Genomic DNA, 235,186 nt, shown 5'->3' with positions numbered 1-235,186 from the left:
AACATCTTTCCTCTCCACTATTGTATCCTCAGAGCACTATTTACATATAAATGTACTAATTTTCACTTTTACAACTTTAATCTTTATAATTATATTTCATTTACATATTCATATTATATATATTATTATTAAATAAACTATGTAAATATTTTAAACTAAAATTAGAATTATTAATGTACAATAATATCATTTAAAATAAGAATATTTATTTCACACAACTATAATAATATTTTTTTTTGATAAACCCTATCGACTCATCTGGTCGGTTCTGGGAAGAACGCACTTAGTGCTACAGAATAGACTAGACAGAAAGCGTACCACACCGTCTGACCCAAATTTGGAATACCTTCTGATTAATGTCAGGAGGTGAACCGATCATCTGTTACGGTTCACCATGTAAATCATTTGGGCCGAAGTCCAAAATGACAAAGTGGTAATAATTTAGTTTTTATAAGAAATCGAACCAAAACTAATGTGGACATACATCAAACCCCAAACAATTGTCACTAGATTACCGCCACTTAATTTCAATAATAATATATTGACTAATATAACACAAATTATTAATTACAATAACACCAATTAAGATATTACATGAAAATAAAGATAACAAAAACATATGATATTACACAAATTAAAATTCATGTAATGATATTAATAATCAGGTATATTTTTAGAGTGTATATATTATGAATTTTTAAAAGTGTAATGCTTATATTTAAGTACTATGATAATTGTGAACTAAATATAAAATACAAAAGTTAAAAAACATATTTGAGGGTTACCATTAGAATAATCCATCGTTAAAACTTTATTTGAGAATTCTAACAAAAAAACAACCCTAACTCAATACATATATGCATGCACTGGTGCGTAATTTTAATTTCCGGAGCTTATGATGAACTTATTAAGAGAAAAATATATGTATTTAAAAAAAATATATATATATATATATGTATTTAGTGTTGTTTTTTTTTTAGAATCCTCAAAATAAAGGTTTGACGATGGATTATTCTAATGGTAACTCTCAAATTTTTTTAACTTTTGTATTTTGTATTCTGTTCACAATTATCAAAACTTAAATATATATTGAGTTAGGGTTGTTATTAATATAGTTACCTTAAAGCTAAAGAAACAAAATCTAGCGACCTTAAATAGCAAGATACTTAAATTAGTGGTTACCAAATTAGCTAATCTGTATGTTGCCCTAACCCACACGCAACCTACGTTTTCTGTTTCAACATGCGTGGTCTCATGCACAAAGTGCATGGCTTTGTATCTAGTTTATAGGCCTAATGATATGCTACATCACAATTTCTTAGTAGTTTCAGCTGACATCTTGTACAAAACGGTACGATTTTGATGGATGCAATTCTTCAAATTAGATGATGACCTTAAGATAGGGGGAAAATATAGTATTTTCAACCTTGAGACCATCTCCAATGGCTTACTCTATTTTTTACTTTAAAATAGAGTAACTCTATAATAGAGTTTGAGTTTGCTCCAATGGTACTCTATTTTAGAGTAGAAAATAGAGTGATGAACAAAGAAAAAACAAATTACTCTATATTTGGAGTAAACTTATTTTTTACTCTATTATAGAGTGAGAAATAGAGTACCATTGGAGCATTTTTTACTCTAAACTCTATTTTAGAGTGAAAAATAGAGTGGGGTTGGAGATGCTCTCAATCTAATATTTTTATCACAAAAAACACTCAACTTTTTCCGGCTAATCTTAGTTTTATTAATCATTGTCAACAATTACATAGTTTAGTAAGAAGGATAGATATATATGATACACCCTTAATAGATTATTACAAATAAGGGAAACTTAGCTAATGTGTCAGCACAAGAATTAGCTTCGCCATAGCAGTGGTGAAATAGACACCTTTCACAAACATTCTCTAACACCTTTCAAAAACGCTTTTGCTTACTTGTTCATCAAATAAAAAAGTAACGGAAATTTTCATTTACAGGTAAAAACTGATGATGTATCATTTTCTAACAAAACAAATAAAAAATTACTAAAAGAAATAAAATCAGAAAATAAATAATTCTTAAAAATTTGTAATTTCTTTAAAGAAAAAAAAACAAAAAAAACAAATAATTATTATAAATTGTCTAAGAAAATCATTAAATCAAATTAAGTATAATTGTCAAACTTATAATACTCAAAACGAAAAAATTCAAAACCTAATGATTTATAAAATTCAAGTAATATTTTATTATAAATATAAAACTTGTTATTACTTGACTTTTTTGAAAATTAAAATTTCCTAAGGTTTGAATTTTTATTTTTAAGTATTATTATAAGTTACTTTTTTAGAATTGTCTAAAATTAAAAAAATGAATAAAAATAATTTTATTTGAATTGTTTTAAAAATTCAGTAATTGTTTTTAAAAAAATTGAAAATTTTAAAACAATTCAAGTAAAATTTGTAAACTTATAGTAATCAAAAAGAAAAATTCAAACCTTAAATTATTTAAAATTTTATAAAAATTCAAGTAATAATTTATTATAAATTAAAAAATTGTTATTACTTGAATATTTTTTAAAAATTAAAATTTCTCAAGATTTGAATTTTTCTTTTTGAGTATTATAAGTTCAACACATTTACTTGATTTTCTTTAAACAATTTTTTTTTATTTCAGACAGTCATAAAAATTAGTTTGTATATTTTTTGTTTTAAATACATTTTCTTAAAAAATATAATTTTTTTAAGCATTATTTATTTTTCTAATTTTTATTTAATTTCTAGTTTTATATATTATATATATTTTTAAATTTTTGTGACACATCATCATTTTATACCTGCAAATCAATAGTTCTAGTCACCTTTTTAACTTGATTATTAAGTAAGCCAAATTGAGTGTTTTTATAAAGATATAAGATTGAAGGCTTAAAATGTTAGTGAATGCCACTTTGAAAATAATTTATGCGATACTCTGGTAGGATTAGTCATGTAAAAAGAAGAGAGGGCCAACACGTAGCATTGGCCCATATAGAGTAAAGGCGTCCCATGCTCCATAACCACTCTCGCCGCCGTATCACATGCCGTTGCTTCGCTCTGTCACCTAATTCTCACGGTTACGTCGCTTTGATTGTTGGTGTGACCACCACGTGATTCTAACAACTTCAAGCTAGCTACTCATATTTTTTTTTGTAAAAGATAAATTATACGATACAATGAAGTAAACTAGTTTTTACTAATCCAATCCAATTTGATTTTTTTTCTAAGAAAGATAATTTATCAAATACATATACCAATTTACAAATGTCTCTATGTATCATACTATATAACCAAAACGTATAATATTTTATGTCTTTCCTTACAGAACGTATAGATTTTCAAGTTTTCATTTCGGTTGCAACTTTGTTGTACATCATCTTTGATATCCATTACTATATTTTAATAATTATAAATTCAAACATACCAAATTTGCTAGGTACTCAATTTGCTAAATAAAATTGAAGGTAGGACCCTGAGAATTCCAGTCGTTCACTCTACTGAACAAAGAACGAATCAGCTAAAGAGGGAAAGCTGTTAGGAGGCGGGCCCCACTTTTTGCTGGGAAGTTTGTAGACAGATTTTGTTGTTCCCTCCCTGTGGTGCACGTCTCTCTCCTCCTTTTGCCACGTCTCTGATCTTTGGATTCCCTTTTACTTTTATGAAGTGGGAAGAAAATACGATTTATAGGATATAATCGCATGATTTTTCCTTGACTAAAACATAGACAGAAGTGTCAAATTACAACTATAAAGGTATATTCACAAAATGACCATACATTCAAAAATATTTAAAAAGATTCAGATACTTTTTAGGGCTTATTTGTGATATAACCAAAAAAAGTAAAATTAGTTTTGTAAAAAGAAGATAGAGAGAGAGGAAGAAAAAAAGAAAAATAAAATGTGATTTTGGTTAACTTATAAATTAATAATGTTGAGGATACACAAAAATTATATTTTTTTTATTAATTTATCGATATACTAATTAAACCAAAAACTTAATTTGAAACTATAAAATTATATTATTTTATAGAACTTTTTAGTGTATATTAAAGAGGTTATACTGTATACTGAATTATGAGTTTTTGTTTGGGTTATATTACATAATTTCCACACTTTTTATTCCACGTTTAAACCGTAATTCAATTTTAATTAGTAAACACGTGGAATAGTACGGCGTTGGGAGATCGGATCATACGTGGACAATGTGTATGTTGTCTCTTGTTACTTGTTAGAAAAAGGAGGAAATGAATATGGTCACAACCCTCTTTCTTAAAGAAAATACGATCCTTCAAGCGATCGAATGTGAAAGGAGTTAGTGGAGCAGGCGAGTAACAAAGGCGCACACGTGTGTCTAAAATACGTAAAAGGCAAGTACGTGTCCTTCTTATAACCAGATTTATTTGTACGCACGTAATGTTTGTCTCTGACCGTATATACACCGTATATATACGAAAAAGAAGATGGATCGTGTTGTTAGGAACAAACCCTAATTAAATATATTGTACCTTTCTGAGATATAGGCCATGCATGCAAAAGGTAAAGAGTACGTAAGAGTTATAACCAACAATTCTCTGAAAATATTTTTTTAATGCAGATATCATAACAACTTTTGGGAAGAAAACAAGTAAAGCAACCTCACGCGATAGCATAAGACTCATCTCTAAACAATAAATATTTTAGTTTCAAAGTTAGCCCCGCGAAAATGTGCAATTCAATTAACTTAGAACGTCGCCAATCTATCCTCATACTTGGCGTAAAATGATGAGATTTTAATTAATGAGCTTCCTTATTGGTAACGGGACAGGTTTACGATATATGAAATGTTAGTTAAGTATTATATATCTGGTTTGTCAAAAATAGTAATAGCTTAGTTTAGCAGAAACAAAAATAGTAATATATAACTCAAAAATGGGATATGCTAAAGCCTAATTAGAATGAGGGGAGAGAGAGATATGTTGTTTCTTGACGCATCCGGAGTCTAGTCAAAGCTGGCCTCGTATTTGCAGTGACGTGTACTAAGGAATGCCACGCACGTGACATGTATTGTTATGTTGCGTTGATACGTTGAGTAGTGTTAAGAGTTGAAGTCATTTGGTTTAACTTTTAATAATAATCTGAGAGAATGTTAAACCTATAAAATATACATGAATCTCTTATTCTATTTCCTATTTTGTAATATTCCATTGTTAGCTACAAGATAATCAAGCTTTTCTGACATTGCCAAGCGTAAAGATCGTCGGTTAAAGTGTCTCCAAACAATTTAAGGGGGCTGTACTAATCAATTGAGATTTAAAACGATTTGTATTAAAATAAAAATTTACTATTACTCAATCATGAACTTTTAATCAAGTATCATTAAACTTGTTATTTGATAAATTTGAAATCTATTAGTTATTAAAAAATTTTAAGTTGTGAATTCTATTAGAGCATCAATATCCACAGTTCTTAGAACGGAGTTTTTAGGAGAATATTAAAAAATTATTTTTTCAACTTTTTAGTTAAAAATTAAGAAACAATTTCTTATATTCTTCTAAGAACTCCGTCCTATGAAACCGTGGATAATGATGCTCTTAGTTTCTAGTCATCTTAAAATATTTTGGTAGAAGTTTTTAGTTAAAATTGGAAATCCAATCTACATAGTTTTATATAAGATTCTAAAATGGTTTAACAAAAACCACAATACATTTTCATTTCACCTAAAATCATCAAAAATTTTACACTCCCCTAAATTTGTAATAATATTTTTAGATTTCAATAGATACTAATTTTTTTAGAATTTAAATAGTACAATTTAAATTTGAGGTTTGACTAGTTACCTTTTAAATATTTATTGGATTTACATTTCCATTCATACAACTATATATTACACAAATAACTAACTAAATATTTTTGTTTCTTTTTAGTCATTTTATTTATATCTCGTAGATATTTTAAATATACCTTATTAATGCAACTATTACAAATCAAATGAAATAAGCATCTTTAAATTTAATTAATATAAAACAGTAATATAGCAGATTTATACCTTCTAAGACTTCATTAACCATAAAAAGAATTCATCTTTAAAACTAAGATATTTATGGGAATGCTTTTAGCTAGATGTTATAGCTGCTTTCCAGAAGAGTTTGCAGCTTCGACGTCGTTAGAGATGTATTGGCTTCAGCCTAACATATCTCTCTTTATTACTCATATATATATTCATACGTTTTGGTAAAAACATTAGTGTAATGCATAATGTTGTTATGTTATGTAACAGTGTTAGGTTTATAGGTTATTGCCTAAGCATTAGCTTCAGTTAACTAATGACAAATATATATCCTAACTATATATCGGAGAACGATAACAACTTCGACGTCTTTGATGCAAACAACTATTGTGCGCAACGAAATAATGGTTGATAAGGGCAATACAATGTGAAATCGTAATGCAAACATTTCAACTGTCACGTGATTTGCTGCTTCAGAAATGGACCAGAACGGCAGACCTTTGGTCCTTTTCTTGTCGCATCACGTGACTTGTTTCATTATTAATTTCCATAGGTTCCCTTGCTACTGGCTGTACATTTTAGTTTTCATTTATTTTGTGATTAGTCTATTCTTAACTTTTGTTTGCAATATTTTCGTGTCTTTAATATTCATCGACCATAAAAAAAGATACTGCTCTAAAATACAATCAGATTAGTCATTGACACAACAAATAAATGAAAATTATGTTTATATTTATTAAAAATATAAAGAATACGTAGAAACTAACTAACTAGTAAGTTTTAGCAAACATATCATTTTACCGAAAGTCAAAGAAATGTTACTAGATAATAGATATAAGTATGGTTTTGGAATACGGTATGGGAACATCAATGCACAAATTGGTCTTCTTCACGGCCAAGCCATACCGACTTGTGAATGCCGACTAGGAGACACCAAACCGATAATCGCCATCAACATTATTGTAGTCTTGGCTCTCGTGTTCTTACTGTAAATCGCTTGGTTATTGTCAATTGATTATGTTTATTACTTGCACCTAATCCATTAGTTTGCATAAAAGTTGTAGGTTTAATTTTTCAAAAAAAAAAGTTTTAGGGTTTAAGCAATCGTGATATCAACAATAATATTATATATATATATTGTTGTTTAATATGTATAAAGTGTATCACAATATCATATATATATATAAGCATTCTAACTAAGTTATAGAAAATAAGAAGTATCAGAGATCTGATCATATAGTAACAAAAGTTAAATACACTTTGAAGCATATGTAAACAAAGTTAATAATTTCGTTTTATCTTTTTAACGTGTCTACTACCCAGGAGAGGAAATGTACAGGGGGGGGGGGGGGGGGGGGGGGGGTAACGTACGGTAGAGGGGAAGATAGGATTTGATTAAAACAGAAGAAGTTGGTGGTACCACATATCTTTATATGAAATAAGTATCCTTATTGACCTGTAGTTCAATCAAGTAAGCTAAGGGTTAATGTATTTTATATATACAACTAAGTTTTGTTTTTCAGAGAGGCAATAGTGAGACATTTGTTCCTGGAAGATGAAGTATCCCACACATGCAGTAACCTACGTGCAAATCTATGCACCGTATTTAATAAAATATATATGTGTGTCAGTGTGTGTGTATAGATGTACCGTGTGCATTATTAGTTAATAACTTAATATTAGGTACAAATCCAAAGAATCGATATCGCGCATGCATTAGCTTCTTTTTATATTACTTTTTGGGTATATACTGATTAAGTAAATTGAAATATCTTTGCGCAGAAGGAATATCAGAAGCGTGATTCTTGAATTTGCCAAAATGCAAAGTTCAGCTGATTTATAATGTTCTTTTGTGAAATGATACAAACTAAATACTTTGCATTACTTTAAGTGCGGTTGGTTTAACTCATGGGTTTTAACCATTAGAGGAGTGTTGTTAATATTTTCATGATCTGCTATAAATATTATTATCACTCCAAATATTATCATATCATTTGTGCTTTTGTTCAAAATGTAATCAAATTAACAGGCTTCCGGAACTACATGATTATAAAAAAAACAAAAGCAAATTAAGTACGGAGTACTTATATACAATGGTATACTTCACTTAACATTAACATGCACATGCACCGCGGTTATAATTGATGTACGACATATTTTTTGTTTAAATTTTTCTCCCGCAGTAACTTGAGGAACGATATATTTTTTCAGAAGGTCAAAAGAGAAGTAGAACTTATATACTTGTTTATGGGTAACTATTTTTAAGAATTACGGATTGTCAAACACAGAAACACGTATGAATAATTCCTGGCATAACGTAGAAATGGGAATTTCAAGCCAACCCTAATTTGATTTAAACATGAATGAGGGCAAACGTGGGGATATGTGAAAATTTAGCGTAACGAACCATAATCATTAATGGGGTTAAGAGGAAGGAAACCAGATACATAACTTAACGTTGTGGCCATCTCTCTAATAATATAAATTGACAATTATATTAAGGTGCAAAACGTCATTTAAATATATATGAAATAATGACTACAATCCGGAACCAGCTTGTATGGTCTGGTGTCATCAAATGGTTATTAATTTGAATAATAAAGTAAGTGTTGGTCCCATGGATATATCCCAGCTGAAACATAAAAGAGAGAAGAGTGGTACAAAATGTGAGATATAGGTGAAGAGAGAAGGCGTGCTTCCTTCAATTTATGTTTGAGTAACATTTAAGCCATCCTAACATTCTCTGTTCATCATTTCTCTTTACTCTCTTTTCAATATATATATTTTATGTATTTACCCTTATTTGTACTTTTTAAATTAATAAATAAATAAATTAAAACTCCATTGAAATCCAACTTTAAATAAACTGGCTACTTGCTAAGGCCAAGTCCAACCACACGGTAAAACAGCAAAATAGTGCATTGATTTGATGTTTCCTCTCTCCAACCCAACGGTATATCAAACTGCATTTTAGTGTCATTTTCCTTTTTGCTACAGTGACACACCATATTTGGTGCAACACTGTAGCAGACGGCAAAAGTTTTTTTTTTGTTTTTTTTTTGTTAAAACTGTTTATTTATGTATTGTTTAATTATATTTGATTTGTATGATTAGTTTATAATTGAATGAATTTTTTTAAGTTATATCACCATTGTTTTGTTATATTTTAATTGTTATAAATATTAGGGTGTATAAAACAAATATAAAATTAAATTTTAAATACATAACAAGTTTAATTCAAACATTTGTAGTTGGAATATTATAATATTTAGATCTAGTATGTTATAATTTAACTTTTGCTTGTGTGTTTAATTAATTAATATAACAGTATGTATTAATAATAATGTTATTATATAATGTAAATACACTTAAATATAATTATTATTTTAGTTACAATTTTAATATTAGTTAATATATTTTAGTCATAAAACTATTAATATTTATCAAAATTATTAAAAATAAAAGAATTTGATTAATAATAAAATAATGAAGAATATTCCTTTTTAGTGTAACATTTGGTGTTGTGGTTGGAGACACAAAAACATTTAGTGCTAAAACTACACTAAAATAGTGTAATTTTGACACTAAAATGGTGTCATGGGTTGGAGATGCCCTAATAATACTGTTCTCTTTTCTTCTCTTTTCCTCTTTTTGTACAAATGTACAGAAGTTTCTTTTGGGTCAAAGTCAAATTTATGTACTTATTAACCCTTTCAGCAAAACCCGAAATTGCAGAGGTCTTGAGTGGATGAGGTTAAAGATGAAAGAAAAATGTACAGGCTTTTGTTTAATGGGTACAAATTTTCTGATTTAAAAAAAAAATGGAATCTTGATTTGAGTTTTCCACTCAAATATTATCTGGATATCGCAAACGAAGGGAAAATCAAAACCGAAATACAAGCTCAAACATATGGGAAAATAAAATGAATAAATTTGGAAATTAATTAGTGTTATCAAGTGAAATAAAATTTTCTAATTTGATTTATACCTCCAAAAACAGTAGGTCCATTACAATTCTAAATGGATACATATTTATCAATTTTGAAATGTCACTGTTATGTGTTATCTTTTACTTTTTTTACGCAAGAGAGAAGACAAAAGTAGTAGTTAAGGAAAGCTTGGGATAATAACATTGGGAGGAAACATGGTCACATGATCGACGAGAGGCTGAGAAATTGAAGACGTACGTCAACCGCAGGCATTAAGTAAAGTTAAAATTAGGGTTTTCACAAGAACGTGATCATAAAACCAAAGCTCCATAGAAGACTCTTAAACATTGCTTAATGCCTGCTACTTCTTGGACAACCTTTACGTGCATGATAAGTGAATAAACTTAACCTCCTTCTAAGTAATCCTCTAATTTTTTACTTTTCCAAAAAACGAAGGATTTAAGTTACAAAAAGACGAAGGATAATTCATTTTAAATTATGTGTATCAAATAATGTTTTTGCTGATGCTAAGGTGCTCGCTATCCAGTATTGAAAGTTATGCCAATGTTAAGAAAAATCCATAACTTATTCTGGGCGGTCAGAGTCCTCAACTCTGTAAAGTTTTCATAATAATTTGAGGACACTCGTTACTCGTTAGGAATGTTTATTCATGGAAGTAGGTCTGCTAATTTATGATATATTCACGAAATTTTCACTGGTTATGAACTGATTTGCCTTTTAAAGAGCTTGATGTAACATGTTCTAGATGGTGGTAACTTCTATGCACACTCCGCCAAATTGTACTCACTTACTAAAAGTAAAACCAGACAAAATTAAATAAATACTCTAAATTAATATATATCCCTAATAATCAAAGTTCGAATGTGGCACAGACCGTCGTCACTCGTTTCCGTTATAAATAAATTATTTCTTTTAACCTAAACTCATCAACCACTTGAAAAGTATTCTTATAAATATATACATTCGCGTCATATGAACCTACGACAAAATTTATTAATCATATCTTTGTAATGTCAGCTAAAACTACACTAAGCATATGTAGAGAGCCTTCACAGTTTCCCTTTCTTTTCAATATCTAGAAAATATTATTTATATTAAGTGTGTCCGGATAACTTAGTTATAATAGTGATAATAATCCGAATAACCAAAATTCATAATGCAGTAAGATCATTTTTAAGGTATTTTGAAACTCTTTTTCTTAAAGATAATTTATGAAAATTTGATGCAGGAACAGTAAACTGAAGAAAGATCTTTTGAAACTCATCTGTACGTATTCTCAGGGTGGTAAATTGATATTTTCGATATACCTTTATGGACATCATTACTCAGGCTGATATTTCACGAGACATTCGATTGATACTTGGCTATTTTGTTGGAACAGACACTCGAGACGTGAGCTTTTTCTTTTTATCTACTGGTGTTTGCACTTTTACGTAAGAGTATGCTAGTTTTTTTTTTGATCAAATAGTATGCTAAACATGTTTCTGTATTCGTAACTCAGCTTTTACGTGTCATAGTGATTTCAGTCACAATCGACGCATAATATACGTTGATGAGATGTCTAATCTGACTTTTACAATTTCGTTCTTGTTTACTCCCTTAAAAGCTTACTAGACGTATCAAATCCCACGCATGAGAGAAGGGATTAATCAAGTTGAGGTTGAGAGTGCCCTTTCATCTAACTTTAATCTACTCACTAATCTTGTTACGTTGATCCGAAATATAATATATTATCCATTTGTAGTCAGAAATCAGAGCAGATTGCATATGTAAATGACATATGCAGCCGCCGCCTTTTAATCTTTGGCCTTATGATTTGAGTTTGAAAGCGAGAGGCGTTAGAACAGTTAGGTTTACAAGTAATTGTTGCCCTAAATTTCATTAAAAAAATTCTATTTTTGTTCAAATTTTAATAATTCTACTTTTGACAAAAAAGAAAGGAAGATGGTCGGTATCTAATTTCGATCTAGATAATCGAAGACTGGTGATTTCATTTTCTACTAAATATATATTATATTTGCGTATATATTGTTCTTATGATAGAGACAATTCGTGTATTAAATTGGTTAATCTATCCATTTGTCTCTTTGTGAAAAAGTAAATGGCATGCTGAGTAGTCGGTAACCAGTTGCATGCTAAAATTAATATACTAATTACAAATGTCTTGATTTGTAATATTGTTTTGGGTTTCTTTACTATATAACCCTCCCAAACTGGTAAAATACGAAGTATATATTCGTGAGTATTATAAATCAATAGTGTGAACAAGTGAAAATTGCAAGAAGTTACCGAGTAGATTTACATGGTATTTTATGAACATGATCCATTTTATTAAGAAGAAACGCATACAATTGCCAGTCAAAATAAAATATTTACGATGTGTCCATCCGACTTTTTTTTGCAAATCAATCTACTGGTATATTAACTCTAATTTTTTTATGTCAACTAATCTAATTTTAGATTTAGTAACAAATGCAATAAAAACATATCAAGATGTTAATATAAATAACCAATGACCACTTATCCATTTATCATATATAATACATTTTGCATACATTTTGTTTTTGTAAATGCGCTTTTGCATATTTTTGTATAAATTTTACGTTTATATACTTTTATTTTGAAGTCAGTGAATTGTAACGAGTTCTTAACATCACATTGTTCAACTGAGCAATGAAAATTTAACCCGATACGATACCAATTTGTGTGTGTGTGTCTCTACCTCTACTCTCAAAATAATATATTATTACAAAACTGTGATGTCTGAGCATATGTATTTTTTCGATAATATGAGATGTAATTCCAACTACAAAAGGTTGGTTATGATTGAAGCCTATTCATCTTTAGTCAATAGTTTTTCTTAACTCTTAGTGATAACGACAGAAATTGCCAATCTATATACATATACGCAACCTGCCTTAGGAAATATTAAGTCCCGGTTCATTGTTCTTTTATATAATTTTTTGATTGCTTTTGTCGAATTTATTGCGGACATATCTATCTGTATCTACTTATTTTATTTGGAATTGACTAAACTATTATATTTTACGTCTATGCAAACTATTTTAATTGTTTTTATGAGATAAGAGTACGATTGTAGGAAGCTAGTTAAAAGAGATGCAAATGAAAAAAAAGTTTAAGAGATGATAAACAAAGACAAAAGCATAAGTCATAAATCCTCAAGGCAAGCATACTTCGACATCTAGCGTTTGCAAGTCTCACTCCAATCCGAGTCTTGAATCAAAAAATGCAACACTCTCATATGATCTGTTGGATAATTACCGAATTTTTGTTAACGCTTGTAATTCAACTAAACCAAAGTACTCTTACAATTCTGAACCGAATCGGCCAACAACATAAACCCAAAAATATATCGAATCTGATAGCAACATAAACTCAAAGAAACAGACACTAATAGGCATCTATAGATTAATCCCATACGAATGAGGGAAAGAGGTAACTTCAAAGACCCAAGAAGGATCATGCGATTGTGAGAGAACCAATACACAAATATTAATCTATCGATAATATTTTGGCAACAGTAAAATAGATAGGAAATATAAATGATTCACGATCAAATTTTAAGCTAAGATCTCAAAACAAACTCACACTGATTTTCTTTCTAGATAACTATGCTTACGGTGACGCAAGATTACATAAAATAGAGAAGGCGATGGGGACAAACAAAGAACGAAGACTAAAAATTGTGATTAAACGTAAGACTTAGAACACACAACCAAAAATTCAGGCCATAACATGATTACAGCCCAAGTGGTAATCCAACTATTTCCTCGAACGATGACACTGAGCTATAAAGCCCAAGAAAATGGTGTTTTTTATTACTAAAGAAAATGGTGTTTTAACTTTTAAGACGTCACATTGACAAAAAAAAACTTTTAAGACGTCAAAGTAATATTAAAAGAGTATTAATTGGTTTAGTTAATTTTTAATTAAAATAATTTTAAAAGAGTATTTGAAAGAAACTATTTATCATAGTTGACATTATGAATAAAATACTCTATAAGATAGTGTTTATGACAAATTTATAATTAAAATAAAACTCTAATGATAAAAAAAAATTATTTAGAGCTGTATATATATGAAATGGTATTTTTAGTACTTCTTTTATGAATGGATTACATGATTAATGATATTAATGAATGGGCTAGGAATAAGGTAGTTGACCCTTTTGAATATGATTTTAAAATAATATAGAGAATCAACACAATAATTAGGCTTGGTTCTCTCCATAGCATGACACTTCAGCTTTCAAAATAGTTGTGGGATTGACATGTCATCAAATGAAAAAAGTTGAAGAACCAATCTAATTATTTTGTAAGTCCACGTAAGTTTTGCTCAACCGTAATGAAAAAAAAAATTACGAAGGTTACAGATCTCTTCTCCTCTGTCTCCTCCTCCTCTGTCTCCTCCTCTCCTTACTCAATTTTGCTCAGACGTGGGCTGGTCGAACCCCAACCCTTGCAAATGGGACACCGTCCAATGCGACGGGAGCAGCTGCGTCACGAGGATCCAGCTCAGACAGAAAGGGATCCGCGGCACTCTCCCTCCGGATCTTCATAAACTCTCCGAGCTTTTCATCTTCGAGACTCACGTCAGACGGTCGGAGAAAACAGAGCAGAGGCGTCAGAGAAGACAGAGCAGCGGGGTCGGAGCCGAGCTCGTCGTCCTCGAGACTCACGTTGTCAGACGTTGGAGAAGACAGAGCAGTGGCATCGGAGAAGACAGAGCAGCGGGGTCGGAGCGGAGCTCGTCGTCCTCGAGACTTATCAGACGTCGGTGAAGAAGAGCAGCAGCGGCGTCGGTGAAGAAGAGCAGCAGCGTCGGAGATGGTACTGAAGCGGGGATGGTTGACGGCGTATGTTGAAGAAGAGCTTGGTTTGAAAGCTAAATTAGGTTTAATCAATTGGTTTAGTTAATAAACCAATTTGTAATCGTAACCAGTTTTTAATTGTAAACCATGTATCCAAATTTCAAATCGTAAAGAAATACCAATTTATAAACCGATTTAGTTATAAATAAATTTTTATTTTATGTTTTTTTAATAATAATTAACCAAAAAGTAAATACTATAAAAGTAATAATTTTAAAATAAATAATAACAAAAAATGATATTAAATAATATTTAATGGCATACAAAAAAGAAAATTACTCTACGATATCACTAAAAAAATTTCTATCACAAATGACAAATATAGACTCTAAAGAGTGAAATGATCAAAATGTTTCATTAAAGAGTTAAATATACAGTTATACTCCTAGAGTTAACTAATTCAAACATTAGGGTTTAAAGTTAAGGGTGAAGATTTGAGATTGAGATTTAAATTTAAAAATTTATAAAACAAAAAATTAATATTAAAAATAAAAAATTTAAAAATAGTTCCAAAAATTATTTTCGAATTAACAAAAAGAAAATTTCAAAAAAAAAATTTTAAAAAAATTTATAAAAAAGTTCGAATTTGAAAACATATAATCTAAAACTATAACAAATTTTTTTAAAAAAATTTATTTTAATTTTATTTTATTTTTTATATATCTAAAGTGTTAGAGTCCTTTTACCTTTTAAATGAAACATTTTGGTTATTTTCTTCCTTGTGATCTATTTTTGTGACCAAAAATTGAAAATGATCTATTTAGGAGAATTGCTCTACAAAAAATGCTATATTAATCATAAAAAGTAGCTAGAAACCGCTATCTAATGTGCTCGACCTACTATCGCAACCGATGATACAACGTACCTAATAAGCTATCGTATTGTTACATAGTATTTTTCCGACGCTATTAATGATTTTCTTGTAGTGGGTCTAGCAAAAGCTCAAAACCTTCGGTATGAAGATGAGTTAGCGAGAAAGCGACTGCAGGTAAGAATAAAACAATGAATCTCTGTTTAAGAGTTTAAAGATTGTATTTTTACTAGCAAGTCTTTGACATGGAAATTAGACGGATCATGAAGCTCAGAGACGGCATAATGTGGAGTTGGTTAAGATGCAAGAGGAGTCTTCTATCCAGAAAGAGCAAGCAAGGATCGCCACGGAAGAACAGATTCAAGCACAACAGCGCCAGACTGAGAAAGAGAGAGCTGAACTTGTGCGAGAAACAATTCGTGTCAAAGCCATTGCTGACGCTGAAGGCAGAACTCATGAAGCCAAACTTACGGAGAAGCAGAATCGAAGAATGCTTCTTGATAAGATAAATGGTGAAAGGGAGAAATGGCTTGCAGCTATCAACACAACCTTCGGTCACATTGAAGGTATGAAACTTTTAAGCATTGTTCCTGAGATTTATACACTTATTATTCTGCTTAGATTATCTCGTTTGAAACTGTGTTTTGACATTCATTTGCTTGACAAGGGGAGTCAAGGCTCTATTAATCCTAATTATGACTGTTGGAGGAGTTACAACATTAGCCGCTGGAGTTTACACAACTCTCACTTATTGTTGTGTAGATTAAGTATTATTATGTAGGTCATATAGTTTCTTTTTTAAAGAAAAAAATATTTTTCATATCTTTAAATTGTTTTCAAACTCAGGTTGATGTTCGATCCATATGATAAAGCTGTATATGACTATCTCAAATTAATTAAAAAAATACTGTAAAAACTAAAGTGTGAATGTATTCACATTTCTTTCAAGAGGATTTTGGTGATTTTTCTATAAAAAACCACCTATGTAACATGTTCGGATCGGATTCTTCTAAAGACAACTCTTGATAGCCATAGAAGAAATATATCACACTTTAAAATGCCACCTTATCAACACTTATCATTATAGGATAAATTTTTATAATATCTATTAGTGTGTATGCTTTTTGAAATTGTTTAAGCAAATTTGATACACTATCAAGAGCTGCAGAAATTACATTATCAAATTAGATTAATACTAATTCTGTAAGAGCACAAAATTTATATAAAATATTTATCCGCGGCGTAGCGCGGGTATTAACCTAGTACTTTATAATAGCATTAAATTAATTTTTTCTTCTAAAAATATCAAAAGGTATAAAGACACATATACCATACGGTTTAAATGTTACGGATTGCGATTTATATTGTTAGGGTAGGATGTATAGATTCAGGGGTTAGAATCTAATGTTTAGAATTAATTATGATTTTAGATACAATATGTTATTTATGAATTCATATTAATAGCTTGAGAAGAACCTAAGATACAAAATTTGAAGCAACAAGATTTAATTTATTCGCAGTAAACATTTTGAATTTTTTTTATTTGAATATATTATTTGTTAAGGATGTTTTAGTTTTAAATTATTTAATGAAGGTTATTTTATCATTTCTACGTGTTATTTTATATTAAATACTTTTATTCATGATAAAATAAATGCTAATGAAATGAATTGATTTGTATAGATTTCTCTAACCAAAGCTATAAATTTTTATATTTCTTTTATGTTCTTCTCAAGCTATCAATATGAATTCATAAATAATATATTGTAAATATTATATATTTTTCGATTTTAATGGTATGTTATATTATAAAATATTTTAACAGTTTATATAATATTATAATTTTTTTAAATTTTCTGTGAATTTTAGTTTTTGAAAAAATGAGTAGTAATTTTATATTTTTGTTTTTGTTTTTAAACTAATAACCTAAAATATTATTAATGAAAACATAATTATTTGATGAGTTATATTGTATTTTACAATCAACAACAATATATACATAATTGTCTGTAATGCTAACTTTAAATAATTAATTTTATTTTATTGATAAGTTTAAATTTGTTTAAATGAATTATTTTGTAGTTTACTGTATTAAAGCAGAAAATTTGTGAACATCATTTTATTATTAGGTAAAATATCATTTTAATATTATAATAGTTTTAGTACAATTAAGATGCCTTATGATTAGCATAGATGTAGAATGACTTGCGCATATGTGCTCTATTTTTTCTTTTCATCTGAAGATTATATTAATAATAACTAGTGAAATGCAGTCGAATGTACATAAGCTGGCAAAAAACACTTTTCTTCCAAAGCCATAAGCTAGCAAAGATCGAAATCTTTCTAGAGCCATAAAAATCACTACAAGATAACTAATAAACAATTTACAAGAAATTCTAAACCAATGCCAAAAGACAAGACATAAGTGTGGGAGTAGCCTTGATGATTGAATTCCAAGGTGTAAAGCACATCGATCTCCAAACGAAGGATATAAACATATCGAAGAAACTTCAGAGAAACAGGTAGATGACCTGGAATAGACTTCTATCCAAAGAGCCAAAACATAAGGATGCAGGATCCTCAAAGTTCGTGAAACAAAGAAAGTCGATTCTTACATCAGTCCATCCATATAGTAACACAAGTGAGCCCAAATGGATCTTTAAGAGAGACCGGATGAAAACTCTGAAAACACACCAAACTAAAGCTGCTCCGCATGAACTTACACACAAACAAGGCGTATGAGAACTCCTATAAAGCATACATGAACCAATGATGGAATGCTACGATGGAAGGAAGAAGAAACCTCTGATGCCTCTGGACTACCAAATCAAACCCAAACAATGGAAGAACCCACATTTGAACCAACAAAGTACTACCACTGTGAACCTGAAACCAGATAAGCTAACACTGACAATCCAAACCAAGCAGAGGAACATCCACGGAAACAGAGCAACAACACAAAAGCTCAAACGAGCATAAAACCTATGAGAAATCCATCACAGTTAAACACAGATCACAATACTGAACATACCAGCAGCAAACACACACACCATTACAAAAATAAACCAAAACACTACAAACCATAGAAACCGAAGACGAAGACTAACAATCCAACGACACTGCAAGGGACACCTTCGAACCAGACTCAAACCCATTAGTTCTATAGTTAGCTTCACCAACCATAACTCTACCATATCCAAACGCCATAACCGTCAGAGGAGATTCGTCACCAACCACCACGGCCGAGACTTATTTACTTGTCAGAGGAGAGTTCAAAAAAGTATTTTCACAACTCAACGAAGATCGCCGTCCGGAAAAAACCTAAGATCCAGAAGATGAAGCTGTTGGCCGCTGTTCACGTGTGAGAGTGATAAATTATGCTCAAGAATCTAAAACTCATTATTATTAGCAGTTAAGATGTGTTTTGATTAGCAGACAAAAACTACCGTAGGATTAGAAATAGTATTTGTAATTTTTACAAAAAGTGACTTACGTATTTTCTGATATTTGTAAAAAGGAAATGAATGTAAAATTATTTTTAAGCAATAACTAGACAGAGTTAAATATTTTGCTTACAGATAGACAACTATTTGAAAACTAGTTTTAATTTCTCAAAAGGTTTGATTGGATTACAAAAACCAGAAATTATTCCAAAAACTAGAAACAATCTAAGGCCTTAAATTTTTGTTCTATAATAAAAACTCAATCATACCAGATTAACTCCGGTCTAATCATTTTGATCCACAACCTAAAAGATTTTTTTTTCCAGTTCGGTTATCAATATTTGGTTAGTAGTTAGTTGTCTGGTATATGTTTCGAAGTACTGTACTTGTCCCATTACTTTATAAAACCAATCTTGTGCTTACTTTCACCTCGTTCTTTTTTAATCTCCTCCCGACCGGACCAAGTTTAATCTTTAGGGTAAAAAGTCGCCACCGGTTCCGCCTCCTTCTCCGCTTCTCTCGCAGACCATTCCACATCTATGTCTCAGGTATACTTCCCACATTCTTACACTGCTGGCAAAGAGTATCTCAGATCTAACTCTGAGTCGAGACATAGCTTCTTTCTTCTGCTTGATTCATTGAAAATAGTATTTCTATCAATAGGAGAACCATCCAGTTTCAGTTGATCTTGTCTGATTAGGTGAATTTGACTGATGTTCTTTTGTAGGTAGACAACAGAAACTCGTCAGCTGCTAAGCGTGCTAGAACTGACGGTACGGACATTTAAACTATACGGTTGTGTCCTCAAGTGTACATAGTTTGTACTGAAGAGTATAAATTTTGGATGATTTTAGTTTTTTTTTTTTGAATTATTCTGTTTTTGGTGATGGGATAGGGGGACGCAGAGAAGATGATTGGACCTGTCCCAGTTGTGGCAATGTCAATTTTTCATTCAGGACTACTTGCAATATGCGTAATTGCACTCAGTCTCGACCTGCTGATCACAATGGAGTAAGTCCTTCTCTTTTGTTTTGTATTGCCACATCAGTATGTAGACTACTAGATAATGTCTTTTTACATACCTTTTTTGATGGTTTATATGTTTGTGTATCTGTTCACAGAAGTCTGCTCCCAGACCTATGCAACCACATCAAAGTTTCTCATCACCAGGACGATATTTAGGATCCGGGGCTCCCTCTCCAGTGCTTATGGGCGGCTCCCCATATGGGTCCTCTCTCTTTAACGGCTCGTCTATGTCTCCTTATGACGTCCCCTTCTCTGGGGGCTCGCCTTATCATTTTAACTATAATAGCCGATTTCCTCCTGCTGGGCCTCATTACAGACCGTTCCATATGTCTGGCCCACCTTCGCCGTACCATGGTCGGTCTATGATGGGAAGTGGTATGTATGGAATGGCTCTACCACCCATGGACAGGTTTGGCTTTGGGATGGCCATGAGTCCTGCTGCTGCAGCCGCTATGGTATGTATAAAAGATTTAGATGCATGGTTCTGATGACATGCAAAATCTCAGGTATGGAACTTTTAACAATGTGTTGTGTTCTTTGTAGATGCCAAGACCAGGAGGGTACTTTGCAGATGAAAAATCACAAAAGAGAGGTATTTGCTTGTCTCCACTTCTAGAATACGTCAGATGTAAAGTTATATATTTTACTGTGATAGTCAACTTGATATGTTCATTTACAGATTTGTCTCGTGAGAATGATTGGGCATGTCCGAACTGTGGTAATGTAAACTTCTCGTTCAGAACTATGTGTAACATGAGAAAGTGCAACACTCCAAAGCCTGGGCCCCAGGTTTGTGCCGCTTTCTTTGTTTTTATAGTTTGGCCTTATCATATCCTGCATTACTTTTAAATCCATGGCTTGACTAGTTAAGTATCAAACAAACAGATTACTTAATCATGTAGATGGGTTACTTGGACAGTTTTTAGGATTGTTTTCGTAATTACTGACCTTTAAATCTTATAGTTGCAGCAGTGTGGAAGCTCAGACAAAACCTCCAGTAAGTCTCTCAAAAAAATCTAAATTATTGCGGCTTATGTAATAGATCTTGAGGTTGACATAGTGACATTTGTTGTTGATCAGATCAAAAGGCACCGGAAGGGAGCTGGAAGTGTGACAGCTGTGGGAACATAAACTATCCGTTCAGGAGCAAATGCAACAGGCAAAACTGTGGAGCTGATAAACCAGGGAATCAGTCTAACGAATCTCCTTCCAATGCGCCAGAAGATAACGATAAGGTGTGTCATGCGATGTATCTGTGCGATCACATTTACATGTTAATAAACTGTTTGCCTCTAAAACTTGCATATGTAACAGCCTGTGTAGATTTCTTGTCTTGTGAAAGCAGCGATTATTTGCTTATGAAAATTTATGCAATCTTTGTTAGATCTCTGACTATGTTAGATATTTTGGATACCCAATTTAGAGGAAGGATGTCTAAAGGTCTCTGAACGGTGTGTGTTTTAAATTTTTTGTGGTATGTTCCAGTGAGTCGTTCGTGTAGACATGTTTGGGGGTTGAGAATGGTGTCTGATCCAGCGGGTGTCGGTAATGTCAGTCAAATGTTACGTCAGGTCGTCCATGTTGCAGTGGTCGTCAGGTTGCTTCTGTACATTTTGCCTCTCTTTTGGGTCAGCTGTGTTGTACTATTAATGCTTAACTTGTTTGTTTTTATCTACTTTGTTGTCGTTATGGATCTTTGCTATAGAATCCAGGACCAGGTCTATTCTGTTTACATCCTCAGATCTTAGTTGGTACTTTTGGTTATACATTGATTGATTATATATTAGGGTAAAGAAAGTAGGAGCTAATGTGTGGGTTTTGTAGGTAGAAATTACTAATATTTGATTTCTTTAAGATGAAAAGCATTAACTAAATGGTTGGAAAAAAATATTATGTAGATTTATCAAAAACTGGACAATTGTATTGAAAAAAAGGTCATTTGAATCTTAAAATGATATAGAAATCTTTACTAGGATTTAGAAATTGCTTGTAAGTATTCACTAATTTTAAAATCTAACCACAACAACCAGCGCTATTACCACGAGGGCAATATTTTTTAGCTGGAACATTATAGCAAATGCAACTAACTAGCAAATCAACGTATGGAATGGCTGCATCAACCAAAAAAACATGTGCAACGTGCCCATGCTGCGGGCTATCAAACCATAGAACGAAGATTGACCAACCGAGAAAGGTGATGACAACTGACATTGGGAGCGAGTAAAAGCTAGAACAAGAGTACTCATTTATCAACACTTGAACCTAATCCAAAAGAAATGATGAGGATATGGTAAGTACATAGAAGTTCAGATTCTCGATCAAAAGTTACATTTAGCACAACGCCCAAATGTCAACAGAGTAGTGTAGGGCGACACAAAATTCTCTTTGGTCATGACCTCAACATGGACGGCCTAAAAGCAACTATCGTGTCAAAACTCAAAGCAGAAGGAATATCGTGTGATGCTCATGCTGTTATCAACCACCCCACCCAATACTTAAGAGGAGAGTCGGAAGATTTTGAAATCCAAGACGTTAGCTACTTCAGTTTAATCCTTGTATTAATGTAGTAAATGATGAACTATTCCAGAATGGTATGCAATTAGGCGCAGAGTTAGATTTTGTGAATTTTAAATAGTCCATAGTCCATGCAGTGATCACCCACATGCTCACATGCAATGAAGTTAATGAAAACTGAAAGGACAATGGTACGCTTAACCAATGTTTCGATGATGTCTGTTCTTTTTCCGTTTTCCTTCCTTGTAAGTTGTGGCTTTCATGGTATGCTTACAAATAATAGCTAAAGAAGATGAAAAAAGAATAAACATTTATGGTTGGGTACGTATAATAGGACACGGTTTATAATAATGACTAATGAGTGGGAGTGATCGCGTTTACGTGCTAGCTGTTCAGTCCAAATCAATAATTCAAGACAATGCACGTGAGAGTGAATGCAAATGTTGGAGCAATATGTTTTTTGATATCCTTTATCCAATGATGGTTTGTGTTAAAATTGCATCTGAGGCTTCATTTCAAGAATCTGGTAAACTGTTTTTTTTTTTTCTTCGTCGCTTGGCATTTGGCAATCAGAACGTCGGGGTGGTCAATTATTTAACGAGAAAGAAGATATTTAAAGGTAATGACAATTGTATCCTCAAGTTGATTTGTTTTAAATTTTCTTATATCGTCGTCCTCTCTCTACTCTCAAGTTTCAAAAACGAGACTGAGGGCTGTTTGCGTAATTTCCCTCCATAGCTCCTTTTAGCTGCGACAACGACAATTTAATTAACTAATTAACTCTCAAGTATAGAGCACGAGGGGGGTACGATACGAAGTACGATTATTTTTATTCGACCAATAGTGTCGCTTCGGTAGCATGGAACGCGCCACAGAGGATCACACCTACCTGGCAATATCATAGCAATCCATCTTCGTGTCGTGGCTATATCTGTCGGAAACTGTGTCCCAAAGCAGAATATTGGTCAGTCCATTAGTCAAATTCTCAACTACTTCTCGAAAAATCTCAAAGTCAGCTATGCAGTCCGGTGAGTTTCTCAGATTACTAAAGGCTAAACCTTTCCTTTTCCTCAGTTCACTTAAAAGGCTAAATCTTTTTTTTTTTTTTGAAGAATACGATGTTAGTACTCTGTACCGAGAAGCGCATACTCGTTGGTTGAAACCTCCCGAGGTGCACTTCATTTTGCTGAATCATGAACGATATCGGTTAACAGATAAGCCACCTCATAAGCCTTCAAGTAAGCTTTGACTTTTGCTCTCTTTCTTTACTTGTTTTAGATTGAAACGATGTTGGTTTTGATTACAAGGCTTATCCTGTCTCATCAGGTGGATCGGTGTTGCTTTACAATAAAAGGGTTCTTAAGTTCTTCCGTAAAGATGGTCATCAGTGGAAGAGGAAGAAGGATGGTAGAGCTATTGCTGAAGCTCACGAACGGCTTAAGGCGAGCTATATTCTTGTCAGCTTAGATGTTAATCTGATTATGGTTAAGATTATTGATGTAGATATGTTCTTTAAGGTTGCTAACGAGGTTTGTTTATGAATAGGTGGGTAATGTTGAGGCTTTGCAATGTTACTATGCACACGGAGAGCATGAACCTTCTTTCCAGAGGCGTATCTACTGGATACTAGACCCGTGAGTTTATGTACTCTTACTCTTGTCTGCTGTCTATGCAATGTATACTAACGAATAAGTTTATTACTCATTATATGTCAGGGAATACGAACATATTGCCCTTGTTCATTACAGGGATGTGAGTGATGGAAAAGAGGTGACTTTCTTTGTTATATTACTACAAGCTGAACCTTTCGGTTTCTTTGTAATGACGTTATTGGTTGGCTTTAACTTTTCAGGTAAAGCAGCAAACTGGTGGAACCGTTCTGCATTTTTCACCGAATCCTTCAACTCTAGGCTCCATTGGGACTCAGAATGCAAGCTACAGTCACTGCATTGGTGTCTCTAGCGAGATACATCAGCAGCAGCATTCATCTGCTTCGGCGGGCAATGTAGAGGTCAACTCTGACGTTTTCTGTAATAGCAACGGAACTGAGACCTCGAAAGGCAGTGGAAGTCTTTCTTATGAGTTTGAGACCAGGGAGGCTTTAAAGAGGCTAGAGGAACAACTTAGTCTTGGTGATGATGATAATGTTGTTCAAAACGAAAGTTTGGATGGTCTCCAGTTTCTAGGATTTAGTAAGACGGATATTGATCACCATCTTGTTCCACCAGCAACTGTACATCAGAGACCAGAGAGTAGCAGCAAACTAGGGAGATGTTACGGAGGCTATGTTGGAGGAGCCCAGTGTAATGTTAGTACTGTAGGTTCACCACTCCACAGTTTGAATAGTCTCCTATCTTTAGAGTGTACGGAGGACATCAATGCTCAACCAGCAGCTGGACATCAGAGAGCAGAGAATAACAGACTTGAGAGATGTTACGGAGGGTATATCGGAGCTGAATATCATTCTAACAACCTCATGCTCGTAAAGAATGATTCAGGTAGGCCAAACTTATACATCATTGGTTTATATATCAGTATGTATGATATAATATGTTATTAGGAAGAGTAAACAGGATTCTTGTTACAGGTGGTAGTGGAGGGAGTGGCGATCAAAAGGCTGAGTCTTGGAAAGATGTGCTGGAGGCATGTGAGGCTTCTATAGCTCTTAACTCTGAGGTAAATCCTCTCATTTAATTAAAATTAAAAATGTGGGATCAACACTATCTTTTATCTGTTAATTATGAATCTTAGGAGTAAGATTTTTTAAACTATACTGTTTTTGTTGAAAGCAGGGAAGCACACCAAGTTCAGCTAAAGGATTGCTAACTCGAATGCAGGAAGATTCTAACTTGAGTTACAGCAACCAGGCTGATCAAGGTATCGCATCTGTTAGGCTTCATACCTTGTTTGACATGGATTTGTTCTGATACTTGTCTACTTGTCTTAAAAATCAGCCACATTGTTGTTGCCTCAAGAACTTGGTCCTTCTTTTGAACTTCCTACTCGTTATTCTGAGCTGGGAGCTCTAGCAAATAATGCCAACAACAGTAGAATGGAGTTGCCTTTCGAGCAAGTAATGAATCAGACAGTTGCACATAAGCAAAAGTTTACTATCCAGGACATCTCACCAGAGTGGGGTTACGCGAATGAAACTACAAAGGTGTATTCTCTACCTCAATAGATTCTCATCTGATTAGAACATATGGTTTGGTGAGTAATTGGATTTTTCATTTTGACAAATGCAGGTGATGATCATTGGATCATTTCTCTGTGATCCAAAAGAATCTACATGGTCTTGCATGTTTGGGAGTACTGAAGTTCCTTTCGAGATCATTAAAGAAGGCGTTATACGGTGCCAAGCCCCTCCATGTGGCCCTGGCAAAGTCAATTTATGCATTGCTTCTGGAGATGGACTCTCTTGTAGCCAAATAAAGGAGTTTGAGTATCGTGATAAGCCTGATGACACGTCTTGCCCTTGGAGCAGTCGAGATGAGCTTTTGTTACTTGTAAGGCTTGTGCAAACACTTGTATCGGACAGTAAAAGTAACCTAGAGCCATGGAGCCATATCTTAGAAACGGTTCTAGATGGCACTGCAACATCATCAAGTACTGTTGATTGGCTTCTACAAGAACTGGTTAAAGAGAAGCTTGATGCATGGCTGTCTTCAAGACCCCGCCAAGTTGAAGATCAAACATCTTGTTGCTCTTTGTCAAAGCAAGAACAAGGCATTATTCATATGGTGGCAGGCCTTGGCTTCGAGTGGGCACTTCATCCAATTCTTTCCCGTGGAGTCAGTGTGGATTTTCGTGATATTAATGGATGGAGTGCTCTTCATTGGGCTGCACGTTTCGGGAGGTGAGCAGCCTAAACAAGATCAACTAGCCTTTGGCATTCGGTTCTTTCGGTTGTAGAGGTTTAGGATCCATTTAGAAAATTCAGTTCGGTTACGATCTCGGTTTTTTTTATTCAATTTTTTGATTCGATTATTTTGGTTTTTGGTTCGGTTCGGATAACAAAGTTGGGAACCAACTAATATCCAAAGTAATTTCGAATCCCATTCGGTTTTGGTTCAATTTCCGGTTTTCAGTTAATTTGGATCAAAAAATCAGATAAGTTGGAGTGTTTCATATTCAAATTTGGACAATTAATATTCTGGTAGTTTGTTTTTTTTTGTATTTCGGTTTATAAATAATTTTTAAAATTATTTGATTATTTAACTAAATATAGTTAATATTTATAAGTATATAAACTATACTACAGAAATTTGGATACTTGTTCGGTACCGGTTTGATTTTTCGGTTCTAGAAATATAGGATCTGATCGGATAACTGATAGGATCTACCATTTTTCGGTTGGGTTCGGTTTTTTGGCTAAGGATAAATGTCTCCAAGCCTTCTGACCAACACTGTCTTTTCAACCTTTTAGAGAATAACTGATACTGTTTTCTCTGTTGTGGCAGTGAAAAAATGGTGGCTGCCCTAATAGCTTCAGGGGCATCAGCTGGAGCAGTGACTGATCCCACTGCGCAAGACCCAGCCGGTAAAACTGCAGCGTCAATAGCTGCGTCTAATGGCCACAAGGGTCTTGCAGGTTATCTATCAGAGGTGGCGTTAACAAACCATCTCTCCTCGCTCACACTTGAAGAAACCGAAAAATCTAAAGAGACTGCTCAGTTGCAAGCAGAGGTGACTTTGAATTCCATCTCAGAACGAAGCCCACATTCACTGAAAGACTCACTAGCTGCAGTGAGAAACGCAGCTCAAGCAGTTGCGAGAATCCAAGCAGCATTTCGTGCACATTCGTTCAGAAAGAGACAGCAGAGAGAAGCAGCTATGGCTGCTTACTTTCAAGAGTACGGGATCTATGCAGATATCAAAGGCATCTCGGCCATATCTAAGGTAGCCCCTGGAAATGTAAAGAACTACCATTCGGCAGCTTTATCTATTCAGAAGAATTACCGTCGCTATAAACGCAGAAAAGAGTTTCTCTCGCTTCGCAAGAAAGTTGTGAAGATACAGGTAATTTAACAGATCTCTTGAGATGAAGATGTTGCTTCCTAAAAAAAAAAAAATGCAGTTTCGGTTTATTCGGTTATTTCGGTTCAGATATTTTTGGTTCCGATTTTTTGGTTCCGGTTAACTTCGGTTTTTAATTTTATTCCGAAAACATCCAATTTTTTGGCTTTGGTTAGAATTCGGTATAATTGGATATTTTCGGTTGGTTCAGTTGTTATTTCCGGGGGGGGGGGGGGGGGGGTTTCTTGATATTGAAAACCGAACCAACAACTGAAAATTTCGGTTCGGTTCGATCAAAATCCGCAGGCCTATCCCATTAGCCTTTAGCGTTCTTCTTGCAGCAGCTTTTTATGATCTTGTTATTTGTGGCAGGCTCATGTTCGAGGTTACCAAATAAGGAAGCATTACAAGGTTATATGCTGGGCGGTAGGAATATTAGATAAGGTTGTACTCAGGTGGAGAAGAAAAGGAGCTGGGCTAAGAGGGTTCAGGCAAGACGTAGAAGACAGTGAAGAGGAAGACATTCTCAAGGTGTTTCGTAAGCAGAAAGTAGACGTTGCAGTGAAGGAGGCTTTCTCACGTGTTCTGTCGATGGCTAAGTCCCCAGAGGCTCGCCAGCAATACCACCGTGTGCTCAAGAGATACTGTCAGACAAAGGTGAGTGTAAATATAATGCACCAAGTATTTGAGTGCGTTTGGGATGTGTCTTGAATGAATTTTGTATTCTTGTGTGCAGGCTGAGCTTGGGAAAACAGAGACATTAGGAGCAGGTGGTGATGAGGATGAAGATTTGTTTGACTTGGCTGATATGGAAGATGACAGTTTGTTTGCACTTTAGAGGTTTTAGTAATGTGCAAGTAAGTAGATCTATGAAGTTTCAAGAGTGAGTAGTTCTGTAGAGTTGCAATGAAGAAGAAAACAAGTAAGTAGATCTATGTTGTTCTTACTTGTTAGTACTAGTAGTAGTGACTAGAGTCTGTAAATGATCTCTTATGGTGGCTAACTTATTTACATAACAAGTATGCATTTACTTTGTTTTGCTACTCCACATTGTTTTTTAACAAGAATTAAAAAGTTGATAAATTGAATAACAGTACAATTTTTTTAAGGAATTTTTTGAAATTTTAATTTAACCGAAATTTTAATGCTTTTTATAAATTATACGAATTTACTAGATATAATACTCCCACCATGTTACAAATGCTAAAATCATTATAAGAAAATAAAATGAAATGGTTAGTAATAAATTATTAACAAAAGATGAGGTCACCGACAAAAAGAAAAATCTAGCGACTAGCAACAAATTGTATGAGGGTGTGACACGTGCGTTTAATTAATGGACGCAAATGATGTTGAGTAGAATCGCAGAAAGAAAAAAAGAGAAAAGCACATGATTCTCATTTGACGTTTTGTCGTCTAATTGGGCAATGCGCACGTTAGCAACCACGGCTCACCGTTGCTTCTCTTCTTCTTCTTCTTCCTCTTGAAGCTTCTCCTTCTTTATCGAGAGACATCTCGTGACCTCTGCTTTCTCATCTTAATCTAATCCGTAAGTTTTTCACCATTCTGCTCGTCGTCGTGCTCTGCTCTGATTCTTCGTATTCGCGTAATGATTCTGGAAACTTTTGGTTTAGCTTTGGATTTCTAATTTTGTTCGAATCTGAATCAATACACAGTGTGAAAACCAAAGGAATCTGCCGCATGTGGGGTTCGCAATCGTCTTCGATGTACAAGAGAACGTCATCGAGAGAGTATTCTCCCATGGTCGACGTCGAAGATAACTCACGTCTCTTACTTGATGATGATGACGACGTGAGCAAGGAAACGGAAACCACAAATCCTCCATGGATCTGCTCTCTCCCACACGTCCTCGTCGCTACGCTTTCGTCTTTCCTCTTCGGCTACCACTTAGGGTTCGTCATCATTTCAATATTACTCTATTAATGCGAATTGTGTTGATTTTATTCAATTTTTGTTTTGTGTACAGAGTTGTTAATGAACCACTTGAAAGCATTTCTTCTGATCTTGGCTTCACTGGTAATACATTAGCTGAAGGTATTACTTACTTTCATTGCATTTTGTTACTTAGGCTTCGAATGGTGACAGATTGAACCGCAGCGCAGTTAATAATAACAAAAATTTTTTACATATACGTATATATATTTACACGTTTTTGTTATTATTATCTTACCATTCGGACCCTTAGTTAGTCATAACATGTTGCGTTACTTGTCATGTGAAGGCTTGGTGGTTAGTGTATGTCTTGGTGGTGCATTTATTGGATCTTTATTCAGCGGTGGAGCTGCTGATGGACTCGGAAGGCGGAGAGCGTTTCAGCTTAGTGCTTTGCCTATGATTTTAGGTGCTTTCGTTAGGTAATTTTTTTGTAATACCTTGAGAAAATGTTGGCCTTGTTTCCATTAGTTTTGTTTGTTGCTTATGATGATGTTATATTGTCTTTTATCTCTCAGTGGAGTTAGTAATAGCTTAGCTGTCATGCTTTTGGGGAGATTCTTGGTTGGGACTGGCATGGGTCTTGGCCCACCTGTGGCAGCACTCTATGTCACGGAGGTATATCAGCGTTGAGTGTGGATGTTATTATGCTACAAGTTTCTAGCCGCTTATGAAGATTTTTTTTCAAATTTTGAGTAGGTATCACCAGCTTTTGTTAGGGGGACTTATGGAAGCTTCATACAGATAGCTACATGTCTGGGACTTATGGCAGCCCTGTTTATAGGGATTCCAGTCCATAATATAAGTGGTTGGTAAGAAACTTCATCTTTTGTAGGATTTTTCATAAGCACTTTAGTAGTATCAGTTTTGATACGCCTCTCTTAGTTGTATTTAGCAAGTTGTATATCGTTATGGTACATAGGTGGCGTGTCTGTTTCTGGTTATCAACTATTCCTGCTGCAGCACTTGCTTTAGGGATGTTCTTCTGTGCCGAGTCTCCCCAGTGGCTTTTCAAGGTCCGCTTTACTTTTCACAACTTCTAACGAATTTGCATCACAGAGAATTATGAACTTCACACCAGTGTTGTCGTTTTTGAGCCTGAAAATTACACTACTGCTCCTACTTCTTTTCTTTTTGTGATCATTATCTATGAAAGTCTTATCATCTTATGCAGCAAGGGAGGATAGCTGAAGCGGAAGCTGAGTTTGAGAGGCTGCTCGGAGGATCTCACGTGAAAACAGCTATGACAGAATTACACAAACTAGAACTAGACAAAACCGATGAGCCAGATGTTGTGACCCTCACCGAGCTCTTATATGGTCGGCATTCAAGAGGTATATAATTTTTATTTCCATTTTCCCCAAAAAATGTAAATGCAAACATGTAATGTATTCTCGTCTATTATATTTGTTACCTGTGTATAGTACTTTGTTATTCACTCGTTCCTTTTGCAGTTGTTTTTATTGGATCAACCCTGTTTGCTTTGCAACAGCTATCTGGTATAAATGCTGTTTTTTATTTCTCTTCTACCGTTTTCAAAAGTGCCGGAGTACCATCAGACATGGCCAACATATTTGTCGGAATCTCAAACCTCTTGGGTAACACTGACCTTCTCCTCCACATTCTTTTTTCTTTTCCATACACTTTCAGTTATATGGATCTTGGACTGTAACAATGCTGTGATTATCAGGGTCTCTAGTCGCGATGGTGTTGATGGATAAAGTAGGAAGAAAGCTTCTTCTCCTTTGGAGTTTCATTGGCATGGTGTGTTGGCACATTTTTTTGTGTTGTTACCCTCTTTCCTTTTGGTCTTATTATCAGTGCTAATGTTATCCATCTTGATGTGTATAGGCATTAGCAATGGCACTTCAAGTTGGTGCTACAAGTTCATACTTGCCACATTTTTCGGCTCTGTGTTTATCAGTCGGTGGCACTCTTGTGTAAGTCGCTATTGAATCTGAAATTTGTTTTTAATCATTTCTGTTGTTCTAAATAAAATACTATATTGTCATTTTTTTAATACAGGTTTGTGCTAACATTCGCCCTAGGAGCTGGTCCAGTACCAGGTTTACTCCTACCTGAAATCTTCCCAAGTCGAATCAGAGCAAAAGCTTTGGCTCTCTGCTTGTCTGTGCATTGGGTAATAATGATAACAAACTTGTCGTTTTTAATCATCTCATGGATTGTGTTCACAACGTTGCTTAACAATATGTTGGTCTCAGGTCATAAATTTCTTCGTGGGGTTACTATTTCTGAAGTTGCTTGAGCAGCTTGGTCCTCGGCTACTATACTCGATGTTCTCAACGTTCTGTTTGATGGCAGTGATGTTCGTGAAGCGGAACGTGATCGAGACCAAAGGAAAAACACTTCAAGAGATTGAGATTTCTTTGCTAGCCAAACCATGAATGTGTGTTTCCGTTTTCCTTGCCTCTTCCTTCACTCTGTATTGTCCACTGTTTGACGTTGTAGATCAAAATATGCTCTAAAATAAAACACGTTGTGCTTTCTGGTAGCGTTTGTTAAAATGTACCTTTTAGATGAAGATGGTTTCACCAAAATTAGAAAATATTAATAATACAATTATCTATATGGACTATTTGAATGTACGTTATAGATGAGAAAACGTACATGCATTTTACATTTATTTTATGAAACAAAATATTTATTTGTTAGAATGTAAAATCGCATATTTTGCCAAAACTGCAAATTATATTTTTCGTTAAAACCGTAAATTTATTTCTTCACCAAAGTTACAAAATTTATTTTTTTGTTAAAAATTTATTTTTCGGCAATTCTGAAATTGTATTTTCTTCGTCACTGAAAATTACACGTAGCATCCATATGCTTTAGAAACAAAATATTGAATTCGTTTTATATAAACGGTAGTTTTAAACATTGTTTTTATTCAAAAAAAAATTTGGGATTTAATTATCTAAAAAAAAATCTAACTGATACTTAATCACCTTAGTTAATTTTCCTGATGCAAAAATTCATATTCTTTGACATTCAACCTAAAACTAGATAGACTTTCATAATTTAGCCAATAGCTTTGTAACGTTAAAATCAAATTGTGTTAATACATAAATTATCTTATTAGTGTTAGAGATAAAAGACCAAGTTTCAATATTTAATTTCAAAATGAGATTAGTAATGCAGAAAAAGATCATATATAGGTTCTCAATTGAAAGCATTATCAGCTTTAGGTTGTCAAAGTACACGTGCATCAGCAACCTTAGCGAACAGAGATAATCGGAAGAATGGGCTATAATCCTGAGGGATACTTGTAACACTTAAGTTTATTGTATCTAATAATAAAAAAATATAAATATAAAAAAGAGAGAAAACCTAGAACATAATAAACTGATAGATAAAAAAGACCAACCATACAAAAGACCTAATTAACATGCATAAACATAGCCGAATATAAAGCCAATAATTTTAATTTTACACAACACCAGTACAAAAAATAGACAATGAGTCGAGGAATAATTTGCTAACCACTCATTCAGAAAAAATAAATGACGAAACAAACAAAAATATGCTTATAAATTCCCAAAGACATGTGCTTGTTCTCCAAAAAGCAATCATAAACAATAAAACCTGAGACATCGTTTCTCATTGTTTAAGCCAAAATAATTTTTTTTAAAGTAAAAAAGTAAAGAAAATGAGAGCCTCAAGAAGACTCTTATGGAAACTGTCTGTCATTGTTTTGTTGGCACTCTATTCTCAACCATCCTTCTCGGAGGTAGAGAACTGCCCTGCCGATGCTGGTTCATCTGATACTGGGAACAGACGCGAAGCCGCCGAGCTAAAACCACCAGACCTTAGGGCTGATGGTGTCGACACCGACCCCACCCCCAAAGGTCCTGAAATGAATTGGCCCGGAAAATGGGAGTTGTTCCTGAAGAACTCTGGCGTATCCGCTATGCACGCCATTCTTATGCCAAAGATCAACAAAGTCCAGTTTTATGATGCAACCATTTGGAGAATTTCAAAGATCAAGCTCCCTCCTGGTGTACCTTGCCATGTTTATGACACAAAGACAAATGCCATTGATTGTTGGGCTCACTCCGTTCTCGTCGATATCGAAACCGGAAACATCAGGCCTCTCGCGGTAAAAATAAAACTACTCATTACTATTGTTCTGCCAAACAGTATGAATATTTGAAATATAGACTCTAAATTACATGTTAAGATTTTTTTTAAAAGTTATATTTGGTGGCTAAATACACCAAAGTGTTTGGTAATTTAATTGCAAATCTTTTCCAAAAGCACCCCTTTCACATGCTTAAAATACATATCTGAATATAATTAAACATTTTAAGATTTGATGGAAATAATATTGGCAGCTTTCAACGGACACATGGTGTTCCTCAGGAGGCTTAACCATAAATGGGACATTGGTAAGTACAGGAGGGTTCCAAGGAGGAGGAAACACGGCGAGATACCTTTCCACCTGCGACAACTGCGGTTGGGTGGAGTACCCAACCGCATTAGCTGCAAGGAGATGGTACTCAACACAAGCCACTCTCCCTGATGGCAGTTTCATCGTTGTTGGAGGCCGAGACGCGCTCAACTACGAGTACATCAATCAAGAAGGGGTCGACAACAAGAAACTCTACGACTCGCAACTTCTTAGAGAAACCGATGATCCAGCAGAAAACAATCTATACCCATTTGTTTGGCTCAACACCGACGGTAACCTCTTCATGTTCGCCAACAACCGTTCCATCCTTCTTAACCCGAAAACAAATAGAGTCATCAGAGAGTTCCCTCAGCTCCCTGGTGGTGCTCGTAACTACCCTGGCTCCGCCTCCTCGGCTCTTCTCCCCATCCGCCTTGACGTCCAAAACCCTGCCGTCATCCCTGCTGATGTCCTCATCTGTGGTGGTGCAAGACAAGACGCATTCTACCGCGCTGAAACCAAGAAGATCTACGAACCGGCCTTGAAAGACTGCCAAAGAATCAGCATCAACAGCAAGAACCCCGTGTGGATCACAGAGGCAATGCCAATGCCGCGTGTCATGAGCGACGCTGTCCTCCTCCCCAACGGTGAAGTCATAATAATTAACGGTGTAAGACGTGGAACCTCGGGATGGGGTAACGGTAGAGATCCACTTTTCTCCCCGATCATATACGCTCCAGACAAACCGTTAGGCCAACGTTTCAAAGAGCTCGCGCCTTCCCCTATTGCTCGCGTGTACCACTCCATCGCACTCGCTCTCCCCGACGGTAAAGTTCTTGTAGGTGGAAGCAACACTAACGACGGTTACAAGTTCGATGTTATGTTCCCAACCGAGGTCCGCCTCCAGAAATACTCGCCGCCTTACCTTGACCCGGCTCTCGCCGACTTGAGACCAAGTATTGTGACCACCGCTACACCGAAACAGATCAGGTACGGAGAAAGGTTTAACATAAGGATCCACCTCAACCAAAAAGATGTGACGAAGGAGAATATTAAAGTAACAATGTCGGCACCACCGTTTACTACACATGCTGTGTCGATGAACATGAGGTTGCTCATCTTGGGTATCTTTGATATCAAGAGAGAGGTTCGCGACCTTCATCAGATCCATGCCATTGCTCCTCCGAGTGGAAAGGTTGCTCCTCCTGGCTATTATCTTCTCTTTGTTGTCTACAATGGTGTGCCGAGCGTTGGAGAATGGATCCAAATCGTCTGATTTTAGTTTTCCTATAAGGATAATAATAACGACCATATTTTTGATACGAACCCCTCACCCATAATTTATGTAAAATAAAACCATCTTTTTGCTTATTGTGAATAATAAATTTTTGATACTTTTAAATTATTAATGTACGTTTTTTCTGATTGAAATAAGAGAATTGAGAAAACCGTTGCCATGTATATGGGAAATAATTTGTAAAAAGTAGTTACCTCAAATTTTATACTATTTTTGTAATAAATTGTTACGATGTTTTTGATTGAATGTATTTATGAAAAGTGATATTTAATTTAGCGTAGTTCAAGTAATTTTTCAAAATATTAGTCGTATGAATTTTATTACCCAACTTTTGATTACGTTTATTTGATCCAACAACTATACATATGGAAGAATTATAAAAGCTCATCATATAATATAATAATAAAACTAGATTTATTTGCGTTTTGGTTGATTTGAAAATATGAAATTATGCACAAATTTTTTTGATTATATAATAATGTTTCATTCATTTAATTTCTTACGCATTATTTAGCTGTATTTTTAAAGAATTAAAATTGAAATGAGATTATCATCTTCTTAACACATCTCACATTCAAAATCTTACAAACTTAATATATATTATGCGTGTCGTAATCTGATTAATTTGAATTTTGCTTCCAGATATCTTGATTCATGAGCATCGTTCAATTATACTTTCTGATAAAATATAATTTAATTATGTATCAAAAAGAAAAGTATTAATGCTAAAAATTGATAAGGGAACGTGGTCCATTTTATTCTATTTTTTTATAAATCGACAGAATAAAAAACCAAAAAAAAGGGATAGAGAGCTTTATCTTCAGCGTTGGCTTCACTCGACGGAGGAAAGGTAGCTACCGCTTGCTTGGTTCACAATCACAGACAGACTCGAGAGGAGGAGACTGTGAGGATGAGGATAATCTCAACGGCCTCCACCATCCGACCTTCCTTGCTAGGCTGCGTCTCTGCATCATCTCCTCGCTTCCCCGTCGTCTCCAGGAATCTCTCTTTCTCCCGTAATCCTCCTCCTCCTCCTCCACCTTTAGATTCATCATCAATCGTCGTTGACTACACAGATAGATATAGATAATAATTTTGAAATCAAACATTTTTTCAATCGATTAGTTATCTTTTGATCATTCTTGTTTTGTGTTTCCATAGATGTTACTCAGTCAAAGCTTTTGACTTTGAGAAGAAGCGTGAGCTGCTTAGGAGTAGCTGAATCTGGAAAAGCAAGCACGGCCGCTACTGAAGAGGATCTTCTCAAGTGGGTCAAAGATGACAACAGAAGGATGCTTCACGTCGTTTACCGTGTTGGCGATTTGGACCGGACCATAAAGTACATTCTTACAAGCTGGTTTTCTCTGTTAATACCAGAGAGACTTAAGATTAATTAAAGCCATCTGATTGGTGCAGATTCTATACGGAATGTCTTGGAATGAAGCTTCTACGCAAGCGTGATATACCGGAGGAGAAGTATACAAATGCTTTTCTTGGTTATGGTCCTGAAGATTCGCACTTTGTCATTGAGCTCACTTATAGTAAGTCTTATCTGTATCTAGAGCTCCAAAGTACTGTGCTTTATTTAGCTTTATGGTTTGGCTTATATGTTAAGTGTTGTTTTGTTTCCAGATTATGGAGTTGACAAGTATGACATTGGGGCAGGTTTTGGTCACTTTGGTATTGCTGTCGACGATGTGAGTCTTCTTGTTTTATTCAAGTGTTTCCATTTCATGAGTCTTGTTTCTTAAGAAGTGAACTTTCTTTCTTTCTTTCCAAAAAGGTGGCGAAAACTGTAGAACTTATAAAAGCCAAAGGGGGCAAAGTAACAAGGGAGCCTGGTGCTGTCAAAGGTGGCAAAACTGTAATCGCATTCATTGAAGATCCTGATGGTTACAAATTTGAACTCTTGGAGAGAGGTCCTACACCTGAACCTCTTTGCCAAGTTATGCTCCGTGTTGGTGATCTCGACAGGTCCATCAAATTCTACGAGAAGGTTAAGTCCTATGAAATCGTTGTGCAATGAGAGAGTTTATTAGCCTTAACAATATGTGTTTTATCTGATATAGTCTTGGTTCCTTTATTTATAGGCTTTTGGAATGGAACTTCTGCGCACAAGAGACAATCCAGAGTACAAGGTAACATGATATGCCTCATTAATCTAATTCTCACCTGTGTGACTGTAAACTTCATTTTCTATATGTATTGTTTTTTCTGTTCAGTTTTTACGTGCGAATCCTACTAAGCTTGTTCGTTTGATTGGTTTGGTTTGGTTTATTTGTCTAAAATCGCTTGCCGTGAGTGATTGTTTGCAGTACACAATAGCTATGATGGGATATGGTCCAGAAGACAAAACTGCAGTCCTAGAGCTGACATATAACTATGGTGTCACTGAATATGATAAAGGAAATGCTTATGCTCAGGTAAAGAGTAAATTTCTATATAGAGAGAGAGAGGTAGCTATAGTTTCTAACTTGTAAAAAAATTATTGTCAGATTGCAATAGGAACGGATGACGTGTACAAAACCGCAGAGGCTGTTAAACTCTTTGGTGGGAAAATCACGAGGGAACCTGGTCCCTTACCAGGTATAAGCACGAAGATCACCGCATGTTTGGATCCAGATGGTTGGAAGTCGGTAAGATTCTGGTTCTGAGAGAGAGAGATAGGTTCATCATTTTCATGGAAATAGCTCTGACTAAGTGTGTTTGAGTTGCTAACCTTTTGGGGCTTTGCAGGTGTTTGTGGACAACGTTGATTTTCTCAAAGAACTGGAGTGAGAGGAGAAAGGAGGCCACCAGAATGGCTAGTTTCATAGCTATGAAGGCAACAGGAGGATGGGTTGTTTGTCTTACATCAGCTGGGGTCTCATATATCTATCTCTGAGTGGGAGTGTTTAGTTTGTTCAAAGTGAATGGTTTTTTTTTCAGAGTCTAGTGTAGTTAATTCTACAGGATGTCCCATGTTGCGTCTTGTATATCAGTTCTACTTATACCTTATTGCCTTTGAAATAAGATGACAAATGAATGATCAACCCAAAAGATATATCCAAACTTTTGGCAAAAGAAAAAGAGAGAGTATTTGCACACTGTATAGATGGTTGACAAAAAGTTATTGGTGAAATGACAAAAGGTTGTTAGTGGTTATGCTTTATGTCTTGATCAAGTTGGACTCCAATTAGTCCGTGCATGTTTCCTAGTTCATAGAAACTCCATCGATTTAGTGGTTTGATTAAAAATTCATCAATGTTATTATATTAAGATTTGAGTTTTGGATACTAGAAAAGCTGGAGTTATACAAATTATGAAGAAAACTTATAAGAAACCTGTAACATGGTGTAAAGACACAACACAGAGTATAAAGTACTTCAGATAAGAAAATTTATAAAGCTGAGTTCTCCGAGTGTTTTAGTTTTTGAATATATTAGGTATTTACGGATATATATATATATATATATATATATATATATTGTTTATACATTTTATTTTAGGTAGTTGTTTATTCCAAAACAAAATGTAATTAATATTTTAGCTAGTAAATCGTATTTTAAATAGTCGGATACTCATTTGATTCTCGTTTCAGTTTTTTTAGATATAGAAAATAAGAATCTTTGAATATAAATGATTTTTGGTTTAATTTTGTTGGTTCGGTTCGTTTAGATTTTCGGTTAAAGTGGGTGGACATAGCGTGCATGTTGTTTTCACCTCTATTAGCTAAACCTACTTCCGATACAATTGATTAACTTTATGGGAGATCAGTATCTCATTAAGGACATTCACCACCACCCCCAAAAACATTGGAAGCTGCAAATGTTAAAAAAAAAAAAAATACAAGCGCCAATACTCTCCCTCCTCAACATTTTGGTTTCCCTCTCTCTCTCTCTCTCAAAATTTCGAAATCCATTTTCGTTTTCCCTCCCCCCACAATCCGTTATCCCTTCTCCTAAATTGCTCTCTCCTGTGAATCAATCTGGAGAGTACTCGACGAACCCAATTGAAAAGTCTCTCTCTCTCTTTCGAATTACATTTCTAGGGTTTAACTTCTTATTGCAATGACTTTGGATGACGTGAAAGCAGCCTCGAAGCGCAAATCGGATCCTGGCGTTCGAGTCATCGGAGGAAGAATCTACGACTCTAGCAACGGCAGATGCTGTCACCAGGTTAGAACAACAATAACTACTCTCATACTCTCTGATCGATTCAGCTTAGATCAGTTACTAATTTCGAATTGAGCTCCCCAAGATTCCCAATATCGAATGTGTGGGGATTGAATTTGGTTTTGTTTCTCTTTGCAGTGTCGACAGAAGACGATGGACTTCGTTGCCTCCTGCAAGGCCATGAAGAAGGAGAAGCAATGTCCCATTAGCTATTGTCATAAGTGCTTACTCAACAGGTTTGCTTTTTATTTCGTGTTTTCTTTTTTTTTTAACTTTGGTTATGTGTATAATGATTTGATTTATAAATAGGTATGGTGAGAAGGCAGAGGAGGTGGGTGCCTTAGTTGATTGGCGTTGTCCTAAGTGCAGAGGCATCTGCAATTGCAGTTTCTGCAGGTAACATTCTCACATCTTCCTTATTGCTTTTGAGCTTATTAAGAGAGAGAGAACAATATGATCTTACAGGAAAAAACGAGGCCAAAGCCCAACAGGGATATTAACACACAAGGCTAAAGCAAGTGGCCTGTCATCAGTCTCTGAGCTTCTTGAGGTTGAGGGTCATGATACCTTTTCTTATCAGAAGAAAAAGCCTAAGCTGGTACTTAACGCCCCATTTCAAGTATTTTTAAAAACCTATTATTATGCTTATTTGATTGTATTGTTTATGCAGGAGAACGTTTCAAATGGAGGTAGAAGTTGCAGCACTGACTGATTCTATTTGTTTGATTTGAAAATGTCTTACGAAAGAGAGACTAAGACTTAACGGTTTTGATGTTATGAATCACTCAGATGTTGTTCCCAAGGATAGCAACAAAGCGGTGGGGAAGATCAAAACCGCTTCTCCAAAGGCAAAGCTGGTATTCAGTTCTCTATCTTATTCAAAGTTTATTTGAGATGAAGCTTCCTATTTTTTATATTATGCTTATTTGATTATACTGTTTCTGCAGGAGGATGCTTTTGTTGAAGGTACAAGTGGCGTCTGTTTGCTTTGATGTTGTACTAATATGGAGACTAACAGTTTTAATGTTATGAATCAGATGTTGTTGCCAATGAGAACAACAAAGCGACAAGCAAGACCAAGAAAGTCTTGAATAAGACCAAAACTAGCTTTCCAAGGGCAAAACCGGTATTCATCTCTCTATCTTTGTATTCTAAGGTTTTTATGATCTAAGCTTCATTTTTTTTATATTATGCTTATTTGATTATATTGTTTCTGCAGGAGGATGTTTCCAATGAAGGTACATGTGCTGTCTGTTTGCTTTGAAGTTTTCCTAATACGGAGATACTAAGACTAATTGTTTTCATGTTACGAATCAGATGTTGCTAAGGAGAACAACAAAGGGGCAGGCAAGATCAAGAAAGCTTTGAATAAGACCAAAAATGGCTTTCCCAAGGCAAAATCGGTATTCATTTCTCTATTTTATATATAAGGTTTTTGCGATCTAAGCTTCATTATTATATCATACTTATTTGTTGTATTGTTTCTGTAGGAGGATGCTTCTATTGAAGGTACATGTGGCATCTGTTTTGCTTTGAAGTCGTCATAAAACGGAGAGACTAATTAACAGTTTTAATGTTATGGATCAGATGTTGCCAAGGAGAACAACAAAGCGGCGGGCAAGATCAAGAAAATTAAAGCCACTAACAAAGTGAAAGAGGAGGAAATTCAGATTGAAGCTAAACTTCCTAATGGTACAAGTTTGACTAATGTCTCAGGCATTGATATACCCACTGAAGAAACTGGAAATGTATTGCAGTTTCTTGAGTTTTGTTCAGCCTTTGGAAAGGTATTGGTTATTTGACTTATCATCTGTAATCATTCCTTGTGCTGTTTACACTCTTAATCTGTGTTTTATGTTGGACTTTTCTGTTAGGCTCTCGATTTGAAGCAAGGGCATGCTAAGTCTATTGTTGCTGCGGTTTTTGGAAGTGGGCGTAACACAAGGAGGCAACAATATTGCTCTGTTATACCGATGATGATCCAGTTGATGAAATTAATATCACATGATAGAGATATGTATGAGTGCTTTTCATTCTGCCCTCGAAAAAAGTAATTATATGGATGTTCTTGTTCTGATGCATCTGAATGATTCTTACAGGTCTTTGTCTCTAAGTGCAACTGATAGCACTTGGTTCAGCTCTCTTGGAGAGTGCTTATTGCAATCAGGAGTTATGAGTGATGTTTTCCGACCTGAAACTTTCAAATCAGGTGTCTCTGAGTACAAGAAGATGGATGCATCAACAAGGCTCAAGCTTCTCAACTTCTTATGTGATGAATCACTTTGCACGTTGTATGTATTCACATTCACTTTTCTGGTAATTTATGCCTCGTTATGATTTAAAACACGTGTGTGAAAAATATTCTAGGAAAATGAGGAATTTCATTGAGGAACAAAGTAAGGAGTCTGACACAAAGGAAAGAGAGGCAAAAGAAAAGGCTGCAGCTGCAAAGGAAAAGGTATTTCTATAATTTGCAAGATGATTTTAATCAAAGCTAGTTGTGTTAAATTTTCGTTTTTTTTCCTTATAGGAGAAACAACTGAGGCAGAAGATGCAAGGTGATCTTGTCAAAGCCCATATGGAAAAAAACGGAGCTCCATTGTCCATTGAAGATCACCACAAAGTTTTGGCTCAAATAAAAGCTGAAGCTAAAGAAGCTTATGGAGAGATGCTGAAGGCAACATCTAGAAGTAAATCTAAATGCCCTTAAAACTATTTATCATCAATGGTCTTACAAATGTCTGTCGTGTTTCATGCTTAAACTGATGTAACCTGTTTTGCAGAGAGGCAACGATGTGATGCTGTTAGAACTGACCCGATCCTTTTGAATGATGATGGTCTTGCTCTCTGGAAACTAAAGTGCTTTGAGGAAGAACCAAAGTTTTTGCTTCAAGGTTTGAAACTTACTCAAACTCTTTGTTTGTGTTTTAGTGCAAGTGTTTCAAATCTCATTTTTTTATTCATGCACAGATGTAGGAGGAACCTTTGATGATTTATCTCCACATGAAAAATGGTTAGCTTTCAAGCCTGAGCAGAAACAAGAGATAGAAAAGTATATCTCTGCCAATAGGTAAGCTAATTCTCATGGAGAGGCTATTTGTTAATAGTCGGATTTGTAAAGTTAAAGATGATCAAATTCTTGGGCATGAAACAATATCAGTTCTTGCTTCTATTTTGTAGGATGAAAATGATGCTAGCACAAAAGAATGCAAATGTGGAAATCAATTAAAGAACGAGAATTGGCCATCATTCAACTTTCAGTATTCTGAAAATTTAAACTCATATCTTCTCTTTTGTCATCTTGGCTTCTTTTGTTCAGTTCAGCTTAATTATGTTGTATGATATGGGCATGATATGCTTGTTCTATGCCTCGGACTCTTAATATAGTAGGGAAAACTCAATCTTGTATGTTTCATTATTATTTTTGTATCAACATCTTTGGTTATATAGAAAATGTTGACAAAAAAATTTAAAGCCCTTTCAGAATGAATACATATTAGTTTTGCTTATTCCTTATAATCTTAATTTATTCGTACAAGATTAATTTGTCAAAATAACAGTCAGTTTGATTAGGTAAATAGTGAAGTGACTAATACTATGTAAGTGGATTAGTCTTGTCTTGTTTATACAATCCGCTCTATGTATTTCTAAACCTGGAGGGGCTACGGTGGCTCGGAGATGATAGCCCGGAATGTGTACGGGGGTGGCTCGGAGATGATTGATATTTAAGGCTTCGAATGGTGATAAACAAAACTGTACTACACCACAGTTAACAAAAAATTATATATGTATGTTTTTGTTACTGTTAAAACAGCACTCAGTTATTTTCCATTTGGATCCTAAGCCTAACTTCTTCCGTCTCAGTTACAAACAATGGCATGGCCACACCATCACCACCCTATATCTACGCGTTTTATTGCCAACCCCTATATCTATGCGTTTTATGATGATTAATAGTTGTGTCTAGACTTTTTGATGTACCTCAGTTTAAACGCTTTTGGACAAGAATTAGACCCCAAACACAAAAGCACTATGAATATAAAATCATGACGTTAGATTGAACTAGTTGTTAGAACAAACTGGGATAAAAGGTGCCGTATTTTCACAAAATAAATAAATATATTTATCAATTTATTTGTGCAAATGCTCGACCATTTACTAAGTTTGCCCAATTGTATAACTTGCGTTTTTACACTACTGAATCATTCAGCTTCCCCTAAAGCTTCGAGTCGATCCAACTTTTCATAGAAGCAACATACTTTAGATTGTATTTATAGTCTACTTCCCTTGAAATCTTCGACTTATCCCGCTTCTCATAAAAAGAAGCTATCCCCACGCTGATAACATGTGTCAGCCTTCCCCCGATTTTTACAGATCCATATGGAGTTTTCAAAATATCCTAATGTGATCCAAATTCGACCTGGTTTGTTTTATTTTAATTCAAAACCCTTGGGTTTATTTTATCTAAGAATTTTTAATACATGCCATAACGATTAATAAACAGGTTTCTATACGGCCATTAACCAATAGTATACTGATTGAAGTAAGAACATGTATTGCATAAATTATACTTTCCAACAACTAGTTACGACTTACGACTCCATTATTTATATAGCTTTATAATTATTATAAAAAATTATCTAACAAGACATGTAAAGTCCGTCATTGTCGACCTTTGAAGAGGCAAAGAGCATGCTCTTCACAGGATTATCACATGTCGACCGGTGTTCATCCGTACATTACATGTTTTATTATACAAGACGCTGTGCAACACTTGTGTTTCTAGAAAAAAAACACTCGTTTTATTTCTTATTAACTAAACATATAATTTATCCAGTTTAATTAATTTAATCCCTTAAATAATCAATAGACCCTACAATAAAGATGAACAAGTAAAAATACAAGAAACTTTCGGATTCATTTCTGGATCCGAGGGTTCAAGGTAATGCGATAAGTTTAATGGTATTGTCTCGTATTTGTCATATCATTGGGGCATTTATGTCCCCACATAACATGTTTAGGACTCACGACCCCAATAAAAATTTAGTAAAAAAATTCATCTCTAATAATTATTTTCAAATATTATAAAGAAATAATTTCAAGAATGTTTTCTTGAACTGTTTCGACTATTTCTTATATCAAACGTAATTTCAATTATAAAATTTTAGATTTTATTTTCTAAACACTTTTTTTTTGAAAACTATAAAATTTTAGATTGTTATTTTCCTTTTTGCCAAGTAATAAATTAGGAACAGTATTTTTTCCGGACAACATTACTGTAACACCAACATAATGCTGATTAATTTTGTCATTCACAGCATAACGAATAACAAAGATTATAATGTTAAAGTTAGTAATATATAGAGGGTGTTTGGTTGGACTGTATCAACATAACCTTAACTGTAGAATTTATTAGTTTATTTGAATTTTTGATGTAGCGTAGCAAATGTAGGTTGTATAAATTAAATAAGAAAAAGAATAAAAAAGGAAAAAGATTCCTACAACAATATTTTTTTTGGTTTAGAAAATAAAGCTTCTACAACACTTTTTTTTAAAAAAAAAATTGGTTATACCTTTAAAAACTACATAAAACATTGATTGGCAAATTTTATGGTTGTAGATAGAAATTAAAGCTAAAGTCACTTGATATAGCCAAATTAATCACCACCATAGTAGCTATAAACCATACAAATGTACTATTTAATTCGTTTTTAGCCATTGAACAAAGATTACAAAGGAATCTAACCAAACCCACGCATTTAAAAAATAATGGGTTAGAAATAAAATATAGTAATATGTTGCGTAGGCTCTAGCATTCTTAAATTATTAATGGGAAATCGCATTATAAACCTTTAAATGGGTACTTACTAACATTTTAATCTCTAATATTTTTGACAACCACTTTAAACTATTAACCTTCTATTTGTACGACAAAATACCTTCAACTTGACTTAGTTGTTCATCAAGTCAAGAATATGACCGAAACTATTCATTTACGGTCAAAAATGACGAGCCGTCAGTTTTTAAAATAAAAACAACTAAAATTAAATAATATTAGAAAACTAAATAATTTTTTAAAAAAATAATCTAATTTTTAAATTTGTTACATGTTCAAATAATTAATCTTAAACTTTCTAAAACTAAATAAATATTCATATAATTTTATAAGTTTTCAAAAATTTAAGAAAAATAAAAATGTTGACTTTCTAAAAAAATCAGTAAAATTATTCTCAAAAAAATTCAAACCATAAAAAAAATTCAAACCTTAAAAAAAATTTAAACTTATAAAATTTCAAGTAATTTGAATTTTTAACTTAACTTATAACTACAACCACTTCGAAATTTTTAATTTTCTGAAATTTTAGATAACTTATAGAATTGTTTGAATATTTTTTTAGTTTTAGAATGTTTAAGATTAATTATTTGAACATGTAATTTTTTTTAAATACGCTTTTCAAAAAATCATTTTTCTTATTTTATTTAATTTTCTGATTGTATTTATTTTTAGTTAGTTTTTATTTATTTATATTAAAAACTGACACGTCGTCACTTAAATGAATAGTTTTGGTTACCTTCTTACTTTAGTTCTCAAAATTTAGGAGTCTTCGTGATTCAACATCCTAAGTTAATCAGTATAAATAATCAGAACTACCGATGCTGAAACAAAATATCGGGTTTGATGCTAAGCGGTATGTTGTACCATTTTAATGGTTAGCATTCACAAAAACAAGAAAAACTATGAGTATTAGCATTTGATTCTTACTACTGTTTCTTACTTGTAATTAATCTGTTGTCCTTTAACACTCTTTAACCGCTAATTTATAAAATAATGGTTTCCAAAGGATTAATCTCTTCTAGAGCTGCAGCTTACGGTGTGCCAACAACATGTTATTGTGACTCTCACTTCAAAGAAAATTGGAAATCCTTATTGAAGATTCTACCGCTTCGCTCAAGAGGTACGTATTTACTAGCTAGTAGAAAATATTGTAGCCAAAAGATTACAATGGAGCTTGATATGAAGGTAAGTATTCTAGATGCAAAACATATTTGTAAAAGAAGTAAATATATGAAACATACGTGGAAAAGAACTGATGATTGATATCGATTAATTTATCACATTTCACAGTTTTAATTCAATATGTGGAATTATAGTTTAGGTAGTTTAATAATTAAAATTTGAAGTTTAGGAGGTTTAGTGATGAAGTTTAAGTTTTTTTTGGGGCGGATTAGGTCTACTGATGTTAGCCCTATTAGCTGGTGTAAAGTTACTGAACTTTGGAGTAACTCTTACTAATGAATCAGCGGTTGTTATTTTAATAACCAAAGTATTCAGATTTTGGGTTAATTAGTTTGCAAAAAAGTTAGAGATGTCAATGATACTTGATCCGACACACGATGACAAGGACAGCTTCCAAACTCCACAGTATCATACAAGAGAAAAGAACACAATGCGCGTGGGGTTGCTTTAGATTCCTTTGTAAATCTTGCTACTTCTTAGAAATTTGACATGGCACTATCTCTAATTAAGAGAGAGAAATAGACACTCTTTTAGTTTCGAAATAAAAAATATCAGGCTCCTTTTTCTTGATATACAAAAGAATATATTATGTCATCATGTATGATGAGATAAAGTATGGGATACAGTTCCCTTGTTAGTTGTTTCTTTTTTCTTTTTATTATCTATAATGGGTATGATGTATACGTGTATGTGAGTATATATAGGTTAAGTCTTACTCTCTTTGCACAACATCTTTATGGGTCTCACTTTCTCTCCCTCACTCACGCATACTCTCTACTTTCTCACACACTCTCGTTAGAGTTTTATTTGTTTTTTCTTGACTAAAGGTTTCTCTCTCGTTAAATTTTGTTATCATGAAAGACACCAAGAAGAAGACTCCATGCAGCAAGAAGCTTGGAGGATATTTGAGAGAGCAAAAGGGACGGCTGTACATCATCAGAAGATGCGTGGTCATGCTCATTTGTTGGAGTGACTAAACATTTGCGGCTCCTCTACATATACACATCAGTACTAGATAGCATATTGTGCTCGCAATATCTATTTTTGTTGTACTACTGATTTATGATTGAAGAGAGGGGTTGGATCTTTGTGGCTATAAGCGATGCGAGATGAGTTCACGAGATGGAGTTCCTTTTATCTCCGAGGTGTTGCTCCAATATAAGTTTAGATAATAGTTTTTTTTTCTTGAATTAGCTAGCATGGAAATGAATAATTAATTAGATCATGTTTTTATATTAGTGTATGATATAAAGTAAGGAGAGAAAACATGAGCACAGTTTGTCAATGCATATAGGATATTTTCTAGGGAAATATATTTTCTCTCGCTGACTCTCTTCCAAGTCTTCATTATTGTTTTGATATTTAACAATAATAATAATCATAGAATAATAATAATCAAAGATGCCAATTACTACTATTTTTATTGTTGTGCTTAATTGTACTTGTCAGTTACTCTTAAAACTGGATTTAGTTCCATCAGAAAATGATTTTAACACTTTAAACAGAAATATACATTTAGCACGTACCATCAGACATGCGCACGCAGATATCAAACTGAAAGTGATATGCAAAAACTATTCGGTGATTGGATATTCAGAAGAAAAAAATCTGGTAACATAAGAAATTGTGAATAGAAGTACTTTGGCATTTACGAATATTAAATGAAATTCAGTATCAATCATATCAAACTTTTCATATATTGCCTCTATTTTGAACATTCAAGCACATGTGTTTGTTTGAACCTACCGACTTAAATTCAACAACATTATTAAATGCGACTGTTTACATTTACATTGACAATTTTTTAAATTTCATTTATTATTTTTAGAAATAAAAGCCAAGATCTATCAGTGGCTGGAGAGAAAAGGATATTTCACCAAAATAACAAGACATGATTTTGTAAAGGAAAAAAAGAAAGAAAAATAGTCACTAGTGTCTACTGTTTTGCATTGTGGCTGTGAATGTATACTGCGGGAAGGGTGTGGTTGTTGGGTTAAGTGGGTTTTAGTTACCATTCAACAAATATTAAAATGAAAAGCAAAGTGCGTTTCTCAAATGATTTGTTCCGCCATTGAGAATCGTGTCAGTACAAAATTACGAACCGCTTTGCATTTTATTCACCTCTCATTTTTGGTGTGGTTAAGTGCGGTCAAGTGCGGTCAATCTCTTTTTTTTTTGCTAATTAATTATATCTAGCCTTACTATAGCTTCCTTAAATAATTATTGTGATCAAATATCTCTAAAATTAATATAAATTTATTTGATCAGTTTACACAATATTTCAAATTACTTTTTCAAAAATATTAAAATAAATTAAAGCATATAACTATTGTTTTCAAAACCGGACCAATCCGATAGTTTGAACCTGGTTCGACTATGAACCACCGATTACATAGCCGAGTTAGGTAATCATTTGTTCGACCATGAACCGGTTACATAGCCGGGTTAGATAATAATTTGTTTGACCATGAACCGATTTATTAAATAGATAAAAACCATTAAAACTATCAAAAATCTATAAACCATCTATATTAACATAAAATTAGTTTATAGTGTCTTAAGTTTTAAATTCATTTATTTTTTAATTATGTATAATATTTATTAGCATTAATTTTAAATTTATACACTAAGTATATATTAAATAAAATTATTGAACCATGTTTAATCTGGTCAAACCATATTGAACCGTGATTCAAATATGATCCGATTTAGCTTCTGGTCTAATTTTAAAAACACTGCATATAACCGAAACATATTTAGTTATATTCGAAGTGACAGGTTGAGTTGTAGATGCATGCTTTAACTTTATTTTTTTTCTAAAACTTCTAAAATTAACAATTATGTTTTAAAGTCAATTTTAAAACTACATCAAAGAGAAAATAAAATACGGTTGTTAACCCTTTATTTACTAAAGCAATATTGTTTGTGGTGTAGGAAAATATATAGTAGTATAAACTTTAAAAATAATGTAGTATCATTTATTTTTAGCTTATAAAATATAAATATATTATATATATATATCAAATAATTTAAAGCTGTTATTTATATGTCGAAATATCCAAAACTATTATTAATATTTCAGCTATATAAATATTTTTTAAATAGTTAATATATATATTTTTTAAAATTATATTAGTATCAGTGATTTTTAGTGTATAAATATAAATTATATTATATATATCCCGCAGTTACACTATTCATTATAAGTGTCACCATTCATATCTTATTTTGAACCGCACCGCTTAGACAAACCGCAGTTGTTCCGCAGTGTGTGTTTCTCTTACACAAACCGCAGTTAAACCGCACCGCAGTATTCAATCCTCTTGTTCCGCACCGCTTAATCCGCTGTTACCATTCGGAGCCTGTGTCTTATTACCGAGTTTGGGAGATATACTGATTGATATGTATTGAAATATACAATGCATTACTTGATTGATATTCAGAAGAACTGACAAGATATTCAAATCTTACCAATGAGAACGTGCCGCGACTGAGGAAAAGTATACATACTCATAGTGATGACAGCTTTTATGTCTGCCCACGGGCAAATGCCGATGTTCTAGGACCCATACACCATCAGATCCGATCGCCACATCATCTCCAATAAATAGGACCCACACCTTGTGTCATTTTAGTCTTAGACCCCAAAGAGCCATTAGGATCGTTTTGTGGTCTCATGGTTGAAAAATGAAGAAGTCCGTTTGTAATTACCTCTTGGCGATTGTGAGTTTTGGTGATTCGAGATAAGACGGTTATAAGAGAGTTAGCATACATAACTAATATGATATTTTTATTCTTGTAATCATTTGTCTGAGCAGTTGAAGAATAGCGATCAATTTGACAAGTCAGCGTATTTTTATTTTTAAACATTCCTTAATTATAATCAATTAGTTATAATCTGGTGGTAAGACTTGCTTTAAGGTAAGGTTGGAATTTGTTAGTTTTGTATTCATTTTTCCATAAATATATTGTTTGACCTAGAGATATGTTTTAGATCTTATTAGAAAACATGTACCTAGATTAATTGTCAATCTTTTCCTCCTGAAAATTTAGTTGGACCTTGGTCTAAACACCTTCAGTTAACAATAAAACATTCCTTAAGCGTTCCGATCTATTGAACCGACACTTATCAATGTAGGTTTTAAATATCTAAAAACTATAACACCAAAATGTGGGTTGAGTTGTCTGTGATCGTAATTTCATGTAGGCGGATCTTTCGAAAACTATTTTAACTAAATGTGTATATGTTGTAATAAATGTGTAGACGATACATAGATATATATGTGTTTAGACTTTAGCTGTCTACTTTGATCCATTAATACCACATAGAGGAAAGCAATATAGGTATACTGATAAACACGCAATAGCTTTGATAGTTGGTGAATGGTTTGGTTATGTCGTTTAACTTTTGACTTTATTTGGTTATTTTAAAATAACTGTTTAGAGTACAGTAGTAGACATTTCCAAAATTAACTTCAAAACTTTAAATACAAAGGTTTACATGTTCTAATAATTTTTTTTTTTGATAACCGAGTGTCCTGACTCAACTGTGGTGATCCAGACTAGAGACTGAAGCGAGCAAGGACGCTGCCAGGGGGTCACCATGTGACTCACCGTGAACGGTCTTCGGGCTCGGAAGCTGGGGGATCCGCATGTAAATTCTCCAGTAGCCGGATTTCGAATCCAGATGACAGAACTCACAACCGTGAACCTTTTATCAACAAAATCAGTATAGACTCATTATCAAGATTGACATCTAAAACCAGTATAACTACTTTATTAATAAGTCACATTCTCTTCATATAGAAGTGTATAAGTTGTTCTCCAAACATAAACTCTTTTTTTTGTTTAATGTAAAACGTTTATTTTTCTTCAGTCACATAAAATCCTTTTTTCCAGGATCAAATAACCCATAGACATCACAATACATAAACTTACCTCTCCACCTTCATGTAACACACTTATAATATCTCATGTAGTATTTCATGAACGATACGAAACTCTTTAAAAACTGTGTCTTAAAAAACTGGATCTGGTTCGGTATCTTAAAAAACTTATAATAATTCAAATATTAAAATTTATAATATATTAATTGTTTTGGATAAATTTGATATTTTAGTTTTTTTGGTTACTTTTGGATATTTTTAAATACATTTAGATATAAAACTAAACTGGTTATTTCGGATAAAATGTGTTATTTTTCTATATATTTGAGTTATAATAAGTCAAATCCAAACCGAAACCGATTTTTTTGGGTTCATTTGGATATATCCGAAAATATACGGATCCGATCTGATATTTAGAATTATCCGATCTGTACCAATTTTCTATATCCAAATTATCCGATATTCGAAATATTCAATCTGAACCCGATCCAATACCTGAAAGCCTATGCCTATATATATAGTAGATATAACCTGAAATAACCCATGTTCGGAACTACGCTAGGCGCTAGTCGGGCGGCAACTCCAGACCTAGCGAGTTATCAAAAAATCGGAGATTACGTGGAGCGTAGTTTTAAATACAATTTAATATACTTAGCTAATTTTAAACATGGTGACACATGTTCTTAGACATAATTATATAATTTTTTATATATAATTTTAAACAACTTCTTTTTGATTCGTCGAACATTTAGATTATGGTGTGTTTGGTACGAAAAAATCCCTAATTAATGTAATTATGTGTTTGTTTTGGGTTTGATAGCTAATTATAATTATTTAGTAATGAATAATTACACAAAATCTATCAATAATGAGTAAAAAATAATCAACCGTGTCTCACTTTACACTAACGAAAAAAAAACTTAAGCGGTCTAGGGGGGAATTAGGCGATCAACGCGAGAATTAGGCGGTCTTACGTGAGTCAACGCCTAACTATACCAATTTAGGCATATTCGCCGCGATCAACCTCCGAACAACGCGTAGGCGGCTAGGCGGCCGCGTTTTTGACCCGGGGAAATAACCAATCAAAGAGATGACTACGGAGATTTACTCAAACCTAACTATATAACTCATCCAACAGTTAGGCTCCGAATGGTAAATGCGGTTTGATCGGCGTGGGACAAGCAGTATAACTGTGGTGCGGTTTTAATCAGTTATAAAAACGTATAGATATATGGTATATGTAAAAAAAATTTGTTATTCAAAGTGAACAAATGGTGCGGGACGGGACAGTTCGTAACATTCAAATTCTTAATCACTCATATATACGATCATGAATCCATGATCATGGATATTTTAAAATGGTCCTCGAGTGGATCTTTCGAATAATTTGTTCACTTTGAATTAGATCGCACGAGATTCGTTGATAATTTGTTCCTTATATTTAAGCATTAACCTATATGGGTTTTTTTTGTTTATTAAAAGCATTTCAGCAGCCCATCATTATACCGACAAAGCCCATCTTCCATTGTCTTATTTCCTTTTCCATATTCTCCTAACTGGAACTCCTAAGGAAGTTTTTAGTTGTAAGCTAATTGTACTACCTGATCAATACTATTAAAAGGGAAAGAGTGTCAAAAAATCTACCTATGAAAGTTGTTTGGGCCATTTTCTTCTATTATATTTTGGTAACCCTATATATTATAACAATATGTGACCATCATTAAAATTTTAAAATAAAAAACAAACACATCTCGATAAAGAATATATGGAAAATATGCTAATGACTATTATCTTACCAAATACAGGAGAAGTTAGATGTTTAAGATTTTAATGTTCTTCCGTCATATAGCCAAAGGGAATAAAAAGCCCATTAAAGTTTATTGATAATTGTATTTGTACCTCTCAAACCAATTAAACCAATAAAACATGTTTCATCATTTGGCAACATTACCAATCTCTGCATAATTGGGTTCATATAAAAATGTCAACAAAGAGTGTAAAATCAAGGAAATTCAATTTTGTGGAGTATCAGGAAATTCAATTTGTTCGAATAAAAACATTAAATGATTTGGATAATTTTAAATAAAAAATATCTGATATTTTGGGTATTTCAATTTTGGGTAATATCGAATAAAAATATCTGATATTTTGAATAAAAAATATTGGGGTATTTCAATTTTGGGTAATTTGGTTTATAAATAGTAGTTTTTAGATATTTGGTTATTTAGAAATCAAATATAATTATTATTTATTGGTATATAATTTGTATTTTAAAACTCAGGTACCCATTTGGTTCTATGTTCGGTTTTAATTTTCGGCTTCAGAAATATCATATCTGCTGGGTTATTTAAGAAATTAATTTCAATTTTGGTTTTGGGTTTTTCTGTTTGATATGGTTCGGTGCATGGTTCTATGTAAATGTACCTAGATCTATACACTATTTTTTTATTGAAATTTATTTTTAAAAAATATTTAATTTCGAAAACAAACCCGCGCTTAGAAAGCGCGGGTTAAAATCTAGTTATTATTTTAAATTACGTGGACAAAAAAAATCTGTACACAAGGTAAACGCTCAAAACTCTAAATAGTTTCGATGATAAATATTTTTGTATGAAATTAAACAAACAAAACTATAATAACAGTTTCAATCGTTCTACTATTTGACAAACAAAATTATATTGCCTCATATAATAGAAAAATTTGGCTTACAGCTGACTGCATGTTGTTTTATTAGTGACTTACTGCTTGATAAAACAGTTACTTTCATAAAAATATCCACAAACTTAAAAATTACTCTTTTATATATATTCATATATGTATATGTGTGTTTGGGCTAAATTTATCATCAAATATTAGTTAAAAAACATTGCCAAGTATAATTTAATATTTAAGACGTGAATCAGGTGCCGTATCTAACTTAGTTTAGATAACCGTTATTGGTCTTACGGAGTACTTCAAGAAGTCTGGTTCTCCTCTTATAAAGGTCGGAAAATTTTAACCTCATTGTTAGTTGGTATGTTATGTCTTAGTTTAGATGGAATAGCGTTTGAATCAAGGTATGTTATGTGTTAACTACAAAATATTAAACGAATTTTCTATGAACCATTTTAGTTACAAAATATAAGAAAACTAAAACATATATATGTCGTTTATAAAAATATAAAATAATTTAAGCCAAGCAGTAGAAAACTTGAACTTATGTCGCATAATTTTTACAACTCTTTTGATTAAAGTTAGAATATTATAAATTGGTTAAAAGTTATTATACTGAAAATTATATAGAGAATCTTGCAAACTCTGGAGCTTGTATTGAAATTTACTTTTAAGTGACTCAAGTGTTGAGTAAATCTGAAATCCCAAAATAAGATATGAGATTCTATTAATAAATTTACAATAAAAATCTAAACCTCTTTAGCTATATACTAAATTTGAAACCGACACTTACATTATTTCTCATTTAAATTGTAAATATTTGAATTTTAAATAACAAAAATGACGTTCCTACACTGATGAAAATCTGGTGTGACTATTTTTGATGCTGATGATTATTTCAACTATGTTAAATTGGAATATCATAAAATGTGTCCAAAATTTCCATGAAATCGTTTCATCTCTCCTTATCTTAACAAGTCTTTCTTTCATAAACTCAAATAGTTAAAGTAACCAAAGCACAAATCAAAATCAGTCAAAACTAGGGGTAGAACACAGTCTACATTTCTAGCAATAAAAAATATCAAACAAAACCCTAAACCCAAAATAAATAAATTAATTAAAACATAAATCCAAAAAAAAATAAAGCCTACATTTAAAAACTAAAATCCAAACTCTTAAAACCTAACTTTCTAATCCTTCAAAAGATACATTTCCTAAATTTCAAAGATTCAAATTGTCTTTAAAAAATTTAAAGAAATTTCTCAACTTTACCCCTATAAACTATCGTATTTCTAATTGTTTTTAAAATGATACACTTTGCTTAAACATGATATTTTATGTGGTTTTACAGAAAAAATATGTAACTGTTGACAGTTGTGCCCATTGATATACGAACAACCCTTGACTAATAGCTAGGGACATCAAAATGAAAATTTGGAAACGACAAATCTTTTCACAATCTTTATGGAATCGTACGGGGGAACCAACTCAGGTCATTAAAGCTTCTTTTTGACAAAACCCTAGAAAAAATGATAATGTTTTTTTTTTCTGTTCAAAGAAAAAATGATAATGTTTATGTTGTATATACAGAACAATATATTCCTGATAAAAAACTTTCACAAAACAAAAAAACTATTTTCCTTCATAAAAGTAAAATAAAAACCACCAAAAATAACAGAGTTGAATTTTCATAGCAAATAGGTAGAATTAGTAACCATTAGATAAAGGGCTCCGCTGGACAAAAGAATAGCAGATCTATATATCAAAAACAAATCGAAAGAAAAGCAGATTATAGGAAAACAACAATACAAAATACTTTACATTCAAGAACATCGGTGTATCCTGAGTCTTAAAAGACTGGTCTTATCATCGAATGGAAACAAATCCCTTCACAGGTCGTTTTCTGTTGTTGAATTTTATATATCAGGACCACTTCTCAAATTTATTGGACATGTCAGAAATTGCCATTGCCAAGACTAAATACGAAAATACCTACTTGTATGTGTATATATACATAGTAAAAATATATATTCTAAGATGATACTAAAAGTGGTTGAGTTTGAGGTTAATTCCCAGTATATAATCGCATTAACCAGTATAGGATCGGGAATCGGAAACCCTAAGTAAAATTTAAACCCTAGGCTAAAGAAATCAATCCGTAATTGAAACGATATACCTAAATCAGATTCAAAATCATCTTTTGCAAGCAGATCTTCAGTTAATGAACAAAAACTCATGCCTTGGTCACTCTACGGTTAACCACTTCCTTGCTACGCATCTCATTCATGCATACTATCTCTATAGATTTTCTTGTCTTGGTATGAGAATTGTACGCTTACTCTCCTCTCTCTCGCTCCCACTCTCTTTCTTCTTTTCTATTTCCTCTTTTTAGCTGATTCTCTCTTTTGATGATGTGAAAGTTGTGGTCTTGTTTCTAAAAGAAAACTACAATTATTGATTCTTGGTTCTTGATTCTTGATTTTAAATTTGTGAAGGTCCTTAAGCTCGGTGATGTCTTCTTCCAACAATGATTACATTAATGGTAACAATGGAGTGTACCCTCTCTCTCTTTACCTTTCTCCACTCGCTGGCCATCAAGACATCATCCGTAATCCCTATAATCATCAGCCAACACCATCTCCGGGCCAAATGGTATCAGCAGTGCCTGAGTCTCTGATGAACTACATGTCTTTTAGCTCAAACCGTGCTGTGAATCAGCAAGGGTTCAAGATTCCTGAGGTGTCTAGAGAAATCAAGAAGGCGGTGAAGAAAGATAGGCATAGCAAGATTCAGACGGGACAAGGTCTTAGAGACAGGAGGGTAAGGCTTTCTATTGGAATTGCTCGCCAGTTCTTCGATCTCCAGGACATGTTGGGGTTTGACAAAGCCAGTAAAACATTAGACTGGTTACTCAAGAAATCAAGAAGAGCCATCAAAGAGCTTGTCCAAGAAAAAAAGCTCAACAACACTGATGAAGATTTTGGAAATATAGGAGGTGAAGTTGAGGAGGAAGAGGATGGCGATAAGAGCTTTTTGTATGGTTCAAGCCCTGATTCTTGGGAAGAAGAAGTGGCATGTGAGGTCAAGAAGGCACAGAAGAGAAATAAGAAGATTGAACTTAGCAACATATCTTCAAAGGAATCAAGAGCCAAAGCTAGAGGAAAGGCAAAGGAGATGACCTATGATCATCCAGAAACCATCTCCGAGATCACACAAACTGAAACCATGGACCCGCTCAAGAGGTCTATAATCTCCAATGAAGGAGAACACATGACACATTCTCTCTACAAGGAAGCAACCCAAGAGTTCGATAGTCAAGAATGTATCTTAAGCAAGACGAAGGTCAATCTTCCCACCAATATGGATCAAATTTACAACCAGAATTATGGAACGTCTATGTTGAAAGATCAGGGTTCTAGCAGCAACTATAATAATATTCTGCCTCAAAACTTGGATTTTTATTATGATCAAAACTCTTTTGTTGATCAACCCTTTTGTGCAGTCACCAAGACGAGTTTCCCCAGGGGTAATGTTTGGATTCAAGACTCTTATCTAGCTTAAATTATTATTCATATATCTTTGCATTCCATGATATGTTTCTTTTTCTTGTTTTTATCTGGCAGGGTTCCCATAAATCTTGATATTTTCGGAGCAGTAAGCATCAAATTTAAACATGTAAGGCAAAATAATCGCGTGTTCCTCTTGTATGTATATTTATAGTTATTTGTGTTCTTGGAGACATGTTATCTGATCTTCTGTGACACATTGATCAACACATTTCCTTTTTAAGAGTAAGTTTGTAAGCTTAAGATGTATTAGCTAAAGTGGTATTGTAACCTTTAAAGTAATTTGAGGATGAACCAGAAAATGATTTATATATATGGCGAAACCCAATCCAGTCCAACATTAATAATTCGATTAGGTACTACACACAACAATTTTTAGGCCTAACCATTATATATTTTCATAGTTCAACGTTTCACATGCAGATCTATATTAGGTTCGATTCCTCAAACCCTAGTTTCCATTAGGACCCACATTCAGACACATGTAAAGTTTGATTAAGGGGGCGATTGGTTTTCCCGCTACCACCCGCAAACGCAGCTTTTGCGGTTGGTAGCGGTTGTCGGTGGTTTGCAACAATCACTCAGATCGCTCTAAACCGCTTCAAACCGCTTCGAATCTCATAAATTCAAAAGCTGGCTCCAGCTAGCGTTTGCGGTTGCGGGCGGTTGCGGGAGGGTAAATTTTTTTTCTGTTTTTTAAAACAATATATATACAAAAGTAAAAATATTTAATAAAAAATTTAAAATTGAAATTATGAAAATATTAAAATATATCTATTATATTTTAATTAATATTATAAAATTTTATAATAAAACAATTTCAATAAATTTTCAAAAATTAAAATTATAACTTTTTAAATATAAATTTATATTTATTATAATTTTATGATTTTTGATATTTTTATAATTATATTAAATGTAAATATTGTTAATTTATTATTTGACTGTTACCGCATTTGGTAGTTAACCAGTCATAAGTCACCCGCAAATGCACAAATTTTTAACCGCAGTACCAGTCGTACAAATCTCTTAAAACCGCTAGAAACCGCAACCGCCCGCATCCACAAACTCCCGCAACCGCAACCGCTGCGTTTGAACCAGTCAGGCCCTAAGTTACATTGCAAATTGAAATGAAACTTAGCACTAGTGTGTGAAAATGTGGAAGCATGTCTTTGGTTATGTTTGGCCATCCAAATATGTGGAGTATAGACCTTAGCTTTGATATTTTGTCTCTATAATTATATATATCCTCTTGGTCATCAGATAAGGATCTTTGCAGTGATTTATACGTTTTTTCCTTTTGAAGGTATATACTACAGTAATTGGTTTTAAAGGCGTTTAAACTTTGATGTTTTTGGGAAAAGAGGATTTTTAACTTCTACATCTTCGAGTATAATTTAGTGTAAAACTTGTTAGGTTAAACTTCTTTGACCAAAGATGTAAACGAGTTTATATCAGTAGTAAAGGAAAGTTCAATGTTCTGAAGTGATCTGTTTATCTGTTTAAGTCACATTTTGATTACGATCTTTATTAAGTCGCTTATTGCTTCAAAATTTTGTAAACATTCACCATTCGCAGATATTCATTTCAACTTTAATTGTAGTTTAGAATCTAGCGAAAACTGCAAACGATATTCCTCTACAACAAAATCTGACCACAACTCATTTGAAAATCAAGTTAGCTTTCGAAATTATAGTTTATTAGCTAGTATACTTTGTTGTCGCAGTATCATAAAACAAATTTAAATCTGAAAATGTGTGTGGGACGGAAAAAAGAAAATCAAAGATATAGGAAACGTGTAGTTTACTCGTTTTAAAATAAATATTTCAAGAGAATGCAAGATTTGACTAATATTCTGATCATTTTTATATATTAGGGATTCTAATAATTAGCTTCGTAAATAAAATACATATATTGTATAAAATAATTTGAAGTCGACTTTTTATGCTAAAAATGATATGTGTTCCAACAAAGTATTCCAATAGAAATGAACGTTGAAATTTTAGCTCAGCTAATATCTTCTAACTTTTGTTTTCCAAAAAATGCTAACTATACCAGAAAAATACATCATGGGTCACACCTTCAAAAGAACAATACATCGAAGTAAATTATATATATGTAGTTGCAAAGGATATATGCTTGGACAACGTGATGATTTCGTCAAACTTTGGTAGGAAACCGTTTATTTTGTTTTCACAATAAGAAAAAAATTCAAAACTTCAATACTTTAACTGGTCCAATCCCAAAAAACATATGAACAAGTTGGAGAGATTTTTAACTTAGCTATGTGTTGATGGCGGAAACCTGGAAACTATGATCTTTAACTCGCCTTGGGTTCGGAATTATGTGTAAAGCATGGTAGATTATGTGATAATATTAAAGCAAAATTAACGATTTCTGTTACGGACGTACAACACAAACGCTATTAGTGAAAATGTTGTTAGCGTCATATGTATGCTTCTTTAATTTGTTCGCGAGTATCAGTATACATTGTTTTCTTGCTTGTGTGTTATTAAGGTTTTATTTTGGTGTTAACACACATGAAAGATGATACTATATGCTTCGTATACTCGGCATAATTGAAATCTTACTAAACATTACATCTAGACATAATCTTAGAATAGATTTCCGAAACAAATAATTGACAGATCTGAGCTTCAATAGCTAAAAAAACAGGCTAGTTTACGTTCTTCTCTTGGATATGTAGCTATATATCATCAAGTCCTTATATTACATATAGATTATTTTCATAAATTTAATTGTTATATTATCTTATTCGGAATTTTACCCATATATCGCTTTGCTTAATAAATATGGATGAAATTTAAGTATAAACCCTATCAAAAGCTATTTGCTGTAAATTAAATGAAATAAACACTACCAAGTTAATTGAAAGTCTTCTTACCCTAAAACTTAGATAAAAATTGGGTATATATTAAAGCTTTGCGCAATGACGTTTACATAAAGTCACAACGCAATTCTTGAGACGAACTAAAAACAAAGGAAAATGCTCTCTAAAATTTAGACAAGGATATACAGAAAACAAAACTAATGCAACTGATGAGAAATAGAGATAGAAAGATATAGAGTTACCTCTGAAAGTTATTCCTCGTTGTTTCAAACAGATTCTGAAGCAGAAAATACAATCTTGTCATCTTGAAGAAATATATATCATCTTTCAAAAAAAGAAAGAAATACATCAAAAAAATAAAGAAATGTATGTCAGTCAAAAGAAAGTTATAACTAGAGGTGTGAGTTTGTAAATGAATTTCCAATCTTGTATTAATATTGTTTTTTTTTTGGTTGAAAAAGTATTAATATTGTTTATTTGCCTACTTTTATAGTTGAACTTAAACAAAGGTTAGAAAGTTTCTTTAGTTTTCTTTATAAAAGAAGTTTCTTTAATTTTGGAAAAGTATTTGTTGTGGAGAAAACGACCAAAACTACATAAACTAGAATGTGAAAGAGTTTCAGTTTTGTGGTTTGTGGTTGGTTACTGAATGTAACTGAATTTCTTTTGGGGTCTAACTTATAGGAAAATATGAAAAATTATATTTAGTTAAACAAAATTGTTTGGTGTTGGATATAGAAAAATATATCAATTAGATTAAATTTAATAAGTAAAATTTCCAACCTCACTTCGTACTTTTTTCAAAATAGATTTTGAGATAAAAAAAATTTCCAACCGTACTATATTTTTTAATTTATAATGGAGAAAAACATATTTTCTCTATAAATATAATATTTTTAATTTTTGTTTATTTATCCACTTTTCATTCCACAGTGAAATATGATTGAAGTGAAACTCAATTCTATAATGAAGTTACTCCAATTTAGAAAAAAAAAGATTTTATCTTATACCTAAAATTTAATATTTAAATTAATATGATATAATTTTTGCAGAAATTTGTTTTTAATTGGTAAAAATTGTGTTTAAAACCATAGAAGGTTCGTTTTTAACTTTTCATATAAATGAATTTCAGCGATTTAATTGAGTTCTTATCTAATTTTGTTTCAGAGATCTAAAATGTGAAATAAGCTAATTAAAAACTGAGTTAGCTTCTAAAAACATAAGTAACTTTTCATATAAATAAAAATACACTTTTGGATAAACTTGTTGTAAGTGCTCGAAATTCTCCATTAACTATATTTTATGTTGATCATTTTCTATAGATTTGACTTTCTGAATTAGTTTTTAGTTTAAATTAGTATACTATAACTATGGTTGGCAAAAAAAAAAATTTAGCTTATTTACTTATGTTTTAGAGATCCAGCCTACCTTTTAATTATTTTGTTTAGATTTATCTAAAAGTATTGATCTAGTCTAGTGATTAATTACTGTTTGAAATTTTGAATACTTTAAGACTTCAAATGTTACGAACCGTCCCGTCCCGCCCTACAGTTAACAGTAACAAAAATCTCTACATATATTATATATTTATACATTTTTATAACTGTTAAAACCGCACCGAGTTAAACCGCTTGTCCCGCACCGCTCAAACCGTAGTTACCATTCGGAGTCTAAGTCAGATTCCGTTCAATTTAGGTTCGGTTTATCGTGCTCACCTCTACCGACAATAACATATAGTACTTTGCATTATCGAATTTTGCTTCTTCAAAGTTTCATCTCATTATCATTTAAATTTTTGTTGCCTTTTTTTCTTCTTCATGCTTGTTCTTCTTCAAAACAAACTGACATTGATATCTAGACTTGGCTAGTCGGATTAGTTAAGTACCTATTAGTAATCTACAATATTTAATTAAGAAATGGGTGGAAACTGATTATCCCAAAAGATTTTGTTGAAAACTGTAACTTTATATTATATAAAATTTCATTTGTCAGATCACCCTATGAACACTCGCCGAAATAGCTGCTTTTAATATTGACACTATATATTTTGCTCCCTGTCTTTGTGGTACTATTAATTATTGTTTATTAGTCTGACCTTGACTGACTGACCTCCACTGCGTCCGGGTGTCTTTCTTTTGAAATAATATACTTACTCCTTTACAGTCTAGTTATTGAATACATTTAAATAAAGATTTAAAATCACACTGAAGAACAAATTTGAACCATAATTCTCTTCTTCTTTTTGTGTGAACAAATTTGAACCCGAATTTGATTTTAAAAAAATGTTTAAAAATATTATGTACGCAAATAAAATCTAAAAGGGCTGTAATTGTAAATCACAACTACTATTCATGAGAGCCGATCTAAATAGGCCCAATTACAAGCCTTCATGAAACAAAGCCCATTATAAAACTTGTCTTGGTCTCTTAGTTTTCTTGCTCCGAAAGTCGCAGAGGAAGAAGCTACAAGTAAAGAGGAAGAGGAAGCAGAACGGAACAAAGAGGAATAATGGAGTCGCCGAAGAAGATAGCTCATGAGATCGGTGGTGTGAAGAGAGACGCTCTTCGATTTGGTCTCAACGGCGTTAAGAGCGACATCGTCGGATCTCACCCGCTCGAATCCTCCTACGAATCTGTAATCGAGCTCTTCTTTCTCCTTCTTCTGTTTAGATTACCGATTGAATCTAGGGAAAGTAGCTAATCATACAAGAAAAGAGCTTCAGATTTGCTTTATATAGCTGTTAGGTTTGATTTGAGAGTAGCAATTGGAGTTTTGATCTTACGGTTTCAGGAGAAGAGATCTCATGAGGCGATGAAGAGGACGATCATTGGGCATACCTACGGGACTGCACTTCCTTTGAAGATGGATATGGACAGGCAGATTCTCTCTCGGTAAGTTTGCAACATTATCTACTACTCAAGAAGTTACTACTTGGTTACTAGAACACTGCTGTTAGTTATCAAAAACTAAAGAGTTTGTAGATGGAGTTTTTGTCATGTGTGGGTTTTAGTTAGATGCATACATTTATAAAGTTCCATTTATTCAATGTTTTCATTAGCGATATGATAGTTGTGTGCATTACTGGTTACGGGCTCAGTTGTTAATGTTTGCATTGGGGAGGATAAGGTGTAAAGTGTTTTGCTCCATGATCTGCTTGTGTGAATAAAAAAAAACAATATTTGGTTGTACTGTTCTCAAATCTATCTTTTTCTCTCTGGAATGTTTAGGTTTCAAAGACCGGCTGGACCAATTCCGTCATCTATGCTCGGTTTAGAAGTCTACACAGGAGCCATTGATGACTTTGGTTTTGAGGATTACTTGAATGGTAATTGTTCTTTACTCCTATTGCATTTCGTGTTTCTCAATGCTACATTCATTTCTCTAGATCAGTTGACTCCAGTTTGATGGTATCTCAGTATGCACTAGCAGCAATTTGATGAAAAATCAATACTTTGATACTGTATTTGCTGCTCGACAGAAGCAGCAGATTGTTTTTTTTGTAAAGTTCTTCTCCCTTTTCAGTACAATAGACCAGATTAAGTTATGAAACGGGGGCGTATAAACGTGTTCATGGTGTTAGAATTCAATATCAGTTTATCTGAAACAAGTATTTTTTCATTCCTTGCAGACCCTCGTGACTCGGAGACTGTCAGGCCAGTAGACTTCCACCACGGGATGGAAGTTCGTCTTGGCATGTCAAAGGGCCCGGTTCCCCCAAGTTTCATTTAAGGCCCTCATCATGGTCCTGGTTTATTGCATGTTATGTCTTCTTTAGCTTTTGAATGATGAATCAAGTGGAATCGTGTATGAACCTCTTTTGACATGTACTCTCTTCAAGTGTGATGTCTGATGAGACAACTACTGAACATGGTCAATCAATTCTAGTATGTTAGGTTTTGCGAAACTATACCTTTCGAATTTGATAGAATCATAATTAAAATCTCAGTCACTTCCACACTAAACCACCTTACATAAGTTAACCGGTGATGTCTTATTTGATCTGTGGTGATTAGTTTTCTCAGCTGAAAGATGCTTTTTTGCCAAAGTCTTCTTTAAAATTGATTCCCAACAAAAACTATTCCCTAAAGGAAATCCAAAAGAAAAATATACAAGTATACTATTAGCAACGGTCAGAAAAGAATATAGGAGGCGGCCCTCGTGAGTCATGACGCTTTAAACTCAAACGTTCTTCTCACGTAGGCCCACTAACTCTCCATTACCCCGTCCACTTCTTATCATGCTTTTTAATTCATTTCTATCACTAACAATCTAACATTAGACCATTTTATTTGTTGAAAAATAATGAATGATGTGTAATGGATATTCTGTAGAAGAAGACGGACGAGTCTAATTAATATGGCGGCAAGACGGCGGGAGCCAACGACCCACTTGTATTTAGCATCTTTCGTTTACATTTCTTTTCAACATGTGTATCAAAATTTTCAAAATTGTGGACTACAGCTGAATTTGGCTGAATAACTAAGACTTTAAATTGTTACAAAGAAATCTGGCGGAATCTGACCGAGTTAAAAGTAAAATTAACACATGCAACAATTACCCCAAATAAACCAAATCGAATTGAAAAGCCGTTTGAAACATAAACTGTTTCTAAATTTTAATGATAACTAAAAGCTGAAATCGATAATTTGAATTCAACTATTCTAAAATCTCTATAAATTAATAATGTTAGAAATTTTAAATGTATTAAATTATAAGATATTGCTCAATCAAGAAACTAATATTCATTAGCTTATAAAGAAACTTTTAATCTATAATTTTATTTTTTAAAATTGAGAAATTTAAATGAACTTATGTGTGAAAATAACTTATGCGAACTTAAAATTATAAATTTGTTTATCGCAAACTAAAATATTTGAAGTGGATAATATATATGACAAAAAGTGGATAATATATAAAATAAGTTTTAAAATTAATAAAATAGTGTTGTAAGTTTAATTTTAAATTTTGTGTTTAATTTTTGTGGAATATCTTCATTCATATTTATGTTACAAAAAAAAAACTTCATTCATATTTAATTTAGTTAAATAAGTATTTATTGTTAGAATACTATAAAAATAGATATCTGATAAATTTTCTAAAAGATGATGTGAATAAAAAATCATAGGCAAAAAAATGATGACTTTCCTTTAATAGATAAGATTATTCATAATCAGTAGTTGACAAAACCAAAAATATTCTTAATCTTTTTCTGCCAAAACATTCTTATTCATATCATTATATTATTCAGTAAACACATAAAAGTTTGGCTCAGAATTGACTAGTCTCACTTATTTTTTCCCTTATTTTTTAGGTAACAAATTTATTATATTAGCTTTTGTTGAATAAGGTTTCAGAGTTGAGATCATACGAGAGCGTTAAACAGCCCAATCACAATGATACGAGTCACGTGGAGAGACAGATCACACACTTGCGTCAAAACACTACAAGTCTACGACGCCCATATGTACACAGCTCTCAGCCACCTTGCCTTTCTGTTCATTAATTTTTAATTCCTTTATTCTCGTTTTGTCCATATTGTCCATTTTTCAACCTAAACGGATTTTAAAAGAATTAATCTGGTACATTATAATAAAACAGAACAACACTAACGTGTTTTTTCTAACATATTAACCTGGTAAATGATAAATAATAAATTTCTTAAGTAAGCAGAAATTATGAAAGCCTTTTAATTTAATAGTACACCAAAACAGAATTTTCATAAAGTAAAGTATCCGTAGATTTATAAATTTTATACCAACAATTTGAATTTCAGAAATAGTTATTGAAAATATGTCTTTTGTAAAATAAATTATAGTATTGTAAGTAGAACTGTTTTCTCGTATAATTCTAAAGTCGAACTTTTGATTCTTTAAAAAAAAATTGCTATGAATTTTAAAGAAATGATTTTAGAAAAATAAACTAAAATCATAGAACAGAAATGTTTATTTAAATTTTGATTTTACGAGAAAAGTTAAAATATACTTTCAAATTTTTATTTATTGTAAAGTTGTAGAAGTTGTATATATCAAATACTATTCTCATTTTTTTTTCTTTTAGTCTTAGACTCTTAGTCAAGTATATATATTTTCGAAGTTAAGTACTAATTTATTTTTTATTGAAATTATAAGTATTACTAGGAGCGGAGTAGCAAAAAGATACCTAAACAAAAACAAAACCAAACAAAAAGTTACAACAATTATTTATAAGACCGAGCAGTTGGAAACTAAGACTGAAACAGAGTTATAGCGTCTGCATGGGCATGGTTGAATCAGGTGGTATAACAGATTTGGAAATGCATTAGGTACCCCTATTTACTATTGTACGTATGTAGAACATGCAATATTTTACATGGTTTGTCCCATGCTCTCTAAAATTAGTAAGGTTTTCGGATCTGAATGACCTAGGTAACCAAAAAGACATAGTTATAGCTAATCATGCTCATATCTTACTAAATAAAGTGCAAATGTAAACTCTCGGTTGCCACGAAACACTGTGATATAAAACAGTCTCAAACCCTAAAAATTACATGAGTTATAATTTTTCTGAAGATTAAATACATTAAACACGAAAAAAAGAATACAAGCATGACTACCCAATAAATCGAGCAATAACCAACATTGGCAACACAAAGAAGAGCTGCAAACCAATAATTTTGTCGTTCAACTGAAAGAGTTAGAGATTACCAACTTAAGTTCATTCATTTAGCCGAAGAAATTAAACTCTAGTTTAATAAAAATATATGGTTAAATTTTAGTTTACCCGAATATAACTTGCTATTTGAATTTTTATAATGATTTAGCTATAATAATGTTTAAAATAGTATTGGTGAATTGGAAATTTTATATGACTGTAGCTAAAACTCTAGGATTTTATCTGATATTTAAAATTTAGTTTTTAACTTTTAAAAGTTCAATAAAAAAAATTGAAGCGACATGATTTTTGTAAGAGTCGTTGTAAGAAATAGTTTCTTAAAATCAACTACTTACTAGTTATAATAATAGTAGATTTTAAAATATATTTAAAATTACAAATTTTATAATATAATTTGTTTTTTTTTTAATATGTCTAAACATCATAAGATTTGATAATTTAATACAGATCACTCCAAATCTCATATTAAATATTCTCACTTGACCGAATAATTCCACATTCCACACAACATGAATTAATTGTATTTCTATAAAAATTCAGATAGCGAAAGTAAAAATAAGATTACAACCAAATGAACCAAATCTACTTATTTTCCCTTTTGGTAACTATATCATAGAATAACTATATTATTAATGTTGTTATTATCCGTTTTTATCTTTTTCAACCAGTGAGTAAAAAATTCCAAAACTAGCCTTACCGAAACAGCATCACCACGCCTGGTCGTCACAGACAAAACTACTCTTCATTATAAGGGGTAGTTTCGTCTTACACATAAGTGAACAGTTGTAGCGCATAACCGTTGTAAATCGGAAATTCCAAATATACCCTTGGGAACCTTCGAGCAAATAACGAAGACGGCGGGCCGAAAAGTAAATAAAGAGAAAGTTAGGGGTCCACTTATATAAAATAGGATAAAAGGAAGAGAACGTGAAACGATCCGCGCGAGCCACACAAAAAAGGATTCCAGCACAGCGAACAAGAGAGAGAGAGAGAGAGAGGTTGCGTAGATACGTTGCCGGACTTCAAACCAGTTTCGGTACCGGAATTGAGGAACACAGTTTAAATCCGGAGCCTTCAGAAAAAAGAATATACCTTTCTCTCTGTTTCCCTTCTTATTACTCTATTGCAATTTACAGAGAGAGAGAGAGAGAGAGAGAGAGAGAGAGAGAGTGAAGTCAGAGGAGATCGTTGTTAAGAATTGGGCATCTGGGTTTTCGATATCTGGAGTTCAATTTCGCAATTCAGGTCGTTTTGACTGCTGGGTGAGAGAAAGTTAGGGTTTTTAGATCTGTTGGAGAAGGATGTCCACGCCTCTGAAGGTGTGGCAACGTTGGTCTACTCCAACGAAAGCGACGAACCCAGATTCGAATGGGAAGGTTTCGGGCATGGTGAGTGAGATCCAGTACGAGGATGATCCAAGAAGATTGCCCGATAGAGTTTCAGAGCTTGAAAAAGAGGTTTGCTTTTATTGTGATCTGTTCGTTATTTTTCTATTTCTGTTAGTTTTTTAGGCCTTTTAATTTATTTTTCTGTTTCCCTTGATTTCTGGTACAGTTGGGTATTGAATGTTGGTTACGGTTGTCAAGCTCGTAGGCATTGTTTAAAAAAATGGTTCCTTTATTGACACTGTATAATTCATGGATCTGTAAAAATTTGTTTAAGTGATGGCTTAGTTGTGGATGTGAATTTTGTTTTACTGTGGATGATTCTTACTGTTACTGCTTCGACTTGGTTTGATCATATGATTTTTTGCTGGTTTGGTTGATTTGTTTAAACAGCTTTTTGAATACCAACACAATATGGGTCTTCTTCTGCTGGAGAAAAAGGAGTGGAGTTCCAAATTCGAAGAGCTTCAAGATGAGTTTGATGAGGCTAACCAGTGCCTTAAGCGTGAACGTAACGCGCACATGGTTGCTATGGCAGATGTTGAGAAGCGGGAAGAAGGGTTGAGGAAAGCTCTGGGGATTGAGAAGCAATGTGCACTTGATGTAAGATTCAAACTTCCAAGTTTCTGTACTCTTCTTTAATACATAGTTTTAGTATACATTTAACTATTTTCTTTGATTTAAATCTCTTTTGGGCATAAGGGTCCGTTTTAATACTATGCATAAGATTTGTGAGACTCTTAAAACTGATGCAGCTGGAGAAGGCTTTGCGGGAACTACGCTCTGAAAACGCAGAGATCAAATTTACAGCTGACTCAAAGTTGATGGAGGCGAATGCATTGGTCCGAAGTGTTGAAGAGAAATCTCTCGAAGTTGAGGCAAAGCTTCGCGCTGTTGATGCGAGACTTGCTGAAGTTAGCAGAAAGAGTTCGGAGGTGGAGAGGAGGTCCAAGGATGTGGAAGCCCGAGAAAGTTCCCTTCAAAGAGAGCGGTTTTCCCACATTACTGAGTAAGTATTCTTTTATAATCTTTGTCCAGCTTCTTTGCTTCTTATTGAGGGATGGTGACTTCATTGGTTCAACTTATTTTTTTATGTTTCAGACGAGAAGCAGAGGAGGCGAGTTTGACAAAGCAGAGGGAGGACTTGCGTGAATGGGAAAGAAAGCTGCAAGAAGGAGAAGAAAGAGTAGCTAAATCTCAGATGATGGTAAAACAGAGAGAGGATAGGGCAAATGAAAGCGACAAGATTATCAAGCAAAAGGGAAAAGAACTTGAAGAGGCACAGAAGAAGATTGATGCTGCTAACTTTGCTTTGAAGAAAAAAGAAGATGATATCAGCTCAAGGATAAAAGCTCTTGCTTTAAGGGAGCAAGTAAGCTGCTTCTTTTTTTTTCCTTGCAGCATATTAATTATTATCTAAAGTATTTGGAATCTTGTCCATTGACACACTTCCTCTGGATGCAGGAAACTGATTTGTTGAAGAAATCTATAGAGACAAAAGAGCGAGAGCTGCTAGCTTTGCAAGAGAAACTGGATGCCAGAGAAAAGGCAAGCCCTCTCTCCCTCACATTCTCTCTATATATATTGAAATATAGATGAATGAATGTTTCTGTCACCCTCTTTGTTTTAAATTTTTCTATCTGTATTAGTACATATTTGTGCATTCTGAGTTTTGACTGTGCTACATTGTTTAATGTTTGGATAATTGACAGGTTGCAGTTCAGCAACTAATTGATGAACACCAAGCTAAGTTGGAGGCAGCACAGCGAGAGTTTGAAATGGAAATGGAGCAAAAAAGGAAATCTGTTGATGACAGCTTGAGGAGCAAGGTTGCAGAGGTGGAAAAGAGGGATGCTGAGTGGAAGCACATGGAAGAGAAAGTCGCTAAACGCGAGCAGGCATTAGATAAGAAACTGGAGAAGCACAAAGAAAAGGAAAAAGATTTTGAAGAAAGACTGAAAGGCGTAACTGGCAGAGAGAAAGCCTTGAAAAGCGAGGAGAAGGCATTGGAAACTGAGAAGAGAAAACTAGCCGAGGATAAAGAAAATATTCTCAGTCTTATAGCTGAAGTCGAGAAGATAAAGGCTGAAAACGAAGTACATCTATCTGAGATTCGCAAAGAGAAGGAAGAGCTTAAAGTCACTGAGGAGGAGAGGTCCGAGTATCTTCGCCTGCAAACAGAACTAAAGGAGCAAATAGAAAAGTGCAGGTCTCAGCAGGAGCTGCTTTCGAAAGAGGTTGAGGATCTGAAGGCCCAAAGGGAATGCTTTGAGAAAGAATGGGAAGAGCTTGATGAGAAGAAAGCTGAGATCGAGACCGAACTAAAGAATTTGGCTGATCAGAAAGAGAAACTAGAGAGAAACACACACTTGGAAGAAGAAAGACTGAGAAAGGAGAAGCAAGAAGCAATCGACAACATGAAAAGGGAGGTAGAAACACTCGAAGTGGCCAAAGCTGCGTTTGCAGATACAATGGAGCACGAGCGTTCTGTGATCTCAAAGAAAGCCGAGAGCGAAAGGAGCCAACTGCTCCATGATGTTGAAATGCTCAAAAGGAAGCTCGAGTCTGATATGCAGAGTAAACTGGAAGAAAGAGAAAGGGAGCTGCAAGCCAAAGAGAAGCTATTTGAGGAAGAGAGGGAGAAGGAACTGAGCAATATCAATTACCTAAGAGACGTAGCCAGAAGAGAAATGACGGAAGTGCAGAGCGATAGACAGAGAATACAGAAAGAAAAGGTAGAAATTGATGCTAGTAAGAAAATTCTTGAGGAGCAACAGACAGAGATTCGGAAAGATGTTGATGACCTCGTTGCCTTAACCAAGAAACTCAAGGAGCAGCGCGAACAGTTTATCAGCGAGAGGAACCGTTTTCTTTCTTCCATGGAAAGTAATAGGAACTGCAGCAATCCTTGTGGTGAACTGCTTGCAGCGCTTCCTGAGATTGATAATCTTGAACTGCCTAATTTGTCAAAACTGGAAAACATTCTTCAGGACGAAGCACCACGGCAGGAACTGAAGGATATATCGCCAACTGCTACTGACTTAGGATTGCCAGTTCAAGGTGGGACGGTTTCATGGCTCAGGAAATGTACTTCAAAGATTCTTAAGTTGTCCCCAATAAAAATGGCAGACACTTCTGCTTTCCCTGACCAAGAGCCTCAGTCTACTGAGCAAGGTAACGTGAACAGTGGGCCATCAACTATGCTTCCGGCCCAATCTGAAAACGACACAAGAGAAGTCGAAGTCTCAGACGGTGATCAAAGCAACATCGACAGCAAGGCTCAGGAAGTAGCTGCGGATTCTTTGTCTAATCTTAATGCGGATGGTCAATCACGGTTGAGAGGGAAAGCGAGAATCAGAAGGACACGCTCTGTGAAAGCTGTTGTGGAAGATGCGAAAGCTATCTATGGGAAATCTATAGAATTCAATGAGGCAGACGATGGAAGCATGGGTGAGCCTGGTCGTTCTGATAAAGGTGGTGTTTCAAAGAACGGACGTAAGCGTGGACGTGTGGGATCTTTAAGAACTTGTACTAGTGAGCAGGATGGTAACGAGAGCGATGGAAAATCAGATAGCGTCACAGGAGGAGAGCATCAGCGTGGGAAGAGGCGGCAGAAAGTTGCATCAGAGGAACAAGAAGTGGTGGGACAAAGATATAATCTCCGTCGATCCAGAAGGTTACTACTTCATTTTCCATTTACACTGGAGCTGCTTATCCTTAATTATAATTAGTTCAGGCTGTTAATATATGTTTTCACATTTGGGTTATTAGGGTGGCTGGAAAAACTGCAATTGGTAAGAAGAATGAAGAGGCCGATGGAGTCCAACAACAAGAGGAGGGTGTTCACTGTGCTCAAACCACTGCCACAGCATCAGTAGGTGTTGCTGTTAGCGATAATGGAGTAACTGCGAATGTGGTGGAGGTAAAAATGCTTTCACAACTTAGCTGCAGTTTTGGTTTTACCTTTTCTTGATTGACCAATCTGTTTTCTTTCATGTTACAATATAGATTGAAGGCATGGCAGACTCTGAGGAGACAGATGCTGGTTCGCCCAAAAGAACAGGCGAGAGTGCAGCAGCGAGTGAAGAAGATGTGAACAGAACACCTGAAAGGGAGTACGATGGTGAAGAGGAAGATGAATCGGATACGGAACATCCCGGGAATGTCTCCATTGGTAAGAAGCTCTGGACTTTCTTGACGACGTAGCCGCCATCTTTGATCAGAGGGTGTAGTTTGGTGGCCTATGATGTTGAGGAAGAACCAATCTTCTTCTGTTGACAATATTAGTGTGTGTGCTTTCCACATCTCTAGCTTATCCTAGGAGACTTTGTATCTTTTTCTTTCTCTTTTTTTTTTCTGGTTGGTGTCAACTTTGTGTGGATTTATTTCACCAGATTGTAGTGTTTTCTTTCTAGCTTTCTACCACTTTAGTTGCTATCATGGTTAAGAGGATAATTCTACACATTCTTTTGGTCTGTTTAAGATGATTATTTGATTTTATGATAGTGGTCTCCAACGAGTGTTTGCATTTGATCTTTTATTTATTTTGTCAAAGTTATTTTCTTTGGCATGTTAAAACGGTTAGGACTCATCAGTTTAGTGTGTGAAGGATTTATAACAACTACACCTTATGGCCTATCTGTTTCTATAATCATCACTCACAGTCACAAAGCGAGATCGAAGATAGTGTGTGAAGGATTTATAACAACTACACCGATAAAAGTTCCCAGCATCGTGGTATGTGGCAACTAGGATCTTGGTAATGGTATGCCTGGACCCGTATCATATTCGGAAATTGATGAAAATCTTACACTAGGATCTGATTGAGCAAAATGTTTTTATCATCATTGCATTTCGTGTATCCCGAGAGCCCAAGTAAGTTGTGTAATTCAGAAAACGGGCCAAAAATACAAAACCGCAGAAAAAGATACAGAGGTTGTACTCTGTTTGTTTTCATCATATACTCACCCCTATGGTTCTAAGCGTGCGTGAAGGAGTTAGGGGGAAGAGATGAAGCGCAAGGAAGGATTGTGTACGCCGAACACATAAAAAAAGCAGTAAAGTGTTGTCGAAACATCCTTTTAACAGATTCTGCAGGTCACTTGAAAGAGGCTAACTGGAGTTCTTAGACCGATGATTGTAGACGTCACAAAATTAGACAATCATATATTAAAATAAACCCCAACCTATATAAAAACAAAACATTATCCTGTTCAAACAGTCACAAGAATCATGTTTGCATTTATGTTAAGTCTCACGATGGTTACTTACATAGATATTATTAAAAAAAAAATTTGTTAGATTAATTTCCATTATTGATATTTTTATTTTAATTTAAAATTTAGTTACATTTTTCTATATATATGAGCTTCAATGGCCCCGTCAGATTTGACCTTCAATGAGTCACATATGATGGAAACAAAGCACCTAAGAGCACAATTAACGGGAATGCTTAAGGGGATGCTTATGAGTGGGCTCCACCATAATATACTAAGAAGCATTGCCAAAAATTTCAAATTAAGCACTGAGTCTTGTACTGTTTTGCGGATTTTACTTACACATGGTGGTTCGCGATTGGTTCATTTTTAATTTTTTTTAATCAGACAAAAAATAAAAAAATAAGCATCCCAAATGAGTTTGTGGATTAAAGATGCTCTAAGACCACATCCGACTGAGCACGTCTTACCGAATTGAATAAATTAATACTGAAAATTAAGATCTTAATTGGATATGTTTTTACAAAAAGTCATTTTCTTAATTTTTAATTTATATTTCTAGCCAGTTGCGTAGAAATTAATAAATAAAAATCTTAACATTCAAAGTTATCAAAATATGTTGATGACATCGTCAACATATTGAAAAATGTATTATGTTGATGAGAAAAATAAAGAAAGAGTTACAGATTGGGAAAATATTAAGTGATGGAAAGTAAAAATGGAAAAATAATATTTATATAGAGAAAGAAACAAAACAAATTCCTAAAATCATCGTGATGAAACGACTAGACAGTTTTTCTATTTTCAGCTTTCTTTTTTGGCATTCACCTTTCAATATCCAGGATATTACGAAACGTAAGTTGATAAGAAGATGCATAATGTACGGAATAAAATAAAAAATAATTCACAAAGAGTCATGATTTGGTGATTCTTTAATATTTTAATCTCTGACTAATCAAACCCATACATTAACCATAAATATATGTTCCTGTTTTTGTAAAGAATATTAGTTAAAGATTAAAAAATAAGGTCACGAGACTCACATAGTCACAAGTTCACAACCTTTGACATCAGCCTCCCACCACATGTACACCCATATTTATATGTATATTCTCCTCCATTTTCATCATCTCTAATATCTCCAAGTCACACTTTCAAGAGGTTCGATATCTCTCAACTCTCTCTTCTCTTATTATTACTTCTCTTTTGACTCTTGTTCCTCCAAATCCTTCTCTTTTACATGTATATTTTCCTCTATTCTCCTCGTCTTTTTCTCCTTCAATAGTGTAAAACTTTTGAATTAATGAAGTATGGTTTGTCCAAAAAAAAAAAGGATCAATATAGTCTCTTAGCTAGTTCAAATTTTCATCTTACTGATAAATCACAAAATGAAAAAGTCACTTAGTTTTTTTATATATTCATCTTTATCAAGTGTACATACGGTATCTTAAATTTCGTTATTGAGTTAATGTTTCATACTGTCTCCAAGTGCGTATGTCAATACAGATGGTACATAATCTTCAATTTACTTTTCTATAGAAGTCAGATTCTGGTGAGGATGAGATTTGGGAAGATTGTAGAAGGCTTGAAGTCCAAGATAAAGGCAAGTCTAAGGATGAGGAAGAGATCCTCATTATCATCATCATCATCATCGTCATCATCATCATCATCGTATGAGAAGATAGAGAAGACGGACAGTATGAGATTTGAGTTAAGAAGCAGAAAGGCACACAAAATTATCCAACAAACTCTTCGGATTGCCGACTCTCCAACCTCAAGAACTTATGCTTTATGATTTCATCGTCGACTCTCCAACCTCAAGAACTTATGCTTTATGATTTCATCGTTTTACCATCCAAAACATATTCATACATACATATAGACTTGCGTGTACGCATCTGTTTATACATATCCATCTAAATTGTTGTACGTGTGTGTATGTATGTGTGAAAGGTTACATGGATGATGTCATGGGTGATGGATATTATCTTGGCTAATGGATGATGATTAGATGAATTCAACATTAATGGTCACTAGTATTTCTACACACCAATCTATGCTTTGAAAAACAATTTTATGAATGCTTTATGGTATTATTTTTGGGGTTTACTGATCTTTTTTCTAATACGAAATTACAGATTTTGGTTGAGATTCAGTTTTTAAATTACTAACAATGTTATAGAAAATAATATTAATTTGGAAATAAATAAAAATAAGATATTATTTTTATTTGATGAGACAATTCATTTTATCAGCCAAGTTGCAAATTCTCATTTTATGTGGTAGATAAAAATGAAATTTTGAATCAGACTTACTTATTTGGATAAAACAACTAAAGTTGGCATCACATTGACCTTATGTTTTTTTTTAACATTAACCTTATGAAAATTGTAAAATTTAAATTTCAAACATAAAAGAACACGAAAAAAATAAAATCAAGCCTCAATTTTCAATTTCATAACTCTTTGCTATGTTTTTGTCTCCCTTGTTCCTATGCCTAGTCTTCCATTATAACTGCCTACTTATCTGTCGCATTTATATAATTTTGTGAAAAATAATGATATGGGTTCGAATATTATTCTACTGAAATGCTCATACAAAGAACATAACCAACGATGATATGCAAGGTTATGTTTTTTCCATGTGAGAGACAAAAAGAATATTATTTAGAACCTTGCTCTAAGCCGTCCACTTCCCTCTTGAAACTAGATAAATTCCCTTGATTTCTTGCAGCATCTTAAGAAGTCCTAGAACCCCTTAAAACTTTCAAAATATTTTAAATTTTACTCACTCTAAAGAGATTAAAAATACATATCATAAGTTCGTTTCAAAACCGTCCAGAACCCATAGAAAAGATGGTTTTGAACCCATAGAAGTTCTGAAAACAGTGCTCAACAAATGGAAAAAGGACATTTAGAAAAGAAAAAAGTTTCATAACCGCAAATGTTAATTCACATTATATCTTTTAATTATTTGTTTCATTATCATTCACTAAAGAATGATTGGTAAGTTCTCAAGGATGTAGACCAGACCATATTTTTATTTGTTGTTCAACAAACAGTTACCAAGTTCTTGTCACAATTCTTCCCATTACTTTGTAAGGTAAAATATCACAATCTAGAAAATAGGGTATCGAAATTTTGTTTTATATTGTCAGTACATCTGGTGTATCCCCACCTAACAAAATTAACTCCAAAATAATATTTTAAAATAATTAATTAATTTTTAATTAATTTATTGACAAAAAAACACAAGTTTTTTTTTTAGTTTTTGACATCAAACGCAAGTATTTTATAAATATATTCTTGAGGGTTGGTAATCTATAGTTTTTCTCGATCCAAGATCGATGTTAATACTACACTAATGTTTGTGACAGGTCGGTAAACATATATTATGATTAATTTAAAAAAAAGATAAGCACTTATATTTATTTAAAAAAAGAAAACAAAAAACAGGCTCTCTTTTAATACTATTTATGCTAAAAAAATTGGAGTTCTGAGTCCGCGCCCCATTGCCCTGCCTCTTAAACCGGCCTTGAGTAAACACCAACATAACTTAAGGTAATTAAGTCCATTGATCTACCATACTGTACGAATATAATTAGAGATGTATATAGAAGCTAAAGCTCATAGAATACATCATATATAACTATATAAGTAAACAAGATTTTTGATTTAACGTATGATTTGTGCGTTAGGTTGAAGAGAAATAAAGTTTTAAATCAAGAAGTTTCTTTTCGTTTGTTAAAAGGTTGATATATTCTTAAACAATTTGACATAAGTGGTGTCGCTATTTAATTGACTCTTCATAACCTAAAAAAAGAGGTTGAGACATAATAGATGTTTCTTAAGTAGGTGAAGAGACATGCATGTCCATGCCTCTATATTACTACAAACCAATCTGTACAAACCAAATCCTCTTCTTCTTTTTTTTTTTTTTTTTTTTGCAAAAATACTAAATGTGGATAGAGTGATCATCGATCCAATTACAATATTATAGTTCTATTTTACATATATCTCCATGAGTGGGATTCAATTAGGATGAACTTAAATATTTTGTATATATCCATAATACGTTCTGACCAATTTTAAAACTTAGGATATATTGGAACTTTATATTTGGATTTGAAGAAGTAAAATAATTATTAATCCGTCCAAACTGAGTCTGAGTAATCTTGAATGTAATAATGTTGTTAGACATAACTTCTAACAAAATGATTTTTAATTCTCCTATAAGATATCTTATAGCTCTACTGTTATAAAACCCCAATATGTTTTCATTTATTTTATTTTTCATTTTCAATTAAGTCTTATATTGAATTTAGTTACATATGATCTAGATAACCAAAAAAATACTATGATCTTTTGCACAGTCATCTGAGATTCACGAATCTATGCCCGAATAGTTGTAATTCAGTTATGGCATAAAGGGTTCAAAACTATATATTCTAGTTTCAATAGTAGTTTGTATATATATATATATTTTTTTTTTTTGAGCAAAATAGTTTGTATATATTTTAAAAAGAAAGGTATATATGAAAGATGCAGAGTATGTATAGAAGGTCTTGGATTTAAAGAAGGCATGGAGCTTTGGGGCCAGACAGTATGAAAGGACAATAAATAGAGAATAATATTACACAACACTAAGATCCAATAGTGTGAGGACAATAAGTTTTTATCAGTGACAAAAACAGATACAATGTGAGGTCAATATCTTACCATTAAGCATACCTTAGATGCATCTAACAAAACCAAAACAACCTCTACAATTGAGGAAGAAGACAACAGATATAATATATATAAGAATTAACAAGAAACAGGAAACTGCTAGACAGATGAAAATGAATCTCAATGATATCAGCTAGCTAGATATTGATCACATGATATGTTATTTAATACAGTCCACAAGTTGTGTGAGAGAGAGAGAGCGGTAGTTATGTCAATTGAATCGGTCCCTCCCCAATCTAAGCTTATTCTGAGTCAAATATTATTTTGGTTTGATCACATCCAATCCAAACTATTTAACCTTACGTTTGATGTATTTGGATTTAGTCTGATCGAATTGAGGATTGACCGATGGATTTTTCTTCCTGATTCATAGACTCTTCATACTTGAGCTACTATATATTAAGTGTCGGTCGAGAAAAACAATAAAGGTCATGGTCCATCCTTCGCTTATACTTTCAAACACACAATAGCTCGTTTTCGGAGATCCGAGTTAAAGTGAAATCAAGAGATGTCCAAGTCATTTATTCGCGTTTACTTTGATATTTATATAGCAAAAATTATATATTTCTGTTACTAATAAATAAAGATTCTTCAAGTTTTTTTAATAAATAACATTTTTAAAATTTTAATGCAACTTTATTAGTTAATAGAAATAAACTATAATCTTTAAAACTGAATTTATTAAATTTTTATTGATCTGAAGTTACTATAAATGTTTAATCACAATAATAATATTAATATATTTATAAACAAATACTAAAGGTTTGTGAAAAACTAATAATTTGAAACAGAAAGATACTGTTAACATGAAATACAAAGTTTGTGTTGGTGAAAATGCATTAGTATTTTGCAAAAGTATATTTATGAGAATGTGAAAATATATTTTTTATTTCTAAAACATAAGTTCAGGTTGCCAACAATGTTTTCCGATTCTCGTAAAACAGAATGCATTTATCAGTCCTGTTCAGTTCCGGTCTGCCAAGCAAACATTGTGAAACATAAAAGGAACCGAGGGAACGAAGAATAATATTTAAAGTAACCTGAGAACTGAGTTCAAGAAAATTCAAAACTCAATCTTTACATACTTTCAACTTGTATTCAACAGCGTCGAGAACAAGAACCCAATCACTCATACTCGAATTGTACCTCAACATGAATATATTTCCTCATGAGTTGAACAATAGACCACGTGAACGTCGCCAGAATCTGACAATCTCCCTGCGTTTTCGTCTCCGAAACAACCCCATAAATAATCAGCTTCCTCAGATTCGGACACCTTCTCAGCAACTCCTCGACCCAGATCGAGAAAACATCGTTAATCACAGTCCATCCAAGCTCCAACACAGTCACATTCTCCAACAGAGTGTTCCCTTGCAAGCTATAATGCGCAGCTCCGTCTTTCAAGTCGTAGCTCAACGAAAGATGAGTCAGCTGCGTGAAGCCAGCAGCAATAGACTCAAGATCGATGATCTCATCGTCATCATCAAACACCACATCCCAAAGACGAAGCTTCCTCAGATTCTGCGATCTCGAAATCATCTGATAAAACTTCGGCCACACCATAGTGAAATGGTTCACATCAACAACCTCAAGACTATCGCTAGTCTCCATGATATCAAGATGAATAACACTCACATCATCAAGCTTGAAATGCTTCAACGTCCCGTTACCAATAAGCTCAAAGAGCTCGAGTACACAGTCTTTCATATGCAAGAACTCGATACAATCCGCCTCCAAAATAAACTTATCCAAACTAATCCCATCGAAGTAAACACTCTTCAACGTCGGACTACTCAGCTCAATCGTCACTTGAGCATCAGACATAGCGATCTCGAGACTCACAAGCTCCAAAGACTCGATCACAGGACAGGCACTAAGCAAAAGATTCAAATCCAAAGCCGAGATACTCACATAACTCAACGAAAGCGATTTCAAACAAGGAAACCTCTGAAAACTCGGTTCAACACCGGTTATCGAGTTATGAGCCAACACCAAGGCCTCAAGCTTCTGCCTCCCGCAGATATCGAGCACGTTGACGTTCGGCGTCGTGCGGACGTTGTAGGAGAGCCAGCGCAAGGTGTCTCTAGTGTACATGAGCCAGGCGATGACGGTGGCGGCGGAGAATTTGCTGGCGTCGTCCATCATGACGGAGAGGCCTTGGAGTCCGGTGGTTTGGAAGATGGTTTGGGTGATGAGGATCTCGAGGCGGTTGGTGGAGAGGTCTCGGTAGAAGGGGGAGTCGGCGGAGTTGAAGGAGAGCGTGTGGAGGTGTTTGCGGTAGGCTTCGCGCCATTTTCGGCAGGTTGCGGAGGCTATGACGACGTCGCGGGCGCCGCGGAGGCGTGAGAGGATGTTTCCGATGACTTCAACGGGGAGATGGTCCATGATGATACTCTGAAGCTAACCCTGGTGGATACAATAACAAGAGATCTTGAACAAGATGCATAACATAGACTAAATATCATGAATCTTCCATGGAAAAAATCGGAATCTACCGATCCAAATGACAGAGGTTACTAGAATTACTTAGAAAATCGAGTAATGAAATACCGATTTGTTCTCTGGGGTGAATGATTGGGCGATTACGGTGGATCTGCGATGAGGAAGAAGGCAGGAGGCGATCTGGCGAGAGAGGAGGAGGAGGACGACGACGACTCGAGGATTTTTCTTTCAATTTTTTCACTCAAAAATAAAAGGAAAAATAATAAACAATACTCCTTGTTTTTTAAATTAATTAATCAGTATTATTTGGGTGGCGGGACGTGGAAATCAACGGCATCCGACTAACCATTTTTTAATTATTAAAATGATTTCCTGGGAGATTTATTTTTGGACTCTTTATTGTGTAAAGTGGAAAATTAGTTGAAGTTTTTTTTTTAGTTAGGGCATCTCCAACCCCACTCCATATTTTATTCCAAAATTAAGAAAATAGAATGGAAAATGGAGTGATGAACAAAAAATAAAAGCATTACTCTATAAATGGAGTAATCCTTTTATTTTTTGTTCATTACTTCATTTCCCACTCCATTTTCTCAATTTTGAAGTAAAATATGAGGTGAGATTGGAGATGCTCTTACCTTGATTTCGTTGAACTTGGAATTTGTAAAAATGAATTGAACTTGAAAACGAAAGACTAGACTATGTATTCAGGTAAATTAAATATAACTTTCAATTCATTTATAATGAGAATTCGGCCAAAAAAAAACTCAACTTTACACGAATTGCTAAAACAAACATGAATTTTGGGGCTAGCCAAAAAAACACCAAACTTTCATTGAATTTAGAATTAATTAACAATGTTTTCGCTCACTTGCCAATTTAGCACGCCGTCAACAAATTTAACAGAAATATTTGACGACGTTTATTGTTGACGTTAACTGAAACGACGTGGTTTTCAAATGAGATGAAACGACGTCGTTTTACACGATTTGAAATTAAAAATATGTAAACCCCTAGATTCGAACCTAGGTTGGTTGGTCAAATGGGAAGGTATTTTACCACTGGGCTACTAGCACTTTTAATGTACTTACTAACATGTTTACTTTTATTTGGTACATATTAAATATAAAAAATTCTCTAAAAACTTGATAAGATCTTTAAAATTTCAAAAAAATTAAAAATAAAGAAGATTTTTATAAAATTAATTTTGAAATTAAAATTAAAATTAAAAATAAATTTTATTTTTCTTTTTTTAAAAAAAAATTCTTCCAAAATTTTCTAAAAAATTAAAACGAACTTTAAATTCCAAAAAATTGAAAAAAATAAAGAAATTTTTTATAACATAAATTTTGAAATTAAAATTGAAAATAAATTTTATTTTTCTTTAAAAAAAATAAAAAAATTATTTTTCTTTAAAAAAATAAAAAAATCTTCCAAAATTTCATAAAATTAATTTTGAATTAAAATTAAATATTTGTTTTTCTTTAAAAAATCAAAAAAAATTCCAAAATTTTCATTTTTTTAAACAAAATCCAAATTTTTAAAAATTATAATAAAATGCAAAAAAATTAAAGTTAGAATTATCAACTTTTTATGTGTGTATAATTAATTTCAACTTTTAGCAAATGTATTAAAAAATTGAAAATTTTGGAAGATTTTTTATTTTTTTGAAAAGAAAAAATAAAATTTTATTTTCTATTTTAATTTCAAAATTAATTTTATAAAAAATTTCTTTATTTTTTCAATTTTTTGGAATTTTAAAGATCTTTTTAAGTTTTTAGAAAATTTTGGAAGAGTTTTTATTTTTTAAAAAGAAAAATAAAATTTTATTTTTAATTTCTAAATTAATTTTATAAAAATCTTCTTTATTTTTTATTTTTTTTGGAATTTTAAAGATCTTATTAAGTTTTTAAAGAATTTTTTATATTTAATATGTACCAAATAAAAGTAAATATGTTAGTAAGTACATTGAAAGTGCTAGTAGCTCAGTGGTAAAATACCTTCCCGTTTGACCAACCATCCTGAGTTCGAATCCAGGGGTTTACATATTTTTAATTTCAAATTGTGTAAAACGACGTCGTTTCATCTCATTTGAAAACGACGTCGTTTCACTTAACGTCAACAATAAACGACGTCAAATATTTCTGTTAAATTTGTTGACGGCGTGCTAAATTGGCAAGTCAGCGAAAATTGTTAATTAATTCTAAAGTCAATAAAAGTTTGGTGTTTTTTTGGCCAGTCCCAAAGTTCATGTTTGTTTTGGCAATTCGTGTAAAGTTGAGGTTTTTTTTGGCCGAATTCCCCATTTATAATCCTTTTAAATGAGTATATAAACTTTATCTTCTTTGTTGTTTATCTCCAGTATCGTTACAAATTCAAGTCAAGAAGCTCTCACAAAATCAGATAATCGCACTCAAAGTTCACTAGCTTCTCTTGACCATACATAGATAAAATCCAAAACCACCAACAACTACACAGTTGAACAAGGGATGAGGATGGTTTGTTTATTATCACTATGTACTCTGTGTTGGTAGCTTCATCTACGACTCGGGTTTCCGCGTGGACCAGTTGTTGCAGCAGAGCCGTAAGGCGTATTGTTGGATGATCCAGGCGGGAACTGACCACCCTGTGGTCCTGCGGGTAACCTAGTTGGGTCATATGAACCATGAGGAGGGCCTCTTGGGAAGTAGTAACCGGGTCTCGGAGGGAAATATCCTGGCTGAGATCCTCCTTGATAAGGGTATTGAGCTGTGGGAACTGCTGGATTTGGTGCAGTTGCAGTACCAGCTGCTGGTTGAGGAACATAACCCTGCAAAAGTAACAAATTGAGTAGTTGTTCCCGGCCATCAAGGTTATTATACACCCCAATATAAAGCTCAAGCACATTCAAACCTTACTCCAAGCAGGTCAAAATCGAGCAAAGTTTTTACAACACCTAGACCTCACCCTTCTACTTATCAGTCTAGAAGTGTATAGGTTCTGCCTTTCATGATGGTGAACGGGTCGCATTTGTGGGCTATATGGTACATACTAGACTAGTACAAGACGAGTTATATAAATAAAAGGGCTTGCAAAGAGAAACTCACGAACCTGGTGACCATAAGCCTCATCATAGTAACCAACTCCATTCTGATGGCCAGAAGCATCGTTTTCAGCATTGGTGTTGTTACCATAAGCGCCACCTTCATTTAAATTGACAAGTACAGCTTATAAAAATTATATAAAAAAAGAAACTAGTGGAAAAATGAAGCTATATAGAACCGTTCTAATACCAGCTCTTCCGTTCATTAACTGTGCTTGAAGTTTCTGTACTTCCATAGCCATAGTCATGTAGTTCTTCTCCATAGCCTGAAGTGACTCTATATGGTCGTTGTAGAACTTCTTCTCATAGTCATACGTTGCCCTGCACTGCTGATACTCCTGTCTTAACCCATCAAGTTCAGACATGAGAGCCGGCACTTGCTGCACCTCTCCACGAGACTTCTGAATCTCCTGAGTCAACTGATGCACTTTGGACATAAGCTCCTCCCTCGCCACCACCAATCCACGCGCCTCCCCACGCGCCTCCTGCATCTCCATCTTCAAAGCCTCGGACTTCCTCAGCTCGGCCTCCATCTTCGCGACTTTATCCGCCAAACCGCTCATCCTTTGCTCCCCCTCGGACTTGATCGACCCGATCTGGGAATGCAGCATCTGCAGCTCGTGCTGCGCCGCCGCTAGCTCTTGCCGTAGGTTACCGTGCGTGGCGGCGAGCCTCTGATTCTCTATCGCTAGTCGCTGCATCTCGCCGTGCTGCGTGGCGAGCTTCTGCTCCATGAGTTGAAGTGGAGGGAGGGTGTTGTTAAAGGGAGGAAAGGCGGGTTGAGCTGAAGGCGGCGGCGGCATAATCGGAAGAGGATGCCTTAGATGATGAGGTGGAGGATGTCTTCCTTGGCTTTCCATCAAAAATTTGAAAAACTGAGAAAGATGAAGATGATCAAAGTCAAAATCATCAGATTGTATAATCGATTGAGTTATAAATTCACAGAGCAGAAGAGATTAGGGTTCTTCGCACCTTAAGGAACAAGTAGGAGATCAAGGAGTCGCACCTTAGAAGCAGTGATGATGGTCTTAGAGGATGGTGAATCGAAGAAGCTTAGTGGGAAAATTGTTATGTATCCACCTTTCCGGCCCATTTATGCGCGTATTGGGCCGTGTGATATCGGGTGGGCTTTTGATTAATTAAATATTTAACCCGACCCGGAAACAACTACCGGGTTGTTCTTCTTCTTCTCCGACCCACCTCCTCCATAGATCTGAAACAAATATTCCGACTCTTTTCTCTCTCTCTCACACTACTCTCTTCCTTCTTCGTCATATGCTTCTACAGTCCTAAATGTCGAAGAATAATGCGATTGAGAACGTTCCTCTGTCGCGATTCGGCGTCCTCGTCGCCCAGCTGGAGTCGATTGTGGCGTCAGCGTCACAGAAAAACCCAGACCCTCTCCTCTGTTTCGAGATCCTCTCCGATCTCATCTCCGCACTCGACGAAGAGCCTAAGGTCTTTCTCCCACTTCCTCTTAACCGGATTTTGGTTTTCTCCCTTTGATCCTTCTTAGATTTTGCTTATATCTCGTCACAATGCTCAGTATCGTCATTTTCGCATTCTGAGATTTAGAATCATCTAGAAAGATGAAGGCTTTGTTGAATGCTCGTTATCATATGCATTGATCTGAGTACACTTCACGATTCCACGAGAGGCCATTGCCTTCATTTTTGAAAAATATTTGAAATTGATTGTGTTATCTGATTGTCGCTTAACGATCATTTATGTCAGGAGTCTATATTGGTATGTCAAAGGAAGTGCGAAGATGCCTTGTATTCTCTAGTTACTCTTGGTGCTCGGAGACCAGTGCGGCATCTTGCTTCAGTGGCTATGGCGAAAATTATATCAAATGGTGATAGTATTTCCATATACTCTAGAGCTAGCAGTCTACAAGGGTTTCTTTCCGATGGCAAGCGCAGTGATCCTCAGCGAGTTGCAGGTCGGTTTTATTATCTGTCTGGATTACTGGGAAACTGTTATTGAACAGCTATTGCTCATTATTAAATAGTGTATGTTACTTTATAGCGATGTTCTGGGATAAATGATTAATATTAGCCACTCTCCTAAGCAGAACATATATTTTAGCTTTTCTATTTTGTTGTTTGGTATGCATTCTATTGACCAGAGCAAGCACCATGCATTTCATGAACTTCAACCATGCGTTTGGTTACTACTTTATGTTTATATGGTCTTATGTTCTAAGTTCATAGATAACAACTTTTTTTGTTTCTAGGTGCTGCCCAATGCTTGGGGGAGCTGTATCGTCATTTTGGGAGAAGAATTACTTCTGGCTTGTTCGAAACGACAGTTATTGTCACAAAATTAGTGAAGTTTAACGAGGTATTATGGTTCAACCTCTAAGTTCTTGCTGTCATTTGGAAGAGTAAATTTAATTTTTTTAGCAGAACCATATGTAATCTACCTCCCTGAATCATATCTTTCTAGCGTCGACACAGTTGGATTATTTAGAAAGAGTTCACGCTTTAAAATTCTCAAATAAGTATAGATTTGTGGCAGTGTAGGGATTAAAGCTCTGCAACCATTGCTACTGTGTGTTAATATCTCTCTGGTAGATATGGTTTGGTGTATGAACCAGTTTTTGCCTTTTCTTAGTCTCTGGAGCTGCTGTTTTAGTTTTTCAATCTCCACCCAGCTATCATTATCTAGAATTTTGCGAAGAAACTTGTGGAAATCAATGAGAACCGACCTATATAGTGCAGCTATTAGTGTCATTTAATTGTGTCGTTTCCCTTGCAGGATTTTGTGAGACAAGAAGCATTTATCTTGCTTCATAATGCGTTGGATGGCTGCGGTGGTACAGCTGCTGCTACTGCGTACTCTGAAGCATACCGTCTGATCACAAGGTTTTCCACTTTGGACAAGTCATTTGTAGTGAGAATTGCTGCTGCACGTTGTTTGAAGGCCTTTTCTAACATTGGAGGACCTGGTCTTGGTACTAGCGAATTTGATACCTTAGCGTCTTACTGTCTCAAGGTCAGTTTGATGTGCTTAGTGCCTGTATATTTTGAACTCGGTCTTCTTTCATTTTCTAGGTAGGCTGGTGTTTATCTCTGAATATATAATTGCTTCTTTTAATGCAGGGTATTGAAGATTCCGAATCATCTGTCCGTGAGGCATTTGCAGAGGCTTTGGGTTCATTGCTTGCCTTAGGAATGCATCCTGAAGCGCATGTAGACTTACTTCTCTAGTTATTTGCTTCCTTCTCGTCTTCAAAATTTTATGTTTATGGAATTTGATTTTTGTTTGTAAGGTCCAACCTAGAGGCAAAGGTCCATTTCCACCAGCAAAGAAGCTGGAAGGCTGTCTGCAGAGGCATCTAATTTTACCCTTCACAAAAGGTAGTATTATGAGCCAATAAAGACAGAACTGCAAACCATTCTGACAAATATGATGGCATATTTTAGTAGCAATCGTATTTTGCCACAGACACGTTTTAAACCTTTATTATTTTTCCCTTTAAAATTGTGACATTACTTCTTTAGTCCTTATAACACAGCCACTGTGTGGTGGCGTGCGCCTTTAATTATGAGAAAGCAGTCATAATGGCACACGTAGTATAATTAAAAATACTTGATTAGTTAGAAACTAGCATATGGTTTTGACCTCTTGAAATATAGTACATTTGTTTTCTTTATTTTCAAATTGCTAAGGCACTGATTTTTTTCCTGTTATAAACAATTCCTAAATCGCAGCGGTTGGCCCACGGGCAAGAAACAAGCGGTTTGGTTTGGCACTGTCATGGGTGTTCTTTTTACAGGTAAACAGACGCTGAAAGCTATTAAAAACAATTGTCTGGTTCTTGTGCGCTGATTATAGTTTGCATTTCAGAGACAATGATATACATATTATTCTTGAAATTTGGCATTGACCTTTTTTAGAAATCACACTAACTGTTATCACGGGTTATATCTGAACACTGCCAATATTGCTATATCATAAAACCTACATTTTACTTCTTTAATTGAACCTATTCTTAGAGTCTTGTTATTTATGATATTTTGTACATGCATATGTTCAGTTCATCACCATGGCCTTATAAACTTATAAAGTGTTGAGTTTTGTAGGCCAATAGGATAAGGTATTTGGGTCCAGATAGTGAGCTTCAGGACTATTCTTTGCTTGTCATGGACATGCTGCGGGGTGACTCCTCAATTGATGCCCATGCCCTGGTACGTGATACTTGTTTCATTTTCGTGTCATTTTGCTTGTATAAATTCTCGTACGTACTTCTATCTACCAAAACATCACCGTGCAACTCTAAGCTATGCCGGAAATTATTCATTTTTTTCTTTCTCTCTGCATAGCTTGAAATCAAATAGGAGAAATTGCTAACTCTTTTTAGTGGTATTCTGCTGAATCAACTTTCTAAATTCAAATTCTCACTTTTGAAGGCATGTGTTCTGTACATCCTACGGGTTGGCGTAATTGATCAAATGATGGAGTCAAGCCAGAGAAGCTTTTCAGTTTTTCTCGGAAATCAGGTTTTACTGTTTATCTGAACCGCTCTTTGTCCTTGCAAGTCAGAGCTACAGATGTTAAAGAATTTAATTTATATTTCTACAAATGCAGCTTCAGTCTTCAGATGCTAGTCCATCAATGAAAATTGTTGCTTTGCGGGCTTTGTCATACACGTTGAAAACACTGGGAGAGGTGAGGCTGCAACCGGGCGCAGACGCTTCTGATTTTTTTTTTTGAAAGTTCTGTTTTCTTTAATTTTATAATGAAACTGATAAGCTTCATTTCTATCTGCCTGCTTGCAGGTTCCCCAAGAATTCAGGGAGTTTTTTGATGACACAGTGGGTGCGGCGTCGTCACATTTCTTGGACCTTGTAAGATTTTTGAGAGTCCGTTTTATCTCTTATTCTTTTCGTTGCAGCATTTATCAAAGAGTTATAAATCTTTAGAGCATTTTGAAATTCTTCATCCTGTCAATCTTCTAGATTCTTTTTCTTTTAGTAGCAATTGCACTGAAAGATATGTTTCGTCTCTACAATTAAAGTCTACCCATCAATAGTTCGGTAAACAAAGTCTTTACGGATAGAAATAGAGGGTTAAATAGGCCGTTTTCAAAGTAATCAATAGGTAGGTAAACAGAACCTGTATGCATAGAAATAGAGGGTTGGAAGACGCCGTTATCACAGTAATTTCTGGTTGCTCTTCTGAATATAGTTGTTTGATATATTGAATATTCAGACTCAGCTTTTTTTTATTAGTTTTGCCTGTCATACAAACATGAATATCTGGGGTACATTGGGTCAAATGACAACCCGATGGTAATTGTAAATGCATAAATTATAAAACTAAACTTGTGTTTTCCAGGTACGTGTTGAGGCTGCTTTAACTTTACGTGCTTTGGCTGAGGTTGATCCCACCTGCGTTGGTGGGTTGACTTCTTATGCTGTAACCACTATTAATGCGTTACGGGAAAGTTTATCCTTTGAAAAGGTAATACTGAGTTGGTTTTCTTTTTATAGTATATGTTTCTTTGAGTCTCTAGTGAGTTTGACATGCGTTTTTTAAAATCCCATATTTAATCACACATGCATGCATGGTCTGCTGCATTTGTATCATGTATTTCTACGGAGTATTATGTCATGAATGCAAAACAAGAAAGTTTATCAGTGAAAATTTATTTGGTGAAATAAAAAAGATGAATGCAAATCATGAATGCTTATGGCGTCCTTGGCCTTCATCTAATTGAATTTCTTCACTAAGTCTTTATAAATAGACATTATCTGCTGTAACAATTTCATGACCGGGAATACTTGTAATTCACCACTGCCTTTTTTGTAGGGAGGCAAATTGAAAACTGATCTTGCTTCTTTGCATGGGCAAGCAGCAACTTTAGCAGCTCTAGTCTCCATATCTCCTGGTCTCTCTCTTGGTTATCCTGCTAAGTAAGAGTCTTCACAGCTCCCTCATGGTCACATCTTATTCACCGTTTCACCACTTCATGCTCATCGTTAATGCTTGTGCCAACATATTATCGCTGTTGGGCATTGGATTCTTGCATGTAGGCGTCGTATTGTTATGTCTCTGAGCTGATGAAGCAATCTTCCTAGTTATCCTGTAAATTTCCACCATGCACATTACCTTAGACAACTCGATAAACCTAAAACTCGTAGTACTTTCGATAGTTTCTGAGAGTTTGTCATTTCCTCCTATTCCTAATCAAATAGTTAATCGCTATACACTTTTGCGTGGCATGACATTTACATAGGATATTTTTGTGTTAGATAGTCAAAATAGTTTTCAACCTACCATGACTTCCTTAAAAGCCAATTCAGAACTTCAATTAATCCAATTGCAAAACTTTTCTTTTATTTTCTGTTCACAGACTGCCAAGGTCAGTGCTTGAAGTTTCAAAGAAGATGCTAACAGAGTCCAGGAGGAATATCACAGTCGCCTCAAGTGAAAAGGAAGCTGGATGGTTATTGTTATCATCCCTACTAAATTCTATGCCAAAGGAGGTAATATTTTATCCTGTTCTTCAACGGTGTGTCCGGAGCCTCCATTGCTTATGCAATTCGACTTTATTGTATAGGAATTTGGGGACCAAGATTTTGATATTCTTATCTTGTGGACTGATGTCTTTACTGGAAACCCAGAGCAGTTGATCAAACAACCTGCAGAACTGGAGTCTACGTTAAGGTAAGTGGCCTTTGATGCATTAAGCCTTGCTTTAGCTCCTGGTAGCGACTAGCGAACTATTTTTGTCTTTCATTTGAGACATCTGAAAGCAACGCTCATGCCTTTATAATAAATTTCGTTCGTACTACATAGTTTTCAAGTACTGTCATAGTTTATTTCTGACGCATTAATAGCTGGTATGAGAGGGCTGATCGCCCTGATTGCTTCATGTCCAAGACAAAAAAAAGCGACGACTCTACTTTTTTTTTATTCTTGATAAAAGCAAATGATCAATGCTATCCTTTTGTAGGGTGTGGTCGGCTGCAGTTGACGCACTCACAGCTTTTGTGAGACGTTTTGTCTCTTGTGAGGATGGTATTCTGCTTCAACCAGTACTGGCAAACCTCCGTAGGTATGACATACTGATGCTTGATACAATTTTTTTTGTCTGCTTGTAATTGCCAATCATAACAATTAAGCTATTTTCATTTGATAGCAAGTTCTCTTATCCATTACCTGTGATTGAGTTGACAAACTCTTCTTTTAAACAGCGCTTTGTCTTATGTATCGGCAATGGCCAACAAACGGTTACCTGATGTCAAAACTTTGGTCGATACACTCATCATAAGAGTATTGATAGCTTATCAGTCCATCCCAGATCCCTTGGCCTATAAAAGTGAGCATCAGCAAATTATTCAGCTATGCACAGCACCATATAGGTAATGATTTATGCCATTCCTAACTGCTGCTCTCTCTAAAATACGTTTATAAATGTATGCTAAGGACATGGTTTGGTAAATCTTTATGTTATTCGCTTAACTACTCATTGCTTTATGTCTGTTTAAATGAAAGGGACCCTTCCGGATTTGAGGAAAACTCGTGCTTGAAGGCACTCCTTGACAAAAGAGATGCATGGCTTGGTCCTTGGATTCCTGGCAGGTGTCTTAATCTTCACATTATTGGTTTCCTCACATATTCTTGATCACGCCATAGAAAGCTAGTATTCCCCAAGAGATGTAAGTTCTTATGAATCTTGATCCAGGGATTGGTTTGAAGATGAGCTTCGCTATTTTCAAGGCGGGGAAGATGGTCTAGCACCAAGTGTATGGGAAAGTAAAGTTTCTAGTTTTCCTCTGGTAAGCGCAATGCACTTTTGATGATAATTTGTTTGTAGCGATGGCGCTTGTTTTTATCTGGCTACAGACTTGCCGTTGTTATTTATGCTCAATTCTTAATCAAAATTTCCGTAATTATGAAGCCAGAGACTGTAAAAAAGACATTGGTGAATCAGATGGTTCTCTGCTTTGGTATCATGTTTGCTTCGCAGGTTTGTGATTATTGTATGTCCAGATAGGCCCTTGTTTTGCTATAACGTTTGTCATTTTGGTAGTCTGAAATAATGGTAACTTTTCTTCTCAGGATAGCCGTGGGATGCTTTCACTTCTTTCGGTCATACAACAGTGTATGAAAGCTAGAAAGAAGCAACAATGGCGTACTGCCAGCTTGACTAACATCTGTGCGGGTCTTCTTGCCGGATTAAAGGTGCTCCCAATAGTTGTACACGAGTTCTGTACGTTTTAGCGAATCATGGTATAACGTTAGTTAAGAAAGTTGTATGTTAAAGGTACAAGTTACAACCATATTCTGGTGAGTGTGTTACTCTACCTCGTTTAGGATACTGAGTACTGAACTCGGTGATGTTGGAATGCTATAAAATACACATAACATAGCATTCGATAAAGGATCAGAGACATTTTGGTCTATATATAAAGCTGATAAGTGAATGAAACTAAGCAGTATTCTTTCAGTATGGAGGTGTTGTGCTACAATGCCGACTACTGTCTTGAATAAATAAACTGTATCTGAGTTCAGATCGTTTACTTCTTGTTAAAGGAGGATAATGTGCCTGAAATTTATTTCTTACAGGCTTTGCATGCTCTACGTTCTCAGCAACTAGAGACAGAAGTATTAAGCACAGTGCAAGCCATTTTTCAGGTATTTTATTCCAAGTAAAGATGCTAGTTCAGGATTATGAACTAGTCTCAAGCTTGATTCACTTATTTTATTATTTTGATGTTTTTGTTGCAACAGAATATTTTAACAGAGGGAGACATCTGTGCATCGCAACGCAGGGCAGCATGTGAGGGTCTTGGTCTCCTAGCTCGTCTTGGAAATGACATCTTTACAGCAAGAATGGTCTGTCCACAATCTATACAAAGCAATCTTTTGGAACCCTATCTTTATGCTCCTTAAAATTGGATGTTTACGGGGCCTTGCTTTAGTTTATATGCCTCTGCTTTTGACTGTTCGCTTATTTCCTAATTATAAAAAAATTGGTACTGATTTTTTCTTGGTCTAAATGTTCGTCTTATCTTTAGTGATAGGAAGTATCACAAAAAAAAAAAAAATCTATTTCTGACATATGTTTTGTATGGTGATAAATAGACCAGAGTGCTTCTTGGGGAACTAAATGGAATAACAGATCCAAACTATGGTGGATCCGTTGCTCTTGCACTTGGCTGCATCCATCACAGGTGGAGTTTGGCTTCTAACTTGAACATTCTGTTTATTATGTGGTGAAATATCAATAAATTTGAAAATTAGCTTACTATGTATTTGGTTGTGATGCTTTAATAGCAGTTAAGCTCAAATATTATCCATCTTTGCAGATACATATTATTTTACACATTGAAAGATACTCAATTATGTTGATCTGTTATATTCTAAAATTCTGTTGTGCACATGGCCTGCAGTGCAGGAGGAATGGCATTGTCGACCTTAGTACCCGCTACTGTTAGTTCAGTCTCTTCTTTGGCCAAAACTCCCGTTCTTGGTCTTAAGATCTGGGCCTTGCATGGGCTTCTTTTGACCATTGAAGCTGCTGGTTTATCATTCGTATCTCATGTTCAGGTAAAAACTATATCGTATGCTCATTGAGACCCAAATCTTGCCGTTTGGTATAAAATGATCTCATTTTGGTGTCAATCTAAAACGAAATTAAGAGAAAATTTTGGCTAACTTATCTAATAATTCTTCGCAAAGAGAAATTCTCTGGTACAGTCCATATTGCCACTTTTAAGATGTTTACTAAATTTTGCCATCCTCATATAAGAGGCTGAATTAGATTTGCTAACTATTGAGCGAACTTTATTTCCGGAGCTTGATTTGGTATCTCCATACACTGTCTCATGTATCATTCTGTATACATTACTAGGCAGCATTAGGACTTGCCTTGGACATTTTATTGGGTGAAGAAAGTGGATGGATCGATCTTTCCCAAGGCATTGGGCGCCTTATTAATGCCATTGTTGCTGTCCTTGGTCCTGAGCTTGCTCCTGGCAGCATTCTCTTTTCACGCTGCAAGGTACTATTCTTGACCTTTGAACCTTGTCTTTCAGAACAGGAAGATGCATTCTGCAAGAATACCGCAATTTTTTTTAATTTCATATTTCAGTAAATAATGTATTCTATGGTTGACCTTGTTGGATAAGTAAAGGAAGATACATGCATTTGTTTGCAAGGGATACTATTTTTCTCGTTCTAAATATTTTTTTTGCAGTCTGTTATTGCAGAGATTAGTTCCTGGCAAGAAATTCCGACCCTGCTTGAGTATGTGAATTCTTCTCCTTGTCACAATCATTTTAATCCATTGTTACTACTGTATTATTGAAGATTAACTATTTGTACATCTAAATGTTTTTAGGAGCGTCCGTTTTACCCAGCAGCTTATTCTTTTTGCTCCACAAGCTGTTTCAGTGCATTCACACGTGAAGAATCTCTTACTGACATTGACATCAAGACAGGTTTTTTCTTCGCTCTCTTCTTTCCTTAGGCAAGTCTTTAAGGGGTTCATAATTAAAACTAGTTTATATCTTTTGTCAAACAGCCAATAATTAGGCGTCTCTCTGTATCAACTCTTCGGCATCTGATTGAGAAAGACCCGGTAAACAGCATGATCCTGATTTTTCTTTCCAGAATCCTCTAGTCTTGAAATTTATCGCACCCTTGAATTTATAGTATTCTTGTTTTTAGGTATCTGTCATTGATGAGCAGATAGAAGGTAACTTATTTCAAATGTTAGATGAAGAAACAGATTCTGAGTAAGCAATCGTTCTTTCTGTAGTTTTTTTTGTCTAATGGAAATGTTGTGTTCTTATGTAAGTTTTGATTAACTTGCTTTATTGATCGACTCCAATTGTTGTGTTCTTCTAGGATTGGGAACCTGATCCTTAGTACCTTGATACGCCTTCTTTATGCGACATGCCCATCACGCCCATCCCGATGGATTTCAATATGCCGCAACATGGTAATAGCGAAGAGGTTTTCGTACAAATTATGGTTTTCTTTGGATTTATCGTTGCTGTGTTTGTGAACTATCTGAAGTAAGACAGATTTACTAGTTTTCTATGGACTTATCGTTGCTGTTTCCTCATGATTGCCGCCATTTTGTTCAAAATGTTACTGTCTATTTTTGAGTTTTATGCGTTATTATGTCTAGGTCTGCCTCCTTTTCCCCGTAATCGATATAAATTAACTTTCTGCTGACAGGCTCTTGCAACATCCACTGGAAGAAGTGCGGAAACGAACAGTACGGAAAATGATCCTTCCAGCGCAAGAGATAACCTTGGAGATGATGATGAAGACATGGTTTCTAACTCTAGTGGGAAATCCTTACATGCCAGTCCTGACAAAGACAAAGCCTTGAGATATCGAACCAGAATTTTTGCAGCTGAGTAAGTGGGGGGATACTTTTGTTGCTCTCCCTCTCTAGTCAATACCTTTGACATTAATATTTTGAACTAATGCCCCGAATAGTTTTTCTCCATAACTAAAATTTGATGGAAATAAAATTTCTACTGATGTCTTGAAAGTGTATGCTGATGCTGAACCAGTTTTAGTAAGTTCGCGAAGGGTTTTAGCATTCAGCTTTATTAAATGAAATCTTAACCTTCAGTTAACTCTCAGATAATAACTTATTATTGAAGCTCTCAGACAAAGTGCATACTAATTTATATATGTTTATGTTCTGAATTATGTCCTCTTAGCTAAAATAGCCCAACTGATTTTTCGACTCTAGGTGTTTGAGTCTTTTGCCAGAGGCTGTAGGACAGGATGCTGCTCATTTTGATCTTTCATTGGCAAGGAAACTTGCTTCGGATACACAAAGCTCAGGTGACTGGTTAGTTCTTCAACTACAAGAGCTGATATCTCTTGCTTACCAGGTAAAGAAAGATAATTAAATTTTCAAAGCACCATTTCAAGTATTCTAAAAATTGGTCAGAAGGAATTTTAACAAGGTGTACCAAATTCTTCAGATAAGCACTATTCAGTTTGAAAACATGAGGCCGATTGGAGTTGGACTTCTTAGCACAATTCTTGAGAAGGTGAGACTTTCTGGTTACGTGTGGTTCTCATTCCCCTCTTTCTGGGTTTCATTTTTGTTCTTCAGAAGTTGTCTGTTCGATTATCCTTCCCCACCACCCGAATCTTTGCCTGAAAACATGTGTTTCTGGCCAATATTTTGCTAGCCTCGAAGTCACCTTGTTGATCTGGTGTGGTAGTTTACAGCAAAAATAATTTATAACTGTGTGATACTTTTGCAGTTCAAATTAGTAGCTGATCCTGAACTTCCTGGACATCTTCTGCTTGAACAATATCAGGTGCTCCCCATGCAAAATTGTAACCAACAAAGATCGATTTAAGATTTTAATGAACATAAAACTTACTCACAGTTGAACATAATAGGCTCAACTGGTATCTGCTGTTCGTACTGCCCTGGATGCAAATTCTGGCCCTGTTCTTCTGGAAGCTGGGTTAGAGTTGGCCACAAAGGTAAGCATGACATCTGTAATGCGCTTTCCTTCAGATTTTTCCCTTTAAGTTGCTAAATTAATGTCTGTAATCATTTCAGATAATGACCAGTGGAATAATAAGCAGTGATCAAGTTGCAGTCAAACGCATATTCTCTCTACTTTCACGTCCGCTCAATGACTTCAACGAATTATACTATCCTTCATTTGCTGAATGGGTCACAAGCAAGGTGCGTAACCCACAAAACGTTTAATTTTATTTTCCGTTCATTGAGTAGACTTATTCTTCAATGTAGATCAAGATCAGGCTTCTTGCTGCACATGCCTCGCTTAAGTGTTACATATTTACATTCTTGAGAAAACACCACGGTGAGGTGCCAGTAGAATTTGAAGCGCTATTGCCATTGTTTTCAAAGAGTTCAGACGTACTTGGGAAGTACTGGATTCAGGTCCTAAGGGGCTACAGTTATGTTTGCTTATTTCAGAACCCCAAAAGAAGTGTGAGTCAACACTTAATAGTATTATTTTCTCTCTTTTATCTGAACACTTCTATCCTTGTGCTCCCCCTGTCTTCTAATAAGATATTTTGATTTGCTGCAGCAGTTCTCGATCTTAGATGAAATCCCGCCACATACTGTTTCAAGAAGGCTGCAGCCTTGTTTAGATGAAGCATGGCCTGTGATCCTGCAAGCTTTGGTCCTGGATGCAATTCCTGTGAATCATATCGTAGACGGATTTTCTGATAGGTCCTTGATATCTAGACATCGCATGGTTACCCTAGAGGTTGAAGATTATCAGTTTCTATGGGGCTTTGCTGTACTTGTATTATTTCAGGGGATGCATCCAAGCTCTAATACACAAGTGATACCTTTTGGCTCAACTAAAGTAAAAAATAGTGGAGACTCCAGCATTAAGGAATCTTCATTCCAGGGCCTAAAGTTACATGAAATTGCTTTACCAGTGTTCCTATCTCTTTCTGCTGAAAGATTTTTCACCAGTGGCTTTCTTAGCATAGATCTCTGCCAAGAACTGTTGCAGGTAGGTCTACATCAATTGTTATTTTATTTACTTTTAAAATTTGATCTTACTACTTATGTCATTAGCTAATGAAAGGAAACAATATTGGTTGAAGCAATTCCCTCTTTGGAACACAGATCTACTCCACCCCGCATTTTTTTAATTTTTCCTGATTGGCTTCTGCTTTATACATGGCCACGTGCAATAGGCTGTTAGCTATGGTTAGTTATTTTTACTACTCTGAATGGATTCATTTTCTTTTTGTGACTCATCCAGGTTTTCTCGTATTCCTTTTATATGGACAGTTCTTGGGATATTCTTGCAGTATCCGTAGTACATCAGGTACATGACTTGTTAATGTTACTAAAACCATCGCTTCTCTTGATAAATTTAGTTTCTAGAGCATATTTTAGCTTGGATTATTCACTTCTAAGATTGAAAATGAGGTTCAAGGCCAGTTGTATATTGATATTCTTTCTTTGTACCGTTTTCCTTTATTTAGTTTGAACAAAGACATGCTATTCTTTTGTAGGAGAAACTATTATACCATTCATCATTTTTCTGTTACGCTGTCATAGGCACAGCAACATATATTACTTATTTCATTGTCATAATTCCAGTGTTAGATGAGTTCCCTCGTACCAAATAATTTCGGATTAACTTTTCAGGACTATATATGCCTTTTTCACCAGAAAATATGCAACTATTTATGCCGTTTTGTTTTCACGCTTTAACAGATTTCACAAACCTCTCCAAAAGATTTTCTTGAATCTGAGCAGTTTGCCTACTCGACCATTGAACTCTGTCTGGGGTACCTGTTCAAAATTCTTCATAGGTGAGCATTTACCAGGAGATGTTGGAAAGTTGTGTCAAGTTCTGTTTATTTCAAACCTGAAAAAATCATGTCAAGTGAAATTGCATCTGGAAGAAAATATAACAAAGTCTTCTTCTTTTTCGTTTCAGGCATAATGAAATTTCGCCAGATGATGATGACATTAGGGATAATTTGCTGTCTACTGTATTTGTTTCCGTAAAGACACTAGTGACACGTTTTGAGTTGAAGGTAATGTGTAGTCTTTGAACGATTTCTGCTTTTTCTGTTGCATTTCTGGATATTTGCTTTATTTATTGCACTCCTCACATCTAACTGATTATTACTGGTATGATGCAGAATCGTTTGATGTCGGCACCTCTGGCGTTACTGTTAAGTGGGTACAAGTGCATCCGGCAAGTCCCCACTAACGCCTACTTACCAAAAGCTCTTGAGATTGTGAAGTCCACCAATGAGTTATTGCTTAAGCTTACCAGAACCTCGTCACGGAAACCTTCTACTGGTACGAAAAATGAATCCGCAGTTAATGTGATAGTATGATAAATAAGGGACACTATCATTCTAGCTACAGGGGCCGAAACAATAACTTGTTCTTAGATGAAGGCATACACAAAATACAATTCTTATTTGGGACACCTTGAAAAGTTTGTAATCACTGTTTAATCTAATCGTTAATTGCAGATGCTGTTGCTGCGGATAGTAGTGTCCATCTAGGAGCAATGTTTGGTGCTTGTGTACACATGGTTGGTGATCTGACTAAAGATTGTATCGACGGTATCCATCTTGTGGACACCAAGAGATCAGGGTTACGCAAGCTTCTTCAGTTGAAGCTTGCATTCTGTCTTGAACAACTTTTTTCACTGGCTAAGTTTGCCTACGAGCTTCACTGTCCAGAAGATGAAACTGAGACCAATTCTATCTGTATTGCGGTGTTGAAGAGTTGCCACATTAGTATAGCAGCAGTAGTTAAAGATTCCAGTGTGCAGGTAACTGAGACTGGCCTTCTTGTCACATATTAGTTGTCAAGCTCTTAACAGTATGGGTTCAATCATATGCAGGTTCAAGCTACTGCCTTACAAGTGCTAAAAAGCTTGGTGCAGCGTTACAACAACACAGAGGAGAAAAGTTTTGTGATTTTCTTTGTTGGGGAACTTATTGGAGATATTTTCAGTCTAATGCAGAGGGCGCTTCTGGTTGTTTTCTCGTTTCTTCCTTCTAGTATCAACAGAAAAGCGAAATTCTTCTTTTATGTTAAAACACTATGGTAACTGACTTGTTTCTTATTCTTTTTTTTAATAGAAACCTATGAATAAGGAATCGGTGGTTATAGCTGGCGAATGCTTGCGGTTCATAATGCTACTTCAGATGCACTCAAATGTTGATGAACATCAGAAGGGATTCATGAGCCTTTTTCTTGAATCCGTTCTTGTGGTTTTCTCTAAGACTTCAGATGGCGTTTCTCAGGTTCCATTCATATCTCGGCCTAAATTCTGCATTAGAAATTTGTTGCTCCCTCTTAAGGGCAATTCGTAAACTTCAACTTCTTTTGCGTTTTTATGGATCAATACCAGGAAGTCCTTGAGATAAGAACTGCAACTGTGCGGCTTGTTTCCCATCTAGCTCAGTTGCCTTCTTCAGCTATTCACTTTAAGGATGTTTTGCTGTCGCTGCCAACAACACACCGGCAGCAGCTTCAGGTTCGTGGATTGTACCAGTTAAAATTTCTTGTGGGTTAAGCATTTTGCATGCCAAAATTTGAGAGAATTCTCTAATTGGCTTCCTTGTCCATCTCATGTTAGGATATAATCCGTGCTTCCGTCTCTCAAGATAGTTCCACTCTGAAGCCAAAATCCTTGGTCCCACCAATGGATATCAAATTACCAGCACCTGTGGTAGCAACACCTGAGAAAGTTACCTCTTCTGCTCCTCTTGTTGTTAAAGCAGAAACATTGTCCACTGTGCCAACATCATTAAATCAGGCTAGCACAGTAGAAAGTGGAACCGACGAAGAAAATGATGACGAGGATGATGATGATGATTGGGACACTTTCCAGTCTTTTCCTGCTTCCACAAATCCTGAAGGTTCGGGATCAAAGACAGAAAGTGTTACTGAAGAGGAGACAGACCTTCCTGCGAGCTCTTCCATTCAGGATGATGAATCAAAGAAATCACCACTTGTAGAAGAAGCTTATGATCAACATCTTGCATCAGAACCTACCGCTGACACCACTAAAGAAGATTCCGTCGACAACAGCAAAGGGGACGAAGAGGAAACAGTAGAGTCATCTCTCAACGAAGAAGTTACAAGTCAGAATGACATCTCATCGGATGATCATCTTGTTGAAATGAAGGAAGAATCAGTTGAGAGTCGTAAGAGTTCTGAACCTGAAATTATCGGAGTTGATACCAAACTTCCTTCGACAGAAGCAGATTCACCAGCTTTAGATGATACATCAGACGATCTGGATCCGCAACACTTAGAAAAGTCAGTCCAGGATGACCAAGTTAAGTGTAGCAACGAACATGTTGTATCGGAAAAGACAGTGGCTGAAAATAAGAGCGAGGAGGATTAACCATTAAGGGAGCCAATTAAAAGAAGAGTTTTCAGAGATTGTAACTTTTACTATGAGCACTTGTGATTCAGTTGCTTTGTTCTTTTTGTCTCATTTCGTTTGGGATTATTGTCGTCAGTTTATTTGTGTGGAATCCTTCCAAGAGTCTCTTAAAACTTCATTCTGATGATCATCTTGTTGAAATGAACAAAGAGTTGTAATATAGTTTCTGAACCTGAGAATATTGGGAGTTGATATCAAAACTTCCCTTAACTGAGGCAGAAGGATGATCAAGTTAAATCTAGCAACAAACATTTTGGAGCTGATCTTGTTGCACTAAAAACCGGAAACTTTGTATAAAATTGGTGGAAAAACTGTTTATACATTGTTTAGTATACCTCATTAAGGCATTGAGATCAGACATTGAATCAGATTATGTAATAACACTCGGAACATATGTTAACGATGAAACAAGACACATTTACAAATTAAACACGAGAGTTTTAAAGTGTTTTAAGTTCAGACCAACAAGACAAGAGAATAATTGTACACATTTAATAAACTGACTATCTATATTTCTACTTCAGAACATTTGTTGCATTTGAAAAGAGCACTGAAGTAGTTGCAAGGTAATATGACTGATAAACTATATTTGTTTTTAACAATGAAACAATACAGAGTTACAAATTAAACCATGCAAAGAAAAGTGTTTCTATTCAGACCTCCAAGAATTATTATAGATTTGATAATAAACTGAGAATCTATATTTTGTGCTTAAGTCATGATCATACTGTCTGACTGAAACATCATCATACTCTTTACTCGATTCTCTTCCTTAACTCTGGCTTTCTCTTTGATGTTTTGAACTTCCAACTGAATCTTGTTGCTAGCCATCTCTTCTTTCTTCATCGTCACCAGTCTTTCTCCACTAATCTCGCCGAGTAGTACTTTCCTTCTCAGGTCTTGATTGCTGCTGTCTCCCATGTTGAAAATAATGGATCTGTACTTTGCTTTTTGAGTCCCCTCGAAAGAACCTAGTCTCTCAAACATAGCAGATTCAACCGAAGCAGCTACAGTCCAGGAATCGCAAGAAACCACTCCTTCCTTCATCTCAACAACAACCTCGTTAGCCACTTTAGACAAGGACTTGTGAAGAATCTCACGCACTTTGTCCCTGTTAGAATCCCCCGTCGTCCTCGAAACCATCTCCTCCTCCACAAGCTTCTTCTCCTTCTTCACAACCGTCCGATCACGAGGTCGTGAGCTCTGTTTCCTCCCCGTTGCGTAGAGATATCTGAGCCAAAGAGAGTAAAGAATCTTTCCCTCGGATTGGATTCTAGGGTTTTTGTGCTCCGTGAAAAGGCCGTGACTCTTTCCAATTTGAGGGTATTTGCGATCGACGGCCAACTCGCAAGCAAGTGACTCTGGAGCTTCCTTCAAACGAACCATGGCCTCCACGCACCTAGAGACCGCTGGAGAAGAACTCTTACCGTCTCCTCTCGCAGCAGATTTTGCAGCTTTAGTTGCTGCCTCAATCAGTTCCAAGAACTCATGCTTCTGCATCATTCTCTCTCGTTCTCGACTGATAAAATAGGGTTTGGAAGCAACGAAAGTGGAGAGAATGATTTGTGTTGTTAGAAAGTGTGACCTTACGTGTTTGTATATAAAGAGAGAGTATCGTAAACCAACTCCTAATAGGTTTGGGTTTGTTTCTCTAGCACACGTTTACTTACTTGATACTCAAGCCTCTTCAGACTTTCCTTTTCTTTGTGTTCTGTTTCTAACCGTTATAGGATTTTCCATTTTCTTCAACATTTATTTCTATTTTTTTTCTTTTCAAAATTTTATTAAATTAATATAATCTTTTGAGATACAATTTTCAAATTCAATGTTGATTTTTGGTTATGATCTATTGTATCTGGTTTAATTACATAACACACCGTTTAGAGATGACTACGGTGAATAAAGAGAAATTGGGAAAATCGTTAGACTGTGATCTTCTTATATATAAAGAGAGATATCTAAAATCAACTCCTGATAGGTTATGTTTCTCTACCCTTTTTATTTACTTGGTATCCAAGTCTCACGGACTTTCCTTTTTCTTTGTTTTTTTTTTCCATTTTGTTCTAAATCCACTCACGAAATCCATGTAAATTTCTTTTGTCCTCACAAATTTGATTTAGTAAATAAAATAGCCTTCTGAAATAAAGTTTTCAAATTCTTAATGTAATTGGTTATTGAGATATGATCGTGGTTCTAAAAATCTGTTTAGATGGTAATTCGATCATATCTGAAACATTTTTTTAATCCAATTTATGCAATTCAAATAAGTTTAAATTGTTTTTAGTCGGTTAAAATCAGTTGAGATCAATTTAAATTATTCTAAATATGTTAAATTAAATAATAATATTAGTATAATCCACAAATTTATCTAATTTTGTTTGTTTTGTATATCTAATTTTGATAATTCACCAAAGTAGTTTTATATTTAAGCTAAAAATAAAATATATTGTATAAATATAATAAGTCAATAATTTGTTAATGCTTAGTAAGAACGGTTTCACTATTTCGACTAAATTTTAAACCTTTTTTTTTCCTCTAGAAATTGTCTTGACTTGTGTTAAAAAAAAAGTGTCTCGACTTGGGAGTTTCAACAGTTCTGTTACTAAAAAAAAATCAATTTATAACTAAAAGAAATTGTTTTTTTATTGAAGGTATGTGTACTAGAAGAAAATAATTGGTACTGTATTTGAATAGAAGTGTAGGGATGTGCTAGAGATTCCTAGCGTGTATAGGTTATTTGTCCGTGACATATCTCAGAATCGTCAGACACCGAAAAAGACGCAACTCTGATTATCCTGACTTAGTAATACACGTAAAAATTTCAAACTTTTTGCACATCGATTCATATATTACTCCATTACATTTTTCATAGAAAATGAAAACCAGTATATATAAAAATAAAAGTTATGAAGCACTTGAGTCTTGAATCTTGATTAGTGCAGCACCAACTGGCAGAAACTTTGGTTAGTTGTTGATAAAATACAGTAAACATTGGACCATACGTTATCCCAAAATACAGATTATATAGTGTACACTTCGAATAGTGTTACAAAAAAAAAGTGTACACTTCGAACACCTGTAGTAGAATATTCTGAAAGAATATTTTAAACTTAAAATGAAATGAAAAATTGTATAAAAGAGAATCCCGAGAAGTTATACTCTTGAGAAATTGTAAAACGTTTGTTTTTTAATTGCCTTCATTCCTTTTTAATATTTAAATTTAATTATCTAACTAAGTTGTATTTAAAGACTACACGAAATTACTAAAATTCATTTTTAAAATATTGTACATTGAGGGATACTCTTATTTATATACCAAAATTAGTGTTGATTATCAAAGTTTCAAAAAAAATAAAGTGTTGGATTTCTATTTTCGCTTTGCAATATTGATAACAGAAAAAAGGCATTGTTGTACCATTAGGAACAGAAACCAAAGCTTGAGTTGGGAGTTGGAACTGAGAAATGGACGACTAGGGATGAAACTGAACTCGTCAAGAACGAGAAACAGAACCCTCCTCGAACCCTTAACCACAATTTCATGTTCTTCGATTCTGACAACCACAATATACGCTTCTAAAGATCCCAAATACAAAAAAACTAATTCGATCATATACACCTTCATTGGTACTATACAAAAAACAATAAAATCTTGTTAAGCTTTTTAAAACTCATTTTTTTTTGCTATCTACACAAATACATTAACTAATTATTTTGTTTATGTTTATTAATACCCAAACTGCATTTATTTTAATATACAAACTAGATTTTGACCCGCCCTTAAAAGGGCGGGTATATTTTTTGTTTTATTTTATTGTAAAATATTAATTTTCTGTCTCATATTTTTCTTTGTAATGATATTTGTATTTTTCTGTAATCATATGTGTTAAATTTTTAATTACTATTAGTAAGAGGTTTTGATAATTTGATTGAATTTATGATGTTGGATACTCTACATGTGCTATCGTTAAAATTATATGGTTTTCATTTTTTTTATTTCATGTATAATTATAATAATGTTATAATTATACATAATAATTTGCCATGACGTTAAATATGAATTTTGTAAATTTTGATCCAGGGCCACGTGAATTGTTAAAAATCGCGACAACGTCTTAATTGGCTTAATTGGTTCAAACGCAGCGGTTGCGGTTGCGGTTGTGGGAGTTTGTGGATGCGGACGGTTGCGGTTTCTAGCGGTTTTAAGAGATTTGTACGATTGGTACTGCGGTTAAAAATTGGTGCGTTTGCGGGTGACTTATGACTGGTTAACTACCAAATATGGTAACAGTCAAATAATAAATTAACAATATTTACATTTAATATAATTATAAAAATATCAAAAATCATAAAATTATAATAAATATAAAATTTATATTTAGAAAGTTATAATTTTAATTTTTGAAAATTTATTGAAATTTTTTTTATTATAAAATTTTATAATATTAATTAAAATATAATAGATATATGTTAATATTTTCATAATCTCAATTTTAAATTTTTTATTAAATAATTTTACTTTTGTATATATATTGTAATAAAAAAAAAAAATTTACCCTCCCGCAACCGTCCGCAACCGCAAACGTTAGCTGGAGCCAGCTTTTGAATTTATGAGATTCGTAGCGGTTTGAAGCGGTTTATAGCGATTTGAGTGATTGTTGCAAACCACCGACAACCGCTACCAACCGCAAAAGCTGCGTTTGGATTTAAATAAATAGTGACAATTTGGATTCTGACCCGCCCTTTTATTTTTTGTTTATTTTTTTTTTGAGAAATTTAATTTTTGTATTTGTGTTATTTTTGTAATCATATTTGTTTTTAGTATTAATTTAATTTAATATAATTTTTGGTAACTATATTAAATATGTCAAATTGCATAATTATATGTCATATGTATTTCAAAAATTATTTTTAAACTTTATTTTTAAAATTTGCAACATATTATATTTTCTTAGTAGTTACCTAACATAATTAGTCAAGAAAAATATTCGTATCCAAAAAATCTGACTCGGAATCGACCCAAAAATCAAAGTTTCATAATCTATTAGATTTGGCATATATACTTGAATGGTTCTTAAGAGATATCCGAAAACCAATATCAAATCCAACACGCACAGAAAACCGAACAAAAGTTTTGAAAAATATTTGAAAGATAATTTTTAATATATTTTGTTAAATATATATATGTAAATGGGTTAATAAGGTCTTCACTAAACATTTAACAAATATTTTTAATCGAATAACCTATTTAAAACCCGTTAAACTAAAACCCGTAGAATATATTTTTATAAATAATACTTCCATAATAATATCAACTGATCATGTTCCTAATTTAATAGAATAGATGGATTAAATAATTTAATTTTCTTATAAAAAAACTATCTAGAAAAATAAAATTTTTAAATAAATAGTGACAATTTGGATTTTGGTTAGATATGGAAGTTTTGTTGATTTTAAATTTTGGGGTCACAGGAGTACATATATTTCAGGATAATGAGTTAGATATAGGAGTTGTATATATATTTCACGAAATTTGTTGTCATTTATAAAATTTGTTGCCTTTATAATAGGAGTTTAATTGGTTGTGTAAGGTGGTTACGTAAAATTCTTAATTGAGTTTAGTAGAATAGATTTTTTAATTGAAAAATAGAAGTTTTATATGTTTGTAGTCCTTAAAAATAGGACATTAGTGGTTATGGAACTGCTTTGTTATTGTTGTTTACGTTTTATTTAAAAAGTGGCAATCAAATTTTCCTGAAAAGTAGGATTTTAGAATTGCTAGAACTGCCGTGAAAATTTAATAGTATTGATAAAGTGATATAAGCAGTTTTATGTAGATGATGTATATTTTTTTTAATTGGACTCAACTATTATCAATGGGACATGTTTCTGTTTTAATAGTATTGATACTTTTTTGATTAAAATACATACAGTTCCAATAATAAAATGAACATTACAAATTTGTGTATTAAATAGTTATTTAAAAATATTAAATTATATAGTAAATTTTTTAAATATTTTTAAAAAATTAACAAATTTAGTTGAAGTATGTTTTAGTGAAATTTACTCTCTTTTTTATGTTCTGTAGTCTAGTTTTCACCAAGTCTACTTGTATCAGCTACTTACCCTTTTGTACGCATGCTCACTCTTCTCTTCTTCTTCTGCAAGTAAAATAAAAAAGAAAAGCTGTAACAATCTCTCTCGAGCCCCTTTCACCGCCAGTGACAGATCAGGAAGAATCTCACAGTAAATAAAACCACTCAATAAAACCTTTTAAGCTCTCTCATCTCTCTTTCAGTCACTTGGTGGTCACTATCGTTTTGCTATATGTCTCTTTTTACCCTTTTTAACTCCAAACTGCGAATATTACCTGTTGAGTCTCACTCACACTCTATCATCTTCTTTTAAGCTCACTTTCTTTTGTTAATCAGAGTGACTTTTTCTTCATTGTTCCACTGTACAATTGTCGTTTTGCTCAGTTCCAACTGTCTACTTTTTTTCCCTATTCTCGCAAAACTAATGCTAAATGTACACACTCCTCTTCTCTGCTTCTCTTAAAAGAGATTGAGATTCTTCTTCTTCACGAGCTCCAAAGTCTCACAAAAACTGATACACTTTCTTTTTTTTTTTTCATACAGAATCAGAACTGAAAGAAAGTAGTTTTGTTTCTTCTCTGGTGACTACAAGTTATGGAATCTGAAGCGATTTGTCTCTAAAGAAGACATTGTTATCTCTGTTTTCTATCTCTCTCTCGGAGCTTTTGTCGGTTGTTAAAGGTTCCGTTTGAAATGACGGGAGAGTTAACGGAGACGGTGGATAAAACGGCGACGTGCTCGGCCATAACAGAGAAACGGCCAAATAGACTAGGCGGTTGCGTGGGTGTTTTCTTCCAGCTCTTTGATTGGAACAGACGTTTTGCTAAAAGGAAGCTCTTTTCTCGCAAATCACTTCTTCCTGGTTAGTGTTCCTCTCTCTATATTTGAGTTTATCTACGGTTATGTCTGAGAATGAAAGAGTGTCTTATTGCATTTTTTGTCAGGGAAACAAGGTTCAAAGAGGTTTGGTAGGGATGAGAAAATGCTTAAATCTAAGCTTAATCTGGTGATTACTTTCTCCCTTTTTCTTATTAAATCTTTAGTTTGAATTGAGTAGAAACAACCTAAGATTGTTTACTTGATTGAAGATTGATGATGAGAACAGAGGAGGTTTCCCAAATAGAGGCGAAGTTGTGGAGCTTAAGAAGCATGATATGAGACCTCCTAGTTTGGTAGCACGTTTAATGGGACTTGACTCATTACCATCTAACCACAGAGACAAAGACAAGAAGAAGAAGAAACCATCACATCAAATTCAGGACAACAATAAGTGTGGTTTGTTTGGTGAGATAATAGAAGAAGAAGAAAATGGTATTGATAAGTCAAGGCCACAGAAGATGCAGAGAACAACAACGGGTGTGTGTGATAGGCGTGGTGTTATGGTGAAGAAGTTTGGATCAGAAGCATTGCAGATTAAGAACGTTTTGACCCGTGTTAGGAAACAGCATCATCAGCACCAGAAACTGGCTTCTCCTCATGTTAGAAGCCCCAGGCTTCATAATAGACGTAACTCTAGGCTGATTGATGCTGCTACTAGGATTCTGGAACCCGGAAGGAGAAATGTGAAACACGCTATTGCTTATCCAAGCTCTTCAGGGGTTAGAAGGTTCGAAAATGTAGGGAAAGAGCCGGTTGAATTTGTTGCTTCTTGTAAAGCTTGTGGTAGCTTTGTTGATGTTCGTGGTTCTAGTCCGGTAGCTGAAGAAGAATTTGGAAAGAACAAGGCGTGTGTTGCTGAATCAACGCCTTTTGAAAGGAGTAAAAGAAGTGTGTTTTGGAGAAATCAAGAACCATCTATGTCTGCAGCCTCTGGTAAAGGTAGAGAGTTCACAGATCCAATGGAGAAGAAGGCTCCACATCCTGCAAGGTTTCCTTCGGTAGCTCAATCTCACACCTTTCAGAGCAAAAGAGGTGGTTGTTCTTCGTCACCTGTAAATGCAATCAACTGTAAAGAGAAGGACTTTGTTGCCATGAATAGAGCTTCAACTAGCAGGAATCATCATCACTCCAAGGCTAGATTTGTGAACTCTGATTTGTATGTACAGAGAAAATCTTACACTAGAGTTGAGGAATCTTCTAATAGATCAGGGTTTAGCACTCCAGGAAGGAAGAGAAGGTTAGCTTGTGTAAGTGGTCAAGTACAAGGAAGTAGCTCTGTGAGTCCATTAGATGGTGAAAGCACTTGTAGTAATGGTTCCCCTCATAGAAACTATAGCCAACGCTGTAGAGAAACCAAAGGTGTTCCAAGTCAGATGGGTGAACGTAACCCAAGAACAACACTTGATGCTGGTACTGTGGGTTTGATTCAGCAAAAGCTTAAAGAGTTTGCTTCCCAAGAAGAAGATGAAGCCATAATAGGAAGTGCATTTCCCAATAAACAAGCATCTTTGATTCTCCATGAGTTGCTATCTTCAATAGCACACCAGCAGCCTTATGCAGAAACAGCTTGTCGTCGGGTATGCTTTTAAGGTTTACACATTTTAGTATTTTCTCATTTTCTAATTCATTCTTGCTTTCTTAATTCTTGCAGAGGAAAGGCTTAACAGAGATGTGGAGTGCTACTGGAAATGCAAACAGTGATTACACAAGCCCTGGTTCTGTACTGGATGCATCTTTCTCTAACGAGAGTTGTTTCTCAAATAGCTTCGACACTATCTCAGGTACATAAGATTATTATTCAGAAATTACCTAATTTCTATGAAAAAGCATCAGTTTCTTGTATCTGAAACTGCTGTTATGATATTTTGTAGTTCCAGGGATGAGGTTGCCTCTAGAGCCTGTAGAACCTGATTGGGACGTACTTGAAAACTCCTTAGCTTCGTTCAAGAACTCAACAAGTAGTGGTAATTACCAAGCCATCACCAGTCTTATCAGCCATGTCTCTAACGTCCTCCGGTGTTTAAGCAACACAGGTCTCTTATCAACACACCAGAGATTCACCAACGCAAGAGAAGTCATCCTCCACACCGAGCTGTCACTTGGTGGTACTACTACTTCTACTACACAAGACAACTACCTCATCGGACCGGAACTCTTCGACGAACTCATGATATACGCTGCTCATTCTGATCACCTTGTTAACCTCACTGGAATAACCGGAGGGTTCCTTGTCGATGCCATGATCGAACACTTGGAAGAAAGAAACACTTCCTGCGGATTAAAGCCTTCATCAAGTGCTGATGCTTCCGTGCTGATTCGCGGTGTTCTCGAGGAAGTTCCAAAGTGGGCAGCATTGGCTCGGATTGATATGGATGAAATCATCCATATCGAGATGGAGAAATGGATGGATCTTGAAACCCATACGTTAGGAGTTGGTTCAGAGATAGCTTATGAGATCCTTTTGCGTTTGGTCGGAGAGTTAACAATGGATCTCTTTTAGAACAACCAAACCAAATAACGTTTTGTCAAAATAAGCATTTGTGTAATTCAACAATATGAATCATATGATCGATGGATCTTGTTTACTAGCTTTCTAAGTTCTATCACACACACATACCAATCGTCAAACTAAAATCAAGAAAAAAAAAACTTTATCAACCAACAACCTAAAAAAAGAATCAAATCGTAAAAAGAAACACAATCAAGTTGTGTGACAAAGAGTGATCAGTAGATTTGTCTGTAACCTAGAATAGTCCGACCACCACCGCCGATTGATTTCCTCCCTCCTCCACCGCCGCCATTAATGGCAGAAGCTGCAGCCATTGATACTTTCTTCAAACCTTCGACAGTGGCGTAACTCTTACGCATCATCCCCATCCTCCCTCTGGTCTTCTCTCCAGCACTCATGCTTCCTCTAGCGGAAGAAGCCGATCCGAAAACGGCGGAGGCGTTTCTGCTCTTCGACGGCGGCGGAGTGAGATCCGTTCTCCGCGGGAGCAAATTCGAGTTAGCCGGCCGGCGATTTTCCTTGCGAATCATGGCGGAGAAGTCAGGAACAGACTGAGCCAACGAAGAGGAAGAAGACGAAGACATTCTCCGCGGGTTAGGGTTGTATTTGATGAACCCGAATCTCGTCTTCTTCTCAGGAGAAACCCTAATTTCGTAGTCTTCTCTTGTAAAACCGAATCTCCTTTGATTCTTGTTCTTCTCGCCGCCGAAGAACCTCTCTTCCTCTTCCTTTAGTATCGTCTCGTACTCTCGCTTCAAACGAAGCTTTGATTCTCGCAACGTCGCGTATTCACCGTATCTGGGACCTCTCACGAACCCGAAGAGACTGTTGTTGTTATCGGTGGTCTGAGAAAGTAGGAGAGACATTGGATCATCGACGGGGAATAACAGAGGTTCCATCATGCTTGGGTTTGAAATCGTATCCTCCATTTTACCGATGTGGGGATCACAAATCTCGAACACGGTGTCTTGTCTTGTCTTCTTCCTCACGAGGATTTGCTTTTTTTTTTTTGAGTGTTTCGTTCGTAACGGTCTGATTTAGAAAGAAGAGAGCCTCTCCTTTGAACATTTTTGATGTATGGACGCTTTTACCCTTTCCTTTTTTACTTTCGTAACGGTCTTATTTTTGCGTGAGCCTCTCAAATGATCTTGTTTTTTTAAGGGGCCCAAATGATCTCGTATCAAACAATATTCGAATTCCATTATATAAATTATGATGAGAGCCTCCTTTGATTCTGGTTTGGCTTATATGACGTTAAGCCACTACAAAACTCATCAGACACCATGATCCTTCTTTCTCTACCAAGAAACTCCGCTGGTCACTGCAACTTGACATCCATACACTAGATTTAACATATATTAGAACCATGTTGTATTGATAAATAGAAGAGAGGTTATGTCGATGAAGAGAGAGAGAGTAGATTTAGTTTAGATTTAAAAAAGATATTTATCGAAATATGAAAGTTTTCATATTTTTCGTGATTTGCCTATAGTATGTATTCTACGTATAGTAGAGCACTGAAGAGATGATGGAAGGTTTATTCTTCTTTACGCATATGATAACGTTAAAAGCAGAAAATGTTATGACACCTAAAACAAAAAGGTATTTCACGGAGTCAGTGTTATAAGTTGTAATAAAACTACAAGTAGACTAAAAACATCTTGTTAGAATACTAGCTGACGTAATCTAGCTCTAGTATAATATTGAAGAAAATTTTGTTTGTAATCTCTACCCCGGTTAAATCTCTATGTTACACTTACTATTCGATTTGTAAACTACGTAGATGGCTAGAATACGTATTATATATGTGCTAGAACACAAAATTAAACATGATTCTACTATTTTAAAAAATAAAATTTAAACATATAAATAGTTATACTAATGTTTCCAATGATTTTCATATTTTCCCAATTTTTAAAATTTAGTTTGCTATTTTTTTCTATTACAGAAAGGTAAAACTTGTCCAAAATGATCAAAAATATGAAAAATCATATTTTGACAAACAAAAATTTAAAGTGTTTTTTTTTTTCAATTCCCCTTAATATAAAAACAAAGAGCTAGTGGAAAAGGGGTTAGAGGTGTTCTCTAGTTTACTTAGACATGAATAAAATATAGGTGAAACAGAAGAACAAAAAAAAATATGTTAATGGACTCCATGGCTCCATGGTTGAGATCACCTAAAATGACACTTTGTAAGAATTTTCTCTGTAAGTGAATAAACGTCATGTAATTCATAAAGCATGGATTCCAAACAAACACTGAAACACATAAATGATTTCTTCAAATTATCAAAGAGAACATCAAAAATAAAACCCAAAACAATATGTTAAATTAAAACTAGAGTTCTAATGGCTGTTACTGCAATATTTCATTGGTTATCATTTGAAGAAATGTGCACGTTGCAACCTGAGGATAAAAATGGTTTTAAGGAAATATAATACGGCTTTGTTGTCTAAACAATTTTAAAGGATTGATCAATTGTTGGTTGATTACTTGATAAGGAATCAGACAGAGCCAAAGGCCAGATCTGGGTAGTATGTAACATTGGACTTGCCCTTCAATTTTTTAGAGGTTATATATACATAGACAACTCAGAAAATTATGAATTTTAAGAAGAAGAAAAAAAATCTTCTATAAGATATGTGTGTAACCTCCAGGTTACTTGGGACACAGGTATAGCCTCCAAATTCATAACTAATCTATTAAAGTTAGTTCGTCCTGGTTCCATTGGTTCAGTTAAGAAATAACACTTTAATTTGAACGAACCTGTGCAATCTGAGTGAAAATATGAAGAAGAAAAAGAAACAATCAACGTTCTCAACTTTTTTTATTTCAATGAATGAATTTTCATTTCTTGTAGAAACTAAAACATTGAACACAAATATTAAACAAATTGAAACACATCAGATCGTAATGTACAGGGAGTACGTCAAGCTTCCGACATGGAGAACATATTCCCCCAAAGCAATCTGCCTCTTCCCTGTTTCATCAACCACACTCAGATCCTTACACACATCCAACTCAAACCTCACCACCGCCATTTCCGTCCTCCCGAGAAGCAGCTTCTCGAACGTCACCAGATGCTTAACCGGCGACCTGTGCACAGCGGGTGGCGTCATGAACAGAAACACTGTGTGGCTTCCTTCTCTGGTTCCCGCATTAATTACTTCAAGCTGGACTTCCACGGTCTTCCCGCAGTACGTTCCAGTGGCGTCCACCGATAGGCACTTTGAAGACCTGCAAGGGTGGCTCGGATCAAGTCCGAGGGAGACGAACCCTGGAGCTCTGATAAGCCAGTGGTGGAACTGAGTGTAGCTGATGCCGTCTCCGAAGCTGTACACTGTTTCTCCGGTGTAGAATCGATAACTTCGACCCGGATACCCGGTTGAGTTATCGGGTCTCATGTTCATGTTTGACATCGGAAGGTTTTCCACGTACGACTGAGGATACCACGTCATCGGCAATCTTCCGCCTAAACCAAAAAACAAAAATACAAAAGCTACCGGTTAGTTAGCGAATTATAATCGTAAAACCAAACCGGTTGGTTTAGTAAGGAGAAGAGCAGTGTCTTTCTTACTCGGATTATAACGACCAAAGATGACGTCAGCAATGGCGAGCCCACCGGCTTGGCCAGGAAACCCGACCCACATGATGCTTGTGATCTTTGGATTGTTCTTGGCGAAAGTAACGTCCAATCCTCCACCGGACATGATGACCAGCACCACCGGTCCATTGGCAGCATTAGCCACCTCAGTCACAAGCTGTTGCTGTTTCCCGGGAAGGAGCAAGTCGAGTCGGTCGTGGTCCTCCCTCTCAATGGATAAATCTGTTCCCATCACTAGCACAACCGCATCAGCTAAAACCGCTAAAGAAGCAGCTGAATCTATATCCGCCTCTGTGCACGCCACGTCAGGACAGCCCTTCTGATACGTAACCGACACCGTTTCCACTAGTCCTTGAAGTGGTGTTGTGTACTTGCACGGTACGCCTGAGGAAGATTAAAAAACAATATCGTTTTTTTAAAGATTCAAGCCTAAGTCTAAATCGTGGACACAAAAAATATCACTTGAGAGTTAATTTTAATTTTTACCGTGGTAGTTTCCGATCATTGTATCGGTGACATTAGCGTTTGGTCCAATAACTGCTACCGTCTTAATCGCATAAGGTAAGAACGGAAGCGAGCCATCAGAGTTCTTGAGCAGCACAATGCCTTGTCTTGCCGCTTCTCTAGCGAGTTCTTGGTTCTCAGCTGTGCAAACGTCCTGAGGACCAAGATTGCCGTAGGGCTGCTTCTTGGGGTCACCATCGAAGAATCCTAAACGCATCAAAGTCGCGAAGTTGTTTGAAATTGCAGTGTCAACATCTGATTCGTTTACCAAACCGGCATCGACCGCATCCATTGCGTGTTGACCAGTGAAATGATCACAATTCAAATCCAAACCTGCCAACATAGATTTGGCAACAGCTTCTTCTGGAGTCTTGGTATAGTGCTGGTTCGCATATATCACTTCTACTGAATCACAATCCGAAACAATGTACCTAATAACATTAACCCAAAAAATAGATTAACCTTAATAATTTTTTTTTTTTGACAATTTAGAGAGAATGGAAACTTATGTATAATAATAGCTCTTTAACATTTACGGGCCAAGACAAATGTTTCATGCGGTTGTATTCAGAAGAAAAAAACCCCTACACAGTTTGAAACCATGTAAAAAAATCTTACCCATTTAACTTCCATTGACCGCGAATCACACCAGAAAGCAGGTCAGGATCAGCGCATGTCGGTTTACCGTTAACTTGGTTGTAAGAACACATGACACTAGCCACATTTCCATCAACCACACAGCTCCTAAACGGTGGTTGAAATGTATCATCCATATCTTGTTGGTTCACCTAATCGAACACAAAAGAAGATATAAATGTATTTGGTGTGACCCAATAACAATAAGGATACAAATGTTCTCGTTTTCTTACCACGGAGTTGAAAGTGTAACGACTGACGTCTTTCCAGTTATCAACATCGTAGGCGGTGTAGTGTTTACAGCAAGCGGCAACTTTTAGACGGTTAGGATCTCCACCGTCAGTACCCTGAAGACCTTTAACATAAGCCACCGCGTATTTGCTTACGAGCGTCGGGTCCTCGCCAGGGGTCTCTTGACCTCTTCCCCATCTCGGGTCACGGAATATGTTTACATTCGGTGACCAAAACGTTAATCCAGCTGCTCCAACGTTGTACATTGCCCTCGCCTCCGTCGACACAACCTTAAACCATGCATGCCATAAATAGAAAAATATTACTAGAAGCGTGAAAAGGACTGTTGTCTATTACTTGTAACCAAAGAAACAAAATCTTCCATTTCTTTCACCTTGCCAATGGCTTGGAAGAGAGATACGTTGAAGGAAGCAGCGGTGAGTATGACTTGAGGGAAGCTAGTGGCACCAGGGACTAGACCGGTAAAACTAGAACCACCTCCGACATCAGAGACACCGTGAAGTGCCTCCGACCACCAGTTATAATCTGGAATCCCAAGACGGCTCACGCCGGTAGATTTGCTCACAAGAAACCCGATTTTCTCCACCAACGTTAATCTTCCGACAAGATCGGTGACTCTGGCTTCGGCCTTCAAACCCGTGTTGCAGAATCCGTAACCGGCTAGAGAAGGGTTTGTGATGACGTCACATGCGAACACTGGAGAAGAAGATTGGGCGTTAGATGGCTTGGAGATGAAGAAGAGAATACTGAGGAGAAGTGTGGAAACAGAGGGGAGTGCTCTGTTTCCTCTTGTTTGCCGATGATAACTCATTTGCTTTGTGTTTGTCTCTTGTTTGTTTTCTCGTTTGTGTGTGTTTAGTTTATCAACAGTTTGATACCACTATATATACTAATAGAAGATTGCAATTTTAGGATTTGAATTTTAGAAAGTCGTATATGTGCTGGCATTTTATAATAATAAGATGGAGATGCAAATGATAAGATTACTACGGATAATAATAATATTTCCTGCTATTTGTTAAAAAGGCTAACAAAGAAACTGTATTCAAAATGTATCATAAATCTGATTCTCCTATACTCTGATTAGAAACACTGCAAGACCATAAGGTACATGTATATTTTGTTTCCTTGTTGCAAGAGTCAAGAGATTTTTTTCTTCAGCAGGTAAATAGTATGAGATAAGTTCAATATGAAGTTATGAGGTGTCCGTATGCTTAGTGATCTAAATTCTATCCGTTTTTTTACTTATTCATCCAGACAAGTCAAATTTTCTTATTCTGAGTATTGTTTTGAAAACAGCTTTTGGGGCTTTCATAATTTGACATCAAGATATTTTCAGCAATTCTGTGTAATTGAGAATACGACTGTCTCGTAGACTCGTAATATATATTAGCGGCAAATCTACTTTGGACGTAAAAGAAATAAAAAAGTACTAAAGTACATAAAAATACAAATTATCAAAAAAGAATTAAGAATTTTAGTTAGCTGTCATGTCTTTTTCTCATACGTAAAGTAAGAAAGATATATTTTGCTTCTATAAAAAAAAAACATTTTATGAAGGTTATAAATGAGTTGTTAGCTGGAGAACCGTATTTTGTAGTATAGCAGTTTTATTCAACATATTATCACCTAGGTGCGTGTTCGGATATCTGTTCGGGTTCAGGTTAGATATTTCAGATTTTCAATTATTTAGGTATAGAAGTACAGAACATGTTCAGGTATTTCTCTACTTCGGATCGGGTTTAAATATTTTTAATTTGGGTTCGGATATTTTGAGTCAGATTTCAGATATTTATATTTTGAAAAATATTAAATTATTTATTTATCAAGTTTCTTGTATTTAAAAAATATTACTTGCAGTTACATGTTTTCGTATTTTATTTATATTGAATGATTAACAGATCTAGAGATAATATTTTAAAAATAAAAACACAATTTGATTACTACTTTTGAAGTTTGGATGTAAATTTTTATTAATGCATGAAATTTTTTTTTTTGACATGTATTTTAAATGAGTAACAAATCATTTTTCTGTAATTATATGTATACTAGGTGTTTTCTTACACCATGTGCAAAGATTTTTTTTAAAATAACTTATATTTAAAATAAATTTTATTAAATATTATAGATTTTAATATTTTATTACTAATATTTAATATAGATTTGATATATATTAAATCAATTTGAATAAAACTAATAAAATAATATAAAATTGTATAATTATCAAAAAAATTTAGCCTAAAATATTTATAAAATTTGTAGATATATAAAAAACTAATGAACTTACGATCAAATTTTTTTTTTAAATTGTAAAATTTTTTGAAAGCCTTAATAATACAGATTATATAGTTATAAAAAAATAATAATATTTCAAAATTTGAAATGTTATATATAAATATGTTTATTTCATAGATGATGTATGAGCTATTACCATATTTTTAAAAAGTTAAACAAAAAATAAATATCAATATTAGATGTAATATATGAATTAATACCATATTCTAATAAGTTTGCCAAAAATATAAATCAACATTAAATGAAATTATTCATGTCATATTTTTCCCAAAGCCACATCATTAATTTCAATAGCCATGTCATATTTATTTTGTGAAATTGATTGTAGAGAAAACATGTGGCAAAATCACTTCAGAAATATAGTCTAAGGATTATATGATCTCAAAATATATATAAAGCATCAGAATATATATTTTAAATAAAATGAGAGTAATAAATTAAAAATATAAGATTAATTATACATACATTCGGTTATCTTCGGATATCTATTTGGGTTCGGATATTACCCGTTCGGGTTCGGATATCCAAATTCTCCTACTTAATATCCGTTCGGGTGTTTTCTTACTTCGGTTTGGATTTCGGTTCAGATTTTTTGAATCGGATTCGGGTGCCACTTCGAATATCTGGTAAAGTGTCTAGCCCTATTAACACCTCTGGGATGAAAATTCATATAAGGCGATATGTTGTACACACGGCCTTTCAAAACAGTCACGTCGAATTCCTGATTTGTTCTTCTTTACTCCATCCACTGAAATAAGATTTCATGATCGACTCTCTTCTTTCAGGTTTGCACAACAATATTGTCCCTTTCATGATATAAAACATCAAAATGCATTTAGGAAAGAAAAAAAGACAAAGCATTACCTGCAAGATCGGGTTGTGTTCATATAAGTGTCAGCCAATCCATCTGGTTATAACTTATAACCCTTTTCAAATGGAACTTTTGTACTAGTTACAGGCTTTTTTCTAACTGAAGCGTTGAGAATCTCAGGTGAAGAATCAACTACCGTGGAAAATAAAGAACCAACTGTGTTTTCTTTTGGAGAAACTTGGTTCAGAGACTTTCTTTGAGGATCTTTAAAGGCAATAACATTTACATGTGATGCAAGATCTTTTGCCTCAAAATCTGTCGGCACAACCTTCAAAACCGGACAAACCAAGAATCAATCATCATAAAGTTTAAACCTTTCATGTTTTTATCCGGCAGAAACTGAGTGCACAAACTCACTTTATAGAATGTGAAATCATCATCCTTACTAGTATCCATTTTGAGCTGGAAATAACTGAACTTCGAGCTTAAAACTGAATTTAAAACCTTAAGGCTCTTTGAAGCACTCTGACAAAAGAAGATAAATGTAAGCAATGACTCATCCAATTATACATAACATGTCTAACCTCTCCATTAACACGTGCTTCAACGCAAACAGATACTTCCAGCAAAACCATATTCTCCTTCTTAACTAAGTGTAGAGTATATCATAAGAACGTGAATTCGTTCTTCGATTCCGTTTCGAGTTTTACGAAACAGTCTCATCACAGTTATATCATGAGATTTAAAAATTGCACAAAACTGTTCCACATTATGGACGATTTACTGAGTCAAGGAAAATATAAAATCTCTGACTTTATGAATTCGTCTATTTTCTTAAAATTCTTTAAAACGTTCTATACCTCTATATTATGTTTTAACTACCTTTGTTTCTTTCGTTATTTTCAATAAGGTTCAGATTCGAATTGGTTCAGTTCGGTTAGGATCAGAATCAAGTCAAAGTCGGTTCAGTTCGTCTTTGTTCCATTGTTCTGGTTTAGATTTAACACTTTAGTTCAGATGAACTTATTATGCGATCTGAGTGAGAAGAAGAAAAAGAAGAACAAACAATCAAAGTTTTCAAGTTTGTTATTTATATTTCAGAGTGTTTTTGATGTGCCCTGGATCGTAGATCCGGGCCAGGCTGGTGCACAACTCGATCCAACCAAGGTTTCCCCATCGGATGAAGCAACCATGGTCGAGCCAGAAGCTAACTTTGGACGAGCTGGACGAAGTGACACTTATTTGGGCGAGCTGGTCGAGCTGAATCGAAGTGACACTTACATATCTGAGCTGGATGAGCTGAGTGAGCTAAGTGACACTAGCTTGGAGCTGAATGAGCTAAGTGACACTGAAGAAGGAGCTTGTTTAGTTTTTGGGCGAAATGAGCCTTTTTCAGCCCAAGGAAAAATTCATAACAAATTCAATTTGGGTCGGTTTTACACCAAATTCGACCAGGCCTTTGCTGATGGTCTTATGCCCATTTGCATCAAGAAATATCAACAAAAGGAGTCAAAGTCGTGGTCATATCAAGGGGCATTCAACAACACACTTATTTCTAGTCAAAAGTCTTAGTCTTTGTTTATGTTTTCTAAGTTTCTAGTTTTCCACAAAAACTCTTAATCTTTCTTTGACCACAAGTAGTATAAATATGTAAGCTCTTCTATGAATAAAATTAGTCGATGTTTTTGAGTTTATTTAGTTTCTTCTCTAAGTGAGAGAGAGAGTTCTTTAGCTAGTTCATCGGTTTGAACCGGCTTGTTGATTTGGTGGTCAGCCAATCATCTTTGTGTGTCGTTTGGTGGTTAACCAACACACATACATTCGTTCTTAGGTGGTTAGCCTTAGATCGTGGGTATATCAAGAGCCATTCCGCATCTCTTGACGATCCTTTCAATCCATCTCAGTTCCAGAAGTGTCGTTTGCCTTCTCGGATCATATCCAACACCCAGCTAAAGTGATCCTCCCTATCTTAGGATTCTTCAGTTTTCATTTCATTTTAAAAACCAAACTCTTCACAATTAAAAAACAAACATTCATCATATCATATCCTAATGTTCAAGGAGTACTTTAAGATGTGAATTGACGTATGAGTCATGTTCTGCCTTGGAGGCTGGACCAAATATGAGTCTGTCCAATTCGGTTAGGATCAGAAGTCCAAACCAAAAGCGTAGACATATAGATCATATGCTGTTTGGAACCTAAGACATTCGTGAAGAGTGGTTAAAACACTTTATGAAGTAAAACTCCTTTGCAAAACAACCTCTATTTGAAATTTGAAATCGAATTGATGACATTATATTCCTATATATAGGATGACTAATAATTGAACTAATACTGAGACAGAACATAAGACATGCATATATCATTTTTACAAGATGAATAAAAAAGGTAAAGCAAACGCATACATAGAACATGTGATTTGGTAAAGCAAGGGAAAAAAAATTCACCACAGAAAATTTACTCTATAAAAATCAAATCCGAAGTAGTATATTACAGATTTTAATTGGGCCACGTTAAAAATTAATTATGGCCCAAGACTTAAATGGAGGTCAAGGCCGATTCCATTATCTAACTTGACTTCGGTAATACGATCGTTCTCTCCGGTAAACCTCCTCATCTCCGGCAAAGAACCACCGTGAGCCCTAACTTCTCCCGCCATAGTTTCCATCCCACCGCCGTAAAATCCCCTTCTTTCGGATCCACCGTAAAAATACATGGGGCCAGCGGCTTTTTGTGACGACACGTGCATGTGCTCACCGTAGAGCCACTTAGAAGTCGATGAAGAAGGAGAGAGCATCATATGCGGCGGCGAGAAGGCGGAGAGAAGAGGATTCATGTGAGGGTGATAGTTGTTGTGACGTGGCAGACCACGAGCGGCTAGCATCTGTGCACGTTTAAGAAGCTGGCGCTCTTTCTTGTGAGCGTTTTGATGGCCACCAAGAGCTTGAGAATTTGCAAACTCCCTGCAACAGTATTGACACTCGTACTTACGTGATTCAGGTTCAGGTTCGGATCTTGGTTCGGGCGATTGATCTGGATCCGAGGTTGTTTCAAGAAGGTTTATGCCAAAGAGTTTCAAAGAGGATGTGTCTGTCGCCATATATGTATGTACAGCTAAAAAGAGGGGAGACAAAGAAAGAGAGAGAGGCTTACAAGTCTTTTTGTAAATGGAAAGAGGAGAATAAAGACTCAAATGGGATCAACCCCTGAGTTTGCATGTGCATATATTTATAATTAAGATTTAATTATTTTATATATTTTAATCACAGTTGAAATAATTATGGAGTCTAGGTTGGTCCACTCACTTTGTTATGCAGTGCTTATGGCATGTTTCCAAATATTTTACAATCGTTTTTAATTGGTTTGATGCTATATTTTCCATCTTCTATGCTTTGATGATACATACACGTATAATTGATGATTAAACGTGTGTATCACATATGTCATACGATATGTGTAAAATACACACATAACAATGATATATGTAGGTCTACGTACACACCTCGTAAAGCATTGATTTTATATATTTTTAATTTGTTTAGTATATATAAGCATATTCCAATCTTATCATTTTCAACCATGTCACGGGTTTGAACCGTTCAATTAGTTGATTGGACATAAAGGAAATTTGTTTACTATTTGTTTTCTTAACATTGATGAAATAATTACAAGATAACAAATTTATTGAATAGATCTTTGATCTGCCTTCTTAATATATTGATATATCTATGCATTATGTATGATTAATCAGGTTATAATTGAGGTCCCACCAAAATACTTTAATGTCAATAGATTAACATCAAGTATAAAGTGTTGGCGTGATTGACGTTGAAATTAAGTATTTGTTTAGGCATGGCAAGATCTTCCCAAATCTTACTAACTACAACCCTGATTTGATCATTAATTTTTTTTAAATGCTATGTTTACTTTATATTGATAACCACTGAAAATTATATAAAGTAGCTAATTAATTAACTAAGCCTCTACTTCCTTACCCCCCTGAACTCATGCATGACCTTTGCTTTTAAGATATTAGGAAACTTAACTTGTCACCATCTTGTCTTCTTCACACTTTGCGAGTTTGTGTTTAGTTTGACAATTGAATTAACCTAAATCACTAAATCACTACTTCACTACTTTCCTTTACACCTACAATACATTTGATTGATTTACCTGAACTACCTTATTTTCTTTTTGTTTTCTTATCTTTTCACGATTTTTCCATTTTATAGCTGTACCATATTATATTACCATCAGGATTTGATCAGTTCTTCCGTAACCATATTATATTACAAACGCCATATTTTCAGTTAGACGCAGTTGACACACAAAATATAGAAATCGATATGTAATTATGCAATAGGGAAAAAAAAACCTCTGTTTTTAAAGAAGTTAATATTTATAAAAACAGACACCTTATGAGTTATTCTTACAAAAAGGACACTATGGTCGAGCTGGGGCACTTTGAATTAGAAAATAGCAGGAAAATGATATTTTTTCCATATACTAATTATTTAAGTTAAATTTTTCTCTTACACACAAAGTTTTTATTTTATATTATTCAGTTTATTTTTTTTCTCTATTTTTGTGCGTCAGTCTGATCTAGAATCTTCAAGTTCTGTTCCAATTCCAGTGCTAACTTTTGTAAGCCCATAATATTTTTCTAATTATCTTACAAAATTATATTTTCCTGATTAAATATTTTAAAATTACTATTATATATTTTTCGAAAAATATGAGGAAATCTTAACTCCCACTTTAGTTAAATTATCTGAACCTGTTACATTGCAATGTCGTATTTGGCTTCTAGCAGTGAGTCTCTTACCTAATCTTCACTTTACAAAGATTTTTGCCTCAATATTTGGTTCCTTTTATTTTCAAATATAAATTTTGTTTATGTTTATTTCGCTAAGGGATTTAAGCAGAGAAGAAAGACGTTAACATTCTAGAGAAACATTTTAATGACTCAAGTTATTCATTATGTTCACTTTCGTTTGACAAGCCTCTTTTTATATACTGCCCTCTATCTTTGAATTTAAAAAAACAAAAAACAAATTGACGGCAGGTACTCAGACATATGTGGTCCAATTCTCTGATCGAACTCAGAACATGTATTCAGAACTGGCCTTTAGGCCATGCCAAAATTATCTTTAGTATAGTAGCAGAGTTGCAAAAGTGAAGATTTTCAGTTATCAACTTGACTTTGAATCTTTGTGATACCATATTAGTTTTTTTGGCATTTTTAAAAAATCGACCATTTTTTTCTTCGCTTTTAGTCTCAAAATCACAGGACCAACTTTACATGTAACGTACATGCATGTAATACTTCTTTGATGTTCATAGCGATAATCAAGACGTATACCGAGTTATATTTGAATCCACGTACAAAATACATATATCTATTGAAGGGTTGGATGACCCATCTTTGAAAAAGACGTTACTAAAGTTTTTAGTTTGAATTTGAACTTATATGCTTATGGTTTCTCTCCTCTACCTTGAAACTCATGAGTTTACACTTTACAATATGAATTGCATATATATTTTCTCTCTCTAGTTTTCGATTTATTACTACACGAAAGTTTATAGTTGATATTGGCACCTAAACTTGGGACTATAACAATATTTATGGAATAATTCTTCTCAACGATTGTTGAAAATTAGAACACTATTGTACTATTTAGATCGACTGATCAGTGTATTTCCCCGAGGTGGATCTTTATTCTCACTCATTATATCCATATTTGTGATGTCCATATCGTTTTCTGCATGCTCTTATATTTTGGCGTCATTTTTTTTTGTAGGCTCATATGATTGGCCAATTCTTGGATTCGTTCCAAGGCGACGTTGCCTCACTGAAATTTATTAATCTTTGCCAAACCCAAGTAAAACTCAAATGACTATTTATATAAAATACATAAAATACTCAATAGTTATACTAAATCTACGCTCTATCAATATGTGATGAAAAGTATGCCACATTTAAGAACAATTTTCTTTGAGTTAATGTTGCTGGCAAGTTTGGTTCAGAATTGTAAGATTACTTTGATTGAATTACAAAAAGCGTTAAGAAAAAAGGAGAAGCTAGGAATGATTAATTACAATTGTAGCTTTAATATATACAATGAAAACTCTATCCCTTACACAAGATGGCTGAGCAAAAGATAGTAGACTAGAATCTTGTTAGTTTGAAGATAGTGTTAATATGAATATATGTTGGGAACCCTTATTTGACATAAAATTTTAGTCCTGGAGACAAACGGTCTCCGACAATGGTGCCAAACCTTGATAGTATATTGTGCAAGAACAATGAATGATGGTAGAACAAATTGGAACAAATCCATAAATAGTATTCTTAAGTCGAATTTAGAAAAGAAGAAAAGCTTAGTTTGCTGAGTTTCCTAACCTAAGCAAGAATGAACATCAAATGATCAAAACAAGCAAACGAATGAAAGCAAGAAAATGAGTGGAATGAAAAACTTTAGTCAAAAAAGAAAAAGAAAATGAGTGGACCATAAAACTGAAGGCAATGGGCATTATGATTTATGATATTTGTATTTCACAAGGATTTAAGGATACAAAAACATATAAAGCCCCACGGGAAATATCAAGAACCGTTCTTAAACTCAGATTACATAATAATTCATCCAATTTCTTTCAAAAGGAAAAATGAAATCGGATTTTGAGGTTAATATAAATATGAGTCTAAAAGATTGTAAAGTTATTCAGTAAAATAATAATATACAAATGTATTTGCCTCAATACATTTTGCTTGCTTTGCTTCTTTCTAGTTTTGATTCGCGTTTTGTTCACAACAATAATGTAGGTGTTTATCTCAATGGTTGCATCTGAGAAGAAATCATATGGTTGAGATTCAAACTCATTCTGAAAAACGTCAACATAAAAGGGGAGCTGAGACTTCTTCGGCCTATCCACAACATTGGTTTTCCCAGCGACAAATTATCAGCGCACGGGAACACTGATGATTTTCAATGGCAACAGCGTTGACAAATTTATTTAAACCGATAATTTTACCATTGGAGTCGCCCTATGAAATTCATGTTCGTTGGTATGCTCTACATCATGATGAAGATTTTTTGTAACCATTTTTTTCATAATCTACATAATTTGCAATTTATGGGGTTTGAACTCCTCCTAATATAAAAGCATTCATGAATCCTTAATTAAACCAATAGACTAAAAGGTTTGCAGAAGAATCTTCTATGTAATACTAGGAGTTAATCCGCGCTACGCGCAGAGCTATTTTTGTTTTCAAATGTTAACCATATATATTTTTTTGAACGTTGTATTCTCAACAACAACAAATTCTGAATTGTATGCTTGTGTTAATACATATTTCCTTAGAAAAAATTAGAAAACTATACATTTTTCTAATAGATGTTTGATATAGTTTTTTCTTTCTCATATTGTACATTTACTTATTTTTTATTTTTTCTTATATTGTAGAGCAATTCTCTCAAATATAACTTTTAAGTTTTTATCACAAAATAGCATTCAATAAGGAAAATGACCAAAATAGCCCATTTTGTTTTGAAAAATTTAATTTTTATTTTTAAAAATTTGAAACCCTATCCTCAAAACTCCACCCCTTAACTCTAAACCATAAGTTTATGTTAGTTAACCATAGGGTATAAATGTATTTTTACTCTTTAATAAGACTTATTTTGGTCATTTTGTCATTTATAGCTATTTTGTAACAAAAACTTAAAAATGGCTATCATAGGAAATTTTTCAATATTGTATATTTATTTATTCTAATTTTATTGCTTTTATATTAAATGATAATATAACGATAGATGCTTAATGTAATATTCATATTTCTTATATTGTATATTTGATTATTATTTATTTAAATATGCATTATCCATTTAACTATATATTTTTCAGATAAATGTTTAATTTAGTTTTTCCATGTTTTATATTGTATATTTACTTACTGTTTATCTTTTCTTATTTTTTATATTTACTTATTCTAAATTTCTTGCTTTTATATCAATGATAATATTACGATATATATTTAATGTAATGTTTTTATTTCTTATATTATATTTACTTATTATTTATTCTTTTTTATATTTTATATTTACTTATTATAATATTTAACATTTATATTTACTTATTGTATTTTTAAATAATAAAAATGTAAAACAATACATTTTTCAGATAGATGTTTAATGTAGTTTTTGCATTTCTTAATTATATTTTGAGAAAAAGACCAAAATAGCACTAAATCAAGTTTTTGTTCCCAAACTAGCACTCAAGGCTAAAAGTCACAAAATAGCACTCAAGGGGTGGGGTTTAGGGTTTAGAGTTTAGGGTTTAGGGTTTAGAGTTTAGGTTTTAGGGTTTAGAGTTGAGAAGTGAGGTTTTGGGGATAAGATTTCAAATTTTGAAAAATAAAAAAATTTAAATTTTTCAAAAGATAAAATGCTATTTTGGTCATTTTAGTTTTTGAGTGCTATTTTTGTGATATAAACTTAGAAAAGTACTATTTTGGAGATTTGAAAGTAAGTAAAAACTGCATTAAAAGTCTAAAATGATATTTTTTATGTAACAAGAAAAAAAAACTAAAATGACACTCTTTGGAAAAATAGAAGGAGTAGTAATTAATTTTTTTTGTCACGTCAGTTAAGCAGATGGTCTCTGTCTTTCTCCAAACCATTTTTCAACAATATCTTTAGATTTTCGAAAACTGAAAACAAGGAAGAATCTGGTAAACGGCCTCTGAAATGGTCTTGGTCTTTGAGTTCTTCTTTCACTAGGTTTTAGAAATGTCAAACCTCAAACCACATGGCTTTGAAATCGTCGTAAAAAACAAAATTCAAAGAGAGCAAACGTAAGTTCATCTAGTCAAACTCGTACAAAACCAAGACTTAGACAAAAACCATTCACTATTATCCTACAGCTTCTTACTTTGGATTCAGATTGATCTCCAACATAATGATCAATATGTTTCTGTCCCGGACAAAATCTCTGTTCCATATAATCATATGTATGCTCTTTGTGATACCTTCTTGTGTTTTCTCAGCTAATGAGCTTCACGACCGCTGCAGTCAACCGTTTAACTGCGGCAATCAAAACGGTCTCCGGTACCCATTCTGGACATCTGGCAGAGAAGACTGTGGCCACCCTGATTTCAAAGTAGACTGTAGTGGTGGATTCGCAGAGATTAGTATCTCCTCCGTGAAGTTCAGAATCTTAGAGGCGAACTATACCTCTGGAATCATAAGACTGGCGAGATCGGATTTTATTGGCGATCTTTGTCCTAAAGATCCTTTAAATGCGACGTTCAACGAAAGCGTTCTTCCACTTGCTCCTAACACTAAGCTTCTAACAATCTATCACAACTGCAGCCGAGCCTTTCCACAGTATGTTTCTACTGATGTTGGAGATCTTCCTTGTGAGGATGATGATGGTCGTGAGAGAATGAGTTACTATGTGACAACAAACCTCTCGTCCCCTCTACTTGACGGGATTAGAGGTCAATTAAACGACTCCGAGCCATCTTGTAAAAGAGTAAGTATTCCTGCATCAGGACCTTTACTGGAAACACTACAGAAGAATCGGACTCGAGATAATCTGCAGAAAGCTCTTGCAGAAGGTTTCCAGCTTGGACTTAACCAAGATTGTTCGTCGTGCTTAGCCTCTAAGGGTGCTTGTGGATTTAATCAAAACTCAGGTGGATTTGTCTGCTATAATTTAGAAGGGGCCAATAACCGTGCTAGAAAAAAGGGTAAGCACCATCGTTTGTCCCATCCCCATATCTCCCACACACGAACCTTTTGAGCTTCAAGTCTTTTCCGAGTTTAGTAAGATTCAGTGTTCTGTATCTAGACCGAACTGACCTATTTTCTGGTGAATTCTATTGATGCAGGCCTCTCTACTGGGGCAACAGCAGGTAAATATTCTTTTACTCTTCTTTTCAAAACACCTGATTTGATTACCATATAGTACCACATGAAACACTAGTCATATAAAACCAAGAGTAAAATTTATTGGGTACATGCCTAATGTTCTTTCTTCCACACAAGAATCACCATTTGTTCCTCATCTGTCTTATTAAAACTGAAGTGTGATGTACATTTGGAAAATCACCCTTACTTCATCTTAGTATTTACCAACTTGTTACTTTTATTTATGAAGACTGATTTATATATTCAAATAAACGGTTCATAACCAAACAGTTTTCTGGTTTCAGGTTTAGCAGCTGGCGTTATTCTGTTTCTGTTCCTGGTTTTAGCATTGTTTCTCCAACTTATCCGAAAGAGAAACAAAAAGGCATTTATTTCACAGCCAGAACTAAAAGCACTTATTCCACTAAAGCAGTATAGTTACTCACAAGTAAAAAGAATCACAAAGTCATTCTCAGAAGTAGTTGGTAGAGGAGGGTTCGGTACTGTCTATAGAGGGACTCTTCCTGATGGCCGCAAGGTTGCAGTGAAGGTTTTGAAAGACTCAAAGGGTTATAGTGGTGAAGATTTCATAAATGAAGTTGCAAGCATCAGCCAAACTTCTCATATTAACATTGTTACCCTGCTTGGATTCTGCTATGAAGGGTCAAAGAGAGCAATTCTTTATGAATTCTTGGAAAATGGATCTCTTGATAAGCTCATCACAAGCAAGAGGCCATCAATTATGGATTGTGTGGACTTATATGGGATTGCGTTAGGCGTTGCTCGTGGTTTAGAGTACTTGCACCACGGATGCAGAACAAGGATTGTACATTTCGACATAAAACCGCAGAACGTCCTCTTAGATCACAACCTCTGCCCAAAGGTTTCAGACTTTGGCCTTGCTAAGCTCTGTGAGAAGAAAGAAAGCATCTTGTCGTTGCTAGACACAAGAGGTACAATAGGGTACATTGCACCTGAAGTGTTTTCAAGAATGTATGGTAGAGTTTCGCATAAGTCAGATGTGTATAGCTATGGAATGTTGGTCCTTGAGATGATAGGAGCAACGAAAAAAGACAGAGATGCTCAAGAAGTTGGTAATAGCACAAGTTCAATGTACTTTCCTGAATGGATATATAAGGATCTTGAGATGAGAGGCAGTAGACCGCGTACTGAAAATGGAGTCAGCAGCGAAGAAGAGGAGATGGTGAGAAAGATGACATTGGTGGGTTTGTGGTGTATTCAGTCTTCCCCATCAGATCGTCCACCGATGAACAAAGTGGTGGAGATGATGGAAGGAAGTGTGGACGCTCTTGAAGTCCCTCCTAGGCCTGTTTTCCAAATTCCAGCGGAGCCACTTCAAGAATCTTCTACACTTTCAGAGAATATATCAGGTTACACTGAAGTATGTTCCATGAATGTCGCATAAAGAACGAAACTTGCTTGTAACTTATTAAATCACGAAAACAGTAATTACATTTACTACACTGCATTCCACATGTCTGCTTTCCATATTACAAGTAACTACGACATCTGCAGCTCTCTTAACAGATAATAAGAGAGTTTAGTGATTTGTATCCAGAAACTTCAATCTATTTTTACCCAAAGAAAATGTTCTTGTCTAAAAAAACATTTGTAGTCAAAAACTAATTATCACTGTAACCATATCAAGAAGAGATACTTTCTCAGAACACAGGAGACGAAGTGTGAAACTTAAAGCATAATTTAAGGGTATTTCGTTTAGTGTTTAGAGTTAACTCTCAATGTTCTGGAAACAGAAGAAAAGTATGTTGCAGGCATTAGCATATTCCATTTTTTCTACGGTCAACTAACAATGAAAAAAAAAAGAGTTCAAAGCCACTCTTGTATCTGTGACTAACTCTTCTTTGACTTGGTCCTTCACAACCTTCCCCCACGGCCGTGCCAACGAAACACTCACATATAAAAGTATTAGGAAACCTTTTAAACAATCGAAGCCCTTCAGAATCTAAACCCTCAAAGTGAATATTCAAATGCTCGTGTCCTAGTTCTTTGTACTGAGTTCTAAGAAAACATATTGGATTCGAGTGTTAGATAGATCATTCGGTATCGTGTTTTTTTTTTCTCCACGTTGAATTTTCGTATTTTCTGTTTCAGTTTTTATTTTAGTTTCATTTTATAATTCGAAAAATACATTGCTTCACCGTTTTCATTTTTCCTTCTCCATCTCCAACTTGTTTGTCCTCTCTAGACAAGAACACACTTTCCAGAAGATAAAATCTTATCATGTACAATCTCCTCAATTCATTTCTGTTTTATTTCTTCCTCTTTTCCTTATTTAACCATCTTCCTTGTGCTCTAAGTCAACAAGACCATACGTTATGTGAGACTATGTTTCACTGTGGGAACATCACAGCTGGTTTCCCTTTCTCAGGTGGGAACCGTCACGAAAGTTGCGGTCATTCATTGCTCAAGCTTCGCTGCAGCAAAAACACAACGTCTTTAATCATCTCAAACCATCCGTACGAGGTTCTCCACATAGATGAAGCATCTAAAACTCTTAGAATTGCCATAGCAGATCTTCGAGATTCCTTTTGCAACGCTACATTCGCAGATGCAACCTTGCCTCCCGAAATATTTGAGCTTTCGCAGATGTACAAGAACCTCACTGTTTTCCACCACTGCGACTCTAAGTTTCCTTACCGTTCGAGTTATACATGTCCTGGTATAGGTCCTATCGTAGTGTCTGAAACCCGTGACCGTGATTTTCATGACTCCTGCGGTGAATGTTTCACAGTTATCGTTCCTAAGAGCTTTGTTCCGGAAGAGAAAGAGTTGAACATGACTAATTTGGAAAGTGTTTTAAGTAAAGGATTTGAGGTGAAGGTGAAGAAGATTGATGAGAAAGCGTGTCAAGAATGTTCATCCAATCATGGAACCCATCAACCTAGTGGTATGTTTCTTATATAACCTCATCGTTTCATAGTCATCTCCTTTATTAATTATACGGGTTAAGACCCGCGCCTTACGCGGGATAAACATTATATATATAAATTATTTTATATATTATATGTTTATAACATATTATGAAATAATAAATATATATTGAATAATTAAAAAGTCATTATCTACTACTTATATAATTAAATTGGTGCGAACATAAAAATAAATTTTACAAATCGAAAAATATTTTTTCTATTTTATATGATATATAATTAAATTTAAATGATAGTAACATATATGGTATATTTTAATATTAATATTTATTAGATGATGCTTTTTGGTCATATTTTTTTTATCATTTGTATTTGTTATAGCAAAAAGTTTAAATTAGTGATAACAAAATTTTTACTGTGGGATTAATGGTTTAAGTAATTTATAATATTTTTAAAAATTAAGTTGTCAATATTTTTTTCAAATTTTTTATCAAAAATATTTTCAAAGTAAATTTCAAAATTAAGATATTTATGTATTTTTATATGGCATATAGTTTAATTTAAAATGATACACATATTTATATATATTTTATTTTTGATACTTATTAAATGAGACTTTCAACTTATATTATTTTTTTAATTATTTGTATCATGTCATAACAAAAGTTTTAAATCATAGATCACAAAATTTGAATGTGAAACTTTTAACAGTTTTAGTAATTTATACTCGTTTTTAAAAATTCAAAATATAATATATAAATAAATTTTTTTAATTTTTATTATATGGTTACTATGATTGTTTAATTTATTTTAATAGCTTAAAATTAAACAAATATAATTATAATACACACTTATTTTATCAAATCTTTATTATTCAAAATCATTTATTGTCATATATACTTTAGTCACATTAAGCAATTCCGTAATCTTATTTAAGGAAATAATGAAGCACATTAATAACGTATTGATTGTGGTTTAATAAAAAGCTTATTATATATTTATATGAACCAACCTATTTCTCTAAGGATTCTAAGAATCATTGTAGTGATGACACGTGACTACAAAAAAATGTTACAATGCTTCTCAAATAATATATAGGGGATTGAAGTGGTTTCTTTAGTTCTACTCTTGTACATGGCCGGATCTGAAATTTTGAAAACCATAAACCAAATTTTATAAAAAACTTGTTTAAAAACAATTAGGAGGCCTTTAACTACATATATATTTTCTTTTCGAATTTTGGGTACCAAGCCAATGTTTCATTGGGTTTGGCCTAGATCCGGCTCTGCTCGACAAACCAATGTCCTATAGAATCATATGGATGCTGTTTTTGATCCCATCTTTTTGTTTTCTCAGCTGATGAGCTCTACAGGCGCTGCAGTGCCCCGTTTAGCTGCGGTGATCAGGGTGGTCTCTTGTACCCTTTTTGGATACCTGACAGAGAAGAATGTGGCCATCCTGACTTCAAGCTCGACTGTCACAGCAGTTTCGCAGAGATTACCATATGCTCTGTTAAGTACAGGATCTTAGAGGCAAACTATAAATCTCGTGACATAAGATTAGCAAGATCAGATTATATCGGTGGTTTGTGTCCCCAACACCCTATAAACGATCCGTTCACCCAAAACGTCTTTGTCTTAGCTGGTGACGCCGGCATGATATCCATTTATCATGAATGCACACCAGAGTTTCCACAGTCTGTTTCTCCTTACGTTGTAGATCTTGATTGTGAAGCTAATGAGAAAAGTTACTATGTGACAAGAAACCTCTCGTCTCCTTTAAAAGACTTGGGTGGAACGTGTAAAAGAAACGTCAGTATTCCTGCATCTGGACCGGCGCTGAACACTCTGCAGAAGAATGCAAGTCGAGATAATCTAAAGAAGGCTCTTAAAGAGGGTTTCAAGGTTGAATTTCACAGAGAATGTTCCATGTGCATGGACTCTGGGGGTGCCTGTGGATATAAGAAGGGCTCAAACAATTTTCTCTGCTACTGTAAAGATCATATTCATAGCCATACCTGTGGAAACAAAGGTAAGCTTTCTTTCATATATGATGATCTCCTTTCTTAATGTTCTTCCACAAGAACCAACTTTTGATTGGATCTTCCTACATTCCATTAAAAAAGAAAACTCCATTGAATGTCAAGTTCTTAGTTTCTAGTAAATAAAATGTTCTCTCTGCATTTTTTTTGGCTGACCTTTTCCTTTTGTCATCCTGTAGATGGAAGCATCTCTTCTCCCGCAAAAGCAGGTGCTTACCCTTTTCCTGTAATTTAGGGACACCCCATTTGGTTACCATAATCTTCTTATGAATCGAATAATTTATTTTCGTTTGGTTGCTGTGGTAGACGTCGAGTTACTGATTGTAATCTTATTGTCAGTACACTTATTACTTAATACATTCTTGAAGAGCCGTATATTATTTTTGCTGATCGATGATAAGTCTTTGGTTTTTGTTTTGATCTCTAGGAATGGAGTATGCTTTTGGATTTGTGGGCATCATTCTTATAGCCGGAGGTATGTACTGTGTTATCAGTAGGCGAAAAAAGACCTCAGATGATCCTAGCCAACTTAATCTAAAGGCCCTTATTCCACTGAAACACTATAGCTATGCGCAAGTAAAGAGAATCACTAAGTCCTTTGCCATAGTGGTTGGGAAAGGCGGATATGGAACTGTCTACAGAGGAACCCTTTGTGATGGTCGTAGTGTGGCGGTTAAGGTCTTGAAAGACTCAAAGGGTAATGGTGAAGACTTCCTCAACGAAGTTGCGACCATGAGCAAAACTTCTCATGTCAACATTGTTACCCTGCTTGGATTCTGTGCTGAGGGTACCAAGAGAGCCATTCTTTACGAGTTTTTAGAAAATGGATCTCTTGATAACTTCATCTCTAGCACAAAGTCGTCAAATAAGAATTGGATGAAGCTATATGAAATAGCATTAGGCGTTGCTCGTGGTCTAGAGTACTTGCACCATGGATGCAGAACAAGGATTGTTCATTTCGACATAAAGCCGCAAAATGTACTCTTGGATCACAACCTTTGCCCCAAAGTTTCAGACTTTGGCCTTGCTAAGCTCTGTGGGAGGAAAGAAAGCATCCTGTCACTGTTGGACACGAGAGGAACGATAGGATACATTGCACCTGAAGTGTTTTCAAGAGTGTACGGTCAAGTCTCACACAAGTCAGATGTGTATAGCTACGGAATGCTGGTTCTTGAAATGATTGGATCAAGAGCCAAACCATCAACGGAAGAAGCTGCATCTACCAAAAGCTCAGTATACTTTCCTGAATGGATCTATACAGATCTTGAGATGGGAGACAGTGGAAGGCCTAAGGGAAATGGAATCAACTTTCAAGAAGAGGAGATAGCAAAGAAGATGACATTGGTGGGTTTGTGGTGTATTCAGTCATCCCCTTCAGATCGCCCATCGATGGACATAGTAGTAGAGATGATGGAAGGAAGTCTTGATGCTCTTGATGTCCCTCCAAAGCCTGTTTTACAAGTGCCTCTTCTAGAATCTTCTACGCTTTCAGAGGATATTTCTGTTTACACAGAAGTATGTTCAGTGAATACTGTATAAAAAAAAAGAAACCTCCTCAGCCATATTAAATCACAGAAAAAGTAAATAATATTTATTAATGAACTGTTTGTATAATGCTTACATTCCAGATTGACCCCTATTGTGTCACTTTTCTCCTGCCTTCGCTTGTTTGTTGGCAAGTGATGCAACAAATTTCTTCAGATGTCTTATGAAAGCTGGATAGTGTTCAAGGTCGCAGTGTCCACCTCCATTTATCCACAAAGGTTCATACTTCTCTTTGCTGAGTTCCCAGAGCCGTCTTCCATGCAAACAATCAACTACTTCATCAGCAGTTCCCTGAAAGACCAACAAGATAGTTCAGCGACTTGCATTTTGCATACAGAAACTTTCGCGGTAAATGCATAACAAGCTTTCTTGTGAAGAGAGCTATTCTCATAATGAAATGGGAGTCAAATAAAAGACAAGAGAAAGATATGATGCTGTCACTTACATGGATCACTAATACAGGAACTATACATGTTGTAATATATATATATATATATATATATATATAAAAGAGAGATTAAAGAGAGATTATTGTTAATATTAATTGCGGTGTGGTGCTGTTTAGACTGTCACCATCCATTGGAAGCCGTAATCAACTTTCATTCATTACACAAGTGATATGAACTTAACTCAAGCTTTACTTAAGCAACTGACTTTCAGACCCCATAAGATTAATCGGCGGCTTTACCATGAGAATACAGAATTGTGCCGTTAGCTTTGGAGTGTTTAATATAAACAGCTACGATCTCATTGCCGCAACGTGTACGGAGCTTCAGAATGTCTACGTCAACGCGTAGCGGGATTTCCGGTATGTATAGACGTCTGCCGCAGCTATCGTCCGCTATGACCTCATAAGATGGTGGTGTTGGTGGGAAGAAAGCGAATTTAGCAGCGATTGATGAAGTAACCCCTCCCATTCAGACAACTATGACAATGGTGGTGGTTGGCTGGTTGCGACGATCCTTTAGTTTGATAAACCCTTGAATCCTCTTTATGGAGACAAATACAATAAAAAAAGAACAAAGATTGAATCATAAGGTGAAAAGTAGAGAAGGAACTGAACATTGAGAACAAAAGATGAACGGAAGTGAGCGGAAAAGAAGGAAACTGATACAAAAGGCTGGAGAAGACCGGAACAAAAGCAAAGAGAAAGACGAGAGAAAAGAGAAAGTGCTTCCGGCACGGGTAAAGAGACTCCGGCGACGTCACGAGAAAGAAGCTTTTCGGCGAGAGAAGTGCATCACTCTGTTACACTGTGTAGGTTTGTTTTCTCTGAGTTTTAAGGCATCACCAGAAAACTATGGCATGTATTTTTTTTTGTTAATTTCAAATCATAAGTCTTTTCCGAACTGGTTTGGTTTCAGCCAATCACCATCCTAATAAAACGGTCGGCCTTCGTCATGTCCGATCTAAAACATTCTGAGATTGGATTTTGCTTTTGTTTTTTGAATAAAAACTCAATTACTCACAAAAAAAAAAAGCAATTCTTGCAATTTTCACTAAAATTAAACTTGCACCTACATATCTATACCAAAGAAATTCACCACCAAAAAAAACAACCGAAATCAAGAACAACATAGGGATTCACTAAAATTCATAAGTAACTTATTAAGCAAATTTAATCAATCGGAAAAAAATTGTCAAATCTTTTATTAGCTTTATTGTTCAGGAATAGTTACAAGAACGGGGCGCCAAGCTCTTCGGAGTAACCTACATCGAAGCGTGCCAGAAGATAACATGGGCCTCGTTGCGCCGTTAAGGCCCATACGTCGACCCGTTGACTCTTCTCCAATACCTCCGCTAGTATAAACGCCGTTAACCGGTAACGCCCTCTCCCTTTCATTCGCCGCATCGCCGCCACGTTGGCCTTCCTCCACCGGAGGTGACGAGACGAAAAGCTCTCTCAGCTTCCGCCGAGATCGGATCTTATCTCTCTTCCCGGATAAGCCCCTGGCACCATCGGATCCCGTCGATTCGTCGGCGTTACTTTGGATCTCCGGTGATCGCCACCGATCTGATGAACGGGTGAGTAGCAAACGCAGCGTTTTACGGCGGCGGAGGTGGACGACCGGGCTGCGCGTCGGACTCTCGGCGACGGTGCCGCAGTGGGTGGCGAGGAGCTTGAATTTCTGGAGAGACATTGATTTGGCCTTGGGTCGATCTCTCCGTTGATCATCTGAAGGATCGGGTAGCGTTTAGGTTGATCTGGCTGATGATGATTCTTTGCTTCGTGCGAGTAGTCATAGTGGAAGGTAAAGAATATAGTGACTAGGATCGGCACCATTCTTGAAGAAGATAGGCTACACGTGGCAGTTACAACGAGTGTGGTATCTTTTTAGCTGATGGAAATTGTCATTTGTTCTAAAAGTCGGTTTATTCTTCGTCTAGATTTCCTTCTAGTCGATAAATTGGACTTGAATGAAACAATTTTTTAAAAAATGTTTTATAAAAAGTGAGTTAAACAATTGTTTAAAACATTGGTTTATACACTCAAAAAATTGATCTAAACATCCGTATAATCAATAATTTCGTATAAGACATTTAATTACCACCTATCAATATCTTAAATATCCAAAATTCATGCAAGTACATTTTTTCCTGTCTATCTATACTAATTTACTAAAATAAGATTTAGCTGTTTGTATATACTGAAAAAGAAAATTTAATTGCTAATATATATACATATGTGAAAGCCCCCTTAGTTCAATAGTTTGACTAAAGGTTCATTAATGCTCCTACACCAGAAAGTATGGAGCTCAAACCCTAGAAAACACAAATTATGTAGATTATTGAGAAAAAGGGTTACAAGAGGTCTTCAACATGGTACAAGACGTATCATCGAACATGGATCTTATAGGGCGGCTTGGAATGATGCAGTGCATTCTCATATGATGGTAGAATTGTCGGCTGTAAAATCGTTTATGTAATATCTATCATCGTTGTAATATCATAATTAATCAGACGTTAAAATATATACATATATATATATATATATTAATAAAATATAACATATTATCTACTCTTTTAAACCATCTCATCAATTATTTTAGCTCAAACTGACATCACATTATGCTTTAATATTTAAGAATGTTTTCATAAATTTTGAATTATTTGATCAAATATATTAGCATCATGTCTGATACAACTTAGATAGGCTGTTTTACTTTATACTCACTTGAAAATGGATGAGATAAATTTCTAGAGTTTGTAAAAGCTATTAGACTTGATGATGTCTTCACACAAAGGAATGGACGACTTTGTGTTGATCGTTCCATTCCAAAGGTTATTTTACACCATATGAGTATCATCACTCTGATATGCTTTCGTTTCCTATGATTCTTGCTCTGTTTTCCATCTCTCTTTTTTGTTTTCTATAAAACTCTGATTTTAGTAGAGCATCTTCAACCTTTCTATTACTGTCTTTATAATAACATAGATAAAATTACTCCATGTTATTTCTATTTTTCTTCTAAAATAAAAATTTTTATTTTCTTTATTTATAGTGAAAGAAATAGCAATCATCTATTTTACTATGTATTTAGAAATTGATATTATAGAGAAATACATTGAAAAAAAAAACACAACACAATTATAGAATTTCTTTACTATAGAAGAAAAATAGCAAAATAGATTAGAAATGTTCTTTGACCCTTCAGTCCAGTCTTTTTGGAATAAAACTACAGTGTTAAAAGAGAAGTACTCAAATTGTCAATTTGACAAGTAGCCAAAAACGCAATCACACATACTATATACAGAAACAATAAAGATCTACTTAGCTGAGCCAAAAAATAAAATATTCAAGAAGATAAAAAGAGTTGACCAGAATGAATTTATTACACACCACGGACGAGACCTGATTATACAATCTCTCAAAATGAACACGCAGCCGTATCGGAACTGCTAGTACACTTATCAGTATCCGGCGAAACTGGCGGAGGATCACTAAGCCTCAGTAATCCAATATCCACCACATCTGGTAACTTCCCGCCTTTCTCCCCCTTGATCCCTTTCAAAATCTCCACGATCTCATCCATCAACGGCCGATTTTCCCTCTCATGTTGCAAACATCGGAACGCAAGCTCAGCCACCGAAATCATCATCCTCTTCACGTTTGGATCCTTATCGAATCCAAGACTCGGATCGACTAGCTCGTGCACCGCATTGTTCTGGATTTTGGAAACGGCCATGGTGGCTAAGTTGACATCGTGACGTTGTCTTGTGATATCCACGGCTTTTTTAGAAGAGATGAGCTCGGTGAGTACGACTCCAAAGCTGTACACGTCACTCTTCTCGTTTAGACGGTAACACTGGTAATACTCGGGATCTACATATCCTGGAGTGCCTTGCGGCATCGTGGAGACGTGAGTTTGGTCTGTTGAAAACAACCGTGAGAGTCCGAAATCTGCTACTTTCACAGTGGAGTTCTCGTCTAGAAGAATGTTTGTTGTCTTCACATCCCTATGTATGATCCCTACAACAGAACCAAATCAAATCAAACCACTTTTGGGACGGAAAATTAATTTTTAAATGGGAATATCTAAAAGCTGACTCTGGACCCAGAGCTCCCACTTTTAACCAAAGAAAAAAACTCTACTTAACCGCCTAAATATGAATAATTTTAAACACATAAAAAAGTATACCCATAAATCATTACATTAATTTTGTAAGTCTTTAAACTTTTATATAAATTTTGACAAGAAAAAAAAATTATTGATATTTGAATTTGTTGTTTTACCTGATTTATGGAGGAAGGATAAAGCACTTGCGGTTTCGATTGCTATGTTTAAACGAACTGGCCAACAAATAGGACGGGCTTCAGCACGATCACCGTGAAGATGGTCGGCCAGAGTTCCATCTGATATATACTCGTAGACAAGCAAAAGCTCTGCGCTGTGTCTCGATGTGCATCCATAGAGAATAACGAGGTTTGTATGTTTCAACGATTTTAAGATGTCGATCTCGTTCTTGAACTGTTCAACGCGTTGAAGAGATTTTTCATATAGTCGTTTCACTGCTACAGCTCGTCCATCTTTCAACACGCCTTTCAGAAATAGCCAAAAATGTTTGATCAGAATGCAAAATCTTTTGAAGTGGGTGTTAAAGAATGAGGTGGTTCTTACCATAATAGACAGTACCGAAGCCGCCGTTTCCAAGCTCTCTAGAGAAATTCTCAGTGGCTTCCTCGAGTTCTTCGTAGCTGAAAACTTGGACTCCAAAGTAGGTGCTTGCGTTTGTGATGTCGGAGATTGAGGGGATAAGAGCGTGATTGCTACTGCTTGAGATTGTTTTGGGAGTTGGATGGCTTGAGGCTTCTTTGCTTGAATAAGACGTTATTGACAAGTCTTTGTTTGTGTATTGAGCTGCTTGTATCTTCCGCCGTCTGATTAGACAGAGAGCGCATCCGGCTGTCAGAAATAACAGCACTAATACAGAAGCAATCCCGATTCCTAGGACAGAAAAAAAAAACAAGGCTTTCATAATAAGACTATTTGAGTTGTGATTCATATGGTATGTAATCAATTCACAGGCAAATCAAGTTTTTTTATCTTTTGAAACAACAGGAGAACGGTAAGTACCTAGTGTAGCTCCAGTGGAGAGACCTGCATTAATGGAATGGCACCATAAAAACAAAAAAGGTAAGTTCTATCTGAATACAGAACTGTGAATCTTACAGGAAACATTAAATTTGAAACTGTTGTAGCGAACATCCTAAACCCATAGAGCTTTGGTTTTCTTATTTCTTTTTCTAAGATATCTATGCATTCCTTTTATTCATAAGTTTAGGTTTTTTTTTATTTTTTCGTTTTAGGACTTCTGTCCCTATATATTGTGATCTCTTAGGTTTGTGAGAGACACCACTTTGATTATTGATTTTAAAAAAACTTAGAGCTTGTTTTTAAACAACTCTTGAATCCTTATTTCCGTGCGTTCTATAAGAATTCAACGGTATTACGAAGGCTAAGATAACGTTAGCTTCGCATTATCGGTTACTACAGCACTTCCGTTCCTTCAGAAGTTAGAACATGTAGGAAATAAATCTTACCGTTGTTTCTACTACGGTTATTGGCCTTTTCTATATTATAGCAGATGAATCCACTTGAGCTCCGATTATACCCACAAGCACCCCCAGAGGTTAAGCAGATCGAACAATCTTGGTTAAGTCCAAGCTCGAAACCTTCTTCAAGAGCCTTCTTTAGATTATCTGTACTTGAGTTCAACTCTAGCGTGTTCAGCTCGGGCCCAGATGCAGGAATACTGACATTTTTATCGCAAAATACGCTGAGGTTGGTTAAAACAGGACTTATCGCTTGAAGATGAGGGGACGAGAGGTTTCTTGTCGCATAATAATTTTTTTTTGTCATCATCATCACCACCACTACAAGCAAAGGCTCCAAAATAAGTAGGAACATACTGTGAAAAAGTCTTGGCTGCAGTGGTAATAAATTGTGAGCAACTCGGTGCTCGGAGCAAGTGGAAGGACGCTTTGGTTGAATGGCATATCTGAAGTATCTGTGGGACAAAGATCGCCAATATATTCCGATCTTGCCAGTCTTATAATACGAGAGTCATAGTTCGCCTCTAAGATTCTATACTTCACGGAGGAGATACTTAGCTCTGCGAATCCACCACTACAGTTGACTTTGAACTCAGGGTGGCCACAGTCTTCCCTGCCAGATATCCAGAAAGGATACAGGAGACCGGTTTGATCGCCGCAGCTAAACGGTTGACTGCAGAGTCTGTGAAGCTTATCATCAGCTGAGAAAACAAAAGAAGGTATCACAAAGAGCATCCATATTGTGATTATAGGGAACAAAGATTTTGTGGGGTATAGAAACAGATCGATCATTGTGTCGGGAGACAAATAGGAATATGGTGAAGAAGAAGAAAAAAAGAAGAAATATGAAAGAATTGGTGAATGTAATTCGCAAAAGAAAAAAAAATTGATGAATGTCTTGGTTTTGGAGTTAAATTAAACGAACCTATGTTTGGTTTTTATTGACCAACCTTCTTTTTTTATATACTATTAATATACATTTCTCGAGTTTTATATCTTTCAAATCCAAACTTTCTTTTGGAATTTGGTGGCTTACAAGTTACAACGCAGACATGCTGCATGCATATTATTGGTAAAAAAAAATATTATTATTGGTAAACGATGAAATGAAAAGTGGCATGATGGTTTGCTCATTTGTTAAGTTTCGTGTTGCAAGGTTCGACTGAGCCAGGTTCAATTTTTAAAAAATACTTAGTATTATTTTTGGTTTATATTGCGATTTAACTGACACTTGGAAAGTTGACCTGTGAGTTTTTGATTTTGTGGATTAATTTACAAAAAAAAAAAACAAGTTGAAGGTTTTTTGCAGAAACGACTTCAAAATCAGGTGCTTGGAATATTTTCTTATTTTGTTAAAGTTGTTAAATATGTTTTGTTTTTACTTTAATCAGCGCAGATTCCCTTTCTGATATTGTGTTTTTTTATTACAATCCATTAGGAAATTGCAATAATTGAAAGAAAGTGACGGTGTTTCAAGAAAAAAATGAAAGAGTGACCAAGTAAATGATAAGTTAATGCCGATTGCAATAATAAGATTTCTAGCACGGTTCATGGCTGTTCTGCCTGAATTAGTTGAAGGGGATAGAAAATGAATGTCCAAGAGGCTACTAGCTCTCTTTTGTGGACGATGAACTTCTCTTCTCACCTATAGATTGTTTTAATGATGTGTTGCTATTCATGAGACAAAAATTAACCATGTTTGGCATCTAGGATGGATCGCAGAAGATTTTTTTTTTTACTGCGATTGATCAATGTTTTTGTGCTAAACAGATAAATTAATAGAAACACGACAAGAAATTAGCAGTTGCAAATAAAAGACGAGCAATTAGCTTAATTTTTTTTGATTAATTAGGTGTTTTGTGCAGCAATAAAAAAAATTTAATTTAAATTTTATTTAAAATAAACTTTTGTTAATATTCTAGATTTTATTATTTTCTTACCAGTGTTTTAATATAAATTTTGAATTATTTTAAATTATATTTAGGAAAAAAAATATATATATATATATATATAACTAAAATTTTAGATAGGTTTTCATTTGTTTCTTTTGGATAACATATATTAAATAAAATTGTATATTTTTTCTTTAAAAACGAGATGAATTTTTTTTAAAATAATATTAGTATGGATTATGCTTTAATAATATAGATATGTGATGAGTTAATATTAAAACTCAGCTTATATACGGCTTAAATAAAGAAGCATGTTGATTTATATAGCTAAGAAAACCAAAAACCTAAATCGAAATGGTTTAGGTAATCATATTTTTTATTTGAATTGGTTTACTTAGTCTAATCTTAATCCTACTTGTTTTGGTTTACATCTATGCTATTAAAAGGGAAGAAGTTTTTAAAAATCTACCTATAAAAAGTTATTGGACCCTTTCATTAGACTTGGCTATTTTTTTGGTCTCACCTTATATTTCTCTAACTATGCAATAATCAATTACCTTATATTTTTCTAACTATAAAATAATCAATGCTCTTATTTATTACTCAACTTACTATGATACACCAAAAAATTATACATAACTCCATTATACTAAAATATCATCTTTCCAAAACATTTCTCATGAATCCATAACCAAAACGTGACTGGTAAATTTAAATACCAAAACTATATTGTTCCTTGGTACCACCAACTTTGCAACATTTCACACTATCATTTATTTTTTGACCAAAGGCTTCACTCTATCATTTTTTCGTTGATCAAAATGTGGTTTTTCAAATGAATATGTTGACCTTTCTGAAATATTTATCTACACAGCTTATACATCATAGATTCTCCTTGACTAACACTTCTAATAATTTTAACTATATTTTAAAGGAAGTTATTTTGCATACAGTTTAACAATTTATTCTAAATATATTGTTAGAGATTATTTTGTGTACTATAGTTTAACAATATATTCTAAATATATATATTCTAAATATATTTTTATGATGATTTTTGATAAGAATATGTTATAGACGCGATTGAAAATTTATATTATTCAAAGAAAATATTTTTAAAAATATATTATAAAAGAATTTATAACATCTATATAAAACTCTTTATTTTTTATCCTACCATTCACTAAAATAACTATAAATAATTTAAATATTTTAAATAAATCCTATTATTATTTCTCATTTTGTATGATACACTTCTCTAATTATTTTTCTTATTATCATCCAATGTTATTGTTGTTATTCAATAGCGTTATATACATCATATATTATGCTCAAAGATGGATATATAAGATTTAAATATCAATTATTAAATGAAAGCATATATCATACAACATATTATATCATGTCATCTAACATTATATAATTCTAAATATTTACAAAATCAAATTTAATAAAAAACACTTTAGCAAATCATTTGTTAAAACAAAATTATATATATTTACATTAAATTATTTTTTATTATGTTAATATATTAGAAGTTTCATTCATCTCTTAAAATATTATTGAAGATTATTTTTTTCCTACCATGTCAACCAAATGCCGGGTCACACTTGATTGCATATTTTTTCGAAGTTTGCATGCTTTAAATTAACGACTTTTCATTAAATCTAAACCAGCTTATGTACAAGTCATCGTGTTTACTGGTTCGACGACGGATCCAAACTTGATATAAAAGTATTGTTTTCATCTAATTGAAAATAATTTATTTTAAAATAATAGACGCACTGAATTTGATCAATCCATATAATTTTTTTGAAAAAAGTAATCAAACGATTAAAAATATAATTACATTAACTAACTAAATAAAAATAATAATTTTTTTGATATAATAAAATTTTGTAACATAATAATGTATAACAAAACTAAAATACTAATTCATATCATATATTTTTATCAACTGAAAAATAACCCGCGCTTTTAAGCGCGGGTCAAAATCTAGTAACTTACTTACAAATCACAAAAATATTAAATCAACATCTGATTCTCTTTTTTTTTTTCCTCCGTATATATTCATGAAATATTCTAAATGTTAGAGTCCATTCTGATGGGCTTTGGCTCTCGCTCGATATTGTTAGTCCATCCCAAAAGACAAGTGGATCTTGTTTCTGGTCGCCAAACTCAGTTTGGGCCATTGAGACCTTGTTTTTCCATCAAAGAATGAAAGAAAGTGACTAAATGATAAGTTAACAACCAGGTAGTCGAGTGGCGCTTGAGAGATTAAACCCAATACGGCGAACCCTGGTTCGAACCCCGCTGGCCACACGGATATGGGCTATTGCTTTCGGCTCATTTGAATGCCCAGGAGAGGGTCTATCCGTGGGCTGTACCTCCACCCGGGGGTTAGGTCTGTGTCTTTAATAGATCCGGGTTTAACCCTTTTAGTTTACAAAAAAAAAAAAAAAATGATAAGTTAACGCGTTGCAATAAGAAGATTTCTGGTAAGTTCTGGAATAGCTGTTCTGCCTGGATTATTTGAAGGGATGGACGAAGAATATATTGGAGGCTACTAGCTCTTTTCTGTGGATGATAGACTTCTCTTTTCAGCTATAGATTGTTGCTACTCATAAGACACAAGTTAGCCATGCTTGGTATTTAGGAATGATCACGGAAGATTCTTCTTCCTAGTGTGATTGATCAATGTTTTTGTGTTGAACAGAGAAAGCAATAGACAATACACAAACAATAAAGATTTCTAGTTGAGCCAAAATAAATATATAAAAGAAGAGTTTTACCCGACTGAATATATTATTACACACCACCGACGAGACCTAATTAAACAACCTCTCAAAATGAACGCGCAGCCGTATCCGAACTGCTATTACACATATCAGCATCCGGCGAAACCGGCGGAGGATCACTATGCCTCAGTAATCCAACGTCATCTCCTCTGCTTACCACAATGTCCACCACATCCGGTAACTTCCTGCACTTCTCCCCCTTGATCCCTTTCAAAGTCTCCATAATCTCATCCATCGACGGCCTAGCTTCCCTTTCCTGTTGCAAACAGCGAAACGCAAGCTCAGCCACCGACAACATCATCCTCTTCACTTCTGGATCCTTCTCGAATCCAAGACTCGGATCCACGAGCTCGTGCACCGCATTGTTCTGGATCTTGGAAACGGCCATGTTCGCTAAGTTGACATCGTGGCGATGTCTTGTGATATCCACGGCTTCTTTTGAAGAGATGAGCTCGGTGAGTACGACTCCAAAGCTGTACACGTCACTCTTCTCGTTTAGACGGTAACATTGGTAATACTCCGGATCTACATATCCTGGAGTGCCTTGCGGCATCGTGGAGACGTGAGTCTGGTCTGTGGAAAACAACCGTGAGAGTCCGAAGTCAGCTACCTTCACCGTGGAGTTCTCGTCTAGAAGAATGTTTGTTGTCTTCACGTCCCTATGTATGATCCCTGCAACATAATCACGTCTATCAATCTAGCCGCCTAAAACATAAAACAATTTTTTTTATTACCATACATTTTTTTATGAGAAAAAGACTAGGATAGCATCAAACTAAGTTTTTGTTCCCAAATAGCACTCAAGGCTCAATGTCACAAGAATATGTTTCATTAAAGAGGTAAATATACACTTATACCCCTTGGGTTAATTAATCCAAAACTTAGGGTTTAGAGTTAAGGGGTGGAGTTTTGGAATTATGGTTTAAAATTTTATAAAAAATAAAATAAAAAATAAAAATTTTAAAAACAGTTTCAAAAAGTATTTTTAAATTATAAAAAGAAAATTTGAAAAAAAAATAAAAAAAATTTCGAAAAAAATATAAAAATTTTGAATCTGAAAACATATAATCTGAAACTATAAAAAAATTTCGTTTTTTCATTTTTTTTATTTTATTTATTTATTTTTGTTTGTTTATTTAATTTTAAACTAAAGATATTAGAGATATTTTACCTTTTAATGAATGTCATTTTTGTGACTTTCTTCTTCTAATGCCATTTTTGAGATATAAACTTCAAAAGGTGCTATTATTGACAATAGCCATTTTTTTTATTTGCATACACAATTTTTACTACCTTTAAAGTCATATATAAATTTTGCGCCTAAATCATGTGAGCTTTAGTCCAATGTCCACATTGATATTCTATTTACCTGATTTGTGGAGGAAGGATAAAGCACTTGCTGTTTCGATCGCGATTTTTAGACGAATTGGCCAACAAAGAGGACGAGTTTCAGCACGATCACCGTGAAGATGATCGGCCAGAGTTCCATTTGAGATATACTCGTAAACAAGCAAAAGCTCGCTGCTGTGTCTCGATGTGCATCCGTAGAGTATCACTAGATTTGGATGCTTCATAGTTTTCAAAATGTCGATCTCGTTCTTGAACTGTTCAACGCGTTGAAGAGATTTCTCGTATAGTCGTTTCACTGCTACAGCTCGTCCATCTTTCAACACGCCTTTCAGAAATAGCCAAAGATGTTTTATCAGAATGCTAATTTTTTGAAGTGAGATTTGAAGACACAGTGGTTCTTACCGTAGTAGACAGTACCGAAGCCGCCGTCGCCTAGCTCTCTAGAGAAATTCTCAGTGGCTTCCTCGAGTTCTTCGTAGCTGAAAACTTGGACTCCGAAGTAGGTGCTTGCGTTTGTGATGTTAGAGATTGGGGGGATAAGAGCGTGATTGCTATGGCTTGAGATTGCCTTGGGAGTTGGATGGCTTGAGATTGTTTTGGGAGTTAGATGGCTTGAGGCTTCTTTGTTTGAATTAGATGTTATTGACAAATCTTTGCTAGTGTACTGAGATGCTTGTATCTTCCGCCGTCTGATTAGACAGAGCGCGCATCCGGCTACCAGGATTAACAGCACCAATACAGAAGCAATCCCGATTCCTAGAGACAGAGAAAAAAAGAAAAAGAAAAACAAGGCTTTCTTAATAAGACTATGTTAATGTGTTGCATGTGGTATATAGTTTCTTCAAAGAACAGAAGAAAGGGTAAGTACCTGCTATAGCTCCAGTGGAGAGACCTGTATCTTTGGTATGGCACAATAAATAAATAATAAAAAACAAAAACGGTAAGTTCGATCTGAATACATAACTCTGAATCAGGGCTGAGCATAAAATCTGTAACCCAAAATCCGAACCGAATCCGATCTGAAATGTAAAAAATATCCAAATAAATTTTATAGGGTGTTACAAAACATATCCGAACCCAAAGTGTTATTAACCAAACTCGAATGGATAACCCAAAAACCCGAAGATCCAAAAAAAAAATCCGAAGAAACCAATTTGAATGTCCAAATTAATATATAATATAAATATTTGAAATATAAATATGTACATCAAATATACAATTTCATATTTATTTGGATATAATATCTAACAGTAAGTATTTAAAATTTAAATAAATACCTTAAATACTCCATTATATACAAAGAAGTATATATTTTTTATGTTTTACTTTTAAATTTTAGATTTTACTTTGGATATATCTGAACCGATCTGATATAACCCGAATGCGAGCAATATATAGATCCAAACTGATCCGAAACTGAAGTGTTATATCTGAATCCGATCTGTACTTGTAAATTTTCTAGAATGGAACCTATGAGATGTTACAAAATAGAACCAAAATCCGAATAACTGTATCCGAACGCTCAGGCCTACTCTGAATCTTACTGAAAACATTAATAGTTCAAACTCATAAGGTCTATGGGTGGGGGATCTGGGGTAGGGACAAACGGTGGTACTTGTGAAAGACATATATAAGCTAGAACATTTAGACAAGAAATCCTACCGTTGTTTCTGGTACGGTTACTGTTGTAGCAGGTGAATGCAATTGAGCTCCGATTAAACCCACAAGCACCCCCAGAGGTTAAGCAGGTCGAACAATCTTGGTGAAGTCCAAGCTCGAAACCTTCTTCAAGAGCCTTCTTTAGATTATCTGTACTTGAATTCAACTCTAGCGTGTTCAGTGCGGGCCCAGATGCAGGAATAGTGACGTTTTTATCGCAAAATACCCTGAAGCTGTTGAAAACGTTTCTAATCCTTTGAAGTAGAGGGGACGTTTGGTTACTCGTCACATAGTAATATCTTTTGCCATCATCATCATCATCATCATCATCATCATCATCACCACCATCACCACAAGCTAGGGCTCCAATATAATTAGGAACATACTGTGAAAAGTCTTGGTGGCAGTCGTAATAAATTCTTAGCAGCTGGGTGGTAGGAGCAAGTGGAAGGACGTTTTGGTTGAATGGCATATTTAAAGGATTTGTGGGACAAAGATTGCCGATAAAATCCGATCTTGCCAGTCTTATGATACGAGAGTCATAGTTCGCCTCTAAGATTCTATACTTCACGGAGGAGATACTTAACTCTGCGAATCCTCTGTTACAGTCTACTTTGAAGTCAGGGTGGCCACAGTCTTCTCTGCCAGATATCCAGAAAGGATACAAGAGACCGCTTTGATTGCCGCACGGAAACGGTTGACTGCAGAGACTGTGAAGCTCATCATCAGCTGAGAAAACAAAAGAAGGTGTCACAAATAGCATCCATATAATGATTATAGGGAACAAAGATTTTGTGGGGGATAGAAACAGATCGATCATTGTGTCGGAAGACAAATAGGAATATGGTGAAGAAGAAGATATGAAATAATTGGTGAATGTCTTGGTTTTGTAAGAGTTGAATTAAACGAACCTATGTTTGGTTTTTATTGATCAACCTTCTCTTTATTATATACTACTAATTTTCCTTTTTGGAGTTTCATATTTTACAAATCGATGTTTCTTTTGGAATAAGGTGCCTTACAAGTTACAACGCAGACATGCATATATATTATTATTGGTAAACGATAAAAATGAATAGTGATCTAAACGAGTTTTTTTATCTTTGTTGTTTATAGAATATAAAACGATTTCCTACTTGGGACATTACAAAGCACGATTCCTGTTCGACATATAATAATCCGTTACAACGTTTTCAAAAGCTGGTGTTTGGAATTTTCTCTTTTTTTTTTTGTAAAATACAATATATGTTCTGCTTTTACGAAATTTGACCAGCGCAAAGTCCCTTTCTGTCATTGTCATTTTTATTACAATCTATAAAGAAATTGCAATAATTGAGAGAAAGCGACGGTGTTTACAAAAAAAAAATGAACGAAAGTGACTAAATAATAAGTCAATGCCAATAGCACAATAAGTAGATTTATGGTACGTCTAGAGGATATTTTTGTCAAAAAAAAAGAAGATTTCTGGTACGATTCTGGAATAGCTGTTCTGCCTGGATTATTTGAAGAGGGTGAATGATGAATGTCGTGGGGGCTACTAGTCTCTTTTGTGGACGATAGACTTTTCTTCTTAGCTATATGTTGTTTCAAAGATGTGTTGTTACTCATGAGACGACACAAATTAACGTTTGGTATCTATGATGGATCACAAAAGATTCTTCTTCCTAATGTGATTGATCACGTTCTTGTGCTGAACCGAAAAAGCAATAGGGACAAGACAAGCAATTAGCTTAATTTCAGCTTGTATGCGGCTTAAATGAAGAAGCATGTTGATTCATAAGCTAGGAAAACCCAAACTTAAACCGAAATGATTTAGGAAATCCAATTCCTAATTGGAATTGGTTTACTTGTTCTTGATTTACATAAACTTAATTATAAATAAATAAAAAAAGATTAAACCGACAATCTTCTCTCTTCTTGTTTTTTTCCTCTTCTTCCTTATGTGCACGAAATAAACTAGATGTTGAGTGCATCTTGGTGGACTTTGGCTCTTACTCGTGTTGTTAGCCCATCCCAAAAGACAAGTAGCTCTTGTTTCTGGGCGCCAAACTCAATTTTGAGCCATTGAGACTCGGCTGAATTGTTCTTCATGTATGGTAAGATGAAAAATCTAGTCTCCTTTGTCCAATTTGACCTCAAGTGCATCATCCTCCTTTTCCTTTTCATTTCTCACCCAAACGGCTCCATCACCATTGCATATCTCAGGTTTGTCCAACTCCTCATTGTATGCTTCGGCCAACTCCAACTGGCCCTCGTCCATCTTCAGCTTGTCCGGGTGCACCTCTACTCTATTCGACTAGTAGTTATAATGGTTAATTGACACCTTAAATTCTTTATTTTTTCCAAAAGTGTTTAAGGGTCAATTGTTGAAATGTACATCTTTTAAACTTAGTAAAACCATATTCTCCATTGTATGGTTTGGAAGAGTAACTCGGCTTCTCATTAATGAATAGCTAACTAAAAGAATGGAAACATGTTCTTCTGTTCAAGTATAGAATAATAACTCATGAATTTTCAACATCTTACCGAAGATGAGCTAACTGTATAAGATTTAACTACTACCCTTCTTTCATATTGATTACTTGATTAAACCATGGACAAAACATGAAATATGCAGTAACGTTAGGCAATCGGTATTCTAAAAGATGTGGTGCTAATACTACAATAGAAACTCAATAAATTAATAAACACGATATATTAACAAAGCTCTCTGATTCTAAATTGGGTGGTGTAAAATAGAACTAAGATAATAAGATGATAATACTCAGATTCCTACTTATTGTTTTAGGTGATTTTATACACGAGGATTTCACTGTAAAAAAAAAAAAAAGAAAGATACAAATCTTCTTATGCGTTGAAACATAAAACTAATAGGTCATTCGATACAGACGAGGAAAAGATAAATAACTAAGTCGAATTTTGACCCAAAATAAAATTAAAGAAGTCCAAGAACCATTTACCAGTGTGAATATACTACATACCACCGAGGGAGGAGGCCTAATTATACAATCTCTCAAAACGAACTCGCCGCCGTATCGGAACTGCTAGTCCACTTATCAGTATCCGGCGACACTGGCGGAGGTACACTATGCCTCAACAATCCAACATCATCTTCTCCGCTTACCTCAATATCCACCACATCCGGTGGTGGCGTCACGCGGTTCTCCCCCTTGATCCCTTTCAAAATCTCCACGATCTCATCCATCGATGGCCTACCTTCCCTCTCCTGTTGCAAACATCGGAACGCAAGCTCAGCCACGGATACCATCATCCTTTTCACTTCTGGATCCTTCGAGAATCCAAGACTCGGATCGAGGAGCTCGTGCACCGCGTTGTTCTGGATCTTGGAGACGGCCATGTTTGCTAAGTTGATATCGTGGCGATGTCTTGTGATATCCACGGCTTCTTTGGAAGAGATGAGTTCGGCTAGTACGACTCCGAAGCTGTACACGTCACTCTTCTCGTTTAGACGGTAACATTGGTAATACTCTGGATCTACATATCCTGGAGTGCCTTGCGGGGCCGTGGAGACGTGAGTTTGGTCCGTCGAAAATAACCGCGAGAGTCCGAAGTCAGCTACCTTCACCGTGGAGTTCTCGTCTAGAAGAATGTTTGTTGTCTTTACGTCCCTATGTATGATCCCTGCAACAGAATCAAATCAAACGAAATTCTACTATGTTACCTAACATGTCGAGTACTATCTATCTACTTAATCGCCTAAACTATGAATAAATTTAGAAACATAAAAAAAAGATATATCGATAAATTATTACACTAGTTTAGTAATTTTGTATGAATACATTTTGGTGCTTAAAACTTAATTAGCCTTTGTTGAGAATAAATGCAAATCAAATTTGAAAAAAACAAAGAATTTTAAGAGCAAAAAAATGTATGGAGGCAAATACCCGTTTAATATTCGTAAATTATGATGTGAATTAATAATTTTATAATTGTTTTACCCATATTATATCACTCTCAAAACTTGATTTTTTTTTTCATTTAGAAATACATATTTACCCTAGAAAAAATACTTTCTCTAAACCTAAAAAACATTTACTGATAAATAAATAAATAAATACAAATTTAAGTTCCTTTCAGAATTAACAGCCTCAGCACAATTATTGTTTTACCTGATTTGTGGAGGAAGGATAAAGCACTTGCGGTTTCGATGGCAATGTTTAGACGAACTGGCCAACAAATAGGACGGGCTTCAGCACGATCACCGTGAAGATGGTCGGCTAGAGTTCCGTTTGAGATATACTCGTAGACAAGCAAAAGCTCTGTGCTGTGTCTCGACGTGCATCCATAGAGAATCACGAGGTTTGTATGTTTCAACGATTTCAAGATGTCTATCTCGTTCTTGAACTGTTCAACGCGTTTAAGCGACCTCTCGTATAGTCGTTTGACTGCTACAGCTCGTCCATCTTTCAACACGCCTTTCAGAAGAAATAGCCAAAAATGTTTTTATCAGAATGCAAAATCTTTTGAAGTGAAGGTTAAAAAAAAATCAATGGTTCTTACCATAATAAACAGTACCGAAGCCGCCGTTTCCGAGTTCTCTAGAGAAATTCTCAGTGGCTTCCTCGAGTTCTTCGTAGCTGAAGACTTGGACTCCAAAGTAGGTGCTTGCGTTTGTGATGTAAGAGATTGAGGGGAGAAGAGAGTGATTGCTGCTGCTTGAAACTGTTGTGGAAGTTGGATAGCTTGATGTTTCTCTGCTTGAAGCTGATGACGTTATTGGCAAGCCTTTGCTCATGTGTTGAGCTGCCTGTATCTTCTTTCGCCGTCTGATGAGACAGAACAAACCTGCGGCTATAAGAATGACCACCAGCAATACACAAGCAGCCACAATACCTAGAGATAAAAAAAAATGAAATAAAAACAATTTGCATAATAAGATAAGACTATAGTGTTGCTTATGGTAAGCCAAATAGGTGTTTCAAAAGAACAGGTGGAGGGTATGCACCTGCTATTGCTCCAGGAGATATGCCTGCATCATCAGAATAACACCAGGAAAAGGTCGGTAAGAGAAACTTTGAATCTTACTAGTAAATAAATACTAGAAATTTGAAAGATGAAAAGGGAATTTCTGTATATCGTTATCAGAAACTAAAGTAATCTATTTAGGGAAAGGACATGTGATGTTTTTTTTTGTGGAGGAACATATAGAAACTAGAACTTTTAAGCCAGAAATCTTACCCTTTTTTTTAGAACTGCAAGTACGGTTATTTGTCTCATCTACACAATAGCAGACAAATCCACCTGAGTTTTGATTAAATCCACAAGCACCGTTAGAGGCTAAGCAAGACGAACATTCTTGGCTAAGTTCAAGCTGGAAACCCTCTGCAAGAGTTCTCTGCAGATTATCTCGAGTCCGATTCCCCTGTAGTGCGTTCAGCAAAGGCCTTGATACACGAATACTTACGGTTTTGCAAGATAACCCAAAGTCTTCTAATTGACCTCTAATCCCGTTAAGTAGTGGGGACGAGAGGTCGCTTGTCACATAGTAACTTATTGTGTCATCATCATCACCGTCACCATCTCCACAACGAAGATCTCCAACATAAGTAGAAACATACATTGGAAATTCTCTGCTGCAGTTGTGATATATTGTTAGAAACTCAGTGGTAGGAGCAAGTGTAACAACTCTTTCGTCGAACGTTGCATTAAGAAGATCTTTAGGACAAAGACCACCGATAAAATCTGATCTTGCCAGTCGTATGATACCAGAGTCAGAGTCATAGTTCGCCTCTAGGATTCTATACTTCACGGAGGTGATACTTAGCTCTGCGAATCCACCACTACAGTCGACTTCGAACTCAGGGTGGCCACAGTCTTCTCTGCCAGATGTCCAGAAAGGATACAAGAGACTTTGATTGCCGCACGGAAACGGTTGACTGCAGCGATCATAAAGCTCATTAGTCGAGGAAACAAAAGAAGGTATTACAAAGAGCATCCATATGACTATATGGAACATAGATTTGGTTAAGGATAGAAACATATCGATCATTGTGTTGAGAGGCAAATAGAAAAATGGTGAAGAAGAAGAAGATATGAAGGAATTGGTGAATGTCTTGGTTTTGTAAGAGTTGAATATTAAAGGAACCTATGTTTGTTTGTTTTTGACCAGGCTTCTCTTTATTATATATTAATGTTACTTTCTGGAGTTTATAATTTTCAAATCGAAGGTTCTTTTGGAATTAGGTGACTCACAAGTTACAACGAAGACTTTGAATGCATATTGGTAAATGTTGAAAAGAAACAGTAATTTTTAAATGAGTTTTTTCTTTGTTGTTTACAGAATATAAAACGGTTCCGACCTGGGACTATAAAAAGGTTGATCATTCTTTGATATATTAGTATTTATTTTTCTGTATTCAAAGTCAGGTGCTTGGAATTTTCGCCGAAGGACCTGATTGAAAAATAATGATTCCAAATATATTTTTATGTTTTTAGGAAATTTGACTAGTAAAAAGTCCCTTTCCGTCATTGTTGTTACAAATAATCAAGAAATGTCAGAGAAATGGTGTGTGTAATAAGGCAAAAAGACCATTTACTACAGAAACTGACTGGTTTAGAAGAAGAAAACGCAATAAATGAAAGAGAGTGACTAAATAAATGATCAGCTAATGCCAAATGTTAAGGACTTAAATGGCCAAGGACTTAAGAACGTGTGATCTAGTGGTTTGGAGTGGATAATGGATTCGTCATGTTGATGAATCCGAATGATCGATCTATGAAAAATCGTTGTGGTTTATTTCTTGGCCTTTATTGAAAAAATTGTGTTGAAGGGGTGATACAGAATAGGAAAAACACGAAACAGAACATAACATATTTCACTTAGATAAGGTTTATGGTTGTGAGAAGGATAAAAAGGTCTATTTCTTTTTGAAACACAACTTGCATTAAACTAAAAGGTTCAAGCTCCTCTAGAGAGAGCAGTTACAACAGACGCATTTAACAAGCATCATTGTTGTTTGTACGTTGAATCCAAGAAATAGAAAAGAAATCAAAAGCTGAGGATAGGCTGATAATATCGGCAAGAATGCCATAAATCTCTGATAAAAAGGTCTATAAAATGAGAAAATAACTTGTAAAATAAACTTAGATTTTGAAGTTCATCAAGAAATTGTAGAATTTGAGCTTGAGCTCCTAACTTAAAATCAATTGTTAAAAAATTGATGTGGGAACTTATATTCTCACTCGAGATAATCGTTTGTATAACCATTAATCTCGACAATATTTCAATCTAGGCTCTTTTAGAAGGTGAAAGCTCGGAAACTTTGGGAGGCAAAGTTGTGGATAAAAATGTAGCATTGAAGCTCTGCTCTGTCAAGTCTAATGGTGTTAGATGCTTGATCTATATTGAAAACACCGTACAGATAGTTCGAGATGATTAAAGAGATGTTGTTTCTAAAGCATGTGAAGCTCCAGTTATGGATGGCCACAAACTTCGAGACGACTCCCACCGAGAAGGGGAGACTAGTGGTGACATTCCCACACTTGAAACAGAGCCTTACACCATCCAAATATCTTTTAATTTTCACACTTAAATTAGTTTGTTTTGTTGGAAACAATGATGTTATTTTAGGTTGGGAAAAGCCTGGAAATTTCTGGAGGTAGAATTGTACTGGTGAACGTAAAAGGAGCAAAACAACCCAGATGGTATGTTTTGTCAAGTGTAAGAGTGTTAATATATGGTGATTCATTTGTAGAGCTTTTGAACTCCTGATTTGAGATAACTATAGAGGTGATGTTTTTGATGTATTTAAGTTCCAGCAATTTTTAATCTGTAACAAAAAAAGATTAAAACTTCTCTAACTTGTCTTTTGTTTTGATACTCAGTACAAAATACAAAGATTAGAGAAGATTGACATAATGCGAAACAAATCATGAATGTAAACTAACAATGATGGTGTTGATTGGTTCGATTGTGGCTTTAAAAGTTTAGTTGTAGATGTTTAGCTATAGATTAAAAGTTTAGTTGTAGATGTTTAGCTATAGATAAATCTGTTGTAGTTGTAAATTTTTTTTTTTTTGTAACTGTAAAGTTGTTAGTGTAGACTTTTTCTGCAAAGACTTTTGCTGTAGCTAAATTTGTTGTAGGCTGTAGATATTTTAAAATAAAATATATGAAATATTGTTGTATATATAAAATTATTATTTTCTATCAATTAAAATAATTTATATTAATATTTTTAAATAAATTATCAAAATTTATTGTAATTTAAAGTGTGATATGTAAATAATATTTATATTATTTAAATATCTTAATAATTTTAAAACACTCAAACTCAAAACTAAAATATTTATAAAAGTTTTAGTTACGATTATATAATTTATTTGATATTATAGATTTTTTTTTCATTTACAGATTCTATATCATATAAAAAAAAATGTATGATTTTTGCTTAAAATACATAAGAAAAAGTTTTGCTTTATTTTTTTTTTGATGTACCTTTAAAAATAAAGTTAAAGCATAATTGGTAAAACTAAATAAAAAATTGATGTAGATTTTAACTTTTAAAATTTAAAATTTAATGATTTAAAAATAAATAAAACTAAATTAGGAAGATATCCAACCAATCACCCCGATGTCTCTAGTCAAATTCTTTGCAGTTCCGGTACAAAACAAATCAAGTTTTAAGATTCTCATTAAACATAAATAATAACGAATTACTTTTGTAACAATTCTACATGTCTGCACTCAAAGTTTAAAAAAATCTTAAACAAGTTGTAGATATTTATTTGCTAAGCTTGAGGAAATAACATAGGAAAGAAGAAACACTGTTCATTGAAAAGTCTTACGAATGTGGATGTGAGTTGTGTGGTGGACCTGGTGGTTATTAAATACTATCCTTTTTAAAAGAGGAATCTTCCGGCAAGCAGCGCGAAGTCTGAGAAATAATTATGAAGTAAGTAACCACTCTGCTGCTTCCAGGCAACATGCTCAATCTATGGATTTATAATAAATGACAATTCTGCTTGATTAGAGGTTTTTTTGTTTTTTTTCCCCCAAATTTGTTTTATTTGCCAGAATCACCGCGTTGTGGTTGTTCTTGCTATGGCATCTTGTTCTTCCTCCTCTTCCCGCAGCTGGTCGTACGATGTTTTCCCTAGCTTTAGCGGAGAGGATGTCCGCAAAACATTCCTCAGCCACTTTCTCAGGGAGCTTGAGCGGAATTCGATCGTCGCCTTCAAAGACAACGAGATGGAGAGGAGCCAGTCTATCGCCCCGGAGCTTGTACAAGCCATTAGAGATTCGAGGATCGCAGTGGTTGTGTTCTCCAAAAACTACGCATCTTCAAGCTGGTGTCTAAATGAGTTGCTGGAGATTCTGCAATGCAATGAAGAGTTTGGCCAGCTGGTGATACCGATCTTTTACGGTTTGGATCCTTCTCACCTTAGGAAACAGACAGGAGACTTTGGAGAGGCATTTAAAAAGACTTGCCTAAACCAAACACATGAAGTGGAAGACCAGTGGAAGCAAGCTTTGACCAATGTTGCAAATATCCTCGGATACCATTCTAAAAACTGGTATGTGAATGTGATCTTTTAAAAATAAAATGCTTCTTCTAAAGATGTGATTATTGATATTTATTTTGATGTTCCATGTTTGTTCATCGGCGTTTCTTATCGTTAGTGATAGTGAAGCTGCAATGATTGAAGAAATCTCCAATGATATATTAGGTAAACTTGATGTTACTCCATCGTCTAATGAGTTTGAGGACTTTGTCGGCATCAAAGATCATATCGCAGAGGTGATATTACTGATGAATTTGGAATCCAAGGAAGTGAAGATGGTTGGGATATGGGGTACTTCGGGAATTGGCAAGACTACTATTGCAAGAGCCTTATTTTGTAATATCTCTAATCAGTTCCAGAGAAGTGTTTTCATAGACAGGGCCTTCATATCGAAGAGTGTGGAAGTTTATGGCCGAGCCAATCCAGTTGACTATAACATGAAGCTGCGCTTGAGGATGAACTTCCTATCAGAAATCTTGGAGAGAAAGAACATGAAGATCGGTGCAATGGAAGAAAGGCTAAAGCACCAGAAAGTTCTTATCGTTATCGATGATTTGGATGATCAATACGTGTTAGATGCTTTAGCGGGTCAAACCAAATGGTTTGGGAGTGGGAGTAGAATTATTGTCGTTACAACTGATAAGCAACTCTTAAAAGCCCATGGGATTGATTCTATATACGAGGTTGGTCTCCCATCCGATGAACAAGCTCTAGAGATGTTCTGTCGATCTGCTTTCAGGCAAGACTCTCCACCTGATGGTTTGATGGAGTTTGCTTCCGAAGTTGTGGAATGTGCTGGTAGTCTTCCTTTGGGTCTCGACGTTTTGGGTTCGTCTTTGCGCGGTTTGAACAAGGAGGATTGTTTGAATATGCTGCCTAGGCTTAGAAGAAGTCTAGATGGTAAAATAGAGGAGACACTAAGAGTCGGTTATGATGGGTTACTTGGAGAAGATAAGGCGATATTTCGCCATATTGCATGTCTTTTCAATCATGTAGACGTCAAAGACATCAAGCTGTTTCTTGCTGATAGTGAGTTGGATGTTGATATAGGGTTGAATAACCTAGTTAACAAGTCCCTCATCCAGGTGAGGTGGGGTAAAGTGGAGATGCACCATTTGCTACAAGAAATGGGTAGAAACGTGGTTTGGTTACAGTCCATTAAAAAACCTCAAAAGCGGGAATTTCTAGTGGATTCAAAAGACATATGTGATGTACTCAGTGAAAGCATTGTAAGTTTCTTTTAATCCATAGTCGTTTTATTACTTAGTACATGAGGTTAAGCTTCTGATTTGGTCTATCTCTTATTGATGTTATAATTTTCAGGGTACTTCAAAGCTCTTAGGGATATCATTGAATGTTGATGAGATTGATGAGTTACAAGTACATGAGACTGCCTTCAAAGGGATGCGTAATCTCCATTTTCTAGAAATTTACTCGAACAAAGTTAGGGTTGTAAATGGAGACAAACTGAAGTTACCCAAAAGCTTCGACTGGTTGCCTCCTAAGCTTAAACTACTGTGTTGGTCTGGGTATCCAATGCGATGTATGCCTTCTACGCTTTGTACAGATAGGCTCGTCAAGCTTAAAATGCGGAATAGCAAACTAGAAAGGTTGTGGAAAGGAGTTATGGTAAGTTTTTAGAATAGTAATTAATTCTTACTTCACTTTTTGGATGCCAATATACATGATGTGTAATTTTTACTAATCTATGTGTTCTGTTTTTGGTTGAGTACAGTCTCTTACATGTCTCATTGAGATGGATTTGTGTGGCTCACATGACCTGAAAGAAATCCCAGATCTTACGACGGCCACCAATCTTGAAACACTTAATCTTCAATCTTGTAGGAGTTTGGTAGAACTTCCTTCCTCAATACGAAATCTCAATAAACTGATAAAATTGGACATGCAGTTCTGTAAAAAGCTGAAGACTCTCCCAACTGGCATTAATCTCAAATCTCTCGACCACATCAATCTCAGTTTCTGCTCACAGTTGAGGACTTTTCCCAAAATCTCAACCAACATCTCATATCTCTTTCTTGAGGAAACATCAGTGGTAGAGTTCCCCACTAATTTGCATCTCAAGAATCTTGTTAAGCTTCACATGTCAAAAGTAACGACAAATAAACAATGGAAAATGTTCCAGGTATGTATTTTTATTTCTAAATTCAAAAGCCGTTTGCATATGAGAAATTGCCATTTTTATTAGTTAATAGTTTTTATTCTTTTTAAGATTAGGGTCTGACTGGTGATCATTCGGAAAACAATATTAACAAATAAAAAAAGAATGTACGAAAATAAAATAGCAAGAATGAATAAAAATGGTTGTTCCTTATCAAATTTGATAAAGAATAATTTTGTTCTTTAATTCTCTACATAAAAAAGAATGAAAGAGAATGAGAAGGAATTATTATTCTTTGTGAATGGTGATTTTTTTAGAAACGTTATGGAATGCATTATTCTTTACCGTTCTCTGGTCACCATTCATACCAAATTTATATCAAATTAATTTTGTTAATGGGGGTGTAGTCAAAGTGAAATTTAGAATGAAAATTCATTATTCAAACATATACATATTTTGAAACGTTATTTAAAATGTAATGTTTTAGACGAAAAACAAAATGTTTTAGACGATTAAAAAATCCAATGTTATTGGCTTGTCATTTTTAAATGTATTTAAAATCTTATGTTATTTGAAATATTTGAAATAATGGATTTTATGAGATTTGTTGTATATATATTTTAAGAATCTATGGTAGCAGTAGAAATCTTAAATTTTAAGAAATTCCTAAGAATTCATCTACCAATAACCTTTTATTGAAATATCAAAAGTTAATTAATCTCTTGGTCTTAGGTAGGATTCTGAAATGTTTTAACTAGAATCACAATAACTTTCATAATTCATCCATAATCATCTAAAATCTCATTGAAAAATCAAACCACTTCAAATAATGTCCAATACTATATTGAATATTATTGCAAGATTCATGATTTTGATTAACATTTCTAAATTGTTTACTTGATTCAGCCGCTTACACCCTTCATGCCTATGTTGTCTCCCACTTTGACGGAGTTGTATCTCTTCAACATCCCAAGTTTAGTGGAGCTTCCTTCCTCATTTCGGAATCTCAACAAACTAAGAGATTTGAAGATTAGTAGATGCACGAATCTTGAAACTCTTCCCACAGGCATCAACCTCAAATCTCTCGAGAGCCTCGACTTCACTAAGTGCTCACGGTTGATGACTTTTCCTAATATCTCAACCAACATCTCAGTTCTCAATCTAAGCTATACAGCGATAGAAGAGGTTCCTTGGTGGGTCGAGATCTTCTCTAAGCTCAAAAACCTAAATATGGAATGTTGCAGTAAGTTAGAATATGTACACCCAAACATTTCTAAACTGCCACGTCTTGCTGTCGACTTTTCACACTGTGAGGCACTGAACATAGCTGATTTGAGTAGCCGAACTTCGTCAAGTGAGTTGATAACGGATGCATCTAATAGCGACACAGTTTCCGAGGAGTCTTCCTCAGATAAGTTTATCCCAAAAGTCGGTTTCATAAACTACTTCAAGTTTAATCAAGACGTTCTGTTACAACAACTATCAGTCGGCTTCAAGTCCATGACGTTTCTAGGTGAAGCAGTGCCTTCATATTTCACTCACCATACTACAGAATCTTCTTTGACCATCCCTCTACTTGACACTTCTCTCACGCAAACGTTTTTCAGATTTAAGGTTTGTGCAGTGGTTGTTTTCGACACTATGTCTAAGACTGGTCCCAGTGGATTAAGTATCCGTGTAAAATGTCGGTTCAAAGGCATATGCGGGAACATATTTGATTCCTCAAGTGAGGCACATAGCTTTCATACGCTTGAGAAGGATAGTCGGTTGTTTATATTCGACTGTTGTGTCCCTCTGAACAAAGAGAATGCTCTTGTTTCTCATCACGTGGATATGGGGATTCAGATAAGCGGTTGGCAAGAAGACTCTACATTCAGATTAACAGGATGGGGTATACGCCTCTGTTCTTCGCCTGAGAACGGACTTGCTGATCCAGAATCTCTTCCACATGTTTGTAAAGCCGACGAAGATGAAATGGTTAGTGATGGATGTCATAAGACTGAACTAGGTGAAGAATTTGGAAGCAGCGATGTAGAGATAGAACACAGTGAAAAATGTGGAGGCAGTGATACGGAGATGAAGGGTAGCAACAAAACAGTCCAGGTATGCATTAAGGATGAGACTGAATGTGGAGACAACATTGTGGAGAGAACGGAAAGCAGGAAGGGAATGGGAATGGTAAGTATGTGACAAACTTCATAGAAAAAATATATATGTTATGTAAATGAAAATAAGTGTGACTGTTTCTGTTCTGTAGATTATACTGGGGAGATTACTATTCAAGAAACTGCTGAATCGCTATGCAACCAAACCGCAAGATACATAAGAATATCTATAACTATATAGACAGGGAGAAGCAGTAAGCCAGTGCGGGTAAAGCTTTAACCATGATCTGAACAGTATACTATATTAGAAAAGAAATTCAGGAATGTATTTAATATAGATCACTAAATTTTTTATTTACTTTTGGCAGATTAAATGGCGATAAAATGAGTAGTTTTCCGGTTGTTATATAAGAACAGGATTGAAGGCGGACATGCAGAAACGCTTCACTATCGCTCAGCTGGAGATATGTTGTCAGGTTTCATAACGATCTTATTTTGGTTCTCATCAGTTATGAGCGGAGGAGAAGAACAATTACAATAGATTTTGCAACCGGACCATAGAGTTGATTCAATTGGTGATTTCATAAGCTGCCTTTGTTTTTTTATGTCTTGATAGTTTTTGTTTACAAAGTCGCTGGATTATTTACTACTACCCTAGCTAGATAACTTGAGAGTTATTTTTTGATGTGCAAATGTGTTGGCCAAGTTATTCTATTCTATTCTATCAAACTTTTCTCTGCTCTATCAAATTTATACACGTCCTTGTTTAATTAAGCATTTATCAAGTCTATGCTGGTTACATTAATCCAAACGGTTACATTGTTTCATTAACATAGTTTGATAAAATGTTATTTATCTTCCTTACTCGTTATTTATTTATTTAGTTAATTATAAAATCTCTTTTAGCAACTTGGATAAGGAACACCACAAGCAGATACGACTTTGCGAGAGTTCGGAGAGCTAACGTACTGAGCAAACGCAGGGTTCTTAGAAAACCCACATAAGCATGGCTGCTGCTCCTTCAGCTTTGCACAACAATCACCCGAGGGTTGGCCTCCTCCTGTAATTGCTGCCAGGCAAGGCTGAAGCTGCTTAGCGTCACATGCCGCTCCGAGTGCCACTTTAGTTGGAGCCGCAAATGATGGCGAAAGAATGACGAAAACCATGAGTGTCAATGCCAACATCTTCATCATGTCTATTTAGTTAGCTTTTATAATAAATTGTTTGGATTTTGACTGTGCTTTATATATTTTCTAAGGAACATTTGAGGTCTTGTTTTGGTATTTATTGGGTATATGGGGGTTCACACTGATTTGCATAATGCAAAATGCATGTGCTGCTGTATCATTAAATAACGTGAACGTAACTGGTCTTCATGCGAAAGGAACCTAAAACTGAAGGTCGAAAACAAGCAATAGTTGTTCAATTTCATGCGATTTGGGTTTACTAAGTAAGATCAAAATACCTTGTTGGCTTGCCACTGACGTGTAACAGGGTATACGAAACTTCCTAAAGAGGGAAAACTCAAGTTTATGTGAATGTGCGGATGATAGAGAGAAAGTTGATTTAGTCCAATTTACTATGATTTGACTTTTTTATACATCTGATTCTGACCGAAATATGAGATGGTTTTATGTGGATAGAGTTTGGAAGAAAATGATATTTTTTACGATAAAGCATGGTTCTGCAGCATATGAAGCTCCATCAACAACATTATGGAGGTCATTAAAATCTGAAATAGCTTATCAATATCCAGAATGTGAAGTTTTAATTTGTCGATGGAATGCATGAATATCTTACAGTTTTTATAGGTTGCGTTTGGAATCGACTGTTTTCAATATGAGAAAATGGTGTTTACACCAACATAATTAAAGTTTTTACTTTTCAATTGGATAAATTTCAACCATATAAAGAGTTTTTTTGGTATGATGTGCTCAAATTTCTCATTTTCTTATAGTCTATATTGATGTTACTCCACCTATTTGGTTTTCTAAATTAGTGTCAATTCAAATATGTTTTAAATTTACTTTTGGGGATTTTTCATATGTCATATATGTCTATGCTACTTGTGGTATCCTTGGCCTCAGATCAGTGTCCAGAAGAAACAAACTTTCATAAATTCTCCCTAAATTTTTCCAGTAAGAACAAAAAGAAAATGATAAGAAAACAGAGTGGATGTGAGCCAATCATCATCATCTCCATCTCTTCTGTTTATCCTCTGCTACACATAACAACAATCTCTCTCTTCCTCCAACATCTCGCTCTCCTGTAAGTTCCTCCTTCAAACATTCCCTTTTTTTTTTTATCATTTTCGCTTTTTGAACTCAAAGTTTACATTTTTTCTGGAGATTTTCTCTTCCAATTTGAGATTCTGGCTGAAGTCTTGTATGTTTGAGTAGAAACCCAGGAGGAACAGATCAATGGCAGAAGGTGGAGGAAGAAGAATAGGATCAGTGAAAGCCGCCATTAACATGTACGGACAAAGAGCTACTCGAACCGTCTCTCCTCAGTTAGATTTGCCAGAAGCTAAGGTGAGGCCGCCAAAGATCAATTCTTTACATCTTTTGGTTGCTAAAGTTTCGATCTTGATGAGTTTTTTTTCTTTGTTCGCTGTTTTGTTTAACAGTCTGTTGCAGAGGACTTGCACAAGTCAGGGAGAGAGCTTGGCATGTACAGAGAGAGCAGAAAGGCTTCTGACTCTGCAAAGGCCAAAGCCGAAGCTGAACTAAACAAGGCCAAGAAGACAGCGCAGGAGCTGACTTTACTCATAGAGCAGTCAAATCTCCGGTCAAAGTCTGTGAAGAAGTTAAAGACCGATGGAAACGGTACCTACGCTCAGATCATTCGAGAGTTAGAGGATGTGAAGCAAGAACTGAGCAAGCTTAAGCTCGACGCAGCCTATGTTTTAAAAGAGAAGGTTGCGGCGGAGAAGGAAGTAATGGAGTTAAGGGTTAAGACTGAAGAGAATTTGAACTTGGTTGAGAGTCTTAAGCTTGAGGTCGATGCTGCGAATGAAGAGCATGTTTTGGTTGAGTTGGCGAAGATGGAGGCTTTGAAGGAATGCAAAGAGGTGGAAGAGGAGAGAGAGAGGGAAAGGAAGGAAGCGTTTGAGGAATTGGAGAAGAGGAAGAAGAGGACGAAGGAGATGAAGAAAGAGATCAAAAGATCAAAGGAGTATGAGAATGTGTTGTCAGAGACTTTGGCGGATATAGAGACGTTGGAAACGCAGTTAAGTCTTGTTAAGGACATGGAGAGGAAGGCTCCCAAGAACCAAAGAGGGAAGAAGGACGTTTTGACGGTTTTGAGAGAAGTTACTGAAGAGACGGAAGCTAAGAAGGAGGAGCTCGCTTCTGTTAAGGCGGAGGTTCTTTATCTCGGCGGTATAATGGATGCGTTGGGTAAAGAGCTTGTGGAAGTTAAACAAGAAGCGGCTCGGTTTGATAAGATTATAGAAAAAGATGATGCAATGATTGAAAGACTCAATACAAAGCTGCTTATGGCGAAAGGTAGATTAGAAGCAGTGTCTGCAGATGAGGAAAGAATCAGCTCTCTTGCTGATAATTTAATCTGCTCTTTAGAGAAGCTAAAGAACGATAAAGAAGCTGCGAAGAAGGAAGAGGTTGAACTCAAAGAAGAGGCAAGAATCATCAAGAAAACCGAAAATGGATTCGGTGGGAAAGAGAAGGAGTTGCTATCTAAGCTAGAAGAGCTGGAGATGGCAAAACAATCAGAGGGTTTAGCATTAAAGAAGCTTGAATCAATGGTAGAGAGAACAATGGAAACTAGAGAAATGGATTCTCAGAGTAGCTCAACCATCACAATCTCGAGATTCGAGTACGAGTATCTTAGTGGACAAGCGCGTCACGCTGAAGAAACCGCAGAGAAGAAAGTGGAAGCAGCAATGGCGTGGGTGGAAGCGCTGAAGGCGAGCACTAAGGAGATTGTGATGAAGACGGAGACTCTAGAGAGGGAGAGTGGGAAGACAATGGTGGAAGAGGAGAGGGCGTCGTTTAGGATGCTGAGGTCGCTGTCGATAAAGAGACTGGTGCAGAACGAGATTGAGAAGTTCAAGGAGGAGTCAGCAGAAGACAAAAGCAGCAGTTTGGTGGTCTCTTCTCCTAAACCGGTGAGAAGGTCGGTGAGGCTTAGTGGGAAGTTTACTCCGGTTCAGGGAGGGAAGACAAGGAGATACTCTTCGGGGAACAGAGGGACTCCGAGTTACTTTGTAATCAAGAAGAAGAAGAAGAAGGTTCCGAACTTGGTTAAGTTTTTTAGCAGGAAGAGAGATAAGTCATCTTTAGAAGAATGAGAAGTTTAGTTGTCTTGTTGTAGTGACTACTGAAAGTGTTTTTGCTTGCGTTTTACGTTTCACATTGTTGTTAACTTGTTATTGGTTTATTTGTTTGTATCTTTGTTATGTTTGTGTATACTTAGGTGTATGACAATGATACAATATTGTACTCTATTAAAGTGTTAGTAATTTAATCAGTTTTTTTGTATTTTGGGCTTTGAAAAATAGATTTTATTTTAGGTAAATTTCGTTTTGTTTTTTTTTTTAATTTTAAAACATAAATCCTATTCGAAATCAAACTTCAATTTAGTTCGGTTTGGATTTGAAAATCGCTAAGGTTTAGATTTGAACTAAAACTAACAAAACTAAATAGCTTTATTTAAAATATAATTTTTTGTATATTTAAATATTTTTTCAATATACTTAACTAGTTATTTCTTTCTTTATAGAATCTCAGTTCATGTTATAGTTGGAGTTTACTCTGAATTAGACAACTCTTGTTTGATTGAATTGTTACTTATTTCCATGTGTTAAAAAGACAACCCTAGGAGAAATGTTTGGTCATGACTTGTGAAAAACACTTCAAGTATGTTTTGCCAAAAAAAAAAAAGTATGTTTTCCCCAAAAAAGTATCTTTTTCCCAAAAAAAAAAGTATGTTTCTCCAAAAAAAGGTATGTTTTCCATGTAATTTTATTGTGTTTTCCATGTTGTGTGTTAACTATAATACTTCCAGAAAACTAGCCAGATTGCTTCAGACTCCAAATAAAATAAATAAAAATCTAAAAACGTATATGAAAAAAAGATCGTACCGACTTAAAATTAAATTGACCGCCACAATAATTTTTCTGGTGGAGATTTGACTTTATGATTTGGAAGCTAATAAGCGTCAATACATCTCCCCACCACTAAACAACTAGAAACTAGAAAGCTGTTCCTCATTACATTACGTGCTCCCATACTGTTCCAATCATCGCCTCAATCCCCGCTAGTTTATTCAAATACTGTTCAAAAATACCATATTCTGTAGAAAAGTATGCGGTTATATTGTATTTTTGCTGGTAACTTTCTTCAACAACAACAAAAAAACAAAAATCTTTAAATGTTAGAGATGAAAATGAATTACAACTGTTGACTTGGAAAAACTAGGCCAGTCCAGCGTACAGCAACTCTATATACTTTCTTCGTTTTAGGAGCCAAGCTTTACCTAATTCAGAATAGTTTCTCTTTAGAGATGGCTCAATTATTTCTCATTCTCTGCTTTTTGCTAACTCTTTTCATTTCCATGGCTACGTCTCTAAACGATCAAGGCCTTGCTCTTCTTTCCTTTAAGCAAGCCTTACTAAACCAGAAAGACTACTCTGTCTTAACCACTTGGAACTCCTCAGATTCAAACCCTTGTTTTTGGCTAGGCATTACATGTAATAAAGATCTGAGAGTTGTCTCAATTCGTCTTCCCAATAAAAACCTTTCCGGTTCTCTTCATCCTTCTATTGGAACCCTCTTGTCCCTTCGACACATTAATCTCAAAAACAATAAGTTCCAAGGAAAGTTACCTGCTGAGCTCTTTGCACCAGAAGAGCTTCAAAGCTTGGTGCTTTCCGGAAATTCGTTTTCCGGGTTTGTTCCAGAAGAGTTAGGGAGGCTGAAGAGTCTGATCACTTTGGATCTTTCAAAGAATTCTTTCAACGGTTCAATACCTTTGTCGCTTCTTCAATGCAAGAAGCTGAAGACGCTTGTTCTAAGCAACAACAACTTCTCTGGAGATCTTCCAACCCGGTTCGGTTCTAGTTTGGTTCAGCTCCGGACGCTAAATCTTTCTTTCAATCGGTTAAGAGGAACAATTCCAGAAGATATAAGTAATCTGAAGAACCTGAAAGGTACTCTTGATCTTTCTCACAACTCCTTGTCAGGTATGATTCCAACAAGCCTTGGAGATCTCCCGGAGGTTCTCTATGTTGATCTTTCTTACAATAATCTCAGTGGTCCGATACCACAATCTAACGTCCTGTTGAACGCCGGTCCAAATGCTTTCCAAGGAAACCCTCTGCTCTGTGGAATACCCACAAAGGTTTCTTGCGAAACAAGAAACACACAAATAATCCCTTCTCAACTATATACACAAAAAGCCAACCATCATTCTAGATTTTGCACCATCCTTACAGCCACCGGATGCACAGTAGCTGGAATCATCTTTCTTGTTTCATTATTCATCTACCATCTCCGAAAAGCATCCGCGGCTCGTGCAGACAAAGATCAAAACAACCGAACAAGTCATTCAGAGAAGAAGACAATGCAAGAGTTTCTCTGTTTCAAAGGAAACTCAGCATCCGAGGCGCTAGATGAGATCAAAACTCAACAGGTTTTCATGCCAATGGACCCGGAGATTCAGTTTGACCTAGACCAGCTTCTGAAAGCGTCTGCTTTTCTGCTAGGAAAGAGCAGGATAGGGCTTGTCTACAAAGTTGTTCTTGAAAACGGGCTAATGTTAGCCGTTAGAAGATTGGAGGATAAAGGTTGGCTAAGGCTCAAAGAGTTTCTGGCTGATGTCGAAGCAATGGCTAAAATCAAGCATCCGAATGTCTTGAATCTACAAGCTTGTTGCTGGTCTCCTGAAGAGAAACTCCTAATCTATGATTACATACCAAATGGCGACCTTGGCTCTGCTATTCAAGGTAAGTTCTAATCAAATCGTGTAAATTCTTTAATATTGAAGGTCTTATTTGATCATTTTTATAGCAATGTTCTAAAAATCAGTGTAGGTGGGACTAAACGTCCGCCTAGGCTGCACATAGAGCTTATCGAAAACGATTTTCTAAAAATTCGATTTATACAATTCAAACCACTTTAAACCATTTAAATTGGTTAAATTAGTTTATATCGATCTAAGTAGTTTACATATGTTAAATTAAGCAACAATATCCGTGAAAACTCACAAATTTGTCTAGTTTATTTTCTTGTATAACTTTTATAGTTCATCAAAATAATTTTATAAGTAAATCCAAAAAACTAAACTTTTAATGTAATTATAAAAAGTATTTTAAAAAATCAGTTATTTATTAACGAATAGGCTCTCTGAATAATCCGCATAGTTGCTATTTCTTTAGAAGCGCCTAGCTACGGTCTAGTGATTTTTTTGAACATTGTTTGATAGTTAAGAACTTTAGGATCAAGTCTAATTCATACAAGTTATTTAACAGGTAGACCAGGTAGCTTGTCATGCAAGCAACTTTCTTGGCCGGTTCGGTTAAGAATATTGAGAGGAATCGCAAAAGGATTGACGTACATTCATGAGTTCAGCGCCAAGAGATACGTCCATGGAAACATAAACTCCAGCAACATACTTCTCGGACCGAATCTTGAACCGAAAATTTCAGGTTTCGGTTTGGGGCGCATTGTCGACATGCCTTCTTCAGACATTAGATCGGATCAGATCTCTCCGATGGAGTCGCGCTCACCAAGCGTCTCAAGAGAAGCATATTACCAAGCTCCTGAAGCTTCCAAGATGACTAAACCGTCTCAGAAATGGGACGTGTATTCATTCGGTTTAGTGGTACTCGAAATGGTAACCGGGAAATTTCCGGTTATGCAGATGAGTAGTTCAGAGACCGATTTGGTTATGTGGGTTGAAGCAGCTGCTGAGAGAAATAAACCGATTTGGTATGTTCTTGACCCGGTTTTAGCTAGAGATAGAGACATGGAAGACAGTATGGTTCAAGTGGTCAAAATCGGATTAGATTGTGTAAAGAAGAGTCCAGATAAAAGACCAATCATGAGAAATGTCTTTGAGAGCTTCGAGAAACTGGCATCTTCAATTTGAAATTACTGTGTTTCGTTTTTTTTTTGTTCAACAGAATAACTAATTTATCATGCATGATATATTTGATGTAACTATCGTCATTATGTTTATGTGTATCTTTCATGAGTTTGATATTACGGTGAGGTAATAAGTAGCTTCAGCCTTTTAATACCATTTTAGTAGTCATTGCATAATGCTTGTAACACTACCCTACAGTCCCACAAAACTCCTATGAGTCTATGACTTTTAAACCATCACACTCTCACAAAAGATTAGCCATTCTGGGATCTAGAAGCAGTTTTCCAAAGCTACTCTCAGCTTCTGGCACTGCTAACTCGTTGAAAACAATCTAGCAGACAAGGCTTAATGATTCCATTAATGAAGATTACATACACGAACTTAAACCGGAACTGAGATACATAAACCGAAAGACATGGTTAAACCAAAATAAAGAAGACAACACCGACGAGTACTTTGACTGAAAAATTAATAATTAACAACGATTTCTTTAATAATCAATTGAAAAAAATCCTTTACCAGACCCGGACTTTGAACCGGAGCTTTTCTCATAGGTCAAATAATCTCCAATGTCATCGAAATTGATTCCGCCGCCAACTCCAAATCCGTACCCAAACCCCAACCCGATACCGCAACCCATTCCGATTCCAAACACCACATTGCTATGGTTCAGCCCTTCAGAAGCGTCTAACCCGAGCCCGCCGGTTAGACCGATACCGAGCCCAGCTCCGCAGCCTAAACCGACACCAACTCCTGGACCGCCGGTTATGTCCTTGATTTTCTCGAGGTATCCACGGACGAATCTTATAACCGGAAACTCGGATTTCCCGGTTTTGACGACTGGTGATCGACTCCAGAGCTTATCTGACTTCATGGTTTTGTCGTGATTAAGAGTTTATTACATGTTTTGGGTTTAACGAGAAAAATAAGTATACATATGTACAAATGGGCTTAAACCTTATATGAATGGCCCATTTATGTCTTCTTTTATCATTGACCTATATTTTGATTAACTAATCGATTATTCATGTAATTCGCGATACAGCGACAGAAGTATACGTGATAATTACTGAGAATCGACTATATAATATTTAAGGAAAACAAAGGGTAAGAAAGTAAATTCGGTTGGGTTGTTGGGTTTGAAGGAAGGGAACATTTTCTAGTTAGTTAGCCACAACGATAGATTTCGATTGAAGTATGTGCACAAGGAAGAAGAGGGACCATATAGTTAGTTAAAGCTGTGTTCTCGAAGCAAACTCTCACTTGTCTTCCTTACCTTACTACTGTCGTTTGCAGCCTGAAAGTTAAACAATGACATCTAATTTTTATTATTTCATCATCAGTTAATTAATTATTCTTATTCATGATCGAGCCAACCAAACTTTAAAATAGAATTCTCGATTAATTTTTCTTTTCTTATTTTCTACAAGCCATCACTACTTTTTGTATCCTCCAAATTACAATTCCTTAAGTGACAAGCAAAACTTCCCCCGTAACAAACATTTTTGTTTCCATCTAAATTTTCAAATTACGTTTTGTTAGTCTTTTTGACGTCGAATATTCATCATATTTTCCAGAAATTTTGCCAAATGAGAAGATTGATAATTTTGAGTACAATTTTAAGTAAGTTGTAATTACACAAGTTGCTAATTAGTAATTCATAAAACGGTACAAGTGGGTTAACATTTTATAGTGAATATTTGTCACAATCCCATTCCCACGCTTAAAATCATACACCAAACCGAATATACTAATCATTTTTCTCAGTGTATTTTTTAGTTTTGTAGTAAATATGCAATTTCAAAACACTAGTTTTGTAGTTGAAGCTATCTACATTTTTTCCTTAAAATAAAATAAATAAATGATAATATTCTGTTAAAGACCTCTAACGGTTCTGAAGTAGGCGGGAAAAGCGAAGTAGGTAGAGTACTCTTCTGTGCTTTACTTAATCACAGGGAAGCGATTCGCTAACCAATTAAATACACCCAGATCCATAAACCGACTCACTCTAAGGTCTAGATTGTGTATAGGAACAAGCTTCTGGTGGTCTCTCCCGCATGTGATTGTAACTCTTCTTCTCCCTCACCTATCTCTTGGTTCGGTATTTGACAGTGTATAAATACTCATTTACAGAGCATTGTTCATCTTTCTTTCACCGCCTCTTTCTCTTTTGCCTTCTCCACACTTCAACGATACTCAGGTACTCTCTCTCCTCCTTCCCTCTCTCTAGGTTTTGCTCGTTGTGTACCTGTATCGTCTTCTCCGATTAAACCATTGTGAACAAATCTTCTTCAGGAAGCTTTTAACAGAATCGAAAAATGGAGAAAGTGGCGTCCGCCGTAACGGATCTGGCGTGCGTGACGGCGCTAAACTCGCCGCCGCCTCCGCTATCACCTCAATCTGACAAAAGCGTCACCAAACAGCACCAGGAAGATTTCGCCGCGAGCTTCGCCTCGCTCTACAACTCGATCTTCTCGCCGGAATCTCAGTTTCCCGACTCGCTCTCCCTCTCTCCGTCTCCTCCGTACTCCTCCTCCTCTCCTCCCTTTCGCGTCGACATCGCCACCGAGCACCGCCTCCGCCAAGCGAGTCTCATCCTCGAGTACGACGAGCTCAACGAGAACTACGAGGTTTGCCTCTCCCGCCTCCAGTCCCTGATGACGGAGCTCGACTCGCTCCGCCGCGAGAACGACGCGCTTCGCCAGGAGAACGTCGATCTCCTCAAGCTCATCCACATCTCCACTTCGTCGTCTTCCTCCTCCGTCTCTCCGCCGCACGTCCGTAACCGCCAACAGATCTCCGATTTCCGTAGCCAAGCGAGGAGGAGAAGCGATCCGGAGAGAAACTCGTTGCCTAAGAGCATCTCCGTCCGCTCGCCGGGATATCTCAAGATGATGAGCCATGGATATGGCGGTGCGAGTCGTCAAACGAGTCAACTCGGTTCCGACTCGGTAATCCTCACTCATTATTATTTTAATTAACTTTCTTTTTAATTTTAATTAATAAAATGTGGATAAATCTGTGAAGGTAACTCAGAAGGTGTGTGTGCCGACGAAAGGAGAGAGAGATGCGTTGGAGCTTGAGGTGTACCGTCAAGGGATGACGAAGACGGAGCTCTGCAACAAGTGGCAACAGACCGGAGCTTGTCCTTACGGAGATAACTGCCAATTCGCTCACGGAATCGACGAGCTCCGTCCGGTGATAAGGCACCCGCGCTACAAAACGGAAGTCTGCCGTATGATCGTCACCGGATCCACGTGCCCTTACGGCCACCGTTGCCACTTCCGTCACTCACTCACCGATCAAGAGAGGATGCTTCTCACTCACTGATCTGGGAAGAGCAAAGGTTATACATAATAAAAAGGGGTAATAATAATTTGTACAGATTTGATACCTATATAAATATCGTAATTTTTTTTCTGGGTAATTGAATGGTAGAAAGGGAACGATGTTAAATAAATGTTGATACGGTTAAAGGAATATAATTACGGATGGAGATGATTAAAGTTTTTAACTTTGTGTCTAAAGTATGCAACTTTCTTACAAGTGACTGATTCAATCTTCTGTGTTCTGTTTGATTTGATTTTAGGGCGTTTTGGTTTCTTGACTTGTTGATAGTTATGAGTCTAGTGTAAAAGTAGACATTGTGAACTATTTGTGTTGGGATTAGACCACTGGTTTTGATTTCTCATGTTAAGACTATGTTCGTTTCACAAGAAACCAGTGGTGTAGTTTTTGTTGATCTACTGAACATGAGAAAGGATTAACTTGGTCTGTTGTGAAACGAACATAGTCTTAAGTCATATGATGATATGCATCTTTGAGTTTAGATGTGCATCTTTGAGTTTATCTGCAACTACTTCCTTAAGTTTCAACTTACACGAATGATGAAGTTTGTAGAATATCTTGTCATGCCTCACTTAGCTTACTTTTTATCTTACATAGTGAACTCACACTGAGAATGCAGTAACTGTGTTGGATGATACCTTTCTTATGTGTTGAGTTGCTCTGTTTAGGGTCTACAACAGAACGCTGTAGCTCAGCTAGTTGTACTGAGAACCTTTATGTGTAGATGCATTCTGTGAACTGAAGAGTTAAATTTCCTATTATAGTAATCACTTCTAGTTATCATGCTCTTCTACTAGATGATGTGTGGCCTTCACGAGCTATTTGCTGTAGAGTTAGTATTTGATTTCACAACACAATTCTTAACCTCTTTCTGAGTTACCTGTTTTCCAGTTATGTAGTGAACTTAACGGAACGTTAATGCTCCTTCTAAGTGATACTTATTCCTTAACAAAGTTTGTTACTCTAATGTAGCATCTCACGTCTGGGTGTTACCTCATGTCTTTGGTTCTCTTAACCTTATAGATCAAGTGTCACCTTATTGTCCAGTGACCTGTGAGCTTAATGCATCCATTCATTCTTTGTTATTTGCTTACACTTGAGCTTTGAAATATCATTGTTGTTTAGCCATCAAAATATAGGAACATAGCAGATGACATATCACTGTTGTTTAGCCATCAAAATATAGGAACATAGCAGGGGGCCTTTTGAAAACTGATGAGTTTCGTATAGACATGTTTCATGCGGGTTTGCTCTGTGAAATGTCATTATATAACGTAGCCTACTATTTATATGATGTTGTGACTTAATGTTTTGCCATAACCAGACAAAATTTTCGGTTGATGTACAAGTTTCTACAAATTTAATTTAGGAGGCCACAAATGTTTATTTGCGTTTACATCTGCGTTTCTATGATATGATGAACGAAACTCCATGACGAATGAGAATTGTGATTATGATGTGATCAGATTTTGACTATATTTATATACCAGAAGTGCACAATAGTTCGTGGTAGTATTTAGAGACTGAATCTTAAAATACTAAAGTTACATTATGAATCTATGAGATACAAAATGGTTTGTTTTTGTTGTTTCTAATTACAAAGAATGTAAAAAAGAAAATGTAAACGAAATTTAAACTGGAGAAAAAAGCGTTTGGCCGCAAGAAATACTTGAGAAACAAAATTCATGAAATATCTGCAAGACACGGAATATGATTAGAACTATTTTCGAACCGAAACTTCTTTAACTAGATTAGCCAGGAGAAGTACTAATTCTTATGTTTAGATAGGTGAAGACTAACTTCCGTTGAATCCAACAACACAAACATGCCATCTATACAAGTTTGATTGTTCATAAACTCCTAACATCAACTTTCATTGGTCAAGAATATTTTGTTCATATGTCTTCGTTTAGATATTTAAACAGTCACTTTCGGTGTATTAAACTATTCAGCCCAATCCTTTTTCTCCTCTTTCTCTTCAATTTACATTTGAAGAATCCTATTTTTTTGTTGGTGACGAAAAAGGGAAAGTGAGAAGTGAAGGGGAAAGTGATAACTAAGTAGAGGGGAAATCAGATGGAATCGAGGTCATCGCTCATTAACCTCCATTGATTTTGTGAACTAGAGTTAACAATCTCTTATGCTTCTGTTCATAGTTTATTCATTATTTTAGTGATCTTCCCCTGCCATTTGCATAAGCATGATTCTATTTTCCATTTATGAGTTTTGTTCAATCGGTCAGTAGTGTTCTTTATTCCATTTCTGATTTTTAAGTTTTAGTGTTCTTTACTTCATTTCTTAGCTGTGTTCAAAAACTATTGTTGATGTGTATTCTTTGAATTCGAATTAATCCTCTTTCTTGTATTTTGAATTAGATGTGTTGTGGAGGAAATATTTTAACTTTGATTATTGAATAATTCAAATGAAATTTTTAAAAGTTTGGTGGTTAATATATAAATATTTTTTAAAAAATATATATATACATATATATATATATTTTTGGCAGCAAACGGTTATTCTATTACTCAAACTTGAGGTGGTCTGGGTAGCTAGACCGGAATAGAACAACCAATAAAACATAGGGATCTATGAAAAGAACGTGCATTCCTAACTAGCGAATCTGCAATATCGTTTTACGTCCTTGGAAAATAGCTGATCTTGAAGTCCGAAAAGCACAACCGAAGAGTTTGAATGATTTCCAGCTCTATGTATATTAAATATATTCTATGTATATTCTCATATTTATTTCAGATTTTTGTATACGCTATGCGCAGTCTATCTGTTCGACTTTGACTCATGAGTAGCGCCGCTAATGGAAGGAAAGAAACTAAGAGCAACTCTAAAAAACCTAAAATGATTAAAGGTAACCAACTCCAATATCATATTCACTATATATATCATATAGGATTCAAAACTAAAAATTGATCACTAATCTTTCACTCTAAAAACGATTTGGATATAGCTAATTAAAATACCTCTCGAACCAAATTTGAATGTTAGACAACTCAATAAAGAACACATAATATATATCAATATTAGAACATATGATCATGCAAGTTCAGTTTTTCTTGATCAAAACATGTTTAGGGCTAAACTGTGTATTCTTTATAGTTTCAAATAGTAATTAAGTCATGAATAAAAAAATAGGTTATATATACGGTGGGTTAAGGCAAGTAACGAGTGATGACAGAAGACTAGAGAGCACAAAGGAGTACGATGCATACAAGCTGCTCCAAATTGCATCTCATCATCTGTGCTCTCTATCTTCTGTCAACACTATCAACGCCTACCAAACGTTAAAGGTCGACTACAGAATCCTGATTGAAAAGATCACTAAATGCTATAAAAGATGAATAATAAATACCTCTAGCGACTATCAAGATCTTGATAAAAATACCAAGTTTGGTGATCATTGTAGTTTTAGCTCAACATCTTTTTATATATTGGAGAACTATATGATTAGATGTATGTATGGGGTTAGAGAAGTACCAGAAGGTTGGTGATGAGATGATGATGAGTATTCTTGAAGCCACTATTTATAGACGTACATAGAGCAGCGAGATGATTTCTCTTCTCCAATTTCATCGAACATTTTGTTTCAACAAGTTTGGAATAATATTGTAATTATTTAGGTTCCTTTGGTATATACGGATTTTCGAATCTATGCTTGTCAACAGTAGAAAATTATTCTTAGTCCACTTTTCTGGAACTGTCTACCTGTTTTGCAAGATTAATTACCTCTTTGGGATGAAAATAGTCAGCGATATCTTTATGGAAAACGTATGACGTCAAACTCGCATTATATACTGAATCATTGATGGAAAATCACATCAAAGGGCCAGGAACGGCCAAAAGAAATAAAAAAACAAACAAAAGAATTTGTTCTTCTAAGAAATTACAATTTTCACCTAGGATCAACTAGCGTTTAAAACCGAACTCTAAAACATTAATAGCCTTGATTGTTTGACAAAAAAAATAAATAGCCATAATCACAACAAGACAGTGCCGGCTCAAGAATTTTATAGGTCCATAGTACAATTTTTTTTTTGACCCTTAAACCTAATATCCATTTAAAGATAATAATATTATAAGCAAATATATACATTTATATAAAATATTTTTGCGCCTTATATATATTTTCAACATATATTTTTTTAAAAACCAGATCCCTAACAATTAAAAAAGAGGGACATCGGATCAGACCCTAGACGGTCACAGTGTTTGTCCCCTACTTAAGACGGCCTGCAACGCTAGAGTGCAAATAACATAATTTTTAAGGCCGAACATTAGATTATTAATCTAAAATATATCAATACATAAAGTTATTAGACGTTTTTTGTGTGTGCCAAATATATGAATTCTATAAAAGAGACGGAAAGAGTTTGTAACAAGTTACAATAATTTAGATCAGGCTAGGAGTTACCTTGGCAAAATGAATAAAAACAAGTTCAAGCCTAGGTATTAAAAACAGAGTGAGATTGCTCATGCACAAGCCATTGTTGTATTAGGTCCCCCATCATGTTTCTGATTTCTTTTTTTTTTTTGTAAACTAACATGTTTCTGATTTCTCTTCGTCAGAATTAGCATCCCTGATGAAACTACACGTTCTTTGCCTTAAGTATTTTTTATTATATAGATTTAGGATACATAACATAGTTGTTTCCACAATCTAAACAACTGACCAACGTACCAAACATTGTCAATGTCCACTTACACCTTCGATCCGTACTACATTTTTAGACCTATGATTGGTTTCTCCTTATATTGTTGTCACTGTTTATTACTGTTGTAGAGGGAGAAACAAAAAAAGAGAGAATTCTGGTAAGTCCGAATTTTTTTTAAGAAGTCTGAATTCTAATATAATGAAATCAGTAATGGTGAAACGTGGACGTAGGTTTATTAAAAGTGATCCGATATAAATCGTATGTAAGTCGTTTTGTTACTCTCCTCTCCTATAATTTACTGTGATCTACTGAGGAAATGATTATACTATGACCTTCGATATTGTTTTAAATACATCTCTTTCGTCGTTCTGTATTAATATTTTCTTGCCAACCAGTTAAAATTCACACAAAGAGTATAGTTATTGTTTTCCTAGTTTACATAATTCTTTTTGTCCATAAATATTTTATGGGGTTAAAAATACAAATACAATAAACACTACACGTTTTTTCGTAATTAAATGATCTCATGATTTGGGTCACTAGATGATATATAAGGATGCCACCTTTTAAATTTCGATATAAGGATAAATATTAAAAAAAGGTAATCGAAAAACAAAGATAGTATAACTATGCAGGTACGGTATTTGAAACTCTAGAAGAAACAAACTTTGTGTTACTGTGTATAAGACGACGAAGAAGATAATCATATATATCTAGGTTTTCAGAAAAGTAGAAGATCAAATCTTTAAAAGATACCCACCCAAAATAGAATAAAGACATGAAGCCCATTCGCACAATTATTTTCTCCGATACTTCTTTTGGTAAATTTTCTCAAATTCTATATTTTCTTAAGTCCCTATGAGACCATCAATCAATTGACAAGGTAAGGTACTGGAGATGCTTTTTCTATCAATACGAAAATTTCATTTCGCTAAGATTATATATATTTACGGTTTTGTGTAGACAGATAATCTGGAAGATGATCTTATCTTCACATGAAAAGTTAAATATATTTACGTTTTTTTGGAATTCAGCAAGTCTTCAATTTATTCGATTGTCCATTTCGATGGTTTCAAGTTTTGTAAAGTCTTCATTACAACTCATTCAAAAAAACAAGTCTTCATTAAAAAAAAAAGAATGGTAAAACCGATTGAATTTATGAGATGTCGTCAAAGTTTTCTAATACAATTCTGACGGTATACTAATAGAAACATAATCGGAAAAACTTTTATGATGGATCACATTAAACTGTCATAATCTTTTGGTATTTCCAAAAGAAATTTGAATCGAATATAACTAACCAACGTTTTTGATAGACTTTTGATGGATTCGTCAAAATTAATCAAAAAATCTAACTATTAATATGGCCATTACAATTGCCATTCTTAAATCCATCAAAAATGAGTAAAAAACCTCCACCATTATAATTCGCTCTTATCCTTATTTTTAACCAATGCCTTGGAAAAAGATACACAACAAATGTTTCTTCAAATCCTATAAATTATTTTGATCTTGGATGGCGGACAACCAGGGAGGATCTAGTAAGCATTGCAACATGGGGCACACCATAGTAATTAACAAAAATTTCAATCGAAAAAGAATGGGGCATAGGAGATTGATTAAGCCCTTTGAGTTCCTCAATTTACAATACAACTAATGAAAATTTAAAATTTTGTATGTGGCTCTTGCCTCACCTAGTGCTCACCTAGGTCCTCTTGCCACACCTAGTGCTCACCTAGGTCCTCTTGCCACACCTAGTGCTCACCTAGGTCCGCCCCTGGACAACATGATCCAAAGATGTAAAAAACTTACCAAGGCGTTCGTTTAAAATCTTGGCTAATTCGTGAAGCTTGCATCACGTCAAGGCATAACCATGAAGGCTTGCTGAACTCCAGTAACAGTATATGTAACTGTAGAAATCAGTCTAACCTTTATACAATAGCACTGATCGGTATTGATCCCTTATCATCAACTACATGCCGCTGGGAAAACGATCCAACATCACATTTTATACAACCAACTTCTTAAATAATGTACGAATTCTAAATCTTAGGCTCATAATATATTTTAGATTTATAATCAATTATGGAAATCCGAATTAAAAAAAATAGAACACCGTATTAGAGAAGGTTTGAATTCAAAACACAAAGGAATTAACATCTTTATATAACCACTAAACCACAAACAGTTTGATATAATCGTCGTTCAAAATCGATCCAACATTACATTTTATAATACCAACATTTATATAATACTATTTTAGCTAGGTAATTTGAAGAGAAAACTTTGATAACACCATATATAAATTTATCTTTGATTCTTGAACAACAAAAAAATTGTTTATATCGAGAGCAATAATAAAAAAAGATAGCACATAGTGAATATAATATTAGTTTTACATAAGTACATGTAAATAATCCAATTATTGAGTTGGACTAAATCTAAATTTGATCAAAGTTTTAGGGTTCCCTATAAACATTTCATACTTCTATCACATTAGCCAAACAAATCTTGTCACATGTTAAAATATTGGAGAGAATCTTACAAACCAAATGTCTATGTACAAGTATACAAATATATAAAATATTTATCTTACAAATATAAATAGTATGCTAAAATTTAAAAATATTATTGTTAACCTTGTACGATACTATAGTACGGGAGGCTAAAATTATCAGTTCAGCCCCTTCATCTATAACAAACAAAAGCTAATATACAATTGCAAAATAAATACAGGTAAAAAGTTATGAATTATTTAAGAACTTATTCATAATAGTTTCCGTGTTTGTCTATATTTGTTGGTACTTCTTTTTTTGTGCACATTGGTACTTCAACTTTTATATGATTAATCTTTGTATTTGGGAACGGAGATATCATAGTCTTGGTAGTTGGCACCATTGAAGGTTCCTCTACATGCGCACGTACTAGTAAGAATTTTATGTCTAAATTCCGTATGCCTAAGAAAGGCTAATAAGCATGCTAGTTGGTTGGAGGTTTCTGGAGACAGATCTTTTTGTCACATTCCACATTGAGAAATTAGTCTCAATCACATCGACCATCCCTAGTTTAATTCCATTACACCTTTCGAAAGTAATTGGTTGGTCATAGTTTCTCAACTGATTTAAAGCCACCAAAACTACAGGTGATTTGCATCATGTTCGAGAATCCATTTATAGTATTATAATACTATTGTGTTACAAAAAAAAAAGTATTAGTATAATACTATTATCAGTTGTTTCTTTTTGACCGACGACCAAACTTTACAGACCAGTGAACGACGCAGGAACTAGCCTAGTTCTCTTTTGTATTACTGCAAGAGTCGCTTCCACTTCAACAGTTCAACATTTGATTTTTGTTTAACTTTATCTTTTAAAATTTTCGTTAAATAACTTATTCAAAAAATCTTGAACCTTATCACCATGCGAAATATCCAATTCCAGCCTTATGTTATTACACGCTTTTTTCTATATATAAGTGCCAAATCCACACACAGAACTTTAGAAATACAAAAGAGAACCGGATTTAAATAATTTTAATGCAAAAACATGGTTTCAAGTGAAAGATGAAGCATAAAAGTCTTGTCACTTTGTCACTACGATAAGTTGAGATTCTGTGGATGGAAACCAACTCTAGAGTCTTCAAAGCTATATTCCAGGGAACACTTGGGCTCACCGAATGACTGAACGAGAGTTGAAGAACCCTAAGATATCAAATTTAAATTATTGCTCCGTAAAATTAATCTTTAGGTTTACCCAAAAGAAAAAAAATTAATCTTTACCTTCTTTTTTTTTGTCACTGAAAAAATTAATCTTTACCTAAAAGGGTACATTTATATTATAATGTGTGTGTATATGTGTTTCCAATAGAGATCTTCTTCGTAACAAGCATCTCAAATTAAGCACAAAAAATGATTAAAATTTTCTTTAAACTTGGCCAATCTGCCTAATATCCTAGTCCTAAATAAATCACAAAATTTACTTTGGCTGAGCTATTTTAGATTAGGGATAGGCAACATGAACAGTGCCATATATGGCCGTTATGAACAGTGCCAACTTCCCTGTGCCTCTCACCAACACCTAACTCGATCTCTTCTCTCTCCCTTATTAGCTCGAGATCAGGACTTCAGGATATATTTGGGTAAAGATTAATTTTTATGAGAACTTAATTTATATGAACTCTATTGTTCAACAGTTGTAATTTTTGAGAAACGAAGTTGGAGATCTAGTGTTAGTGAAGGAACTTGGGATTTTCGATCTTGTAAACTATACATGAAGAATAAGAAAAATATAATTCACGTTAACTATGTTCATATTTAAAATAACTCAGTCAATGCAAACTTCGTAATTATTTGACGAATAATAAACTTTGCATACTACGCGACTAATTATACAGACTTAATATATTTTCGACATTTTTCCCGTATAAACCTAACTTTTTTTTTATCAGCGCAGCAACTAGTTTAGTTATTATTTAATATTTATTAATGGTGTCTGTTACGTCCATGAACCATGCGTCGCGTTGTAATTGGCAAAACAATAAAAAAAGCTGCTATATCCAATCATATCTTTACTTGGGACAAAAGACCGTGAATTTGGGTACACAATTGGCGTACAGTCACAAAAAGGTTAATGCACTGCATCTAATCAAGGAGTATACTTTTATCTGTTTTCTTTTTAGATACATACATTTATATATTCTTCACTCAGGCAGAATTGTTTCTAGATTTCTGTAGAGATAATAAGATTACATGTGCGATGCTGGCTTGAGTAATAGACACGAGTCATATATCTAAGTTTTTGTAAATATTCGTAAATCAAATCCGATATTTTATCTGAATAATCAATTTATTTTTCGATTCGATCTGATTCATATTTATCTGAATATTCAGTGTTTGGATATTAAAAAATTTTATATTTTACTGGATATCTAATTCAATCGTATAAATAAAATAAAAATTAAAAAATAAATATATAATATAACATAATAATAATTTGGTACATATTAAAATCCCCATAGCTAAAATAATCAATTTAATAATTAAACATATTGTAAACTTACATTAAATATGATAACTATGATTTACATATATATATATAATGGATCCGACTGAATATATTTTCCTAGAAATAATAGTATTTGTAATTCATGTTGTTTTTAACATATATTGCATATAAAAGTATTTATTTTGTTTCGTAGAGTTACGAATATCCGAGTTTTTAGTTCGAATATAAACGTATCAAATATTATGGATACTTTGCTCTGTCCTATGCTTATGCTTGACCAAAGCCACAAGTCTGTCGATAAATATTTACATTGAATTTTTAGAACCAACTAAAAGTAATTGTTATATAGCTGAATGATAGAACTACATGTGTAAGAAACAAAGGTAACTGGCTCTACTTAGTTCTCTTAATCGTATTTATTGTTAAACCAAAACAAAAACCACTCAACCTTGAGAATATAATAGACTTAGTTCCCAAAAAAACTAGCAAATATAAATTTGAAAAGAGTAGGGTCGAAATGTGACATTTCTCTACGTGGAAAAATCTCTTAGATAGCATATAAAAATATTTATGACAACGTAGCATATAAATGAAAAAAAATCTTAGAATAGTATTTATTAAAGGATTAAATGACTAATTTCTAAAATGCTAGCTTAAACACTAATCAATAATCTCTATACATGTAGACCTTGAGTTTTTTTTGGGGTTATGGAATATATGCTGCAAATATTGATGTGCCAACACTTTGGAACTGATTGCGGCAAAGACATAATTTCGATGATACAAGAACAAAAAACATTGTCAAATTGGTCTAGAGAGTTAAAAGAGATATCAAGACATATCAAGACTGAAGAAAAGATTTGTATACTTCTCTGTTGTTTATCATCTACATTCTGAAAACAAACAACATATTGATCATTAGATAAGATATCAAAAGTTTATCATAAAGATTTTTATTACATTGGTTGTTCCTATTATCAAGCTTTTAATAATATCAGTCGTTTGATGTTAAAAAAAGTTTTAAACTCAAATATAAAATAAAAAGTGTTTAACTAATAAATGATATTCTATATTTTTTTCTTATATGTGCTAGTTTTAAGAAAAAAATATGTTTTAATGATTTCTTACAATATTACTCTATTTAGTACTAGGAAAGGAAACCCGTGCGATATCGCACGAGAATTTATTTTAGAAAAAATATGCCACATTTTATATAAAAGAGAAGATACATATTCATATATTTTTGACAACATTTTTAAAAAATGTATTTAAGATGAAAAATTGTAACTTTTGACATTTATTTAGAGAAAATATACACTTTTTGACATTTTGATAATTTATTTTTAATAAAAGCAATGTTTAAGATGAAAAGATACATCCTTATACACTTGACTACTTCTTCTACACGAACATAATTCTTAAAATGAAAAACATATTGTTAAGATGAATAGATATATACTTATATATTTTGATAACATTTTTTAAATAATGTCATTTTTAAGATGAAAGATACAATATGATGAAAATCACAACTTTAATATTTATTTAGAGAAAATATACATTTTAGACACTTTTAGAAAATATTCTCAGAGATTACAGAGATGTGATTATTAGACTACAATAAAGTATTGACTAAACTTTTTGACAGTTTAGTTTTCGACAAGTAATGTTAAATAAAAAATATTTAATAACAAAATGAAGGTTACAAATTAAAGAGAAGTTAAGTTTGTAACTGTCTCTTTAACTTGCAACTCCTCATTCGTATTTTTTAAGCATGCACACACCTCTTAGATTAATATATTAACGTTTACTTTTTTGATCAAATATAATTTTTAACATTTACCATAAACCTCAATTCCATCATCATCTTCATTTCTTAACAAGCACTATTTATTTTCTTATCTTCTGGTACATAGATTCAACAGCACTTGGTGCATTTGTGTGAGACACAATAACTCTTCATCTTTAGAACACATATTCTTACTATCTTAATTTATGTATCTTAAGAATCTGTTTTTTGTAACTGATCTTAAGAATCATTTTAGTAATGCCATTTTTATTATAACTGTAAACACCAACTTTTTAATGTTTATAAACTTTTTAAGGTTGAAGAAATAGAATTGTTAACGATTATAGATATAGAAATTTGTTGTTTTAGAAAATAATAAAACACCATTATTAATTATCATTTGGAAATGAACCACGGGTTTGTTGTAAAAAAAAATTCACCGATTTTTCTGCTGGAACTCTATGTCTTCAGGAGATTATTTTCAATATGAATTTCATAATTGTAATGAATTTGTAACTTTCCAGTAAATTAATAATATGATTGGTAAATACAAATTGATTTCGTGTGTCCCAAATTGATGCCTTTTAATTGTATCATGCCACTCTTCATCTCCTTCTAATAAATCTTTTGCCACACATGCATTTCTGAACCATAATTGATTAGCATTTGAAGAGTAAAAAGATTTTTGCTAAAATATTTTGGAGCAAACACATATAAAACTTGGAAACTTTGTTTATATCTTTTGTATATTTGCTTAAAAGAAAAGATAAATTTATTTGTCTTATCCTATAAAAATATTTTATGATCCTTTGGAGCAGTGAATCTTTCTCCTTTTTATCTATTTTTTATTTGTTCTGATATTTTTTTGTTGTTTGATTTTTTCATTGTTCACAACTACTATATGTAGAAGACCAAAGATTGCAATGCTTAACCACCAACTATTGCAATGGTTAATAGAATTACAATGATTCGTAACTAAATGTTGCAATGGTTGAAGATCAAAACTTACAATGGTTAATCATGTAAGGTAACTAAATGTTGCAATGGTTGAAGATCAAAACTTACAATGATTAATCATGTAAGGTCGTAACAGTTCAATTAAACAGTTGTAAATGTTCATCCAAACAATTGCAATGATTCATTTAAATGGTTGGCAAACCCAATTAATTCATAGGGACATGTCTTTTCATTTTAATTATGCTCATGACTGTTTAAGGTACATTATCGTTTATAACCATTCAAGGTACCTTTTCGTTTATAACTGATTTTATTTTTAAATTGTATTTTCTTAATTTATATTTTCAACATATATTATATTGTTTTGTTTATTATCACTTTTGACTTTAAAAATTGCATCTTTATCTTATGTCTTTTTAAGTCTATATATTTTATCATTTCGCTTAAAATTGTTGTGTTTAAAAATTGTATGAATAGTCACAACTTTTAGACAATTTTTAGAAGGACACAACCTTACAGCATAGAACTTTTAGAAAAGACACAACCCTCTACACATATTTTTCAAAAGACACAACCTTTCAACATAACTGAAGTTCACAATCTTAGGAATTAATTGGAAAAGACACAACCTTACAACATAGAACTTTTAGAAAAGACACAACCTTTTACATTTCTTTTTCAAAAGACACAACCTTTCAACATAAGTGGATTCACAACCTTAGGAATTAATTGGAAAAGACAGAACCTTACAACATAGAACTTTTCGAAAAGACATAACCCTTTACAGTTCTTTTTCAAAAGACACAACCTTTCAACATAAGTGGATTCGCAACCTTTGGAATTAATTGGAAAAGACACAACCTTACAACATAGAACTTTTCGAAAAGACACAACCCTTTACACTTCTTTTTCAAAAGACACAACCTTTCAACATAAGTGGATTCACAACCTTTAGAATTAATTGGGATTCCTATTATTAGTAGATATATAACATAGTTGTAAAACGACAATTAACTGTAAGATATATGTGTGTGTATATACATGTAAATGTGTAATTGTGAACATAATTGCAAATATTAAATATAATAAAAGAATGGTGTGAGTGGGGAATAGTGGAATGATAGAAAAGGAATGGAGATAGGGTTGAAAAAGTAAAGGAGAATAAGGAAGAAGCTATAGGGAAGCGACAAGTACGAAGATGCTTATCGTGAAGAGGCATAAGATAAGAATTAAGCAACTGTTTCACTCAGATTCTTTGTTCCCTCTTTAACTTTTTCATCCTTCTATTGGCTACATTCTCCTTGCATCCATCACCAATGATCTCATTAAAGCCACAATAACCCTAACATTCTTTTCCTTATCCCTTAATCACTCTAATTTTTAGGTCATATTTCCTTTCTGACTACGGGCCATAGCTGATGAAACTCAAATTATATCCAGAAATTAGGGTTAGGATCTATACTTACATATTGTACAGTATAAATTAATCATGCTCTAAACAGAAAATATGGCTATAGGACTATGAGTTGGAATTAGACCCACCTACAGATCTGAAAGTTTGACTAAACAATTCTTTTTGTATAAATAATATAGAAGATTTCACCATTATCTGTAGCTTATAGAGTTTACAAAAAGAGGAGATGAGATCGAACCATTACTCCCTCTATCTCCTTCTGAATATCATGAGTTGTTTTGTTTTGTAAATTTAAATTCATTTTCAAAGGTATGTAGCTAGTATATATAATTAAATTTGCAGTAAAAGATAAAACATCTAACAAAAAAAATAGTAGAATAAATTTTCAAAGGTATGCAGCTATGGAACCAATTCTGCCATTCAACTTTGAAGAGCAATTTGTTTGATCCTTTGGTCTAACAAAATTAAGACGCATGATCTTACGAACTCTATGAGTTGCTTTTCAAATCAAACTCTAATTATTTTTTCTTTTTGAAACACAATCAAACTCTATATTAAATTTCTAAACTTCTTCTATTTAGAAAGTTGTAAAAAGATGTCCCTCTTGGGAGAAGAAATGAGAGAATATGTCAACAAAAGGTCGTGTAGATATTTTGATCTCATTTGGTAAATCTGTTTCTTAAAAGCTTCTAGTATATTACCACCAGATATGTGCTCTTGACGTGGTGAACAAGTTTGATGTTGATCTGACATTTTTTTAGATTTAAATCTAACATTTTTTGTTTTTCATAACCTAAGTCTCAACCCATATAGATTTATGAATGGATGCTACATCTATCTCATACTTGGAGGTATTCATAGAGGCGGATATCACACATCTTTCACATTTAAATTTGGTTTCGCAGTTACATGTTACAATATATTTGTATTGTTTTATTTGTTTTTCAAATAAAAAATTCGCATGTTACTGATAGAAAAAATCAAAAATAAATATAAAAGTACTAACTGAGACTTTACAAATAATTTTATGGGAACACAACCGCAATAATTGGCATATTAAGTCGAGCTAGAGGCCTCAGTTACCTCACTGGTCCATTTTGTGAATGTAGTAATGAGAAACAAGGTGATAGTTTGCACAGTGCATCCAGTAAGAACTCCAATCCAGAGACCTTTAACTTTGAAGTCAAGTATAAAGCAGAAGAGAAATCCTACAGGAATTCCGATGATATAAAACGCAGCGATATTCACATAAGCTCCAATCTTCTGCTTACCACTTCCTCTCACAACCCCTTCAAACACATACACCAAAAATAAACAAGACGTTTATATAGAAAATATCTTTTCTTCGTGTGTTTATAAAGACTAAAGAGAATATGGATTTCTAACCGGTTAGTGAGGCTGACAAGCTGTCCATGACAATGGAAATGCAGAGAACCGGTGTGATTTCTGCCGCGTAGTGAATCACTTCAGGGACGTTACTATAAGCGTAGCCCCAAACGTTGCTTAACATGAACAGAGCAACGCTTACGGAAGAAGATTCAACTGCCGCAATCATGATTGCAACAAACGCAGACGCTTTAGCTGCGATTAGGTTTCCAGCTCCTAGTTCGTTGGCCACATTTGTGCTAAAACATTTAAGTAAATCCAATTAAATAAATAAAATAAATAGTTAAACTGACTAGCACTTTGATTCTCTGTTTGCATTTCATTGACGTTTCCCTTAATGTTCACATGTGTTTTACTTCAATGAAATACCTATTAGGAGTCACATGTGACATAGAGTAATTGTTAAGAAACATAAGTTAATCTACTCAATGACAATCAGCTTTATTTTTAAACCTTAAAATGATATTAAAACCCAAAATTAGCACTCGAATAGGATATGTTACCGATCTTAAAATGGAATTTGATTTGAAGTAGACTAAAACACCTATCATCTACATATAATGAGAGAAGAAAATGAGTTATAATGCAATACTATATAAAGAAATATAGAATTATAATCTACTCATAAGTTGTAAGTCCATACAAATTTAAGTGCAACTGTTTTTTTGTTTCTTCTTCTAAACAAGTTATATAATAAACAAACTGACCTTGCGGCCGCACCAATCGCAGTTGCTAGATTGTAGTGCAAAGAAGACGATGTCACGCTGTTCAAATGAAAATGTAGCCATTAGGTCATACGCAACAATCATAGGATTCAAAGAGACTATAGTGTTGCCAAAAAAATTAGGACTTCGTATTACCACATGGAAATCACAGATGTCTCCAGCTTTGAGTTGGGTAAAACTCCGGAAATAAGAATCAAAATTTCGAAAGCCGACCATTCAAGACAAATCATCAACGCAGAAGGAACCGCTAAGGAGAAGAACGTCCTCATGTGACCAAACGCTTCCATCGATATAAAAACGCGTTTGCCATCGCAAAGTTGAGAACGTCTCATGAAAAACCAGAGGAAAACCGCATTGAGCCAATACGAAAGGCTTATAGATAAAGCTGCACCTTTGGTTCCAAGCCCTAAAGTGTAAACCAAAATCCAACAAACCGGCACGTGGAAACACAGAACCGTTAAAGAAGACAGAACCATAGGAAAAATCAAGCTTTGTGTCTGGAAGTAGCGAATCAAAGATTGAAGTACAGAGTAACCAAATAAAGCTGGTATGAGCCAAAGGCAGTAAACAGAAGCTATCTCTGCTATTTCGGGGTCTTGATGAAACAATAACAAAAGATTCTTCATGAAAATCCATAGAAGAGAGATTGGGAAACATATGATGAGGAGAGAAATAATGGAAGTGAAAGTATATGACCCGAGCTTCTCGTATTGACGAGCTCCAAAGGCTTGACCACACAATGTTTCTAATGCGCTCGCTAGTCCAGACTGTTATTCAAATAATTGTATGTAATAAAATTAAATCAGAGGAGATTAAATAGGATAATCTGTTATGAGTTTGTACAAGTTCAACTTACGAGGAGACTGAACCCGGTTACATTAGCTATGGAGCTGGCGAGTGCAATTCCAGCTAGAGAGATCTCGCTTTTGTGGCCGACAATCATTGTAGAAGTGGCTTGAAGAAGGGTTTGAGATATGTTTACGACCACCATGGGAGCCGCCATGGATGCCACTTTCTTCAACTTCTCCCATCTTATCTTATCTACTTCTTGTTCTTTCTTGTAATTTACCAGTAATGGATCTTCCATTGTGTGTTTTCTTCTTCTCTTTTCTTTTAGAAAATGTGGAGTCTAGTAGCGAAAGCCAATATGATTTTGACTTATTAAGGTTTGGCTTTCAATAAAAATTTGACATGATAATTAATGACCAAGGATTTTCAGGAAAGAATAATAATTAATGAACAAGGCTCATATCGCGATCTTTGGAATTTTTCTATTTGTGATCGACGTGGGCTTGTCAAACTTGTAATGAAATAAACGTTTACAAAAGGAATCAAAATTGGACCATAAATCAACGATTTGGAAGAAAAAACAGCATTGTCTTGTGGAAAACTAATCTGGTTTGGTTGTTTTTTGGGTTAAATGGTCACGGGTGTGTTAACTTTATATATTAAATATTTTTTATATATATTAAATCTTAAAACTGTCAATAGCTGTTTTTAAATACAAAAGATCAGGTTGATTTAATTATGACTTTTTCTTAGGTTCACCCCATAGAGTGAACCTTTAGGTTCACCAACCAATAGAAAAGTTGTCATTTTAGATCTAGTATCTTTTAATTAAGGAAACAAAATAACTTGCCAAATTATATTATGCTTTTAAAATAAAAAATAAAAGATTAAATAAAAAAAATAACAATAGTTCTAAAAAAGATTATTTAAAAAAAAAATTTGTTTTTAAGATTTAGAATTTAATGTTTAAGATTTATAATTTAGAATTTATCCAAATATTTAGTGTTTTTCCAAGAGTTTAGGATTTACCTAAGAGTTTAGGGTTTACCCAAGGGTTTAGGATTTTCCCAAGAGTTTAGGGTTTAGGATTAGAGTTTAGGGTTTAGGATTAGAGTTTAGGGTTTAGTGTTTTGTTGACAACATGTTTAGTGTTTTTCCAAGGGTTTAGGGTTTATCCAAAGATATAGAATTTACCCAAGGGTTTAGGGTTTAGGATTTGAGTTTAGGGTTTGGTATTAGAGTTTAGGGTTTAGTGTTTTGTTGACAACATTATTTTTTTTTGAATTTGTTTTTTATATATTATTTTTATTTATTTTTAAATTTTATTTTAAAAAGATAATATAATTTGCCAAGTTATTTAGTTTACTTAATTAAAAGATACTAGATCTAAAATGACAATTTTTTATTGATTGGTGAATCTAAAGGTTCACCATAGGGGGTGAACCCAAGAATCTAATCTATTAAAAGGAAAGTACATTTTATACTTAGTCCTGAGTTTTTCTCAATATTTACCTCTTTATGCCACTGACATAAACCATGTTTATCACTTAAATCAAACCACTTAATTAATTTAGATTGTTTACCAAACATTACGTCTATACCAGCTTAAATAAACCACCGGCTTTAACAACTTTAACAAACTCCATCAATTGTCAATTTAAATAAATTGGCCAAACAAAAATAAGATGTTAAACCTATACCATATAATAATTATTAACCAAGACACCTCACATTCATCACAAATCGATTTGAATCATTCTTTCTACTTGTGTTAAACAGTCCTCGAATTTGCCAAAATCTTAGATGTGATTTTGATGAATTACATTTATGTGGAATAGGAATCATGTTTTCTGAAAAAAAAAACAGAATAAAATTAACCAAAGTGATCTCACAAATATTATTTTCATAATCTTAACAAAATGTTGCTAAAATACAAATTTGAATGTTGTACTAAACAGATTTACGTAACAATCAAGGACAGTCAAAATTCAATTTCTATTAACCAAAGATTTTTTTTTTTTGTTAAATTCTATTAACCAAAGATAATATCATACTTACTACAATCTCCATATTCCTTTAGTATATTTCATATTCTTTAACTACTATTCGATTAAGTAATCATATCTGATTATTGCATGCTATTTTTTAACAAAAAAATCTAATTATATTATCTCAACTAACTATATATATTATTCAAAATACAAAGAATGATAAATTTACTTTTCATAAGCATGTATTATCGGTATAGAACGTGTAACAAAAGTTTTATATTCTTAATTTATATTATTAAAATAGAAGTACAAAATAAAAATACCCCTTAATTTTACCATTTATTTACATTAGCATGCAGTTGAGATATTTATTGAACATATATTTAAGTATACTTGTATTTTCCTAATTTAAATAATAAATTTAAGCATTTAATGTCTTTTTTAAAATTTAAATAATAGCTTTCCTTAATCAAATCTTAACCAAAATAGATTTCCTAATATATTTTATATTAACATATTAAATATTTTAAATATTTGTTAGTAATAAATAATAAAATGAAAAATAACAAATCATAATCAATTTATATAACATATAAATAAAATATAAAATACTTTATTCATATATTATTAGTATAATGCTTTCATAATATAAGTCCAATTAGTTATAAATATTGGATTTTTTATATGACACATTGTGATATAATAAACAATTAAAATCACAAAATATAATTATTCAAAGTAATAAATAAAATTGTTATGTTTTAAAATGTTATATTAACAATTATTTATTACATTTTAATTTACAAATATATATATACCATTAGTACAAAAAAGAAATTTAAAGTGAAAGCAAATATTTATACGGTCACGGATCAAGCTCTAGAAATAAACAACAACAGCGCAAGATTATTTTTCTTTAACAAATTTATTTTAATAGATATTATAGTTCCAAAGATGTTTATATATTTTATGTATTTATAAATTTATTTTCTTTGTTTTAAGGGATGCTAAGATTTTGAAAATGGAAAAATATTATGACCCACCTCTATATTATTTTAATTAGGATAAAATTTATATCAGAATATTTTGTTAAATTTTTAATTTTAATTTTTATTATAACTGCAAAGATTAAATTTCAATATAAATTTATGTTTAAATACTACAAATACATCATTTAATATAAACTTAACAAAACTAAAAAAATAAAATAAATACCCGCCCGGTCGGGCGGGTGAAGGTCTAGTAACTCTTTAATTATTAAGAACCCAAGATGGACCAGATACTATATATAGTGCCAACTGTCAGAAAATAGTTGAGAAAGTCAAGGAAGAAGATTTTGATGAGTAGTATGTGATGATCTCTCAAGGAAGTCTTTCAACAAAAAATATAATTAAAAAAGAAAAAGTTGGAGGAGATTATAGAAAATGCCACAATCATTTCTCTGCAAAGAGACTATTTTGTAGAGACTGTATTTACGCTTGTCCATTTTTATTGGCTCAATTTAATTTACACAAAAAATTTATTAACTCACTTAGTGCAATTAAAATATCAATACAAATTAATTTAGAGACTTTTTTTGAAATTTTAGAGACTATATGTGAAATTATATATCCATTACTCTAAGGGCATCATCAACACAAGTCTCTTGTGCACAGTTTTTTAAGTATTTGTTATACTAATTTAGAGATTATATGTGAAATTATATATCCATTAGTGGTGCTCTAAGGGCATTATTAACACCAATTCTCTTATGGACAGTTCTTTAAGCATTTGTTATTCTCTTCATATTAATTTATTATTATAATTTATTTATGATTAAATTTAAATATTGAAATAATAATTTCACTAATATGAAAAAGACACATGTAAAAATCGGTTTTTGTCAATTATTGCTCAAAGTTTTTTTAGGAAAAAACGTGTCTCATCGGCACGGTTGTAATCGAAGTTTCTTTCACACAGTTTTTCGGATATGGATGGATTTTCGACATCGGGTTGAGTAAGGTTCAGGAGATATGATTTGGTTATGCTTGGGGGGCGGTCATCGGCACGGTTGTAATCGAAGTTTCTTTTCACACAGTTTTTCGGATATGGATGGATCTAGGAAGGGTTAAGGTTGTTACTGAGATGCTTGGCAGGGAAAGAATTTTCGACATCGGGTTGAGTAAGGTTGAGGAGATATGATTTGGTTATGCTTGGATACAAGGTTTGTCAAATATGGGTAACAAATATTCCTTAAATTTCCGTGGTAGGTCCAACCATTATCCATATGCCAAAGAAATTTCCTAAATACTACCGTGACTGTGACACTGAGATTTTTAGAAAGTATCATAATAATATCATGGATGATTATGTGATACTCGTCCAATATAATATATAGACGCCTAGACGAAGGGTTAGAGACTAGTTGATTACTTGATTTACTGAATGATTTTTAACCAATTTTTTTTTTAATTCAAAACAAAAACACTTACCCATCTTCAGAATTCCGCTAAATGTAACATGCACTATCGAATAAACCAAGTGATGATCAATTAATCACAGATATTATTAAAAAAAATCTTCGCGATTTATTTAAGCTTTTTTTGTGTTGGGTTATATAATACATTGCCAATGAAATCTCATAAAGGCACATTGAGATTATGACTTAAACTCTTCTAATTTCATGCAGCAGATTTTCAGTTTTTAAGTTTATTCTTGTTTCATGGAGATTCTGTAAACTACTAGTGTGACGACTTTCGATTTTGACGGTTTAGATTCAATTTTTTGAGAAATTAAGAGTGGTAAACTCTAAAAAGAAAGATGGAAACTGGGGTGGCCGAATTACAATATCTTCATCATATAGCTGAAAGAAAACTTATTTTTTTTGGAGAAAAAAACATAATACAACGAATACAGAATTAAAACCAAAAATGAAAGGTTGGATTTGGATGATGTTGTCATGACTCATGAGATCAGGTGGTTGACAAGAGAACCGCACACAACCCCTTATCGTATTTGCGACCTTCCAGCTGCTCGAGGTGAAATAAGCCAATTTGTCATATTTCTGTCAATGAGTTTGGCTATTTTTGAAGATGGCATCGGATTTCCCCATGTCAATGTTGTCTTTCTCTCGATAAATAATATATAGTTGTCTAGAACATGTACGTATAAGGAAGATTCGATGTAATCAAAATGAAAATCATTTATGAGCAGAATAATATGATTTCAGTTTGCTATATATTTGTTGTCTAATAGTATTTTATTGTTCCAGATTCCAGTTCATTGTTCAACTCTTGTCAATAGTCAATTCAAAAAACATAGGCTCCGAATGATAAAATGTGGACAATTGCAGAACAACTGCAATGTGGTACTAATAATAACAAAAATATATAGATACATAGATATATGTAGAGATTTTTTTACTATTAACTGTTGTGTGCTTGGAAACATTTGAAGCCTTATTCTTTTTTTTTTTTTTTTAACTCAACATCAACTTATCATTAGCCAAATGTTTTGATACAAACAATTGTGACCACAATGCCTCAAGAGGCTTTAACCACAATGTGATATATGGAAGTAGATGTAGCATCATCTAAGATCACTTATTTGGATCCTACATTGCCTCATCTAACTACCTATCACTTTGACCACCATGGAAACAAATTCACTTTACCAAAATGGTGAAAATGAACTGTCCCTTAAACCACTAATTACACGAGCATTGACTAAAACTGAAAACTAAACTTAACAGATGAATTCCAAACTAAGACCTTGCTGGAGATCACCACTTAATTGACATTCAGAACTTGGATCATACCAACTCAACGCCAAGGCGCATACTTCACCCTCAAGTCCCGTCCAGATATCAGTCGTACTCCAGCCTTATTATATGGATTCCAAGCCAAAAGAACCACATAATGAGAAGATACCTTAGTTGCAGATTTCTTTTCAAACACAGAAACGGGTTCCCCACCAAACTGGTGCGTAAACTGCCACACAAGACCTTCCATCACGAGTTCCTAGTCTTGACTCCAAAACCGAGCCGCCGGAACAGAGCGAAACAACATCTCCAAGAGCATGAGTTTCAGTTCTTCCGGAATGAAGAAAAGACGGGTTCAGATGTCGAATCCAACCGGAGCTCATCCACTAACGCCTGCGAAAGAACACTGAAGCTCGGAGGAGAGCGACGACGGCACAGATTAGACATCTACGGAGGTACACGGAGCGACAAGGGGAAAATAGCTCCATCCAAAATCCAACCCTAAAAGCCGACCTCCGATAACGACACCTTCCTGACTCAACTCGCTGTGACTCCAGAAACTCGGAAACCGCACTACACGGCCAGATCTGAGATCTGAAGAGCCGAAGAAGCCAGAGTTCACACGCATCTCGCTGAGGGGAAGGGACGTTAACGAAGGCAAAAGAAAAAGGAGAAAAAAGAAGGTAAAGGGTGACTCTCCGGCGACGACACAGCGACAACGCCGCCGGAGAAACGCGGCGGGCTAGGGTTTCTACTGACTCTCTCTCTCTCTCTCTCTCTCTCTCTTTATCGTATTTAATTTGTTGCCTGAAGCCTTATTCTTATTTGATTCATAAACACATGCTTATGTGAACTAGAAACACAGACGCTTGTGTAAATCAGAAACATATGGACATGGGGTTACACATTTTCTGAAATATTGCTTAGTAGAACTTGCGCATCCTCTTTTATGATTTCTGTTTCTTGGTTTCCTTTAGGTGTCATCTCCAATACTCTATCCCTCGCCTTCGTTGCCTAGAGCCCAATCGAGACAAAATTCAAAACTTTAATTATAAGAAAATGATGAAGATAAGTAACTAGAGAAAGAAAGGTATACCTCTTGCTCCCAATTGGTGAAAAAAGTGACAAGAGCAAGAACCATCGTTTGAGAAAAGCAGCCTAACAATATACCAATCCAAAGTCCTCTCCCTCTCAATTTCGCAACAAAACATAAGACTGAACCCACAGGTATACCAACCAGATAATATGATCCTATGCTTGCATATCCTGCTATACGTTGCCACCCTGCTCCTCTCGCAATCCCTAAGGATATGATGAATTGCAGTGTACATTAGTTTCTTGGCTTTCAAGTTACAAATATAATCACAAAAGCCTCCATCTCTACATTTTACTGCATATGGTTTTTCCATTCGATATAACTTGCTTACCTGAGAGCACGGCCGTAGAGCTGCAGATAAAGATTGATAGGCAGAGAATCGGTGTGAGTTTTGTTGCATAGTGAGCGACTTCTACCTCATTGCTAAAGATATACGCCCAAGTTTTTCGATAACTGTAAAGAGTGATGCATACAAAGGAAGCATCGAAAGCGCCAAGGTAAAGTGCAGCATTGGCCGCTGCTCGAGCTGCCTTTGGGTTTCCAGCTCCTAGCTCGTTTGAGACATGTGTGCTATATAAGCAAGACAATGGTTAAGAAACATTTTTCACAAAAAAATATATTCTTATGAACAATTGGTAATGTTGCTATACCTTGCGGCTGCACCTATTGCATCCACTAAAACGTAATGCAGACCAGAAGTTGTGAGGCTGCTCAAGGAGACATATTAATTAAAAAATGTATGTTTTCTATAAAGAAATTGTAAACTTAAAATATTAATTGAATTATTACTGGTTAAACGTTATTGAAAATTTAAATTGTAACAAATGATGCATTTTAGCCGATGTAGTATTAGATCTTGGATATCCTAACACGAATTTTTAAATAATGCATCTTTCGTTCATTTATCTTGGATCTAATCACATATTTTTGGATCATTAATGTAAGTGACATATGGATCATTTGTATAATATATACAAAGGGATATATGCACATACCATATGGACATCACCGATGTTTCGAGTTTTGAGTTGGGTAAGAGTCCAGACAATAGTAGCAGAAGCTCAAATGACCACCATTCTAGGCTTTAATTACACCCCAAAAGAGATACAAGAATTAAGCATCAGTTGAAAATCAGAATCAAGAAACAGAGAAAACTTAGTTACCAAATCATCATTGCAGAGGGAATCGCTAGAGAGATGAACTGCTTCATGCTCGAGAAGATTTCTTGCAGCTCAAGATTCCTAGTTTCACGATACAGAGCAGAGTCTCTCATAAAAACCCAAAGCACAGCTACGTTTAACCAAAGCGAAACACCGATGGACAAAGCGGCACCAACGATTCCATATCTAAGTTTATAGATAAGAAGCCAACAAAAGGGAATGTGGAAACAGAGAGCTCCAAAAGAGCTCAAGAAGAGAGGAAGAACCAATCCTTGTGACTGGAAATAGCGAGTCATAGGCTGAAGAAGAGCGCATCCGAATAAAGCCGGTATGAGCCAGATGGAGTATCTACAAGCTAACTCAGAGATGAAAGGATCTTGGTGGAAAAGCTCGAAGAGTTTGTCCATGTTAACCCAAAGAAGAGAGATTGGGAAACAAATCAAGACAAGACATATCATTGAGCTGTAAGTGTATGAACCAATCTTTCTGTATTGCTCTGCTCCAAAAGCTTGACCACACAATGTCTCTAACGCACCTGAAAACCCAACCTACTGATCGGAAGTCAAGCAAAGCTGGATATAAAATTTTGAGGGTAATAAACATTTTTAAAAATCTTAATAATTTTTTTTTGTTTCATTATTTGGGAGCATCTATCTATGTAAAAAACTTAAAAAAATTGTCAGTCAAGACCAATGTTTCTCTCGGTTATGCCGAGATCCGGGCCTATAGTCAAGTTAGATGAAAAAGAGAAAGAGAGAGGAATATCTTACGAGGAGGCTGAAGCCAGTGACGTTGGTAAGAGAAGTGGCGATGGCGACGCTGGAGAGAGAGAGCTCGTCTAAGTGACCGACCATAACCATGGAGATAACTTGAAGGAGATACGTAGAAACAGAAACTGCCACCATTGGAGCAGCCATGTAGCTCACTTTCTTCATCATCATCCCTGCAGATTTCTCATTTTTGTAATTTCCTTCTTCTCTCTGTGCCAAGGAGAAACCGCTTTCCATCGTCCGAGCAAACTTTTTTATTTTGTTGTTGATAATGGTTACAGGGAAAGTCAATACAAACTGATGGATCGAATAATCAGTAGAGAAATACAGAACATGCAAAACAAAATTAAACAAAGACCCTAGTGGTCTGAATATAATACTAGAACGCTTAGTAGAATCTCAGTTATTGTCGGACAGTTGATACAAACCTGACTTATTAAAATATAAAGTCTTCTTTCCAGTCACCATTATTCCAGCCTTTTTGGGTCAGAGATGTTTCTTGATTTTCAAGTAACTTAAGGTTTACCAGTTATCACCTATCTAGCCTTGACTACCTGCAAACCCTAGTTCGAAGCAAATATCACTATAAGACTGTTTGTTTGTGCTTGGACTTGCTTTTACGTCTAATTTTTTCAAATATCAAGGTTTTTTCAAGGTCAATGTTGTGTTTCTCTCCATAGATGATATATATACTTGTCTAGAACAGGTACATATAAGGAAGATTTGAGGCAATCAAAATGAGAAACATTTATGAGCCGAAGTTGTCTAACACTCCTTTATGTTTATTGTCCCAGATTCCAGTTTATCATTTAATCTCTTGTCGATAGTCAGTTGAAGAAACATATTCTAATTTGATTCATAAACAAATGCTTCTGTGAACTAGAAACAAATGCAAATGGGGTTACACATTTTCTGAAATGTCACTTAGTAAAACTTGCGCATCCTCTTTTATGACTTCTGTTTCGTCATTTCCTTTTGGTGTCATCTCCAGTACTCTGTCTCTCACCTTTGTTGCCTGGAGCCCAATGGAGAAAAAATTAACTTTAATTATAAGAGAATGATGAAGATAAGTAACTAGAGAAGGAAAGGTATACAAACCTCTTGCTCCCAATTGGTGAAAAAAGTGACATTAGCAAGAACCATCGTTTGGACAAAGCAGCCTATCAAAATACCAATCCAAAGTCCTCTTCCTCTCAATTTCGCAACAAAACATAAGATTGAACCAACCGGTATACCAACTAGATAATATGATCCTATGCTTGCATATCCTGCTATACTTTGCCACCCTACTCCTCTAGCAATCCCTAAGGTTAATGATGAATTGCAGTGTTCGCGAAGAACATATACGTTTAGTTTCTTGGCTTTCAAGTAACAAATACAATCACAAAAGCTATCATTTCAGCATATGGTTTTTCCATTTGATATGACTTTTGCTTACCTGAGAGCACGGAGGTAAAGCTGCAGACAAAAATTGATAGGCAGAGAATCGGTGTTATTTCTGTTGCATAGTTAGCGACCTCTTCCTCATTGCTAAAGATATAGGCCCATTGTTTTCGATAACTGTAAAGAGTGATGCATACAAAGGAAGCATCAAAAGCGCCAAGGTAAAGTGCAGCATTAGCCGCTGCTCGAGCTGCCTTAGGGTTTCCAGCTCCTAGCTCGTTTGAGACATGTGTGCTATATAAACAAGACAATGGTTAAGAAGAATTTTCATAAAGAATTATATTCTTATGAACAATTGGTAATGTTACTATACCTTGCGGCTGCACCTATTGCATCCACGAAAACATAATGCAGAAGTGAAGTTGTGAGGCTGTTCAAGGAAGACATAAAGTGAGTAAAGTACTAAAGTTGCACATATTAGTTAAATATTTAAACAATGGTCATTTGTATATATATAAATATTTTAGGTCGAAACCGTAATTCTTCAGGTGGAAACCACATCATGTAATATTAGTTTCACTGGAACTTTGGATCTCTGATACAATAGTCATTGTTCCTTTCTAGTTGAGTTAATGACCTGTGGTCATCTGTATAATATTATACAAAGGGATATATGCACATACCATATGGACATCACCGATGTTTCAAGTTTTGAGTTGGGTAAGAGTCCAGACAATAGTAACAGAAGCTCAAATGACCACCATTCTAGGCTTTAATTACACCCCAAAAGAGATACAAGAATTAAGCATCAGTTGAAAATCAGAATCAAGAAACAGAGAAAACATAGTTACCAAGTCATCATTGCAGTGGGAATCGCAAGAGAGATGAACTGCTTCATGCTCGAGAAGATTTCTTCCACCTGAAGATTACTAGTTTCGCGATACAGAGCAGAGTCTCTCATAAAAACCCAGAGCAAAGCTACGTTTAACCAAAGCGAAAAACCGATGGACAAAGCGGCGCCGACGATTCCAAATCTCAGTTTATAGACAAGAAGCCAACAAAGGGGAATGTGAAAACAGAGAGTTCCGAAAGAGCTCAAGAAGAGAGGAAGAACCAATCCTTGTGACTGGAAATAGCGAGTCATAGGCTGAAGAAGAGCGCATCCGAATAAAGCCGGTATGAGCCAGATGGAGTATCTACAAGCTAACTCAGAGATGAGAGGATCTTGGTGGAAAAGCTCCAAGAGTTTGTCCATGTAAACCCAAAGAAGAGAGATTGGGAAACAAATCAAGACAAGACATATCATTGAGCTGTAAGTGTATGAACCAATCTTTCTAAACTGCTCTGCTCCAAAAGCTTGACCACACAATGTCTCTAAAGCACCTGAAAATCCTACCTAATGATCGAAGTCAAGCAAGGCCAGATATGTGATTTTTGAAGGCTATAAATATTTCTTTAAAACTTATGTCTATACAAAAAATTTTAGGGACCAAAGCCAATGCTTCCCTGGACTATGTCCAGATCCAGCCCTGAAGTCAAGTTAGAGAGAGAGAAAGAGTGAGAGAGATGCAGGAACACAGAGAGGAATATCTTACGAGGAGGCTGAAGCCAGTGACGTTGGTAAGAGAAGTGGCAATAGCGACGCTGGAGAGAGAGAGCTCGTCCAAGTGACCGGCCATAATCATGGAGATAACTTGAAGGAGATACTGAGAAAGATAAACTGCCACCATTGGAGCAGCCATGTAACTCACTTTCTTCATCATTGTCCCTGCAGATTTCTCATTTTTGTTATCTTCTACTTCTTCTCTCTCCGCCAACGAGAAACCGCTTTCCATCGTCTGAGCAAACCTTTTTTTTTTGTTGATAATATTTACAGAGAAAGTCAGATACAAACTGATGGATCGAATAATCAGTAGAGAAATACAGAACTGGTCACGGAACATGCAAAAGAAATTAAACAAAAAAAATATAGCTATTTATGTACTTCTTCTGCATCACCGCTTAAGTGGCGAATTGATGCGTTCTATTCATAAACCATATAGCTCATTGCAGACTGTCGTTTGCATGGGCACAGCATTCAAACATTGTTTTAATGATATTGATTAAGTCAAAATTAGGAATTCAGATGAAGAAAAAACTAGATTTGGTTTAATACTTTTGAACCCGCAATTTAAACATAAATCATGCACTTACTTACATCATAAATAAATTATAAAATAATTCATAATCTAATTTTTAATTTTTATTATTTTGTAATTTATATGTATGATTTATTTTAAATAATATTATATTATTTTATCTAGATATGTAATTAAATATATAATATCTAATCGATTTGATTATTTTTTGGGTATATTGTATCGTATTTACTTCTCTAACTTTAACCATAATATTATTTTTGTACTGAAATAGCTTTAAATTTTGATTAATTAATTTTTTTTTTTTTTTGCATTTAGACTTTTGATTTGTGCATAAAAATTTAGATTGTTTAAATTACTCATTTTGTAGGTTATATTGTGTTAAACACATTTCTTCAAATGAAAGCACCATTACTTTTGATTCTAGTTATAAACTAAATTTGATTAATTTTATTTATTTCACTAGTTCAGTTTTTATCGTAAATATGTATGTATATATATATATATATAATTTCGTAAATTATTTTATATAATTGATATTTGTGGATTTGTAAAAATAGAAGAAAAACTGAAATGAGGATAAGTATGATGTTTTATAACAAACATTACTGATATTATTTTGAAAACTTATGAACATATATTAATATTTATAAAATGTTTTTTTTGTTGTAAATTCTAAATAATTTTATACTTTAGAATAATAATATATAAATTTAAAAAATATTTTAAATAATCTTAACCATAAAATTCATATTGGTTTATGTATTTTATTATAGGTAAATTATGTTGTATAAATATATAAAATTTTAAAAACCAAAATAAAAATACGAAGCCTTCAAACAGTTTTAGTGGTAGATTAGGATTGGATAAAGTTTGTATATATTTAGTTATGTAGTTTGATAAAATTTATATTGAAAATGTAAATAAAAAAAAAATAAAAAAAATTATGAAAAATGAATAAACATTTCAATAGTAGCAATTATAAAATATTTATAGTTAAGCAATGATATTTTATTTTAATTGACTTTTTCAAATCTGAGAAAATAGATTGATATAAATAAAATATTTTATTAATTTCAATTTTTTTTAATATTGTGTTTTAAAGTGATGATTATATTTTTAACATCAAAACTATTTTATGTGAACTTTTCTTTTTACGAAATCACATTATATAAAATATATTTTCTTTCATTTTTGTAAATATATTTTTTTATTATATGACTATTTCCTTTTTATTAAATAAAACTATTTAATTTTATTTTATTTGGAAAAATATAAAAATAAAAATTTAATTGGCATAAGTTATTACATAGTTTTTAATAATGGTAATTAGATATAATATTTTAACTTGTTAAGTGTATCTATGTAATTAACCATCGTAAGAATTAATGTGAATGTGATATCTAAAAAATTGACTTCTCAAATAATATTATTGTAATTCTTATCACACATCTATCATCTCATTCTTTCTCAACACACAACTGGTTTACCATTTAACAACCTTACACAACTAGTTGTTTTCCATAATTTCAACACAAGTCAACAACTTGATCTAACAATTCATCACATCAATAAGATCAACAATCAAACCTAGACAATACTCCCTCCATTTCTAAAAGATAGACTTTTTAGTGTTTTCATACATATTAAGAAAATGCATTAAATCACTATAGTAAATTTATCGTTTTCTGTAATTTTCAACTTTCAACAACTTTTAGCTAATAGTAATCTAATAAAATCAATTAATTTTCTTAAAGTTTGCAATTTTCTCATAGAAAACATAAAATATACATCTTTTTAAAACAAAATATTTTTCCAAAACATAGATCTTTTAGGAACAGAGGGAGTATTTATAAGGGATAACGCCCCAAAGTATTACGAGACATGAAAAGAGTTAACAGTCGTGTTCTCACCTTGGCTTTATTCGATGTCACGAATCAGATATGTACTCTCATTCTCAACAGAAAATAAGAAAAGAAGAATAGAGAGAAGAAGAATAGAGAGAAGAAAAATAAATGCTTATTTTTCAGATCTGATGAACAACAACGGAAGACAGTGGAGAAGAGAACAATCGCGACAATCCGCAGTGGTCTGGAAAGCGACGAGCAACGACCTAACAAGGTGACGGCTTGGCACAAAGAAAGATAAAGAAAAGAAGAAAGATGTCTGACGGCTAGGGTTTTTGGGTTTTGAATTTTTGTAAAATTTTAGTATATTTTTTTGCATAGAAAAGAGAAGAATCCTAAATTTAACTTAATGGGTTTTACTTTTAATGGGCTTTTCCCTTTTGTTTCAAAAACAAAAGGAAGTGAGGTCTTAGTTGGAGATGTTACAAATTTCCCCAACTCTTACCCTTGACTACTTGGAAAACCTAATCAGAAACAAAGGCCACTATAGGATTGTTTCTTTGTGATTGGACTTGCTTTTCATCTAAATTTCCAAATGAGTGATTGTTTCTCTTTCATTTTGCCTTTTGTTCTTTCTGATAAGTTTTGACTGGTAACTAATTTGCAGAAAAAGGCATTACAAAACTCCAATGCTAGAGTTACTGCAAAAAGTCCAATCAAAGCTATTGATTGTATATACTACCACAAACGAAGACCCTCAGGTATTATCCCTCAGGACCCATCACTCTCCTCATTTTTCCAGGAGGTGATAGCACGGCCGGGCTGTTTCCGTGTTGGTTGTTTTGCTCAGATGCCTTTGGTTCGAGGGCGTCTCCTTTCGAAGCTGGAATCTGAAGCTTCCCTGGCTCAGTTGGTGATGGAGAAGACGAGAAATACCTGACCAAATAAAAAAATGAAGATATCAGAGATGAAATGGAAATTATTGTCATGTGAGTTTTATTTTCAAGACAATGTATATAACCTGTGGTCCAAAGCTTGCTGTATGGTGATCCGTTGGCGTGGGTCGTAGATGAACATTTTGGATAGAAGATCCAAAGCGTCATCGCTCGCCATAGGGAAAATGGTACGTAGTGGTGGAGCTGGTGTGTAGGAGAACTCCATGTACTCCGGGAGGTAGATCATGTCGGACCATTGGGATTGTGTTGGAGTTCCAAAAGCTTGAAAGATCTTTCCCAGTTGATCGATCTCAGAAGAACCCTGAAGAAAGCAAAGCAATGAAGTTATATATAAATAAAAAAATAAAATCCTGAAGTATTGACGAGTAAAGATCATTTGAGACAAAATATAGAAGATTACAGGTAGGAAGGGTCTACGAAGTAATAGCTCAGCGAAGATACAGCCTGCAGCCCAGACATCAACTCCTGCTCCGTACTGTCTACTCCCAAACAGCAACTCAGGGGCTCTGTACCAAGTTGCAAACACCTGTTTCAATACGTACATTCTTTTATTTACGAGTCTTCTATTGTGAACAAGCAGATACAAAACCAAATAATATATTTACACAACCACTCAATCTCAGCATCATCTGGGTATCTAGTGTCAGGTAACCACCAATCTTTCACCTCACCAAAACCGAAAAAAATAAGTACGCACGAACCAGAATTAAAAACATACGATGTCTTTCTCAATGCTCTATATCAAGTATCCGTAGTTCCCAACAACACTTTCAACAAATCAACACGAGATGACAACATACTAATTACAAATTCTAGATTAATAGTCTAGCTGCCACCTCAAACCAATAAGATCCAAGTCTACAAAATCTTCAAGAGTATAAAATGTCAATACGTCCGTAAATAACAAAACAGTATCTGGGACTCAATGTGCTTTGCAATAACGGGAATCAAATACTCATCATGTCTGCTCAACACTATGTATCAGGTTGATGATCATCAAGAGGTGCCAAAGAGATCTATTATTCAATTCCTAAGCAGCCATTTCAAAACACAAAAAAAACATCGAGCTAAGTATCAATCGACGAGTAAGCAAATACCTGATGAGTAAACCTCCGATTCGGACTCCCAAACACTCTCGCCAAGCCAAAATCAGCTAATTTCAACAGACCATTCTCTCCAATCAGTAGATTATTAGGCTTCATATCCCTAAACAAATGTCAAAACAAATCAAGATCCAACCTAAAAGCTCAAAAAGAAAGAAGGAATAGTTTTAGATTTTACCTGTGCAGAACCCATTTCTTGTGACAATAAGCTAAACCCTTAAGAGTCATCAACATATAAGACTTGATATCACCAGGAGAAAGAAAAATGTTACGGTCACGAATCACAGCCTCCAAATCCGTCTGCATATACTCGAAGACGAGATGCAAGCTTCCATCGTGAGGAAACGCGTCGATGAGCTCGACGATGTGCGGATGGTTCAGCTCTTTTAGGAGCTTGATCTCCCTAAGGGCTGTGAAATTGACTCCTTCTTTCTGGTTTCCTAACCTAATCTTCTTCACCGCGACAGTCTTACCTGTCTATATGCAGAAAAATCGAACAACATAAGGAATTCGAATTGAAATCGAATTGGGGAAGGGATTGGATTGAGTTGATTGAATGACCTTGGTGTCGGTGGCTTTGTAAACGACACCGTATGTTCCTTCTCCGAGCACTTGACGTCTTAGGTATCGATCTACGGGTTGGTTTCCGCCGGATTTCGACATCGGCTTGTCTTTTTTTTTCCTCCGGTTTACTGTTAACGCTATGAGGGAAGGAAGGGCTAGTTAAGTAAGCACTTTGATTCGTTGGTTTTATTTACAGTTTTAGCCTTATAGTTTTAGTATTTTATGAAATGTATCTCATAATTCTGATACTATCAGAAACAACCCGTATTACAGTTGGTTAATTCATATAATGAAAAACTAAATGCCGAGGGACAGCCACTGTTAACTCCGTTATGGAACGGACTCAGAATGGCTCATGTTACCATCGTACATAATATAACAAACAAATTGTGAATGTTCAAACTTTTTCTTGATTTGGGAGGAACTTATTGTTTTGCTTTGATTAAATATTTGCCCAAAACATTCAAACATGTCAGGAACCACTTCCCTAAAGCCATCTACAAACAAGACAACACCTTCAGATAATGTTTTGTGATAAAATTTAACAAAATGAAAAGATCTTGCAGATGATAGTTCTCATCCAACTAGACCTCGGCTTAAGGAAGAATCATGATTCATGGGGTATTGGTGGCTGTTCAGGCAAAACTTGAGCTTCATCACAATTGTCATCAGCTTGTTGTTGATCATCAGATTGTTCAGTAGGAGGAGGAGGATCTGCAGCAGCAGGAGTCTGCTCGTCTTCTGGATGAAAATTGATAGGGAATTTAGTGACTCTAGGTTTGTCAGAGAGTATATTCCTCTGGACTTTATCGAGCAAAACCTTGGTTGGAGGCTCTTCCCTGAGTTGCTCATCTTCATAGTCATTGTTCACGTAATATCCAACTCTCAAGAATTCTTGACCCATGTACGAACATGTCAACAGCAGCACAGTGACACCGATGATGTCTTCCTCCCGGATCTTTGATGGATCTGGAGGATCAGCCTGTAAAGTAAAATGGAGTGTTGGATCAAAACTCTGTTGCTATTGAAGTGAGGGAGTGTAAGAAAAAAAAGAAAAAAAGAATATGTGGTTAGTTTACCTGCAAGACAAATCGGTAGTTGCCAACGTTAACAGGCCCTACAAGCACACTCTCTAGAGTTTGATCATAAGTCTCATCTTCTGCTGAGCCTACGTAGACAAGTTTCCATTCCAAATCTGTACCAACACAAAAGCATGGGACTAAGTGAACAAAATCGTTTTTCTTTATATTGCACTTGCTGAAAAGAAGAAGATTAAAACTAGCAAGGTATCTATCTTATCAGGTTATACTATATTCCAGGAAAATCCAATATCCATAAATGCTGAAAAATGTATTATCTTTTTTTTTATCATAGTGTACAAAGCCAAAGTTCAAACACATTTACAAACAAACACTTCCAAAAATCTAAAGCCAGATGAAACCACTAGTCTAGGTAAAACATCTATCCTGAGAACAACTATTGGGGAAGAAACTCTCGAAAGAGTCTAACTTTCAACATCTGGTAGATTAGTCTCACCAACATAACTATGTTATTCAAGAACTTCAGGATAGATCCAATTCAAACTAATAAGACAACAAGTGGAGGTTACCGTCTTGGAGAGAAGTCAAGCACTCGTAGGAAATCTCGAACTGAAAAGGGCTCACAAATGGCGCTGGGTTATCCAATACGCTGACGTTGGTGATATTGATCGCACTCATTTTTCCTCAAAATCGAGAAAACAAAACAACTCAAAAGAACCCTAGCTTCTAATAAAACTTCATTCAAAGTCCCGAGAAAGTTTAAGTTGGTACTCTTTCGCGAATCAGGCGGAAACGCTTAGAATCAATCAAGGTAAGAAAGTTAGGGTTTTCGAAGGAAACAATCAACGAGCAAACCTCGAGTTGATGCAAGGAAGGAAATGGATTCGATGTTCACGAGTGTTGTTCTTATGACCGGTCGCCGTTAGGAAAAGTAACCGGCTATCACCGGTTTTCTGATTTGGCGGGAGGTGTTCTTTATCGAGGAGGGAAAATGAAAAACGAAACTGAGACTTTCAACAGTCATTACCGCCATATTTTCATTAATCTTGCAAAACCTATGGTCTAATGACAAACAAATTCAATCTTCCTAACAATTGTGAGGGCTATTTAACACCTACAAAATTGCACTGCTATGACCTGTGAAGTTTTAGCAATCAGACCCAGTGATATCAAACAGGAAACACAAAAATTAACATGCAGATAGATTATATATACAGAATATTTACATAGTTTTAGGTAGATATTTTTTACACATTCTAAGTTTACCAAGCTATTAAAAGCAACACAAAAACATTTTGTGTAAACTCCTAACAGAACCAAAAGGTAAGTAGCTGATCAGATAAGATACAATGTTAGTGTTGAGACTTGATGTTCATTTTTCTGGTTTGAGCATGAAACATCTCTGCTATATCTGCCGCCGTGCTGCATTCCTCCGGATCCCTATCCGCCCTTTTACAGATGAATCTTGGAAACCTAACGGAGATGCCTCGTGATGGATGGACCAGACCTAAAGCCGCACTGTGTACAGGTGAGACGGTTAGATCCGCACCTTTGATTTCCCAGACAACCTCTGCGGGAAACCACATGTCTGGTGTCTCCCCTGTTCTGTAGTATGGCGGCTTTTTCGCGAGGATCTTATCCTCGGAGTAGAATTCTTTCATCTGCAAGAAAAGCAAATAATATATAGATATGATCATAGATACTTTGCAAGACCGAATTACAAATGGTTGGTATTGGTTTCAGCTTTTACAAATCTAATAAAACTGAACCATTAACTGGAATGTGTACACTTAGCCACAATGTTAAATTGATATTGAAGATGGAATGGTGGAGAAGAGTGAAAGAGTTGCTGAGCTTTTAATTACCTCGACGTAAAAGGCATCAGAAAACCCAGACATGACACGGCAGACACTCTGGAATTCCTCAGTCTCAGGGTTGTAGCAGGCCATGAGGAATGGACTATACCTACACATACAAAATAACATTAAGTTTACAATTCAGCTTCAAAGATACAAGGCTGATTCACACATTTTTCATTTTCAAGAAAAAAGAGAAAGTTAAGAACACATGTTTTATAGTTCCAAAAAAAAAAAAAAAAAGAACACATGTTTTATTACCATCCGGCTTTTCTCCCGTTGCCATGCCAAGCACCTATAGGAACTAAATCCAATGTGTCACCTAATCCATCAACATAATCTCGCTTCACCTGGACCAGAAAATTTTAGCACCATTTAATCCATTTCCGGCACATTTATCTTTGATAAGATAGTTTACAGCACGAGACCTTAAGCCATGAATCAGAACGCTTTGTGGGGCAGTATCCGGCATCAACATCTAAAGACTTAACCATGATTCCCTCACAAGATGACTGAAATGCTTCTCCTAGAAACGCATTTATTCTACACAAAGTGTCTTGGTTATTCATAGAAGCTTCTTCTGTTCCCACCTAATAAACAATGAACAGTTTCAACGAATATATCAAAGCACTGATTTACTATGTTTTATGACTTATAAGCCATAAGCTACTGTAGCACTTACAGTGATTTCCTTAGCATATTCGAGAAAACCTGGCCTAGTCTCAGGGAAGACCTCCTTTAGACCTAAAAGTTTGGGAATATATGAACCTGATGAAGAAAATGACGCATCTGAGTTAAGGGAGAAAAAGAGAAAGAGGTAAGGTTTACATTTTCGTCTCTCACGGAGGGGAAGAGTCAACAGCCTGCATTGTTAACTCCGGAAATTACGAATCAACATATAATCCACTAGGAGAAATGCAGAGGGACAAAAAAAGCATTGAGTATAAAAGACACATACTGTTCACCGTTGAAGAACATAATATCAAACACAAAGATGCAGACTTCAACCTGCAGAAAGGCATTAGAATAAGCGTAAGAAGAAAATCATGAGAAACTAAAAAGAAAGAAAAAAAGGTCAAGCTTGTTTATCTTCAAAGAGTACACAAGAAAGAAAAAGAAAAAAAAATCAAGAGGAAAGCGTCAATCATACTGAAGAAAAAAACAGCAACCAATTTTTCATTCAGCTTTAATTAAAAACTAGATTAGCATGTATGTAGATGCTGGGCTTCCATGCAAACATTCAATAACGAAAGTAGATTAAGTGAAACGTCCCTATGTCCAAGCAAATTTTTTTTATTTATAAAAACATGATATCAACAAGGAACAAAGGTTACAGAACATGTTTTATATATAAAATTTACAGAGCTGAATTTCTCAATAGAAATGCTGATTACCATGTAACTGTAGAAATAAGGTCGTACGGATATTGTATTCAATACCTTAATACTTTTTGTAATTACCAAAGCATCTTTGCTCCCTCTCTCTCTTGTTGATAACTCTTGGAATGACATGAGTTGGTTACCATTCTTTCTATCAGTTGCAACAACCTGAATTTCATAAAAAAAAAGCCATTACACTATGTAATACCAAGAGAACTTATGATAAAACATTTACTGTTTTTTCTTTTTTTTTGCAAGCCGGCCATCATGAATGTCTGCGTCCTTATTTCTCCTACCTCTGCGTCCAACATGAACGTCTCAGCAGCAGGGCAAGCAAACTGTTTTATAACATCAACCAGATCAGGAAATTTGGAAGTAGTTTCATCCCCATTTCGAGAGAAAATCCGCACTGTACCATCAAGTAACAAATGGATCTGGGCGCGCTGGCCATCATACCTGAAAGTTAAATTGTAGACCTATTTCAGGGAACATAGAAGAGTGACGTAAATCAACATAGTGAAAACCAAAAATTCATGGGTTGAATTCAAAGAAACAGACATTCCATTAATAATCAGAAACTCATCAGTTATCAGTTTCGAGTAGTTTAAGAAACGTTCTTGAGACAAACTAACTTGTATTCACATGTAAAAGCCTTGTCTTGGAAGAGCTTGATAAAATCTTGAACCCCGTTAGCAATTCTGCAATGAAAAAAGCACCACAATTATTAAAGGCATGACATCAACAGCTTTGGTCGTTATCTTGAAAACAAATGTATCACAAAGATTTGTATAATTACTTTGCAAGCATGGGTTTTATTGGTATCCCTGGGATCATTGTCAGAGTTGATGTTGAAAACTCAATGTCTTTTTCCATGAGAGAAGGAACAACCACGTCCTGTTAAAAGCAACTATTATATTGAAACTGATGTCTCCATTTGAAAAATCTGGTAAGTATACTGAGTAGGACAAATCACAAATCTTTTGAAGGCTGCAAACAGGTGGAACAAAAAATTATAGATTCTTGGCTTTTCCCCTAATTCTTGTTTAATTACATCCTAAATTGGTAATCGCATTTTAGTGCAATACAAATAAGTTATTTCGCGTGCAAATTGGCAAAGCGAGTCAGAGACAAAGGTTAACACTTAGAGCTCACCAGAGAAGGAAGTATATTGTAGGCCTCAACTACTGCAGCAGAAACACCCTGAAATTTTGAATTTGCCTCTTAACAAGATGAGCATTTAAATCTTTAGATATAATCTTTTGAGCATACTTGCTTAGATAAGTGCCAAGAAAACACTTTTGAACTAAGAAGAAAATTAAATGATACCTCAAGTTTCTCTTTGAACCAATTTTCTGATGGTTCTTTGTTATGGCAATTCCAGAAAGAATTCATAACAATTGCTCGCCCTAGTGCAGGTAGAACAATTCTCAACATAGCGCCAATCCTTAAATTACGGGCCTGACCAGGAATATAGTTGCTTAAAACATGGAAGCTGAGAATAATATAAGGGAAAACATATTCTTACCAATGTTCTAACTAGAAATTTGATCTCTTTCTCTCTACAAGAGCGCATTAGCTTCACGATGAGGTTTTTCTTTTGCCTAGTACTTCCAGTACCTGACTGCACACTGAGGAAAACTATTAGGAGCTTGCTGGAATGACATTGTTGTGTTTCAAATAGAACTTATTAAGAGTGGAAATGTTATTATCGGTATATAATTTTTGAATTCATATATACGTTAAAGTTGTTTATTAGAAATGAACAAGGACATTTAACATTCTCAATTGTCGTCTTCACAAATATACAGTATATCCTCGGTCAATAGCTAATATGGTGAACACATAACCAGTTGAATTCTATACCTTATCTTTCGTAGAGTTGAAAACACATCTCTAACTAGAAGTGGAGGTGGAGGAACTAGTAGCTTTTGCGTTTGTCGGCACAGCTGAGCAACGTCCCCTGGAAATTTTGATTAAAACCCGTTTTGGCAGGGTGTACAGAGGAACAACATAACCATAAGTTATCTGTGAGAGCGTTAGGTTTGTCTTTACCAAGATCTCCCAATCTATTATACATCTCCCTCATAGTAGACCGACTTATTCCACATGCTTCTTCCAATGCAGCAGAGATCAGACTTCCACCAATGTTGAGCTCCTGCCGATTGATACATGACCATAAGAGTCTTGTTAAGGTTATGTAAATAGCAAGAGAAGGTATAAAATATAAGAGACTTAGACCAACAATATTCTCATGGTCAGCGGCAATCTTATTTGTGCAAAGATAAACAGAGGGCAGCACATCTTCTGGAGAGAGAGCCAACACGCTGATAGGAGGAAGTTTTACAGAAATATAAGTGGCAATCATCATTGCTTCAGCTTAATGAACAGAGTAAACGAAAAAAAAAGAGCAGGCACCTTCTAAACATGTTGCAAAGCATAGACATAGCTTTGATCTTGCCCTTTTCACCTTCGACCGAAGCAAATGTCCGGACAAGGTGGATATACGGAGTAGGCTGTCCATCCCTCCAACAAGCTGCACTAAAACAAAGAACATATGAGTGTGGATGCATAGAAAAATTGCAGCAGGTTGACTAAAAATCCTACTAAACTGCAGAAATTTGGTTGCAAACACACGCTCTCAAGATAGATGGAAAGAATAACATGTATGATATAAACACACCAACCATGCTCTTTAGGCTTATATTTTTCAGGAGGTAGAGATACATAATCATTGTCCACCATTTCTTTTGCTGATGTCTGCTCACTTAAGTTCAATGTATGCCCTGATTTTTCTGACGTCTTAATGTTCTCCTGGGAGGAGCACGCTTCTGGACATTGCGTTAACTGATTTGATTCGCTAGAGAGTCCTCCTCCCTCACCTGCATGCTCACCAGGTACATCACTGGGTTTACTGTAATAGATGTCCAGTGCCCTATTTATATCTCCTTTAGCCTCATCAATGATGGAAGCAGCATACTCTCTTAAAGACTCAGAACCGTGAACAATGTCAATAAATTGATCTGTTACTTCTTTGTATGTTTCTTTAGCATCATTGTGGACCATCTTTTCATCTGTATTGCATTCTTCAGTCTCTGAACCAACACCAACAGAACTAGATCCACTATCCAACACCTTATCGAAAAACTTAGTTATGGTTGACTGCCCTGGACCAACTGGTTTCGACTTTGGATCTTTTTTGGCCTTCTTGTTTGACTTATTGCCAATGCTTTTGCTTCTTTTCCCCGGAGAAACAATACCCTTTGTTAAACCAAGTTTGCTTGGTAAGGCAAAACCTTTTAGACTTTCTTGACAATCTGACGAAATGCCCTTAGCAGGAATTGGCTGCAAGTCGATTCCATCGTCATCAATCAAAACAGCCTGATTCTCCAAGGAAGACGTGGCAATACAGGATTGCTTGTAAAACTCTGCTTCGCATTCATAGAAGTTACTTACTATATCTACAGGGTTACCAGCATGTTTCTTAATCAGATCTAACATCTGCTCTTCACTTACCCAAGCAGGCAAAGAATCACGTAGTTCTATCAGCAATCTTTCAGTCACCAAAGAATCACTTCCTGGAGCATCATTTTCCCTAACATCTACGCCATCTTTCTCACTCTTCTTGTCAGACTGACGATAGAACCCCAATAAAAACTCTTTCTTGTTCGCCATCTCATCAACCAGTCCAGAAAAATGCTTCTGCATTTTATAAACCTCCCTGCTATCCATCTTCTCCACATCAACACCAACTGTAGGAATAACTCGTTTAGGCCTCAACAACTTTATGTACTCCCTAAGCTCATCGTAATTCGAATGCTCGCTATACGGCACAAGATGAATCTCCATAGAATCCTTAACCTTCACCGCAAACTTATTCCTCTTCACCTCATAAGTCCACCCCGTGGGCACAAAACCTACAACCTTATCATACCCTCTCTCAACCATAACCTCATTCATCTTCACGAAATTCGGACGAAAATACGGCCAAGTCTCTCCCAACACATTCCATCCCACAACATGAACATCGCTCTCTTCCTTATCCTCTGTGAACATTCCACCCTCTCCACACCCCAATACATTCAAAATCGACATCTTCCTCTCCTCCACAAAGATCTTCCTATTGCATCTCTTACTAATCTCAATTAAAATCTTCTCTTTACCAACAACGTAAGTAGCAACAAGAAACAAAACCTTTTTTTTCATTTGCTTAGACTCTTCATCGATCTTATCTATCACGCTAATCACATAATCAACAGACTCTTGCTGCGTGGGGAAAACGAACTTCGGATTGCAATAAGTAGTGTCGAGAAAAACGACGTCGCAGCCAACGAAGCTACTAAGGAAGGGATCTGATCTCATCGAATCGCAGAATCTGAAGTCTCCGGTGTGAATGTACCTTTCGGAGCCATCGTTGGTTTTGAAGAGGAACTGTACAGCTCCTGGGCAGTGATTCGCGTCGATGAGAACGACTTCGGAGCCATCGATGATAACTTTTTGATTCGTAGGTAGAGGGAAGACGAGCTGCGACGGGACTTGGAGGATTTGTTTGAGGAGGCGTGCGGTTATGTGAGAGCAGAAGATGATTCCTCGGGACCAGGAAGAGGAGAGGCCGGAGTAGTGGTCGGAGTGGAAGTGTGAGAGGAAGAAAGCGACGGAGGAGGAGGAGGAGCGGAAGAAGTCGACGGTAAAGTTTGTTTTGGGGATTCGGTTTGATTGAGGGATTGAGAGAGGAGAGAACGGTGGTTTCAGGGAGGGTGTAGGAACGGAGGAGGGAACTGCTGATGAGTAGAGTTCTGTAGAATTGAGGTTTAGGGCTTCCGCGTTATCGTCGTTTGGGAAGTCGCCGGCGATTGTTGCTCCGGCGGAGTCGGACGCCATGAAGGAAGATGAAGTGGCGCAAAAACGCGATGGTTTAGGGATTTTACGGTTCTCTTCCCTTGGTTTCTGAGAAAATGATAACCCAATCGAACCGAGCCGAACCGTTCGAAATCGAGCTTAAACCGCGAAGAAACCACACCCGCCAGTTTTCAAATCGACCTTCTGTTTTCAAAACTATATTAACTCAGGTACACATGCGGGAGGAAACAGGTGGGAAATTATACAAGCAAATAAGCAATGAGGCTTCACAGAGAAAATAGCAATGTAACACCCGTATTTTTATTCATTTTATAAAGTTTTTCAATTAATTAACTTTCTTAATTACCACTTTATTTTTACTCAAAATTGTCTGCTTAACAAAAAATTCCAATAAATATAAAAAAAACTGAAATAAATGTTTGATAAATCAAAACAAATGTATGAAAAAAGAAAAAAATGTCTGATACCACCAATTCATTCGAACAATGATATATTCGTCAATCTCATCCCGAAAGAAAATAGAAAGAAGAATTCAGTAACAGCGAAGTCACTAAACAAAATAATGAATGTCAAACACAAACCACTAACTCAGTTGTACTATTTCAACTATGCAAGTGTAAGTCTAGCATAAAACAAACACGATACTTAATGCATGTCCTATAACAAGTAATATGCCTAGTGCACCGTTCAAACACAATCAATTTGCTAATAGTATATTAACAACTCTATGCATCCCGCATTTTCTTATAATAATATATTTATATCTCTAGAAGTTGCTAGTACATAAATCCATCTTTGTACTCTCTAAATCTTATCCTAGGTAACTGGTAGAAACGTCTTTATACACTCATAATCTCCACTAAATGTGTCGTTAGCACATACATTTATATGCTACGTAATCTCCATTAAAAAGTACCGCTAGTATAAACGTCTCACTACCTCCGCCAGATCCACAACATGAATTATATTTTACACACACACATATTCGAATTATAATCAGGTTGGAGGCGGTGTTTCAAAACAAAAAAATCAGGTTGGAGGCGTATTTAGCATGAATCAATTTTTCAAATCATGTGACACACTATATAAATTATTAAAGTTGTAATAGAGTATTTTCCTCAACGTTTTATTCCCTTTATAAAATAATAACATTATACATACAAAATAATATTATTATAATACAAAATAATAATATTAGGCTATATACAATGTTTTACTTTTCAACACCTGACTTCTATTTTTAACATTCTACTAGGTAGCATGCTCGGCGCGAAATGAATATTTTATTAAAAATTATTAAATAAATAGTTTTTATAAAAATATTCTAAAATAATAATAAAAAGATATTTAAATATTCTTTCAATTTAATAATTTTATTTATAGAATCCAAAATAATAGTTTTATATAAAATAAATAAAGAAATAAAATAATTTACTATAAAATAATTGTTATGAAATAATTATAGGTTGAATAAAAAATCAAAAAATTCAATAACCAATCAGCATATAACACATATCACTGTTGTGGACCATGCTTTTATTTTTCTACCATTTTAAAACATTCAACTACAAACCCTCAATATCATATTAATTTTCTTTTAACAGTTTCACGTGAAACTTTCAACACTTGAAAAAAAAAATTCAATAGCCTCGAAGTAAATAATATATTATGGTATTAATATGCATGCAGACGTCCATAGTTCATCACAGTTCTCATCAAATAGCAACTATCAAACCAAGTAAGAAAAGGGAGAAAAAAAGACATATCGATCATGTCAACTACTCCACAATGGGTCATGATTGGAGGAGAAGGTCCTGAGAGTTACAATCAACATTCATCGTATCAGGTTTATTTATTTTTATATATATGTGTGTGGTTTCCAAAAATCAGGAATTTCATGTGTATGTATGTATGTACAGTCTCTTCTTTAATATGTTTTCACAGAGAGCTTTGTTGGAAGCCGCAAAAGAAAAAATGAACGAGGCTATCTCTGCCAAACTCGGCCTCGACTTGATTTCTGATCGCTTTTGTGTCGCGGATTTTGGTTGCGCAAGTGGACCTAACACTTTTGCTGCAGTGAAAAACATAATAGATGCAGTAGAAGACAAGTACCGCAAGGGAACCGGACAAAACCCGGAGGAGGACATTGAGTTCCAAGTCCTCTTCAATGACTTTACCAACAATGGTTTCAACACTCTCTTCCAGGCACTTCCTGCGGGGAGAAGGTACTATACTGCTGGTGTTCCGGGCTCCTTCTTCGGACGGGTTCTCCCTAAGCAGAGTTTCCACATAGGAGTTATCAATTATGCTTTCCATTTCACTTCCAAAATCCCCAAAGAGATCACCGACCGTGACTCTCCTCTGTGGAACAGAGACATGCATTGCACTGGTTTCGACGAAGCAGTCAAGAAATCATATCTTGATCAGTACTCGGCCGACACCACGAATCTATTAGACGCTAGAGCTGAGGAGCTCGTCCCCGGGGGATTGATGTTGCTCTTGGGATCAGGTCTAAGGGACGGGGTTAAGATGTCGGAGACCGCTAAAGGAATGGTGATGGATTTCATCGGAGCTTCTCTTAACGATCTTGCTCAATTACATATATATAATTTCATCTTAAACTAGTTAATTATCTAAAATACTATAATTACATAACTACCATACCCGTTGACTCTTTCAGCACACCACTCTACTTTGCAGAAGAAGGCGAGTTAAGGCAAATCATAAAGGAGAATGGGAAGTTCACAATCGAGGCTTTTGAGGATATCATTCACCCATATGGTGAGTTTCCACTTGACCCCAAGATCTTGGCCGTTTCCACCAAGGCCTCTTTTGGAGCTTTCATATCTGCACAATTTGGAGCAGATGCAATGAGGAAAGCCTTTGAACTCGTCGAGGTCAAGGCACGTGAAGAGTTTTCTCGCATCCAAAATTCCAAACCAGAAATGCAGTACCTCATCGTGCTTCGCAAGAACTGATGATCCAAATATATTATTGATTTTTATGATATTTCAAAGTTAATTTGTGTTTTTATCGTTGTAATTCTTGTTCTTTCATCTCATGGTGTGTTGTCTCTTGTTGTTACTTCTTACTGTTGTCGTGTTAGTGCTTATTTATTCTACAGCTTAATAAATTTAATATCTTTATATTTATCTGGTTCATCTAAGCAAAATAAAAAGCTAACACGCATTTGTGTCGACGAGATGCTCCATCAATATTGTACTACACGAAAAAGTTATGGAAAAATAATATCAGGCTGGTGTGGAAGATTCTCAAGACAAAATCTTTTGATATAAAAAGTAGAAATACATACAAGTTTCCTACATTAAAGCACATATATATAATAAAGAGACAATTGGACTAATATACCTAAATCGGTGTGAAATTAAGAAAGTACCCGAAAGCAAAAAAAACCCTTCAGAACTGTAGATATTTGCGTCCCCCATCCCCCTTTTACCCCTATAGTCCGGACACGTAAGGCAAGCATGTTTTGATTCGGTGTAATCTGCACAAGTACAATCCTAGATTTCTATATTGCCTTTTACTCCACTTGCTAAATAGGCGGCTAGCTTTCTACTAGGTAGCTGTCATTATCTGTTCTTAATAGTAAGTGATTCTCAGCCACAAATAATCTTTTTTTTTTACTATTTTCATAGAAAGTTAATTATATATCATCGTCATCATACACCGTCTATCCTCGTCGTAGAGTTTCAGTAGAAGTCATGTCGAATTGGAAAAGACGATCATTTATATTTTGTGATTTCAAAGGAGCTTAAGAGATTCATGTACATCTTGTGAACCAGTGTATTCATCACACGATCGAAAACAACAAAGTTACCTGTTATAATATTCCGTATGTATAATTAACATGTTATCTGTTACATTATATTTTATCGTTGACATTGTTCATACTTATCGCATGATCGTAATTGTTAATTAGATCAATAGTGGCTACAGTTTTTACGTATATGTGTTGATGACGATTTGTCACTGGTCTATAATTAAAGTTAAATGTCAGTAATTTCTTCTGAAGGGCATATGACAAAGGATGAACCCAATTTTGTTACACTTATGATATTAACGGCTAACAATCGTCTTAACTGTTAAATCAAATATTAGTGGTTATGCATTACTATACATCCGAGTGAAACTAGAGAGGCTAGAGAAGTGTGAGAGTTAGTGATTGTATACAAAGCATGTAATCTCTAAGTGTGTTAGTAAATATATTGTTAGTTAAGTATTAATATTATATGCTAATAATATAACATAAATCAAGTCTTTTATTTTAGATGAGCATGAATTAATATCTTCTTACACATAGATAAAACAAGTAACTAAGAAAATGTTAGCTAACATAAATGTTATCAAGATGCCTCCAAGTTAACCACCACCTTTGGGACCAACGAAAGCCAAACGATGTGTTTGATGTTCTTATTTGTCACTATGATGGCGTGACTCCCAACTTCTTCTCATATTTGTCATCTTTGACGAACATCATACTGGTCATCTAAACACATAGAATTGACAAAATGGTGGCTAAGAATTATATGTAAGATGAAAAATAAAATCTTAATCATCACAACTAGGAGACAAGAATTTGAAGTATCCTTATAACGTCTTTGTCCTTTCCTATAGTTCTTCATACATGCACCATATTTTGAAGCCACTGACCAAATATGTGTGAACTAAAAGTCACATAAAATGTAACATCTAACAAAACATATATTATTTAACTTAAACATTTTTAGAGTAGCTAACAAACAATACATCAACTAACAACACCTATTTAATAAAATCTTAACAACCAGTTATTCATTAGCCGCAACATATTTTGTAACATCTAACTTAACATGTAGATGCTAATGGCAACACATGATGCCTATTTATAGCAACTATCCAAACATGTGTAAGCACATGGTACATATTTGTAGCTTCGAACAGTTACGCTAACTTATTTTGTAGAAGCTAACTAAATATGCATCAGTTAACATTATCTATTTTGTGGGTTCTAATCAGAAAATAAAATGTAACGACTAAGTATGTCCAAAACTGCTAACTTGTATGTTATCTTTAATGAACTTCGAATGGTGATTTGCCACACATCGTTTGGAATCAAGATGACAGAGCTTGAAATCAATGTCTACATGGTACTTACAGGTGAACAAGAGGAAGAGCCACATCGTAAAAACATATGGAGAGAGAATTTAACCTTTGAAGAAGAGTTCATCGGGTGGACTCTTCCTGCAATTAATTCCTCCCAATACTGCTTCTCTATGATGGGGTTCTTCTTCCTTCTGATGTTTTTCTTCGGAATCTTGCTGCAATTAAGGCCTGTAACTTGGGAAAAATCATGCAATGACATCCTGAGGGGCCTCCCGGCGAAGAGAAAGCAAATCTCGAACTTTTTACAGAACTCAGAGGATTCACACCACCACGGACTGGCCGAAGCTTCCGGAAAATGAAACTTCATTTGCTCTTCCTGTCATTAAATTTTTAATATTTAAAATAAATTAAAGAGGTTTCGAAACCTTTCAAGACATTTTGTGTAAATAAGATGGTCTAGTAATATCTTCTGACACCATAGGCAGTGTAGACGATAGGATAAACGTGTTAAGATGTAGGGGTGTAATGGTATTAAAATAAAATGGAGCAGTAACATGGCATTTGCCTAATTTTAGAGATTTCCATGCATATACGTTCTAATATCTCTATAAGAGATAAAAGCTAATACTCTGAAATAGTTTGAATTATATATAAAAATATTGTTCACAAATAACGACGATTTCATTATAAAAAGAAAAAGAAATTCACGGTCTCAGTCGATTTTGAGCTTGTCTTCAAAATTGAAGTTGTATATTCCACCATCAGATAGTATCTGCAGCACGTCAGCCCCTTTTTCATCCTCACCTCTAAAGTCGTAATCATAACCATATATCGCCTATCGGCATCTTCATTATGATGTTCCGTCCTCCAATAAATAGCATTTCACAAGTAAATTGAAATTCAACAATACGTTAATTAACAACCACCAATTTGTCGTTACAAACTGTCACTAAAAAGTCTAGCCTCACTCTTCTCTGTTTTTTTTGTCGACCCATCACTCTTCTCAGTTGGGTGAATCGAACTTTTCTTTTTGCTATCTTCTATTTCATTATTATTTAACAATAACAGTTAAGATAAAAAAAATTTCTTATTTGTTAAAAAAATTGAAACTATTTTCTAAGGATAAATGAAAACCTTCCATATAAATTGAAATATTGAAATATTTTATGGTAATCATTTACAAATAAATTTACTAATTTTTTTAATTTGATTAGATTTTTTCATACCAATTAATGAATTAAACCATAATTCAAACAATTAATTAACTCTTTTTTTTTACAGCAAAAGAATTACAGACTCATGTTGACTATGTAACTTAATTAACAAATGCTGACAAAAAATATCAACTATATTCACAATTAATTTTGAAAAATATAAACATTTACATAATTTTATTTTTCAATTCTATGCTAATGTAAAAAACATATTTATAATTATGTTGTTAATTTAAAATTTTCATTAGTGTTGATACTCATCAGTTATTATTATATTTAAAGCATCTTACTAAATATGTAAAACTTTTTTTTAATAAATTTTTTTTTGACAAAAATGTAAAACTTCATAAATAAAATGTGACATGTCATAATAAGAATTAAAACATGTCATCGTTTTCACTAAGACATGTCATCTTTTTCTAGTGAAAATAATTGTGGTGATACCACATAAGTAATTTTTCTTAAAAAATTAATTCTCAAATAATGTCTAAGAGATTTAGGAGATATGGTGAGTATTGTCAGATCTTTTGCTGGAACTTGGGTTCACTTTATTATTCCAACTCCGACCTCAAGGGCAGTCCTTGAATGGTTTATTTTGCTTGTCTGGGAAAGGTAATTTGTTTAGGCAGCCGTATGAGTCAGCTTCTTGTTAACGTTGTGTTCTTTGGGGTTTCTCTTTTCTTTTCTATTTCGGTTCAACCTGTCATCTGATTATTCGAGATTTTATCGTTATTTGTTGTTTTTTTTGCTTCAAAGCAGAACGGTTTAAGGTTGAGTTGTTTTTGCTTCCATGATTTTTACCTTTTTTATTGTGGGATCAAATTTAGAGATCTTATAATTTGTTGATCACATCGTGTAAAACCTGAGCTTTTTATTTTTGAAATGATATTTATTTTAGCAAAAATTCACAAACAAAGAGTACATTAGCACATGGCTTTGAAGCAAAAAAATGGTTATTTCTGAAATGATATTTACGTTTTATCAAAAAAGTCACGAATAAAGAGCACATTAGCACATGGCTAAATTATCAATAATTAGTTTACAAAAAAAAAATTATCAATAATTCGCAAACGAGTACAGTGTGGGCACTCGGTTATTTTCATATATTATTGTAGTAAATCAAATCCCATAATGCTCTTTTAAGTTTAAGCAAGAAGAGACGACAAGACATAATAATAAAATAAAGTTAAATAAAAAAGCAAGGAGAAAGCACAATGAATATAATATAAATATGCATGTAGACGTCCATAGTTCATCACAGTTCTCATCAAATACCAAGGATCAAACAAGAAAAGAGATATCGGTCATGGCAACTACTCCACAATGGATCATGATTGGAGGAGAAGGTCCTGAGAGTTACAACAAACACTCATCGTATCAGGTTTATTTATGATAATATGATTTTGACACGTTAAAAATTCATATCGATGTGTGTGTAGTAACAATCTCGTGATTCATTTTTTTAATTTGTTTTGAAGGGAGCATTGTTGGAAGCCGCAAAAGAGAAGATGAACGAGGCTATCTCAGCCAAACTGAGCCTCGACATGATATCTGGTCGCTTCATTGTTGCGGATTTTGGTTGTGCGAGTGGACCTAACACTTTTGTGGCAGTACAAAACATAATTAATGTAGTAGAAGACAAGTACCGCAAGGCAACCGGAGAAAACCCGGCGGAGAACATCGAGTTCCAAGTCCTCTTCAATGATTCTACCACCAACGATTTCAACACTCTCTTCCAGGCACTTCCTGCGGGCAGACGCTACTATAGTGCTGGTGTTCCGGGCTCCTTCTTCGGCCGTGTTCTCCCTAAACATAGTTTCCACATAGGAGTTATCAGTTATGCTTTCCATTTCACCTCAAAAAATCCCCAAGGGATCACCGACCGAGACTCTCCTCTGTGGAACAGAGACATGCACTGCACTGGCTTCAACGAAGCAGTCAAGAAAGCATATCTTGATCAGTACTCAGCCGACACCAAGAATCTATTAGACGCTAGAGCTGAGGAGATCCTCCCCGGGGGATTGATGCTGCTTTTCGGATCAGGTTTAAGAGACGGAGTTAAGATGTCGGAGACCGCTAAAGGAATGGTGCTGGATTTCATCGGAGCTTCTCTTAACGATCTTGCTCAACAGGTACATATATATAGTTTCATCTTAAACTAATTAATTATCTCCATGACTACAGTTACATAACTATCGTATCCTAACGAATCTTATGATTAAAAAATAGGGTGTCATCGACCAAGATAAGGTTGACTCTTTTAGCACACCACTCTACGTTGCAGAAGAAAGCGAATTAAGGGAAATCATAAAGGAGAATGGGAAGTTCACAATTGAGGCTTTTGAGGATATCATTCATCCAAACGGGGAGTTTCCGTTAGACCCCAAGATCCTCGCCGTCTCCTTTAGAGCTTGCTGTGGAGCTCTCCTATCGGCACATTTTGGAGTGGACACAATGAGGAAAGCCTTTGAACTCGTCGAGGTCAAGGCACGTGAAGAGTTTTCTCGCATCCAGAATGCCAAACCAGGAATGCAGTACCTCATCGCGCTTCGCAAGAACTGATGATCCATATATATTATTGATTTTTATGATATTTCAAAGTTAATTTGTGTTTTCATCGTTGTTATTCTTCTTCTTTCATCCCATGGTGTGTTGTCTCTTGTTGTTACATCTTACTGTTGTTGTGTTAGTGCTTATGTATTCTCCATATCCTACAACTTAATAAACGCAGATTGAATATCTTTACATTTATCTGTATCATCTAGGCAAAATAAAAAGCTAACACGCATTGGTGTCAACAAGATGCTCCACCGATACTGTACTACACGAAAATGTTATGGAAAAATAACGTATATCAGGTTGGTGGAAGATTCTCAAGACAAAATCTTTTGAAATAAAAGTAGAAATTAATACATATACAAATTTCCTACATTAAAGCACACACATATATATAATAAAGCTAATACTCTGAAATAGCCTGAATTATATATGTAAGTATTATTCACAAATATCGACGATTTCATCATAAATGGAGATTTACGGTTTCTAAGCTTGACCAGTCTTAGTCGATTTTTCCTACATGTACATCTTGCAAATGTATACATGAATTGAGATTGTATTCAAAACAGACGTTTTATATTCCACCATCAGATAGTATCTGAAGCACGTGACGCACGTCAGTCCCTTTTTCACCTCACCACTAAAATCGTGATCATAACCATATCGGCATCTTCATTATGATATTTCGTCCTCCAATAAAATAGCTATTGCACAAGTAATTGAATGTCCACAATAAATTAATTAAACAACCACCAATTTGTCGTTACAAACTGTCACTAGCATCACTCTTCTCTTTTTGATGACGTAATTTTGTGACATAACCGGTTACTAAATTTTATCAGTGTTTTTTTTTGTTACAGTTAACTTGTTATTAAAACGAACACATGCAATGTTATTACTCAAATCATAATATTAGTAAAACATAAATAATTCTTAGAAAAAAAAATAAATAATTTGCTGTGCGTTGTCCCAAACCAACTAACAAATAAAAATAAAAAAACCATACAAAAGATATAAAATGACTAAATAAAGAATTTTATAATATTTTTTGAGAAATCACTTTTTACTTATCGTACTCACCTCCCAATGGTCTATTACGTTGATAACTTTGTAATTGACTTTATTGGATTAAATTATTTTGCAATTGACATTATCAAAATTTACATTTTAGTTTTTATTAATTTTTTTTATTCTACAATAACAAAAATGGAAATTTTGTATATCTTTCTAAAGCTATTAGAATGTTTTTTATGAAATATTTTAAATTAGTTTTTTGAAATTCAGTATTATATGTATATTGGATTATAAGAATTATTTTAACAATTAATTATTTATTATAGCATTTTTGATTAAAAAATATATATGTATATATATAACCTATTCTACGTAATATATACAATATATAGTAGTTATTCAATTTTTATTTCAAAATATCAACGGAATAAAAAATTGCTATTTTATTTTCAAAATAAAGTTATTAATTATTTAATTTTAAATTGGAGAAATTAATATTTGTAATTTTTATTCTTCTTCTTCTAATGTTAGTTTTAGACAACATATACAAATTATATAAATACTTAAAAATGTAAGATGAATAAATAAACTAAATGAATATAACAAAATTATTCACATTTTAGTATAATTAGATTGTAATAAAATCTATTTATAAACTAATAGGATGAATAGAACTAAATATAATTTAAAATAATATGATTTTCATCACATATAATCTATTATACCTAAAAGATGAACCAATCTAAATTCTTATATATTAAATCACATATTAAATTGAAATAAAAACACAATATTATATTTATTTTTCATATATATAAATTGTAAATGATTTAAAATTGATCAACATGTGGAAACAACGCATTCATTAATTATAATTTGATTATTTTATAAATGTTTATATGCGTACATGAATATGTCGCTTAATTAGTCTCATAATAGTACCACTGCAATGTATTGATTCGGCTATTCTGCTACAACCTCAGTGTAGACCCGCACTTTTATTATTCAGCTACTATATTTTATTCCTCTTCCTTATTAGAGTTAACCGGTGCATGTGCCTGCAAATAAATACGAACGCTTGTAATGTCACAATAATATTGATATCCATTTTTAGACGCATACACTATCAATGGGATGATTTAGCTATCAATATGTTTAGTTTTAGAAGATTACACTAACCTAGATCAGCAGCATTCAATCTGACGTAAAGATCTTGACCACCGACGGCGTATTTCCGCATCTCAACGAGTTCTCCGGTCCAAAACACACAACCCAATCCGCCGTTTCGAACATCCGCAATAGCAAACGACGTACAGTTACAATCGCTAAGACACTTCTCTTCACATTTTTTAACATCTATTGTCCGATCCACAGTCGCTGTCTTAGTATCCGGCAAATTCATATTGTTTAGCCGCAAAAACCCATCTCCACTACAGCTCATCTGCGTCGTCCTCACACACCCCTGTGTTCCGTCTCTCAAGTCCCACTGCTGCGGGTTCTTGGGAACGAACCCATTAATACAGTTACAGTTAGGTGACGTGTTTAGGTCGCAGTAAGAATAAGATCCACAGAAGTAAAGAGAATCGCACACGTCCGTTGGTAAACTCCAGAACAGGCTCCATCCCCATGACGGCGGGATCCGCGTGAATCGATCGAGTGTGAACTCACTGACTGTCAATCTGGAGTAGATGCTTTGGTTGGTCATTTGGAACGAGTAAGAGATCTCCTCACTGTTCTCCGTATAATTGTAAACCATGTAATTTAATCCTTGCACCTCCGGTATGCCACTAAACTCCATTCCATTCCAAGGACCGCTCCTTTGCATTTCAACACGTTGATTCAAAAATGTATTTATAAGAATAAACTCAGGCAATCCCCTTCGAAGGTCGAGTTTGTACGTGGTATTCCCGCTTGACGGATCATCTGAACTATTCCATGATGTAAGGAACCTGTTGCGCCCTGTTTTGAGATCGTAACCTAGTTTCATATCCGGAAGTAAAGTATCTGTCGGAAAATCGAAACTCTGCCACAAGAATCCACTTGAGTCTCTGTTGCTGGAGTATCTCATTACAAAATTACCGTTGGGAAGAAGCTCTGCTATCACTGGAGATCTTGCATTACATCTAGTAAGATTTGTCGACCAAACAGTGTTATTAGACTGACCTAGCAGGACAAGATTGTTGCCCGAGATTTTGAAGGTTCCACTAGAATTGGAGAGAGGGTTGTCTCGGTTGGCGACCCATGCGTAGGTTTTCTGGGAGACTTTCTTATACCATATTCCGAGATACCATCGCGAGCGTCCCGAGGGTTTGAAGAAACCAAGCTCGAAGACTCCACCGGGAGATACAAGTGTTCTGTTGCTTGAGATTGTGAGAGACTCTGAAGACGACATAGTGTTGACATAGGTCGAAAGGGCAGGATGAAATAGAATCAAGGCAAGGAAGACTAACAAGAACGAGAAGGTGTAAGAATGGTGGTAAATGTTATGTACCCCTTTCATCTCTCCCCACCACTTTCTTTCTTTCTTTTTTTTCTCTTGTTGTTAGTTTTTGTCCTAACTTGCATATATATATACATCCTAAGTTAATATACATCCTAAGTTACTTCGCAAGCAAATTGGAAATTATATTATTATGACGATCCTAGCAGGCAAGCAAAATGTTGTGTTTCATAGTCCATGACTTTTTCATCCCATCGAATAATTCACTTCCACAAACTTGTATCATTTTGTCAACTACTTTTATATCTACACGTTATTAGTTCTCACGCTGCCAACATTGCATATGGAGTAGTTTTCGTTTAGAAAACACATAGCATTGCCCTGTTCTTTTTGCTGACGCTGCGTCAGCGTTCAGCGGCTCAAAATATACACGGTATAACAGATCCATCCTTTCGTTCACTGTTGTGAAAACAGAACGCCAACAGCACAGCGACTGAAATTGTTACAATTTAGTGACGCCATAAAATCCGGAGTTGAGCGAAGTTAAAGAAAGCTGGTATTTTTGGATAGCCAGCGTCAATTATTGAAAGAAGATGCTGTTAATTATTATATTTCCTTTGCATTTTTTAGCCGCCGGTCGCTACCGCAGCGTCAAGAGAACGAACAGGGCTATAGTATTCCGCAAGTATGGTGGTCTCAATAGTATGATTCAATACATTCAAAGTATATTGAAAACTTTCGTACCATTTAGTCTAACGATCATGGAATATTAAACGATAACTGGACTAAGAGGAAACAAAAGCTAATAATCATCATGATGTCACATAATTAAACTTGGCTCGCCCTAGTCCGCAGTCTCTCTCTTTTTGCCGCCAAGTTTTCAAGTTTCAGATCTGGGCCTCTCCGGAGAGGTCCCAATCCTCTTTCTTTTGCTTTTACTTCTTATGTTCGTAGTTAGATCCGTGCCGGTGTGGGATTCTTTTCGATGGTTGTTAATTCGGTCTCGGCTTACCATCTTAATGATGGGTGTTTCATCGTCTATTTCTGATGGGTTTATTTGGCTTTCTTCCTTCCCAAGGGATTGGTGTAATTACTGATGGAGATATAGGCTTGTCGTCTCTAGTAGAGTAGACAGATTCTTGTTTCAACAGTTGGTTACAACAGATTTCGAGATTTGGGTTGATCCTCGTGAAGGCATTATCTCTTGGTACTCTCTCCCAGGTCTCATGTGTGGTCTCTTGTGGCATTTGGTAGAGTTTTAGGTTTGTTTTAGCATTTGGACTTGCAAAGCTCTGGTTTTTGCTTTGTCCTTCTCTTGTTGGTTTCGTTCTGGTTTTGCTTGTTACTCAGTTTGAGCTGTTGTGGTAAGTTGGATGGATTGCACTTGCGGCTTTGCTGAGGTCTTTATTTACCTTGGGATGAGGGTTAAGCAAGAGAGTCATTATCATCCCAATCTGGTTTTGTGTTGGTGCTTTCGTAACAACAGTTTCCTCCCTTCTGGAGAAGGGCCTGTTATGTACTGGTAAAATATCGAATTAAACCAATTATTAAAAATCGGATAAATATTAAAACATTAAATAAAGTAAATGTGCGATAAATCATTTTTAAATTTAATAGCCAAAGTAAAATATATTGAAAAAACTTATAAAACATGAATTAAAACCAAAATAAAATCACATCGATCCCAAAACCAAACCCTCCGGATATACGATTACTCGCTGTGCTAACCTGTAAAGAGAAAAAAAGGAGTGAGTAATAAAGGAGAATCACTCAGTGAAGTATGAGATGCTAACTATACAAACCACTGACTTGAATAAAGAGAACTCCCCAACTATGGATGTTTAGCTCTAAAATGAAGAAACAGACGCCTAAAGCATCACACGGAACGACCAATGCGCTGATAGTGTATAGGTAGACCACACCCCGCATTTCCTCATACGGATATACATACGCGGCATAATTAGTACAATCTGTCTCTGTACCTCTGCCCACCAAAGTTGCATCGAATGCAAACATCTCTACACCACGCCCCACAAAATTGTGTAGCTAGTTCAGACGTCTCTGAGCCCCCACCGCGTTGATAATCCAGACATCTCTGAACCCCCACCCTTGCATATAGTCTGTACTCAAAACTATGTGTACACATATATATATATATATATATAGCCTCTCTTAACATCACACAATCTAATAAACGATTGAATTCTCTAGACTCCTAATTCTAGTATATCATGAATGAACTAACTAACAATCAAAACTCAAACAAATTCAATTCAAACAAAGAGATTATGATTCGAAATTTAAACTAACATAGAGAAAATTCTACACTGGTACGAGATTTATATAGTAGACCTCACCTTAGCCAATACTAGAAAACCAGATGGGGATCCAATAATAGACGAGATGACTTGATCAGCAAGAAAGCTAGAGTTTCACCATAGATGTCGACCTCATGCCAAAGATGCACCGGATCAAAAGAAACAAGGGGCTGTTCGTTTCAGCATCTTTCATCTCTTTCGAGATGATCCATTTGTATGATCTATCCAGATGATCCATTCAGATTTTTGTGACTGTTTGTTTGTCCATCCAGATAGCTCATCTAGAAGAATCATCTAAATAAATCTTATGTTTGTTTCTTTATTTTCATTTTCATTCAAATGAGATTAGTAAGCAAATTACCAAAATACCTTTGTGTTGATTTAATCATATGTTATATATAGGGATAATTTGCTTAAAAACCAAGGAAATTTATGAAATTAGGTTAATACCAAGAACTGTAAAACTTATGGTTTTATTGGCATTATGGCTGAAATGTAAAGACGAAATTGACCTCAAGTTGTGGATAAACCTTGTAGGCTATAGGGAAGTACACTTAATAGCTGGAGAGGGAAGATTTTATTTTGCCGATATTTTGCCATGTTCTAAAACTCGTCCGAGTTACCGTTTAATCGGACGAGTACTCGCTCTTCGGCAACTCACCGTGGCGAGTTCGTCAAAATCGGATGAAAAATCGGATTTATCAAAAATAATTTTTTTTTTTGGGTTTTTAATGCTTGAAGTCGAATATGAAATAAGAGATCTACAAATATACTGAACAAACAAGTAGAAAACAACAGAATTTAAGTGATTGGTGATAGATTTATTATGTTAACTATGGTGGAAAATGCAGAAAACAAGAACGATGGGAAAAAGAAGAAGACTTAATTACTATTTTGCCACTCATTAAAAGAAAACATTAAAAATAAAAATAAAACAAGTTTTTTACTCTTTGAACACGTGACTTGCAAACTTACTAACACTCAAAATCCACTAGACCAAACTATATCTCTAAAACTTTAGATAACTTGTTACATAAAATGTATTATCTTGTATTATACGTATAAATAGAGTATTATACGTATAAAATACAGAAAATTCCGCCCCGCGTATATCCCGATTTTTTTCCGCTTTTTCGATAAATCGCTAGGCCCGGATGCGCCGCACGCGTAGCGCCTAGCGAGTTTCCGAACAGGGATATTTTGTAAGGATTTAGTATAGATTCTCTTATATTTTCCTCTGTACGAAGATGTACAGTGCATTTTCCAAGAGGAAAGACCAGTGTCTTCACCGAAAAATTATCCGCTTCGTTGATTGCCGGAGCCAGAGATTTAATCGTCGACTAGTGAAGATGTACGAATCGGCGAACGTCTCCGACGATGCAGATCGTACGGCTTTCCGGCGAGAAAAGAAAAAAATACAAGCTTTACTATGAACAAGACTCAAAGTTCTCTAGAAAGGAAGCACCTTTTCATCTCTCCCACTTCACTGCCTTTGTTGTCTCCTTCCGCTTATGTTCACTTCGATGTTGCAGGAAGAACCTACCTAATCACCTAGCTCAAGTGGGTCAAGTGGAAAAGTTATGGAAGTAATTTACACATGTACATAATGTTTATTAGCTATCCAAATAATAATACGATGGTGCTGCAATTATACTACACTCGAGAGAGCATATATTAGCCAGCTATTTTTATATTTGGACTATGTTGTGATTAGGAATAACCCAAGGCTGAGATATTAACATTGTATTTTTTTTTTATTAGCTGGCTACTTACACGTTTGCTGAGCAACGATAAAGAAGTATTAAAGACAAATTTATTAGCCATGTAAATTTGTAGTTAGTTATAGTTTATGTTTAAGGTGAGTTTGGTCTCAGAAGAAGTAAACAATACTAGAAATGGGTCGAACAGAGGCGTTTATTAGATTTCGAGATGATGTTACAAAGGTGGAGAAAGTAAAAGCAAGCCGGAGCTCGTGAGAGCTTAAACCGGAAAAGTACAAATAGCAGAGAGATGATTGTACGGATGATAAACCCTAATCTCGCCGCTAAGTTTGTGTAGCTAAGTGTCGATGCCTTTCTCCTTTGCTTTCCTCTCCTTTTATACTCTGTTCGATTACCTTAACCTAAACTCTTTTTACTAATTGGGCTTTGTCGGCCTTTCGGGCCTGATTATGAGATGCTCGCTGAGCCGTTGAGTCGATCAACCTCGCTCCGCTTGCTCTCTGCTTCGACTATCAGCGCTCCCTGTCGAGTCGATCTCTCGAGAATCGGCTTCTGCGCCGATGTCGACTCGGTTTGCTGGACTGGGCCCTTTGTTCGATGGGCTTTGTGGATGGGTTAAATCCATCCCCAACAGTAAGTCCCCCCCCAGTTCATTGATGGTCGAGCAATCGATCTTTGATGAATTTGGTGCCTGTGGTTCGGAGAACAAAAGGTTCAATCCGAGCAAATGACAGGTCGTTGGGGAGTCAATCCGTTCAATTGATACTCCTCGATCGAGGGAATGGATTGATGCGTCCGTTTCTCACGCGTTGCGATCGTGAGATAAACGCTTACGGGTCGAGAATACGGACCGGCGCATCTGTTGATCACGCGCCTAATTGGGTTTAGGCCCACTTAGGCCTTATTAGGCGTAATGATGACGCTTTGATCCCCGCGCTTATCTCTCTCTATAAATAGCGACCCCCTCTCCACTTCTTTTCATTTTCCTCCGCAGCGCTAAAGGTACTTTCTCTCTCTACGCTCCTTTCTCTCTCTTTATCTCTGTTTTTAGATCTGCGAGTATCCGAGATGTCGTCATCTCATCGTTTGACGCGAGAACAAAAGGGAAAGGGGGCGGTCTCTTCTCGGGACTCCGGCGATATCCATCACGAAGCGATGATGGATACGGGGAATATGGATTTATCGCAGCGTCTCTTGGTCTCGGAAGCGAGAGAACAGTTCCGGGGTGACGACGACGGTCAAGAAGCGGTCGACGCCTCGATTGTCCCGATCAGCTACTACCCTGGGAACATCTTTGCTGAGGAGAGCCCCCTGGAGGTTTGGAGAATTCGACCTTCGGTCGTCGATGGACAAAATTGGTCCAACGTCGAGAGGACGAAGTCTACCGTGGAGTCGGTGGAAGCTCTCCTCCGAGATCTCAATGCACATGGGGTTTCGTTCATCGTTCCAAAACGGGATCAGAGGCCTTGGTCGCCTCCGAAGGGATATCAATGCATTTACGAATCGTATTTTCGGAGCGACACGAAGTTGTGGTTTCCAATTCCCCGAATTGTCACGGCTTACGCGTTTCGCAGAGGAGTCGCCTTAAGCCAGTTGATGAACGGTTCTCTTCGGTTAATGGTCGTTCTATCGGTGATCGCGGCTGAGGCAGGGACATCGATGAGTGTGAGGTCGTTTGAGGAGTTGACTTCAGTCTCAATTTCCGATGATGGGCTCGTCTCGACGAGGATGCGCCCAAATTATAACGTGGTCACGGGGTACCCGACCAAAACCTCAGACTGGCAGCGTTCGTATTTTTATGTGAAGTCGAACAGATCAGCGTTCGAGGAGCCTCCGAAGTCTGGTTATCGCGTTCTCTGGAATGCAGAGATGGGTACTGCGCAGTATCTTATGTGACAATTGTAGCATGTGCTCGTCTAACGCGTCTCTTTTCCTTTTGTAGTTGGTCATCCGAATCTCGCCACTTATCCCGAGGATTGGAAGGAGAGTGCTCGGATCGTTGCGCTGCAGAAGCAAGATCACTGGGAGGACTTTACTCGGGAGAGAATTCAAAGATCCATAGATCAAATTGCTAGTCGTGAGTTTTCTTTGGTTTTCCTTCTGCTTTTCCTAGCAAGTGAATAGCGTGTATTAAGAATTTTTCTTTGCAGAACGTTGGATCTCAAACTTGCTTCCCCTCGTCAATCAATCGACTTCGAAGAGACTATCCCTCTTTACTCAAGCTGAGCAGAAAGAGATCAACCGAGCCAAGACAATGAAGCAATTGCCCGACCTTAGCCTTATTGTGGCTGAAAAGATAGGCGCCAAGCGAGGCGCTTCTGGGAGCAGGGTTGGCCCTTCGGGGTTGGAAGCGGTAGAGGCGACCCCAATTGCTGCTGAGCAAACGCGTACTGGTGGCTCCTCGAA

The 235,186-nt window shown here is 34.8% G+C and overlaps 38 protein-coding genes, 3 long non-coding RNA genes and 2 pseudogenes across 63 annotated transcripts; 22 read left to right on the top strand and 21 right to left on the bottom strand.

Annotated features, from left to right (window-relative positions):
- The first annotated feature begins 17,932 nt into the window (after nt 1–17,932).
- On the top strand, nt 17,933–21,898 carry LOC103831165 (ranBP2-type zinc finger protein At1g67325). 4 transcript variants are annotated; one of them, XM_033276229.1, is made up of 9 exons: nt 18,930–19,639; nt 19,819–19,864; nt 19,987–20,102; nt 20,213–20,572; nt 20,661–20,709; nt 20,797–20,906; nt 21,087–21,114; nt 21,198–21,352; nt 21,603–21,898. In XM_033276229.1, exons 1-9 carry the CDS (start codon nt 19,631–19,633, stop codon nt 21,603–21,605), a joined length of 876 nt encoding a protein of 291 aa, XP_033132120.1. In that variant the 5' UTR covers nt 18,930–19,630; the 3' UTR covers nt 21,606–21,898. The 4 variants fall into 4 exon arrangements, with proteins under 4 accessions (XP_009105276.1, XP_009105275.1, XP_033132120.1 ...); XM_009107029.3 differs by having other exon boundaries at nt 19,089–19,639; nt 21,081–21,114; XM_009107028.3 differs by lacking the exon at nt 21,603–21,898 and having other exon boundaries at nt 17,933–19,639; nt 21,198–21,596.
- Nucleotides 21,899–22,453: 555 nt separating this feature from the next.
- On the top strand, nt 22,454–28,738 carry LOC103831164 (calmodulin-binding transcription activator 4). Of its 2 annotated transcripts, none has more exons than XM_009107025.3 (13): nt 22,454–23,659; nt 23,744–23,869; nt 23,958–24,073; nt 24,177–24,265; nt 24,347–24,401; nt 24,484–25,129; nt 25,219–25,307; nt 25,421–25,508; nt 25,586–25,791; nt 25,877–26,487; nt 27,092–27,650; nt 28,020–28,304; nt 28,384–28,738. In XM_009107025.3, the coding sequence occupies exons 1-13, from the start codon at nt 23,650–23,652 to the stop codon at nt 28,483–28,485; spliced, it is 2,982 nt and encodes a 993-aa protein (XP_009105273.1). In that variant the 5' UTR covers nt 22,454–23,649; the 3' UTR covers nt 28,486–28,738. The 2 variants fall into 2 exon arrangements, with proteins under 2 accessions (XP_009105273.1, XP_009105274.1); XM_009107026.3 differs by having other exon boundaries at nt 22,459–23,659; nt 25,424–25,508.
- Nucleotides 28,739–28,948: 210 nt separating this feature from the next.
- Nucleotides 28,949–32,142, top strand: LOC103831163 (probable plastidic glucose transporter 2). Of its 4 annotated transcripts, none has more exons than XM_009107024.3 (13): nt 28,949–29,196; nt 29,324–29,560; nt 29,635–29,702; nt 29,890–30,022; nt 30,119–30,218; nt 30,300–30,412; nt 30,523–30,616; nt 30,775–30,934; nt 31,055–31,198; nt 31,291–31,364; nt 31,452–31,540; nt 31,626–31,740; nt 31,823–32,142. In XM_009107024.3, the coding sequence occupies exons 2-13, from the start codon at nt 29,349–29,351 to the stop codon at nt 32,003–32,005; spliced, it is 1,485 nt and encodes a 494-aa protein (XP_009105272.1). In that variant the 5' UTR covers nt 28,949–29,196; nt 29,324–29,348; the 3' UTR covers nt 32,006–32,142. The 4 variants fall into 4 exon arrangements, with proteins under 4 accessions (XP_009105272.1, XP_033132117.1, XP_033132118.1 ...); XM_033276226.1 differs by having other exon boundaries at nt 28,974–29,195; nt 29,321–29,560; XM_033276227.1 differs by having other exon boundaries at nt 29,010–29,252; nt 29,321–29,560.
- An 800-nt stretch (nt 32,143–32,942) lies between these two features.
- LOC103831162 (aldehyde oxidase GLOX1) lies at nt 32,943–35,466 on the top strand. Its single transcript, XM_009107023.3, has 2 exons — nt 32,943–33,714; nt 33,950–35,466. Exons 1-2 carry the CDS (start codon nt 33,265–33,267, stop codon nt 35,279–35,281), a joined length of 1,782 nt encoding a protein of 593 aa, XP_009105271.2. The 5' UTR covers nt 32,943–33,264; the 3' UTR covers nt 35,282–35,466.
- Nucleotides 35,467–36,055: 589 nt separating this feature from the next.
- On the top strand, nt 36,056–38,334 carry LOC103831161 (probable lactoylglutathione lyase, chloroplastic). Its single transcript, XM_009107021.3, has 9 exons — nt 36,056–36,318; nt 36,464–36,641; nt 36,719–36,843; nt 36,935–36,999; nt 37,086–37,298; nt 37,393–37,440; nt 37,618–37,725; nt 37,798–37,938; nt 38,039–38,334. Exons 1-9 carry the CDS (start codon nt 36,213–36,215, stop codon nt 38,078–38,080), a joined length of 1,026 nt encoding a protein of 341 aa, XP_009105269.1. The 5' UTR covers nt 36,056–36,212; the 3' UTR covers nt 38,081–38,334.
- Nucleotides 38,335–38,882: 548 nt separating this feature from the next.
- Nucleotides 38,883–42,946, top strand: LOC103831160. 4 transcript variants are annotated; one of them, XM_033276225.1, is made up of 20 exons: nt 38,893–39,300; nt 39,377–39,459; nt 39,595–39,692; nt 39,766–39,852; nt 39,922–40,054; nt 40,127–40,145; nt 40,246–40,313; nt 40,404–40,422; nt 40,494–40,582; nt 40,676–40,694; nt 40,774–40,859; nt 40,947–40,965; nt 41,044–41,243; nt 41,331–41,473; nt 41,556–41,747; nt 41,824–41,914; nt 41,987–42,146; nt 42,240–42,350; nt 42,427–42,526; nt 42,637–42,946. In XM_033276225.1, exons 3-20 carry the CDS (start codon nt 39,610–39,612, stop codon nt 42,683–42,685), a joined length of 1,668 nt encoding a protein of 555 aa, XP_033132116.1. In that variant the 5' UTR covers nt 38,893–39,300; nt 39,377–39,459; nt 39,595–39,609; the 3' UTR covers nt 42,686–42,946. The 4 variants fall into 4 exon arrangements, with proteins under 4 accessions (XP_033132115.1, XP_033132114.1, XP_009105266.1 ...); XM_009107018.3 differs by having other exon boundaries at nt 38,891–39,459; XM_033276224.1 differs by lacking the exons at nt 40,676–40,694; nt 40,774–40,859 and having other exon boundaries at nt 38,883–39,459.
- A 3,249-nt stretch (nt 42,947–46,195) lies between these two features.
- LOC103831158 lies at nt 46,196–47,891 on the top strand. Its single transcript, XM_009107017.3, has one exon. The coding sequence runs from the start codon at nt 47,329–47,331 to the stop codon at nt 47,449–47,451; it is 123 nt and encodes a 40-aa protein (XP_009105265.1). The 5' UTR covers nt 46,196–47,328; the 3' UTR covers nt 47,452–47,891.
- A 5,307-nt stretch (nt 47,892–53,198) lies between these two features.
- LOC103831157 (transcription factor TCP1) lies at nt 53,199–58,220 on the top strand. Of its 3 annotated transcripts, none has more exons than XM_033276221.1 (2): nt 53,199–56,330; nt 56,508–58,220. In XM_033276221.1, the coding sequence occupies exon 2, from the start codon at nt 56,524–56,526 to the stop codon at nt 57,571–57,573; it is 1,050 nt and encodes a 349-aa protein (XP_033132112.1). In that variant the 5' UTR covers nt 53,199–56,330; nt 56,508–56,523; the 3' UTR covers nt 57,574–58,220. The 3 variants fall into 3 exon arrangements, with proteins under 3 accessions (XP_033132112.1, XP_033132111.1, XP_009105263.2); XM_033276220.1 differs by having other exon boundaries at nt 53,199–56,341; XM_009107015.3 differs by having other exon boundaries at nt 53,200–57,538; nt 57,636–57,835.
- A 4,615-nt stretch (nt 58,221–62,835) lies between these two features.
- On the top strand, nt 62,836–64,374 carry LOC103831156 (cyclin-B1-2). Of its 2 annotated transcripts, none has more exons than XM_009107013.3 (4): nt 62,836–63,063; nt 63,220–63,320; nt 63,657–63,754; nt 64,058–64,374. In XM_009107013.3, the coding sequence occupies exons 1-4, from the start codon at nt 62,938–62,940 to the stop codon at nt 64,156–64,158; spliced, it is 426 nt and encodes a 141-aa protein (XP_009105261.2). In that variant the 5' UTR covers nt 62,836–62,937; the 3' UTR covers nt 64,159–64,374. The 2 variants fall into 2 exon arrangements, with proteins under 2 accessions (XP_009105261.2, XP_009105262.2); XM_009107014.3 differs by having other exon boundaries at nt 62,844–63,063; nt 63,226–63,320.
- Nucleotides 64,375–68,000: 3,626 nt separating this feature from the next.
- LOC103831155 (protein CROWDED NUCLEI 1) lies at nt 68,001–72,993 on the top strand. Its single transcript, XM_009107011.3, has 8 exons — nt 68,001–68,537; nt 68,859–69,068; nt 69,221–69,474; nt 69,567–69,837; nt 69,930–70,013; nt 70,178–72,141; nt 72,237–72,387; nt 72,474–72,993. Exons 1-8 carry the CDS (start codon nt 68,382–68,384, stop codon nt 72,669–72,671), a joined length of 3,288 nt encoding a protein of 1,095 aa, XP_009105259.1. The 5' UTR covers nt 68,001–68,381; the 3' UTR covers nt 72,672–72,993.
- Nucleotides 72,994–74,883: 1,890 nt separating this feature from the next.
- LOC103831154 lies at nt 74,884–75,697 on the top strand. Its single transcript, XR_004449558.1, has 2 exons — nt 74,884–74,989; nt 75,221–75,697. It is a non-coding gene; the product is annotated as an uncharacterized LOC103831154 (long non-coding RNA).
- Nucleotides 75,206–75,795, bottom strand: LOC117126746. Its single transcript, XR_004449557.1, has 2 exons — nt 75,498–75,795; nt 75,206–75,454 (listed from the first exon to the last, which is right to left on the bottom strand). It is a non-coding gene; the product is annotated as an uncharacterized LOC117126746 (long non-coding RNA).
- Nucleotides 75,796–77,622: 1,827 nt separating this feature from the next.
- Nucleotides 77,623–81,492, bottom strand: LOC103831153 (F-box/LRR-repeat protein At1g67190). Of its 2 annotated transcripts, XR_004449556.1 has the most exons (3): nt 80,959–81,492; nt 79,457–80,814; nt 77,623–79,072 (listed from the first exon to the last, which is right to left on the bottom strand). XR_004449556.1 is itself a non-coding variant. In XM_009107009.3 (2 exons), the coding sequence occupies exon 2, from the start codon at nt 80,791–80,793 to the stop codon at nt 79,534–79,536; it is 1,260 nt and encodes a 419-aa protein (XP_009105257.2). In that variant the 5' UTR covers nt 80,794–80,814; nt 80,959–81,491; the 3' UTR covers nt 79,345–79,533. The 2 variants fall into 2 exon arrangements, 1 of the variants encoding a protein (XP_009105257.2); XM_009107009.3 differs by lacking the exon at nt 77,623–79,072 and having other exon boundaries at nt 79,345–80,814; nt 80,959–81,491.
- Nucleotides 81,493–83,150: 1,658 nt separating this feature from the next.
- LOC103831152 (protein FLX-like 2) lies at nt 83,151–84,993 on the bottom strand. Of its 2 annotated transcripts, none has more exons than XM_009107008.2 (4): nt 84,902–84,993; nt 84,120–84,804; nt 83,938–84,029; nt 83,151–83,656 (listed from the first exon to the last, which is right to left on the bottom strand). In XM_009107008.2, exons 2-4 carry the CDS (start codon nt 84,787–84,789, stop codon nt 83,384–83,386), a joined length of 1,035 nt encoding a protein of 344 aa, XP_009105256.1. In that variant the 5' UTR covers nt 84,790–84,804; nt 84,902–84,993; the 3' UTR covers nt 83,151–83,383. The 2 variants fall into 2 exon arrangements, with proteins under 2 accessions (XP_009105256.1, XP_018508214.1); XM_018652698.2 differs by having other exon boundaries at nt 84,936–84,950.
- Nucleotides 84,994–85,123: 130 nt separating this feature from the next.
- On the top strand, nt 85,124–100,829 carry LOC103831150 (protein SWEETIE). Of its 3 annotated transcripts, none has more exons than XM_009107006.3 (48): nt 85,124–85,387; nt 85,664–85,871; nt 86,166–86,272; nt 86,690–86,926; nt 87,034–87,123; nt 87,204–87,291; nt 87,646–87,710; nt 88,018–88,122; nt 88,345–88,434; nt 88,523–88,603; nt 88,714–88,782; nt 89,273–89,398; nt 89,747–89,850; nt 90,291–90,423; nt 90,498–90,604; nt 90,894–90,995; nt 91,135–91,302; nt 91,436–91,522; nt 91,626–91,719; nt 91,842–91,910; nt 92,003–92,125; nt 92,510–92,578; nt 92,675–92,779; nt 93,029–93,117; nt 93,337–93,493; nt 93,798–93,947; nt 94,143–94,192; nt 94,287–94,386; nt 94,470–94,526; nt 94,616–94,683; nt 94,796–94,889; nt 95,132–95,316; nt 95,661–95,805; nt 95,899–95,967; nt 96,187–96,243; nt 96,329–96,415; nt 96,495–96,623; nt 96,690–96,893; nt 96,997–97,431; nt 97,687–97,752; nt 98,148–98,245; nt 98,374–98,473; nt 98,582–98,744; nt 98,924–99,228; nt 99,301–99,435; nt 99,542–99,706; nt 99,814–99,939; nt 100,042–100,829. In XM_009107006.3, the coding sequence occupies exons 1-48, from the start codon at nt 85,223–85,225 to the stop codon at nt 100,813–100,815; spliced, it is 6,600 nt and encodes a 2,199-aa protein (XP_009105254.1). In that variant the 5' UTR covers nt 85,124–85,222; the 3' UTR covers nt 100,816–100,829. The 3 variants fall into 3 exon arrangements, with proteins under 3 accessions (XP_009105254.1, XP_009105251.1, XP_009105255.1); XM_009107003.3 differs by having other exon boundaries at nt 96,994–97,431; XM_009107007.3 differs by lacking the exons at nt 85,124–85,387; nt 85,664–85,871; nt 86,166–86,272; nt 86,690–86,926; nt 87,034–87,123 and having other exon boundaries at nt 87,208–87,291; nt 88,003–88,122; nt 96,994–97,431.
- Nucleotides 100,830–101,284: 455 nt separating this feature from the next.
- On the bottom strand, nt 101,285–105,144 carry LOC103831149 (transcription elongation factor TFIIS). Its single transcript, XM_033275759.1, has one exon. The coding sequence runs from the start codon at nt 102,358–102,360 to the stop codon at nt 101,569–101,571; it is 792 nt and encodes a 263-aa protein (XP_033131650.1). The 5' UTR covers nt 102,361–105,144; the 3' UTR covers nt 101,285–101,568.
- A 2,168-nt stretch (nt 105,145–107,312) lies between these two features.
- On the top strand, nt 107,313–110,481 carry LOC103831147. 2 transcript variants are annotated; one of them, XM_009107000.3, is made up of 6 exons: nt 107,324–107,382; nt 107,493–107,811; nt 107,894–107,955; nt 108,038–109,405; nt 109,480–109,609; nt 109,700–110,481. In XM_009107000.3, the coding sequence occupies exons 2-6, from the start codon at nt 107,643–107,645 to the stop codon at nt 110,326–110,328; spliced, it is 2,358 nt and encodes a 785-aa protein (XP_009105248.1). In that variant the 5' UTR covers nt 107,324–107,382; nt 107,493–107,642; the 3' UTR covers nt 110,329–110,481. The 2 variants fall into 2 exon arrangements, with proteins under 2 accessions (XP_018508303.1, XP_009105248.1); XM_018652787.2 differs by having other exon boundaries at nt 107,313–107,811; nt 108,038–109,399; nt 109,477–109,609.
- On the bottom strand, nt 110,349–112,218 carry LOC103831148. Its single transcript, XM_009107001.3, has one exon. The coding sequence runs from the start codon at nt 111,264–111,266 to the stop codon at nt 110,553–110,555; it is 714 nt and encodes a 237-aa protein (XP_009105249.1). The 5' UTR covers nt 111,267–112,218; the 3' UTR covers nt 110,349–110,552.
- Nucleotides 112,219–113,139: 921 nt separating this feature from the next.
- On the bottom strand, nt 113,140–120,429 carry LOC103831146 (beta-D-xylosidase 3). The gene is made up of 6 exons (XM_033275758.1): nt 115,707–120,429; nt 115,315–115,602; nt 115,064–115,233; nt 114,428–114,876; nt 113,915–114,325; nt 113,140–113,809 (listed from the first exon to the last, which is right to left on the bottom strand). The coding sequence occupies exons 1-6, from the start codon at nt 116,142–116,144 to the stop codon at nt 113,241–113,243; spliced, it is 2,325 nt and encodes a 774-aa protein (XP_033131649.1). The 5' UTR covers nt 116,145–120,429; the 3' UTR covers nt 113,140–113,240.
- Nucleotides 120,430–120,759: 330 nt separating this feature from the next.
- LOC103831145 (zinc finger protein 6) lies at nt 120,760–126,280 on the bottom strand. Its single transcript, XM_033275760.1, has one exon. It carries the CDS (start codon nt 121,537–121,539, stop codon nt 120,964–120,966), a length of 576 nt encoding a protein of 191 aa, XP_033131651.1. The 5' UTR covers nt 121,540–126,280; the 3' UTR covers nt 120,760–120,963.
- A 498-nt stretch (nt 126,281–126,778) lies between these two features.
- LOC103831142 (LEAF RUST 10 DISEASE-RESISTANCE LOCUS RECEPTOR-LIKE PROTEIN KINASE-like 2.5) lies at nt 126,779–129,846 on the top strand. Its single transcript, XM_009106995.2, has 3 exons — nt 126,779–128,190; nt 128,332–128,355; nt 128,656–129,846. Exons 1-3 carry the CDS (start codon nt 127,398–127,400, stop codon nt 129,774–129,776), a joined length of 1,938 nt encoding a protein of 645 aa, XP_009105243.1. The 5' UTR covers nt 126,779–127,397; the 3' UTR covers nt 129,777–129,846.
- A 571-nt stretch (nt 129,847–130,417) lies between these two features.
- Nucleotides 130,418–131,536, top strand: LOC117125698 (LEAF RUST 10 DISEASE-RESISTANCE LOCUS RECEPTOR-LIKE PROTEIN KINASE-like 2.8). The gene has a single exon (XM_033275859.1). The coding sequence runs from the start codon at nt 130,613–130,615 to the stop codon at nt 131,294–131,296; it is 684 nt and encodes a 227-aa protein (XP_033131750.1). The 5' UTR covers nt 130,418–130,612; the 3' UTR covers nt 131,297–131,536.
- Nucleotides 131,537–132,160: 624 nt separating this feature from the next.
- LOC103831143 lies at nt 132,161–135,109 on the top strand (annotated as a pseudogene).
- A 1,204-nt stretch (nt 135,110–136,313) lies between these two features.
- Nucleotides 136,314–137,375, bottom strand: LOC103831141. The gene has a single exon (XM_009106994.3). The coding sequence runs from the start codon at nt 136,987–136,989 to the stop codon at nt 136,507–136,509; it is 483 nt and encodes a 160-aa protein (XP_009105242.1). The 5' UTR covers nt 136,990–137,375; the 3' UTR covers nt 136,314–136,506.
- A 1,059-nt stretch (nt 137,376–138,434) lies between these two features.
- LOC103831139 lies at nt 138,435–143,923 on the bottom strand (annotated as a pseudogene).
- Nucleotides 143,924–145,446: 1,523 nt separating this feature from the next.
- Nucleotides 145,447–150,959, bottom strand: LOC103831140 (LEAF RUST 10 DISEASE-RESISTANCE LOCUS RECEPTOR-LIKE PROTEIN KINASE-like 1.4). The gene is made up of 5 exons (XM_033275860.1): nt 148,606–150,959; nt 147,812–147,841; nt 147,346–147,699; nt 146,963–147,268; nt 145,447–146,265 (listed from the first exon to the last, which is right to left on the bottom strand). Exons 1-5 carry the CDS (start codon nt 149,420–149,422, stop codon nt 145,640–145,642), a joined length of 2,133 nt encoding a protein of 710 aa, XP_033131751.1. The 5' UTR covers nt 149,423–150,959; the 3' UTR covers nt 145,447–145,639.
- A 464-nt stretch (nt 150,960–151,423) lies between these two features.
- On the bottom strand, nt 151,424–156,846 carry LOC103831138 (LEAF RUST 10 DISEASE-RESISTANCE LOCUS RECEPTOR-LIKE PROTEIN KINASE-like 1.4). Of its 2 annotated transcripts, XR_004449592.1 has the most exons (6): nt 153,802–156,846; nt 153,569–153,592; nt 153,124–153,456; nt 152,733–153,038; nt 151,549–152,244; nt 151,424–151,516 (listed from the first exon to the last, which is right to left on the bottom strand). XR_004449592.1 is itself a non-coding variant. In XM_009106992.3 (5 exons), exons 1-5 carry the CDS (start codon nt 154,610–154,612, stop codon nt 151,616–151,618), a joined length of 2,103 nt encoding a protein of 700 aa, XP_009105240.2. In that variant the 5' UTR covers nt 154,613–156,846; the 3' UTR covers nt 151,434–151,615. The 2 variants fall into 2 exon arrangements, 1 of the variants encoding a protein (XP_009105240.2); XM_009106992.3 differs by having other exon boundaries at nt 151,434–152,244.
- Nucleotides 156,847–157,125: 279 nt separating this feature from the next.
- LOC103831137 (disease resistance protein RPS6) lies at nt 157,126–163,083 on the top strand. The gene is made up of 8 exons (XM_009106991.3): nt 157,126–157,517; nt 157,640–158,139; nt 158,246–159,356; nt 159,451–159,756; nt 159,863–160,270; nt 161,153–162,424; nt 162,504–162,619; nt 162,720–163,083. Exons 2-7 carry the CDS (start codon nt 157,667–157,669, stop codon nt 162,570–162,572), a joined length of 3,639 nt encoding a protein of 1,212 aa, XP_009105239.1. The 5' UTR covers nt 157,126–157,517; nt 157,640–157,666; the 3' UTR covers nt 162,573–162,619; nt 162,720–163,083.
- Nucleotides 163,029–163,623, bottom strand: LOC103831136 (non-specific lipid-transfer protein 2). Its single transcript, XM_009106988.3, has one exon. It carries the CDS (start codon nt 163,542–163,544, stop codon nt 163,254–163,256), a length of 291 nt encoding a protein of 96 aa, XP_009105236.2. The 5' UTR covers nt 163,545–163,623; the 3' UTR covers nt 163,029–163,253.
- Nucleotides 163,624–164,346: 723 nt separating this feature from the next.
- LOC103831135 (protein PLASTID MOVEMENT IMPAIRED 2) lies at nt 164,347–166,847 on the top strand. The gene is made up of 3 exons (XM_009106987.3): nt 164,347–164,619; nt 164,751–164,882; nt 164,978–166,847. The coding sequence occupies exons 2-3, from the start codon at nt 164,772–164,774 to the stop codon at nt 166,658–166,660; spliced, it is 1,794 nt and encodes a 597-aa protein (XP_009105235.1). The 5' UTR covers nt 164,347–164,619; nt 164,751–164,771; the 3' UTR covers nt 166,661–166,847.
- A 237-nt stretch (nt 166,848–167,084) lies between these two features.
- LOC103831133 (probable inactive leucine-rich repeat receptor-like protein kinase At1g66830) lies at nt 167,085–170,563 on the top strand. Its single transcript, XM_009106986.3, has 2 exons — nt 167,085–169,315; nt 169,841–170,563. Exons 1-2 carry the CDS (start codon nt 167,875–167,877, stop codon nt 170,458–170,460), a joined length of 2,061 nt encoding a protein of 686 aa, XP_009105234.1. The 5' UTR covers nt 167,085–167,874; the 3' UTR covers nt 170,461–170,563.
- A 226-nt stretch (nt 170,564–170,789) lies between these two features.
- LOC103831132 (keratin-associated protein 6-2) lies at nt 170,790–171,379 on the bottom strand. The gene has a single exon (XM_009106985.3). It carries the CDS (start codon nt 171,329–171,331, stop codon nt 170,948–170,950), a length of 384 nt encoding a protein of 127 aa, XP_009105233.1. The 5' UTR covers nt 171,332–171,379; the 3' UTR covers nt 170,790–170,947.
- A 993-nt stretch (nt 171,380–172,372) lies between these two features.
- On the top strand, nt 172,373–173,980 carry LOC103831131 (zinc finger CCCH domain-containing protein 14). 2 transcript variants are annotated; one of them, XM_009106984.3, is made up of 4 exons: nt 172,373–172,522; nt 172,591–172,657; nt 172,753–173,408; nt 173,485–173,980. In XM_009106984.3, exons 3-4 carry the CDS (start codon nt 172,776–172,778, stop codon nt 173,785–173,787), a joined length of 936 nt encoding a protein of 311 aa, XP_009105232.1. In that variant the 5' UTR covers nt 172,373–172,522; nt 172,591–172,657; nt 172,753–172,775; the 3' UTR covers nt 173,788–173,980. The 2 variants fall into 2 exon arrangements, with proteins under 2 accessions (XP_009105232.1, XP_033131749.1); XM_033275858.1 differs by having other exon boundaries at nt 172,430–172,657; nt 173,494–173,980.
- Nucleotides 173,981–188,492: 14,512 nt separating this feature from the next.
- LOC103831130 (protein DETOXIFICATION 9) lies at nt 188,493–191,021 on the bottom strand. Its single transcript, XM_009106983.3, has 5 exons — nt 190,600–191,021; nt 189,879–190,510; nt 189,726–189,782; nt 189,019–189,257; nt 188,493–188,921 (listed from the first exon to the last, which is right to left on the bottom strand). Exons 1-5 carry the CDS (start codon nt 190,828–190,830, stop codon nt 188,689–188,691), a joined length of 1,392 nt encoding a protein of 463 aa, XP_009105231.1. The 5' UTR covers nt 190,831–191,021; the 3' UTR covers nt 188,493–188,688.
- Nucleotides 191,022–195,208: 4,187 nt separating this feature from the next.
- Nucleotides 195,209–199,575, bottom strand: LOC103831129 (protein DETOXIFICATION 7-like). Its single transcript, XM_009106982.3, has 7 exons — nt 199,289–199,575; nt 198,522–199,066; nt 198,354–198,440; nt 198,009–198,065; nt 197,690–197,928; nt 197,359–197,564; nt 195,209–197,276 (listed from the first exon to the last, which is right to left on the bottom strand). Exons 1-7 carry the CDS (start codon nt 199,523–199,525, stop codon nt 197,163–197,165), a joined length of 1,485 nt encoding a protein of 494 aa, XP_009105230.1. The 5' UTR covers nt 199,526–199,575; the 3' UTR covers nt 195,209–197,162.
- Nucleotides 199,576–200,039: 464 nt separating this feature from the next.
- On the bottom strand, nt 200,040–205,011 carry LOC103831128 (protein DETOXIFICATION 8-like). 3 transcript variants are annotated; one of them, XM_009106980.2, is made up of 8 exons: nt 204,723–205,011; nt 202,267–202,519; nt 201,523–202,067; nt 201,355–201,441; nt 201,045–201,101; nt 200,727–200,965; nt 200,387–200,592; nt 200,048–200,303 (listed from the first exon to the last, which is right to left on the bottom strand). In XM_009106980.2, exons 2-8 carry the CDS (start codon nt 202,504–202,506, stop codon nt 200,190–200,192), a joined length of 1,488 nt encoding a protein of 495 aa, XP_009105228.1. In that variant the 5' UTR covers nt 202,507–202,519; nt 204,723–205,011; the 3' UTR covers nt 200,048–200,189. The 3 variants fall into 3 exon arrangements, with proteins under 3 accessions (XP_033131746.1, XP_033131747.1, XP_009105228.1); XM_033275855.1 differs by lacking the exon at nt 204,723–205,011 and having other exon boundaries at nt 200,040–200,303; nt 202,267–204,690; XM_033275856.1 differs by lacking the exon at nt 204,723–205,011 and having other exon boundaries at nt 200,040–200,303; nt 200,387–200,448; nt 202,267–204,690.
- Nucleotides 205,012–205,232: 221 nt separating this feature from the next.
- On the bottom strand, nt 205,233–207,483 carry LOC103831127 (cyclin-dependent kinase D-2). Its single transcript, XM_009106978.3, has 6 exons — nt 207,277–207,483; nt 206,894–207,192; nt 206,710–206,818; nt 206,013–206,138; nt 205,678–205,913; nt 205,233–205,592 (listed from the first exon to the last, which is right to left on the bottom strand). The coding sequence occupies exons 1-6, from the start codon at nt 207,376–207,378 to the stop codon at nt 205,421–205,423; spliced, it is 1,044 nt and encodes a 347-aa protein (XP_009105226.1). The 5' UTR covers nt 207,379–207,483; the 3' UTR covers nt 205,233–205,420.
- A 205-nt stretch (nt 207,484–207,688) lies between these two features.
- Nucleotides 207,689–209,247, bottom strand: LOC103831126 (probable histone chaperone ASF1A). Its single transcript, XM_009106977.3, has 3 exons — nt 208,889–209,247; nt 208,359–208,474; nt 207,689–208,261 (listed from the first exon to the last, which is right to left on the bottom strand). Exons 1-3 carry the CDS (start codon nt 208,995–208,997, stop codon nt 207,887–207,889), a joined length of 600 nt encoding a protein of 199 aa, XP_009105225.1. The 5' UTR covers nt 208,998–209,247; the 3' UTR covers nt 207,689–207,886.
- A 251-nt stretch (nt 209,248–209,498) lies between these two features.
- LOC103831125 (DNA ligase 6) lies at nt 209,499–216,432 on the bottom strand. Its single transcript, XM_009106976.3, has 19 exons — nt 214,239–216,432; nt 213,970–214,087; nt 213,797–213,878; nt 213,607–213,709; nt 213,418–213,514; nt 213,080–213,182; nt 212,881–213,012; nt 212,707–212,754; nt 212,351–212,448; nt 212,187–212,252; nt 211,851–212,010; nt 211,615–211,722; nt 211,134–211,183; nt 211,004–211,038; nt 210,858–210,919; nt 210,604–210,765; nt 210,437–210,525; nt 210,185–210,284; nt 209,499–209,980 (listed from the first exon to the last, which is right to left on the bottom strand). Exons 1-19 carry the CDS (start codon nt 216,430–216,432, stop codon nt 209,672–209,674), a joined length of 4,116 nt encoding a protein of 1,371 aa, XP_009105224.1. The 3' UTR covers nt 209,499–209,671.
- Nucleotides 216,433–216,434: 2 nt separating this feature from the next.
- LOC103831492 (paraxanthine methyltransferase 1) lies at nt 216,435–220,382 on the top strand. Its single transcript, XM_033275861.1, has 3 exons — nt 216,435–218,257; nt 218,356–219,012; nt 219,063–220,382. Exons 1-3 carry the CDS (start codon nt 218,183–218,185, stop codon nt 219,387–219,389), a joined length of 1,059 nt encoding a protein of 352 aa, XP_033131752.1. The 5' UTR covers nt 216,435–218,182; the 3' UTR covers nt 219,390–220,382.
- On the bottom strand, nt 219,468–223,451 carry LOC108869082. The gene is made up of 2 exons (XR_004449593.1): nt 221,621–223,451; nt 219,468–220,918 (listed from the first exon to the last, which is right to left on the bottom strand). It is a non-coding gene; the product is annotated as an uncharacterized LOC108869082 (long non-coding RNA).
- A 297-nt stretch (nt 223,452–223,748) lies between these two features.
- LOC103831123 (paraxanthine methyltransferase 1) lies at nt 223,749–225,444 on the top strand. Its single transcript, XM_009106974.3, has 3 exons — nt 223,749–224,109; nt 224,207–224,860; nt 224,958–225,444. Exons 1-3 carry the CDS (start codon nt 223,960–223,962, stop codon nt 225,288–225,290), a joined length of 1,137 nt encoding a protein of 378 aa, XP_009105222.1. The 5' UTR covers nt 223,749–223,959; the 3' UTR covers nt 225,291–225,444.
- A 1,668-nt stretch (nt 225,445–227,112) lies between these two features.
- LOC103831122 (S-locus-specific glycoprotein S13) lies at nt 227,113–228,855 on the bottom strand. The gene is made up of 2 exons (XM_009106973.3): nt 227,481–228,855; nt 227,113–227,359 (listed from the first exon to the last, which is right to left on the bottom strand). Exons 1-2 carry the CDS (start codon nt 228,799–228,801, stop codon nt 227,343–227,345), a joined length of 1,338 nt encoding a protein of 445 aa, XP_009105221.2. The 5' UTR covers nt 228,802–228,855; the 3' UTR covers nt 227,113–227,342.
- Nucleotides 228,856–235,186: the final 6,331 nt, after the last annotated feature.

Source organism: Brassica rapa, chromosome A07, assembly GCF_000309985.2.
Source record: "Brassica rapa cultivar Chiifu-401-42 chromosome A07, CAAS_Brap_v3.01, whole genome shotgun sequence".
In the NCBI taxonomy this organism is placed as follows: Eukaryota; Viridiplantae; Streptophyta; class Magnoliopsida; order Brassicales; family Brassicaceae; genus Brassica; species Brassica rapa.
This window is presented reverse-complemented; position numbering and strand designations above follow the sequence as displayed.

What these genes read in the sequence shown, in the direction of transcription:
- LOC103831165 (XM_009107027.3), top strand. An exon ending in CTGCTGCTGCAGCCGCTATG is followed by an intron (nt 20,573 to 20,660) that starts GTATGTATAAAA and finishes TGTTCTTTGTAG; the next exon opens with ATGCCAAGACCAGGAGGGTA. An exon ending in AAGCTCAGACAAAACCTCCA is followed by an intron (nt 21,115 to 21,197) that starts GTAAGTCTCTCA and finishes GTTGTTGATCAG; the next exon opens with ATCAAAAGGCACCGGAAGGG.
- LOC103831164 (XM_009107025.3), top strand. An exon ending in ATCTACTGGATACTAGACCC is followed by an intron (nt 24,266 to 24,346) that starts GTGAGTTTATGT and finishes ATTATATGTCAG; the next exon opens with GGAATACGAACATATTGCCC. An exon ending in CTATAGCTCTTAACTCTGAG is followed by an intron (nt 25,308 to 25,420) that starts GTAAATCCTCTC and finishes TTTTGTTGAAAG; the next exon opens with CAGGGAAGCACACCAAGTTC.
- LOC103831163 (XM_009107024.3), top strand. Translation starts at nt 29,349, where the DNA reads ATGTGGGGTTCGCAATCGTCTTCGATGTACAAGAGAACGTCATCGAGA. An exon ending in CTCCCCAGTGGCTTTTCAAG is followed by an intron (nt 30,617 to 30,774) that starts GTCCGCTTTACT and finishes CATCTTATGCAG; the next exon opens with CAAGGGAGGATAGCTGAAGC. An exon ending in ATATGGTCGGCATTCAAGAG is followed by an intron (nt 30,935 to 31,054) that starts GTATATAATTTT and finishes TTCCTTTTGCAG; the next exon opens with TTGTTTTTATTGGATCAACC.
- LOC103831162 (XM_009107023.3), top strand. Translation starts at nt 33,265, where the DNA reads ATGAGAGCCTCAAGAAGACTCTTATGGAAACTGTCTGTCATTGTTTTG. An exon ending in GAAACATCAGGCCTCTCGCG is followed by an intron (nt 33,715 to 33,949) that starts GTAAAAATAAAA and finishes TAATATTGGCAG; the next exon opens with CTTTCAACGGACACATGGTG.
- LOC103831161 (XM_009107021.3), top strand. Translation starts at nt 36,213, where the DNA reads ATGAGGATAATCTCAACGGCCTCCACCATCCGACCTTCCTTGCTAGGC. An exon ending in GATTTGGACCGGACCATAAA is followed by an intron (nt 36,642 to 36,718) that starts GTACATTCTTAC and finishes TGATTGGTGCAG; the next exon opens with ATTCTATACGGAATGTCTTG. An exon ending in TTGGTATTGCTGTCGACGAT is followed by an intron (nt 37,000 to 37,085) that starts GTGAGTCTTCTT and finishes CTTTCCAAAAAG; the next exon opens with GTGGCGAAAACTGTAGAACT.
- LOC103831160 (XM_009107018.3), top strand. Translation starts at nt 39,352, where the DNA reads ATGACTTTGGATGACGTGAAAGCAGCCTCGAAGCGCAAATCGGATCCT. An exon ending in TTTGTTCAGCCTTTGGAAAG is followed by an intron (nt 41,244 to 41,330) that starts GTATTGGTTATT and finishes CTTTTCTGTTAG; the next exon opens with GCTCTCGATTTGAAGCAAGG. An exon ending in GCTGAAGGCAACATCTAGAA is followed by an intron (nt 42,147 to 42,239) that starts GTAAATCTAAAT and finishes CCTGTTTTGCAG; the next exon opens with AGAGGCAACGATGTGATGCT.
- LOC103831158 (XM_009107017.3), top strand. Translation starts at nt 47,329, where the DNA reads ATGAAAGACACCAAGAAGAAGACTCCATGCAGCAAGAAGCTTGGAGGA.
- LOC103831157 (XM_033276221.1), top strand. Translation starts at nt 56,524, where the DNA reads ATGTCTTCTTCCAACAATGATTACATTAATGGTAACAATGGAGTGTAC.
- LOC103831156 (XM_009107013.3), top strand. Translation starts at nt 62,938, where the DNA reads ATGGAGTCGCCGAAGAAGATAGCTCATGAGATCGGTGGTGTGAAGAGA. An exon ending in TCGAATCCTCCTACGAATCT is followed by an intron (nt 63,064 to 63,219) that starts GTAATCGAGCTC and finishes TTACGGTTTCAG; the next exon opens with GAGAAGAGATCTCATGAGGC. An exon ending in GACAGGCAGATTCTCTCTCG is followed by an intron (nt 63,321 to 63,656) that starts GTAAGTTTGCAA and finishes TGGAATGTTTAG; the next exon opens with GTTTCAAAGACCGGCTGGAC.
- LOC103831155 (XM_009107011.3), top strand. Translation starts at nt 68,382, where the DNA reads ATGTCCACGCCTCTGAAGGTGTGGCAACGTTGGTCTACTCCAACGAAA. An exon ending in CTCTTGCTTTAAGGGAGCAA is followed by an intron (nt 69,838 to 69,929) that starts GTAAGCTGCTTC and finishes CTCTGGATGCAG; the next exon opens with GAAACTGATTTGTTGAAGAA. An exon ending in TAACTGCGAATGTGGTGGAG is followed by an intron (nt 72,388 to 72,473) that starts GTAAAAATGCTT and finishes GTTACAATATAG; the next exon opens with ATTGAAGGCATGGCAGACTC.
- LOC103831153 (XM_009107009.3), bottom strand. Translation starts at nt 80,793, where the DNA reads ATGGACCATCTCCCCGTTGAAGTCATCGGAAACATCCTCTCACGCCTC.
- LOC103831152 (XM_009107008.2), bottom strand. Translation starts at nt 84,789, where the DNA reads ATGGAAAGCCAAGGAAGACATCCTCCACCTCATCATCTAAGGCATCCT. An exon ending in GTTAATGAACGGAAGAGCTG is followed by an intron (nt 84,030 to 84,119) that starts GTATTAGAACGG and finishes ATTTAAATGAAG; the next exon opens with GTGGCGCTTATGGTAACAAC. An exon ending in ATGAGGCTTATGGTCACCAG is followed by an intron (nt 83,657 to 83,937) that starts GTTCGTGAGTTT and finishes TTACTTTTGCAG; the next exon opens with GGTTATGTTCCTCAACCAGC.
- LOC103831150 (XM_009107003.3), top strand. Translation starts at nt 85,223, where the DNA reads ATGTCGAAGAATAATGCGATTGAGAACGTTCCTCTGTCGCGATTCGGC. An exon ending in ACCAGAATTTTTGCAGCTGA is followed by an intron (nt 95,317 to 95,660) that starts GTAAGTGGGGGG and finishes TTTCGACTCTAG; the next exon opens with GTGTTTGAGTCTTTTGCCAG. An exon ending in CAGTATCCGTAGTACATCAG is followed by an intron (nt 97,753 to 98,147) that starts GTACATGACTTG and finishes ACGCTTTAACAG; the next exon opens with ATTTCACAAACCTCTCCAAA.
- LOC103831149 (XM_033275759.1), bottom strand. Translation starts at nt 102,360, where the DNA reads ATGATGCAGAAGCATGAGTTCTTGGAACTGATTGAGGCAGCAACTAAA.
- LOC103831147 (XM_009107000.3), top strand. Translation starts at nt 107,643, where the DNA reads ATGACGGGAGAGTTAACGGAGACGGTGGATAAAACGGCGACGTGCTCG. An exon ending in TCGCAAATCACTTCTTCCTG is followed by an intron (nt 107,812 to 107,893) that starts GTTAGTGTTCCT and finishes ATTTTTTGTCAG; the next exon opens with GGAAACAAGGTTCAAAGAGG. An exon ending in TAGCTTCGACACTATCTCAG is followed by an intron (nt 109,610 to 109,699) that starts GTACATAAGATT and finishes GATATTTTGTAG; the next exon opens with TTCCAGGGATGAGGTTGCCT.
- LOC103831148 (XM_009107001.3), bottom strand. Translation starts at nt 111,266, where the DNA reads ATGGAGGATACGATTTCAAACCCAAGCATGATGGAACCTCTGTTATTC.
- LOC103831146 (XM_033275758.1), bottom strand. Translation starts at nt 116,144, where the DNA reads ATGAGTTATCATCGGCAAACAAGAGGAAACAGAGCACTCCCCTCTGTT. An exon ending in GTTACACTTTCAACTCCGTG is followed by an intron (nt 115,234 to 115,314) that starts GTAAGAAAACGA and finishes GTGTTCGATTAG; the next exon opens with GTGAACCAACAAGATATGGA. An exon ending in GGTCAATGGAAGTTAAATGG is followed by an intron (nt 114,877 to 115,063) that starts GTAAGATTTTTT and finishes TAATGTTATTAG; the next exon opens with GTACATTGTTTCGGATTGTG.
- LOC103831145 (XM_033275760.1), bottom strand. Translation starts at nt 121,539, where the DNA reads ATGGCGACAGACACATCCTCTTTGAAACTCTTTGGCATAAACCTTCTT.
- LOC103831142 (XM_009106995.2), top strand. Translation starts at nt 127,398, where the DNA reads ATGATCAATATGTTTCTGTCCCGGACAAAATCTCTGTTCCATATAATC. An exon ending in TAACCGTGCTAGAAAAAAGG is followed by an intron (nt 128,191 to 128,331) that starts GTAAGCACCATC and finishes CTATTGATGCAG; the next exon opens with GCCTCTCTACTGGGGCAACA. An exon ending in CTCTACTGGGGCAACAGCAG is followed by an intron (nt 128,356 to 128,655) that starts GTAAATATTCTT and finishes TTCTGGTTTCAG; the next exon opens with GTTTAGCAGCTGGCGTTATT.
- LOC117125698 (XM_033275859.1), top strand. Translation starts at nt 130,613, where the DNA reads ATGTACAATCTCCTCAATTCATTTCTGTTTTATTTCTTCCTCTTTTCC.
- LOC103831141 (XM_009106994.3), bottom strand. Translation starts at nt 136,989, where the DNA reads ATGTCTCTCCAGAAATTCAAGCTCCTCGCCACCCACTGCGGCACCGTC.
- LOC103831140 (XM_033275860.1), bottom strand. Translation starts at nt 149,422, where the DNA reads ATGATCGATCTGTTTCTATCCCCCACAAAATCTTTGTTCCCTATAATC. An exon ending in CTCCACTGGAGCTATAGCAG is followed by an intron (nt 147,700 to 147,811) that starts GTACTTACCCTT and finishes CTCTGTCTCTAG; the next exon opens with GAATCGGGATTGCTTCTGTA. An exon ending in ATCCTTCCTCCACAAATCAG is followed by an intron (nt 146,266 to 146,962) that starts GTAAATAGAATA and finishes ATTATGTTGCAG; the next exon opens with GGATCATACATAGGGACGTG.
- LOC103831138 (XM_009106992.3), bottom strand. Translation starts at nt 154,612, where the DNA reads ATGATCGATATGTTTCTATCCTTAACCAAATCTATGTTCCATATAGTC. An exon ending in TTGCAGTTCTAAAAAAAAGG is followed by an intron (nt 153,593 to 153,801) that starts GTAAGATTTCTG and finishes CTGATGATGCAG; the next exon opens with GCATATCTCCTGGAGCAATA. An exon ending in ATCCTTCCTCCACAAATCAG is followed by an intron (nt 152,245 to 152,732) that starts GTAAAACAATAA and finishes ATTCTGTTGCAG; the next exon opens with GGATCATACATAGGGACGTA.
- LOC103831137 (XM_009106991.3), top strand. Translation starts at nt 157,667, where the DNA reads ATGGCATCTTGTTCTTCCTCCTCTTCCCGCAGCTGGTCGTACGATGTT. An exon ending in GGTTGTGGAAAGGAGTTATG is followed by an intron (nt 159,757 to 159,862) that starts GTAAGTTTTTAG and finishes GGTTGAGTACAG; the next exon opens with TCTCTTACATGTCTCATTGA. An exon ending in AACAATGGAAAATGTTCCAG is followed by an intron (nt 160,271 to 161,152) that starts GTATGTATTTTT and finishes TACTTGATTCAG; the next exon opens with CCGCTTACACCCTTCATGCC.
- LOC103831136 (XM_009106988.3), bottom strand. Translation starts at nt 163,544, where the DNA reads ATGATGAAGATGTTGGCATTGACACTCATGGTTTTCGTCATTCTTTCG.
- LOC103831135 (XM_009106987.3), top strand. Translation starts at nt 164,772, where the DNA reads ATGGCAGAAGGTGGAGGAAGAAGAATAGGATCAGTGAAAGCCGCCATT. An exon ending in TAGATTTGCCAGAAGCTAAG is followed by an intron (nt 164,883 to 164,977) that starts GTGAGGCCGCCA and finishes TTTGTTTAACAG; the next exon opens with TCTGTTGCAGAGGACTTGCA.
- LOC103831133 (XM_009106986.3), top strand. Translation starts at nt 167,875, where the DNA reads ATGGCTCAATTATTTCTCATTCTCTGCTTTTTGCTAACTCTTTTCATT. An exon ending in CCTTGGCTCTGCTATTCAAG is followed by an intron (nt 169,316 to 169,840) that starts GTAAGTTCTAAT and finishes GTTATTTAACAG; the next exon opens with GTAGACCAGGTAGCTTGTCA.
- LOC103831132 (XM_009106985.3), bottom strand. Translation starts at nt 171,331, where the DNA reads ATGAAGTCAGATAAGCTCTGGAGTCGATCACCAGTCGTCAAAACCGGG.
- LOC103831131 (XM_009106984.3), top strand. Translation starts at nt 172,776, where the DNA reads ATGGAGAAAGTGGCGTCCGCCGTAACGGATCTGGCGTGCGTGACGGCG. An exon ending in GTCAACTCGGTTCCGACTCG is followed by an intron (nt 173,409 to 173,484) that starts GTAATCCTCACT and finishes AAATCTGTGAAG; the next exon opens with GTAACTCAGAAGGTGTGTGT.
- LOC103831130 (XM_009106983.3), bottom strand. Translation starts at nt 190,830, where the DNA reads ATGGAAGATCCATTACTGGTAAATTACAAGAAAGAACAAGAAGTAGAT. An exon ending in TAACCGGGTTCAGTCTCCTC is followed by an intron (nt 190,511 to 190,599) that starts GTAAGTTGAACT and finishes TTTGAATAACAG; the next exon opens with TCTGGACTAGCGAGCGCATT. An exon ending in GCGATTGGTGCGGCCGCAAG is followed by an intron (nt 189,258 to 189,725) that starts GTCAGTTTGTTT and finishes TAAATGTTTTAG; the next exon opens with CACAAATGTGGCCAACGAAC.
- LOC103831129 (XM_009106982.3), bottom strand. Translation starts at nt 199,525, where the DNA reads ATGGAAAGCGGTTTCTCCTTGGCACAGAGAGAAGAAGGAAATTACAAA. An exon ending in CCCTCTGCAATGATGATTTG is followed by an intron (nt 198,441 to 198,521) that starts GTAACTAAGTTT and finishes GTGTAATTAAAG; the next exon opens with CCTAGAATGGTGGTCATTTG. An exon ending in TCACCAATTGGGAGCAAGAG is followed by an intron (nt 197,277 to 197,358) that starts GTATACCTTTCT and finishes ATTGGGCTCTAG; the next exon opens with GCAACGAAGGCGAGGGATAG.
- LOC103831128 (XM_033275855.1), bottom strand. Translation starts at nt 202,614, where the DNA reads ATGTTCCGTGACCAGTTCTGTATTTCTCTACTGATTATTCGATCCATC. An exon ending in TCACTGGCTTCAGCCTCCTC is followed by an intron (nt 202,068 to 202,266) that starts GTAAGATATTCC and finishes TTCGATCATTAG; the next exon opens with GTAGGATTTTCAGGTGCTTT. An exon ending in CTTTACCTCCGTGCTCTCAG is followed by an intron (nt 200,593 to 200,726) that starts GTAAGCAAAAGT and finishes CATTAACCTTAG; the next exon opens with GGATTGCTAGAGGAGTAGGG.
- LOC103831127 (XM_009106978.3), bottom strand. Translation starts at nt 207,378, where the DNA reads ATGTCGAAATCCGGCGGAAACCAACCCGTAGATCGATACCTAAGACGT. An exon ending in AAGAAATGGGTTCTGCACAG is followed by an intron (nt 206,819 to 206,893) that starts GTAAAATCTAAA and finishes ACATTTGTTTAG; the next exon opens with GGATATGAAGCCTAATAATC. An exon ending in TTCGTAGACCCTTCCTACCT is followed by an intron (nt 205,914 to 206,012) that starts GTAATCTTCTAT and finishes TGCTTTCTTCAG; the next exon opens with GGTTCTTCTGAGATCGATCA.
- LOC103831126 (XM_009106977.3), bottom strand. Translation starts at nt 208,997, where the DNA reads ATGAGTGCGATCAATATCACCAACGTCAGCGTATTGGATAACCCAGCG. An exon ending in CTTGACTTCTCTCCAAGACG is followed by an intron (nt 208,475 to 208,888) that starts GTAACCTCCACT and finishes GTGTTGGTACAG; the next exon opens with ATTTGGAATGGAAACTTGTC. An exon ending in ACTACCGATTTGTCTTGCAG is followed by an intron (nt 208,262 to 208,358) that starts GTAAACTAACCA and finishes TTTACTTTACAG; the next exon opens with GCTGATCCTCCAGATCCATC.
- LOC103831125 (XM_009106976.3), bottom strand. Translation starts at nt 216,432, where the DNA reads ATGGCGTCCGACTCCGCCGGAGCAACAATCGCCGGCGACTTCCCAAAC. An exon ending in TAATAGATTGGGAGATCTTG is followed by an intron (nt 213,515 to 213,606) that starts GTAAAGACAAAC and finishes CAAAATTTCCAG; the next exon opens with GGGACGTTGCTCAGCTGTGC. An exon ending in CTGATGCCTTTTACGTCGAG is followed by an intron (nt 209,981 to 210,184) that starts GTAATTAAAAGC and finishes CTTTTCTTGCAG; the next exon opens with ATGAAAGAATTCTACTCCGA.
- LOC103831492 (XM_033275861.1), top strand. Translation starts at nt 218,183, where the DNA reads ATGTCAACTACTCCACAATGGGTCATGATTGGAGGAGAAGGTCCTGAG. An exon ending in ATCAACATTCATCGTATCAG is followed by an intron (nt 218,258 to 218,355) that starts GTTTATTTATTT and finishes ATGTTTTCACAG; the next exon opens with AGAGCTTTGTTGGAAGCCGC. An exon ending in ACGATCTTGCTCAATTACAT is followed by an intron (nt 219,013 to 219,062) that starts ATATATAATTTC and finishes TACTATAATTAC; the next exon opens with ATAACTACCATACCCGTTGA.
- LOC103831123 (XM_009106974.3), top strand. Translation starts at nt 223,960, where the DNA reads ATGCATGTAGACGTCCATAGTTCATCACAGTTCTCATCAAATACCAAG. An exon ending in ACAAACACTCATCGTATCAG is followed by an intron (nt 224,110 to 224,206) that starts GTTTATTTATGA and finishes TTTGTTTTGAAG; the next exon opens with GGAGCATTGTTGGAAGCCGC. An exon ending in TTAACGATCTTGCTCAACAG is followed by an intron (nt 224,861 to 224,957) that starts GTACATATATAT and finishes ATTAAAAAATAG; the next exon opens with GGTGTCATCGACCAAGATAA.
- LOC103831122 (XM_009106973.3), bottom strand. Translation starts at nt 228,801, where the DNA reads ATGAAAGGGGTACATAACATTTACCACCATTCTTACACCTTCTCGTTC.